At 41.5% G+C, this 264,809-nt stretch overlaps 4 protein-coding genes and 7 long non-coding RNA genes across 14 annotated transcripts; 6 read left to right on the plus strand and 5 right to left on the minus strand.

Moving 5' to 3' along the window:
• Positions 1-45,986: 45,986 nt before the first annotated feature.
• On the plus strand, positions 45,987-48,014 carry LOC6048435. The gene is made up of 4 exons (XR_005277418.1): positions 45,987-46,331; positions 46,556-46,788; positions 46,838-47,021; positions 47,075-48,014. It is a non-coding gene; the product is annotated as an uncharacterized LOC6048435 (long non-coding RNA).
• A 4,002-nt stretch (positions 48,015-52,016) lies between these two features.
• Positions 52,017-52,782, minus strand: LOC6052659 (zinc finger protein 449). Its single transcript, XM_038250685.1, has 3 exons — positions 52,633-52,782; positions 52,351-52,591; positions 52,017-52,204 (listed from the first exon to the last, which is right to left on the minus strand). Exons 1-3 carry the CDS (start codon positions 52,780-52,782, stop codon positions 52,017-52,019), a joined length of 579 nt encoding a protein of 192 aa, XP_038106613.1.
• Positions 52,783-59,771: 6,989 nt separating this feature from the next.
• On the plus strand, positions 59,772-60,745 carry LOC119767416. 2 transcript variants are annotated; one of them, XR_005277502.1, is made up of 3 exons: positions 59,772-60,012; positions 60,231-60,517; positions 60,578-60,745. It is a non-coding gene; the product is annotated as an uncharacterized LOC119767416 (long non-coding RNA). The 2 variants fall into 2 exon arrangements; XR_005277503.1 differs by having other exon boundaries at positions 59,773-60,012; positions 60,238-60,517.
• Positions 60,746-73,282: 12,537 nt separating this feature from the next.
• LOC119766248 lies at positions 73,283-78,501 on the plus strand. Its single transcript, XM_038250687.1, has 2 exons — positions 73,283-73,408; positions 73,474-78,501. The coding sequence occupies exons 1-2, from the start codon at positions 73,283-73,285 to the stop codon at positions 78,499-78,501; spliced, it is 5,154 nt and encodes a 1,717-aa protein (XP_038106615.1).
• A 44,590-nt stretch (positions 78,502-123,091) lies between these two features.
• On the plus strand, positions 123,092-123,971 carry LOC119767405. Its single transcript, XR_005277498.1, has 3 exons — positions 123,092-123,298; positions 123,359-123,790; positions 123,853-123,971. It is a non-coding gene; the product is annotated as an uncharacterized LOC119767405 (long non-coding RNA).
• A 3,173-nt stretch (positions 123,972-127,144) lies between these two features.
• Positions 127,145-139,025, minus strand: LOC119767789. Its single transcript, XR_005277706.1, has 3 exons — positions 138,907-139,025; positions 127,226-127,322; positions 127,145-127,156 (listed from the first exon to the last, which is right to left on the minus strand). It is a non-coding gene; the product is annotated as an uncharacterized LOC119767789 (long non-coding RNA).
• Positions 129,334-137,222, plus strand: LOC119767788. Its single transcript, XR_005277705.1, has 4 exons — positions 129,334-129,507; positions 129,881-130,063; positions 130,143-130,344; positions 137,002-137,222. It is a non-coding gene; the product is annotated as an uncharacterized LOC119767788 (long non-coding RNA).
• A 121-nt stretch (positions 139,026-139,146) lies between the features above and the next one.
• Positions 139,147-144,026, minus strand: LOC119766249. The gene is made up of 5 exons (XM_038250688.1): positions 143,898-144,026; positions 142,506-143,834; positions 140,604-142,438; positions 139,286-140,556; positions 139,147-139,214 (listed from the first exon to the last, which is right to left on the minus strand). The coding sequence occupies exons 1-5, from the start codon at positions 144,024-144,026 to the stop codon at positions 139,147-139,149; spliced, it is 4,632 nt and encodes a 1,543-aa protein (XP_038106616.1).
• A 2,681-nt stretch (positions 144,027-146,707) lies between these two features.
• LOC6048445 (protein RCC2 homolog) lies at positions 146,708-235,931 on the minus strand. Of its 3 annotated transcripts, none has more exons than XM_038257405.1 (7): positions 235,777-235,931; positions 229,812-230,138; positions 229,466-229,541; positions 228,890-229,392; positions 228,733-228,827; positions 185,762-186,026; positions 146,708-147,029 (listed from the first exon to the last, which is right to left on the minus strand). In XM_038257405.1, exons 2-7 carry the CDS (start codon positions 230,124-230,126, stop codon positions 146,856-146,858), a joined length of 1,428 nt encoding a protein of 475 aa, XP_038113333.1. In that variant the 5' UTR covers positions 230,127-230,138; positions 235,777-235,931; the 3' UTR covers positions 146,708-146,855. The 3 variants fall into 3 exon arrangements, with proteins under 3 accessions (XP_038113333.1, XP_038113334.1, XP_038113332.1); XM_038257406.1 differs by lacking the exon at positions 235,777-235,931 and adding an exon at positions 235,619-235,751; XM_038257404.1 differs by lacking the exon at positions 235,777-235,931 and adding an exon at positions 235,697-235,744.
• On the minus strand, positions 182,100-183,129 carry LOC119767825. Its single transcript, XR_005277732.1, has 3 exons — positions 182,883-183,129; positions 182,417-182,830; positions 182,100-182,356 (listed from the first exon to the last, which is right to left on the minus strand). It is a non-coding gene; the product is annotated as an uncharacterized LOC119767825 (long non-coding RNA).
• Positions 235,932-249,464: 13,533 nt separating the features above from the next.
• LOC119767826 lies at positions 249,465-252,357 on the plus strand. The gene is made up of 3 exons (XR_005277733.1): positions 249,465-249,632; positions 249,718-250,133; positions 251,400-252,357. It is a non-coding gene; the product is annotated as an uncharacterized LOC119767826 (long non-coding RNA).
• Positions 252,358-264,809: the final 12,452 nt, after the last annotated feature.

A 264,809-nucleotide genomic window follows, 5' to 3' on the forward strand; every position in this document is an offset into this window, starting at 1 on the left:
ATTGTTAGAAGATTTAGTTTTAATATGTTTAACTTGCGTATTTGAAATTGTTTTTTTATCTTAATTTTCTGTACGAAACTTGTAATTTTGTTAAACATTTGTTTTGTCAAAACAAACATGAAAATAGCTGTAAAATAATTGTATTGTTTCTAATCATAATTACTTACCAGTACAATAAAAAGAATATCATTTTATAAATTTGTATAATTTTATCTGAAACAAGCCTTACCCGACAGACTTCGTTCTGCCTTTTTTCGTTTGTTGACGTTTTTAGCTTTTTTGCTTCTTCAGCCTCCTTTGATCAAAATTTGTTTTAACGTAACTTTTTCCATACAATTTGCCGATACTCCGGAATCGGTTCCAGAGTGGCCAAAGTGTCAACTTATTAACGTAAAAACCTTCCCTGGGCTTATACGAACCCAACGCAGCAAAGAGCGCCCCGATCCGACCTTTCGTGTTCAACTGATACGCGTTCGAACAAAACCATCGAATTTTTTTATATAGATTTCTTTCAACCATCCAGACGAGAGCATTTAACATAAAAACTCTCTATGAACACTCTGCTATACTAGTTTTCTCTTCAGACGATTTCTACCAAACATGCCTCATATTACCTGTGCCTACGACGCGGTCGCTTTGTGTCTGTCGCAAGCAGTATTTATTATAAAAATAGTTTTTATTTTTTATTTCGGTATCTATTGAAGATAGAGCTTTGGTGTCTTCGAGAGTTGTTCATTTTTGGTAGCTGAGCAACTTTGTCGAAAACAAAAATATTCTATACCTTGTATCTTAGAAAATAAATAGTTTTTTTCTTGTTTTGCTTAACTAAAATCAATCAAATTGTAATGACGTCTGAGACAATAATATAGAACCTTTTGGTACCAGCAACTTTCTAGAACATGTCAATTTTCTAAAACTTATCGTTTTTGAGATATATGCAAATCAATATTATTTTTCCACATCCACTCTGTTCGCTGCATACAGAGCTTAGCTCTGTTCAACCATACAGAGCAGGTAAGGAGTTTTTATTGAGCCTGTAGAGCTCGATGCGTCTCTGGTTCTTTCCTAAGCGCTCAACAGCAACCTTTGCTTCACCGAATCGATCATCAACAGCTTCTATGTATTTTCTCAAACCGATGCCATCTACACTAGGGTGGCTCGACATGATCGATTTTACAGAACAGGCATTTTCCGGTCCCATTTTGGCCCCCAAACAACCCCCCAAAGTTTGGAAGCGATTGGATTTGACCCGGCTTTCCGCAAAGCGATTCAAATTTGTATGGAAAACCCCTTTTTTACATTTTGATTTTTATAATTTTCATTATTCACTCAATTTAATAACTAACACCGTGAAAGTATAGTCCTCAATGTCCTCTAAAACTTTCCCGAAGAAAGTATGGTCCTAACTTGCTTCAGAGTTTCTAAAAGAGGCATTTCAAAAAAAGTGCTGAAAATTATATTTCTTGCCAACACTTTTTTTGACCCTAATTTTTTATGTTAAATTAAATTTGCAAGATCGGAAACTGTTTTTAATCATGCGCAATCGATTCCCCTGGAAATTTTATGTGCAAAACTGACTTTTTACGAATTTTTGTTCAACCTCTTTTTGCGTTACAAGCCTTCTTTGCGATTTGTACCCTTTTTTGCCCATTTTACAGTGATCAAAAAGGTCTTAAATAGAAGCAAGAAATGGGTTGACACCCTGTACATGTGCCACCCTGTATTCCAACCATGTCAAAATTTCTTGGAATAAGTAGCTTAACAACTTTTCCTAAGACACCAGCGCTTTAAAAGGTCTCCTGTGGAAGTTAGGGCTTGGTTGACACCCTGTAGGTGTGTCACCCTGCATGTCAATAATTTTAAATACACTCAACCCCCGCTGGTTGGTCACTTTTTCGTTTGACACTTTTTTAGTTTGTACCCCGTTGGTTGGTCAAAGTCAAACTAAAAAGTGACGAACTGTTACTTTTTACACCGCGCTTACGCACACTACCAAAACAAACGTTTGATAGTGTGTGTGAACTCCGTTTTAAAGGGGTGTCAAACTAAAACGTGACCCCGTTCGTTTGACAACAGTTGGTGTCAAACCATCGGGGTTTGAGTGTAAAAGCCACATGTATATACAACAACTTTTCCTAAGACACCATTTTGCTAGGTTGCTTCCTTAGACTGGTTGCAACGCGGCTCTACTTTGTTCTAGCTGTTTCATTTTTCAAATAGAACTGAAACAGACCACCCGCAACGCGGAGTTGCAGTTTTATTTTTCGAGCAGTATTTTGAAACCGGAATAAAACTGCTCGACGAGTTTGTTTCAAACGTGAGACGATTTGGAACTGGAATAGAACTCAGTTTCAAAAAAAATCAGATATATAGAGATATCCACGTATTCTTACACACACACTATGATGCTGTGTTGATAATCATACGCACACAATTAAAAGCATTTTTTTTTGAAACAACATTTAGATCAGCGCGTTGCGAGCACCGTGTTATAGTTTCATTTCCGCCAGTTCTAAAAATTTAAAACAGCTCGCAATTTGAAACAATTATAAAACTTCGCGTTGCAACCAGTCTTATTACGTTAAAAAATAAGATTTCGAAATATCTACCGAAGCACTGGCAGTGTTGGCAAGAAATATAATTTTCAACACTTATTTTGAAATGCCTCTTTTAAAAACTCTGTATCTTTTTCCAGAAGCAAGATAGGACCATATTTTCTTCTGGAAAGTTTTAGAGGACATTGAGGACTATACTTTCACGGTGTTAGTTTTTAAATTGAGTGAAAAATGAAAATTATAAAAATCAAAATACCGGGACCGTGGTGTAGGGGTAAGCGAGGTTGCATCTCATCCAGTCGGCCTGGGTTCGATCCCAGACGGTCCCGGTGGCATTTTTCGAGACGAGATTTGTCTGATCACGCCTTCCGTCGGACGGGAAGTAAATGTTGGCCCCGGACTAACCTAAAAAGGTTAGGTCGTTAGCTCAGTCCAGGTGTGGGAGTCGTCTCCCTGGGTCCTGTCTCGGTGGAGTCGCTGGTAGGCAGTTGGACTAATAATCCAAAGGTCATCAGTTCGAATCCCGGGGTGGATGGAAGCTAAGAGCATGAGCATGAGCATGAGAGACCACCCATGGTTGTCCTTCTCCGTTGCTGAACAGGACCATAATATTCTATCAGCACAACCGGTCATACGCTTCAACGATGATGACATTTCCCTTATCAACAGCATGCATGAATGCGCTGAAAAGATAAAACATCACGAGCATCAAAACTAGAGCCGTTGTCAATAGAAAACAGTCGTTGGCCACCAACGGCGCCCGCCATGTCAGTTTGTAGATCTCGAGGGGATGGGACAGGAATGTTAGTTAGCACAGGCTGCTTCCAAGGGTGGGTTCTATACGATATCCACACCCCCGCGTGTGCCGGAAAACTACTTCTACTTGGGATTTTGTTAGTGGGAAAGGGTAATGGCCAGGATTCATCATAGAGGATGATGATGTGGCCCAATAATCAATGAATTTCGTTTAATAGGGTGATGTATTATGTATTCTCAAGGCAAACAATCGGATAGACTATTCCCGGTTATTTGGTGTTGAGTTTAGCATAAATGATTCAATCTTAGACAGCCGGCTGCGGAAAGATAGAATCTAGTAGCTAAGTTATATTCATGCCTTTTAATGTCAATTTCCCTCCTGTACCAGCTGTATCTAAACATCTCTCTTTTGCTTTCCTACAGTCTACTTTTGCTTTGTTTAATTTGTCTAAGGCTCTTTTCCTATTTGGAGTCAGCATCCCAAGTAACCACAAGCACTAAATCAAAACTCTATATTCACCCTAACTTAGCATTTCCAATGCTGTGTCACTTTATATAATCTTTGTAAATGTTTCGAAACATTATTGTGATGAAACATTATAGCTTACTGTATATTAACATATAGAACATCTATTTAGAGCTTCATAAAAATGACACAAAAGTGTTCCAATACTTTAATAGTAAGCTTTTAATGTTACTATAGAGTTCTCTTTTAATGTATCATAACATTAAATCAACTTCTGAAATGCTTCGAAACTTTGACATTTCTTTAAATGTTTCAAACCACTATATCAACTTTAATGGCAGCAATAAGTGTCGTAAAGCATTCCAGCGTAAACATTGAGGAAAATTATGAAGAGCTACTTTTTGGCGCTTTTTGGTATGTAAATTTTGATTTATTAGCATGATTTTTTAAGTAATCATTGAAAAACATCCTTCTGCAGGGTCTGAGTGTTAATTTCAAGGGAAATTGTGGAGATTGGAGTCTTGGCCAGCAGAAATTGAAACACTCCAAAGGACGTCAACGGAAGCAGCACCACGGAATATGTGAGAGTGTTCGAAAGTGTTTTATTTCTAGTGGTTGAATTATGATTAAGGAATAACAATCCTTCTATAGTGAATAATTTGGTGTTTTGTATATTCGAAAAATAAAAAAGGTGCTCAGAAAACTCATGATGTGTTTAACTGTATTTGAATATCCAAGCGGCATCACGCAAAAATATAAAAAAAAAACAGAGTTGCTTATTTGGTGCATGGGAAACACTTCGATTTTAATCTCCCCCCAAACATGTGTTTCGACAGGGGAGATGGTAGACGCCGAACAACATCTTGGATTATTCATAAACAACCATAGTTCAAATCTTCTAAGTGGAGCATTGCAGCAAAAAATATCAACACGAGAGAGAGAGATAGAAAAAAGAGGAAGGAGTGTGAAGTCGAAATGTATATTTTTATCTTCACGCCAAAAACGTCGGTAAAGTAGTATTTTGTTGTTGTTTTAGAGCATAACTCTATATCAACATTTTTCAAAGTTACTGTATATCAACTGTTAACGTCGCCACTTTTGGCTTTAAGCTCACTTTACAAGAAGATATAGAGTTATGTGACTCTAATTAGCTTATTCGTTTTCGTTTTCGTTTTCGTTTTACGGAGCAAGGTGGGGGACGCGGCCTCAAGTCAATCCAAGTCCGGTTTCTTGTGGAAAAAAGGGTAGTGGCCGAACTAGTATTGCATACAAAATGAACACCACCGGAAGATATAGTGGGTCGGGAGGGGGAAGGTGAAAGAAAATTAGTGTAGGTGTGAGTAGTAAGAACTTGGATTGATTGATCGGTTACGTTTATCTATATTTAAAACCTAATAAAGGAACTTTAAAGTAGTTATTCAAACAAAGAACAAAATAAAAAAGGCCTGGAAGAAAATGCAAAGAAACCCTATTATTCATTCCGACTTTAAATGGAATCAAAAAAACGCACTGGAAAACGAAAGATGAAATAGGGGAAATATACCCATTTTAAGCCTAATAAGCGGTCGTGTTTGAAAGATGCTGCATAATCTGGAGTGTTCCTTGAAATTTACTGAAACCAAGTACACCAACCAGAAAAGCAACTTTTTGTAAACATTTCAGTTTAATTTGATCTTTATCAAAAGTTATTCTATTCCTTTTACAAGCATTTAAAAAATAATAATTCCCAGGGGTATTTTAATCACACGAGAATGCACTTGGCCACGCCCACCTTTCTAATATCGGCTTAGCTCATTTTTCTTCCAGCACTTTTTTGTGTCTGCCTATTGTTGCCATTTGTGACGAAATTTTAAGCGAACGCTCACGAAAAGTGGTATTTATAGGGAAAGTTTCCTGGCATCGCTGGCTGGTGGTGTTGGTGGCCATCCTTTGTTCTTTATTTGCCTTCGCTTTCTCGCTCGGTTTTCTTCAGCCTTCGTTTAGAATAGGCTTAACGTCAAGTGACTCAGTGCGTTTGTTTTTATTTATGGCGCTTGCTAATTAATTACATGTTTCGGGACTTATTAACAAGTGAGTGACTAAAATATGGCCAAAAGAACATGTTCCCGGTAGTTGGAAGCAGTTTTATCCCGAAATAGCTGTGTAAACTTGAGCGATAGTGAAAAGATGATTTTGCGATATTCATTAAGCGGTTGATAGCTGCTCGCGCGTGTGTCAGTGTGTGCACGCAACGTGATGAGAAATGGTTTTGCAAAATATTAATTTTGATCAAAAGTGCATTAAATAAGATATTTTTGGCCAGTAAATGACATAAATTTGTGTGCTTACTCGAGGCGGTGCTGTTGCTGGTAAAGTTATGGCCGAAATAGTATTTTTGAAGCTTTAATCGAGCAACAAACTCTCCATATGACGAAGATAGGTGTTTGATTAAAAAAGGCATAATTGCCCTAACTTGTTCATGGAATACAAATCTTGATGTTGAAACCTCTAAACGGGGTCCCCGTCCTGTCACGTCCGTCAGTAGTATTGTCGTACATTACACCTAGAAGCATTTCTGCCAAAACCTTAGCTAAACTATCTGAAATAACATTAATCTTAAATCCCCATAATTTTTACTAACAAAGCTAAAAATTCCTTTATCTTGCCTTTAAACCTGTCTTGCCGCTTCCAAAACCAATAAACATAAATGAACAGTTCATATTTTATAAGTTAAACAGGCGTCGTGAATGAGAAAATAGACAACCATTTCGTGCCTTCCATTTCATTAGGGCACACAAATCATGTAAACAAGAGTGTAACTCTCTCACACCTTATGAAAACTATCATTTAAGTGAAAGGGACACACTCCTGCTCACAAGACCCATGCGCCCTTTTGAAATGTTAGGCTCCATTTGATCGTCAAAACTCCAGTAGATCCTCGATTCGCAACAATGGTCGATACAACCCTAATCCGAGAACCGTTAGTTCAACAGATTAACGAATTTGGTCCGATATCATTTCATTATTGATTGATCGAGATGCTATGGCAATTTTGACAAATCAGAACAGTACTCAACATGAATGAAAATTAACGATTCTGGCTGTATTACTTGCCCCGCTAACTGACTAATGTAATTCTGATTATTGTTATCTATAATCTAATTCCTAAAATTATGAAATGTAAAATCTTCAAAGACCCAATTTTAAATTTAATTTGGAATTCGAATGCAAAACTATTTTTTTGAAAACAAAGTCCTAACCTAACTCCCACATTCGATAGGGGAAAAGTAACATATGTAGCGTTGTTTGTTGTACATTTGTGATATTTCCACTATCGGAGAACCTCTTGGTCTCGACGCCAGCTTAACTCACCAGCAGTCGCGTTAGTATTCATTGTACACACGTTGTAAGGACACTTTAAGAGTGTCCATAATACGCGACTTCCAGGTGGTTAAGCCGTGTTCGAACCGGTTGTTGCGTTTGAAACGGAATTTGTATACGATTCTAATTAGATTCCGTTTCAGAATTCAGATTGAGTTAACTGGGAAAGCTCCTGTCAAAAATTGCGCGCGTATTGTTTGTCATTTGCATCTCAACATCGATGTTTGAAAAATTAAACACAACAAAGAAAGTTCATAAATTGAATGCGTAATGGAGCCAGTTCCAAGTGACAAGATTATGGAAGTGGCCAATGTAGCTGTGTAGGGAGGGAGAGTAAAAGTCGTGGATGTTCCAGGTGATGGAAATTGTTTTTTCTACGCCGTTCTGCAGCAGATCACTGGTCAGTGGAAATATTTTTAAATTTGAAAAGAAAATCCATAAGGGCAAGAATTTTAAAACAATATTTTGAATTTTAAAACTTAGGAAGACGAATCGTTGATGTGGACTTCCGACAACGTGCCCATAACTTAAGAACTATGGTGGTTCGTTACATCCGGCGGCATGCGGACGAAATGCGTCATATTATTCTGATGGAAATTGCTGCTGGGAGGAGGGATCAAGATGGAAATCCTTTCCTGGGCACAGACGACGAAAAGTTCGAGGGCCTACTGGAGGATCTAGGTGAAGACCACACATGGGCCAGCACGGAATCGATCATGGCCATCCAAGGACTGTATGGAGGGACAGTGAAGGTGCTCAACCCGCACTATGCACCAGTTGTGATCGGAGAGGGGAGCGGACCGGTGATCGAGATCCACTACAATGGGATCAATCATTACAGTAGTGTGTTGAAAGAGGATGAAACATCGACCCGTAAGGATCGACAACAGCTGATACAAGCAAACGTGGAAGGTGGTTCATCAGGTCCTGGTGCAGCTTTGGAACAGAAGTTGCCCCAGCAGGGAAAAGGTTCAAAGCTGTGGGAAGGAGGAGTGGAAAATGAGGAGCGCAGCGAGGTGGTGGTTGCGAATCGGGCAGAAGGGGGAAGTGATCGCAAACAGGGCATCGGTAGGGGTCAGTGGTATCCGGCAGGGGGGGACGAGAAGGGAATGGGGGGAGGGTTAAGTTTGGGTGATGGGTTGCAAAGTGAGGATGATGACGATAGAATGATGCTGGACATGGAGACGTCGAATGGTAATAGAAGCGCTGAGAATAGATCGAAAGTGAATGGATTTAGTTGGAGAACGGTTGCCAATTATAGGATTAAAGTACGTCAAATGGTTAGACATAAATATAGTTACTTATGGGCTATAAGTTATCAAGTTAGTGGTATAAGTCCAGAATCTTGCGCATTTGAAGAATTACTATGGGCTTTGCTTAAAGATATAAAGAAAATATTGCATTATGTAGATGAAGAAGAACTACTTCCTAATGAAAGATTGTGGTCGACATTAGCTAATTTTCTTAATAGAGACATAGTGCTGATAGATGCAGTTAATGGATTCAGTTGCTATAGATCAAATAATGAATTAGAGAAGAATAAGCAGTTGAAATTGTTTACGTTGAAAATAGATCAAATTACTCAGGTAGACAGTATAGAGATAATAATAAAATTGAGACCAAAAGACAAAGAATTGAATGTTGTACAAAATTCCACTCAAATATTAAAAAGCAACGAGTCAAATAAGGTACAAATGAGAGAGGACATTTTAAGGATTGCCTCACTTATTGTAAGAGGTTGTAGTAGGAAAGAGAAAAGGAACGAAATTGATGAGGATCTTACAAATGTAGGTATAAAAGTAGCAGTTTTGCAAGAAATGAATGTTAAAGGCAGTAAAATTGAAACAAAAAATTATGAATGGTTCATAGCACTTAGAAATGACAGTACCGTAATCTGGGGTGAATCGGGACTACAGTCTGAATAGGGACAGCAGTTTTTAGAGCACTTAAAGCTTTTAAATTTGGATATGGATGTATACATTTTGTTGGCCTGAATCTGTTCTAACCGAAACCAACCAGAAAAATCAAAATATTGTGCTCCAACATGGTAAAAACTGCTGTCCCAATTCGCCCCATGTGTCCCGAATGACCCCAGTTTACGGTAATTCAGCAAGGGGTTTAGCAATTTTGAGACAAAAGAATTCAGAAGTGAGAATTAGAGAAATTAGAGATGTAAACAAAAATATTATGTCTGCTATTGTAGAATTAGAAAATAGTGATAAAAGTCTACTGTTGATCAATGTCCATGCTCCGAACGACAACGCGAGTTCCTTTTTTGCAGACTTAGGAAATTATGTAAATGGTAACCCAAAAAAAGAGGAAATGTTAATAATGGGTGATTTCAATTCACAAATAGGGAAAGATGAGTTAGAGGATGAAGAACTAGAACTGTTAGGGAGTTATGTTGGACATGATAAAACAAATGAAAATGGAGAATACATGAAAATGTTTTTAAGAATGCATAAAATGAGGGTTAGATCGATGAACTATGACAAAACGTTGCTAAAAACATGGTCAAATGGAAAGCTAGAGTCTCAAATTGATCATGTTGTAGCAAATTTTAAACATAACTTCAGTATTAAATTTATTAGGGCGAAATGGACAACCATTAGGATGGACCATAAAATGTTGTTGACAGGAATTATTTGGAATAAGATAAAAACAAAAGAACTAAAACAAAAACGAAAACAAGGAATAGCTCCAAATTGCCTTCAATTTGAAAATACTCGGAAAATTTACCATGAAAATTTATTAATGAAAGAAGTAGTTGATGTGGAGAATTGCAATGTTTCAAGGGCTTATGAAAATTTATCACAAAAATTGAATAGTGCAGCAAAAGAAGTCTGTCATAATAAAGCTAATATCCCAAATAACCGCGGGATACTAAAACGAAACATTAATTCAACTCTATATCAAAATATAGAATAAGCTAATTAGAGTCACATAACTCTATATCTTCTTGTACCTTGGGCCTTTCCAGGGGAGTATTATATAAATCGTTATAGTACTCATTTTGTCAAGGGGCATGGATAGATCCGTCATGGTAATGAAATTGAGGGTTTAATTGTATTGTTCCAAATACTGTTAAAACTTCCATTTTATTAACACAATGGATATCGTTCCATGCTGAAGAGAACCCGCTTTGCCGTAGCACCAAGGCTTATCGATGTCTTTTGGCTTAACCACCTGGAAGTCGCGTATTATGGACACTCTTAAAGTGTCCTTACAACGTGTGTACAATGAATACTAACGCGACTGCTGGTGAGTTAAGCTGGCGTCGAGACCAAGAGGTTCTCCGATAGTGGAAATATCACAAATGTACAACAAACAACGCTACATATGTTACTTTTCCCCTATCGAATGTGGGAGTTAGGTTAGGACTTTGTTTTCAAAAAAATAGTTTTGCATTCGAATTCCAAATTAAATTTAAAATTGGGTCTTTGAAGATTTTACATTTCATAATTTTAGGAATTAGATTATAGATAACAATAATCAGAATTACATTAGTCAGTTAGCGGGGCAAGTAATACAGCCAGAATCGTTAATTTTCATTCATGTTGAGTACTGTTCTGATTTGTCAAAATTGCCATAGCATCTCGATCAATCAATAATGAAATGATATCGGACCAAATTCGTTAATCTGTTGAACTAACGGTTCTCGGATTAGGGTTGTATCGACCATTGTTGCGAATCGAGGATCTACTGGAGTTTTGACGATCAAATGGAGCCTAACATTTCAAAAGGGCGCATGGGTTTTGTGAGCAGGAGTGTGTCCCTTTCACTTAAATGATAGTTTTCATAAGGTGTGAGAGAGTTACACTCTTGTTTACATGATTTGTGTGCCCTAATGAAATGGAAGGCACGAAATGGTTGTCTATTTTCTCATTCACGACGCCTGTTTAACTTATAAAATATGAACTGTTCATTTATGTTTATTGGTTTTGGTAGCGGCAAGACAGGTTTAAAGGCAAGATAAAGGAATTTTTAGCTTTGTTAGTAAAAATTATGGGGATTTAAGATTAATGTTATTTCAGATAGTTTAGCTAAGGTTTTGGCAGAAATGCTTCTAGGTGTAATGTACGACAATACTACTGACGGACGTGACAGGACGGGGACCCCGTTTAGAGGTTTCAACATCAAGATTTGTATTCCATGAACAAGTTAGGGCAATTATGCCTTTTTTAATCAAACACCTATCTTCGTCATATGGAGAGTTTGTTGCTCGATTAAAGCTTCAAAATACTATTTCGGCCATACCTTTACCAGCAACAGCACCGCCTCGAGTAAGCACACAAATTTATGTCATTTACTGGCCAAAAATATCTTATTTAATGCACTTTTGATCAAAATTAATATTTTGCAAAACCATTTCTCATCACGTTGCGTGCACACACTGACACACGCGCGAGCAGCTATCAACCGCTTAATGAATATCGCAAAATCATCTTTTCACTATCGCTCAAGTTTACACAGCTATTTCGGGATAAAACTGCTTCCAACTACCGGGAACATGTTCTTTTGGCCATATTTTAGTCACTCACTTGTTAATAAGTCCCGAAACATGTAATTAATTAGCAAGCGCCATAAATAAAAACAAACGCACTGAGTCACTTGACGTTAAGCCTATTCTAAACGAAGGCTGAAGAAAACCGAGCGAGAAAGCGAAGGCAAATAAAGAACAAAGGATGGCCACCAACACCACCAGCCAGCGATGCCAGGAAACTTTCCCTATAAATGCCACTTTTCGTGAGCGTTCGCTTAAAATTTCGTCACAAATGGCAACAATAGGCAGACACAAAAAAGTGCTGGAAGAAAAATGAGCTAAGCCGATATTAGAAAGGTGGGCGTGGCCAAGTGCATTCTCGTGTGATTAAAATACCCCTGGGAATTATTATTTTTTAAATGCTTATAAAAGGAATAGAATAACTTTTGATAAAGATCAAATTAAACTGAAATGTTTACAAAAAGTTGCTTTTCTGGTTGGTGTACTTGGTTTCAGTAAATTTCAAGGAACACTCCAGATTATGCAGCATCTTTCAAACACGACCGCTTATTAGGCTTAAAATGGGTATATTTCCCCTATTTCATCTTTCGTTTTCCAGTGCGTTTTTTTGATTCCATTTAAAGTCGGAATGAATAATAGGGTTTCTTTGTATTTTCTTCCAGGCCTTTTTTATTTTGTTCTTTGTTTGAATAACTACTTTAAAGTTCCTTTATTAGGTTTTAAATATAGATAAACGTAACCGATCAATCAATCCAAGTTCTTACTACTCACACCTACACTAATTTGTTGCGTTTGAAACGGAATTTGTATACGATTCTAATTAGATTCCGTTTCAGAATTCGGGTTGATTTGACTGGGTTCTAGCTACACACACATACACACACATTTAGGTAAGGGTGGGGTATGTGAATAAAAATACCCAAAATCAAACTCGTTGGGAGGTATGGGGAGTGTAGATTTATTTAATTTAATTTTAAAGGCTTAAGCTTAAATGAATGCCAACATTTAAAATTTCTTTTATCCTTATCAACAATTGATTATCAATAAGAGTAACGGTAATCTAATTAGGACAATTTTAGCAAAATATCACAACCAGGCTAATGTGAAACTGTAAGCAAGGAGTGTATCCCGCTCACTCTCAAAGTTAACATCCATTGCCGTGATCAGGACACATACCTAAACCCACTGGCTCCTGTAGAATTTTAAAACAATTTAAACCACTCTTTCCTGTCAGATCAGAATAGATTTATATAAAGACGAGAAGAAAAATCCAATTGGATTTTTCCCTTGAAAAAGCTTTTGGTTTTCCCACTGAAAACCGACAACACCTCGTTTTAATCACTCCAACTCACCACTCTTGTCGGTCCTGTATCATCATCTCTGAGCAATTTCAACAATAATACAACTAACAGACTTACCCTTACTGCAAACTTTCAACCTTACGTGTCCGATTTTCACAACAATCCAATTTGAATTTGGAAATACGACGACCACTTCGTTTCCTTAGATGTGTCAAAACCTACAAAACGTAAACACCCTCCCGGGGTGGATGGAAGCTAAGGTGTAAAAAGAGGTTTGCAATTGCCTCAATAATCAAGCCTTCGGACACTCAGTTTCGAGTAGGAATCTCGCAATCGAGAACGCCAGGGCAATGCTGTAGAGCGAATATTTTGATTTTTTGATTTTTGAAAAATCAAAATGTAAAAAAGAGGGGTTTCCAATACATATTTCCATACAAATTTGAATCGCTTTGCGGAAAGCCGGGTCAAATCCAATCGCTCTCAAATTTTGGGGGGTTATTTGAGGGCCCAAATGGGACCGGAAAAGGCCTGTTCTGATTGAATTAGTCCATTTTGAAATTTTCCCATACAACTTCAAGCTACCCTAATCTACACAGTTCTGTCAGCCGCTATCGACAAAATAAACCATCGCATCGCTGTTGCTACGCTGGAGAGATTTGGTTTCCGAGGAAGCCTCTTGGCCTGGTTCAAGTCTTATCTAACGGGACGTTCGCTGAGGGTGAGAATCGGAGACGCACTTTCCGATAACATCGAAGCCACATCGGGTATCGCGCAAGGAAGCCACCTCGGTCCGGTGGTATTCCTGTTTTACTTTAACGACGTTAACTCGATCGTTAACTACACCGTCACTGGATCTAGCCTCGTTTACTCGGATAACCTCAAGCTTTTTGCTCGAACCGGCTCCGTGGCTTAATGCACAGAAAAAAAAAATCATGGTAATATTACATCTGGGAAGGGGTACATCTTTTATGTCAGAAAAAAGATGTAATTTTACCTCTGGAAATGTGTAATTTAACCACTTTTCTGGTGTAATGACACTTTTTCAGTCTAAATTGAGGTAAAATTACATCATAAAAGAGGTAATATTCAACCTTCCAAAATTACAGCTTCCAAATTTACATTATTTTTTTCTGTGTGGTTGTGGCTTCTGCCTCAAATGCAGAAGGTTCAGGGATCAAATCCCGGTCGGTTTCCTTGAAATTTGAAATCAGGAATTGAACTTTGAATATGAACAAAAAACCTTTAAGAATCAGGTGGGATTCGAACTCACATCCTTCGGATTGATGGTCTGGGACGCTAACCAGTCGGCCATCATGGAGTTAATGCTCTAGAACTGAATTGATCCGTAGTGGCGAAATAATGTCACAAGGTAAAACATATCAAACCATTATATAACTACTAACACCGTCTCAAAACAGCCCAGGGCCATCTCATATACTCTCATATACTCATATACTCATATACTGGCCCGAGTCATCTGCATTACCGATCTATGTTCGTGCAATTTCAGAAGAAATTGTTAGCCAGAGAAAGGTATTCGCTTCAAAGGTTCTTGAGATATATGGTGGTTACTAACCGAACCGTCTCAGTTGAAATATACTGTGGTCATGGCCAAGTCCTGCCAAGACGGGGGTTCAAATACATAAAAAAATAACCTCAAGCTTTTTGCTCGAATTGACAACGAAGCATTGCAGCGCGATCTTGACAGGTTTGCTGGTTGGTGCGGACCTAGCCCGTGCAATGACTTCTGCTGATGTCCTACTCTTCCGGATTGATTGCCCTGACCTGCGTAACCAGATTCAGCTCCGAGTGCCTACCCGTCAATTACGCCACACACCATCTATCGAAGTTCCGTTTCATCGCACCAACTACAGTGCAAATGGTGCCATCAACGGACTGAAGAGAGCGTTTAACAAAGTGTCCAGTGTGTTTAGCTCAAATGTGTCTCGTACTACATTGGGTTTAAAGCTTGTGTGCTTGTTAAGAACATTGTTACATTTGTCATTTAGTTTTAAGTGCATCATTGGGGCAAAAATAAGTGTCTGTTAAGAAGAAATAAATAATCTCACTAAACCCCCTTTCCCCCCACCCTCTCCACCACCCTTAAACCCAATGTCACCCCCACTGACGGTACAAATGAAATCAATTCTCATTTCTTACCCCGTTATACTACTTTTTTTAGCTTCCTGGAGGGATTATTGAGCTTGATGGCCGATTACGCAAAGGGGACATCATTACTCATATAAATTCTGAGAGTGTGTGCAATCTTTCTCATGAAGACTCGTCAATATTATTGAAAACAATACAAGGAAAAGCGACATTTAAGGTTTTACGTCCAATACCAAAAAAACGATAGCTAAAAACAATCATGTACTTCGAATAAAGTCTGCAACTCATAAAATTGTGTTTTGATTAAGATGTGGTGATACACAGACGTTGTTTTATTACAAATTTATGAAAATTATTGTTACGTTCGATTGACGGCCAGTTCCCAAGTGGCAAGTAAAACATCGCTTTTTTGTTGTTGAACAATTGTTGCACATGCATTTTTATACGTTAATTATTGAACATGTGTGCGATAGAATTGATGATTCTGTGTGTGTACGCCGAATCCCAGTTAACTCAATCCGAATTCTGAAACGGAATCTATTTAGAATCGTATACAAATTCCGTTTCAAACGCAACAACCGGTTCCGTGTTCGAACCGGTTGTTGCGTTTAAAACGGAATTTGTGTACGATTCTAATTAGATTCCGTTTCAAAATTCGGATTGATTTGACTGGGCCGTGGTTCCCCGGCAGCCATGCCAAATATACAGAAAAATCTGTATTTTACAGATTTTTCAATCCCAAAAATCACAAAAATCTGTATATACAGATTTTTTTTAAATGGTTATATTTGAAAGTTTCAACAATGTAGTATTTAATTTATGCTTTTTTTCTAAAAACTTTTCTTTATTTAGCAACTGTTTACCATTTCGATTACAATTAAAACAGCAAGCAACTTTTTTGAGGATTTTTAAATTCCCTGATGTACATAGTATCAATTAAGTTTGCCCTACCAAGCCCTACAAGATCCATCTAAATCCATATAACTAACAAATGTTTAAGTTAGTATCAAAATAACGTTTTACAAAGGTCCGCGAGTTCCATCTAAATTCTCTAATACTCTTCTGAAATACAAATAAGCTAAGGCCGGGAAATTTGTCCACGCAAAAGGCGACATAATGTACTACTAACCACATTGCTGCTTTTTGGAGGTGACTATTTTCGTCAATTTGCCAAAACAAAATATCATCAATCTGTCCAAGTTGGATTCCGAATCTTTTTCTTAAAACTTTTATCATCCACTCGCGCAATTCAGAACCTGCTGTACATGTTCGTAACCGATGAGAGTTTGTATCTATTTGTCCACATTCATCACAAATTTCACTATCAATTCTTCCAATGTTGTACTGCTTCAGTTTCCGTTTATTTGGCACTAAATCATTAATTAATAAGTACAAATCAGCTTTATCCTTGGCCAGAATAAAAGTTTGGCCCATGATTTTCCACAAAGCTCACCAGTTGACATGAGAGGAAGCTCAACTTGAACACGTGGTTTAAACAAATATTCATGAATGAAATTCCGATAAATTTGTTTTGCTGTATTTATAGTCGGACTACTACAGTTTAAATCAGCAGCTAACATAATCCACTCCTTCCCATTTCTTGTTAATTTTGATGTAAAATTTAAACCTAATAAATATTTTTCGCTAACATTAGTCGCAGATATATTTTGCTCCTTTAAAATAGAGTCTGCGATCAGCAGAGAAGCGAGTCAGACGTGCGTCCCTCACAAACCAAAAAAGTGCTTAAAAAGTGCAAAAATGCCTCACGGCAAGAAAAAGAGGCGGTCCTCACCAGCAGGATCGGCAGATTTGAAGAAGCTAAAGAATGCCGAAGCGCTACCTGCAAAGCCAGGCAGTTTGAGCAAGGACGCTCAAAATTCGTCTGAAACCAGTTTGCTACCCTCCCTGTGGACGTGAGCGAGAAGGAAGAATTTGAACGACGGGAAAAGTTGCCACCCATTTTTGTGAAAACATCGTCATCGGATTCGGTGCGAAAGTGGCTGACCGGGTTTATCAAATCTGGTGCTTTACGAGCTTCCATCCGCTTGTGTGCTGATGGACTCAAAATTCTGCTACCTACCAGAAAGGATTACAACTACGTTCGGGATTTCCTGAACAACACCAAGATTGAATACTACAGCCATGACGATCCAGGTAAACGCCCCATGAAACAGGTCCTCCGAGGCCTGTACGACATGGATGTGAGTGTGCTGAAAGAAGAGCTCAAAACTCTTAAGTTGAACGTGATCGAAGTCTTCAAGATGACGAGACACAACAAGGACATCAAGTATCGTGATCAACTGTACCTGGTTCATCTCGAGAGAGGATCGACAACGCCGTCTGAGCTGAAAGCAGTTCGGGCAATTTTCAACATCATCGTTACTTGGGAACGTTATCGACCAGTGCACCGTGACGTGACGCAATGTTCGAACTGTTTGCAGTTTGGACATGGTGGAAGGAACTGTTTCATCAAGAGTCGTTGTGCAACCTGCGGAGGTGAGCACAAAACTCAAGCTTGCGAAACAATCAACGAGAACATCGAAGCGAAATGCTTCAATTGCGGCGGCGACCATTCTACCAAGAATCGAAGCTGCCCAAAACGAGCTGAATTTGTAAAAATTCGGCAGCAAGCGACGACGAGGCACCAACCAAATCGTCGCAAAACACCACCAGCTTTCACGGACGTGGATTTTCCTGCTTTGGCGTCACCTGGAGCGGGATCTGTTCGAGTGGTTCCAAATCTGCAGCCATTGCCGTTGAATCAGCGGCAAAAAGTTGCAGAGAATACAACTCCTCCAGGCTTCAGTCAGCAACCGAGGGAAAACCAATCAGCATTAACGGATGAAGGCAGCAGTGACCTGTTTTCACCACAAGAACTTCTGAACATTTTCATCGAGATGACAACAACACTGCGTGGTTGCAAAACTCGTCAGGAACAAGTAAGAACTCTTGGAGCATTCATCTTAAAATACAGTTCGTAGTTTACTCGTTCTAGTGATTTTGAATATTTCAATGAATTTACTTTTTTAGTTTTAAGTTAGGATTAGTTGTTAAAGTGATTTTTTTTTTTTACCCAAATGTATTCGATTCAATGCAACAATGTAAAACAATTTGAAATAAATAAATGAATGTGAACAGTTAATAAGAAAACGAAAAATATAACAAAGATGAAGAGCATGTAGCCATACCACTTAGAATGTAAATGAAATGTAATTATTATAAGAAAGTTCAATAAAGACATAATTAATTTCAAATTTCAAATTTTCCTTTAAAATATTTTTTATAAATATGGCTTTACATTTTGATTCTGGGTCGATTAAACCCAACCCTCCTTGATCCACATCTAGATAAAGTTGTCTTTTATTAACACGAAAAATATTATTTTTCCATAAAAACATTCCAATAATTTTCCTGATCGTAGCAATGTGCTGATTTTTTGGTGGAAAGATTTGTGATAAATACCAGAGCTTTGATAACACAAAAGTGTTAATGAACCAAACTTTTTCTCATAAACTCATCATTCGAAAATTGTTGAGATTAATTCTGTATTTCATGTCACTGATTAATTTAGAATAATTTATATCAACGATATCCTTCCACGTGTTCTTGAAAGTAATACCTAAAAGCTTTAATTGTTCAGTTTCTTGAACTATAAAAGGTCCACCAATGCAACTGTTAATTCTGAGAAAACAAGACTTTTTATAATTAAGTTTAACCTTCGAATATCGGGAGAAGGAGTCAACAATAGAGTTATCTACGTGCGCATGTATTGCGTGTACGTACACGAAAAAAAGTGAGGTTAAATTTTGTACCGTGCAGCAAAACAAATGGCGTGCTAGTGTTCGTGAGAACGGGCTTAGATAACTCTATCGAGAAATTAAAAGTGAGAGTGTGTGCGTGCAACATGGAGTTAAACTTTTCAAAGTGCTATGGTAATCTTCACAGCAACTTCACAGAAAGTTTAACTCCATGTTGCACACACTCTCACTTTTAATTTCTCGATACTCAGGACATTGTCAAACTCTTCTGCGTTTCGAACAAATACATTCAAGTCGTCCGCGAATGCCACAACTCTGAGGAACTTATTGTAAGTAAGAACCCCGAGAATGCATTGATCAATTTTACGAATTAACGATTCAATATACAATACAAATCCTTGTCTGACAGAAGAAAATATTTTAATTTCATTTATAAGAAATCCATTATATAATACTCTTGATGTTGCTTTGGTATAGAGGCACTGTAAAATTTTGATAATTTTTTCTGGAAACCCAAACTTTTCTAGAAATTTCCAAAGAAATTTATGATTGACTTTGTCAAATCTTTTTCCAAATCTATACTTAGTAGCATTCCTTTAAAGGTTTTGCTTTCAACTGATTTCGTGATTAAACGTCTAACATCATTCAAGTTGTCAGTACATGATTGTCCAGCAATGCATGCACTTTGACCTGAACCTAATAAATCCTCCATATATATTTGAATTCTATTTGCGAGAAGCTTAGTAAAAAGTTTGTAGTCTGTATTAAGTAAAGAAATCGGTCTATGGTTTTCCAAAAGTGTTTTATCCCCTTTCTTTGGAACTAAAGTAATTATTCCTTCTGAAAACTCTTTACGAGGTGAACTCTCTCCTCTCAGATAAAGATTAAATAGACGACATAAATCATTTTTGAGAATATCAAAGTGGAATAAATAAAATTCGAAAGTTAATCCATCAGGCCCAGGTGACTTTTTACGATTGCATTTTTTCAAAGTTTCGTAAAGTTCTTCTACTGTAATTGGTTTAACTAAAATAATTTTTTGGTCATTACTTAAATATTATCTTCACTGCTAATATTATCTTCACTTTGTTGAAATTGATTAGAAAAATATTGATGAATAACTGGCCCGAGTTTAGCATTATCGGTTAAAATTTCGTGACTTGGACCGTCTCTCAGTTGTAAGCCAAAAATGTTTCCACGGTGTATCTTATTGGATAATTGATAAATTGTTATTTTCTCTCCTTCTGCTAAAGTACAAGCTGGTAGTTTTTCCCCTAAATTCTTTAAACGATTTTGTTCTAATGACATCAATTTCGATTTAATCACGGACATTTCATCACCCACATTATCACCATTTGCTAATTTGTCAGAAAGCTCATTTAATCTATTTAATAACACAGCCTTACAATTCCTTCTCGATTGATTAAAATGCCAACTTTCGCTTTTGTAGAAGTTTTTTGCCTTCCCTTTGAAATGAAAGAACCACCATTTACTCAAATCACGATTAAAAATATCTCTTTGCTTCAGTTTCAAATATTCTTGTTTAAACTTTTCAGTTACGTCTTCCATCGACAAGAAGGATGGATTTATTTTCCAGTATCCACGTCCTCTTGTGGATAAATTATTATCATCTAATTTAAATTTGATCAAAACAGCATGATGGTCTGAAAACGCGAGTGGAATAGTTGAACAACTTGTAACATTCCCAATGATGCTATCAGATCCGTAAAAACGATCCAACCTGGAAGCAGATTCTCCCCTGTGAAATGTGAATTTGCATTCTTCCCAAGTAACCATCCAGCACTAAGAGAAATCATAAATGTGCTGTTTGTCAGCATTCTACAGCTAATCAGTCATAAGAGGAGCGGTCGTGGCTGAATGGTTACGATGTTCGCTTTATAAGCGAATGGTTCTGGGTTCGATACCCATCTGCTCCCAACGAGAAAGTTCTGGACTCATTGAATTTGGAATTAATGAAAAACTTCAGCTCACGGCGGGGTTCGATCCCCTGTCCTTAGGATTGGCAAGCAAAATGCTTTCCACTTTACCGTGGAGCATTAGTAGCTTTAGTAGGACTTAGACTGACATAGTTGAATCCAAGAAACGGACGAGAATAAAGTTGAATGCAAGTTGAATATAAGAACATACAAGAATGCATTGCATTGCATGCATGCAGGCGCATTTGAAATGAACCTACATTACCTCGCTATAAATAGCCTGAGCGACTGCTAGAATTCATCCAATAAGAGATGAGAAGAATTGAAAGCATTCCCATTAGAAATGAGAACACACGAAGAATTCGAACAACAATGCCAACGGTCGTTACCACTCGCCTAGGGTGGCTCCTCAGACCATTCACCTTCCCAAAAACCGTCCAACTCCAAGCGAAACTTACTTGAGGATACCGTGGAGATTTTCCCTTAATACTCTTAAAAAAGTGGAGCATCAACACTTCCCGTCTTCCAATTCCCTTTCCTTGTCCCTGGTGCGCGGTGGAGATGGGAGCGGCCGGCAATGGACGGCTGCCATGGTGGTGAGAATCTGGTTCAGGTGGAATTGGTTCTATTCCCAATTATCGATTCCTAGGCAACTTGGACTTAGACAATCATCACATCACATGGCGAAAATCCAGTCTGCAATCCGCTAAAATCACCGTCTCCTAGCGAAGCGAAGCGATTCTACAGCTAATCAGTCATAAAACAGCTAAGATGATAACAAATCAGCTCTAAAACAACTGCTGTAGTATTAGCTGATATGCAGCAGTTTTAATGCTGCTCCTAGCAACACTGCTGCATTTTTCCCCATTTTACTAGCAACACTGTTGAGGAGTGAAGGAGAGAGAACGATATAAACGAAAATAAAAATATCTCTTGCTCGCTCATTCCTTCAACCAGTACGACCAAAACAAACCAGCGGAAAAAACGGCTGTCAGTCGATGGCTGAGATTCATCGTAGGTTGTTTATGCTCCTGATGTTTTTATTCTTTGAGAAGAATATTTATGGCTGGTTGAACAACTTCTTCGTTCAAAACCTGTATTTTGTGGGTGTTTGCGAGCACCTTTTCTTTGTGGAAAAAACTAAATGATCTCTTCTAAAGGCTAGATTTTTGCAGTTTGGATTTTCTCGGCCACTATGGTGACAAATGGCTTTGAAGCTAGCTTTGAAGTGTTTTTTTTCTCTTACGATTCCCGGCGGTACTGGAGAAATCTGCCGTCTTCGATGCTCACCTCAGTAAATTCCCAATTTGAGTCCCGCAATCAAGCTCGCAAAGTACTAGCAATTGTAGGTGTCAAACAAGCTATGCTAAACCATCTCCACACTGGCCGTGCGGGATCAGGCTCGAAAACTTCCACTCATCAGCGGCAACATCTCCTGGCATCGAATCTTCGACATCTCAATTTCAAACAAAAAATCGGCTCCTCCCCAGTGGTTCAGCTTCATCGGCAATGCAGTTGCGTACAAAACGAAAATAGATCGGAAGTGGGAGAGATGAAAGAGAGGGAGAGAGCAACATTTTTGCTTCTCCCAATTTGTTGACGTTTTGTGCAGGGTTGGATCAACAACAGTAGAGGCCAGCTGGAAATCAGAAATATAAAGTCCAAAACCGGTTGCATATCAGCTGTAAAAGCGCATTTAGTGCAGATGTCAAAACAACTTAGCTGTAACCCACAGCTGGTAAAGCGCTTGTAGTGCTGCAATCTGACTTGTTTTAGTGCTGATTGGTTACTTGGGTTTCCGTGTTTTCGCTATATCTTTTAATTTAAACAAATCAACTAAATGTTTTAATCCACAAGAAAAGTTTTTTTGTGAACTTCTATTATCTTCTGCATGCAAAATGCAATTAAAGTCACCTCCAATCAGCATCGACTTGGTTCCAGGTTTATTTAAGTGAACTGTCAAAGCCTCGGTGAACAAATTATCCCGCTCTTTCCTTAAATTGTTTCCAGAGTGAGCATAAATATTAATCAAATTTACATCATTTACCCTAACCGAAACAATTCTACCTGATGGATCTAGAATAAAATCAGAATATGAAAAGGATTTCCTAATAAGCACTGCTGTGCCTTTCTTATCAATACTTATATTTACCAATGAATTATGTGAATAAATAAACGAAAAATCTTCAAAACTAACCTCCTGCAAAAAAGCTATATCTACATTGTAATCCATAATAAAATCCTTTAATAAATTTTTATTTACATTTGCGTTGCTGCTGTTTAAGTTTAGTGTTGCTATAGTATATACAAAGTTCATATTTACAGAAGTTGTCTTTTCTTTTGTGTTGGCAAGTAAACTATTGTTAAGGTGTTAGTAAAAGGGTTAGTAATATCGGTTGTGTTAGTAAATGGTTCGCGAATCAAAATCAAGTCCATGTGTGAGTGCAATGGGTCAACGCCGGAAAATTCGGTTCTTTTACTTGCTTCGTTGCAGGTCGCCGCCTGCTGGTTTGGCTGCCGATCGCGATCGCGATCTCGTTCGGTCACCCTGTGCATCGAGCAGATCGTGACCCTGTCCTGGCACGATGAACTTCTTTCGGCCGTTCGTGTCAACTTCGGAAGAGTCCGAACCGAGCCTGCCCTTCGGACGACCACGCTTCCCCTTCCCCTTCCCTCCCTTCCCCTTTTTTTCAATCCACTCACCATCCTTTTCCATCGGTTCGTCGTCGCTCTCCGACTGCTCTCTCTCCCCATCTTCCTCCATTTGCTGATCTTGCTTTTCTTCCACGATGTCCGCTGGCTTCGGTGGCGTCGGTTCTTGCGGTGCGATCGGTACCGGTGGCATCACCGGGTCCGCTGGCATCACCGGGTCTGCTGGCAGCTGCGGTTGATCGGATGGGCCGCTTTCCGGTGGTCCAGATGGCGTCGGTTCCGATGGCTGCACCGACTCTGCCGGAGCTGTTGGCGGCGCCGCACCAATCTTTCCCAGCACAACCATCCCAGCCATGGGTGGTAGCTCTTCTGCCTTTCCGCTTGTTCCATTGGCCACCACGCTGGCAAAGGAACCAGTCCCTGGTTTCTGCGCCGGAGTCAGCCTTTTGTTGATGTCCTTCCGGTTTGGACACGCTGCTTTGAGGTGGTCCAAAGCTCCACATCCGAAGCACTTGTTTTGTAGACCGTCGTAGTAGATTCGCGCCTTGACATGCTGAATTGTCAGCTGCGCTGGAATCTCCGACACGAGCTCCATGTGTATTCCGCGAACTCCATTATGAATTGGGAACCCGGTTTCCACCGGAAAACGCTCCCGAATCATCTGCTGCACCGTTCCGTATTTGGACATTGCCGTAGCAATGAACCGGTCGTCCACCTCCGGAGGCAGTCCGAAAATCCGGACGTACTTGAAGGATCCCGCTGCTGCCGTGACCGGTACCATCATCGAGGTTCCGTCATCGTACTCGAATCTGGTCTGGGGACCGAGCTTCGACAAAGCTTCCCGCATCTGCTGTTCCGTCTTGAACTTCACGAAAATCGAGTAGTCATCTCGATACATCGCACTTAGCTCCTCGTTGGTCCATTCCTGCTTTCCGAAGAACTTGAACACTTCCGCATTGTTCGGTCCCCTGGATCCGGCTCCGAAACGGAGCTTGATCGTACTTTCGCGTTTGGGTTCCATTTTGGTGCTACGCCGAGTGATTTCCAAGGGGACTGGCTGGCAGGGTTGCCACAAATACAGATTTATCTGTATTTTACAGATTTTTGAGGTGATGAGGTCATACAGAATCTGTATATAAAGAAATACAGATTTTAAGAAATACATACAGATATACAGATTTTCCCGATTTTTTATAAAAATTAAATAATTTTAATTCTTTAAATATTTTTTTTCAATTGTTGGATGAGCCCAAACATTAAATTTTAGATTTTATAGCATTTTTATGCATTAAAAAACAATTAAGAAAATTTTGTTTTTTGAAAAATTGTTTAAAAATGTCAATACAGATTCCAAATACAGATTTTCATCCCCCTGATACAGATATACAGATTTTTGACCCTCAAAAATACAGAATCAAATGTGGCAACCCTGCTGGCTGGCACCTCGGCCAGTGAAACAATAGCCGAAAAAAAACTTCACAATCTCAAACAATATGCGCTAGAAACTGTAAGCACGTCTAACTTGCTTGAGTGCTATCTGTGAACTGCTTGATATATGATTAAAAAGCCTCAATCTGTTGTTATAAATTTTAAAATGTCTTCTATGGCTTCGAATTCGACAAAATACAGATAAAATACAGATTTATTTTTAAGAAAATACAGATCTCCCACAAAATAATCTGCAACGTTGTTCCCCGGTGTACTGCGGCCTGAAGTGTTGCGGATCTATCCCGGAACTTGTCGTGAACCGGTTGCCAACGGAGTACGCGCGCGACGACTGCGGAATCGGCTAATTTTTATTAATTTTGTTCGATCACACGGTCTGGATCGGGCCAAACAAAAGAGTAAAAAAAAAGTGCTCCTCGCGTGGCCAGTGCGAGATCATCGTCGTCGTCGTCGTTCTTTGTGTACAATACACGTCGGCCCGTCTCGTCGGTGAAGCTCACGCTAGGGTAGAGGACCCAGTTTTCGCCCTGCTCCAGTTTTCGCCCACCTACTGGATTTAATCTGTTTTAAGCAAACTCATACCGTTGTTTGGTTGAATTTATTATGCAGGTTTACATATTCATTCGTTTCTAGTACTAATTGAAACTTTCCTAATGAATTTCTATTGTTTATTAAGTTTTTATAAGCTTTTTCAAAAAAAGCCTTACTGCAGCCGCCATATTTTTGTCAATTTAGACTACAGCGGGTAATAATGTTAATGAGGGAAAACAACTCATTTTGTCCGAAAATAATGTAAATGAATAATTCATTAGTTCATTGTATGTCTGAATTTCATGAAAATCTAGTGATCTACCTGTTTTAAACGTTTACCAAAGGTTATTTCAGTAAAATAAAGTGGGCGATTTTTGGGGTCATGAAAAAACATGAGATCCAATTTTCGCCCAGGGCGAAATCTAGTATTGTGTTTTCAGATTTTATCTAGAACCAGTTTTCGTTTACCATAAAAACGAATCTAATCGCAGCGAATTGTGCTTGAAAATATATGTGGAACATTCAAGATTATTTTTAAAGTTTAAATAATCATTTTAATTACTTTCATTCATAAGGGGTTTTGGTTCAAATGTTGTAAAAGTTTACTGGTACATAGGAACACAAATTAAGCAGAGGATGGAGAAGTAGTTACACATGTGCTTTAATATTTTTATTAAGAGGTACTCGATGTTTTATGTTGAGTCAATTCGGGAGCAAATGACCCATAGGGTTAAAGCACCCCTAACAAAATCAACAACAACATGGAGCTAATTCCCAGTCAAATCAATCCGAATTGTGAAACGGGATTTGTATACGATTCTAATTAAATTCTGTTTTAGAATTCGGATTGAGTTAACTGGGTTGTAACTGTGTGCCTCTTGGGTGAACAGGGACACATGAGTTCTATCACAAATTTTGATTCAGTCATATTTTTTTAGAGAGAGTGAGAACATGTTTTGGTTTTAGTTATAATAGACAGAGAATCTCAAAATAAGCAGGATATCTGAAAAAAAACTCCTAGGATTTTTTGAACCTCAATTTATAATATGTACGACAAAATATGTGCACATCAATGAAATTTAGCTTCGGGAACATGTTGTGTATCAATAGGAGACCATATTTGCTTAGCTTTGAGTCATAATTTCATTTGATTTCTTGATTTTTGTTGTGGGCGAAAACTGGTTCCAAGGGTGGGCGAAAATTGGATTTAGGGGGGCGAAAATAGGCTCTTCGGAGCACATTATAAAAACGCAAAATTTTATAAAAGATGAGCACGTAAATGATAAAAACCTTGTGGAAACTTGAAATCAAATAGTTTATCAACGTTCTACAACAAATAGAACCAAAAACCATAAATTGTCATCAAATTCTCATCAAATTTCCTAGATTGCCACTATAAAGTGGGCGATTTCTGGGTCCTCTACCCTAGTTAGCATCCAAACCCAGCATCCAAATTTCGAAAACCGCTACCTAGCATCCAAATCCAGCATCCAAATTTTTTTTCCCCCGCTAGCTAGCATCCAGATCCAGAATCCAAGTTCAAAGTACTTAAAAAAGTTGTTTTAAGTTACTATTTAGCTCAGAACAGTCAAAATATTGAATTCTGAGACGAAAACCACATTAATAAATCCTTTCAAATATATTTAAAAAAAACCCGTTCAGTACAATAACCTGGATGCTGGCATGTTTTCTTAACGTAATTCACCAACCAATGTTTCTTAACTCATTTTTGGGGTTCTCTGAACATATTTTAATCAAAGCCAAGTTGGATGCTGGGTTTATCCAATTTTATTGGGACTTGGAATATTTGATATTTGAATTTCTCAATATTTGGCTAATTCAATATTTTAAATCTTGGATGCTGGCATGTTTTCTAAACGTAATTCACCAACCAATGTTTCTTAACTCATTTTTGGGGTTCTCTGAACATATTCGAATCAAAACCAAGTTGGATGCTGGGTTTATCCAATTTTATTGTGACTTGGAATATTTGATATTTGAATTTCTCAATATTTGGTTAATTTAATATTTTAAATCCTGGATGCTGGCATGTTTTCTTAACGTAATTCACCAACCAATGTTTCTAAACTCATTTTTGGGGTTCTCTGAACATATTTGAATCAAACACAAGTTGAATGCTGGGTTTATCCAATTTTATTGGGACTTGGAATATTTGATATTTGAATTTCTCAATATTTGGCTAATTTCATATTTTAAATCCTGGATGCTGGCATGTTTTCTAAACGTAATTCACCACCCAATGTTTCTTAACTCATTTTTGGGGTTCTCTGAACATATTTGAATCAAAACCAACCCAGTTAACTCAATCCGAATTCTGAAACGGAATCTAATTAGAATCGTAAACAAATTCCGTTTCAAACGCAACAACCGGTTCCGTGTTCGAACCGGTTGTTGCGTTTGAAACGGAATTTGTGTACGATTCTAAATAGATTCCGTTTCAGAATTCGGATTGATTTGACTGGGAAGTTGGATGCCGGGTTTATCCATAATGTTATTGGGACTTGGAATATTTGATATTTGAATTTATCAATATTTGGCTAATTTCATATTTTAAATCCTGGATGCTGGCATGCACCCTTACCAAAAATCATGATTTTTTGAGTTCCAAATCCCACTTTTCATACGATTTTTTGAGTTCAGGTACTACAACCATAAAAATGGTTGTATGGGTTGAACTGAAAAATTCGTATGAAAAGTGGGATTTGGAACTCAAAAAATCATGACTTTTGGTAAGGGTGTGTTTTCTAAACGTAATTCACCACCCAATGTTTCTTAACTCATTTTTGGGGTTCTCTGAACATGTTTGAATCAAAACCAAGTTGGATGCTGGGTTTATCCAATTTTATTGGGACTTGGAATATTTGATATTTGAATTTCTCAATATTTGGCTAATTTAATATTTTAAATCTTGGATGCTGGCATGTTTTCTAAACGTAATTCACCAACCAATGTTTCTTAACTCATTTTTGGGGTTCTCTGAACATGTTTGAATCAAAACCAAGTTGGATGCTGGGTTTATCCAATTTTATTAGGACTTGGAATATTTGATATTTGAATTTCTCAATATTTGGCTAATTTAATATTTTAAATCCTGGATGCTGGCATGTTTTCTTAACCCTTACAGTCCGAACGTCTGATGCGAGATACCGAAAAAACCTTAAAAATGCTGTATCTTTGGCCTCTTTTGACCAAATAAGTTCGTTCACCCCTCAAAAGAACCGGACAAATGTCTATTTTCAGAATCTACAAAGAAATCCGGAATTGGACACTTGGCCACGGAGATATTCCGGAACCTAGTGGGGTAGGTTTTTGTCCGGGTATTCAACCCAATCTACAAATCATGATTATTATCATAAATTCTTCAGAAAAACCATCTCAATTTGCTCCAAGACCTGTTCTGGACATATTAGGCATATTCCTTTGATCCCGGACCTACGGATATGAATTGGCCACCCTTCCGGAACCGACTACACAGGAACGGATGTCGAATTCTTCACCAATTCTAATATGGCTTCCGACATGTCAAACGACACTAATTTTGGATCAGGAAATCAAATTTGACATCCTCAGTACGTTCCGGTGCCATTTGGCCACCCTGCCACCAACCCGGAATATCCGTAACATGGTTCCGGTTGCAGCGACCTCAAATTTAAATCATTAAATTTGTCCATTTTTCGATCCTCACCACAGTTCTGACCATGCGCGCTTACGCAAGCATAAATAATTTTACCCGTCGACTCGCGTTGCGCGACAAATAATTAAGCTTATGTACAGGTGTGGATCATGAGTCATCCTCACCTGAAAAGCCCTTTATTAAATTTCGCCAATTGTTAGGCAATCAAAAAAATGGTTAAGCTTTCAATTATGAATGTGCGATGTTATTTCACAGGGGAAATTGAGGGTGTGGCTTAACCAAATTCATTGGCATGTTTGTTCAATGGAGAATTCGACCTTCTCATTATTGACTTACATTTTTGAGAATGTTTTAGGAACATAATTTTGATATTCCAATAACATAATTTAAAGTTTCACGACAATGGTTCGAACCCATGACTTCCGATTTTGAGGTGTACTCACTACACCATACGGAAAGTCATGAAGAATTGCAGAGGTCTGCATAATTTAATTCATGAGGTTCATCGATGCTTCTCATCGAAACGGACCACTTTTAGTAGAACAAAATTTAGTAGAGTTTTTGGGGACTGACTATAAAAACCCCAAAATTCTTGAGGAGGGAAGTTAGTTCCAGTTAGTTCCAGTTCTTGTTCCAGTCCAGTTCCAGTTCCAGAAGACGCCCCAGACCAGCCAGACCCGCCAGCAGCCACCAGTAACAGAGGCCCCAGTCCAGCCGGACTTAGCGGTGGAGGCCGCAGTCCGCCGGGACTTAGCCGCTGTGAAGAGTCCGCCGGGACTTAGCCGCTGTGAAGAGTCCGCCGGGACTTAGCCGCCGTGAAGAGTCCACCCGGGACTTAGGAGTTCGGGGTCTGGCATGGCTCGGCGAAGAGGTCTGGAGGACAAATCTGGCTTCAACGTAGAGAATTGGCTCGACGAAAGTCTTAATGAAATTAGCAAGAAAAAGTTGAGTGATGTGATCGTGCGCGTAAAAGTTGAAAGTGTTACCGCAAAAATGTAATCTTCAAAAAGTGTAATATACAGATAAGTGAAGTTTACTGATCTGTTTTGACTCTACAAGTAAATATCACAAAAATCCTGAAAGCCTAAACCGCTCGGGCCGTTCACGGTGGACCAATTACGGTAATTTCACAAGTACACTTTCCGACATGTCAAACCACACTGATTTTTGCTCATGAACACAAATTTGACATCCTCATTACGAACTGGTGCCATTTGGCCACCCTGCCACCAACCCGGAATATCCGTGACATGGTTCCGATGGACCAAACAAACACTGATTTTTGCTCAGAAACTCAAATTTGACATCTTCATTACGATCTGGTGGCATTTGGCCACCCTGCCACCAACCCGGAATATCCGTAACATGGTTCCGGTGGACCAATTACGGTAATTTCACAAGTACACTTTCCGACATGTCAAACAACACTGATTTTTGCTTAGGAACTCAAATTTGACATCTTTATTACGATTTGGTGCCTATTGGCCACCCTGCCACCAACCCGGAATATCCGTGACATGGTTCCGATGGACCAATTTCGGTAATTTCACAAGTACACCTTCCGACATGTCAAACAACACTGATTTTTGCTTAGGAACTCAAATTTGACGTCTTCATTACGATCTGGTGCCATTTGGCCACCCTGCCACCAACCCGGAATATCCGTGACAAGGTTTCGGAGGACCAATTTCGGTAATTTCACAAGTGTACTTTCCGATACGTCAAACAACACAGATTTTTGCTCAGGAACTCAAATTTGACATCTTCATTACGATCTGGTGCCATTTGGCCACCTTGCCACCAACCCGGAATATCCGTGATATGGTTCCGGTGGACCAACTACGGTAATTTCACAAGTACACTTTCCGACATGTCAAACAACACTGATTTTTGCTCAGAAACTCAAATTTGACATCTTCATTACGATCTGGTGGCATTTGGCCACCCTGCCACCAACCCGGAATATCCGTAACATGGTTCCGGTGGACCAATTACGGTAATTGCACAAGTACACTTTCCGACATGTCAAACAACACTGATTTTTGCTTAGGAACTCAAATTTGACATCTTCATTACGATCTGGTGCCTATTGGCCACCCTGCCACCAACCCGGAATATCCGTGACATGGTTCCGATGGACCAATTTCGGTAATTTCACAAGTACACCTTCCGACATGTCAAACAACACTGATTTTTGCTTAGGAACTCAAATTTGACATCTTCATTACGATCTGGTGGCATTTGGCCACCCTGCCACCAACCCGGAATATCCGTGACAAGGTTTCGGAGGACCAATTTCGGTAATTTCACAAGTGTACTTTCCGATACGTCAAACAACACAGATTTTTGCTCAGGAACACAAATATGACATCTTCATTATGATCTGGTGCCATTTAGCCACCCTGCCATCAACCCGGAATATCCGTGACATGGTTCCGATGGACCAATTTCGGTAATTTCACAAGTACAGTTTCCGACATGTCAAACAACACTGATTTTTGCTCAGAAACTCAAATTTGACATCTTCATTACGATCTGGTGGCATTTGGCCACCCTGCCACCAACCCGGAATATCCGTAACATGGTTCCGATGGACCAATTTCGGTAATTTCACAAGTACACTTTCTGACATGTCAAACAACATTGATTTTTGCTCAGAAACTCAAATTTGACATCTTCATTTTGATCTGGTGGCATTTGGCCACCCTGCCACCAACCCGGAATATCCGTAACATGGTTCCGGTGGACCAATTACGGTAATTTCACAAGTACACTTTCCGACATGTCAAACAACACTGATTTTTGCTCAGAAACTCAAATTTGACATCTTCATTACGATCTGGTGGCATTTGGCCACCCTGCCACCAACCCGGAATATCCGTAACATGGTTCCGGTGGACCAATTACGGTAATTTCACAAGTACACTTTCCGACATGTCAAACAACACTGATTTTTGCTTAGGAACTCAAATTTGACATCTTTATTACGATCTGGTGCCTATTGGCCACCCTGCCACCAACCCGGAATATCCGTGACATGGTTCCGATGGACCAATTTCGGTAATTTCACAAGTACACCTTCCGACATGTCAAACAACACTGATTTTTGCTTAGGAACTCAAATTTGACATCTTCATTACGATCTGGTGGCATTTGGCCACCCTGCCACCAACCCGGAATATCCGTGACAAGGTTTCGGAGGACCAATTTCGGTAATTACACAAGTGTACTTTCCGATACGTCAAACAACACAGATTTTTGCTCAGGAACACAAATATGACATCTTCATTATGATCTGGTGCCATTTAGCCACCCTGCCATCAACCCGGAATATCCGTGACATGGTTCCGATGGACCAATTTCGGTAATTTCACAAGTACAGTTTCCGACATGTCAAACAACACTGATTTTTGCTCAGAAACTCAAATTTGACATCTTCATTACGATCTGGTGGCATTTGGCCACCCTGCCACCAACCCGGAATATCCGTAACATGGTTCCGATGGACCAATTTCGGTAATTTCACAAGTACACTTTCTGACATGTCAAACAACATTGATTTTTGCTCAGAAACTCAAATTTGACATCTTCATTTTGATCTGGTGGCATTTGGCCACCCTGCCACCAACCCGGAATATCCGTAACATGGTTCCGGTGGACCAATTACGGTAATTTCACAAGTACACTTTCCGACATGTCAAACAACACTGATTTTTGCTCAGAAACTCAAATTTGACATCTTCATTACGATCTGGTGGCATTTGGCCACCCTGCCACCAACCCGGAATATCCGTAACATGGTTCCGGCGGACCAATTACGGTAATTTCACAAGTACACTTTCCGACATGTCAAACAACACTGATTTTTGCTTAGGAACTCAAATTTGACATCTTTATTACGATCTGGTGCCTATTGGCCACCCTGCCACCAACCCGGAATATCCGTGACATGGTTCCGATGGACCAATTTCGGTAATTTCACAAGTACACCTTCCGACATGTCAAACAACACTGATTTTTGCTTAGGAACTCAAATTTGACATCTTCATTACGATCTGGTGCCATTTGGCCACCCTGCCACCAACCCGGAATATCCGTGACAAGGTTTCGGAGGACCAATTTCGGTAATTTCACAAGTGTACTTTCCGATACGTCAAACAACACAGATTTTTGCTCAGGAACACAAATATGACATCTTCATTATGATCTGGTGGCATTTAGCCACCCTGCCATCAACCCGGAATATCTGTAACATGGTTCCGATGGACCAATTTCGGTAATTTCACAAGTACACTTTCCGATGTATCGAACAACACTGATTTTGGCCCAGGAACTCAAATTTAACATGTTCAGTACGATCTGGTGCCATAAGGTCACCCTGCCACCAACCCGGATTATCCATAACATGATTCTGATGGACCAATTTTCGGATACTTTCCGATTTGTCAGTTACCGAAATTGGTCCATCGGAACCAATTTTCCGGATATTTCGGGTTGATGGCATTGTTACCAAATAGCACCAGATCTTACTGGGGATACCAAATTTGAATTCCTGAAATAAGTATTGTTTGACATATCGGAAAGTACACTTGTGAAATTACCGCAATTGGTCCATCGGAACCGTGTTACGGATATTCCGGGTTGATGGCAGAGTGGCTAAATGGTACCAAAACGTACTGAGGATGTCAAATTTGAGTTTCTGAGCCAAAATCAGTGTTGTTTGTCATGTCGGAAAGTGTGCTTGTGAAATAACCGAAATTGGTCCATCGGAACCATGTTACGGATATTCCGGGTTAATTGCAGGGTGGCCAAATGGCAGCAGATCGTAATGAGGATGTCATATTTGAGTTCCTGAGCAAAAATCAGAGTTGTTTGACGTATCGGAAAGTACACTTGTGAAATTACCGAAATTGGTCCACCGGAACCATGTTACGGATATTCCGGGTTGATGGCAGGGTGGCCAAATGCCACCAGAACGTACTGAGGATGTCAAATTTGAATTCCTGAGTCAAAATCAATGTTGTTTGACATGTCAGAAAGTGTACATGTGAAATTACCGAAATTGGTCCAGTTCGTAATGAGGATGTCAAATTTCTGTTTCTGAGCAAAAATCAGTGTTGTTTGACGTATCAGAAAGTACACTTGTGAAATTACCGAAATTGGTCCACCGGAACCTTGTTACGGATATTCCGGGTTGTTGGCAGGGTGGCTAAATGGCACCAGGTCGTACTGAGGATGTCAAAATTGAGTTCCTGAGCAAAAATCAGTGTTGTTTGACATGTCGGAAAGTGTACTTGTGAAATTACCGAAATTGGTCCACCGGAACCATGTTACGGATATTCCGGGTTGGTGGCAGGGTGACCTTATGGCATCAGATCGTAATGAAGATGTCAAATTTGAGTTTCTGAGCAAAAATCAGAGTTGTTTGACGTATCGGAAAGTGTACTTGTGCAATTACCGTAATTGGTCCACCGGAACCATGTTACGGATATTTCAGATTGGTGGCAGGGTGGCCAAATGGCACCAGTTCGTAATGAGGATGTCAAATTTGTGTTCCTGAGCAAAAATCAGTGTTGTTTGACATGTCGGAAAGTGTACTTGTGAAATTACCGTAATTGGTCCACCGGAACCATGTTACGGATATTCCGGGTTGGTGGCAGGGTGGCCAAATGGCACTGGAACGTACTGAGGATGTCAAATTTGATTTCCTGATCCAAAATTAGTGTCGTTTGACATGTCGGAAGCCATATTAGAATTGGTGAAGAATTCGACATCCGTTCCTGTGTAGTCGGTTCCGGAAGGGTGGCCAATTCATATCCGTAGGTCCGGGATCAAAGGAATATGCCTAATATGTCCAGAACAGGTCTTAGAGCAAATTGGGATGGTTTTTCTGAAGAACTTATGATAATAATCATGATTTGTAGATTGGGTTGCATACACGGACAAAAACCTACCCCACTAGGTTCCGGAATATCTCCGTGGCCAAGTGTCCGATTCCGGATTTCTTTGTAGATTCTGAAAATTGACATTTGTCCGGTTCTTTTGAGGGGTGAACGAACTTATTTGGTCAAAAGAGGCCAAAGATGCAGCATTTTTAAGGTTTTTTCGGTAATTCGCATCAGACGTTCGGACACACTAAATCAGAAACGCAATACTCGGTAAAAAAATTACCGAAAATGCCCTGTAAAAATCAAATTTTACTGAGCTGTCAGTTGAATTTAGGAAATATACTGAGCTACGGTATAAAAATCGCTGAAAGTATCGTACTTCAGTATTTCATTCACTGAGCTTCTCAGTAAACGCTAGTTTCCGGTAAATTATAGATAATCGGTAATTTAATTACCGAGTACTCAGCTAATATCCTTGTGTTTTACTGAAAGCTCAGTAAAGATTTACCGAGTCTCACAGTTGAAACTTATGTCATTTTGTAGCTGTCACTTTTTGTATTTGCACGCTGTTGTCGGACTGTTTTCTGACTACCATCAGAAAAAGTAACTTAAAGTAGTTTAAAACTTTAAATTGTGACAAAATAACAGGTATGTGTAATTTTATTAAAGAAAATTCAATTATTTACTATTTTGAATTATCATTTTTCTTTCAGCTCACGTCGAAGCTTCATCTCCTGAGCCGTTTATAGAAGAAGCTGGTTTATGTCGTCATTTGCACAAATCAAGGAAAAAATAAGTTGTTATGTTATTGTGAATGTATGTAGATATTATTTGAAAATAAATTTTGTCTTCTTATCGAATAAATAAAAAGCAAATAAATTCAATTCATAAAAAAGCATTACCGTAAGCACAGTAAAAATTCAGCATTTGTACCGAGCAAACGGTAATTTTTTACCGAGGTCTTCTGTAAAAGTTCAAACCAGCTGTCAGATTCGCGTTTACTGAGCTCTCTGTAGTTTAAACTTTTACCGAGCACTCGGCTGTTGAGATTTCGGTAAAAATTTTACCGAGAACGGTAAAAAAATCTTAGTGTGTATGAATCAGGATTTATGTGTGTTGCGTATACTTTGTCACAAAATAATGAATGGTTTTTTAAGACCAGAATGCCACTTGTGCCTTCCGAAACCCTACGAAAATTTTGAGATGGGGTTTAGGGTTGAGTGTTAAAAATGCAGAAAATAATTGTATAGCTTTTCATATGCAACATGATGCGGCTCAGGCCAATTCACTCTGTTCGGCCCGAGCGTCCAGTCCGGAACAAGAAAATGATCAAACTACGACCATAGACTAATAAAAGACTACACAGTAGTGAACCATGACTCAACCTTTTTATGACCCCTCGGCACGGCCGGTTCACTGTCAAAAATGACAGATCAAAAGTCAGGAACTGGCTCCACTGGCGATTTTTGGACGTTTCTTTTTTGTGAACGAAACCCAGTTAACTCAATCCGAATTCTGAAACGGAATCTAATTAGAATCGTATACAAATTCCGTTTCAAACGCAACAACCGGTTCCGTGTTCGAACCGGTTGTTGCGTTTGAAACGGAATTTGTGTAAGATTCTAATTAGATTACGTTTCAGAATTCGGATTGATTTGACTGGGAAGGAATGACCCCGACGATTCTGATCAAGACGCTTGTCGTAGCTACAGTAGCTCACGCTAGTTAGCATCCAAACCCAGCATCCAAATTTCGAAAATCGCTACCTAGCATCCAAATCCAGCATCCAAAATTCGAAAACCGCTAGCTAGCACCCAGATCCAGCATCCAAGTTTAAAGTACTTAAAAAAGTTGTTTTAAGTTACTATTTAGCTCAGAACAGTCAAAATATTGAATTCTGAGACGAAAACCACATTAATAAATCCTTTCAAAAATATAAAAAAAAACCCGGATGCTGGCATGTTTTCTTAACGTAATTCATCAACCAATGTTTATGAACTCATTTTTGGGGTTTTCTGAACATATTTTAATCAAAACCACGTTAGATGATAGGTTTATCCAATTTTATTGGGACTTGGAATATTTGATATTTGAATTTCTCAATATTTGGCTAATTTAATATTTTAAATCCTGGATGCAGGCATGTTTTCTTAACGTAATTCACCAACGAATGTTTCTAAACTCATTTTTGGGGTTCTCTGAACATATTTGAATCAAAACCAAGTTGGATGCTGGGTTTATCCAATTTTATTGGGACTTGGAATATTTGATATTTGAATTTCTCAATATTTGGCTAATTTAAAATTTTCAATCTTGGATGCTGGCATGTTTTCTTAACGTAATTCACCAACTAATGTTTCTAAACTCATTTTTGGGGTTCTCTGAACATATTTCAATCAAAACCACGTTGGATGCTGGGTTTTATAAGGACTTGGAATATTTGACATTTGAATTTCTCAATATTTGGCTAATTTAAAATTTTTAATCTTGGATGCTGGCATGTTTTCTTAACGTAATTCACCAACTAATGTTTCTAAACTCATTTTTGGGGTTCTCTGAACATATTTGAATCAAAACCAAGTTGGATGCTGGGTTTATCCAATTTTATAAGGACTTGGAATATTTGACATTTGAATTTCTCAATATTTGGCTAATTTAAAATTTTAAATCCTGGATGCTGGCATGTTTTCTTAACGTAATTCACCAACTAATGTTTCTAAACTCATTTTTGGGGTTCTCTGAACATATTTGAATCAAAACCAAGTTGGATGCTGGGTTTATCCAATTTTATTGGGACTTGGAATATTTGATATTTGAATTTCTCAATATTTGGCTAATTTAAAATTTTTAATCTTGGATGCTGGCATGTTTTCTTAACGTAATTCACCAACTAATGTTTCTAAACTCATTTTTGGGGTTCTCTGAACATATTTGAATCAAAACCAAGTTGGATGCTGGGTTTATCCAATTTTATTGGGACTTGGAATATTTGATATTTGAATTTCTCAATATTTGGCTAATTTAAAATTTTAAATCCTGGATGCTGGCATGTTTTCTTAACGTAATTCACCAACTAATGTTTCTAAACTCATTTTTGGAGTTCTCTGAACATATTCGAATCAAAACCAAGTTGGATGCTGGGTTTATCCAATTTTATTGGGACTTGGAATATTTGATATTTGAATTTCTCAATATTTGGCTAATTTAAAATTTTAAATCCTGGATGCTGGCATGTTTTCTTAACGTAATTCACCAACTAATGTTTCTAAACTAATTTTTGGGGTTCTCTGAACATATTTCAATCAAAACCACGTTGGATGCTGGGTTTTATAAGGACTTGGAATATTTGACATTTGAATTTCTCAATATTTGGCTAATTTAAAATTTTCAATCTTGGATGCTGGCATGTTTTCTGAACGTAATTCATCAACCAATGTTTCTGAACTCATTTTTGGGGTTCTCTGAACATATTTCAATCAAAACCACGTTGGATGCTGGGTTTTTCCAATTTTATAAGGACTTGGAATATTTGACATTTGAATTTCTCAATATTTGGCTAATTTAAAATTTTCAATCTTGGATGCTGGCATGTTTTCTTAACGTAATTCATCAACCAATGTTTCTGAACTCATTTTTGGGGTTCTCTGAACATATTCCAATCAAAACCACGTTGGATGCTGGGTTTTTCCAATTTTATAAGGACTTGGAATATTTGATATTTGAATTTCTCAATATTTGGCTAATTTAAAATTTTAAATCCTGGATGCTGGCATGTTTTCTTAACGTAATTCACCAACTAATGTTTCTAAACTCATTTTTGGGGTTCTCTGAACATATTTCAATCAAAACCACGTTGGATGCTGGGTTTTTCCAATTTTATAAGGACTTGGAATATTTGACATTTGAATTTCTCAATATTTGGCTAATTTAAAATTTTCAATCTTGGATGCTGGCATGTTTTCTGAACGTAATTCATCAACCAATGTTTCTGAACTCATTTTTGGGGTTCTCTGAACATATTTCAATCAAAACCACGTTGGATGCTGGGTTTTTTCCAATTTTATAAGGACTTGGAATATTTGAAATTTGAATTTCTCAATATTTGGCTAATTTAAAATTTTCAATCTTGGATGCTGGCATGTTTGCTGAACGTAATTCATCCATCAATGTTTCTAAACTCATTTTTGGGGTTCTCTGAACATATTTCAATCAAAACCACGTTGGATGCTGGGTTTTTCCAATTTTATAAGGACTTGGAATATTTGAAATTTGAATTTCTCAATATTTGGCTAATTTAAAATTTTCAATCTTGGATGCTGGCATGTTTGCTGAACGTAATTCATCCATCAATGTTTCTAAACTCATTTTTGGGGTTCTCTGAACATATTTCAATCAAAACCACGTTGGATGCTGGGTTTTTCCAATTTTATAAGGACTTGGAATATTTGAAATTTGAATTTCTCAATATTTGGCTAATTTAAAATTTTCAATCTTGGATGCTGGCATGTTTTCTGAACGTAATTCGTCCACCAATGTTTCTAAAATCATTTTTGGGGTTCTCTGAACATATTTCAATCAAAACCACGTTGGATGCTGGGTTTTTCCAATTTTATAAGGACTTGGAATATTTGAAATTTGAATTTCTCAATATTTGGCTAATTTAAAATTTTCAATCTTGGATGCTGGCATGTTTTCTGAACGTAATTCATCCACCAATGTTTCTAAAATCATTTTTGGGGTTCTCTGAACATATTTCAATCAAAACCACGTTGGATGCTGGGTTTTTTTATAAGGACTTGGAATATTTGAAATTTGAATTTCTCAATATTTGGCTAATTTAAAATTTTCAATCTTGGATGCTGGCATGTTTTCTGAACGTAATTCATCCACCAATGTTTCTTAACTCATTTTTGGGGTTCTCTGAACATATTTCAATCAAAACCACGTTGGATGCTGGGTTTTTCCAATTTTATAAGGACTTGGAATATTTGAAATTTGAATTTCTCAATATTTGGCTAATTTAAAATTTTCAATCTTGGATGCTGGCATGTTTTCTGAACGTAATTCATCCACCAATGTTTCTAAACTCATTTTTGGGGTTCTCTGAACATATTTCAATCAAAACCACGTTGGATGCTGGTTTTTTTGGAAATTCAAATATCAAATATTCCAAGTCCTTATAAAATTGGAAAAACCCAGCATCCAACGTGGTTTTGATTGAAATATGTTCAGAGAACCCCAAAAATTAGTTTAGAAACATTGATGGATGAATTACGTTCAGCAAACATGCCAGCATCCAAGATTGAAAATTTTAAATTAGCCAAATATTGAGAAATTCAAATTTCAAATATTCCAAGTCCTTATAAAATTGGAAAAAACCCAGCATCCAACGTGGTTTTGATTGAAATATGTTCAGAGAACCCCAAAAATGAGTTCAGAAACATTGGTTGATGAATTACGTTCAGAAAACATGCCAGCATCCAGGATTTAAAATATTAAATTAGCCAAATATTGAGAAATTCAAATATCAAATATTCCAAGTCCCAATAAAATTGGATAAACCCAGCATCCAACTTGGTTTTGATTCAAATATGTTCAGAGAACCCTAAAATGAGTTTAGAAACATTAGTTGGTGAATTACGTTAAGAAAACATGCCAGCATCCAGGATTTAAAATTTTAAATTAGCCAAATATTGAGAAATTCAAATTTCAAATATTCCAAGTCCTTATAAAATTGGAAAAACCCAGCATCCAACGTGGTTTTGATTGAAATATGTTCAGAGAACCCCAAAAATGAGTTCAGAAACATTGATGGATGAATTACGTTCAGCAAACATGCCAGCATCCAAGATTGAAAATTTTAAATTAGCCAAATATTGAGAAATTCAAATTTCAAATATTCCAAGTCCTTATAAAATTGGAAAAACCCAGCATCCAACGTGGTTTTGATTGAAATATGTTCAGAGAACCCCAAAAATGAGTTCAGAAACATTGGTTGATGAATTACGTTCAGAAAACATGCCAGCATCCAGGATTTAAAATATTAAATTAGCCAAATATTGAGAAATTCAAATATCAAATATTCCAAGTCCCAATAAAATTGGATAAACCCAGCATCCAACTTGGTTTTGATTCAAATATGTTCAGAGAACCCTAAAAATGAGTTTAGAAACATTAGTTGGTGAATTACGTTAAGAAAACATGCCAGCATCCAGGATTTAAAATTTTAAATTAGCCAAATATTGAGAAATTCAAATTTCAAATATTCCAAGTCCTTATAAAATTGGAAAAACCCAGCATCCAACGTGGTTTTGATTGAAATATGTTCAGAGAACCCCAAAAATGAGTTTAGAAACATTAGTTGGTGAATTACGTTAAGAAAACATGCCAGCATCCAGGATTTAAAATTTTAAATTAGCCAAATATTGAGAAATTCAAATATCAAATATTCCAAGTCTCAATAAAATTGGATAAACCCAGCATCCAACTTGGTTTTGATTCAAATATGTTCAGAGAACCCTAAAAATGAGTTTAGAAACATTAGTTGGTGAATTACGTTAAGAAAACATGCCAGCATCCAGGATTTAAAATTTTAAATTAGCCAAATATTGAGAAATTCAAATATCAAATATTCCAAGTCCCAATAAAATTGGATAAACCCAGCATCCAACTTGGTTTTGATTCAAATATGTTCAGAGAACCCCAAAAATGAGTTTAGAAACATTAGTTTGTGAATTACGTTAAGAAAACATGCCAGCATCCAGGATTTAAAATTTTAAATTAGCCAAATATTGAGAAATTCAAATATCAAATATTCCAAGTCCCAATAAAATTGGATAAACCCAGCATCCAACTTGGTTTTGATTCAAATATGTTCAGAGAACCCTAAAAATGAGTTTAGAAACATTAGTTGGTGAATTACGTTAAGAAAACATGCCAGCATCCAGGATTTAAAATTTTAAATTAGCCAAATATTGAGAAATTCAAATATCAAATATTCCAAGTCCCAATAAAATTGGATAAACCCAGCATCCAACTTGGTTTTGATTCAAATATGTTCAGAGAACCCCAAAAATGAGTTTAGAAACATTAGTTGGTGAATTACGTTAAGAAAACATGCCAGCATCCAGGATTGAAAATTTTAAATTAGCCAAATATTGAGAAATTCAAATATCAAATATTCCAAGTCCCAATAAAATTTGATAAACCCAGCATCCAACTTGGTTTTGATTCAAATATGTTCAGAGAACCCCAAAAATGAGTTTAGAAACATTCGTTGGTGAATTACGTTAAGAAAACATGCCAGCATCCAAGATTGAAAATTTTAAATTAGCCAAATATTGAGAAATTCAAATATCAAATATTCCAAGTCTCAATAAAATTGGATAAACCCAGCATCCAACTTGGTTTTGATTCAAATATGTTCAGAGAACCCCAAAAATGAGTTTAGAAACATTAGTTGGTGAATTACGTTAAGAAAACATGCCAGCATCCAGGATTTAAAATTTAAAATTAGCCAAATATTGAGAAATTCAAATATCAAATATTCCAAGTCCCAATAAAATTGGATAAACCCAGCATCCAACTTGGTTTTGATTCAAATATGTTCAGAGAACCCCAAAAATGAGTTTAGAAACATTCGTTGGTGAATTACGTTAAGAAAACATGCCAGCATCCAGGATTTAAAATATTAAATTAGCCAAATATTGAGAAATTCAAATATCAAATATTCCAAGTCCCAATAAAATTGGATAAACCCATCATCCAACGTGGTTTTGATTAAAATATGTTCAGAAAACCCCAAAAATGAGTTCATAAACATTGGTTGATGAATTACGTTAAGAAAACATGCCAGCATCCGGGTTTTTTTTTATATTTTTGAAAGGATTTATTAATGTTATTCGTCTCAGAATTCAATATTTTGACTGTTCTGAGCTAAATAGTAACTTAAAACAACTTTTTTAAGTACTTTAAACTTGGATGCTGGATCTGGATGCTAGCTAGCGGTTTTCGAAATTTGGATGCTGGATTTGGATGCTAGGTAGCGATTTTCGAAATTTGGATGCTGGGTTTGGATGCTAACTAGCGTGAGCTAGCTATAGTTCCAAATTGTCTCCAAAGCCACCAACATCTCGAAGAGCGAGTTGGACTTCGACAAGTCGCGACTAAATATTACCGGTAGTGGCCAACTCGAACCGCGTACGACCGGCATCGGATAACTTAGCTTGCTTTGAGGAGTAGGACTGCCGCAGCCGAAGCAGATCATCAATAAAAATTTGCTAATTGTTAAATAACTTTAAGTCATAAATCTGGAGTTTGAGAAAAAAAGTTCCAATGAACAAAAAATTATTTTTTTGCTTTTTGGGTGTATACCCCCTCCCCTGACTCAAGACGGTTTAAAAACACCCACAAAGCAAAAAAAAAAAGTTTAAGCGGCTTTAAAAAAAACTCTAGATTTGATCTTCAAGTTGGAACAACATTAGATTTAATGTTTTCATTTTTGTAATGAAATAACTATGGTTTATTTTCAAATTTTATTTCGGGGTTGGTTCGTTTAGTGAGCGGATTGTAGTGATCGGAGGTCCCGAACCTGCTCGTCGTGTACACCGGCAAGATGTCCTCCTTCCGCTACTCTTCGCTGATCCACGCCCGCGTCAACCAGAACCGACGGTCCCGATGATGTCATGCGTGGTAATCAACCAGCACTTCTCGTTCTGCTGGAACGACCTGCGCTACGTCAGGTGGTCCAGCTGCAGCCTTCTCGCCAGACCAAGGCGAACCAGACTCAACCAAGTTTGGCGATGACTAGAACTGTGTTGGATTCGCCACGCTCGGAATCCTCACTGAGCTGTTCCTGGTGTTAATCTTTATCTAACTGGCGCGTACGGCATCTGCACATGTTCGACGATCCGAAAGACAATACCATAACGAAGTGCAGGACCATCGGCACGACCACTCTGTCCAGGTCGGTGCAATGACGGGCACCAGACGTCTAGCTTTGAACTGCTCAGGATCAGGCGGAATCGATCTTGTCAGTCTTCTGACGCTTGGAGTACTTCTTGAGCAGATGCTTTTTGACCAACACATCAAGGAAGCAAGGAACGGCAAAAACAAAAACACGGCGACTTTCTTGGTCCCGATGCGACGACCAGTTTCAACGGGTGTCAAAACGCAACAGAACTTTATTCACAATAGGGGAAATATACCCTTTCTAATCAAACACCTATCTTCGTCATATGGAGAGTTTGATACTCGATTAAAGCTCCAAAAATACTATTTAGGCCAGGGGTGCTCAAAGTTTTTGGAGGCCGGGCCAAATTTGAAGCTCAAATGAGCTTGCGGGCCAAATTTTCAAAAAAGGTTTTAAAAAAATAAATTGCGCTATTTTAATTCAAAAGATTTAATTTCTGTTTTTTTAAAAAAAGTCAATTCAAAATAATAGAAACCACAAAATAACGGTTTTCTATCGGTATTGTTTATTTTATTGTTTGAGGTATTTGAAAAAAAAAGTTTTTAGCCGAAATTTAAAAAAAGTTTTCTTTTATGTAACGAAAATGGTTACATTACATGTTGAACAATTCTTCTAACGGCGTAATTATATCTATAAGTAAAGTGTGGCTAATGAAAAATCTTTGAGAGACAGAATTTCAACATTTCAATGAAAAAAATTGTAAGAAAATGATTTTAGCTTCCGTATAGTTAAACTGCAATCATTTAAAAAAAAAAATGAGATTCGACAAAATAAACCAATCTAGCGAAAAAACATTTATTTATTTTATCGAAAATTCACTAAAATTCAAATTATTTTTAGTAAACCCCAACATGCTCGAATGCAAAGGAATGCATATTTAATAAATTTCAGCTGATTGCATTTAAGTTTAATTTTTTAAAGTTTTTTGAAAATATTTTTTTGCTCCGAAAGCTTTGTAAAATATTTGCAACAAACTTGATCATCCGTTTGTCTGCCTGAATCAGTGGGTAGTGAATCAGATTCGTTATCTACGTTCGAATCCTGAAGTGCAATGTAAATTTGAGGGTCAGTTCATAAAAGGGTCATTATGGCTTGCAAATTAATAAAGAAAACTTATATTTTTGCAACCATTACAGAATTCTAAGTCAAACTTGAACTTTTTTTTTTTAATATTTCCAAAAATGTTTGATGAACATTTTGACGATATTTACTAGTTCCACTTACATTGAAACGTGTGAAATTGTTTTAATTATAAAATTTTTTGAACAAATTATTTGTATCCTAAAGTGGGGATCACAATATAAATAATAGGTTTTTTTAATTAACAAAAAATAAAAAAAGCATATAAAAGTTTAAAATAAACCTTATTTTTGAAAAAGTATAAAATCACTTTACAAGTGAACTACGGGCCATTTTAAATGATCATTCAAAATGGGTCCGCGGGCCACAAAATATCACCTCGCGGGCCACGTTTGGCCCGCGGGCCATACTTTGGTCACCCCTGATTTAGGCTATAAACTTACCAGAAACAGCACCGCCTCGAGTAAGCACGCAAATTTATGCCATTTACTGGCCAAAAAGATAAAATTTCATGCACTTTTAGTCATTTTTATTTTGCGAGACCATTTCTCATCATTTTGGTGGCATACACATCCACACGCAAGATCAGAGGTTAACTTCTTAACGAAAGTCGCCATCAATATCTTTTCACTTGCGCTAACGATTTCAAAGCGCTTAAGATATAAAATTGCTTCCAACTACACAGAAAAAATATGTAAATCTACACGCTATGTAAACCTTGTTTCAAATGTAAAACTGCTCTATGTAAAAATTAGATCCAATGTAAAGGGATAAATTTAATGTAAATGATGATCATGTAAATTCTAATTCGATGTATTTCATAAATGTCATGTAAATGCGACCAGCCTAACACATTTCAGGCCACGAAAAGTATGTAAATACAATATCAATGTAAACATCATTTCATGTAAATTACAAAGTCATGTAAAATTTTATTTCAGTTTGAGATTGAAATGACAGATACCAAAACAAAACTTTCCGAGAGCGGTCAGAGTGGTGTGCAGAAGTGTGCAGCTAGCGTTCTGTTAAATCTTTCAAAACAATGCAATTGGGCCAATGTCAAAGTGTAAACAGAGCCTGTCCTGCTCGTTCTTAATGTAAACATCAGCTTATGCGAGCAAGATAGACTCCTTGTTTACACTTCATCATCAGTCTATTTACATTGTTTTGCTTGAAATTATTTTGGGTAATCGCCTTTGATTAGACAATGTTGTGCAAGGCTGCAAATCAGGGCAACCTGGCAAACCGTGCGCAACCTTTATCTTGACGAATGAGAAACGTCAAAACAAATAAAAACCAAAACAAAGTGAGCCGTTGCCGTCTGCAGTTCGGGAATCTGGTTTTTCAGTTGTGGCAGAATTGGTAAGTTTTTATCACATTCTATTCAAAGAATTTATTATTCCATTTACCCAAACCATAGAACCGAAAAATCTGGTCCAGTGAATGAACTTTTAAACTGGCAGGACTTTTGTGAGTGTGATTGCCCTGATAAAAAGTCTGACTAACAGGATATCGTTGCCAAATAAAATTACAATTACAATTCAATTAAATAATTAATCTCAAACTACCTATCTCCTTCTTTTTAGGGGTTCACTAAAATGGCAACGAGTTCAAACCGGAAAGCTCGCTCCAAGCTGGCAGTCAGCGGCTGTGTTAACTCTGGAGAATTTGGAAGCTGCTCAGTGAAGCCGATAAATTCTCCAAGTCCCGAATTCTGAATGGCATCAGAGTCGCGGGTCGAAATGAGCAGTTTGTTGCTGGCCGGTTACTCCACGGCAATCGTTTCCACTTTCATGTTGGTGCTGGAGGAGTTCACTTGGTAAGTGAACCGCAAGAAGGAGGATGTCTTTTAATTAGTTCATTTTTAGTTACAGATGGGCCACAGAGTGTAGAACCATTGCTAGCTCACGATGTGGCCAATTTGTTCTTGGTTTGAAACACAAAACTTAGTTCCTGTTGAACAAGGATCAGATCAAAATGACGATTTTGGATAATTTTCGAATGTTTTCGAGCACAGTTTGCAGAAGGTGCTGCACGCGTCAGCGATTAAAGGTAAAACGGATCGCTATTGATGTGGGCTCATTAAAAGCGTTAATTTATTTTAGGCTTGGAACCACTTGAATCATACTTCGCCGAGTTGACGCGTCTCTGTAGCCGGGATAGATGTAGAAAACGAGTTTAGTTCATGACCGGCGCATCGTACTATTGCTCGACACCCCGACGAAGATTATTAAGTACTCGTCGAGCATAGTATAAAAACTCCAACTGCTCACCTGCTGCTGAACATCCTCACGGACAAGCCGGCCAGCGAAGTGCACGTTCTCGGGCTGGTACTGATGCTGCTGTCATTCTGCATCGAGCATCTCACCTACCACATCAAGAATTGCATCATCAACCAGAACCTGCTGTGGCGGATACTAGTCCTGATAAAAAGCACCCTCATGTTCCTGGATCACCGTACTCAAGGACGACTTTTACGTAAGGCAAATCGTCAAATCGCTGTACTCGTACTTTGACGAGAGCTTTGGCAAGTAGTTCGACGACGTCCAGTACGTGCAGATGTTCAAGACACTTAAGAACTAGTACGTCCAGCAGGACGACCGGCTCGAGAAGACGGAAAAGGGCGGCGTTTCCCTGGAGAGCAGTCCTATTTTGTGGAACAGTAGCCGGTACCGGCACGACCGGCGACAACTCGACGAGGAGGAAAACTTTGCCAACTTTAACTGCAACAGATTTTGATCTTGCATGCAGTGGTTGCAGTGGTTTTCATTAAAATGTTTTTCTATTCCAGGCCAACTTTTTGCGACATGCTACGCAAAATTGCTAAATCCACAATCACGGTGGCCTCTACCGGTGAGAGCAACGACACCTCGATCTTAATTAAAATCAGTATCAATCTCGGTGCAAAAAGAGTGAGAGTAAAATTTAATTAGAATACATTTTCTAGTGTTAACATCACCAAGAAGATTCTGAAAGCATCGTCTGAAGAAAATATCAAATAATTGATAAAAATAAAATAACCTTTAACACCAATTACCAAATGCTCCGCTGAATATAGAATCCAATGTAAATATCGGATTCTAGATTCAGCGGAGCAAAATTTTTTTTTGCTTTTGGAAATTTACATTAGATTCATTGGAAATTTACACGATTTCAAAAGATTTTCAAATTGAACAATTACAATGAAAGTCATGTAAATTTCCAATGAATCTAATGTAAATATACATCACTTATCATGATACCTTTTGGTACATGATAAATAATGTAAATTTACAGGAATATTTTTTTCTGTGCACAGAAAAAAATATGTAAATTTCCACGTCATGTAAACTATGTTTTAAATGTAAACTTGGTACATGTAAAAATAAAATCATATGTAAAATGTTAAATCAGATGTAAAAGGCGATCATGTAAAAATATATCGCATGTAATCTATGAATCAAATGTAAATGGAACAGTTTTTGCCATTTATTTACAAATCTGAAACATGTAAATCTTGAAAGAATGTAAATAACAATCAATGTAAATTTGAAATAAATGTAAATTTTCATTGCGACTGCCAAGTGACAGCTAATCAAAATAAAACAGTTCAAGTGTGTTGTTGTTAGGAAGCGGTCGTTCAAAAACATCCATAGATTGATTCGATTTTAAAATTAGAATATTTCGTGTCAAATTTAGTCGTGTTTGTAACGATAAGCGAATTGGAAGCGGTGTCCAGGTGTAACATCAGGTAAGAGAAAGTCAGACGTGAAAATAAGTTCACCGGTGGATAGATTGTTGCTTTTAGAATTTTCAAACAGTTTTGACTGTTATTTGCCTAATCTTGATCCTAAAAGTTTCCAACCTTTTTAGCGCATCCACTCCAACGCGGAACCACTCATTTTCTGCAAACTTATTCCCATCAGCTGGACTCTTCCGAAGCGGCCGTAATCTTCAGTATCAGCATCTGAGTTCCACCGGTCAGCCAACCAACGCAGCGTACGCAATTGGCCATACCAACCTCGGGCATCCGGAAGTCGACATCGCAGAATACGCTCGGAAGCATCAAACTACTTTTTTCTCCAACCCGTTGTGCGCGTGCAATTCGAACTTCGAGGTGATTCTTCCGGGGCAAATGGGGACAGTTTGAGGTTGTGCTAATTTTCGCTCTACATTCTTCCTCGAGTGCACAAAGCTAAAGATGTCCGCAATGTAAAAAATCCAGCCGAATCGATTTCATTAATCTGGAACATTCCGCAACTCCAATGCCTTCTGGGCTCTCCAAAAACACCGGCTGATCGGAGCAGGGATGCTTGTCGTTGGGCCGCTTAATTTCTGATCACAATTTCAAACTACTTTTGATGTTTTTTAATATTTTTTGAAGAAATCTACACAGCAAAAAATTGTGTAAAAATGGAAGCTTTAAAATGGAATGTTGAAAAAAGGAATGTGTAATTTTACATCTGTTTTAGACGAATTGCTGCTGAAAATTGAGCCTAACACATTTTACTCTTAAAATGTTTATTATTTCGACGGAAGGTGCAATTTTTAGTCGTTTATGATGCAATATTGCACACAATAGTTTTCGCACCTCAACTTCGGAAGACAGCAAATTTTACAACTGTCAAAAGTTGTTGTTGTGAATGTTGCAGGAAGTTGCTGGTCTTCGCGTCCGGGTGTTTTTGCTGCTCCGGCGTGGCAGATTCCGTCGCCGTCGTCTGCTTTTGAAGTGTGCGTGTGTGTCCGTGTCCGCTTCTTCTGGACCACTTGGAAAAAGTTGCCGGTGCGGTCCGAGAGTTTGTGCAGTTCGGGAATCGTGGCAAATTCCGTGGCCATCGTCTTGAGCGTGTGTGTTTGTTTTTGTGCAGCAGCTGGTTTAGTTGGAGGAAGTTGCCGGTCGTCGCGTCCGGGAGTTTAGGACGCTCGGGATCCGTGAGACAGATTCCGTCGTGTGCGTGTGTGCGAATGTTGGTGCTTCTTCTTGTCCAGTGGGAGGAAGTTGACGGTCGCTGCGTCCGGAAGTTTGTTTCGCGATTCCGTCGTAAGCGTGTGTGAATGTTGGTGCTTCTTCTGGACCACTTGGAGGAAGTTGCCGTCCGGGAGTTCGTGCCGCTCTGGATTCGTGACAGATTACGTCGTGTGCGAGTGTGCAAATGTTGGTGCTTCTTCTAGTCAAGTTGGAGGAAGTTGCCGGTCGTCGCGTCCGGGAGTTTGGGACGCTCGAGCAAACAATAATCGTGGCAGATTCCGCGGCCGTCGTCGTGTGCGTGTTTATTCGTGTGTTTTGGTGCTTCTTCTGATCCAGTTGGAGGAAGTTGCCGATCGCCGCGCCCTGGAGTTCGAACCGTCCGGGAGTTAAGGACGCTCCGGCGTTCAACATTCGTGGCAGATTTCGTCGCCGTCGTTTGCGTTAGAAGTGGGTACGTGTGTGTGCGTGTTTTGGTGCTTCTCAGGACCACTTGGAGGAAGTTGCCAGTCGTCGCGTCCGGGAGTTTGGGACGCTTGGGCGTTCAACATTCGTGGCAGATTCCGTCGATTGGCATCACAACCGGTGACAACTCGACGATCATTCTGTCCACCAAAAATCGAGGACAACGAGGACTTAGATAAGTTTTTTTTCTTTCGAACATGACACTTTGTTAAAAAATTTGTAATTTTTCAGGTGAATATACCAAGTGTGATGATATCTCATGGAACTTGACTGCTGCTTGCATCATTTTGTTTTGGTAAGTAATTTTCACTATTTAGTTTTTGTTTTTTCTTCTTTTTAGTTACTTAACTGTTATCTGGGTAAATCGGGACCAAACAATTCAAACAAATAATTCTCGCTTGCTTTCACGAATTTTAGAATTTTAGAATTTTAAAATTTTAGAATTTTAGAATTTTAGAATTTTAGAATTTTAGAATTTTAGAATTTTAGAATTTTAGAATTTTAGAATTTTAGAATTTTAGAATTTTAGAATTTTAGAATTTTAGAATTTTAGAATTTTAGAATTTTAGAATTTTAGAATTTTAGAATTTTAGAATTTTAGAATTTTAGAACTTTAGAATTTTAGAATTTTAGAATTTTAGAATTTTAGAATTTTAGAATTTTAAATTTTAGCGTGCAATTCGAACTTCGAGGTGATTCTTCCGGGGCAAATGGGGACAGTTTGAGGTTGTGCTAATTTTCGCTCTACATTCTTCCTCGAGTGCACAAAGCTAAAGATGTCCGCAATGTAAAAAATCCAGCCGAATCGATTTCATTAATCTGGAACATTCCGCAACTCCAATGCCTTCTGGGCTCTCCAAAAACACCGGCTGATCGGAGCAGGGATGCTTGTCGTTGGGCCGCTTAATTTCTGATCACAATTTCAAACTACTTTTGATGTTTTTTAATATTTTTTGAAGAAATCTCACAGCAAAAAATTGTGTAAAAATGGAAGCTTTAAAATGGAATGTTGAAAAAAGGAATGTGTAATTTTACATCTGTTTTAGACGAATTGCTGCTGAAAATTGAGCCTAACACATTTTACTCTTAAAATGTTTATTATTTCGACGGAACCCACTCAGCGCGTTCCGTTTGAATTCCGTTTAGAATTCCACTTGAGCGAAAAAAGTTCGATTCGAATTCTAAACAGTGTTCGTTTTAGATTCTAAACCGCATTCCGTTTCAAACGCAACAACCGGTTCCGTTTGAGTTTTCGCCGCAAATCGGTTCAAACGGAATTTAAACGGAATCGAAACGGAATGGGCGGGTAAGTTTTGACAGCAGCTTCTTCTTCTTATTTTTTCTTGGTGGTTTTCTTTTTTTGTTTTGGTTGAATCCAAATTAAATTGGAATTCAACCAGAAAGGATTATTCATCTTAATTTAAAAGTTTTAAAACTAGTTTTATTCATTTTATGTTGTATAAATCATTGAATTAAACGCGTCCCAGCCCCGAATCCCTTTTTTTAATTATTATTATTTTAGGTTAACAGAAAACATATCGAAGGACGTGTTATATTCCTCGGGTTGATCTACAACATCAGTCTTGGCCGCACCCGTCGACACTTCGGGTTCCTTGCCATCGCCATACCGTGCAGCTTCAGGCCTTCATCCAAACCGTGAACATTCCGATTAGACGCCGTGCAGCTGGTACACTGGTGCTGGTTGACAACCTCCGGTCCGTGCCCGCCGGAAATTTGTCCAGATTCAGGTCGTTGTAGGTAAGCTTGGCGTTGTGTTCACAGCTTTTGCAGTGTTCCTCCGTCGGCGAATTCCTTCCAGCAGAATCTACAAGAAGCAAGGAAAGAGTTAGAATCGTGTTGATAACCCACCGATGAAACCGTAGTACAAACCTGCATCCCTAAGGTCGCCCACCGGAGTGAATTTTCAGAATTATCTGCTGCGACGAGTGTGAGCCAAACGTTTTGCCGCACTCGTGAACTGGCGCGATTTGGTGTGCGATCGGTTGTTCATGAGACTGCAACCGTAGGGAAACTCCTCTGAGCAGATCTCGCATCGTACGGTTTTGTTCCGGTGTGAAACCATGTGCCGCTTGAGGCGTGCCTTGTTGAGGAACGATTTGCCACACTTGGGGCAGCCGTGCGTTCCATAGCTGGACCGTTCCCGCGAGTGTTCCCAGGCGTGTTTGAGCAGTGCGTTGTGGTTCTTGCAGAGCTTCCACACACGACGCAAGACGTTTCGGTTAACTGCTGGACGTGCTCCTTGATGGTGGTTTCGTTCAGGAAAGATCGTTTGCACAGGTTGGACTTGTGCGGCTCAAATCGGGCGTGAACTTCCGCGTGCGCAAGCAAATCCAGCGCTTCCGCAAACGTTGGTTTCACTATCGGATTCCTCCGTTTTCTCATATTCCTCGTCCTGCTAGGCAATTCGCTTCTGCTGGTTCAACTGCCGCTGGCGGACAATCTGCCTCGTTGAGCTTCCTGTTGTGATGGAAAATGAGATAAAATTCAGATATTGGTTTTGTTGAGGTTATGTCACCAGAGCACTACCGTCGACAGTACGGAATGATCGGGACCAGCAGCAGACTTTCCGGAGCATGAACCAGGCATGACATGGCCAGGTCAGGCATGCCGTGGCCTAAAACGGTCGCACGAATCCTTTAGTTCCGGAGCAGGTGGAAAAAGGGTAACTCCAAAAACTGATGGCACTTTGCGACTCTCGTGCGTTTGTAGCCCAGCAGCGAGACAGGAAGTCAGCCGGTTCCTCCACCCGAGCACTATGATCACAAAAACAACGAAACATCCAAATTAATCTATTATTTGATGCATTCTCGAAAACGCAGCATAAATTTTTACTCACCAATCCCATTCCATTCCAAAAAAGCACACAACAGGACTGAACATGTTTCGGGCTTTTTTTTTCTTAACACTTTGACGTTTGGTTCGCACACTTTTGTCAAAAATCATCAACAAAACCGTTTCGGCGAAACTCGGCGAAATGTCATCGAGGTTCCACCATACACCAGCAGGTGTCGCCCATGTGCAAAAATTGCTCAAACGGAATCGAAGCGGAACCCAATCAGATAATCCGCTTAGAAAATTTCGAAGCAATTTTCGAAGCGGAATTCGAAGCGGAATGAACCCGTCATGCGGAAAACGATTTGATTGGGAAGGTGCAATTTTTAGTCGTTTATGATGCAATATTGCACACAATAGTTTTCGCACCTCAACTTCGGAAGACAGCAAATTTTACAACTGTCAAAAGTTGTTGTTGTGAATGTTGCAGGAAGTTGCTGGTCTTCGCGTCCGGGTGTTTTTGCTGCTCCGGCGTGGCAGATTCCGTCGCCGTCGTCTGCTTTTGAAGTGTGCGTGTGTGTCCGTGTCCGCTTCTTCTGGACCACTTGGAAAAAGTTGCCGGTGCGGTCCGAGAGTTTGTGCAGTTCGGGAATCGTGGCAAATTCCGTGGCCATCGTCTTGAGCGTGTGTGTTTGTTTTTGTGCAGCAGCTGGTTTAGTTGGAGGAAGTTGCCGGTCGTCGCGTCCGGGAGTTTAGGACGCTCGGGATCCGTGAGACAGATTCCGTCGTGTGCGTGTGTGCGAATGTTGGTGCTTCTTCTTGTCCAGTGGGAGGAAGTTGACGGTCGCTGCGTCCGGAAGTTTGTTTCGCGATTCCGTCGTAAGCGTGTGTGTGAATGTTGGTGCTTCTTCTGGACCACTTGGAGGAAGTTGCCGTCCGGGAGTTCGTGCCGCTCTGGATTCGTGACAGATTACGTCGTGTGCGAGTGTGCGAATGTTGGTGCTTCTTCTAGTCAAGTTGGAGGAAGTTGCCGGTCGTCGCGTCCGGGAGTTTGGGACGCTCGAGCAAACAATAATCGTGGCAGATTCCGCGGCCGTCGTCGTGTGCGTGTTTATTCGTGTGTTTTGGTGCTTCTTCTGATCCAGTTGGAGGAAGTTGCCGATCGCCGCGCCCTGGAGTTCGAACCGTCCGGGAGTTAAGGACGCTCCGGCGTTCAACATTCGTGGCAGATTTCGTCGCCGTCGTTTGCGTTAGAAGTGGGTACGTGTGTGTGCGTGTTTTGGTGCTTCTCAGGACCACTTGGAGGAAGTTGCCAGTCGTCGCGTCCGGGAGTTTGGGACGCTTGGGCGTTCATCATTCGTGGCAGATTCCGTCGATTGGCATCACAACCGGTGACAACTCGACGATCTTTCTGTCCACCAAAAATCGAGGACAACGAGGACTTAGATAAGTTTTTTTTTCTTTCGAACATGACACTTTGTTAAAAAATTTGTGATTTTTCAGGTGAATATACCAAGTGTGATGATATCTCATGGAACTTGACTGCTGCTTGCATCATTTTGTTTTGGTAAGTAATTTTTCTATTTAGTTTTTGTTTTTTCTTCTTTTTAGTCACTTTACTGTTATCTGGGTAAATCGGGACCAAACAATTCAAACAAATAATTCTCGCTTGCTTTCACGAATTTTAGAATTTTAGAATTTTAGAATTTTAGAATTTTAAAATTTTAGAATTTTAGAATTTTAGAATTTTAGAATTTTAGAATTTTAGAATTTTAGAATTTTAGAATTTTAGAATTTTAGAATTTTAGAATTTTAGAATTTTAGAATTTTAGAATTTTAGAATTTTAGAATTTAGAATTTTAGAATTTTAGAATTTTAGAATTTTAGAATTTTAGAATTTTAGAATTTTAAATTTTAGAATTTTAGAATTTTAGAATTTTAGAATTTTAGAATTTTAGAATTTTAGAATTTTAGAATTTTAGAATTTTAAATTTTAGAATTTTAGAATTTTAAATTTTAAATTTTAGAATTTTAGAATTTTAGAATTTTAGAATTTTAGAATTTTAGAATTTTAAATTTTAGAATTTTAGAATTTTAAATTTTAGAATTTTAAATTTTAGAATTTTAGAATTTTAGAATTTTAAATTTTAGAATTTTAAATTTTAAATTTTAGAATTTTAGAATTTTAGAATTTTAGAATTTTAGAATTTTAGAATTTTAAATTTTAGAATTTTAGAATTTTAGAATTTTAGAATTTTAGAATTTTAGAATTTTAAATTTTAGAATTTTAGAATTTTAAATTTTAGAATTTTAGAATTTTAGAATTTTAAATTTTAGAATTTTAGAATTTTAAATTTTAGAATTTTAGAATTTTAAATTTTAAATTTTAAATTTTAGAATTTTAGAATTTTAAATTTTAGAATTTTAGAATTTTAAATTTTAGAATTTTAGAATTTTAGAATTTTAGAATTTTAGAATTTTAGAATTTTAGAATTTTAGAATTTTAAATTTTAGAATTTTAGAATTTTAGAATTTTAGAATTTTAGAATTTTAAATTTTAGAATTTTAAATTTTAAATTTTAGAATTTTAGAATTTTAGAATTTTAGAATTTTAAATTTTAGAATTTTAGAATTTTAAATTTTAGAATTTTAGAATTTTAGAATTTTAGAATTTTAGAATTTTAGAATTTTAGAATTTTAGAATTTTAAATTTTAGAATTTTAGAATTTTAGAATTTTAAATTTTAGAATTTTAAATTTTAAATTTTAGAATTTTAGAATTTTAAATTTTAGAATTTTAGAATTTTAAATTTTAGAATTTTAAATTTTAGAATTTTAGAATTTTAGAATTTTAGAATTTTAAATTTTAGAATTTTAGAATTTTAGAATTTTAGAATTTTAGAATTTTAGAATTTTAAATTTTAGAATTTTAAATTTTAGAATTTTAGAATTTTAAATTTTAGAATTTTAGAATTTTAGAATTTTAGAATTTTAGAATTTTAGAATTTTAGAATTTTAAATTTTAGAATTTTAGAATTTTAAATTTAGAATTTTAGAATTTTAGAATTTTAGAATTTTAGAATTTTAAATTTTAGAATTTGAATTTTAATTTTAGAATTTTGAATTTTGAATTTTGAATTTTGAATTTTAGAATTTTAAATTTTGAATTTTGAATTTTAGAATTTTAGAATTTTAGAATTTTAGAATTTTAGAATTTTAGAATTTTAGAATTTTAGAATTTTAGAATTTTAGAATTTTAAATTTTAGAATTTTTTAGAATTTTAGAATTTTAAATTTTAAATTTTAGAATTTTAGAATTTTAGAATTTTAGAATTTTAAATTTTAGAATTTTAAATTTTAAATTTTAAATTTTAGAATTTTAGAATTTTAAATTTTAGAATTTTAGAATTTTAAATTTTAGAATTTTAGAATTTTAAATTTTAAATTTTAGAATTTTAGAATTTTAGAATTTTAGAATTTTAAATTTTAGAATTTTAGAATTTTAAATTTTAGAATTTTAGAATTTTAGAATTTTAAATTTTAGAATTTTAGAATTTTAAATTTTAGAATTTTAGAATTTTAGAATTTTAGAATTTTAAATTTTAAATTTTAGAATTTTAAATTTTAGAATTTTAAATTTTAGAATTTTAAATTTTAGAATTTTAGAATTTTAGAATTTTAGAATTTTAAATTTTAAATTTTAGAATTTTAAATTTTAGAATTTTAGAATTTTAAATTTTAGAATTTTAGAATTTTAGAATTTTAGAATTTTAGAATTTTAGAATTTTAGAATTTTAGAATTTTAGAATTTTAGAATTTTAGAATTTTAGAATTTTAGAATTTTAGAATTTTAAATTTTAAATTTTAAATTTTAAATTTTAGAATTTTAAATTTTAGAATTTTAGAATTTTAGAATTTTAGAATTTTAGAATTTTAAATTTTAAATTTTAAATTTTAAATTTTAGAATTTTAGAATTTTAGAATTTTAGAATTTTAGAATTTTAGAATTTTAGAATTTTAGAATTTTAGAATTTTAGAATTTTAAATTTTAGAATTTTAGAATTTTAAATTTTAGAATTTTAGAATTTTAGAATTTTAGAATTTTAGAATTTTAGAATTTTAAATTTTAGAATTTTAAATTTTAGAATTTTAGAATTTTAAATTTTAGAATTTTAGAATTTTAGAATTTTAGAATTTTAGAATTTTAGAATTTTAGAATTTTAAATTTTAGAATTTTAGAATTTTAAATTTTAAATTTTAGAATTTTAGAATTTTAGAATTTTAGAATTTTAGAATTTTAGAATTTTAAATTTTAGAATTTTAGAATTTTAGAATTTTAGAATTTTAGAATTTTAGAATTTTAGAATTTTAGAATTTTAGAATTTTAGAATTTTAGAATTTTAGAATTTTAGAATTTTAGAATTTTAGAATTTTAGAATTTTAGAATTTTAGAATTTTAGAATTTAAGACACAGCTTTTCTTGCCTGAGTTCTCCCCACCCGACCTTCCTTTATGAAAGACAAAAACATAAAAAATGGAAATAAGAATAGATTTTAGTAAAATTGTAAAAACTGAAATTACCAATGGGATCGGTCTATGAATTATGTTTTGGCCTAATTTGATTTCCAGCTGAATTATATTTTTTCAAAACATTTATTTGTAATAAATGGCCATTTAAAAAAACGGAGTTTGGAGGCATGTACTGAGCTTCAAATTACTAAAAATATAATTTTGATGCTGCAAAAAAAATATTATTGGCCGAAGTGCCTCAAAAATCTATAAAAAATAAATTCAAACATTTCGGAAGAAAATTAATATTTTTTTACTTTAACAATTTCTAAAAAAATTATTATTTTGCACCCAAAGCAAAAAATATATATATTTTAGTTCCTAATAATATTTTCTCGGCTCGGCGTCACCCATCTTGTACCACGTCACCGGCCTCCTCCATACAAAAGTGGTTCCCGGATGTCCGATGATAAATTGGGTCAGCTAGGTCAACAAGCTGATTTCGTTGCATTCACCCGCTCATTTCGTTGAGCACTCCGATGACCACCGGTGCGGTCCCGGATCACAACTGTGTCGTCGTTTGCCCCACTGCAAAGGAGAAAAACAAGAATCGTCCCAGCTGCAGCCATGGTGGCCAATGGAACCTGTCCGAACGGAACCTAAATCTTCCGCCACCGCCGCTCCTGGACCAGATACGCAAGTCCTTGCTGAAAAAACAACAGGACGGCGTTGATGAGGGCAAAAATCAAAATAAAAGATTGTTTGAAAAATGGCTTGTTTATGTTTTCCACAGGCAATGACAGTTCGATATCTATCCTTCCAACTCAGCAGAAAATGACTAAAATTACACATTTTTAGATACAATTTTCCACATTCATAGGTAATTTTCGTCATTTTCTGGGGTAAATTTTCACCTTATATGTGGTAAATTTTCATCATATATGAGGTAATTTTACACATTTTTAGAGGTAAAATTAAACCTTTTTTCTGACATAAAAGATGTACCCCTTCCCAGATGTAATATTACCACGTTTTTTTTTCTGTGTATAGAAACACATGCATTTTTGTGATTTTTCTCCTTGGGACCATCCACAAACCACGTGGACACTTTTTTTTTGGAAATCTCAACCCCCCCCCCCCCCTCGTGGACAATTGTCCATACAAAACAAATTTTTTTGTATGGATCGTGGACAATCGCCATACCCCCCCCCCCCTACAGTGTCCACGTGGTTTATGGATGGTCCCCTTAGATGCTTTGTTTTTGTCAGCGCTTTCTTTTCGCTTCGTTTCTTTTCGTCAACAGTGCCGCGGCAGTGACAGTATTATCGACGAACAAGTTTTGCTGCATGGGCAAAAAGCCAGCTCCCAGTCAACTCAATCGGATTCTTAAACGGAATACGTTAACGATTCGAAATGAATTCCGTTTCAGAATTCCGATTGAGTTAACTGGGCTGCTCCTGATCAAGGTATACGAATTAAAGGCTGGAAATCGGCCCTTTTTTTATTTAAAATTTAAAATTTTGTTTAAAAAAATATAGAAATTTTAAGTTTAATAAACCCTGGTTCTTTTCTCAAAATTTGAGAAAAATAGTTTACTCACTGAGCTGTTTTTTATCTAAAATTTTGTGAAAAGCACCTAGTTTTTTTAACTTAAATTTCTAGAGATTTTTTAACAAGGTTCTGAAACAATTTTTATTCAATTTTAGCTTTTTAGTGTGTTTAGCGCCTTGAGCAGGGGTATTTTGAAAGACTCAAAAAGCAAGATATGGAAATTCTAGATTTGTCGAACTTACAGATACAAAGTCAAGCAAAATAATGTAAAAGGTCCGAAGCCGAAGTGTAAACAAAGAGTATATCTTGCTCATGTCTGTTGATGTTTACATTAGCAACGAGTTTACACTTCGGCTTCGGCCGAACTTGACTTGACAAAAAATAAAATATATATCAATATAACTAAATTTAAAGCATTTGGCGCATTTGGGCACTAATAAGAAGTAAAGCTTCAACTTTTGAATATTTTTTTAAAATTCTTTTCAACTAAAAACCTGGCCACGTACAAATCTGTGCATCTGACATCCCTAGTTTGGTTAACAGCGCAAGCCCTAGCAGAAAAAGTTTTGAAACACAATTTTGACTACGCCCATGTGTTTCAACCAACAGAACAGAAATGCAAAACAGAATGTCAAAAAAAAACATAAAAGCCAGATGAAACGTCATTCAGTCAGCAAAAACATTTTTTTACAAACAGATTAGTGTCTCTGTTTTTGAAACGTTCCGGTTAAATCACGACTGCGATGGCATCGTGTGCGGTTCTCAAGATCGGCTGCAACAGGTGAGCGTGTAGTAGAAATTCATCTCGATCGGCCATCTGAGCATTTCGATCGCCAGAACCACGTCAGATGCTTGGATTTTGAGCCGGTAGGAGTGTCTCAACTACAAGCACACCCGTAATCGTCCGCAGTTTGGGACTGCTGGTACCGGTTACGACAGTCAAGTCAAACGCTAACCTTTTCGACTGCAAGGCGATTTCCATCATAACCTACATTTAAGTTCCCAGGTGGCGCCAATGGTGACAAACCCAGCTCAACGAGGTCGAGGTTGGATAGTTCCAAATTGCGCGAGAAAAAAAAACAAAATACCCAATCTGACGATCGTCGTTCGCCACGGAAGGTGAGGATGTGGCGTTTGTGCGGTCCAGACCGGAACTAGCGGTGCAAAATCGCTAGCTGATAATGCCCAGCTGCAGCCCCCAAACGACCCGGCGTGTTCGAGTAGCCCGTATGACCGCGTACATGACGTGGTTTAACGAAGCCTCGCCAATCCATCCAGTTTGAAGGGTGAGTAGAGCGTAGATTTCAACTTATTCGATTTCAACCTCTAATCTTCTTCTTCTTCAGGTTATCACGATCTGTACACGTGCACGTAGCTGTGCCGCTGGTCCCGGAGGTTGCCGATTATCTTGCCTTGCAATACTGTCATCACACCGCAGCACAGCCGAGGTCGTTTGCCTTAACACAAATCTATTTGCAAAAATCCTAACTTGATTTTCCCGCCTTGGAACGCATTTGCCCTCGCCCCTGGTGTGAACCTACAAGAACGGTGGCCACAATTTGACAACGATCTAGCGTGTGTGAATCATCCTGAGTTCAGCGTTGCGCATTGTGAGTTTTACAACTAATGAATGTTCAGCTCCAATCCGGGCAGCATCCGCCATCTACATTCCGATCCTCGTCGCGATCCTGATCGCGTGACCTTTCTTGCGATAACTTTTCATCAAGAAAAGGTTATTCTGCGTGGTGCCTCAAAATATCTTCAAAACCATAACCAGGTGGGTTACTTTAGAGATTTCTTTTTTGCAAGCTTTGATTACACACAATTTCTTTGTCGTAGAATTACATCGGAGAGTTAGAGAGCCGCAGACGATCATGGATATTTGTAAGATTAGGCTCCCTACGGTCATCAATACGATGGTGAATAAATGCACAACGCCGCAGACCTCAATTCGTAGGTAAATATGTTCTTTAGTGTTAAACTCACAAAATAATGTTCGATATCATCAACTAAAACAAAGCTCCGTTGTGTCTGGAATCTGGAAACGGTTACAGATTCCAGATTCAGCGGAGCAAAAAAATTTTTGCTTTGGAAAGTTTACATTATTTTCATTGGAAATTAGCATTACATTTAGTGGAAATTTACACGTTTCTTGAATTGTTTTGCTTTAAGCATTTCCAATGAAAAGCATGTAAATTTCCGATGTAAGTAATGTAAATATACATCATTTATCATGATACCTTTTGGTACATGATAAATAATGTAAATTTACAGGAATATTTTTTTCTGTGTAATGCTCTTCATCTTTGTGGAATTTTTCGTTTCATTATTAACTGATCAAATTTATTTTATTTGCTTCAAATTGTTTTACATTATTGCATTGAATTGAATACATTTGGGTAAAAAGAAAAAAAAATCACTTTAATGGACTAATCCTAACTTAAAACTAAAAAAAATAAATTCATTGAAATATTCAAAATCACTAGAACGAGTAAACTACGAACTGTATTTTAAGATGAATGCTCCAAGAGTTCTTACTTGTTCTTGGCGAGTTTTGCAACCACGCAGTGTTGTTGTCATCTCGATGAAAATGTTCAAAAGTTCTTGTGGTGAAAACAGGTCACTACTGCCTTCACCCGTTGATGTTGGTTGGTTTTCCCTCGGTTGCTGACTGAAGCCTGGAGGAGGTGTTGTATTCTCTGCAACTCTTTGTCGCTGATTCAACGGCAATGGCTGCAGATTTGGAACCACTTGAACAGATCCCGCTCCTGGCGACGCCAAAGCAGGAAAATCCACGTCCGTGTATGCTGGTGGTGTTTTGCGACGATTTGGTTGGTGCCTCGTCGTCGCTTGCTGCCGAATTTTTACAAACTCAGCTCGTTTTGGGCAGCTTCGATTCTTGGTCGAATGGTCGCCGCCGCAATTGAAGCATTTCGCTTCGATGTTCTCGTTGATTGTTTCGCAAGCTTGAGTTTTGTGCTCACCTCCGCAGGTTGCACAACGACTCTTGATGAAACAGTTCCTTCCACCATGTCCAAACTGCAAGCAGTTCGAACATTGCGTTACGTTACGATGCACTGGACGATAACGTACCCAAGTCACGATGACGTTGAAAATTGCCCGGACTGCGTTCAGCTCAGACGGCGTTGTCGATCCTTTCTCGAGATGAACCAGATACAGTTGATCACGATACTTGATGTCCTTGTTGTGTCTCGTCATCTTGAAGACTTCGATCACGTTCAACTTAAGAGTTTTGAGCTCTTCTTTCAGCACACTCACATCCATGTCGTACAGGCCTCGGAGAACCTGTTTCATGGGGCGTTTACCTGGATCGTCATGGCTGTAGTGTTCAATCTTGGTATTGTTCAGGAAATCCCGAACGTAGTTGTAATCCTTTCTGGTAGGTAGCAGAATTTTGAGTCCATCAGCACACAAGCGAATGGAAGCTCGTTAAGCACCAGATTTGATAAACCCGGTCAGCCACTTTCGCACCGAATCCGATGACGATGTTTTCACAAAAATGGGTGGCAACTTTTCCCGTCGTTCAATTTCTTCCCTCTCGCTCACGTCCACAGGGAGGGTAGCGAACTGGTTTCCAGACGAATTTTGAGCGTCCTTGCTCAAACTGCCTGGCTTTGCAGGTAGCGCTTCGGCATTCTTTAGCTTCTTCAAATCTGCCGATCCTGCTGGTGAGGACCGCCTCTTTTTCTTGCCGTGAGGCATTTTTTGCACTTTTCAGGAGCTAATATCCAGGAGTACCTCACTGATCGGTGGTCCACAATGGAATGATTTATTGCTATTTCATTAGTTAAAAGTAGTACTTTTTGAACAAAAAACTTTACTTCAAGACTATTTTATCCAGAGCAGCAAAACACTGCCTCCAAATTGCCTGTTCCATGATTGTGGGATGTTATTGTGCCTCCCACAATTGTGGAACACCTGAATTTAACTGATATTTTCACAAAAAAAGTTATCAGACCATGGATAAAACATCACTAAGCTTGAGTTTCACTGGTTGCAGTGTGTGTAGTCATTATTTTGTTACAAATATGTACTCCTGGAGAGATCCAAAGTTTGTTTACATCCGTAAGAAAAAAGTGTTCCGAATTTGTGGATTTAAAGGGTCAAAGTTTTTCTTCAAAAACTTGATATAAAAGTAAAAATATGCAGTTATTCGATACAGCATTCGAAAGATCGCATGAAAAGCTTTCAAATGAAGGTAAAAGCGAATCATTAAGTTCAATTATCGATTTGATATGATTTTTTGAACATTGGCCGATCTGTAAACTGTTCCGAATATGAGGGATGACTGTAAGCTGAAAATAGAAAAATGGGCGTTGCCCAATGCACTCGACTGATTAGAATGCATTTTTGAAATATTTTTTTAAATGCTTATAAAAGGAATAGCACAACTTTTAATAAAAGTGAAAATAAACAGAAATGTTCACAAAAAGTTGCTCTACTCGTTGGTGTACTTGGTTTTGGTGAATTTCAAGGAGCAATCCAGATTATCCAACATCATTCAAACACGACTGCTTATTAGGCTTAAAATGGGCATATTTCCCCTAATTACAATCAAAACATAAAAAATCCACAAGACGCCACTTGCCAATATAAAAACACGGCGACTTTTTTTTTTTTTTTTTTGTAATTTGTTGATTTATTGGGTACGATAACTTGTTAGTTAACACTTTTGATCAGGTCAAGGAAGACACTTTAGGAAATAGGAAAATTACAAAGGATCCAAAATAAACTTGACAAAGTACTCTAACTCTAAGGCGACTTTCTTGGTCCCGATGAGACGACCAGTTTCATGGGTGTCAAAACGCAACAGAACTTTTGTTGGATTTGTGGGACCTCTCGACAGAAACGCACGATTTCGTATTGCGCTTACGCTCTTCAAGCTGTTTATTGTTCGATTAGTGATTAGTTCAATATAGTTCAACAACTCCACTTACAATTGGTCTCCCCTGGTCACAAATGTAATCCAACTAACTAATTATTTCTTCGTCGATCAACCTTTGTGGGCCTGTCTGCGGCAGGGATTAGTGCATGTGCTGATAGAAAATAAGTATTTAATTACTGCTTATTCGCGTGGAAAAAATAAACTTACGATGGGATAGAATTTAGTTCAAGACTTGTGCCGCTTGCCCAGCACTCCACCGAGTAATGCCTGATCTAACCTAGATATAAGTGATCGATTATTTTTATCAGTAACTTAGGGAAATTGTGCGCTTCAAATTCAGACTTACAATCGTATAATCGAGCTCGCGCTTTAAGCGTACAGGTGCCCGATATAATTTAGATAAATTCGGCTACAACTAAATAATCTACTACTTTTCGTACTACCTGTAACTTACGGGGTTGTCCGACTACTGAGCGTCACAGAGACTCCCAGAGTTCAAGGCCCTCAGGGTCGGCACGCCTTTAGTCAAGTCGCGCAGCTGGGGAATGCTTGTGATGTCCAATGTAAAACTCCAGGTGTGCGGTCCAAAACTCTACACACTTTATTCTCTCTCTCTACACTTCTCTTTATTCCTCCCACTTTCTTACAGACTAATCTGACCTTTTTCTTCACTTCTTCTTCGGGGCCCCGTCGTCGATCGCAGCTCGCCGGCGATGTCCACCTTCCTGTTTCTGCTACACACTTCCGCTCCCTCCTTCTTCTCCTTCTTCACTTCCGCTTCTTCAGACTGGCGCACGCGTGCACGACCGCTTGCCGTCCAAGGTGGCTCTCCTACGGCGCGTCGTCGATGGACCCGTTCGCTGCTCGTCCTGGCCTCACCACAGATGGTTACGGCTGTGGCCTTCGGTACACCGTCGAGGGTGCCCGGAATCCCCGGATAGGCACAGGTCGAGCAGGTTATCCCGGTAACGGTTGCGTTCGAGGAGACTCGAGGTGGTTTGAGTCCCCGGTAGGTGTCAGCGACACGGGTGAGCCGTCGTTGGTACTGAGACGGTTATCACCAAACACAAGGGGTCCTGGTAGTAGATGGTTTGAGGTTAGGGTCGTGACGGTTGGGTTTTGGGGTGGGTAGGGATCTTTGGGATCTACTGGCGTACCTGGTGTCCTCCAAATCAACTCCTGCACTCTAGCAACTCGGCGTTGCTCTCCTACTGGTCCAGCTGGTGATGCTGGGCACTTCTGGGCACTGATGGGCACTACTGGGCACTATTAAAAGTAACTTGGCGGAACAGATGGTAGTCGACAGATCTGTTCGCTTTGGCGTCGTCCGGGGAATAGAACGATTCCGCGGACTCCCAGAATAATGGCGGTCCTAGTTCTTCCCCTTGCCTCCCCATCTTCATCCGAGCCACAGAGTTTGGAGGCATGTACTGAGCTTCAAATTACTAAAAATATAATTTTGATGCTGCAAAAAAAATATTATTGGCCGAAGTGCCTCAAAAATCTATAAAAAATAAATTCAAACATTTCGGAAGAAAATTAATATTTTTTTACTTTAACAATTTCTAAAAAAATTATTATTTTGCACCCAAAGCAAAAAATATATATATTTTAGTTCCTAATAATATTTTCTCGGCTCGGCGTCACCCATCTTGTACCACGTCACCGGCCTCCTCCATACAAAAGTGGTTCCCGGATGTCCGATGATAAATTGGGTCAGCTAGGTCAACAAGCTGATTTCGTTGCATTCACCCGCTCATTTCGTTGAGCACTCCGATGACCACCGGTGCGGTCCCGGATCACAACTGTGTCGTCGTTTGCCCCACTGCAAAGGAGAAAACAAGAATCGTCCCAGCTGCAGCCATGGTGGCCAATGGAACCTGTCCGAACGGAACCTAAATCTTCCGCCACCGCCGCTCCTGGACCAGATACGCAAGTCCTTGCTGAAAAACAACAGGACGGCGTTGATGAGGGCAAAAATCAAAATAAAAGATTGTTTGAAAAATGGCTTGTTTATGTTTTCCACAGGCAATGACAGTTCGATATCTATCCTTCCAACTCAGCAGAAAATGACTAAAATTACACATTTTTAGATACAATTTTCCACATTCATAGGTAATTTTCGTCATTTTCTGGGGTAAATTTTCACCTTATATGTGGTAAATTTTCATCATATATGAGGTAATTTTACACATTTTTAGAGGTAAAATTAAACCTTTTTTCTGACATAAAAGATGTACCCCTTCCCAGATGTAATATTACCACGTTTTTTTTTCTGTGTATAGAAACACATGCATTTTTGTGATTTTTCTCCTTGGGACCATCCACAAACCACGTGGACACTTTTTGGAAATCTCAACCCCCTCGTGGACAATTGTCCATACAAAACAAATTTTTGTATGGATCGTGGACAATCGCCATACCCCCTACAGTGTCCACGTGGTTTATGGATGGTCCCCTTAGATGCTTTGTTTTTGTCAGCGCTTTCTTTTCGCTTCGTTTCTTTTCGTCAACAGTGCCGCGGCAGTGACAGTATTATCGACGAACAAGTTTTGCTGCATGGGCAAAAAGCCAGCTCCCACCCAGTAAGAAATACGGGGCCGATCGGGTCTGATCGTCAGAGCGACGATCAGACCTACCGGGGCCGATGCGGGTCTGATTTTGAGACACGCATCAGACCCGAATCAAGGTATTTTGCACCCGAAACGTCAACCTGTCAAGGTTGTTCGAACATCGCAAGAGGCCTACGTGCGGGGGCGATGTAAGGGCGACGTAAAGGTGAAAAATCGGACGCGCATCAAGCTCTTTTTTATGGTTCTTCTTCTTCTTTTCCGTCATCTGTCATCAGGGGTTTGTTTTGATTGAAAGAATTTCTATTTTTTGATCCGATTATTTTGCGTGTTTGCACTTTATTAATCAAATTATTTATATCGTTTATATTAAATTCTGCATACAATCAATCTTTTTTCACTTGTTTTGCTGCTTTTGATAGTCCGGAGCAAGGAAGAGCGGGAGCTGGTCCAGTTTGGTAGAGCTTTTCCGTTCACTTTCAATCTTCCGGCGACTTATTGACCGGGTTCGTTTTCACCGGTCACATCCAGTACGGTAGACTGCAGCGGTTCCACCTAGTTCCCCACAGGACGGCGACCGTCGCCGAGCCTGATCCATCCAGCGACGTTCCGAGGAACTTGCAGTTGGTGATTGTCCGACGAATCTATTCTTGAGCCATAGCCGTCCCTGGTCCCTGGCAGTTCCGGATTGTATGACCCTATTTAATGAGGAAAAATAAACAATTAGTGATCCGAAGGAAGCAAATATTACAAATAAATCACCCTATTTTGAACGAGAAAAGGCCAGGATCGTGGACCGGATTCGCTTGAACTTGACCTGGCGTATTTGTGCAGGTTCGTTCCAGGTCACTTGCAAGGCGGTGACCGTCTACCGAGCCTGATCCACGCATCGACGTTTAAGGGAACATGCAGGGCCATAAAGGTCGAGCCTATTTCGTCCAGCATCGTTCCGAGGGCACGTGCAGGTTGGTGACCGCCCGGCAAGTCTGTTAATTTACTTGGGGGCATCGAGGTCCATTTCCGTTCCGCACCGCGTGCCATTCCGGATTGCATGAACCTATTTAGAAAAGAAAAAAAAACAATTAGTGAACCAAATCATGCAAATGTTCCAAATAAATTTCCGAAATTTGAGAACCAACAGGCCACCCGCCGTTTCGAGGACAGCGTTGTTCCGAAGACACTTTCAGGGCCATGACCGAGCTAATTCCGTGCAGCGTTGCTCTCGTCGTCGGCATGGCCGTTCGAGTGGCATTTCCGGATAGCTTCCGGAGCAGCTGGAGCAATGTTCCAGGAACGTCTTGGGGGAATCTTGAGGAAAAAAAACTTCTAGGAACACGGTTCCGGAGATTTTTCGTTAACCTTGAGGCTGGATGTCGGACTTTTTGGTATGCTACGGTACATAAACTGTTGGGGTCGTTGAAAACACGACCTATTCAAACGGCAGCTTTCGGTACTAGTACTGTACTGGGAAACCTCCGGGAGCTCGGAGGTGATTGTAGGTCTTGCGCTTCTAAAACCGAACCGCCAGTTGGATTCGTTGTTCGTTAGCTCAATAGACTGCACCTGAACGGTCCGCAGACACACTACCGCTGTCGTTCTTGCCAGCATCCGATCCGGAAGTGTACTTTTTTTCGTCATCTCGTCCAACGGGATTGCGTGACTAGCTCGCTTCCTCCGCAGCTACTACCAAATCTTCCCAAGGCCTTGCCGGAGTTTCCTTGATCCTCTCTAGGATCTGACGATTCCAAAATTCAACGCGAATCTGGGTGCTGCTGGAACTGCTGCATGTGGTTTGCCTCGGTCAACGGAGCGGCTGCCTTTGACAGTCGACGATCCTCCCTTTCCGCATCACTAATCAAAGATCCGATGATAATCTGCTTCGATTGGACTGCGGCGCTGTACGGCCACCGTTGCCGATTATCTTGCAGGATGACTCCGGGCACCGCTGCTGAAGCGATCGTCCTCCTTGGAGACAATGCGACGCTGTGGGACCTTGTACCGCGGTCACGATCGCCACGATCGATTCCCAGGCACTGTTGCTGCGCAGGTGGGCCATGGTGTGCTATTAGTTTGATCCCAGCGCACTTGCAGGGTCATTAACGTCAATCCAGGCTGTTCCGCCCAGCATCGTTTCGAGATAACTTACAAGCTTCCGGCGACTTATTGCTTCACCGACCCGACGGGTACCTTTTCAACCTTGTTTTCAACAGTCACATCCAGTACGATCTGTTGCAGAGGTTCCATCTGTTGCCCAACGGAAGGCCAGTGTCTGACCAGCGAATGCCTTCAGTAGAAAGGCATGCTCGGGGCGTGCTTGCCGAAGAATGCGACAAGCTCGTTGCGCAATTTGCCAATTGCGGCGCTATGTAAATTAATTACATTTGTTAATGTTTTTATTTACCAAGTGTTGACTCACCACTGTAGACTGGTTCCTACGCTTCGCCGGGACGAGACGGAACGCGAGTTGCGTTTCGGGGGTTGTCCTGCTGGCTCGTATTGGGCGCTGCCTCCCGCTCATGCGCCGGTTCACGGCCTGCGTATCCGGCAAGCCAAGAGGCCGCGGCTTTCGGCAATTTCACCGGAACCACTCAATGTTAATTCTCTTCGTCGTCATCATCCGACCGATTTCCCCGCGGATCAGACCAGCCAGTACCTAGTTGGAAGCAGAATATTGAAAAGGACTGGAGTCAATGCGACCATGTCACTGGGTGTAGATGAACCGCGGATCGTACCGCTCTTGCCGTCACCCTGCTGCTGCTGGTCCGGTGCACGCTAGCCTACGCTTCTGGAAGCTCGGCGGTAGATTAGTTTAGAAGTTCTTAGACAACGGCGGATTGTCCCAGGCGCCGTCACGATCACCACCGTACCGATCGAGACTTCCGTATTCATACCGTTGATATCTAAAGTCTCTCAGATCGCCACCCCGATCGCATTGCTCGAATCGCTGCGGTTCTTTCCCTCGCTCGATTCGCTGTAAGTTGCAGCCGATGGCTGCTGATCCAGAAATTCGTCATTGACCGGTGAAGACCCTGATTTCTTCCTTCTTACTTTTCAGCTCTTGCTACAGCTCCTGAAGCTTCCTGGTCACGTTCCCTCTCCCTTCGCTGGCCCTCTTCACGACGCAACTTAGCCTCGGCGTCCAGTCCTCCAAAGCCGACATTGCCATGTTATTGCGAGGGCGGCGGCGGTTGACGGACAGGCGATTCACGCGCTTGGCGTTCGCGTTGCAGCTGCTGCTTGCTATCCTGCTTCACCGGCACCTCCTTCGGCGGGTTCGGTTCCGACTCCTTGTCCGAAAACTGTAGCGTCTGGTTGTAATCGAACTCGTTGTCCATTGGCAATCACCTCGGTGTGCTGCAGCTTCTCGTCGGTCCTCGTAACCTGATTAGCTACAACGGAACATATTGCCTGTTGCGAATTCACAACCGACTACCTGGAAGAGGGGAAATTATTAAATGTTAGAAGAATAAAATAATGATTGATTTACCTTCAGCACTGATTCCGCTGCTAATTGGCCACCTATCAGGTGATTCAGCTACGAGGCAAACAGTAGCCGAAGTTTGTGTCTTGGAAAGCAAAGGTATTATGCTAAGGTGGTAGCCTTGTAGCGTACAACACCCGGCCACTGCGTACAATCGTCGGACTCGGAACCACCCAGCTGGGATGCTTTGGGGGACCCTGCCCCGCGTTGTCGGTTCAGTAGAAGTGCCTTTTGTCTCTAGAATCGGGTAAAGCGCTCTTCAACAACGGAAGTTTCAGATTTTTTTCCTCTAATCGAGCCAGTCGTCGTCGGCGAACTTCTCGTAACCGGCGTGTTCGTTATGGAACGATTGCGCGTTTCCCATTCGGACAGATCGGCTTCCGGCACGCCTGCGGTCGATGCATATGAATGTTGTATTCGTCATGTCCGGCTACCCACACTCATGTTAAGCCGGGATTTAGTCTTCGTGCTGACCGCAGCCACGGAACCTTCATCGGTTACGGCGGTTCATGTGCCGGGTGGCGGCTGAAATCATCTGAGCGCAACTTCGCCGTAACCGACCAGCAGGTCAGCTTCCATTTTGTCCTCGGTTAACGTTACGACTCTGCTCCGTGCAGCGGTGGATCAAGGACATTTGCAGGGCCATGGCAGTCGTGGGTGTCAATTCCGGATAGAGGCCGGGGAAAAAGTTCTAAGAACGTGGGCCGGTTCCGATTTGCCAATTAGGCGTGTTACTGCGGAACCTCAAGCGAGTAACGTCATTCCTAGAGCACTGGCAGTAACGTGGCCATCCCGTGTGACAGTTCCATCACCCTATTTGATAAGAAAAAAAACAATTTTACACTAAAACTAGCAAATCTCACAAGTAACTTACTAACATCTTTCGTTTTGAACGAGAAATTGCCGCCCTTTGGGGCAAGATTTTTTTTTGCAGTGTGGACCATTTGCGGAGATTTGACGAGCTCCGTTAATCTCGTGGCTGAAAACACGCGCTGGTCAAACTGCAGCTTCAGGAGTTTTCCGGAAGGTAACACATCGTGGGGGATTTCGGATCCTGCTATTGCCCGGGGAAACGGCTGGTTCTGTCTGGGCGGTTCGCGGAATCGCCGTTGATCGAGAATCGCTCCAGCTCAAGTCATTGTTCGACCAAATCCGTCATGCAACACCGACGCCACGCCACTCCGATTGTGTCCGGAAATTGATCACCATCATCCCTGCTGGCCACTCCGGCATCGGGGAAATCCCGGCTGGTGCCAATGCTGCCGATGTTGTACCAGATCCTACCGGCCACCTTCTTAGAAACCACCACCGGCGTCTTAAGCTTCCTAACAACTTGTATCGTGTTCCGTAACTGTTGCCGACACTGTAGAGCTGTGCCAAACAAACAGACAGATCGGCGGCGATGGACGACCCACGACTTGTCAACGAGGAGCGAGACGTCAAACGCCGGAAGTAAAGGGGAGAAAAAAAAAAAGCTTGATCGATTGGAAAAAGACGTGGTTCACCTGCGGGGAACTAGATTTACTTTTTGCGAGTTTATTTTTTATTAGTTAACGTTGAATTTCTTTTCGTTTGCTGCTGTTAAGTGAGTAGGTTAATTGAAGAAACAATTTGTTTTCGTTTATTTCATTTTTTCTTAATTTTGCTTAGGAAAAGCAGGCACACGAGGTGCGATCAATTACAGATTGATTGTTGCGATCGTCAATAATCAGAAGGCCGAAGGCCGGGTTATTGTAAGTTAGTTAAATGTTACTCCTAAATCATTACTAATCGCATCTAATCTCTAAGGTACGTCGATTACAAGAAAAGGTTAGAGGAGTTTGCGCGTTCGGACTTCTCCGAGGAGAGAAACCATAATGTAAGGTTAGGTTTGAAACACACGTACACATTTGACTTAAACGGATTCTCAATTGCAGTTTGAGCTGAATAAAATTTCACGCTACAAGAACGGCCTTTCTCACCGGGTTCCGAAACGAATCGCGCCACCCTAACATTCTCAAAATTATGGCTACCGTCCGGCCAGATGAGAACTGCCCGTATTGCGGGCTTCCAGACGAAGCCGATCGGGAAATGGTCCAATGCGACCAATGCGACGTCTGGTACCACTTCCGGTGTGCCGGAGTAACGCGGGCAGTCAAACACCAGCCATGGTTCTGCGGGCCGTGCCAGTCCGGTCGAAATCGACATAACGGCCCGAATCCCGAAGACGATCCTGCCGCCATCGAGGAGGACAACTACTCGGTCCCTCCGTCTGAACTTTCGTCGCTCCGATCCCACACCAGTTCGTCCATTCGGCAAGGACTGCAGCTGTTGGATGAGCAGTTTCAAGTTCGACAGAAGAGGCTGGCCGAGGAGAAGGCCCTGCAGGAACGAAGATTGGCGCTCGAAGAAGAATACGCCAAGCAACAAAACGATCTACGTGAAGAGCACCTCAAGGTTCGCCAAGAGCTGCTCTCATCTCTGCGAGACATGAGCGTTGGTGGAAGTCGGGGCAGTGCGCACAGTCAAGCCAGCGCTGTGCGAAGTGAAAGGGTTCGGCAATGGATGGACAAACAGCAAAATCCAGTGGAAAATCCACGAAAAGTGGATCCGCGCGGAGCTTTTCCAAACAACAAGTCAGCAAAAGATGTGTCTCCTCTTCGAAATCCCAACCTACCACAACATTTGGAGCGGGCAAATAAATCCAACGACAGTGTCCGTGCGGGAAGACCGCACGAGTTTCCGTCCGATGAACCAAGAGGCGATGCTGGATATGAAGGAGTTCCGGACGGGCTGGGGCGCCGCAATGTCCACGCAAATCGAGAACAAAATGCCTTGCGTCCATGTCCCGCTCCGCGACAACACATGCCATCAACTATCGCCCAAGAGACGCGACGTCCGTGTCCGGCACCAAGAAACGTCGTCGACGGGCTGGGGCAGCGAAAAATGCCATCGACCTCAGCACGAGACGCGCCACAACCACATCTCTTCTCAAGTTTCTTCGCCGAGCATCGAGTTCCAGGAACCGGACGAATTGAGGATGTTGTGTCCTTCAGAGGACAGCCAGGAGAAGGAGAAGCTGGACAACATCGGCCGCTAATCTCGCGTGGAAACGATGGTCGAGCTGCTCGGAACAGCTTCGAGGATCCACCGGCGTCTCACGCTGACGGTGATCTTGCGTTGTTTACAGGTGCTCCTTACCAACAACTGCAACCACAACCGCCGCCACCTGTCGACGCAGGTGATGGACGCTCCCATTTCAAGACACCACAAGCCTTGCCACAAGCACATCTACGGTACAACCAGAGTGGGCAGCGCGAAGGAAACGATCATGGGCTCCAGGACCGAGGTCAGTTTGGTGGAATAACGCCAGAACAGCTTGCCTCGCGACAAGTTCTGCCCCGAAAGCTGCCAATCTTCTCTGGGAGCTACGAAGAGTGGCCGCTGTTTATCAGCTGCTACAATACAACCACCGAAGCGTGCGGCTATACGAACAATGAGAACCTCGTTCGGCTCTTGGACTGTTTGAGAGATCCTGCTCTTGGACATGTACGCGGCCAGTTGTTGCTCCCACAGTCGGTTCCCAGAGTGATTGAAACGTTGCGGAGAATCTACGGACGTCCTGAACAACTGTTGCAGTCTCTGTTGATGAAAGCACGACGTTGCGACCCCCCCAAATCTGATCGACTGGAAACGTTCATCACCTTCAGCCTGGTTATTGAACAGCTGTGCGACCACTTGGAGGCAACGAACCTTCAAGATCATCTGGTAAACCCCATGCTACTCCAGGAACTTGTGGACAAAACCCCGGCTGGCACGAAGTTGGAGTGGGTCCGATTCAAACGCCGTCACGGTCAAGTCACTCTGAGAACGTTCGCGGATTTCATGGCCGGCATAGCAGAAGACGCGTGCGAAGTGGCGCCCATGGTAGACAACAAGCAGCTTGCGGGTGACAAACGAGTGGAAAAGCGGACCAAGGAAAGGGGGTTCGTTCACGCCCATGATGCGACTACCGTACCAGGGCAGATCACTAAAGAACGAGTTGATATCAAGCCCTGTCGAGTATGCCAGAGCACCGAGCACAAGATCCGGAACTGCGATGAGTTCAAGAACCTAACGCAAGCAGACAAGACGGCGCTAGTTGTCAAGTGGAAGATCTGTCGCATCTGCCTCAACGAACACGGGGATTCGCGATGCCGGTTTAAGATCCAGTGCAATGTCGAACAATGCCGAGAGCGTCACCATCCGTTGATGCACGGCGAAGCCGCAACAACCCATGCTGCGGAAGCAACGGAAGTGACACACAATGCCCATCGAGTTGATATCGGGCAAATGCAGTTTCGCCTCGTCGCGGTCACGCTGCACCACGGAACGCGTTCTGTGAGAACGACCGCATTCTTGGATGAGGGCTCATCGATGAGTTTAGTGGAGCGCTCACTGGTTGATGTTCTCGGTGTCAAAGGAGGAGAACTTGAACCGTTGCGCTTGATTTGGACGGCGGATATCAGTCGAACTGAGAAAAACTCCAAGAAAATCAGCGTCCAGATATCAACGGCCGGGTGTGACCAAAAACATCAGCTGGCGTTGCGCACCGTTACCGAGCTGAAACTACCAACACCGTCGTTTAAAATCTCCAGCCTGACGAAGCAGTTCAAGCACCTGGGAGACTTCGAAGTCGACGACAACCTAGGCAAGCCGAGGTTACTTTTGGGATTAGATAACCTGCACTTGTTCGCTCCCCAAGAATCCCGCATTGGCCAGCCCAACGAACCCATAGCCGTCAAGTCAAAGCTGGGTTGGAGCGTGTACGGCCCTAGCAGTGACAACAAGTGCGGCGGAGGTGTCGTCGGTACACACTTCACGGAAAACATCTCGAACCAAGAGCTGCACGACCTAATCAAGGAGTACTTCGCCGTGGAGGAAGCTGGCGTAACCGCTGGAGTTCTAGAATCCGACGACGATCGCCGAGCAAGAGTTATTTTGGAGAACACCACAGTGAAAGTCGGCGGCCGATACGAAACGGGACTCTTGTGGCGCTCGGATGATTACGATTTTCCGAACAGCTATCCCATGGCAGTGCGACGTCTAGAGCAGTTGGAGAAGAAGCTCTCCAAGAACCCAGAACTGGCTGAGAATGTGCGGCGACAGATTACGGAGTACCAGTTGAAGGAATACGCGCACAAGGCTACGCCGAAGGAATTGTCCGACTCGGATCCTCGCAAAGTGTGGTACATACCACTCAGCGTGGTTGTAAACCCCAGGAAGTCAAAAGTGCGGCTGGTGTGGGACGCGGCTGCTTCCGTCAACGGAGTATCGCTGAACAGTCAACTCCTCAAAGGTCCTGACCTTCTAGTGAGCTTGATCGAAGTTCTCTGTCGCTTTCGTGAGCGACCAGTGGCTTTCGGAGGTGATCTGCAAGAGATGTACCACCAGGTCCGCATCCGGTCAGAAGACAAGCAGGCACAACGATTCCTCTTTAGAGACAACCCGACTCTAAAGCCCGACGTGTACGTTATGGACGTGGCTACATTTGGGGCCACTAGTTCTCCTGCATCCGCACAGTTCGTCAAGAACAAGAACGCAGCGGAATTTGCCCACGTCCACCCGGAAGCAGCAGCGGCGATAATCCAGCGGCACTATGTTGATGATTATTTTGACAGTGCGGATACGGAAGAAGAGGCGATAGAACGAGCTCAAGCAGTGAAGCATATCCACGCGCAAGGAGGGTTCCACATACGTAACTGGGTGTCCAACTCGTCGCGCTTCCTTGAAGCACTAGGAGAACCAAACCAGAAACAGAACGTCCAGTTCACCAGCGACAAGCACACCAACACCGAGCGTATTCTTGGAATCACCTGGAACCCCGTGCTGGACGTCTTTGTGTTCTCCATCCCGACAAACGAAGCACTGCAGCCCTTCATGACCGGAAAAGCCCGGCCGACCAAAAGCATCGTGCTGAAGTTCCTCATGTCGTTCTTTGACCCGCTAGGCCTGATCGCTCACTACTTGGTACACGGAAAAATCCTCATGCAGGACATCTGGCGTTCCGGTTGTGACTGGAAGGCGACGATAAACGACGACTGTTACGCTGGATGTACACAGTGGATTAAGTGGCTGCCCCTCCTGGAACAACTTCAAATCCCTCGCAGCTACTTTGGCGACATTCGCAGCTCCAAAATCGAATCCGTTGAGCTTCATGTGTTCAGTGACGCCAGCGAAAAGGCCTACGGAAGTGGGGCCTATCTGCGCATTGTTTGCGACGGAGCCATCCGCTGTACGCTTGCCCTAGCGAAGACCAAGGTTGCGCCACTCAAGCTGCTGTCGATTCCCCGCCTGGAAGTTTCCGGAGCAGTCCTGGGAGCCAGACTAGCCAACACAGCAGAAACTTGTCATTCGTTGCCAATTTCTCGTCGAGTGTTCTGGATGGACTCGGCTACTGTGATTGCCTGGATTCACTCTGATCATCGAAAGTACAAACCGTTCGTCGCACACCGAATAAGCGAAATTCTCTCACTCACGAGTGTTGACGAGTGGCACTTTGTTTCTACTAAATCCAACGTGGCGGACGACCTGACAAAGTGGAGGAAACGGTTCACGATGAGCTGCGAAGACCGTTCAATCCGAGGACCAGACTTCATCTACACGGACTCTAAGAGCTGGTCGGTGCCTGCAACGCCGATCGAAAGTGTGGAAGAAGAACTGAGAGCAGCTTTCCTGTTCCATGAAATTCACCTGCCGGAGCCCGTCATTGATGCAGAGCGCTTTTCATCCTGGAAAACGCTGGTCAGATCGCTGGCCGTCATCTTCCGCTTCCGGTCTAACTGCCAGCGCAAGGCGCGTGGGTTGCCGATTGAAGCTGTTCCCGCAACACCTGCAGTAACCGGACACGTGAAGGGAGCAGTTTCATCCACAGAAGTTCCGTTGCGCCAAGAAGAATATGTCCAGGCTGAAAATTGTTTCTGGAGGTTGGTGCAGGCGGATATGTTTCCGGATGAAGTGAAGGTGCTGTTGAAGAATCGGGAGCTGCCTCGAGAGGAGTGGCACCAGGTGGAAAAAACGAGTGTCATCTACCAATTGTCGCCTTTTCTCGACCACGCTGGGGTGCTTCGAATGGAAGGTCGAACCGAAGCTGCCGAAGAGTTGCCGTTTGACCTGCGTTTTCCCGTGATCCTGCCGAAGAAACATCCGATTACCATCAAGCTAGTAGAACATTATCATCGCAAGCTCCGGCACGGCAACAACGAAACGGTCGTCAACGAAATGCGTCAACGGTTCTTCATCGGGAATCTACGAGCCGTCGTACGGATGGTCGCGAACGACTGCCAGCTGTGCAAAATTCGCCAGAGTCGACCTGCTGTACCCCGTATGGCGCCGCTGCCGGTTCAGCGTTTGCAGCCGTACCTGCGGCCGTTCAGTTTCGTCGGCGTGGATTACTGTGGCCCATTCACGGTTACTGTTGGGAGACGCAGCGAGAAGCGGTGGATTGCCGTGTTTACCTGTTTCAACACCAGGGCGGTTCACCTAGAAGTGGCCCACAGTCTCAACAAGCAGTCCTGTCTCATGGCACTTAGGAGGTTCATGTGCAGGTACGGCGTCCCAAGGGAGATATTTTCCGACAACGGAACAAATTTCCACGGCGCAAACAATGAGGGAGTCCTGATCCGTGCCATCAACAACAACTGTGCGGACGTGGTGACTGACGCTCGACTCAAGTGGAATTTCAACCCTCCATCCGCCCCACACATGGGGGGAGTTTGGGAACGCATGGTCCGGTCTGTTAAAGAGTGTCTGAAGGTACTGGATGATGGCAGAAAATTGACGGACGAAGTTCTGCTGACGGTGTTGGCAGAAGCTGCAGAAATCATCAACTCGAGACCTTTAACGTATCAGCCGCAAGATGCTTCGTCTCCGGAGGCACTCACGCCGAATCACTTTTTGCGCGTGGGCCCTGCAAATGAAGAATTGGTTCTTGGAGCGGCGAACGAAGGTCAAGCACTGACGGACAGTTACCAACGGTCCCAGATGTTGGCCCAACAGATGTGGAAGCGCTGGATATCCGAGTACGTGCCTTCGCTCAACCGCCGGTCTAAGTGGCACGAGGAACGGGAACCGGTGAAGGCAGGTGACTTGGTGTTCATCGCGGACGAAGAGCAGCGGAAGACGTGGATCCGCGGGATCGTGGATGAGGTGATTAAGGCGAAGGATGGACGAGTTCGACAAGCTGTTGTTCGTGCTCAAGGAAAGTTGTACAAGCGGCCGGTGGCGAAACTGGCGGTGATCGAGGTTGGAGCTAATGGACGGAGTGAACCTCATTCCGAAAAACCTCGGGACTAAGGTCCACGGGCTGGGGAACTGTTGCCGACACTGTAGAGCTGTGCCAAACAAACAGACAGATCGGCGGCGATGGACGACCCACGACTTGTCAACGAGGAGCGAGACGTCAAACGCCGGAAGTAAAGGGGAGAAAAAAAGGTGCAGGTGGTTATGTTCTACATGACCAATATGACAAAGAACTTTGTACAAAACTCTAAAAATCATGCTATTTTTATTTATATTTTTTATTTCTTTGCCTATTTATTTAATCCTGAATAATTAATTCGAATTAAATTTATTCAATCAATGGCACCGGTAGAACCATTTTCATCACCAGTATCAAAAACCATGAATTTTGATACCCATATTGCCCCAAGTCGTATGGTTCAATAAATGTCCCCCGGTAAAACCTTACCTCAGGGCCATGGCCACTCCAGGTGTGGCAAATCCTGTCAAAATGGCCATTTTCATCACCAGTATCAAAAACCATGAATTTTGATACCCATATTGCCCAAAGTCGTATGGTTCGATAAATGTCCCCCGGTAGAACCTTCCCTCAGGGCCATGGCCACTCCGGGTGTGGCTAATCCTGTAAAAATGTCCATTTTCATCACCAGTATCAAAAACCATGAATTTTGATACCCATATTGCCCCAAGTCGTATGGTTCGATAAATGTCCCCTGGTAGAACCTTCCCTCAGGGCCATGGCCACTCCGGGTGTGGCCAATCCTGTCAAAATGGCCATTTTCATTACCAGTATCAAAAACCAGGAATTTTGATACCCATATTGCCCCAAGTCGTATGGTTCGATAAATGTCCCCTGGTAGAACCTTCCCTCAGGGCCATGTCAAAATGGCCATTTTCATTACCAGTATCAAAAACCAGGAATTTTGATACCCATATTGCCCAAAGTCGTATGGTTCGATAAATGTCCCCCCGGTAGAACCTTTTCCAAGGCACTGGCCACTCCGGGTGTGGCCAATCCTGTCAAAATGGCCATTTTCATCACCAGTATCAAAAACCATGAATTTTGATACCCATATTGCCCCAAGTCGTATGGTTCGATAAATGTCCCCTGGTAGAACCTTCCCTCAGGGCCATGGCCACTCCGGGTGTGGCCAATCCTGTCAAAATGGCCATTTTCATTACCAGTATCAAAAACCAGGAATTTTGATACCCATATTGCCCAAAGTCGTATGGTTCGATAAATGTCCCCCCGGTAGAACCTTCCCCAAGGCACTGGCCACTCCGGGTGTGGCCAATCCTGTCAAAATGGCCATTTTCATCACCAGTATCAAAAACCATGAATTTTGATACCCATATTGCCCCAAGTCGTATGGTTCGATAAATGTCCCCCGGTAGAACCTTCCCTCAGGGCCATGGCCACTCCGGGTGTGGCCAATCCTGTCAAAATGGCCATTTTCATCACCAGTATCAAAAACCATGAATTTTGATACCCATATTGACTTAAGTCGTATGGTTCGATAAATGTCCCCGGTAGAACCTTCCTCAGGGCCATGGCCACTCCGGGTGTGGCCAATCCTGTCAAAATGGCTATTTTCATCACCAGTATCAAAAACCATGAATTTTGATACCCATATTGCCCCAAGTCGTATGGTTCGATAAATGTCCCCTGGTAGAACCTTCCCTCAGGGCCATGGCCACTCCGGGTGTGGCCAATCCTGTCAAAATGGCCATTTTCATTACCAGTATCAAAAACCAGGAATTTTGATACCCATATTGCCCAAAGTCGTATGGTTCGATAAATGTCCCCCCGGTAGAACCTTCCCCAAGGCACTGGCCACTCCGGGTGTGGCCAATCCTGTCAAAATGGCCATTTTCATCACCAGTATCAAAAACCATGAATTTTGATACCCATATTGCCCCAAGTCGTATGGTTCGATAAATGTCCTCCCGGTAAAACCTTCCCTCAGGGCCATGGCCACTCCGGGTGTGGCCAATCCTATCAAAATGGCCATTTTCATCACCAGTATCAAAAACCATGAATTTTGATACCCATATTGCCCCAAGTCGTATGGTTCGATAAATGTCCCCCCGGTAAAACCTTCCCTCAGGGCCATGGCCACTCCGGGTGTGGCCAATCCTGTCAAAATGGCCATTTTCATCACCAGTATCAAAAACCATGAATTTTGATACCCATATTGCCCCAAGTCGTATGGTTCGATAAATGTCCCCTGGTAGAACCTTCCCTCAGGGGCATGGCCACTCCGGGTGTGGCCAATCCTGTCAAAAATGCCATTTTCATCACCAGTATCAAAAACCATGAATTTTGATACCCATATTGCCCCAAGCCGTATGATTCGATAAATGTCCCCCCGGTAAAACCTTCCCTCAGGGCCATGGCCACTCCGGGTGTGGCCAATCCTGTCAAAATGGCCATTTTCATCACCAGTATCAAAAACCATGAATTTTGATACCCATATTGCCCAAAGTCGTATGGTTCGATAAATGTCCCCTGGTAGAACCTTCCCTCAGGGCCATGGCCACTCCGGGTGTGGCCAATCCTGTCAAAATGGCCATTTTCATCACCAGTATCAAAAACCATGAATTTTGATACCCATATTGCCCCAAGTCGTATGGTTCGATAAATGTCCCTGGTAGAACCTTCCCTCAGGGCCATGGCCACTCCGGGTGTGGCCAATCCTGTCAAAATGGCCATTTTCATCACCAGTATCAAAAACCATGAATTTTGATACCCATATTGCCCCAAGTCGTATGGTTCGATAAATGTCCCCTGGTAGAACCTTCCCTCAGGGCCATGGCCACTCCGGGTGTGGCCAATCCTGTCAAAATGGCCATTTTCATCACCAGTATCAAAAACCATGAATTTTGATACCCATATTGCCCAAGTCGTATGGTTCGATAAATGTCCCCCCGGTAGAACCTTCCCTCAGGGCCATGGCCACTCCGGGTGTGGCCAATCCTGTCAAAATGGCCATTTTCATCACCAGTATCAAAAACCATGAATTTTGATACCCATATTGCCCCAAGTCGTATGGTTCGATAAATGTCCCCCCGGTAAAACCTTCCCTCAGGGCCATGGCCACTCCGGGTGTGGCCAATCCTGTTAAAATGGCCATTTTCATCACCAGTATCAAAAACCATGAATTTTGATACCCATATTGCCCCAAGTCGTATGGTTCGATAAATGTCCCCTGGTAGAACCTTCCCTCAGGGCCATGGCCACTCCGGGTGTGGCCAATCCTGTCAAAATGGCCATTTTCATCACCAGTATCAAAAACCATGAATTTTGATACCCATATTGCCCCAAGTCGTATGGTTCGATAAATGTCCCCCCGGTAAAAGCTTCCCTCAGGGCCATGGCCACTCCGGGTGTGGCCAATCCTGTCAAAATGGCCATTTTCATCACCAGTATCAAAAACCATGAATTTTGATACCCATATTGCCCAAAGTCGTATGGTTCGATAAATGTCCCCTGGTAGAACCTTCCCTCAGGGCCATGGCCACTCCGGGTGTGGCCAATCCTGTCAAAATGGCCATTTTCATCACCAGTATCAAAAACCATGAATTTTGATACCCATATTGCCCAAAGTCGTATGGTTCGATAAATGTCCCCTGGTAGAACCTTCCCTCAGGGCCATGGCCACTCCGGGTGTGGCCAATCCTGTCAAAATGGCCATTTTCATCACCAGTATCAAAAACCATGAATTTTGATACCCATATTGCCCCAAGTCGTATGGTTCGATAAATGTCCCCCGGTAGAACCTTCCCTCAGGGCCATGGCCACTCCGGGTGTGGCCAATCCTGTCAAAATGGCCATTTTCATCACCAGTATCAAAAACCATGAATTTTGATACCCATATTGCCCCAAGTCGTATGGTTCGATAAATGTCCCCCCGGTAAAACCTTCCCTCAGGCCTATGGCCACTCCGGGTGTGGCCAATATCCTACCAGTTTGGTCCCAACCCCATTGCCTTGAATCATTCTGGTTTCCGAGTGACCGTTCTTACAATGTTCTTTAGAACAGAATTCCTCCCAAGGTGGTGCACAACCTGTGTCTTTCAATGTATGTGTGTATGAGCAATAAAATTACCACCGTCGATCCGTCTCTGACGGATTTTCGGTCAAAACTAACTGTTCAGCAGGTGGTTATGTTCTACATGACCAATATGACAAAGAACTTTGTACAAAACTCTAAAAATCATGCTATTTTTATTTATATTTTTTATTTCTTTGCCTATTTATTTAATCCTGAATAATTAATTCGAATTAAATTTATTCAATCAATGGCACCGGTAGAACCATTTTCATCACCAGTATCAAAACCATGAATTTTGATACCCATATTGCCCCAAGTCGTATGGTTCAATAAATGTCCCCCGGTAAAACCTTCCCTCAGGGCCATGGCCACTCCAGGTGTGGCAAATCCTGTCAAAATGGCCATTTTCATCACCAGTATCAAAAACCATGAATTTTGATACCCATATTGCCCAAAGTCGTATGGTTCGATAAATGTCCCCCGGTAGAACCTTCCCTCAGGGCCATGGCCACTCCGGGTGTGGCTAATCCTGTAAAAATGTCCATTTTCATCACCAGTATCAAAAACCATGAATTTTGATACCCATATTGCCCCAAGTCGTATGGTTCGATAAATGTCCCCTGGTAGAACCTTCCCTCAGGGGCATAGCCACTCCGGGTGTGGCCAATCCTGTCAAAATGGCCATTTTCATTACCAGTATCAAAAACCAGGAATTTTGATACCCATATTGCCCCAAGTCGTATGGTTCGATAAATGTCCCCTGGTAGAACCTTCCCTCAGGGCCATGTCAAAATGGCCATTTTCATTACCAGTATCAAAAACCAGGAATTTTGATACCCATAATGCCCAAAGTCGTATGGTTCGATAAATGTCCCCCCGGTAGAACCTTTTCCAAGGCACTGGCCACTCCGGGTGTGGCCAATCCTGTCAAAATGGCCATTTTCATCACCAGTATCAAAAACCATGAATTTTGATACCCATATTGCCCCAAGTCGTATGGTTCGATAAATGTCCCCTGGTAGAACCTTCCCTCAGGGCCATGGCCACTCCGGGTGTGGCCAATCCTGTCAAAATGGCCATTTTCATTACCAGTATCAAAAACCAGGAATTTTGATACCCATATTGCCCAAAGTCGTATGGTTCGATAAATGTCCCCCCGGTAGAACCTTCCCCAAGGCACTGGCCACTCCGGGTGTGGCCAATCCTGTCAAAATGGCCATTTTCATCACCAGTATCAAAAACCATGAATTTTGATACCCATATTGCCCCAAGTCGTATGGTTCGATAAATGTCCCCCGGTAGAACCTTCCCTCAGGGCCATGGCCACTCCGGGTGTGGCCAATCCTGTCAAAATGGCCATTTTCATCACCAGTATCAAAAACCATGAATTTTGATACCCATATTGACTTAAGTCGTATGGTTCGATAAATGTCCCCCGGTAGAACCTTCCCTCAGGGCCATGGCCACTCCGGGTGTGGCCAATCCTGTCAAAATGGCTATTTTCATCACCAGTATCAAAAACCATGAATTTTGATACCCATATTGCCCCAAGTCGTATGGTTCGATAAATGTCCCCTGGTAGAACCTTCCCTCAGGGCCATGGCCACTCCGGGTGTGGCCAATCCTGTCAAAATGGCCATTTTCATTACCAGTATCAAAAACCAGGAATTTTGATACCCATATTGCCCAAAGTCGTATGGTTCGATAAATGTCCCCCCGGTAGAACCTTCCCCAAGGCACTGGCCACTCCGGGTGTGGCCAATCCTGTCAAAATGGCCATTTTCATCACCAGTATCAAAAACCATGAATTTTGATACCCATATTGCCCCAAGTCGTATGGTTCGATAAATGTCCTCCCGGTAAAACCTTCCCTCAGGGCCATGGCCACTCCGGGTGTGGCCAATCCTATCAAAATGGCCATTTTCATCACCAGTATCAAAAACCATGAATTTTGATACCCATATTGCCCCAAGTCGTATGGTTCGATAAATGTCCCCCCGGTAAAACCTTCCCTCAGGGCCATGGCCACTCCGGGTGTGGCCAATCCTGTCAAAATGGCCATTTTCATCACCAGTATCAAAAACCATGAATTTTGATACCCATATTGCCCCAAGTCGTATGGTTCGATAAATGTCCCCTGGTAAAACCTTCCCTCAGGGCCATGGCCACTCCGGGTGTGGCCAATCCTGTCAAAAATGCCATTTTCATCACCAGTATCAAAAACCATGAATTTTGATACCCATATTGCCCAAGTCGTATGGTTCGATAAATGTCCCCCCGGTAAAACCTTCCCTCAGGGCCATGGCCACTCCGGGTGTGGCCAATCCTGTCAAAATGGCCATTTTCATCACCAGTATCAAAAACCATGAATTTTGATACCCATATTGCCCCAAGTCGTATGGTTCGATAAATGTCCCCTGGTAGAACCTTCCCTCAGGGCCATGGCCACTCCGGGTGTGGCCAATCCTGTCAAAATGGCCATTTTCATCACCAGTATCAAAAACCATGAATTTTGATACCCATATTGCCCCAAGTCGTATGGTTCGATAAATGTCCCCTGGTAGAACCTTCCCTCAGGGCCATGGCCACTCCGGGTGTGGCCAATCCTGTCAAAATGGCCATTTTCATCACCAGTATCAAAAACCATGAATTTTGATACCCATATTGCCCCAAGTCGTATGGTTCGATAAATGTCCCCTGGTAGAACCTTCCCTCAGGGCCATGGCCACTCCGGGTGTGGCCAATCCTGTCAAAATGGCCATTTTCATCACCAGTATCAAAAACCATGAATTTTGATACCCATATTGCCCAAGTCGTATGGTTCGATAAATGTCCCCGGTAGAACCTTCCCTCAGGGCCATGGCCACTCCGGGTGTGGCCAATCCTGTCAAAATGGCCATTTTCATCACCAGTATCAAAAACCATGAATTTTGATACCCATATTGCCCCAAGTCGTATGGTTCGATAAATGTCCCCCCGGTAAAACCTTCCCTCAGGGCCATGGCCACTCCGGGTGTGGCCAATCCTGTCAAAATGGCCATTTTCATCACCAGTATCAAAAACCATGAATTTTGATACCCATATTGCCCCAAGTCGTATGGTTCGATAAATGTCCCCTGGTAGAACCTTCCCTCAGGGCCATGGCCACTCCGGGTGTGGCCAATCCTGTCAAAATGGCCATTTTCATCACCAGTATCAAAAACCATGAATTTTGATACCCATATTGCCCCAAGTCGTATGGTTCGATAAATGTCCCCCCGGTAAAACCTTCCCTCAGGGCCATGGCCACTCCGGGTGTGGCCAATCCTGTCAAAATGGCCATTTTCATCACCAGTATCAAAAACCATGAATTTTGATACCCATATTGCCCAAAGTCGTATGGTTCGATAAATGTCCCCTGGTAGAACCTTCCCTCAGGGCCATGGCCACTCCGGGTGTGGCCAATCCTGTCAAAATGGCCATTTTCATCACCAGTATCAAAAACCATGAATTTTGATACCCATATTGCCCAAAGTCGTATGGTTCGATAAATGTCCCCTGGTAGAACCTTCCCTCAGGGCCATGGCCACTCCGGGTGTGGCCAATCCTGTCAAAATGGCCATTTTCATCACCAGTATCAAAAACCATGAATTTTGATACCCATATTGCCCCAAGTCGTATGGTTCGATAAATGTCCCCCGGTAGAACCTTCCCTCAGGGCCATGGCCACTCCGGGTGTGGCCAATCCTGTCAAAATGGCCATTTTCATCACCAGTATCAAAAACCATGAATTTTGATACCCATATTGCCCAAGTCGTATGGTTCGATAAATGTCCCCCGGTAGAACCTTCCCTCAGGGCCATGGCCACTCCGGGTGTGGCCAATCCTGTCAAAATGGCCATTTTCATCACCAGTATCAAAAACCATGAATTTTGATACCCATATTGCCCCAAGTCGTATGGTTCGATAAATGTCCCCCCGGTAAAACCTTCCCTCAGGGCCATGGCCACTCCGGGTGTGGCCAATCCTGTCAAAATGGCCATTTTCATCACCAGTATCAAAAACCATGAATTTTGATACCCATATTGCCCAAGTCGTATGGTTCGATAAATGTCCCCTGGTAGAACCTTCCCTCAGGGCCATGGCCACTCCGGGTGTGGCCAATCCTGTCAAAATGGCCATTTTCATCACCAGTATCAAAAACCATGAATTTTGATACCCATATTGCCCCAAGTCGTATGGTTCGATAAATGTCCCCCCGGTAAAAGCTTCCCTCAGGGCCATGGCCACTCCGGGTGTGGCCAATCCTGTCAAAATGGCCATTTTCATCACCAGTATCAAAAACCATGAATTTTGATACCCATATTGCCCAAAGTCGTATGGTTCGATAAATGTCCCCTGGTAGAACCTTCCCTCAGGGCCATGGCCACTCCGGGTGTGGCCAATCCTGTCAAAATGGCCATTTTCATCACCAGTATCAAAAACCATGAATTTTGATACCCATATTGCCCAAAGTCGTATGGTTCGATAAATGTCCCCTGGTAGAACCTTCCCTCAGGGCCATGGCCACTCCGGGTGTGGCCAATCCTGTCAAAATGGCCATTTTCATCACCAGTATCAAAAACCATGAATTTTGATACCCATATTGCCCCAAGTCGTATGGTTCGATAAATGTCCCCCCGGTAAAACCTTCCCTCAGGCCTATGGCCACTCCGGGTGTGGCCAATATCCTACCAGTTTGGTCCCAACCCCATTGCCTTGAATCATTCTGGTTTCCGAGTGACCGTTCTTACAATGTTCTTTAGAATGGCTCCCCTCCCACTAACATTTACACACAAGATCCTCTGTAATTATTAAGTCAAATGTAATTACAAAAGCCGACTCGGTCCTAACCAGGTCCCAGTACCGAAAAGGACCTAATAAAAATAATTTTATGAAAAAAAAAAAAAAAAATGTTCTTTAGAACAGAATTCCTCCCAAGGTGGTGCACAACCTGTGTCTTTCAATGTATGTGTGTATGAGCAATAAAATTACCACCGTCGATCCGTCTCTGACGGATTTTCGGTCAAAACTAACTGTTCAGGTTCAGAGGCTATCTGTTAGCTTATATAGTCCGCATGAAATGTGGCAACATGGTGCAATTTTTGCCTCGTCTCCTGCTTGCTTGGAACTGTCACGCGAGAATGTTGCACCATTGTTACCACATTTCATGCGGACTATATAAGCTAACAGATAGCCTCTGAACAGTTAGTTTTGACCGAAAATCCGTCAGAGACGGATCGACGGTGGTAATTTTATTGCTCACACACACATACACACATTGAAAGACACAGGTTGTGCACCACCTTGGGAGGAATTCTGTTCTAAAGAACATTGTAAGAACGGTCACTCGGAAACCAGAATGATTCAAGGCAATGGGGTTGGGACCAAACTGGTAGGTTATTGGCCACACCCGGAGTGGCCATGGCCCTAAGGGAAGGTTCTACCGGGGGGGCATTTATCGAACCATACGACTTGGGGCAATATGGGTATCAAAATTCATGGTTTTTGATACTGGTAATGAAAATGGCCATTTTGACAGGATTGGCCACACCCGGAGTGGCCATTGCACAGTGTTCGGAATGGCAAAATTAAGAGGAATAAATTGATAACTCTTTTATTTGAAGTCCTAGCCAAATGGTGTCTTCGGAAGAGTTGTTGTACTTGATAAGGGCTATCTTTTGAAGTTATTGACATACAGGGTGACGACCTTCCAGGGTGTCTACCATAATTAACTTTGTTGGATGACGTTGTAGGGCAAAGTTGTAGAGGAGAAAATTCATGAAGGTTGGTCGAAGGCGCCAAATTTGTAGCTCTTAATCTACTCGAGATATACGCCAGTTTTGCAAAAATGGTCCAAAAAGCACTTTTTTGTGATAACTTAAAATGTTAGCGTTTTAGCGGCCTACTATGTTTTGAAGAGTTGTTTATGACATAAAATTACATATCTTTGCCGAAAACAGCAAAATGTTTTGAGCCTTTATTGAGGAGTTATAACCATTTTTAAGTGATTTTGAGCCTATTTTCAAGTTGCAATGTTTTCAAAATGGCGCATTTTAGCGCAAAACAGAACAATGCACCTGAAAGTACACACTTTCAACTACATTTCCTGAAAATATCTCCGTGTATCTATTTTTAGATATCTCATTTTGAATTTGCCGATTTTTAATCAATTTATTTATAAATGTTATTCGAAATCATAATGAATACATGGTGAAAATCGTTAAATTGAAGGGTAAATTGATCGATTTTTATGGAAATTACATTGTCTATGAAAAAATACGACAACCTTTCCAGAGTGACCACATATAAAAGGAAATACTTAATTTTAAATACGAACAATTATTTAAAATTTTCACTTACATTATTTTTGGGAAAAACATGTATTTATTCATAATTTTAAAATGTGTATCATAATTTTAAGCATGAACAATGTTTTACTGCGGGCGTCAATAATTAGAGTTCACGTGCGGTGATACGACCGTAAGATAATGGTCGCATGACAGCCGCAAGACAACCGCAGAACAAATTTTTGGCTGTTGTCAAAGGTTGCCTGGAGTTTTGAGCTGACTTTTGGAAAATATTGAAAACAAACCAAGTTGACAGCCAAATCAACCAGAATTTCAGTTCAACTTGCTGATTTTTACACTGCGGTAATAAGGCGGCAATAATCTCCTGTCACTCACAGCGAAGGAGAAACGTGATTTTATCTCGTAATAAGCAATATTAAAATCGATCAATTTACCCTTTCAATTTACCGATTATTACCACGTTTAAATAAGATTCCGCTTAAAAATTATAAACAAATTGATTAAAAACCGTCAAATTCAAATTTAGATACAGTGAACTCTCTCGCTGTCGATATTGAAGGGACCGTCGAGAGCAGGAGTTATGAAATTATAGAACAAAAAATCAAAGCAATCTATTTGAAGGGACTGAAAAATTTATTGACAGCTGGAGTAATATTGATATCGAGAAGATCGACAACGAGAGAGTCCACTGTATCTCTAAATCGACACCGATCGACACGGAGATATTTTCAGAAAATGTAGTTGAAAGTGTGTACTTTCATGTGCATTGTTCGGTTTTGCGCCAAAATTCGCCATTTCGAAAACATTGCAACTTAAAAATATGCTCAAAATCACTTACAAATGGTTATAACTCCTCAATAAAGGCTCACAACATTTTGCTGTCTTGGGCAAAGATGTGTAATTTTATGTCATAAACAACTCTTCAGAACATAGTAGGCCGCTAAAATGCTAACATTTTATGTTATCACAAAAAAGTGCTTTTTACCATTTTTGCAAAAATGACGTAGTAGATTAAGAGCTACAAATTTGGCGCCTTTGACAAACTTTCATGAAATTTTCTCCTCTACAACTTTGCGCAATACACCAAAGCCCTACAACGTCATCCAACAGAGTTAGTTTTTGGTTGACACCCTGGAAGGTCGTCACCCTGCATGTCAATAACTTTAAAAGATAGCCCTTATCAAGTTCAACAACTCTTCCGAAGACACCATTTGGCTAGGAGGTCAAATAAAGGAGTAATCAATTTATTCAAATGCCCTGAGGAAGGTTTTACCGGGGATATTTATCGAACCATATAAATTGGGGCAATATGGGTATCAAAATTCATGGTTTTGATACTGGTAATGAAAATAGTCATTTTGGCAGGGTTGGCCTCAACCGAAGTGGCCATGGCCCTGGGGAAGGTTCTACCGGGGACATTTATCGAACCATACGACTTGGGACGGTACCAAAAACCATGAATTTTGATACCCATATTGTCCCAAGTCGTATAGTTCGATAAATGTCCCCCCCGGTAGAACCTTCCCTCAGGGCCATGGCCATTCCGAGTGTGGCCAATCCTGTCAAAATGGCCATTTTCATCACCAGTATCAAAAACCATGAATTTTGGTACCCATATTGCCCCAAGTCGTATGGTTCGATAAATGTCTCCCCGGTAGAACCTTCCCTCAGGGCCATGGCCACTCCGGGTGTGGCAAATCCTGTCAAAATGGCCATTTTCATTACCAGTATCAAAAACCATGAATTTTGATACCCATATTGTCCCAAGTCGTATGGTTCGATAAATGTCCCCCCGGTAGAACCTTCCCTCAGGGCCATGGCCACTCCGAGTGTGGCCAATCCTGTCAAAATGGCCATTTTCATCACCAGTATCAAAAACCATGAATTTTGATACCCATATTGCCCCAAGTCGTATGATTCGATAAATGTCCCCCCGGTAGAACCTTCCCTCAGGGCCATGGCCACTCCGGGTGTGGCCAATCCTGTCAAAATAACCATTTTCATTACCAGTATCAAAAACCATGAATTTTGATACCCATATTGCCCCAAGTCGTATGGTTCGATAAATGTCCCCCCGGTAGAACCTTCCCTCAGGGCCATGGCCACTCCGGGTGTGGCCAATCCTGTCAAAATGGCCATTTTCATCACCAGTATCAAAAACCATGAATTTTGATACCCATATTGCCCAAAGTCGTATGGTTCGATAAATGTCCCCTGGTAGAACCTTCCCTCAGGGCCATGGCCACTCCGGGTGTGGCCAATCCTGTCAAAATGGCCATTTTCATCACCAGTATCAAAAACCATGAATTTTGATACCCATATTGCCCCAAGTCGTATGGTTCGATAAATGTCCCCCCGGTAAAACCTTCCCTCAGGCCTATGGCCACTCCGGGTGTGGCCAATATCCTACCAGTTTGGTCCCAACCCCATTGCCTTGAATCATTCTGGTTTCCGAGTGACCGTTCTTACAATGTTCTTTAGAACAGAATTCCTCCCAAGGTGGTGCACAACCTGTGTCTTTCAATGTATGTGTGTATGAGCAATAAAATTACCACCGTCGATCCGTCTCTGACGGATTTTCGGTCAAAACTAACTGTTCAGAGGCTATCTGTTAGCTTATATAGTCCGCATGAAATGTGGCAACATGGTGCAATTTTTGCCTCGTCTCCTGCTTGCTTGGAACTGTCACGCGAGAATGTTGCACCATTGTTACCACATTTCATGCGGACTATATAAGCTAACAGATAGCCTCTGAACAGTTAGTTTTGACCGAAAATCCGTCAGAGACGGATCGACGGTGGTAATTTTATTGCTCACACACACACACATTGAAAGACACAGGTTGTGCACCTTGGGAGGAATTCTGTTCTAAAGAACATTGTAACGGTCACTCAGAAACCAGAATGATTCAAGGCAATGGGACAAACTGGTAGGTTATTGGCCACACCCAGATAAGGAAGGTTCTACCGGGGGCATTTATCGAACCATACGACTTGGGCAATATGGGTATCAAAATTCATGGTTTGATACTGGTAATGAAAATGGCCATTTTTACAGGATTGGCCACACCCGGAGTGGCCATTGCACAGTGTTCGGAATGGCAAAATTAAGAGGAATAAATTGATAACTCTTTTATTTGAAGTCCTAGCCAAATGGTGTCTTCGGAAGAGTTGTTGTACTTGATAAGGGCTATCTTTTGAAGTTATTGACATACAGGGTGACGACCTTCCAGGGTGTCTACCATAATTAACTTTGTTGGATGACGTTGTAGGGCAAAGTTGTAGAGGAGAAAAATTCATGAAGGTTGGTCGAAGGCGCCAAATTTGTAGCTCTTAATCTACTCGAGATATACGCCAGTTTTGCAAAAATGGTCCAAAAAGCACTTTTTTGTGATAACTTAAAATGTTAGCGTTTTAGCGGCCTACTATGTTTTGAAGAGTTGTTTATGACATAAAATTACATATCTTTGCTGAAAACAGCAAAATGTTTTGAGCCTTTATTGAGGAGTTATAACCATTTTTAAGTGATTTTGTGCCTATTTTCAAGTTGCAATGTTTTCAAAATGGCGCATTTTAGCGCAAAACAGAACAATGCACCTGAAAGTACACACTTTCAACTACATTTCCTGAAAATATCTCCGTGTATATATTTTTAGATATCTCAATTTGAATTTGCCGATTTTTAATCAATTTATTTATAAATGTTATTCGAAATCATAATGAATACATGGTGAAAATCGTTAAATTGAAGGGTAAATTGATCGATTTTATGGAAATTACATTGTCTATGAAAAATACGACAACCTTTCCAGAGTGACCACATATAAAAGGAAATACTTAATTTTAAATACGAACAATTATTTAAAATTTTCACTTACATTATTTTGGGAAAAACATGTATTTATTCATAATTTTAAAATGTGTATCATAATTTTAAGCATGAACAATGTTTTACTGCGGGCGTCAATAATTAGAGTTCACGTGCGGTGATACGACCGTAAGATAATGGTCGCATGACAGCCGCAAGACAACCGCAGAACAAATTTTTGGCTGTTGTCAAAGGTTGCCTGGAGTTTTGAGCTGACTTTTTGGAAAATATTGAAAACAAACCAAGTTGACAGCCAAATCAACCAGAATTTCAGTTCAACTTGCTGATTTTTACACTGCGGTAATAAGGCGGCAATAATCTCCTGTCACTCACAGCGAAGGAGAAACGTGATTTTATCTCGTAATAAGCAATATTAAAATCGATCAATTTACCCTTTCAATTTACCGATTATTACCACGTTTAAATAAGATTCCGCTTAAAAATTATAAACAAATTGATTAAAAACCGTCAAATTCAAATTTAGATACAGTGAACTCTCTCGCTGTCGATATTGAAGGGACCGTCGAGAGCAGGAGTTATGAAATTATAGAACAAAAAATCAAAGCAATCTATTTGAAGGGACTGAAAAATTTATTGACAGCTGGAGTAATATTGATATCGAGAAGATCGACAACGAGAGAGTCCACTGTATCTCTAAATCGACACCGATCGACACGGAGATATTTTCAGAAAATGTAGTTGAAAGTGTGTACTTTCATGTGCATTGTTCGGTTTTGCGCCAAAATTCGCCATTTCGAAAACATTGCAACTTAAAAATATGCTCAAAATCACTTACAAATGGTTATAACTCCTCAATAAAGGCTCACAACATTTTGCTGTCTTGGGCAAAGATGTGTAATTTTATGTCATAAACAACTCTTCAGAACATAGTAGGCCGCTAAAATGCTAACATTTTATGTTATCACAAAAAAAGTGCTTTTTTACCATTTTGCAAAAATGACGTAGTAGATTAAGAGCTACAAATTTGGCGCCTTTGACAAACTTTCATGAAATTTTCTCCTCTACAACTTTGCGCAATACACCAAAGCCCTACAACGTCATCCAACAGAGTTAGTTTTTGGTTGACACCCTGGAAGGTCGTCACCCTGCATGTCAATAACTTTAAAAGATAGCCCTGATCAAGTTCAACAACTCTTCCGAAGACACCATTTGGCTAGGAGGTCAAATAAAGGAGTAATCAATTTATTCAAATGCCCTGAGGGAAGGTTTTACCGGGGGGATATTTATCGAACCATATAAATTGGGGCAATATGGGTATCAAAATTCATGGTTTTTGATACTGGTAATGAAAATAGTCATTTTGGCAGGGTTGGCCTCAACCGAAGTGGCCATGGCCCTGGGGAAGGTTCTACCGGGGACATTTATCGAACCATACGACTTGGGACAATATGGGTATCAAAATTCATGGTTTTTGATACTGGTAATGAAAATGGCCATTTTGACAGGATTTGCCACACCCGGAGTGGCCATGGCCCTGAGGGAAGCTGGAGTAATATTGATATCGAGAAGATCGACAACGAGAGAGTCCACTGTATCTCTAAATCGACACCGATCGACACGGAGATATTTTCAGAAAATGTAGTTGAAAGTGTGTACTTTCATGTGCATTGTTCGGTTTTGCGCCAAAATTCGCCATTTCGAAAACATTGCAACTTAAAAATATGCTCAAAATCACTTACAAATGGTCATAACTCCTCAATAAAGGCTCACAACATTTTGCTGTCTTGGGCAAAGATGTGTAATTTTATGTCATAAACAACTCTTCAGAACATAGTAGGCCGCTAAAATGCTAACATTTTATGTTATCACAAAAAAAGTGCTTTTTTTACCATTTTTGCAAAAATGACGTAGTAGATTAAGAGCTACAAATTTGGCGCCTTTGACAAACTTTCATGAAATTTTCTCCTCTACAACTTTGCGCAATACACCAAAGCCCTACAACGTCATCCAACAGAGTTAGTTTTTGGTTGACACCCTGGAAGGTCGTCACCCTGCATGTCAATAACTTTAAAAGATAGCCCTGATCAAGTTCAACAACTCTTCCGAAGACACCATTTGGCTAGGAGGTCAAATAAAGGAGTAATCAATTTATTCAAATGCCCTGAGGGAAGGTTTTACCGGGGGGATATTTATCGAACCATATAAATTGGGGCAATATGGGTATCAAAATTCATGGTTTTTGATACTGGTAATGAAAATAGTCATTTTGGCAGGGTTGGCCTCAACCGAAGTGGCCATGGCCCTGGGGAAGGTTCTACCGGGGACATTTATCGAACCATACGACTTGGGACGGTACCAAAAACCATGAATTTTGATACCCATATTGTCCCAAGTCGTATAGTTCGATAAATGTCCCCCCCGGTAGAACCTTCCCTCAGGGCCATGGCCATTCCGGGTGTGGCCAATCCTGTCAAAATGGCCATTTTCATCACCAGTATCAAAAACCATGAATTTTGATACCCATATTGCCCCAAGTCGTATGATTCGATAAATGTCCCCCCGGTAGAACCTTCCCTCAGGGCCATGGCCACTCCGGGTGTGGCCAATCCTGTCAAAATAACCATTTTCATTACCAGTATCAAAAACCATGAATTTTGATACCCATATTGCCCCAAGTCGTATGGTTCGATAAATGTCCCCCCGGTAGAACCTTCCCTCAGGGCCATGGCCACTCCGGGTGTGGTCAATCCTGTCAAAATGGCCATTTTCATCACCAGTATCAAAAACCATGAATTTTGATACCCATATTGCCCCAAGTCGTATGGTTCGATAAATGTCCCCCCGGTAGAACCTTCCCTCAGGGCCATGGCCACTCCGGGTGTGGCCAATCCTGTCAAAATGGCCATTTTCATCACCAGTATCAAAAACCATGAATTTTGATACCCATATTGCCCCAAGTCGTATGGTTCGATAAACGTTCCCCCGGTAGAACCTTCCCTCAGGGCTATGGCCACTCCGGGTGTGGCCAATCCTGTCAAAATGGCCATTTTCATCACCAGTATCAAAAACCATGAATTTTAACACCCATATTGCCCCAAAACGTATGGTTCGATAAATGTCCCCCCGGTAAACCTCCCCTCAGGGCCATGGCCACTCCGGGTGTGGCCAATATCCTACCAGTTTGGTCCCAACCCCATTGCCTTGAATCATTCTGGTTTCCGAGTGACCGTTCTTACAATGTTCTTTAGAACAGAATTCCTCCCAAGGTGGTGCACAACCTGTGTCTTTCAATGTATGTGTGTGTGAGCAATAAAATTACCACCGTCGATCCGTCTCTGACGGATTTTCGGTCAAAACTAACTGTTCAGAGGCTATCTGTTAGCTTATATAGTCCGCATGAAATGTGGCAACATGGTGCAATTTTGCCTCGTCTCCTGCTTGCTTGGAACTGTCACGCGAGAATGTTGCACCATTGTTGCCACACTTCATTCGTTGCTGACCCCTTCCGCAGTACCAAGCATTCAACATTTTCGTAACGCGCGACATTTTTCGTTTTTCTGGATTGACACCTCACCAGAATAGAGCCCTTAGGACAAAGTTCTTTGTCAAAAAAAGCTTGATCGATTGGAAAAAGACGTGGTTCACCTGCGGGGAACTAGATTTACTTTTTGCGAGTTTATTTTTTATTAGTTAACGTTGAATTTCTTTTCGTTTGCTGCTGTTAAGTGAGTAGGTTAATTGAAGAAACAATTTGTTTTCGTTTATTTCATTTTTTCTTAATTTTGCTTAGGAAAAGCAGGCACACGAGGTGCGATCAATTACAGATTGATTGTTGCGATCGTCAATAATCAGAAGGCCGAAGGCCGGGTTATTGTAAGTTAGTTAAATGTTACTCCTAAATCATTACTAATCGCATCTAATCTCTCTAAGGTACGTCGATTACAAGAAAAGGTTAGAGGAGTTTGCGCGTTCGGACTTCTCCGAGGAGAGAAACCATAATGTAAGGTTAGGTTTGAAACACACGTACACATTTGACTTAAACGGATTCTCAATTGCAGTTTGAGCTGAATAAAATTTCACGCTACAAGAACGGCCTTTCTCACCGGGTTCCGAAACGAATCGCGCCACCCTAACAGTAACAAAACCAAAACGCCTGCATGGCCTCCGAACCTCACTCTCGTCTCGATTCAGCCGGCTCTTGTCACCGACCCCGGCCTTGGCCATTTTTACGCGCACGTCCTGCAGATTGTTGACCAGCAAACTTCTCCGCGCTCTTGATCGTTGTCAGTTTGTCGATGGGTAACGCTTTTCTGCAACTTTTGCGCGCTTCCGGACACCGACTTGCGTGTTGGCCTAGCCGTAGTGCTTATCGCGGCCCGGAACTATCACCCGAAGATACGGTAGGTTTTGCGCCTGTTGGAGGGCGGTGTCTTATTTGGCGTTTCGGAAGAATACTTCGAAGTATGACGCCGCGGAGTTCAGGGAGCCTCGCCGGAAGCACTCATGTGGGCAGATTCCACGTTCCCCTTCTGTTGAACTGACCGCCCCAAGGAACACGTCGCCCTACTTTGGAACCGACTGCCGTTTTTATTGTTTCTGGAGTCGACTACCGAATGTTTTTGCCTAAAAGAAAGGAAGGTTAGTCGGGTTTGGAGATCCCAAGAATAATTGTTGTACCTACGCTTCTTCAGCACCGGTTCCGCTACCACCGAATGCCAGATTGGTCGTTTTCGTCCCCAGCACAACATACCACTTGGTCACCGTTGGCAACTTGGCACAGCTGCTGTTTGTTGAATGGTTCTGGTTCTGAAAGGGGACGTTACGTTGCTCAAGTCGGCGTCCTCTACGTCAGAATCGGTGTCCAGCTTGGAGAGGAAAAAGGTATGTAAACAACTTTGCCGGAATTCATGTTTACGACCGCATCCGTAATTTACTTACCCATTAGCACAAGCCGCTGCCGTTGCACTGCACCAGGAACCGGAAACCCCGGACGGAACTGCATCGGAAAAATGTCGTGGCCTAACTTTTTTTCCACAGCCAAACACGCAAATGACGTGAGAAGTTTTGCGTTTGACAGAAGTACCGAAAAATTCGCAGACATGAAAGAACGAGATAGCATACTTAGCGAAACTTCGATGAAAATACAAAGCATACTTTTTCTTTCGCTCTAACGCGTAGCATACAGTTCATCGAAATTTTCGAAAAACATCGTTGCCTTACAAAACATCGTGGGTCTACGGACTTTCGATCTGGGCAGTCAACTCAATCGGAATTCTTAAACGGAATACGTTAACGATTCGAAATGAATTCCGTTTCAGAATTCCGATTGAGTTAACTGGGCTGCTCCTGATCAAGGTATACGAATTAAAGGCTGAAATCGGCCCTTTTTTATTTAAAATTTAAAATTTTGTTTAAAAAAAGGTGCAGGTGGTTATGTTCTACATGACCAATATGACAAAGAACTTTGTACAAAACTCTAAAAATCATGCTATTTTTATTTATATTTTTTATTTCTTTGCCTATTTATTTAATCCTGAATAATTAATTCGAATTAAATTTATTCAATCAATGGCACCGGTAGAACCATTTTCATCACCAGTATCAAAAACCATGAATTTTGATACCCATATTGCCCAAGTCGTATGGTTCAATAAATGTCCCCGGTAAAACCTTCCCTCAGGGCCATGGCCACTCCAGGTGTGGCAAATCCTGTCAAAATGGCCATTTTCATCACCAGTATCAAAAACCATGAATTTTGATACCCATATTGCCCAAAGTCGTATGGTTCGATAAATGTCCCCCGGTAGAACCTTCCCTCAGGGCCATGGCCACTCCGGGTGTGGCTAATCCTGTAAAATGTCCATTTTCATCACCAGTATCAAAAACCATGAATTTTGATACCCATATTGCCCCAAGTCGTATGGTTCGATAAATGTCCCCTGGTAGAACCTTCCCTCAGGGCCATGGCCACTCCGGGTGTGGCCAATCCTGTCAAAATGGCCATTTTCATTACCAGTATCAAAAACCAGGAATTTTGATACCCATATTGCCCCAAGTCGTATGGTTCGATAAATGTCCCCTGGTAGAACCTTCCCTCAGGGCCATGTCAAAATGGCCATTTTCATTACCAGTATCAAAAACCAGGAATTTTGATACCCATATTGCCCAAAGTCGTATGGTTCGATAAATGTCCCCCGGTAGAACCTTTTCAAGGCACTGGCCACTCCGGGTGTGGCCAATCCTGTCAAAATGGCCATTTTCATCACCAGTATCAAAAACCATGAATTTTGATACCCATATTGCCCAAGTCGTATGGTTCGATAAATGTCCCCTGGTAGAACCTTCCCTCAGGGCCATGGCCACTCCGGGTGTGGCCAATCCTGTCAAAATGGCCATTTTCATTACCAGTATCAAAAACCAGGAATTTTGATACCCATATTGCCCAAAGTCGTATGGTTCGATAAATGTCCCCCCGGTAGAACCTTCCCCAAGGCACTGGCCACTCCGGGTGTGGCCAATCCTGTCAAAATGGCCATTTTCATCACCAGTATCAAAAACCATGAATTTTGATACCCATATTGCCCCAAGTCGTATGGTTCGATAAATGTCCCCCGGTAGAACCTTCCCTCAGGGCCATGGCCACTCCGGGTGTGGCCAATCCTGTCAAAATGGCCATTTTCATCACCAGTATCAAAAACCATGAATTTTGATACCCATATTGCCCCAAGTCGTATGGTTCGATAAATGTCCCCCGGTAGAACCTTCCCTCAGGGCCATGGCCACTCCGGGTGTGGCCAATCCTGTCAAAATGGCCATTTTCATCACCAGTATCAAAAACCATGAATTTTGATACCCATATTGCCCAAGTCGTATGGTTCGATAAATGTCCCCTGGTAGAACCTTCCCTCAGGGCCATGGCCACTCCGGGTGTGGCCAATCCTGTCAAAATGGCCATTTTCATTACCAGTATCAAAAACCATGAATTTTGATACCCATATTGCCAAAGTCGTATGGTTCGATAAATGTCCCCGGTAGAACCTTCCCCAAGGCACTGGCCACTCCGGGTGTGGCCAATCCTGTCAAAATGGCCATTTTCATCACCAGTATCAAAAACCATGAATTTTGATACCCATATTGCCCAAGTCGTATGGTTCGATAAATGTCCTCCCGGTAAAACCTTCCCTCAGGGCCATGGCCACTCCGGGTGTGGCCAATCCTATCAAAATGGCCATTTTCATCACCAGTATCAAAAACCATGAATTTTGATACCCATATTGCCCCAAGTCGTATGGTTCGATAAATGTCCCCCCGGTAAAACCTTCCCTCAGGGCCATGGCCACTCCGGGTGTGGCCAATCCTGTCAAAATGGCCATTTTCATCACCAGTATCAAAAACCATGAATTTTGATACCCATATTGCCCCAAGTCGTATGGTTCGATAAATGTCCCCTGGTAGAACCTTCCCTCAGGGCCATGGCCACTCCGGGTGTGGCCAATCCTGTCAAAAATGCCATTTTCATCACCAGTATCAAAAACCATGAATTTTGATACCCATATTGCCCCAAGCCGTATGATTCGATAAATGTCCCCCCGGTAAAACCTTCCCTCAGGGCCATGGCCACTCCGGGTGTGGCCAATCCTGTCAAAATGGCCATTTTCATCACCAGTATCAAAAACCATGAATTTTGATACCCATATTGCCCCAAGTCGTATGGTTCGATAAATGTCCCTGGTAGAACCTTCCCTCAGGGCCATGGCCACTCCGGGTGTGGCCAATCCTGTCAAAATGGCCATTTTCATCACCAGTATCAAAAACCATGAATTTTGATACCCATATTGCCCAAGTCGTATGGTTCGATAAATGTCCCCTGGTAGAACCTTCCCTCAGGGCCATGGCCACTCCGGGTGTGGCCAATCCTGTCAAAATGGCCATTTTCATCACCAGTATCAAAAACCATGAATTTTGATACCCATATTGCCCAAGTCGTATGGTTCGATAAATGTCCCTGGTAGAACCTTCCCTCAGGGCCATGGCCACTCGGGTGTGGCCAATCCTGTCAAAATGGCCATTTTCATCACCAGTATCAAAAACCATGAATTTTGATACCCATATTGCCCCAAGTCGTATGGTTCGATAAATGTCCCCCCGGTAGAACCTTCCCTCAGGGCCATGGCCACTCCGGGTGTGGCCAATCCTGTCAAAATGGCCATTTTCATCACCAGTATCAAAAACCATGAATTTTGATACCCATATTGCCCAAGTCGTATGGTTCGATAAATGTCCCCCGGTAAAACCTTCCCTCAGGGCCATGGCCACTCCGGGTGTGGCCAATCCTGTCAAAATGGCCATTTTCATCACCAGTATCAAAAACCATGAATTTTGATACCCATATTGCCCCAAGTCGTATGGTTCGATAAATGTCCCCCTGGTAGAACCTTCCCTCAGGGCCATGGCCACTCCGGGTGTGGCCAATCCTGTCAAAATGGCCATTTTCATCACCAGTATCAAAAACCATGAATTTTGATACCCATATTGCCCCAAGTCGTATGGTTCGATAAATGTCCCCCCGGTAGAACCTTCCCTCAGGGCCATGGCCACTCCGGGTGTGGCCAATCCTGTCAAAATGGCCATTTTCATCACCAGTATCAAAAACCATGAATTTTGATACCCATATTGCCCAAAGTCGTATGGTTCGATAAATGTCCCCTGGTAGAACCTTCCCTCAGGGCCATGGCCACTCCGGGTGTGGCCAATCCTGTCAAAATGGCCATTTTCATCACCAGTATCAAAAACCATGAATTTTGATACCCATATTGCCCAAAGTCGTATGGTTCGATAAATGTCCCCTGGTAGAACCTTCCCTCAGGGCCATGGCCACTCCGGGTGTGGCCAATCCTGTCAAAATGGCCATTTTCATCACCAGTATCAAAAACCATGAATTTTGATACCCATATTGCCCCAAGTCGTATGGTTCGATAAATGTCCCCCCGGTAGAACCTTCCCTCAGGGCCATGGCCACTCCGGGTGTGGCCAATCCTGTCAAAATGGCCATTTTCATCACCAGTATCAAAAACCATGAATTTTGATACCCATATTGCCCCAAGTCGTATGGTTCGATAAATGTCCCCCCGGTAAAACCTTCCCTCAGGCCTATGGCCACTCCGGGTGTGGCCAATATCCTACCAGTTTGGTCCCAACCCCATTGCCTTGAATCATTCTGGTTTCCGAGTGACCGTTCTTACAATGTTCTTTAGAACAGAATTCCTCCCAAGGTGGTGCACAACCTGTGTCTTTCAATGTATGTGTGTATGAGCAATAAAATTACCACCGTCGATCCGTCTCTGACGGATTTTCGGTCAAAACTAACTGTTCAGGTTCAGAGGCTATCTGTTAGCTTATATAGTCCGCATGAAATGTGGCAACATGGTGCAATTTTTGCCTCGTCTCCTGCTTGCTTGGAACTGTCACGCGAGAATGTTGCACCATTGTTACCACATTTCATGCGGACTATATAAGCTAACAGATAGCCTCTGAACAGTTAGTTTTGACCGAAAATCCGTCAGAGACGGATCGACGGTGGTAATTTTATTGCTCACACACACATACACACATTGAAAGACACAGGTTGTGCACCACCTTGGGAGGAATTCTGTTCTAAAGAACATTGTAAGAACGGTCACTCGAAACCAGAATGATTCAAGGCAATGGGGTTGGGACCAAACTGGTAGGTTGGCCACACGGAGTGGCCATGGCTAAGGGAAGGTTCTACCGGGGGCATTTATCGAACCATACGACTTGGGCAATATGGGTATCAAAATTCATGGTTTTGATACTGGTAATGAAAATGGCCATTTTTACAGGATTGGCCACCCGGAGTGGCCATTGCACAGTGTTCGGAATGGCAAAATTAAGAGGAATAAATTGATAACTCTTTTATTTGAAGTCCTAGCCAAATGGTGTCTTCGGAAGAGTTGTTGTACTTGATAAGGGCTATCTTTTGAAGTTATTGACATACAGGGTGACGACCTTCCAGGGTGTCTACCATAATTAACTTTGTTGGATGACGTTGTAGGGCAAAGTTGTAGAGGAGAAAAATTCATGAAGGTTGGTCGAAGGCGCCAAATTTGTAGCTCTTAATCTACTCGAGATATACGCCAGTTTTGCAAAAATGGTCAAAAGCACTTTTTGTGATAACTTAAAATGTTAGCGTTTTAGCGGCCTACTATGTTTTGAAGAGTTGTTTATGACATAAAATTACATATCTTTGCTGAAAACAGCAAAATGTTTTGAGCCTTTATTGAGGAGTTATAACCATTTTTAAGTGATTTTGAGCCTATTTTCAAGTTGCAATGTTTTCAAAATGGCGCATTTTAGCGCAAAACAGAACAATGCACCTGAAAGTACACACTTTCAACTACATTTCCTGAAAATATCTCCGTGTATATATTTTTAGATATCTCAATTTGAATTTGCCGATTTTTAATCAATTTATTTATAAATGTTATTCGAAATCATAATGAATACATGGTGAAAATCGTTAAATTGAAGGGTAAATTGATCGATTTTTATGGAAATTACATTGTCTATGAAAAATACGACAACCTTTCCAGAGTGACCACATATAAAAGGAAATACTTAATTTTAAATACGAACAATTATTTAAAATTTTCACTTACATTATTTTTGGGAAAAACATGTATTTATTCATAATTTTAAAATGTGTATCATAATTTTAAGCATGAACAATGTTTTACTGCGGGCGTCAATAATTAGAGTTCACGTGCGGTGATACGACCGTAAGATAATGGTCGCATGACAGCCGCAAGACAACCGCAGAACAAATTTTTGGCTGTTGTCAAAGGTTGCCTGGAGTTTTGAGCTGACTTTTGGAAAATATTGAAAACAAACCAAGTTGACAGCCAAATCAACCAGAATTTCAGTTCAACTTGCTGATTTTTACACTGCGGTAATAAGGCGGCAATAATCTCCTGTCACTCACAGCGAAGGAGAAACGTGTTTTATCTCGTAATCTAGCAATATAATAAAATCGATCAATATACCCTTTCAATTGCACCGGTTATTACCACGTTTAAATAAAATTCATTTTAAAATTATAAACGAAGATTGATTATGGCGCCGTCAAGGTTCAAATTTAGATACAGTGAACCTCTCGCTGTCGATAATATGGGTATCAAAATTCATGGTTTTGATACTGGTAATGAAAATGGCCAATTTATTTCACACTGAAAGGCCATGGCCCTTATTGAAGCTGGAGTAATATTGATATCGAGAAGATCGACAACGAGAGAGTCCACTGTATCTCTAAATCGACACCGATCGACACGGAGATATTTTCAGAAAATGTAGTTGAAAGTGTGTACTTTCATGTGCATTGTTCGGTTTTGCGCCAAAATTCGCCATTTCGAAAACATTGCAACTTAAAAATATGCTCAAAATCACTTACAAATGGTCATAACTCCTCAATAAAGGCTCACAACATTTTGCTGTCTTGGGCAAAGATGTGTAATTTTATGTCATAAACAACTCTTCAGAACATAGTAGGCCGCTAAAATGCTAACATTTTATGTTATCACAAAAAAAGTGCTTTTTTTACCATTTTTGCAAAAATGACGTAGTAGATTAAGAGCTACAAATTTGGCGCCTTTGACAAACTTTCATGAAATTTTCTCCTCTACAACTTTGCGCAATACACCAAAGCCCTACAACGTCATCCAACAGAGTTAGTTTTTGGTTGACACCCTGGAAGGTCGTCACCCTGCATGTCAATAACTTTAAAAGATAGCCCTGATCAAGTTCAACAACTCTTCCGAAGACACCATTTGGCTAGGAGGTCAAATAAAGGAGTAATCAATTTATTCAAATGCCCTGAGGGAAGGTTTTACGGGGGATATTTATCGAACCATATAAATTGGGGCAATATGGGTATCAAAATTCATGGTTTTGATACTGGTAATGAAAATAGTCATTTTGGCAGGGTTGGCCTCAACCTGGGGAAGGTTCTACCGGGGACATTTATCGAACCATACGACTTGGGACGGTACCAAAACCATGAATTTTGATACCCATATTGTCCCAAGTCGTATAGTTCGATAAATGTCCCCCGGTAGAACCTTCCTCAGGGCCATGGCCATTCCGGGTGTGGCCAATCCTGTCAAAATGGCCATTTTCATCACCAGTATCAAAACCATGAATTTTGTACCCATATTGCCCCAAGTCGTATGGTTCGATAAATGTCTCCCGGTAGAACCTTCCCTCAGGGCCATGGCCACTCCGGGTGTGGCAAATCCTGTCAAAATGGCCATTTTCATTACCAGTATCAAAAACCATGAATTTTGATACCCATATTGTCCCAAGTCGTATGGTTCGATAAATGTCCCCCCGGTAGAACCTTCCCTCAGGGCCATGGCCTCCGAGTGTGGCCAATCCTGTCAAAATGGCCATTTTCATCACCAGTATCAAAAACCATGAATTTTGATACCCATATTGCCCCAAGTCGTATGATTCGATAAATGTCCCCCCGGTAGAACCTTCCCTCAGGGCCATGGCCACTCCGGGTGTGGCCAATCCTGTCAAAATAACCATTTTCATTACCAGTATCAAAAACCATGAATTTTGATACCCATATTGCCCCAAGTCGTATGGTTCGATAAATGTCCCCCCGGTAGAACCTTCCCTCAGGGCCATGGCCACTCCGGGTGTGGTCAATCCTGTCAAAATGGCCATTTTCATCACCAGTATCAAAAACCATGAATTTTGATACCCATATTGCCCAAGTCGTATGGTTCGATAAATGTCCCCCGGTAGAACCTTCCTCAGGGCCATGGCCACTCCGGGTGTGGCCAATCCTGTCAAAATGGCCATTTTCATCACCAGTATCAAAAACCATGAATTTTGATACCCATATTGCCCCAAGTCGTATGGTTCGATAAACGTTCCCCCGGTAGAACCTTCCCTCAGGGCTATGGCCACTCCGGGTGTGGCCAATCCTGTCAAAATGGCCATTTTCATCACCAGTATCAAAAACCATGAATTTTAACACCCATATTGCCCCAAAACGTATGGTTCGATAAATGTCCCCCCGGTAAACCTCCCCTCAGGGCCATGGCCACTCCGGGTGTGGCCAATATCCTACCAGTTTGGTCCCAACCCCATTGCCTTGAATCATTCTGGTTTCCGAGTGACCGTTCTTACAATGTTCTTTAGAACAGAATTCCTCCCAAGGTGGTGCACAACCTGTGTCTTTCAATGTATGTGTGTGAGCAATAAAATTACCACCGTCGATCCGTCTCTGACGGATTTTCGGTCAAAACTAACTGTTCAGAGGCTATCTGTTAGCTTATATAGTCCGCATGAAATGTGGCAACATGGTGCAATTTTTGCCTCGTCTCCTGCTTGCTTGGAACTGTCACGCGAGAATGTTGCACCATTGTTGCCACACTTCATTCGTTGCTGACCCCTTCCGCAGTACCAAGCATTCAACATTTTCGTAACGCGCGACATTTTTCGTTTTTCTGGATTGACACCTCACCAGAATAGAGCCCTTAGGACAAAGTTCTTTGTCAAAAAAGCTTGATCGATTGGAAAGACGTGGTTCACCTGCGGGGAACTAGATTTACTTTTTGCGAGTTTATTTTTTATTAGTTAACGTTGAATTTCTTTTCGTTTGCTGCTGTTAAGTGAGTAGGTTAATTGAAGAAACAATTTGTTTTCGTTTATTTCATTTTTTCTTAATTTTGCTTAGGAAAAGCAGGCACACGAGGTGCGATCAATTACAGATTGATTGTTGCGATCGTCAATAATCAGAAGGCCGAAGGCCGGGTTATTGTAAGTTAGTTAAATGTTACTCCTAAATCATTACTAATCGCATCTAATCTCTAAGGTACGTCGATTACAAGAAAAGGTTAGAGGAGTTTGCGCGTTCGGACTTCTCCGAGGAGAGAAACCATAATGTAAGGTTAGGTTTGAAACACACGTACACATTTGACTTAAACGGATTCTCAATTGCAGTTTGAGCTGAATAAAATTTCACGCTACAAGAACGGCCTTTCTCACCGGGTTCCGAAACGAATCGCGCCACCCTAACAGTAACAAAACCAAAACGCCTGCATGGCCTCCGAACCTCACTCGTCTCGATTCAGCCGGCTCTTGTCACCGACCCCGGCCTTGGCCATTTTTACGCGCACGTCCTGCAGATTGTTGACCAGCAAACTTCTCCGCGCTCTTGATCGTTGTCAGTTTGTCGATGGGTAACGCTTTTCTGCAACTTTTGCGCGCTTCCGGACACCGACTTGCGTGTTGGCCTAGCCGTAGTGCTTATCGCGGCCCGGAACTATCACCCGAAGATACGGTAGGTTTTGCGCCTGTTGGAGGGCGGTGTCTTATTTGGCGTTTCGGAAGAATACTTCGAAGTATGACGCCGCGGAGTTCAGGGAGCCTCGCCGGAAGCACTCATGTGGGCAGATTCCACGTTCCCTTCTGTTGAACTGACCGCCCCAAGGAACACGTCGCCCTACTTTGGAACCGACTGCCGTTTTTATTGTTTCTGGAGTCGACTACCGAATGTTTTTGCCTAAAAGAAAGGAAGGTTAGTCGGGTTTGGAGATCCCAAGAATAATTGTTGTACCTACGCTTCTTCAGCACCGGTTCCGCTACCACCGAATGCCAGATTGGTCGTTTTCGTCCCCAGCACAACATACCACTTGGTCACCGTTGGCCACTTGGCACAGCTGCTGTTTGTTGAATGGTTCTGGTTCTGAAAGGGGACGTTACGTTGCTCAAGTCGGCGTCCTCTACGTCAGAATCGGTGTCCAGCTTGGAGAGGAAAAAGGTATGTAAACAACTTTGCCGGAATTCATGTTTACGACCGCATCCGTAATTTACTTACCCATTAGCACAAGCCGCTGCCGTTGCACTGCACCAGGAACCGGAAACCCCGGACGGAACTGCATCGGAAAAATGTCGTGGCCTAACTTTTTTTCCACAGCCAAACACGCAAATGACGTGAGAAGTTTTGCGTTTGACAGAAGTACCGAAAAATTCGCAGACATGAAAGAACGAGATAGCATACTTAGCGAAACTTCGATGAAAATACAAAGCATACTTTTTCTTTCGCTCTAACGCGTAGCATACAGTTCATCGAAATTTTCGAAAAACATCGTTGCCTTACAAAACATCGTGGGTCTACGGACTTTCGATCTGGGCAGTCAACTCAATCGGAATTCTTAAACGGAATACGTTAACGATTCGAAATGAATTCCGTTTCAGAATTCCGATTGAGTTAACTGGGCTGCTCCTGATCAAGGTATACGAATTAAAGGCTGGAAATCGGCCCTTTTTTTATTTAAAATTTAAAATTTTGTTTAAAAAAAGGTGCAGGTGGTTATGTTCTACATGACCAATATGACAAAGAACTTTGTACAAAACTCTAAAAATCATGCTATTTTTATTTATATTTTTTATTTCTTTGCCTATTTATTTAATCCTGAATAATTAATTCGAATTAAATTTATTCAATCAATGGCACCGGTAGAACCATTTTCATCACCAGTATCAAAACCATGAATTTTGATACCCATATTGCCCCAAGTCGTATGGTTCAATAAATGTCCCCGGTAAAACCTTCCTCAGGGCCATGGCCACTCCAGGTGTGGCAAATCCTGTCAAAATGGCCATTTTCATCACCAGTATCAAAACCATGAATTTTGATACCCATATTGCCCAAAGTCGTATGGTTCGATAAATGTCCCCGGTAGAACCTTCCTCAGGGCCATGGCCACTCCGGGTGTGGCTAATCCTGTAAAATGTCCATTTTCATCACCAGTATCAAAAACCATGAATTTTGATACCCATATTGCCCCAAGTCGTATGGTTCGATAAATGTCCCCTGGTAGAACCTTCCTCAGGGCCATGGCCACTCCGGGTGTGGCCAATCCTGTCAAAATTGCCATTTTCATTACCAGTATCAAAAACCAGGAATTTTGATACCCATATTGCCCCAAGTCGTATGGTTCGATAAATGTCCCCTGGTAGAACCTTCCCTCAGGGCCATGTCAAAATGGCCATTTTCATTACCAGTATCAAAACCAGGAATTTTGATACCCATATTGCCCAAAGTCGTATGGTTCGATAAATGTCCCCCCGGTAGAACCTTTTCCAAGGCACTGGCCACTCCGGGTGTGGCCAATCCTGTCAAAATGGCCATTTTCATCACCAGTATCAAAAACCATGAATTTTGATACCCATATTGCCCCAAGTCGTATGGTTCGATAAATGTCCCCTGGTAGAACCTTCCTCAGGGCCATGGCCACTCCGGGTGTGGCCAATCCTGTCAAAATGGCCATTTTCATTACCAGTATCAAAAACCAGGAATTTTGATACCCATATTGCCCAAAGTCGTATGGTTCGATAAATGTCCCCCGGTAGAACCTTCCCAAGGCACTGGCCACTCCGGGTGTGGCCAATCCTGTCAAAATGGCCATTTTCATCACCAGTATCAAAACCATGAATTTTGATACCCATATTGCCCCAAGTCGTATGGTTCGATAAATGTCCCCCGGTAGAACCTTCCTCAGGGCCATGGCCACTCCGGGTGTGGCCAATCCTGTCAAAATGGCCATTTTCATCACCAGTATCAAAAACCATGAATTTTGATACCCATATTGCCCCAAGTCGTATGGTTCGATAAATGTCCCCTGGTAGAACCTTCCTCAGGGCCATGGCCACTCCGGGTGTGGCCAATCCTGTCAAAATGGCCATTTTCATTACCAGTATCAAAAACCATGAATTTTGATACCCATATTGCCCAAAGTCGTATGGTTCGATAAATGTCCCCCGGTAGAACCTTCCCAAGGCACTGGCCACTCCGGGTGTGGCCAATCCTGTCAAAATGGCCATTTTCATCACCAGTATCAAAAACCATGAATTTTGATACCCATATTGCCCCAAGTCGTATGGTTCGATAAATGTCCTCCCGGTAAAACCTTCCCTCAGGGCCATGGCCACTCCGGGTGTGGCCAATCCTATCAAAATGGCCATTTTCATCACCAGTATCAAAAACCATGAATTTTGATACCCATATTGCCCCAAGTCGTATGGTTCGATAAATGTCCCCCCGGTAAAACCTTCCCTCAGGGCCATGGCCACTCCGGGTGTGGCCAATCCTGTCAAAATGGCCATTTTCATCACCAGTATCAAAAACCATGAATTTTGATACCCATATTGCCCCAAGTCGTATGGTTCGATAAATGTCCCCTGGTAGAACCTTCCATCAGGGCCATGGCCACTCCGGGTGTGGCCAATCCTGTCAAAAATGCCATTTTCATCACCAGTATCAAAAACCATGAATTTTGATACCCATATTGCCCCAAGCCGTATGATTCGATAAATGTCCCCCCGGTAAAACCTTCCCTCAGGGCCATGGCCACTCCGGGTGTGGCCAATCCTGTCAAAATGGCCATTTTCATCACCAGTATCAAAAACCATGAATTTTGATACCCATATTGCCCCAAGTCGTATGGTTCGATAAATGTCCCCTGGTAGAACCTTCCCTCAGGGCCATGGCCACTCCGGGTGTGGCCAATCCTGTCAAAATGGCCATTTTCATCACCAGTATCAAAAACCATGAATTTTGATACCCATATTGCCCCAAGTCGTATGGTTCGATAAATGTCCCCTGGTAGAACCTTCCCTCAGGGCCATGGCCACTCCGGGTGTGGCCAATCCTGTCAAAATGGCCATTTTCATCACCAGTATCAAAAACCATGAATTTTGATACCCATATTGCCCCAAGTCGTATGGTTCGATAAATGTCCCCTGGTAGAACCTTCCCTCAGGGCCATGGCCACTCCGGGTGTGGCCAATCCTGTCAAAATGGCCATTTTCATCACCAGTATCAAAAACCATGAATTTTGATACCCATATTGCCCCAAGTCGTATGGTTCGATAAATGTCCCCCCGGTAGAACCTTCCCTCAGGGCCATGGCCACTCCGGGTGTGGCCAATCCTGTCAAAATGGCCATTTTCATCACCAGTATCAAAAACCATGAATTTTGATACCCATATTGCCCCAAGTCGTATGGTTCGATAAATGTCCCCCCGGTAAAACCTTCCCTCAGGGCCATGGCCACTCCGGGTGTGGCCAATCCTGTTAAAATGGCCATTTTCATCACCAGTATCAAAAACCATGAATTTTGATACCCATATTGCCCCAAGTCGTATGGTTCGATAAATGTCCCCCTGGTAGAACCTTCCCTCAGGGCCATGGCCACTCCGGGTGTGGCCAATCCTGTCAAAATGGCCATTTTCATCACCAGTATCAAAAACCATGAATTTTGATACCCATATTGCCCCAAGTCGTATGGTTCGATAAATGTCCCCCCGGTAAAAGCTTCCCTCAGGGCCATGGCCACTCCGGGTGTGGCCAATCCTGTCAAAATGGCCATTTTCATCACCAGTATCAAAAACCATGAATTTTGATACCCATATTGCCCAAAGTCGTATGGTTCGATAAATGTCCCCTGGTAGAACCTTCCCTCAGGGCCATGGCCACTCCGGGTGTGGCCAATCCTGTCAAAATGGCCATTTTCATCACCAGTATCAAAACCATGAATTTTGATACCCATATTGCCCAAAGTCGTATGGTTCGATAAATGTCCCCTGGTAGAACCTTCCTCAGGGCCATGGCCACTCCGGGTGTGGCCAATCCTGTCAAAATGGCCATTTTCATCACCAGTATCAAAAACCATGAATTTTGATACCCATATTGCCCCAAGTCGTATGGTTCGATAAATGTCCCCCCGGTAGAACCTTCCCTCAGGGCCATGGCCACTCCGGGTGTGGCCAATCCTGTCAAAATGGCCATTTTCATCACCAGTATCAAAAACCATGAATTTTGATACCCATATTGCCCCAAGTCGTATGGTTCGATAAATGTCCCCCCGGTAAAACCTTCCCTCAGGCCTATGGCCACTCCGGGTGTGGCCAATATCCTACCAGTTTGGTCCCAACCCCATTGCCTTGAATCATTCTGGTTTCCGAGTGACCGTTCTTACAATGTTCTTTAGAACAGAATTCCTCCCAAGGTGGTGCACAACCTGTGTCTTTCAATGTATGTGTGTATGAGCAATAAAATTACCACCGTCGATCCGTCTCTGACGGATTTTCGGTCAAAACTAACTGTTCAGAGGCTATCTGTTAGCTTATATAGTCCGCATGAAATGTGGCAACATGGTGCAATTTTTGCCTCGTCTCCTGCTTGCTTGGAACTGTCACGCGAGAATGTTGCACCATTGTTACCACATTTCATGCGGACTATATAAGCTAACAGATAGCCTCTGAACAGTTAGTTTTGACCGAAAATCCGTCAGAGACGGATCGACGGTGGTAATTTTATTGCTCACACACACATACACACATTGAAAGACACAGGTTGTGCACCACCTTGGGAGGAATTCTGTTCTAAAGAACATTGTAAGAACGGTCACTCGGAAACCAGAATGATTCAAGGCAATGGGGTTGGGACCAAACTGGTAGGTTATTGGCCACACCCGGAGTGGCCATGGCCCTAAGGGAAGGTTCTACCGGGGGGGGGCATTTATCGAACCATACGACTTGGGGGCAATATGGGTATCAAAATTCATGGTTTTTGATACTGGTAATGAAAATGGCCATTTTTACAGGATTGGCCACATCCGGAGTGGCCATTGCACAGTGTTCGGAATGGCAAAATTAAGAGGAATAAATTGATAACTCTTTTATTTGAAGTCCTAGCCAAATGGTGTCTTCGGAAGAGTTGTTGTACTTGATAAGGGCTATCTTTTGAAGTTATTGACATACAGGGTGACGACCTTCCAGGGTGTCTACCATAATTAACTTTGTTGGATGACGTTGTAGGGCAAAGTTGTAGAGGAGAAAAATTCATGAAGGTTGGTCGAAGGCGCCAAATTTGTAGCTCTTAATCTACTCGAGATATACGCCAGTTTTGCAAAAATGGTCCAAAAAGCACTTTTTTGTGATAACTTAAAATGTTAGCGTTTTAGCGGCCTACTATGTTTTGAAGAGTTGTTTATGACATAAAATTACATATCTTTGCCGAAAACAGCAAAATGTTTTGAGCCTTTATTGAGGAGTTATAACCATTTTTAAGTGATTTTGAGCCTATTTTCAAGTTGCAATGTTTTCAAAATGGCGCATTTTAGCGCAAAACAGAACAATGCACCTGAAAGTACACACTTTCAACTACATTTCCTGAAAATATCTCCGTGTATATATTTTTAGATATCTCAATTTGAATTTGCCGATTTTTAATCAATTTATTTATAAATGTTATTCGAAATCATAATGAATACATGGTGAAAATCGTTAAATTGAAGGGTAAATTGATCGATTTTTATGGAAATTACATTGTCTATGAAAAATACGACAACCTTTCCAGAATGACCACATATAAAAGGAAATACTTAATTTTAAATACGAACAATTATTTAAAATTTTCACTTACATTATTTTTGGGAAAAACATGTATTTATTCATAATTTTAAAATGTGTATCATAATTTTAAGCATGAACAATGTTTTACTGCGGGCGTCAATAATTAGAGTTCACGTGCGGTGATACGACCGTAAGATAATGGTCGCATGACAGCCGCAAGACAACCGCAGAACAAATTTTTGGCTGTTGTCAAAGGTTGCCTGGAGTTTTGAGCTGACTTTTTGGAAAATATTGAAAACAAACCAAGTTGACAGCCAAATCAACCAGAATTTCAGTTCAACTTGCTGATTTTTACACTGCGGTAATAAGGCGGCAATAATCTCCTGTCACTCACAGCGAAGGAGAAACGTGATTTTATCTCGTAATAAGCAATATTAAAATCGATCAATTTACCCTTTCAATTTACCGATTATTACCACGTTTAAATAAGATTCCACTTAAAAATTATAAACAAATTGATTAAAAACCGTCAAATTCAAATTTAGATACAGTGAACTCTCTCGCTGTCGATATTGAAGGGACCGTCGAGAGCAGGAGTTATGAAATTATAGAACAAAAAATCAAAGCAATCTATTTGAAGGGACTGAAAAATTTATTGACAGCTGGAGTAATATTGATATCGAGAAGATCGACAACGAGAGAGTCCACTGTATCTCTAAATCGACACCGATCGACACGGAGATATTTTCAGAAAATGTAGTTGAAAGTGTGTACTTTCATGTGCATTAGGGTGGTCCAAATCCGGACTTTTTTGGGGCTACCCCCTTAAATCAAAGATTGACCCATCACTAGGCTAAATTCCAAATTTGAGCTCATTCTGACCACGGGAACCCCTCCCTCCAATCGCTTAAAGTTTGTATGGGAAAAATCGTCAAAATGTATGGAGAAAAGCAACTGTTTTACTTTTTACCTGTGGAAGGCGCCAAAGTTATCCGATTCTTACCATTTCTCAAATGTAGAACCTTCATTAAATTTAGAACAACTTTCCCGAAGACACCATATTTTTAGGATTTTTTCCCGCGAAGTTATTAGCGCCCAAAACTGACCCTTTTTGCGCGGCCAGCTGTAAGGGGCTACCTAACAACGATGTTTATTTCCAATTCGTACACGCACGTGCTCTCTCTCAGGTTCAAACTCTCTCACGAGCTCGCCTGCCTGCCTGCCTGCCTGTTTACCAACAAGCGCGCGCTGTTTCTCTGCTTGGACTTTTGTCGTCGTCGTCGTTTTCGTTTGCTATCCGCTGCGCTGCGTTTCTGGCATGTTTATTATGATTTTCAACTAAAATAGCAGGATTGTTTTGAGATATATTTAGCATATAAATTCTTGAATTATGACAAAAATAAAAAAAACTGCGCTGAAAAAATAGTTTAAAGAAAAGACAGCTTAGGCTCGATCAAAAAATTACAGCAAATGTCATGAGAACAGGGTTTGTTTGTTTTTTCAAGCATTACACGCAGTTTTTCGTATATTCTAAAGAAACATGATAATGATTCAATTATTAAAAAAAAAATCAGGTAATATAAATGTTGTTCCTTTAGGTAGTTTGCTTTAACAAAAATATACTTTAGTACAAATCAGAACAAATCAAGGCAATTTTACAATTATTGCTGCAAATTTTCATTCATACTCTCTAAAATTATTTTTTTATTCTTTATGGAAATTTCTTTCTGTGTTCCTAGACCACCTGCAACAAATTTTGCAACTGTTTATCATTTTTTGTCAGTTTACCTGTAAATTTAACGATTCAGAAAACATCTCTTTCTGCACAATCGTAAACTACCTTCAGATCTTGCAGTTGCGGCCTTCCTTTTCTTTCAGTTTAAAAAAAAATCTAAAAAAGATTCCTTCATTTTTTATCTAAAAAAAACTGCATGGTATTTCTTGTAACAAGAGCAGATAAATTAAAATCCAAAACGATGACGATTCATGGATGAACTTGGGATGAACTAATTCATCAAATTTGTATTCTCCCTCACACGCTCTTATAATATGATATCTTTTGTTGATCACATATTACATTAAATTTTATATCTCAAAACAAACCTGGTATTTTAGTTCAACATTATAATAAACATGTCAAGAACGCAGCGCAGCGGATAGCAAACGAAAACGACGACGACGACAAAAGTCCAAGCCGAGAAACAGAGCACGCGCTTGTAGGTAAACAAGCAGGCAGGCAGGCGAGCAAGCTCGTGAGAGAGTTTGAACCTGAGAGAGAGCACGTGCGTGTACGAATTGGAAATAAACATCGTTGTTAGGTAGCCCCTTACAGCTGGCCGCGCAAAAAGGGTCAGTTTTGGGCGCTAATAACTTCGCGAGAAAAAATCCTAAAAATATGGTGTCTTCGGGAAAGTTGTTCTAAATTTAATGAAGGTTCTACATTTGAGAAATGGTAAGAATCGGATAACTTTGGCGCCTTCCACAGGTAAAAAAGTAAAACAGCTGCTTTTCTCCATACATTTTGACGATTTTTCCCATACAAACTTTAAGCGATTGGAGGGAGGGGTTCCCGTGGTCAGAATGAGCTCAAATTTGGAATTTAGCCTAGTGATGGGTCAATCTTTGATTTCAGGGGGTAGCCCCAAAAAAGTCCGGATTTGGACCACCCTAATGTGCATTGTTCGGTTTTGCGCCAAAATTCGCCATTTCGAAAACATTGCAACTTAAAAATATGCTCAAAATCACTTACAAATGGTTATAACTCCTCAATAAAGGCTCACAACATTTTGCTGTCTTGGGCAAAGATGTGTAATTTTATGTCATAAACAACTCTTCAGAACATAGTAGGCCGCTAAAATGCTAACATTTTATGTTATCACAAAAAAAGTGCTTTTTTTACCATTTTTGCAAAAATGACGTAGTAGATTAAGAGCTACAAATTTGGCGCCTTTGACAAACTTTCATGAAATTTTCTCCTCTACAACTTTGCGCAATACACCAAAGCCCTACAACGTCATCCAACAGAGTTAGTTTTTGGTTGACACCCTGGAAGGTCGTCACCCTGCATGTCAATAACTTTAAAAGATAGCCCTTATCAAGTTCAACAACTCTTCCGAAGACACCATTTGGCTAGGAGGTCAAATAAAGGAGTAATCAATTTATTCAAATGCCCTGAGGAAGGTTTTACCGGGGATATTTATCGAACCATATAAATTGGGGCAATATGGGTATCAAAATTCATGGTTTTTGATACTGGTAATGAAAATAGTCATTTTGGCAGGGTTGGCCTCAACCGAAGTGGCCATTGGGGAAGGTTCTACGGGGACATTTATCGAACCATACGACTTGGGACGGTACCAAAACCATGAATTTTGATACCCATATTGTCCCAAGTCGTATAGTTCGATAAATGTCCCCCGGTAGAACCTTCCTCAGGGCCATGGCCATTCCGAGTGTGGCCAATCCTGTCAAAATGGCCATTTTCATCACCAGTATCAAAAACCATGAATTTTGGTACCCATATTGCCCCAAGTCGTATGGTTCGATAAATGTCTCCCCGGTAGAACCTTCCCTCAGGGCCATGGCCACTCCGGGTGTGGCAAATCCTGTCAAAATGGCCATTTTCATTACCAGTATCAAAAACCATGAATTTTGATACCCATATTGTCCCAAGTCGTATGGTTCGATAAATGTCCCCCCGGTAGAACCTTCCCTCAGGGCCATGGCCACTCCGAGTGTGGCCAATCCTGTCAAAATGGCCATTTTCATCACCAGTATCAAAAACCATGAATTTTGATACCCATATTGCCCCAAGTCGTATGATTCGATAAATGTCCCCCCGGTAGAACCTTCCCTCAGGGCCATGGCCACTCCGGGTGTGGCCAATCCTGTCAAAATAACCATTTTCATTACCAGTATCAAAAACCATGAATTTTGATACCCATATTGCCCCAAGTCGTATGGTTCGATAAATGTCCCCCGGTAGAACCTTCCCTCAGGGCCATGGCCACTCCGGGTGTGGCCAATCCTGTCAAAATGGCCATTTTCATCACCAGTATCAAAAACCATGAATTTTGATACCCATATTGCCCAAAGTCGTATGGTTCGATAAATGTCCCCTGGTAGAACCTTCCCTCAGGGCCATGGCCACTCCGGGTGTGGCCAATCCTGTCAAAATGGCCATTTTCATCACCAGTATCAAAAACCATGAATTTTGATACCCATATTGCCCCAAGTCGTATGGTTCGATAAATGTCCCCCCGGTAGAACCTTCCCTCAGGGCCATGGCCACTCCGGGTGTGGCCAATTCTGTCAAAATGGCCATTTTCATCACCAGTATCAAAAACCATGAATTTTGATACCCATATTGCCCCAAGTCGTATGGTTCGATAAATGTCCCCCCGGTAAAACCTTCCCTCAGGCCTATGGCCACTCCGGGTGTGGCCAATATCCTACCAGTTTGGTCCCAACCCCATTGCCTTGAATCATTCTGGTTTCCGAGTGACCGTTCTTACAATGTTCTTTAGAACAGAATTCCTCCCAAGGTGGTGCACAACCTGTGTCTTTCAATGTATGTGTGTATGAGCAATAAAATTACCACCGTCGATCCGTCTCTGACGGATTTTCGGTCAAAACTAACTGTTCAGAGGCTATCTGTTAGCTTATATAGTCCGCATGAAATGTGGCAACATGGTGCAATTTTTGCCTCGTCTCCTGCTTGCTTGGAACTGTCACGCGAGAATGTTGCACCATTGTTACCACATTTCATGCGGACTATATAAGCTAACAGATAGCCTCTGAACAGTTAGTTTTGACTGAAAATCCGTCAGAGACGGATCGACGGTGGTAATTTTATTGCTCACACACATACACACATTGAAAGACACAGGTTGTGCACCACCTTGGGAGGAATTCTGTTCTAAAGAACATTGTAAGAACGGTCACTCGGAAACCAGAATGATTCAAGGCAATGGGGTTGGGACCAAACTGGTAGGTTATTGGCCACACCCGGAGTGGCCATGGCCCTAAGGGAAGGTTCTACCGGGGGGGCATTTATCGAACCATACGACTTGGGGCAATATGGGTATCAAAATTCATGGTTTTTGATACTGGTAATGAAAATGGCCATTTTTACAGGATTGGCCACACCCGGAGTGGCCATTGCACAGTGTTCGGAATGGCAAAATTAAGAGGAATAAATTGATAACTCTTTTATTTGAAGTCCTAGCCAAATGGTGTCTTCGGAAGAGTTGTTGTACTTGATAAGGGCTATCTTTTGAAGTTATTGACATACAGGGTGACGACCTTCCAGGGTGTCTACCATAATTAACTTTGTTGGATGACGTTGTAGGGCAAAGTTGTAGAGGAGAAAATTCATGAAGGTTGGTCGAAGGCGCCAAATTTGTAGCTCTTAATCTACTCGAGATATACGCCAGTTTTGCAAAAATGGTCCAAAAAGCACTTTTTTGTGATAACTTAAAATGTTAGCGTTTTAGCGGCCTACTATGTTTTGAAGAGTTGTTTATGACATAAAATTACATATCTTTGCTGAAAACAGCAAAATGTTTTGAGCCTTTATTGAGGAGTTATAACCATTTTTAAGTGATTTTGTGCCTATTTTCAAGTTGCAATGTTTTCAAAATGGCGCATTTTAGCGCAAAACAGAACAATGCACCTGAAAGTACACACTTTCAACTACATTTCCTGAAAATATCTCCGTGTATATATTTTTAGATATCTCAATTTGAATTTGCCGATTTTTAATCAATTTATTTATAAATGTTATTCGAAATCATAATGAATACATGGTGAAAATCGTTAAATTGAAGGGTAAATTGATCGATTTTTATGGAAATTACATTGTCTATGAAAAATACGACAACCTTTCCAGAGTGACCACATATAAAAGGAAATACTTAATTTTAAATACGAACAATTATTTAAAATTTTCACTTACATTATTTTTGGGAAAAACATGTATTTATTCATAATTTTAAAATGTGTATCATAATTTTAAGCATGAACAATGTTTTACTGCGGGCGTCAATAATTAGAGTTCACGTGCGGTGATACGACCGTAAGATAATGGTCGCATGACAGCCGCAAGACAACCGCAGAACAAATTTTTGGCTGTTGTCAAAGGTTGCCTGGAGTTTTGAGCTGACTTTTGGAAAATATTGAAAACAAACCAAGTTGACAGCCAAATCAACCAGAATTTCAGTTCAACTTGCTGATTTTTACACTGCGGTAATAAGGCGGCAATAATCTCCTGTCACTCACAGCGAAGGAGAAACGTGATTTTATCTCGTAATAAGCAATATTAAAATCGATCAATTTACCCTTTCAATTTACCGATTATTACCACGTTTAAATAAGATTCCGCTTAAAAATTATAAACAAATTGATTAAAAACCGTCAAATTCAAATTTAGATACAGTGAACTCTCTCGCTGTCGATATTGAAGGGACCGTCGAGAGCAGGAGTTATGAAATTATAGAACAAAAAATCAAAGCAATCTATTTGAAGGGACTGAAAAATTTATTGACAGCTGGAGTAATATTGATATCGAGAAGATCGACAACGAGAGAGTCCACTGTATCTCTAAATCGACACCGATCGACACGGAGATATTTTCAGAAAATGTAGTTGAAAGTGTGTACTTTCATGTGCATTGTTCGGTTTTGCGCCAAAATTCGCCATTTCGAAAACATTGCAACTTAAAAATATGCTCAAAATCACTTACAAATGGTTATAACTCCTCAATAAAGGCTCACAACATTTTGCTGTCTTGGGCAAAGATGTGTAATTTTATGTCATAAACAACTCTTCAGAACATAGTAGGCCGCTAAAATGCTAACATTTTATGTTATCACAAAAAGTGCTTTTTTACCATTTTTGCAAAAATGACGTAGTAGATTAAGAGCTACAAATTTGGCGCCTTTGACAAACTTTCATGAAATTTTCTCCTCTACAACTTTGCGCAATACACCAAAGCCCTACAACGTCATCCAACAGAGTTAGTTTTTGGTTGACACCCTGGAAGGTCGTCACCCTGCATGTCAATAACTTTAAAAGATAGCCCTGATCAAGTTCAACAACTCTTCCGAAGACACCATTTGGCTAGGAGGTCAAATAAAGGAGTAATCAATTTATTCAAATGCCCTGAGGAAGGTTTTACCGGGGATATTTATCGAACCATATAAATTGGGGCAATATGGGTATCAAAATTCATGGTTTTTGATACTGGTAATGAAAATAGTCATTTTGGCAGGGTTGGCCTCAACCGAAGTGGCCATGGCCCTGGGGAAGGTTCTACCGGGGACATTTATCGAACCATACGACTTGGGACGGTACCAAAACCATGAATTTTGATACCCATATTGTCCCAAGTCGTATAGTTCGATAAATGTCCCCCCCGGTAGAACCTTCCCTCAGGGCCATGGCCATTCCGGGTGTGGCCAATCCTGTCAAAATGGCCATTTTCATCACCAGTATCAAAAACCATGAATTTTGGTACCCATATTGCCCCAAGTCGTATGGTTCGATAAATGTCTCCCCGGTAGAACCTTCCCTCAGGGCCATGGCCACTCCGGGTGTGGCAAATCCTGTCAAAATGGCCATTTTCATTACCAGTATCAAAAACCATGAATTTTGATACCCATATTGTCCCAAGTCGTATGGTTCGATAAATGTCCCCCCGGTAGAACCTTCCCTCAGGGCCATGGCCACTCCGAGTGTGGCCAATCCTGTCAAAATGGCCATTTTCATCACCAGTATCAAAAACCATGAATTTTGATACCCATATTGCCCCAAGTCGTATGATTCGATAAATGTCCCCCCGGTAGAACCTTCCCTCAGGGCCATGGCCACTCCGGGTGTGGCCAATCCTGTCAAAATAACCATTTTCATTACCAGTATCAAAAACCATGAATTTTGATACCCATATTGCCCCAAGTCGTATGGTTCGATAAATGTCCCCCGGTAGAACCTTCCCTCAGGGCCATGGCCACTCCGGGTGTGGCCAATCCTGTCAAAATGGCCATTTTCATCACCAGTATCAAAAACCATGAATTTTGATACCCATATTGCCCCAAGTCGTATGGTTCGATAAATGTCCCCCGGTAGAACCTTCCCTCAGGGCCATGGCCACTCCGGGTGTGGCCAATCCTGTCAAAATGGCCATTTTCATCACCAGTATCAAAAACCATGAATTTTGATACCCATATTGCCCCAAGTCGTATGGTTCGATAAACGTTCCCCCGGTAGAACCTTCCCTCAGGGCTATGGCCACTCCGGGTGTGGCCAATCCTGTCAAAATGGCCATTTTCATCACCAGTATCAAAAACCATGAATTTTAACACCCATATTGCCCCAAAACGTATGGTTCGATAAATGTCCCCCCGGTAAACCTCCCCTCAGGGCCATGGCCACTCCGGGTGTGGCCAATATCCTACCAGTTTGGTCCCAACCCCATTGCCTTGAATCATTCTGGTTTCCGAGTGACCGTTCTTACAATGTTCTTTAGAACAGAATTCCTCCCAAGGTGGTGCACAACCTGTGTCTTTCAATGTATGTGTGTGTGAGCAATAAAATTACCACCGTCGATCCGTCTCTGACGGATTTTCGGTCAAAACTAACTGTTCAGAGGCTATCTGTTAGCTTATATAGTCCGCATGAAATGTGGCAACATGGTGCAATTTTTGCCTCGTCTCCTGCTTGCTTGGAACTGTCACGCGAGAATGTTGCACCATTGTTGCCACACTTCATTCGTTGCTGACCCCTTCCGCAGTACCAAGCATGCAACATTTTCGTAACGCGCGACATTTTTCGTTTTTCTGGATTGACACCTCACCAGAATAGAGCCCTTAGGACAAAGTTCTTTGTCAAAATATAGAAATTTTAAGTTTAATAAACCCTGGTTCTTTTCTCAAAATTTGAGAAAAATAGTTTACTCACTGAGCTGTTTTTTATCTAAAATTTTGTGAAAAGCACCTAGTTTTTTTAACTTAAATTTCTAGAGATTTTTTAACAAGGTTCTGAAACAATTTTTATTCAATTTTAGCTTTTTAGTGTGTTTAGCGCCTTGAGCAGGGGTATTTTGAAAGACTCAAAAAGCAAGATATGGAAATTCTAGATTTGTCGAACTTACAGATACAAAGTCAAGCAAAATAATGTAAAAGGTCCGAAGCCGAAGTGTAAACAGAGAGTATATCTTGCTCATGTCTGTTGATGTTTACATTAGCAACGAGTTTACACTTCGGCTTCGGCCGAACTTGACTTGACAAAAAATAAAATATATATCAATATAACTAAATTTAAAGCATTTGGCGCATTTGGGCACTAATAAGAAGTAAAGCTTCAACTTTTGAATATTTTTTTAAAATTCTTTTCAACTAAAAAAACCTGGCCACGTACAAATCTGTGCATCTGACATCCCTAGTTTGGTTAACAGCGCAAGCCCTAGCAGAAAAAGTTTTGAAACACAATTTTGACTACGCCCATGTGTTTCAACCAACAGAACAGAAATGCAAAACAGAATGTCAAAAAAAAAACATAAAAGCCAGATGAAACGTCATTCAGTCAGCAAAACATTTTTCTACAAACAGATTAGTGTCTCTGTTTTTGAAACGTTCCGGTTAAATCACGACTGCGATGGCATCGTGTGCGGTTCTCAAGATCGGCTGCAACAGGTGAGCGTGTAGTAGAAATTCATCTCGATCGGCCATCTGAGCATTTCGATCGCCAGAACCACGTCAGATGCTTGGATTTTGAGCCGGTAGGAGTGTCTCAACTACAAGCACACCCGTAATCGTCCGCAGTTTGGGACTGCTGGTACCGGTTACGACAGTCAAGTCAAACGCTAACCTTTTCGACTGCAAGGCGATTTCCATCATAACCTACATTTAAGTTCCCAGGTGGCGCCAATGGTGACAAACCCAGCTCAACGAGGTCGAGGTTGGATAGTTCCAAATTGCGCGAGAAAAAAACAAAATACCCAATCTGACGATCGTCGTTCGCCACGGAAGGTGAGGATGTGGCGTTTGTGCGGTCCAGACCGGAACTAGCGGTGCAAAATCGCTAGCTGATAATGCCCAGCTGCAGCCCCCAAACGACCCGGCGTGTTCGAGTAGCCCGTATGACCGCGTACATGACGTGGTTTAACGAAGCCTCGCCAATCCATCCAGTTTGAAGGGTGAGTAGAGCGTAGATTTCAACTTATTCGATTTCAACCTCTAATCTTCTTCTTCTTCAGGTTATCACGATCTGTACACGTGCACGTAGCTGTGCCGCTGGTCCCGGAGGTTGCCGATTATCTTGCCTTGCAATACTGTCATCACACCGCAGCACAGCCGAGGTCGTTTGCCTTAACACAAATCTATTTGCAAAAATCCTAACTTGATTTTCCCGCCTTGGAACGCATTTGCCCCTCGCCCCTGGTGTGAACCTACAAGAACGGTGGCCACAATTTGACAACGATCTAGCGTGTGTGAATCATCCTGAGTTCAGCGTTGCGCATTGTGAGTTTTACAACTAATGAATGTTCAGCTCCAATCCGGGCAGCATCCGCCATCTACATTCCGATCCTCGTCGCGATCCTGATCGCGTGACCTTTCTTGCGATAACTTTTCATCAAGAAAAGGTTATTCTGCGTGGTGCCTCAAAATATCTTCAAAACCATAACCAGGTGGGTTACTTTAGAGATTTCTTTTTTGCAAGCTTTGATTACACACAATTTCTTTGTCGTAGAATTACATCGGAGAGTTAGAGAGCCGCAGACGATCATGGATATTTGTAAGATTAGGCTCCCTACGGTCATCAATACGATGGTGAATAAATGCACAACGCCGCAGACCTCAATTCGTAGGTAAATATGTTCTTTAGTGTTAAACTCACAAAATAATGTTCGATATCATCAACTAAAACAAAGCTCCGTTGTGTCTGGAATCTGGAAACGGTTACAGATTCCAGATTCAGCGGAGCAAAAAAATTTTTTTTTGCTTTGGAAAGTTTACATTATTTTCATTGGAAATTAGCATTACATTTAGTGGAAATTTACACGTTTCTTGAATTGTTTTGCTTTAAGCATTTCCAATGAAAAGCATGTAAATTTCCGATGTAAGTAATGTAAATATACATCATTTATCATGATACCTTTTGGTACATGATAAATAATGTAAATTTACAGGAATATTTTTTTCTGTGTAATGCTCTTCATCTTTGTTGAATTTTTCGTTTCATTATTAACTGATCAAATTTATTTTATTTGCTTCAAATTGTTTTACATTATTGCATTGAATTGAATACATTTGGGTAAAAAGAAAAAAAATCACTTTAATGGACTAATCCTAACTTAAAACTAAAAAAAAAAATAAATTCATTGAAATATTCAAAATCACTAGAACGAGTAAACTACGAACTGTATTTTAAGATGAATGCTCCAAGAGTTCTTACTTGTTCTTGGCGAGTTTTGCAACCACGCAGTGTTGTTGTCATCTCGATGAAAATGTTCAAAAGTTCTTGTGGTGAAAACAGGTCACTACTGCCTTCACCCGTTGATGTTGGTTGGTTTTCCCTCGGTTGCTGACTGAAGCCTGGAGGGAGGTGTTGTATTCTCTGCAACTCTTTGTCGCTGATTCAACGGCAATGGCTGCAGATTTGGAACCACTTGAACAGATCCCGCTCCTGGCGACGCCAAAGCAGGAAAATCCACGTCCGTGTATGCTGGTGGTGTTTTGCGACGATTTGGTTGGTGCCTCGTCGTCGCTTGCTGCCGAATTTTTCTCAGCTCGTTTTGGGCAGCTTCGATTCTTGGTCGAATGGTCGCCGCCGCAATTGAAGCATTTCGCTTCGATGTTCTCGTTGATTGTTTCGCAAGCTTGAGTTTTGTGCTCACCTCCGCAGGTTGCACAACGACTCTTGATGAAACAGTTCCTTCCACCATGTCCAAACTGCAAGCAGTTCGAACATTGCGTTACGTTACGATGCACTGGACTGGACGGCGTTGTCGATCCTTTCTCGAGATGAACCAGATACAGTTGATCACGATACTTGATGTCCTTGTTGTGTCTCGTCATCTTGAAGACTTCGATCACGTTCAACTTAAGAGTTTTGAGCTCTTCTTTCAGCACACTCACATCCATGTCGTACAGGCCTCGGAGGACCTGTTTCATGGGGCGTTTACCTGGATCGTCATGGCTGTAGTGTTCAATCTTGGTATTGTTCAGGAAATCCCGAACGTAGTTGTAATCCTTTCTGGTAGGTAGCAGAATTTTGAGTCCATCAGCACACAAGCGAATGGAAGCTCGTTAAGCACCAGATTTGATAAACCCGGTCAGCCACTTTCGCACCGAATCCGATGACGATGTTTTCACAAAAATGGGTGGCAACTTTTCCCGTCGTTCAATTTCTTCCCTCTCGCTCACGTCCACAGGGAGGGTAGCGAACTGGTTTCAGACGAATTTTGAGCGTCCTTGCTCAAACTGCCTGGCTTTGCAGGTAGCGCTTCGGCATTCTTTAGCTTCTTCAAATCTGCCGATCCTGCTGGTGAGGACCGCCTCTTTTTCTTGCCGTGAGGCATTTTTTGCACTTTTAAAGCACTTTTCAGGAGCTAATATCCAGGAGTACCTCACTGATCGGTGGTCCACAATGGAATGATTTATTGCTATTTCATTAGTTAAAAGTAGTACTTTTTGAACAAAAAACTTTACTTCAAGACTATTTTATCCAGAGCAGCAAAACACTGCCTCCAAATTGCCTGTTCCATGATACTGGGATGTTATTGTGCCTCCCACAATTGTGGAACACCTGAATTTAACTGATATTTTCACAAAAAAAGTTATCAGACCATGGATAAAACATCACTAAGCTTGAGTTTCACTGGTTGCAGTGTGTGTAGTCATTATTTTGTTACAAATATGTACTCCTGGAGAGATCCAAAGTTTGTTTACATCCGTAAGAAAAAAAGTGTTCCGAATTTGTGGATTTAAAGGGTCAAAGTTTTTCTTCAAAAACTTGATATAAAAGTAAAAATATGCAGTTATTCGATACAGCATTCGAAAGATCGCATGAAAAGCTTTCAAATGAAGGTAAAAGCGAATCATTAAGTTCAATTATCGATTTGATATGATTTTTTGAACATTGGCCGATCTGTAAACTGTTCCGAATATGAGGGATGACTGTAAGCTGAAAATAGAAAAATGGGCGTTGCCCAATGCACTCGACTGATTAGAATGCATTTTTGAAATATTTTTTTAAATGCTTATAAAAGGAATAGCACAACTTTTAATAAAAGTGAAAATAAACAGAAATGTTCACAAAAAGTTGCTCTACTCGTTGGTGTACTTGGTTTTGGTGAATTTCAAGGAGCAATCCAGATTATCCAACATCATTCAAACACGACTGCTTATTAGGCTTAAAATGGGCATATTTCCCCTAATTACAATCAAAACATAAAAAATCCACAAGACGCCACTTGCCAATATAAAAACACGGCGACTTTTTTTTTTTTTTTGTAATTTGTTGATTTATTGGGTACGATAACTTGTTAGTTAACACTTTTGATCAGGTCAAGGAAGACACTTTAGGAAATAGGAAAATTACAAAGGATCCAAAATAAACTTGACAAAGTACTCTAACTCTAAGGCGACTTTCTTGGTCCCGATGAGACGATTAGTTTCATGGGTGTCAAAACGCAACAGAACTTTTGTTGGATTTGTGGGACCTCTCGACAGAAACGCACGATTTCGTATTGCGCTTACGCTCTTCAAGCTGTAAATTTATTGTTCGATTAGTGATTAGTTCAATATAGTTCAACAACTCCACTTACAATTGGTCTCCCCTGGTCACAAATGTAATCCAACTAACTAATTATTTCTTCGTCGATCAACCTTTGTGGGCCTGTCTGCGGCAGGGATTAGTGCATGTGCTGATAGAAAATAAGTATTTAATTACTGCTTATTCGCGTGGAAAAAATAAACTTACGATGGGATAGAATTTAGTTCAAGACTTGTGCCGCTTGCCCAGCACTCCACCGAGTAATGCCTGATCTAACCTAGATATAAGTGATCGATTATTTTTATCAGTAACTTAGGGAAATTGTGCGCTTCAAATTCAGACTTACAATCGTATAATCGAGCTCGCGCTTTAAGCGTACAGGTGCCCGATATAATTTAGATAAATTCGGCTACAACTAAATAATCTACTACTTTTCGTACTACCTGTAACTTACGGGGTTGTCCGACTACTGAGCGTCACAGAGACTCCCAGAGTTCAAGGCCCTCAGGGTCGGCACGCCTTTAGTCAAGTCGCGCAGCTGGGGAATGCTTGTGATGTCCAATGTAAAACTCCAGGTGTGCGGTCCAAAACTCTACACACTTTATTCTCTCTCTCTACACTTCTCTTTATTCCTCCCACTTTCTTACAGACTAATCTGACCTTTTTCTTCACTTCTTCTTCGGGGCCCCGTCGTCGATCGCAGCTCGCCGGCGATGTCCACCTTCCTGTTTCTGCTACACACTTCCGCTCCCTCCTTCTTCTCCTTCTTCACTTCCGCTTCTTCAGACTGGCGCACGCGTGCACGACCGCTTGCCGTCCAAGGTGGCTCTCCTACGGCGCGTCGTCGATGGACCCGTTCGCTGCTCGTCCTGGCCTCACCACAGATGGTTACGGCTGTGGCCTTCGGTACACCGTCGAGGGTGCCCGGAATCCCCGGATAGGCACAGGTCGAGCAGGTTATCCCGGTAACGGTTGCGTTCGGGGAGACTCGAGGTGGTTTGAGTCCCCGGTAGGTGTCAGCGACACGGGTGAGCCGTCGTTGGTACTGAGACGGTTATCACCAAACACAAGGGGTCCTGGTAGTAGATGGTTTGAGGTTAGGGTCGTGACGGTTGGGTTTTGGGGTGGGTAGGGATCTTTGGGCGTGCTGTGAAGACTACTGGCGTACCTGGTGTCCTCCAAATCAACTCCTGCACTCTAGCAACTCGGCGTTGCTCTCCTACTGGTCCAGCTGGTGATGCTGGGCACTTCTGGGCACTGATGGGCACTACTGGGCACTATTAAAAGTAACTTGGCGGAACAGATGGTAGTCGACAGATCTGTTCGCTTTGGCGTCGTCCGGGGAATAGAACGATTCCGCGGACTCCCAGAATAATGGCGGTCCTAGTTCTTCCCCTTGCCTCCCCATCTTCATCCGAGCCTTCACCCCTGATCCCCATCCTTCCTGTCACGTCTCCTTTCGCCTCCCCGCCCACAGCTAACAGCTCCTCTGGTGGCGGGTTATGGAAGTTCGTTGGTAGCGCTGGCTGCACACTGGGATGTTGTTGGTGGACGATGAGCCGGGTCTTCGCTGGGAGAAAACCACCAGACACACAAACACTACCCAAGCATGGTATTTTTACGAATTTACTACGCGATAGCCGCGGAGACCTTCACCAGTGAAGTCCCGACGGTTACACTCTCCCCCAGCTCGGGTAAAAAAAATACTTGAGAGCAAGGATTTTTTTTTGCAACTCAAAAATTCATTTTATTTGTGAATTTTTTGCGAGTCCCCAACCGGTGCGGCCTAGCTGAACCTTCCGAACCAAGCATAACGAACACAGGACCGGAATTCACTACCTTTACGGTAGCTCATGAAACATTTCACCATTCAAATCTGACCTCTAACATCCAAAAATATATAAGAAACATGTGAGATTTGCGAAGTATTGTGATCGGAATTATCGGGGTCATAAGGCTTCAACGAAGGATAAAATCCCTCTCCGCGCTGTTTAGCAGGTCGAACCTGTGTACTGGCCCTCAACGTATATTTCAACTCCGGCCTCCAGCGAATAATCCATCTATATACTTCGTGGTAACTCACCAATTGTTGAAAAGGTAATTAGCAAAAACATTAAAATTAACGAAATCACTACAAGAAAATAAATTAAATAACACATGCACATGAACATTTTAAAATTCAATAAATAGCATGCAAATAAATAAATTTAAAAAAAATAATAAGTTTATGACTGGGGCTCCGGAGCAATTATATACAAAAGTAAAGTCATGTGTGACTGTACATGAAATATTTCAACGTTGTCGGAGTTGCGTTTTAGTACATTATCTCGAGATCTCGTTATCACCGTTGTGTCTGTGTGCATGCGATCTTATCAGGGAACTCACAGAATCTGTCAATCATCTGTCACTAAAATGTGCTTTAAGATGCTGTAAACATGTGAAAAGTGTGTTGAGATTTTAATTGGAAAAGTTTTGGGTGCGCGCGGGGCGAAAATCGGTTTTATCATGTTTATTTTCGTACGAAATTTAATGGCCATGTTGATCTCTGTGGATAACAACGATTTTCGCTTGGTAATCCCTGAAAATTCCCTCTTAAAACTCAACACTAAACTCTATGACTATGAAAACGTAAGTATGGTGAACAGTAGCAATCTATGTTTCCCGATTGTTAATTGACAGGATATTTTATAATTTGAAAATTCTAGTGATCGTGACATAAACAGTGAATAGTTTCCCTAACAAGTCCGCCTCTTCCCTTTAAACACATTCACACACACTGCTGCAGATCAAATTATGTTTACAATCTTGCATGCAAGTTATGTAAACGCGCACAGGATGAAATGCACTTGCACTCTCTCCCTCTCATTCATTCATAGAAAACTTTTACAACTCCTCTCTCCTCTCCGTTCATTCATAAATATTCTTTTGCTGGTACCAGATTTTAAAATCATTCAAAACAAATTAAAACGATAAATTCATTGATTTTTTAATTTTTTTCTAGCTTTTTGGAACGATCCTTGATTTGTCGTACGTAGTGTACCTAATGACACCCACGTACTGGTTCCTAAGCGCGGTGCATCCACTATGCCACCTACTTTTTGGATTTTCCTGACATTTCCCGCCCGAACGCTGCAGACCTTCTTGGAGTTGACAAACTGGAGTAGTCGGTTGGTTTAGGAAAAAGGTTTGATCATAACTCGTACCGTACCTCAATTTCAATCCGCGGTTCAGCTTTCGGTGACTAAATGTAGGTTTTGTTTTAGGTCCTTTACGCCTTGAGATCGGCAGCCGAGAACACGCCGAGGGACTTTCCGTTCAAGTCCGACACCTCGTACGAGCTGGTGCCCTTCTTACGGACGATGATGCACGGTGTGTACTGGGGTCCGAGCTTGGCGTTGTATTGGTCTCCTGCCGACGACTGACGAAAGCTTTTTTTATACACACGCTGACCCACATCGAAACTTGGTGAGTATCGCTGGTGTCTGAGGTCGTACTTCCGTTTCGTCTCCTCGTGAGCTTTTTTCAGCTGCTCTCTCACGAACTCATAAATTCTCTTCGATACTCCGTCGAATTTTTTCATTCTCTCTTCCTCGCTGAGTTCTTGCTCCTTCTCAAGCCTGTGATCCGATCCCTTACTGATGATCTCGTGACCAAAAACGACGCAATGCGGACTAAACTTAGTCGTCGAGTGAATGGTGTTATTAAGCACGAACTCGATTTCCGACAATTTTGTGTCCCAAAGCTTCTGGTCAAGCTTCACGTACGATCGAATCATAGCGTTGATGGTGCGGTTAAGACGTTCCACCGGGTTCGCCTGACTTCGGTGCCGCGCATTAGCCCAGTGCTGAACATCATAACTAAGGCTACCAACTCTTGCTGAGCAAAAATCCGTACACTTTGCCGATATGACACCATGGTATAACAAAAACTGTCAATGAATTATTTATATAAATTAAATTTAATAAATTTGAGAATTAAAAACATAAAACTGTGTCGTTTTTACAGCTAACAAATTTCACACGTTGCACGTTTAAAAGTATTCTTAAAATAAACCGTGATTTGAATCAAATCGTTATGTTCTTCAATGTTTTTTGTTAAACGTTTTAAAGTTTACAAAATGTCAAGTTTGCTTTTACGAATAATACCGTTCTTAGTGTTTTGACGAACACTTTTCCAGAGTTTTTTTTATTGAAAAGGTCCTATAACATGTGAAACACAACAGTTTATAGGACCTTAAAAAAAACTCTAGATTTGTTAATTCACATGTTCAAATGTTTTCACAAGTTTTAGAAAGCCTTTGGAAATGGATAAATATATATAGTAAGGAATTTCTAAAAGAACAATTCTAGAGTTTTTTAAAGGTCCTATCAACATATGAAAGACAATAGTTCAAAACTCTAGAATTATTGATAATCAAGTTTTAATTGAGGAAACCCAGGAAAACTCTCCCTTTTTAAATCAAACTCACAGAAAAATAAAAATTTCTACACACAAAAAAATATTTCCGAATGTTACATCATTTATGATGTAACACTTTTGCACGTCATTAAACATTTAAATTTAAATGCAATTTGATGTAAATTTGTAACAAATTATACGTAAAAACATGATTTTACGTGTGATTCAATAGGGTGTAATATGGTTGTATGGAAAAAAATAAAGTTGTCCAAATTTAGCGAGCACAGCAATTTTTCAGTTCCTTTTGGGGTCCTAAACAACTCCCCAAAGTTTGGAATCGATTGGTTAAGTCCTCACTTTGCGCAAAGCGCTTCAATTCTCCATATAAATTTGTATGGGAAAAAACATTTTTTGGGATTTAAATATTTATAAAATCCACGTTTCACACTGTACTAAAACAAGGTTCATATTCGGATGCTCTGGAAGGTGCTCTACAACTTTCCCGAAGAGAGTATGGTGCTAACTTGCTCCTATAAAAAGATACAGCGTGTTCAAAACTCGTCTAAAACGTGTTTTTTGCTCGAAAATCACGTTTTAGACGAGTTTTGAGGACGCTGTATCTTCTTTCAGGGACAAGCTAGCACCATACTCTCTTCGGGAAAGTTGTAGAGCACCTTCCAGAGCATCCGAATATGAATCCGGTTTTAGTACAGTGTGAAACGTGGATTTTATAAATATCAAAATCCAAAAAAAAATGTTTTTCCCATACAAATTTATATGGAAAATTGAATCGCTTTGCGCAATGTGAGGACTAAACCAATCGTTCCCAAACTTTGGGGAGTTGTTTAGGACCCCAAAAGGAACTGAAAAATTGCTGTGCTGGAAAATCGATTTTGATATTACACCCTAGTGATTCAACCGTTTGCGTCGAATCTTACGTTGACATCAACTGAGTTTACATGTAATTCATTTTTTCCGTGTCAAGTAAATTCACATATTTTTTCTGTGTAGTTAACAAAAGCTTCAACCAAATCAAAAAAGCAATTCAATGATTAAAAAGTTGTTAAAATTCCGTACAAATCCGTATTATGCGTAAAATTCCCTACAAAAATTCCGGCCTGTTAAAAATCCGCGAAGAGGTCCGAAAATCCGTATGGTAAGGAAAAAATCCGTACAGTTGGTAGCCTTAATCATAACGTTCCAGCAAACTCTGGAACTCTTTCGACAAAAACGTCGTCGCGTTGTCACTGATTAGGATTTGGGGAGTGGACAGTCGTCGAAACCACAACTCTTCCAGAATCTTGCAAGCACTAATCGCAGAAATCTTTTTCACGGGAACAAGCAGGCAATATTTAGAAAATAGATCCATGATCACTAATAAATGGGCGTTGCCCTGCTTGCTCCGTGGCAGAGACTGGATATAGTCGATGCATATGATCTGGAAGGGTCGCGTAGCGACACGCTGTTTCCCCATTTCCGGCGCAGTTGACTTCGTAGACGGTTTGTTTACTTTGCACGGCTCGCACTTCGCGATGTACTTCCTAACATCCGATGACAACCGTGGCCAGTAGTACCGTTGTTTGATCTTCTCAACACACTTGTCAAACCCAATGTGGAGATTCTCGTCGTGTTCTTCCTTCAATATCCGGTTTCTCAGCGAGACTGGAATACACTGTTTCCACTCGAAACGATAGTCCATGACGTCAGACTTTGCTGCGACAAACTTGTAGAGCTTGCCGTCCTCGATCCGGAAGTCCGTGTACTTCTCGGGATCGTCCTTGACGGCGGCGAATAGTTTCCGGTACCAACCGTCCTCGGGCTCTTCTTCAAGACTCTCGATGGATCGGGAGAGCGCGTCCGGAACTATGTTGTCCTTGCCTTTGCGATGCTTAATCTCCATGTCGTATTGTTGGAGGAGGATACTCCACCGACTCAACCGAGAAGAAGACCGCCACTTAGATCGCATAATAAAAGTCAGGGCTGAAGAATCGGTCACCAAGTTGAACCTCGTACCTTCAATGTAACACCTGAACTTTTCTATGCTTCGAAGTGCGGCTAAGCCTTCCTTCTCGGCTGCGTGGTAGTGGAGTTCCGCCCCCTTCAATTTCTCAGAAAAGTAAGCAATCACTTTCTCCTCCCCATTATGCACCTGTGTGAGGACGCCAGCGATAGCGTTGTCCGACGCGTCCGTTTGGACGGTGAATGGAAGCGTAAAGTTAGGATTTGCCATCACAGGGGCAGAAATGAGCCGCTCTTTGATGGTCTTAAATGCACAATCAGCTGCCGTGTTCCATACCACCCTCTTTGGCTTATTTTTCAATAAGTCAGTGAGAGGTGATGTAATTTCACTAAAATTTGCGATGAACCGTCGGTAATAATTGGCCATACCGAGGAATCGATGTAATTGTCTTACCGAGTGAGGAACCTGATATCCGATGATCGCTTGGACGCGATCAGGATTAGGTCGTAGCCCATCTTGGGACAGAATGTACCCAAGATACGGTAACTCCTGGCAGCAAAATTTTGATTTTTGAAGATTGATGCATAAGTTGGCTTCCTTCAAGCGTTTCGCTAACTCCCGCAACCTTTGCACATGCTCGTCAAACGTTTGACTCGCAACGACGATATCGTCTAAATAAACGAAAATCGCCGGCTCTAACGCACCATGACCTAGGACTTTGTCCATCAATTTACTAAGCGAGGCGGGACTATTAACCAACCCAAACGGAAGCCGTTTGAATTGGAACAGCCCCATGCCTGGTATCATAAAAGCTGTGTACTTCCTTGACTCCGGATCCAGCGGAACCTGTAAGAAAGCTTGTGACAGGTCAATGGTGGACAGATATTTCACCGGACCGAGATGACTCAAGATCCGGTTCTGGTGCGGTAATGGGTACGCATCCCTTTTTGTTCGCTCATTAAGTTTTCTCGCATCCAAACAAAGTCTAATTTCGTCAGTATCGCGCTTTTAACTGGCACAACCGGAAGTGCCCAGTCGGACTCCGACGGTTCTATAATCCCTTCACGAATCATCTTCTCGACTGCTAGGTGGATCTTCCGGTGGATCTCCGGACTCCACGGATAAGGATTCTGCCTCACCGGATCCGCGTGAACAAATTCTTCTTTCAATTCTATCTTGTGTTCCATCTTGTTGGTCTGGTTCAAGCGACCTGGCTCCGCCACCAGAAACAGTTTTCTAATCTCCTCCAGCTCGCGGTTCTGTTCGTCTGACAACGTTTCCTCGTCGTCCAGACCTTCGTGTGCTCCATCATCCAAAAATTCAATCATCTCGTTCTGTACTGCTGGTCGAATTCCAAATTTCAACCAGAAATCGTAGCCTAAAACACATCTACGGTGCAGTTTTGGGGCGATCAGGACATTCAGCAATTTAGTGCAGCCGTTGAACGTGAATGGAATCTCTACACTCCCAAGGACTTCCAAATCATCTCCCGCGGCTGTTTTCAAGTTGACATCCGAAGGTTCAAGCTTCAGATTCAACGCTTTCATGATCTTCTTCGCACCGACCCCTAAAACTGTCCGTTGTGCTCCGCTGTCCAGAAGCCCAATCACGCCAATTCCCATGAACTCGACTCTCGTGAATGGCCTGGCGTCTCCAATGAGTTTGACGAGCATCGAAGCAATCTCGTCGCTCTCGGTGGCCTGGCCCACCTGCGAGTATCCTAACTCCTGAAGTGTGGCTGACACGTCTTCTTCTTCAGCAAGAGGTCTTTCGGCTTCGTTGATGCGACTGCTCTGCCTCACTGAGCAGTCCGTCGCACGTTTTTTGATTCACAAAAAGGACAATCTTTGGTTGGAAACCCTGGAAAACCACAGTTCTCACAAAAAGTTTTCCTCGTCTCGTCACAGTCCTGGAACCTATGTCCTTCATCGTGGCAGTTGAAACATACACCCTTTTTAATAGGAATGTACGCCTTCAAAATCCTTTGAAGGGGGTCAGTTCCGCTCGGACCTGGTCTTGATTCCTCCGGTTTTCGTTCCGGTCTTGAACCACTCTCCTGCTTAGCTGACGGTCTCGGTTGGAATTGAGGTTTCCCACCTGAAGGAGGAGGTTTTCCACCTTGTTGGGTTGGGAAACTCTGCTTAATCGGTGGTTTGTAGTTTGGGTTGAAGTTTTTTCCTTGGTAACCAGTCTTTTGGCCACCTTGGTTCTCCTGGAAACGGTTCTCCTGAAAACGGTTCTCCTGAAAACGGTTCCCTCCATTTCCGCCTCTCTGGTACGACTGCTGCTGTCCAATTTCCTCGATCTTTGCGTTCCTTCTCGGTGGGTAGTTGTTTTCTTTGGTGTTGTTGTTGTAAATTTGCCAGTTGATCGAATCAAACTGTTTTCCAAATTCTCGCATAGCTGGAATTGTTTTGATGTTGGCGGCAAGCATCGCCGTCTTGCAATCCTCCCTGGTGTTCCTGAACAATAGCTTAAATTTCCGATCCGAATCCCACTGAACCGACATGTTCCGGAAAATTCGCACCATGTCCAGATAATAATCCTGGAATTTCTCCTTCGGACCTTGTTTCCGCATGGTCGCCTGGCGCTCGTACTGGTAGTCAATATCCACTGGCAAGAACTCATTCTTAAGTTCTTCTACCAGATTTTCCACGTCCTCAGCTCGTTGTTACTGTTGACTTCCATGAACCACGCCCTCGCTTTACGCGTAAACAGGTGATGTGCAGACATGAAAAGCTCGTCGTCATCAAACTTCTCCGATCTCGCGTTAAATTCTACCTCCTTAATGAATTCATTCAACCTTCTACCGTTGTCCATCCCGTCGTACGTCACAGACCATTTGTGCACTGGCAACCGCCTATTGTGCGAAACATTGTCCGATCTGCTCCCCGACGCCTGGTTGAACTTCGAATTTTGTTCACTACCCCTGAGACTGTCGAACGACCCGTACTTTTTCTTGATCCATTCACAAAAATCAACTGATTTTTGTGCTTTCCCTTGCTCACTTTGTAGAGAGTCCTCATTCACCTGTGTGCTGTTGGAAGCTTTCTCTCTCAATGCCTTAGTTGCGACAGCGTTGCTCGCTTCTAAAACTGCCATTCGTTCCATTAGCAGAGCCACCGTATTCGTCAACTTCTCATTTTCATTCATAAGTCCTGAGACTATCTCATTCGCAGCTTTATTGGGTTGTTTACTTTCACCAACTACACCAATCTCCGCCAGTTTGTTTTGCTTATCTACGCTCACGCTCTCTCCAAACACTCCAATCTCTCCAATCACTCTATTATCCCCACTCACTCTTTCTCGATTATCCCCACTCACTCTTGACTCTCTCTGAAATTCTTGTTCTCCCTCCACTAGGTCTTCGTTCGACTCGATCTCATCTTGCTCCTCATTCTCTCCAGGTTCTCCATCCTCCCGAAGTTTGCGTAAGCTTTCATTCAAAATCGAAAGTTCAGCACTTCGCACCTCCGGGTGAGGAGAGAACAGAGAGAAATATACTCTCAACATTTTCAAACATTCGCTCGCCATCATACCAATGCTACCCAAATCTGCTTCCTCTTTCGCGTGAGCTTTTGCTCGCTCTAAACGGAACAAGCAGTGGAGTAGCCTAGTCTTCCAATTTTGATCAGGGACCTTTTTTTTCTTTGGACCTTCCAAAGCCAAAATTATTTGTGACACTTTTTCGTCACAACACCGTAATTCAAACAACAACGAACTCCAAGCTGGTTTATAATTATTTTCTCGATTTTCTCTTTCAGTTCTCAACATTCCACGCAACATACGAATGCATTGACTGCGCGACACTCCTGCTGTGTTGACCTCGCGGATGGTTAATTCATGCTCCAACTCATCATCAAGCAAATGATTTGCATCCATCGAGTAGTATTGGGCTCGAAGAGTATCGTGTTCCATTTTGAAAATGCGTAGAAAAATCAACAAATTTAAAATTTAAAAAGAACGATCACTACAAATTCAAACAGTAATAATAAATTAACAAAAATTATATTTGAAATTAGTACGTAAGTTTGTAATGAAGCATTCGTTCAAACGAATTGCTTCAAAAGCTAATAAATAATCACTTTCCTTGTTGTTTTATTTCAACTATCCGAACGATCACCACACACAGACAAAACAATGTGCTCCAAACAATCTCGATTCAATTTAATCTTTAACAACTTCGACCTTCTTTTCAACAATCGCCCTTCTCACACAATTTTGGACATCAGAACCCCTTCAATGAAAAATGGAATGATCAATCGCAGTGTAAAGAGAATGTAATTTGGTCGCACTAGTGCGAACGTTATTCTAGGCTGGCTGGGCGTTTTCCCAGAGACGCCTGCGTTGGTTGGTTCTTCACAAGCAATTCTTCCCAAGCTGGATTACCCTTGAAAACTGACTAAAGGTCAAATTTTTGTTGGGCGCCAAAGTGTAACTTAAGGGGTTGTCCGACTACTGAGCGTCACAGAGACTCCCAGAGTTCAAGGCCCTCAGGGTCGGCACGCCTTTAGTCAAGTCGCGCAGCTGGGGAATGCTTGTGATGTCCAATGTAAAACTCCAGGTGTGCGGTCCAAAACTCTGCACACTTTATTCTCTCTCTCTACACTTCTCTTTATTCCTCCCACTTTCTTACAGACTAATCTGACCTTTTTCTTCACTTCTTCTTCGGGGCCCCGTCGTCGATCGCAGCTCGCCGGCGATGTCCACCTTCCTGTTTCTGCTACACACTTCCGCTCCCTCCTTCTTCTCCTTCTTCACTTCCGCTTCTTCAGACTGGCGCACGCGTGCACGACCGCTTGCCGTCCAAGGTGGCTCTCCTACGGCGCGTCGTCGATGGACCCGTTCGCTGCTCGTCCTGGCCTCACCACAGATGGTTACGGCTGTGGCCTTCGGTACACCGTCGAGGGTGCCCGGAATCCCCGGATAGGCACAGGTCGAGCAGGTTATCCCGGTAACGGTTGCGTTCGGGGAGACTCGAGGTGGTTTGAGTCCCCGGTAGGTGTCAGCGACACGGGTGAGCCGTCGTTGGTACTGAGACGGTTATCACCAAACACAAGGGGTCCTGGTAGTAGATGGTTTGAGGTTAGGGTCGTGACGGTTGGGTTTTGGGGTGGGTAGGGATCTTTGGGCGTGCTGTGAAGACTACTGGCGTACCTGGTGTCCTCCAAATCAACTCCTGCACTCTAGCAACTCGGCGTTGCTCTCCTACTGGTCCAGCTGGTGATGCTGGGCACTTCTGGGCACTGATGGGCACTACTGGGCACTATTAAAAGTAACTTGGCGGAACAGATGGTAGTCGACAGATCTGTTCGCTTTGGCGTCGTCCGGGAATAGAACGATTCCGCGGACTCCCAGAATAATGGCGGTCCTAGTTCTTCCCCTTGCCTCCCCATCTTCATCCGAGCCTTCACCCCTGATCCCCATCCTTCCTGTCACGACTCCTTTCGCCTCCCCGCCCACAGCTAACAGCTCCTCTGGTGGCGGGTTATGGAAGTTCGTTGGTAGCGCTGGCTGCACACTGGGATGTTGTTGGTGGACGATGAGCCGGGTCTTCGCTGGGAGAAAACCACCAGACACACAAACACTACCCAAGCATGGTATTTTTACGAATTTACTACGCGATAGCCGCGGAGACCTTCACCAGTGAAGTCCCGACGGTTACATACCCGACGTCGGCGTGACTTGCTAGCGGGATGACTTTCAAGTTTTTCTAAATTTTCCCCTGCTTTGCCAATCGGCTCGATCGTCGTTGACACTTCTCTTCGGCACTGGTAGGGGTGATGCGACGGTTATCCGACGAGGGGTTTCCGACAACCTCTTCAGTATCAGGGCTGGCAGTTTCGCCAACATCCCCCGACCCGTAGCGCACTTCCGGCGCATTGTGCGGCGTCGCGGTACCATCACCTTTAATGTCCAGCACTGCCAGTTTTGATACAGGTCGCCGTAGTACTCCCGTAGTAGTCTGGACTGTGACCTGGCGTACACGTCCATCTCGCCCGGGAATCACCGACAGAACTCGTCCTCTGGTCCAGCCGTTCCGCTCACCATCGTTGACGACAAGCACTTGATCGTCTACCTTGATTGCTTTTGCTTCGCTGTGCCACTTCGTCCGGTTGGCGATCGTAGGAAGGTACTCGCTGATCCATCGACGCCAGAAGTTGTCCACCAGTTGGCGGGCCAGGTTCCAATTCGAACGCGTTGTCTTCGTTGGCTCCGAGAGTACACGGGGGGGTTGAGCCACTCCACTCGAGCTGAGCAGCAAAAAATGGTTCGGAGTGAGTGCTTCTTCGTCGGCGCTTTCCAGAGGGATAGAAGTTAGAGGTCTAGAGTTAACTATTGATTCTGCTTCAGCCACGACGGTCAGCAGCGTCTCGTCGTTCGGGTTACGGTCGCTACATAAGGAACGAAGCGCGACTTTAACTGATCTCACTAATCGCTCCCACGAGCCACCAAAGTGTGGCGCGGACGGCGGGATGAAAATCCATTTGGTGTTTGAGTTGGTGAAGATTGCCGCTAGTCCCTGGCCGATAGTTGCGATTTCTTCCTTCAGCTCCCTGCTAGCTCCCTGGAAATTTGTCCCGTTGTCCGAATGTATTTCCACCGGTGATCCGCGGCGCCCAACAAATCGTCGCACGGCCATCTTACACGATTCCGTGGAAAGAGAATGTACGACTTCCAGGTGTACTGCTCTCACTGTGAGGCAGGTAAAGAGTGCGACCCACCGTTTGACGCAGCATCTGCCAACCCGGACGGAAATGGGACCGAAATAGTCTAGGCCGACGTACGAGAAAGGGCGCACCATTGCGGCGAGACGTGACTCTGGTAGGGGGGCCATGCGGGGAGTGGCCGGTGTCACCGTGTTGTTCTTACAGGTCTGGCAAGCTTTTGCGACTTGAAGAATCGTGGTGTACAGTTTGGCGATATGAAACCGTTGGCGCACCTCGTTATGTACAGTCTTGTGATTCGCATGTAGGTATCGACGATGGTACCAGTCGATGACCAGCTTGGTGAGGGGGTGGTGTCGCGGTAGAATAATTGGAAATTTGAAGTCGAAGGTGACGAACGGGACTATTCCGATCCGACTGTCAACGCGCATTACATCGTTTTCGTCCAGGAAAGGTGTTAGCTTGTAGACCGGACTAGTTTTCTCGATGGCCTTCTTCGGTCGCGCGTTGCCTTGTTTCAAAATAACTATTTCGTCCGGGTAGGTCGACTCTTGAGCGATGCGCCAGAGACTGTTCTCTGCTTTCTGTAGCTCTTCCTTTTGAGCCATCCCGTCACCAGGCGTTGTTGATGTTTCTTGCGGATGCAGTTCCCTATGAAACGGTGGACGTAAGCGGCAGTCCTTTGCAAGGATTCCCACTGAGAGAAGTTGTTGATCTCGAAGATGTCTTCCGCTTGTTGTTTTTTATGAACCAGACAAGGTCGTAGTTCTTCTTCCGTCTCTAACAGCTGCGATGTTGCCTGCGCCGGCCATTCTGCCTTTGGCAGGTACAGAAAGTCGGGTCCCTGGAACCAGCGAGATTGGACATCGGTGCTAGGTCCTTTTCCCCATTTGGTTGCTTCGTCGGCCGGGTTGTGCAGCGTGGGAACGTACCGCCACTCAATTGAGTCGGTCTTACTCAGTATCTCTCCTACCCTGAAGGCTACGAACTGGCGGTATCGTCGATGGTGGGAATTGATCCAGGCTAGCGTGGTTTTGGAATCGGTCCAGAAGACGCGGCGGCAGATCGGATAGGTGTGGTATTCCATGACTGCCTTGGCCAACCGAGCTCCTAACAGTGCACCCATTAGTTCCAGCCGAGGCACTGACAACGCCTTGAGGGGGGCAACCTTCGCTTTGGCCATAGCCAGTGTAACGTAAACTTTGCCATTGATGACCACCCGGAAGTAGGCCGTACAGGCGTACGCCTCTTCACTCGCGTCTGTGAAGACGTGCAATTCGACTGAGCCGACTTCTGCAGCGGAGAATCCGGGAAAGTATGCACGGTGTAGCTTCATTTCGCCGACCCTTTTAAACAACTTAGTCCATCTAAGCCAGCGTATACGGATGGCTTCGATAACTTCGTCGTCCCACTTCGTTTTGTTGCGCCACGTGTCCTGGATAATCATCCGACCTTGTATGGTGATGTGGGACAATATTCCTTGGGAGTCGAACAGGCTCATGACGCAGCGGAGGATGTTCCGCTTCGTAGGTGGGTTTCCGTCCAGCTGCAACTGCGTAGCGAAGGCGAGGACATCTTCTTCTGGCAGCCACAAGAGTCCCAGAACCCGTTCGGCTTCGCTCTCCGCGTCGATACTGATGACCGTGGATTGTGCCTGCTTCGGCTCCCCGACCCGTTCGAGAAGCGCGTTCGAGTTCGAGTGCCAGTTTCTAATCTCAAACCCGCCCCGAGTATGTACTTCCTTCACCTCCAGTGCTACCTTGATCGCCTCGGCTTCGGAGTCAAAGCTGTCGAGGTAATCGTCCACATAATGCTTGTCCACGATTGCTTTGGCCGCTTCCGGGAACTCCGCGGCGTGCTCCGTAGCATTGAGGTTTTTGATGTACTGAGCTTGGCAGGGAGAGCAGGTGGCCCCGAAGCTGCCCACATCCATTGCGAACGTCTTGACCTCTTCCGAGGGATTATCGCGGTAGAGGAACCGTTGGCTTTGTACATCGTCTTGGCGAATTCTGAACTGATGGAACATTTGTTTAAGGTCGCCGCACACGGCCACCGGACGCTCACGAAAGCCACAAAGCACGGAAGCAAGAGGCTTCAGTTGATCTGGTCCCTTGAGGAGCATTGAGTTAAGCGAAACGTTCCCCACTTTCGCAGCGGCGTCCCACACAAGTCTGATTTTCCCGGGCTTCTTTGGGTTCCGAACGGCACCCAACGGTAAATGCCACACTTTATTGGGGTCGGCTGATTTCATCTCATCCGGCGTCACCTCGTGGATGTACTTGTTGTCCAGGTATTCTCTGATTTGTCGTTCCACGCTTGACTTAAGTTCAGGATCTTTTGCCAACCTCCGTTCAAAGCATTCCAGACGGCGCATTGCCATGGGAAAACTGTTGGGGAACTTGACGTCATCGTGTCGCCACAACAGCCCAGTTTCGAACCTGTTGGATACGCGCTTAGTTGTCGCCTCCAGGATGTTCCGAGCACGCTTGTCTTCCTCTGATTCTGGTCCCTTCTCTGCCGATACGCCGATGCTCTCGATCGCGAAGTGTCGTTTTACAAGTTCGTGTAGGTCTTGGTCTGCTTGGCCATCGCTCTGGCACTTGCAGGACATGCAGAGTGTAGTTCGTCGTCTTTAGTCCGGCGTCACTGCATCCGTATACGGTCCAGCCTAGCCGTGTTTTGCTGGCTAGAGGTTCGCCGAGTTGTCCTTCGCGCAAGCTCAGTGTGGCGATTAGTCCAGCGTTGTTTGAGCCGATCAGGATGCCAGGTGAGGCCGCTTCGTAACTGCTAACCGGGAGACCTCGCAAGTACGGGTACTGCCGCGCCAGATCTGCATACCTCAAAGTCTGTTTCGGCAAGTCCAAACTAGCAACTGTTCTTGTATCGCTCAACGTAAACTGTCCCTTCTTGTCCTTGCCCGATACCTCCAGGCAGATGCGCAGGGACTGTGGTTCCTGCCTCGTCACGTTGCTGGTCCAGGATAAACACAACGGGATCTGCTCACCATCGTCAATACCGAGTTGTTCTGCAATTGAGTGCTCCACCAGCGTCAAATCGGACCCGTCATCTAGAAACGCGAACGTGTCAATCGACTTTCCTTGCCAGGACAGCGTTACCGGAAGGATCCGGAATAGGGTGGACTTCTTGGTTGCATGGTGCGCGCTCAGCCCATCTTCCTGCCGTTCGTTGTCTTGAGGAGGTTTGTGGATTTCCTTCGGTGATGTTTGGTGCTTCGATTGAGCAGCTGTTGGTGTACGTGTATGCAACAGCTGATGGTGACGTTCTTGGCAGCCGTCCACCCCACATCGTGACTGCATCCTGCAAGGGCGGCGACCATGTTTGCCCAGGCATGTCCGGCACAGGTGGTTATCCTTAACCAGTTCCCACCGAGCATTAGAATCCCACTTCTTGAACGAAATGCAGTCTTTCACCTTGTGACAACTTCCATTACAGGCTAAGCAGACTATGTCACGAACCTCGTTCTTTGTCTGCTCTACTTCGAGATTGTCGGTCGCCGTTGCTTGATCGCTAACCGAATGTGCATTGAGGTAGCTCTTATCACTGTTGCGATCTCGACGTTTTGATTCTGAGACGACTGTGACCTCAGATGCCGCTGCTACGAGCACTGACATATAGGCCGCGAAGGCGCGGAGGTCCACTTCCGCAAACTGCTGCTTGAAAAAAGCCCAATTGAGACGTTGTTGTGTAGGGAGTTTCTCGACCAGTTCCCGCAACAGGACGGGGTTGTAAAGATGAGCCAATTGACCAGATGCCTCAATATGATCGCAAAGGTTCTGTACGGCCATACCGAAGTTGATCAGCGTTTCTAATCTGTCTGCCTTTGGGGACGGCGTTTCGCGCAGCTTGTCCAATAGCGTCTGAATTAGAACCTCGGGCCTTCCGTAGAACATGTATAGTGTAGACATCACCTGGGGGACGCAGGCAGGGAAAACCAGGCGGTTTTTCACCCTGTCGAGAGCTTTTCCCTGTACCGCTTTCTGAAGCCGCGCTAGATTTTCCACGTTGGTATACCCGCAAGCGTTAGTGAAGTTATTATACGCCGAGAGAAAGAGTGGCCAGTCGTCCGGATCTCCGCGGAAGATAGGCAGGTCTTTGGGCATCACCTGTCGGGCTAACAATTGTTGTGGCGAAGGTCCTTGTGGCTGTCCTTGGGGCTGTCCTTGAGGCGGCCAACCCTGTGGTTGTCCTTGTGGTGGCCAACCTCGTGGCGGCCACTGTTGTGGTTGATCTCGCTGCGGTTCTCCTAGTGGCGGCCACCCCTGCGGCTGTCCTTGAGGCTGCCAACCTTGTGGTGGTAAACCCTGCCCAAGCGATGGTCCACCCATTGATGATCCTTGTTGTGGCCACTGTTGTGGCTGATCTTGTCTTTGTGGCCCACCCTGTAGTTGTCCTTGAGGCGCACCCTGTGGTAGTGCATCAGGCGGCCTACCTTGCGGTAGTCCTTGCAGCGGTGCACCCTGTGGCAGTATTTGTGGCCACTGTTGAAACTGATCTTGCGGCAAACCCTGTGGATGCCCTTGCGGCAGTCCTTGAGACGGCGCACCCTGTGACTGTGCTTCTAGCGACCAGCCCTGCCACTGTCCTTGAGACGACCCCCTCAGTGACAATCCTTGTTGCAACTGATCTCCCTGCACCTGCAACTGCTCTGCCTGTGGTAGCCAACCCTGTCCTTGTGGCGCACCCTGTGGCAGTGCACCAGGCAGCCAGCCTTGTGGCTGTCCTTGTTGTAGGGCCCCTTGGGGCAGTCCTTGCGTCTGCGTTGAAGCCGGTACGGAGTTGAAGATGTTTGGAGCAAGTGAGGGGTCCAATGCTGGTTGTCCTCCTGCAGAGACGTTACCACCAGTAGGTGCAGCTTGGGATTGTGGTACGCCTATCGATGAAATTGAGGGGCGGTTTAGAACGGAGAATGTACCAACGTTCAGTTGGGAGATATTTGCTGCGGATGTGTATGTTGGTGTAGAGCTGCGGGCGCGATTCAACTCATCCTGCGAGGACGGTCCGGGAGCGCTGATCGAAACATCTCTAAACTCATCTAACATTCTCTGCATCCAATCTACGGCGTTGCTTTCGCCCGAATCCATTTGTTGTAGACTGTTAGTAATCACACCACGAGATGCTTCTCTGCTAACCCTCTCCAGTTTCTCCTTTTTGCGCTCCAACTCCAGCTGTTGTCGTTCAACATCACGTAAGAGTAATTCTCGTTGATTTGCAATCCAGTGAAGATCTGCCTTTGCCTGTTCCGTTAGAATGGAGCCACCTGAGGAAGTAGCGGTGGTTGAAGTCGTTGTCGCGTTTGGAGCGATTGTTGTGGACTCGCTCGCAGGAGGGCCTGCTGCGGCTAAACATGTTAAGCAACGCCACCCTGGTTTGAAGATATTCTCGTGAACCCCAGGCAATGCACGTGGAACCAGCATGAGCAACCCGGACAGTGAGCCATGTTCTGCGGTTCGCTAAACTGGTTGCAGTTGTTGCATGCTCTTCTTATTCTTCCAATTGGAGTGAACATCGTCCTGTGCCACAGAAATGCGGGATCAAACGAAATACGATGGGTCAATTCTTGAAGCTTGTTGGATTTGTGGGACCTCTCGACAGAAACGCAAGCTTTCGTATTGCGCTTACGCTCTTCAAGCTGTAAATTTGTTGTTCGATTAGTGATTAGTTCAATATAGTTCAACAACTCCACTTACAATTGGTCTCCCCTGGTCACAAATGTAATCCAACTAACTAATTATTTCTTCGTCGATCAACCTTTGTGGGCCTGTCTGCGGCAGGGATTAGTGCATGTGCTGATAGAAAATAAGTATTTAATTACTGCTTATTCGCGTGGAAAAAATAAACTTACGATGGGATAGAATTTAGTTCAAGACTTGTGCCGCTTGCCCAGCACTCCACCGAGTAATGCCTGATCTAACCTAGATATAAGTGATCGATTATTTTTATCAGTAACTTAGGGAAATTGTGCGCTTCAAATTCAGACTTACAATCGTATAATCGAGCTCGCGCTTTAAGCGTACAGGTGCCCGATATAATTTAGATAAATTCGGCTACAACTAAATAATCTACTACTTTTCGTACTACCCGACGTCGGCGTGACTTGCTAGCGGGATGACTTTCAAGTTTTTCTAAATTTTCCCCTGCTTTGCCAATCGGCTCGATCGTCGTTGACACTTCTCTTCGGCACTGGTAGGGGTGATGCGACGGTTATCCGACGAGGGGTTTCCGACAACCTCTTCAGTATCAGGGCTGGCAGTTTCGCCAACACTTTATTCATAATAATTACAATTAAAACATAAACAAATCCACAAGAAGCCACGTGTCAAAATAAAAACACGGCGACTTTCTTGATTCCGATGAGACGACCAGACGCCCAATGGGTGTCAAAACGCAACAGAAATCCACACAAAACGGCTTTTGTCACATTTGACGCATCTTTTGTACTCACCCCCCCCCCCCCTTCCTTCCGTGCGACGGGGGTAATAAATAATCGTTGGTAATAGAGCTATCTAAGCCCGATCTCACACACACCAGCACACCATTTGTTTTGCTGGCCGGTACAAAATTTAACCTCACTTTTTTTCGTGTACGTACACGCAATACAAGCGCACGTAGATAACTCTATAGGGCCCGCGACCCAACACACCAAATGACCACACATAGGTTCCACAGAATTCCCCTCAAGTGCTGAACAATGCTTTTTTGAGTGCTGGATGGTTACTTGGGACATTCTCATGATACAGATTGCATAACTTTTTGCAGAAGTGATAAATAAAATTCCAATACATTATTTCAAATTTGAGTTTTATTAGCAGTTCAGTCCACACACAAAATCAGTTCTGATGGTAAAAAAGGTGATACTTTTAGATGTGAGTTGACAGAGAGAGAGAATCATTTACTCTGAAATGAATAGTTGAGAATCGCAAAAACAAAACTTAATCCGTAGTGAATTCTTGGAATGTTTCAATTTTCTGTTTGGTAAATTCATGATCGACGTTAGCTAGCAGTAGGGTGTGCGAATATCCCATAGAAACCTGAGATATTTTCATTCCTTCCATCCTGGAGACTGTTTTCGGCGTAGAAGACGATTTCTGAAGATCTCCAAGACCCTGAAAATAGAAAGCAAATTATTAAATTAATATTCAGTGTTTGACTGAAAAACTTAAGATTATTTGATACAGATACGGTATCGAGAGAAAACCGGAGCAAAGTCTCGGTAGCTCGTAGGCGACCTTGTCGCCCCGAGTCTATGTAATGCGGCTCTAATAAGACTGCCTATCGAAAAAAGTTTTGCGAATGGCAAGAAGATTAAGATTCCGGGACAAACTTCAGAAGCCCATTGAAAAGCATATAACCGATTGGCTACTCGGTTCTAGGAACTGCAGGTCTTTAACGTGTAGCCATAGACTAATAAAAGACTACAAAGTAGTTCCTTGACCGTTTTATGACCTCTATCGTACATGAGACGCGTCCGTCTTAACAGCTATTGTGTTTCATATGTTTTTAGGATCTATTTAAAAAAAACTCTAGAAATGCACTAGGATCAAATCATGCCCCTTGACTTTTTAAGGCCCAAGTCCTCGGATATTTTCTGAAAATCGGTAAGTAAGTGATCACACTGAACAGAAAAGATTTCGACCCCACAGCGCTTGAAGAACTAAGCGTAGCAACTTCAACTTCTACACATACGACCCAGAGAAGCCCCCTGTTAAGGTCGTCTTGCAGGGTTACCAAGACCGTCCGATCGCAGACCTGAAGCGACACCTCTCGAACGCGGGAATAAAGCCACGGGAGATTAAAGTGCTCTCTCGAAAGACAACAGTCACGGGTACGCATACCTTGTACCTGTTGTACTTCGATCGCGGCACCATCAAGATCCAAGACCTGAGGCGGATTAAGACGTTGGACGGTTTTTGGGTAAACTGGCGGTTTTACTCCCAGAACCCGACGGACGTAGCGCAATACCACCGTTGCCAGAAATTCGGCCACGCCTCGCGGAACTGCAACCTCCGGCCCCGCTGTGTGAAGTGCGGTGAGACACATCTCGCGGGGGCGTACGCACTGCCACGAAAGGCGGACTCAGGAGAAAATGCAGAACAAACCAAGCCGCGCGTAAAGTACGCGAACTGTGACGCACTATGGGCCATCTCCATACAAACAGGCGGCCAAATTATTTTTTTGCTTTTTAAATGTTTTTTCATACAAATTTGGGTAATTGTATGGTATTGAAATGATATACGTCGATTTTTATGACTTTTCATGTTTTTCAATAGTTGATTGTTTATAATAAATAGTCTTTTCATACATTTGCATGTGCAACAGAATTGCGTTTATATTGTATTGCAAGTTTATATTATTAAATTATGGATAAGCTAATACATCCCCACTTTAAGAACACAACCCCTCCCTCCTCTTTCTTCCCCCCCCCCCTCTCCTCCTCCCCTCCAACAAAATTTTGTTAAGCGTAATAAATTCATTTTAAGTCAAATATTTATTATTTACTGCTGTCACAAAAAGAAAGTGAGTCCATGCCATATAACTTGAGACCCGGGGTTACGGGCATAAATTGTGAAAATTTTAATTGTTAAATCAAATAACAGAAAAAATAATTTTATTCAAAATATTAATTATGAAGTAAAACGATAAAATACAAACCATATTCTTAAAATTCATTTGATTATAGAGTTTGTGACAGCTTCAGGATATGTTAAAGGTACTTTTTATGATGTTTTGTACTAACCAACATAGAACTTAAATGTGGATCAGTTTCATGGATTGATCGCAGAAATTCATCATGCTAAGTCAACATTTTGCTGAATACTTTTTCCGGTATCAAACTGAGATTCTCCAGTTTCGCTTGAGAAACTTCGGTACGAATACCTTATTTTGACTAAGGTACTCAATTTTAAATGTAGGCAACAGAAAATTCCAATAAAGTCATTTCGAACTTCTTGAAACCAGGTATTGATTTTTGAAGCGACGATGCCCACGAATTAGGTAGCAAAACAAGTGAAAAAAGGGGGCATATGTAGATTGCAGCAAATTTTGATAAAACGTAAATGTTCAAAATGGCATATCTCCGAAAACGCAAAAAATCGCAGGCTGGAAATTTCAGCAGTGTTAGATTATAATCCAATCTTTCAAGTGATCTTAGTTTCATGTTTAGCATCGGTTAGCAAAAAAAAGTACTCGATTAACAAACACAAAAAATATGATTTGTCAAAAAAATGCTCCAGTTATTCGATGAAAACTTCAGTTTTTGGTTTGGAAACAACATTTTATCTATTAATAGTTTCAAAGCTTATCTCATTACCTTTCCAACGATGTATATTTGTCCTAATAAAACATTTAAAATGGCTGAGCTATGTTAAAATTAAACAATCAGCCTTTTTTTTCGAAAAACGCTAGTTTTTTACTCCATTTTTTGACTTTCAGCTTGCGTACCTCCGTAATGAACAAACTTAGAGCTTTGAAAATTTGGATTTTTCTTAGTTAGAATGTTTACTTTCGAGAAAAAAATACCAAAAAATATTTGGAGAAGGTCACTTTTTTGAAACTTGGCCACCCAATGTACCATAGTGTGACGGTAACCATACCGGTAACTACCGCGGATGCGTCGCGCGCAAATCCTACCTCGAGGAGCAGGAAAAGAGGATGAAGAAAGCAGCAGCGTCCCACCCTCCTCAGAGAAGTACGAGCGAATCCGTTCCTGCAGCTGGGCAGCGTACGGTTCCAGCGGACAACCCAGCGTTCCCTCCTGAATGGGGGCGGTCGTTTTCCAGCGTGGTCGCTGCCGGTAGCAGCGATGCGGCCCAGCACGCGGTTTCGAAGCTGCTGTAACAAGGCGGAGCAATTTCTGGCCCTCGGGGAGCTGATGATCAAGCACATCTATAATTGATAATTTTTGTCTGTGATCTAGTTTTAAGCTTTTTCTTTATCTATTTTTTTCCCATTGCACTTTCTGTAAGTTTTGACAAAGAACTTTGTCCTAAGGGCTCTATTCTGGTGAGGTGTCAATCCAGAAAACCGAAAAATGTCGTGCGTTACGAAAATGTTGCATGCTTGGTACTGGGGAAGAGGTCTGCGACGCAATAAGGCACTGTTGCGTGGAATTTTCCACACAGTTGAAACAAAAAGCGAATGATGAGGTTTGGGATAACCGGTGCAAAAAGGCGGGGCATTCGTCACCATTTCGAGCCAATATAAACCCGGCTCGATCAGCCCAAGAAAATCATTCTATCGCTGGACGCCGAGAAGTGAACAACAACCTGGACCTTGAAACTATTTAGGACTTACCCACATTAGTTTTTGCCAACGGTTAGCTAGTCACAGCACAGACTCACGGTAATCGCAGGGTCGGCTGCGCTAGTCACCAACGAGGAGATACGCGAACTTAACTTTGGGAACTTCAATTTTCTTGAGTTACGGGTTGAATGAAAACTCCTCTTTTGGGAGACGGAAGGGGAAATTTATTCAAAGAATTTAAGTCGGTTCAAAAGTGTATATTTGTAAGTGTATGTGTGTGTGGGGGACTCGGTACGTACCGCTGCTTTTCCGCTGACGACGACGACGATCTGCTACTCAGCCAGTCCGCTGGCCGCGAGCGCTAGCGTTCGCTGCTGAAGCACCGGTGCTGGTTCTCGACGTGGTGGGGGTGGATGGTAGGTAGAGCACGGCTTAGGGACCAGGCCTTCCCTCCTTGACTGGATCGGCCGATCGGGGACCTGCCCACGTTGACCAAACCGAGAGGGGGAAATTACGCTCCTTTGGAATGAGAGCCACGAGGGGCCCGAGCGTGCTCCTTGGAAATTATGGTCCACGGACCAGAGCAACTGATGATCTTTGACGATTAGACGCAGTAAGCCGGCTCCTCCGCGCTTACGCAAACTGGGCCGAAGAGCGAGCGATCTGGCGGTCAAGCGGCGTGCTTAACTCGCAAAATGGCGTTTACGCCAAAGGACAAAAGGTCCTGAACGACTGGAGGTGCACTCGCACAAATTTCCACCACTTTCACTTCTAGTCCTTCGCTCTACTTTTCTAACGGTATAGATCGCTCACTTGCCTGGGAGAATGTGACCGTTGGCGGTCTAATTCTCGTCCCTTCAAGCCTTTTGGTCGGTGACACGACATTACGTCACGTGACACCCATCACTTTTGGGCGTTGTCTACCACCCCTTTGCGATGTTTTAAGACGAAGACAATACTGTCGCTGGTTGTTGGTTTGTCCCACAGTTTGTGTGTTGTTATAGTGTGTTAACAAATTGTGTTTTTATTTATTAATTTCCCCTTTTTACTAACCCTACTAACTAAATTACATTTATTTATTTATTCCCTAATTCCCTACTAACCCCATAGCTAAGAATCGTGAACGTTCGCATTTATTTTTGGTTTATTGATGTTGAAGAATGAAGGACTTGTAACGAGTGGTTACACTATCCCCCACCTTAGTTAATAATTGAACTGGTCAGGTTCAATTATGTAAGCCTTTGGAAAAGTATTTGCAAATTGGAAGCTATTTTGTGGTTAAGTAGAACATTTACAAACATGTATACACATAATTCGTCTCGCGCAGCAGTTAAAACAAATTACAACATATAGACATCATAAACACATTAAAATCTGGCAACTAAAAGCGACATTTCTTCACGAAATATGCCATAATTGGCCACGTGTGATTTTTAGCCTGAGTATATGCATGCCGAATTACACCAATGGTGAATTTAAATCTACTACATCAACTTTCGTTAAATCTCATTTCTGGCTTACTCACAGTAAGAGAAAGAGCCAACTTTCAGTCGCTTCTCACACGCGGTCACGAACGGTAATACGTTGCCGATTAATTTACAAAAGTGTAAAAAAAAATAAAAACTGTGAAAATCTCTACAAAACGGATAAAACAGGTGGTCTTTCCCAAGAAGTGTTCAAGATAAGTAGATCATTATGTATCAACTATCGCGTTAAGCTTAGTGAACGGTTTCCTTTTCAGGTTGTCCGACCAGGTGGCCGCCTGGTCTACAAAGGTGTAAGCTACAAGTGAGCTCCTGTTCGCGAAGTAAAGCTTTCGGCGCCTTGAAAGCTGCTTTTTCTTCCATTTACAGCTACGGGACTCTCCTACCAAAGTTACGATCATCAGCTCAACGTGAAAAGAAGAAATTTCAACTGTATGGATGGTAAGTACGACGCGTTCCACGATATTCTACTTCTTCTTTCTAAAAACCTACAATTTATTACTCTAATCTATCACTACTACAAATACTACTCTACAGAGATCTCTATTCTTCATCAGTCCGGACTGTATACATGCGCAATTACATCAATCTTCTCATCTTCCAGATCTCGCGATCACCATCTCACCAGCAAAGGAGGAATCTTCTCACTTCTCGCTGTTATGGCAACATCCGATCATTCTGGCCTTATCACTCTACGCTGAACGCTGAATTCACCACACTGTGGCTCGTGACGAACGATCACTCGATCTCCAGCGTCTCTGCTGTTTTGAGATGACCACTCTTCACCACTAGTGCTGTTTACATGACCGGTTGATTATGATCGTACACCAGCCTGGTCGCTACGCCCATCGCCGCAACGTGATCACCACCTGAGGATCTTAATTCGCTCCATCAAGTGTTCGTTCGGCTTTGTCGCAATGATGACCAACACGCCCACGCATCTGCCATGAACATGTTATAGGGGACACCGATACTCTGGTACCTTGAGTTCGTTGCTGTGTCATTGAGTTAGGTCTTTACACCTTTTCTTTCCTTTTTAGTGAGTTGATTACTGTGAATGGACATCTGTGTCATCGGGACGAAGATCCGCCGCGGAAAACACCCCGATGTTCTTGCCGGTTTCATCAGCCAACTCGTAGGAACTGGTTCCACGCCGTGCGACGACAACACACGGAACGTAGACGGGACCGTACTTCGCGTTATACCGGTCCGCAGCCGAGGACAGCTTGAAATTCCGCTTCAGCACGCGTTGGCCTACACTGTAAGTTGGTGCAAACCGTTTATGCCTGAGATTGTAGTTCTTCACATTCTTCTCGTAGCTCTTCTTTAAATTATCCTCGACGATTTTGAACACCTTCTCGTTCATCCTCTTTCGGCTTTCATCCCGCTCGTCCATAGAAAGTTCCCTTTCGTCCCTTTCTATCCGATGCTGCTCTCCTTGCGTCGCCTTCTCATGGCCGTACAGGATGCGGTAGGGCGTTAAACCGGTGGAGGAATGAATCGTCGTATTCATCATCTCCTCTACCTCTGCTATTCTGCTGTCCCAGACTCGCTGATCTTCTTTCATGAACGTCCTCAAGCACGCGTTGATCGTCCGATTCGCTCGTTCGACCGGGTTGGCCTGGCTATGATGCCTCGCATTTGGCCAGTGCTGAATCCCTCTCCTACGCAACAGTGCTTGGAACTCTTTTCCCAAGAAAGTCGTCGCATTGTCTGAGATGATAATCTCTGGGGTTCCAAACCGTCTCATCCACTGATCCTCCACAATACCGCACACCTCCTTCGCCTCTATCTTCCTCAATGGGACAAGAACGGTCCATTTTGAAAACATGTCCAAAAGGACTAACAAATGGCATTTCCCGTTCTTGCTCCGAGGCAGATTTTGGATAAAATCAAGTGCTAATATCTGGAATGGTTTGTTTGTGAGGCGCTGGTTTCCCATTACCGGTACGGAGCCTACTGTGGACGGTTTACTCTGTTTACAAACCGAACACGCTTTGATGTACTTCTTGCACTGAACCGCCATTCTCGGCCAAAAATATCTCATCTTCAGCCGCTGGATAGTCTTTTCGTAGCCTGGATGCATACTCTCATCGTGTTCCTCTTTGAGAACCGACTTACGCAGTTCGGTGGGCACACACAGTTTCCACTCGAACGTATAATCCATAACGTCTGATGGTGATGAGATAAACCGATACAGCTTCCCGTTCTCGATCTTGTAGTCCACGTGGTCTTCCGGAGATTCCGCCACCTCGCGAAATAAGTCAGCGTACCAATCTTCCCGGCTACCTACGTCAACAGCTTCGACCGACCGCGAAAGGGCGTCCGGAACTATGTTCTCTGAACCTTTGCGGTGACGAACGGTCATTGCGTACTGCTGCAACAGCATACTCCACCTGCTCAACTTCGATGACGATTTCCATTTTGTGTTCATTATGAATGACAACGCCGACGAGTCCGTAATCAGCGTGAACTGCGTTCCCTCGATGTACGGCCGGAACTTCTCAATCGCTTCCAGTGCCGCGAGGCCCTCCTTCTCGGCTGCTTTCCACGACCGTTGCGGAGTGGTCAGCTTCCGGGAGAAATACGCTATCACGTGCTCAACTCCGTCGTGCTCCTGCGTCAATACACCTGCTATCGCGCTGTCACTGGCGTCGGTCTGCACGGTGAAAGGTAGCTCGAAGTTCGGGTTGGCCAAGATCGGCGCAGAGATTAGCCGCTGCTTCAACTCGACGAACGCACCTTCTGCCGCCGCATTCCATTGAACCACCTTTGGTTTCCCTTTAAGCAGATCTGTTAAGGGCGCAGTTACTTCGCTGAACCCTTCTATGAACCGCCGGTAATAATTCACCATGCCTAAAAACCTTCGCAGTGACCGCACAGATGACGGCCGTTCAAAATTTATTATCGCCTCAACTTTGTCGGGATTCGGCCGGACTCCTTCCTTAGATAAAATGAAGCCTAAATAAGGAAGCTCTGGAACGCAAAACTTCGACTTTTCTACGTTTATGGACAGGTTCGCTGTCTTCAGCCGTTTTGCCACTTCTCTGAGGCATCGGAGGTGATCCTCGAACGTGTCGTTTGCTATGACGATATCGTCTAAATAGACGAACACGTTCGGTTCCAGTTCACCGTACCCCAAGACCCTGTCCATAAGCCTGGACAACGTCGCAGGACTATTGACAAGACCAAATGGAAGTCGGGTAAACTGGAACAACCCTCTGCCGAACACCCGGAAAGCTGTATACTTGCGCGACTCCGGGTCTAACGGAACTTGCCAAAATGCCTTTGAAAGGTCGATAGTGGATAAGAACCGTGACTTCCCTAATCGGCCAAGTATGCGATCCTGGTGAGGTAGAGGGTAGGCATCCCTCCGAGTCCTTTCGTTCAGCTTGCGCGCGTCCAGACACATCCTCACTTTCATCTGTGTCTCTCCTGTATCATCCTCACTCTTCTTCACGACCGGCACGATGAGTAGTGCCCAGTCGCTGGTCGATCTCTCCACCACCCCCGCCTCAATCCACTTATCTAGTTCACTGTTAACATGCTTTTGCACTTCCGGTGACCACGGATACGGGTTAAGTCGAACCGGGTCAGCATGCTCGTACTCCTCCAGGAACTCTATCTTGTGGGAAATCAGCGGTGTAGTCTCAAGAGTTTGTCCTTCTTCAAAAGCCTTAAAATCCTTTTTGATTTCTGCCAGTTGGGCCTGCTGTGCGGCCGACAACGGTTCTTCTTCCAGCTGTGCTTCTTCGATCTCTTCCACTTGAGCATCCGCAACTGTTGGTTCTATCCCAAACTGACGCCAGAAATTCATTCCCAAAATCATTTTTCTTTTGAGAGTGGGTGAAATAAGAGTGGTGACTAGCCTCGTCGTGCCGTTGAATGTGATTGGTAGGTGTACATATCCTCGTACTACTAACTCATCGCCGCCTGCAGAGAAAAGCTTCCTCTCGGAACCAAATTCCCGAAGATTCAGCTTCCTCAGCAGGTGGTCTCCTTTCGCTCCAAGTATCGAAACTTGAGCTCCACTATCTAATAGTCCGGTCACCTTCAACCCCATCACATCAACGGTCACAAACGGTCTGTTGTCACCCTCAACCTCTACTATCAATTCTTCTACTTCTGCGTAAGCTGGGATAAAAACTGTCTGAGGTCTTCTGAATCGCACTCGGCGACGACCTCCTACGCCGACTTGCGACCGTTTTTTGCACAAAACGGGCAGTTCTCGTGTGTAAAATCATAAAATCCACACACCGCACAAAACAGTTCCCGCTCCTTCAAGCACGCTTTGAAGTGATGATACTTCCCGCGACAGTTGTAACACACCGTACTGTCCGGTACTCGATGTCGAACCACACGCTCTTCCAGTGTTGCTCTACTATTTCCTGGTTGTTGTTGGGTTTTAGTGGGTCCAGGTTGTGAAGACTTCTCATTCTTGTTCTCTGTCGGTTTCCTCGGTTGGTCTGACTGCTTCCTGTTGTCACTCCAACTTGGTTTGTTTCCGGTACCCTTCGGCTTCCAATCCGGCTTCGGCTGCGGTTTGTCGAACTTCTGTGACGAGCTTTGGTAGACTTCGTTCACCTGTGACGACTTTTGCGCCGATCCCGTCTCCTTACCGCGATACAGGAACCAGTTGGCAGCGTCCAGCTTGCGTCCCTAAACCTTCAACAATCGTAATGTTTTTATTTCTTTCACAAGAAGAGCGCTACGATAATCTGCGCGTAAGTTCCGGTACACGATGTCGAACTTCCGATCTTCTGATGGCTGCCTTGCCATGAAGCTGAAAATCTCTTTCATCGCGTTGTAATACTCCGAAAACTTCTCTGATCTGCGTTGTCTTCTCAATGTGGCTTGCTGTTCGTAATGGTAATCTAGATCTGGAGGTTGAAACTCGACTTTTAGTTCTACCAATAACTCCTTCCAATTCGTGAAATCCCTGTTCTTCTTGCCTTCCATATACCAGGTGCGAACTTCGCCCGAGAACAGGTGAATGGCCTCTTTGAACAACGCTCTCTTGCTTAGGTTTTCCGCTTCTGCCATACCTTCAACCTCAGCAATGAACTTGTTCAAACGTTTCCCATCATCCTTGCCATCGTAGCGAAGATTCCACTCTGATACCGGACGTGGTCTACGCAACTTCCTTTCACGCCTTGGTTCGGGCTCCGAATCATCCGAACTGTCTAGCGAGTCATCTCCTTCACTAGATACCGTCTCCTCAGATTCAGTAGTCGATTGCTGCTTCTTCTTTGATCTCCTTTCACCTTTACGCGGCTTTTCCACCCTTGACTTTCCGTTTGCCTTTTGCTAGGAATTTCCCTTCCTATCCTTTGTTTTCCCAGACTTCTTTCCGCTTACAATGCCCCTCATACAGCGATCATCCAACATCAGATTTCTGAACTGCTCCTGGAAGTGTTTGCTAACCTGGTCCACGACAATTTCCACAATCTTTTGGGTGTCTATTGGACCAGTTTTCTTATTTTTCAAAATCTTCTTCGGTGTACTCGTTTTCTTCTTCTTTGATGGCAAATCATCGTCCTCATTTTCTGACGATTCGCCTTCTGCTGACACTGCCTCTATTTCCTCTCCTGAATCCTCTGTGTCGTCTGACTCCGTAATCAACTCATCTATGGCACCGATCTTACTAATCTCCAACTCCAATCTCCTTGCAGCTTCCCTGGCCTTTTCTGGATTGTTAGACCACACTGTGAAGTACTCGTTGTACAACCTCACGGCGTTTTGATCCAGGCCACACGTATTGAATTTTACTCGTTTTAAGCGTATTAACCGGAAAATCAAATGTACCAGCCTAGTCTTGTATGGTGGAAGATCTTCTTTTTTTACTTTGCCTGATTCCAGTTGTTTTCGAATATTCCCAACCTTCTCTTTGATTTGACAAAATTCGACCTCTAGCATGTTTTCATCTAACAAAATCACTTTAAAACTGTTTGAATCTCTCTGGTTCCTCAAAGTAACGCGTAACAAACGCACCTTGCTTTCTCTCGAATCACCACTTGAGAAATTGACCTGACGAATCATCAATTCATGCTCAACCTCATCATCAAGCAGATGTTTTACGTTCATGGAACGATAAATTAGATCAAGTTCGTGACTCATCTTGATAATTTTAAACAATCACAAAATAAATAATAAAATCAATTAAACTGAATGTAATTCAGTATAAATCAACTAAATTAAAATACAAAATAAGTTCACACTAACAAATACAAAAGAAATAAATTAAATTGAAATTCTGTTGACTTGTAGTTTTATTTTTTAATATCGCTCAGGACCTTTTATTTTAAGTTTATTCGGCTTTATATTCTCAAATTTTAACCAGATGTCTATGATGCTCGTTTAATCCACCTCTAACTGCTAGAAATATTTTTATCGAGTTCAAATACCACCACTAGTAACTTACAAATTCACAATTATTTCTCACTAGGCCCACTAAGGTAAAGTCTAGCAACGGATCCTACCAAAACAAGTCGCAAATTTGTTTGGTATTCTCCTCCCACTCGGGTTGAAAAATTGCCAAAATCTCTAATCGATCCTCGTTGGTTTTTGCGATTTTTGTTTGGGCGCCAATTGAAACTATTTAGGACTTACCCACATTAGTTTTTGCCAACGGTTAGCTAGTCACAGCACAGACTCACGGTAATCGCAGGGTCGGCTGCGCTAGTCACCAACGAGGAGATACGCGAACTTAACTTTGGGAACTTCAATTTTCTTGAGTTACGGGTTGAATGAAAACTCCTCTTTTGGGAGACGGAAGGGGAAATTTATTCAAAGAATTTAAGTCGGTTCAAAAGTGTATATTTGTAAGTGTATGTGTGTGTGGGGGACTCGGTACGTACCGCTGCTTTTCCGCTGACGACGACGACGATCTGCTACTCAGCCAGTCCGCTGGCCGCGAGCGCTAGCGTTCGCTGCTGAAGCACCGGTGCTGGTTCTCGACGTGGTGGGGTGGATGGTAGGTAGAGCACGGCTTAGGGACCAGGCCTTCCTCCTTGACTGGATCGGCCGATCGGGGACCTGCCCACGTTGACCAAACCGAGAGGGGGAAATTACGCTCCTTTGGAATGAGAGCCACGAGGGGCCCGAGCGTGCTCCTTGGAAATTATGGTCCACGGACCAGAGCAACTGATGATCTTTGACGATTAGACGCAGTAAGCCGGCTCCTCCGCGCTTACGCAAACTGGGCCGAAGAGCGAGCGATCTGGCGGTCAAGCGGCGTGCTTAACTCGCAAAATGGCGTTTACGCCAAAGGACAAAAGGTCCTGAACGACTGGAGGTGCACTCGCACAAATTTCCACCACTTTCACTTCTAGTCCTTCGCTCTACTTTTCTAACGGTATAGATCGCTCACTTGCCTGGGAGAATGTGACCGTTGGCGGTCTAATTCTCGTCCCTTCAAGCCTTTTGGTCGGTGACACGACATTACGTCACGTGACACCCATCACTTTTGGGCGTTGTCTACCACCCCCTTTGCGATGTTTTAAGACGAAGACAATACTGTCGCTGGTTGTTGGTTTGTCCCACAGTTTGTGTGTTGTTATAGTGTGTTAACAAATTGTGTTTTTATTTATTAATTTCCCCTTTTTACTAACCCTACTAACTAAATTACATTTATTTATTTATTCCCTAATTCCCTACTAACCCCATAGCTAAGAATCGTGAACGTTCGCATTTATTTTTGGTTTATTGATGTTGAAGAATGAAGGACTTGTAACGAGTGGTTACAACCTGGAAGCAGATGGCCTGGAGGCCCAGAAGCAGTTGGCCGAAAAGCAGCTGGCCTGGAGCAAGGAGCAGCCCAAGTGTATGCAGGCCAGCCGGAATATTCTGGCCACAAGACACGGAGTGGCCAGAACCCTCAGGGGAGTTCCGATGGAAGGCCATACGAGACTGGACAATATGGGTATCAAACTTCTTGGATTTTGATACTCGTAATTAGAATGGCCATTTTGACAGTATTGGCCACAATCTGGAGTGGCAGGTGCCCTCAGGAAGGTTGTTCCGGGGAGACATTTATCAAACCATACGGTTTTGGGCAATATGGGTATCAAACTTTTTGGTTTTTAGTACTCGTAATTAGAATGGCCATTTTGACAGTATTGGCCACAATCTGGAGTGGCCGGTGCCCTCAGGGTGGTTGTCCCGGGAAGACATTTATCAAACCATATGGTTTTGGGCAATATGGGTATCAAACTTCTTGGTTTTCTGGTACTGGTAATTAAAATGGCCATTTTGACAGTATAGGTCACAACTTGGAGTGGCCGGTGCCCTCAGGGAGGTTGTCCCGGGAGAACATTTACCGAACCATACGATTTTGGGCAATATGGGTATCAAAATTCTTGGTTTTCTGGTACTGGTAATAAAAATGGCCATTTTGACAGTATTGGCCACAACCTGGAGTTGCCGGTGCCCTCAGGTAGGTTGTCCCGGGAGAACATTTACCGAACCATACGATTTTGGGCAATATGGGTATCAAAATTCTTGGTTTTCTGGTACTGGTAATAAAAATGGCCATTTTGACAGTATTGGCCACAACCTGGAGTTGCCGGTGCCCTCAGGGAGGTTGTCCCGGGGAGACATTTATCAAACCATACGGTTTTGGGCAATATGGGTATCAAACTTTTTTCTTTTTAGTACTCGTAATTAGAACGGCCATTTCGACAGTATTGGCCACAATCTGGAGTGGCCGGTGCCCTCAGGGTGGTTGTCCCGGGGAGACATTTATCAAACCATATGGTTTTGGGCAATATGGGTATCAAACTTCTTGGTTTTCTGGTACTGGTAATTAAAATGGCCATTTTGATAGTATAGGCCACAACCTGGAGTGGCCGGTGTCCTCAGGGAGGTTGTCCCGGGAGAACATTTACCGAACCATACGATTTTGGGCAATATGGGTATCAAAATTCTTGGTTTTCTGGTACTGGTAATTAAAATGGTAATTTTGACAGTATTGGCCACAACCTGGAGTGGCCGGTGCCCTCAGGGAGGTTGGTCTCGGGAGGACATTTACCGAACCATACGATTTTGGGCAATATGGGTATCAAAATTCTTGGTTTTCTGGTACTGGTAATTAAAATGGTAATTTTGACAGTATTGGCCACAACCTGGAGTGGCCGGTGCCCTCAGGGAGGTTGTCCCGGGAGAACATTTACCGAACCATACGATTTTGGGCAATATGGGTATCAAACTTCTTGGTTTTCTGGTACTGGTAATTAAAATGGCCATTTTAACAGTATTGGCCACAACCTGGAGTGGCTGGTGCCCTAAGGTAGGTACTCCCGAGAAGACATTTACCGAACCGTACGATTTTGGACAATATGGGTATCAAAATTCATGTTTTTCGATACTGGTTATGAAAATAGCCATTTTGACAGTATTGGCCACAACCTCATAAGTTGGCCAACTGCGATCGTTTGACGATTGATTTTTAATATACGTTCTATTTTTTTTTAAATGGAAAATGTTTGGGGGAAAATATTTTAATTAATTTAAACGCCAAGCGTCAAAAGCTTTAAAGTTGGCACCAAAAGCAGGGAATGGAATTTTTCAAGAAATAACTCTTTCGTGAATTCGTGAAAAGCGCCATTTTGTTAATTTGCAGCAGAAGTTGATTCTTGTGGACATCTGCTCGAGCGTCCATCCAAGTAGGCCTTGTTTTCTTCAACGTCATTTTGGCTGCAATTTCACGCACACGCTGGCGTGTTTCTTCTTCTCGGAGCTCGCTCTTGATTTCCTACAGTCGTTGTTTTTTCCGCTGCTGCTGCTGCTGCTACGATGTTGTCGATTCGAACGATGACGATGGAATGAAAATCGTTGGCAAAAATGCTGCCTTCACGACTCCACGGCAAAACAAAACAGCCAATCAGAGAGCGGAAAGATTTTTTGCGTGTGTCAAAGCACGCGCTTGCTTGTTCAAGGCCAACTGCGATCGTTTGACGTTTGACACTTGCAAACGAAAATGTTTAATATTCGTTCTATTTTTTAAAATTAAAATTTTGGGGAAAATATTTGAATTAATTTAAAAGCCAAGCGTCAAAAGCTATAAAAATGCACCAAAAGCAGTGCATGAATCATTTGAAACAATAACTCTTTCGTGAATTTTTCGTTGGCCCTGAAAACCGCCATTTTAATAGACATCACACCGTCTTTTCATACTGAATTTATTAACTAAACGGGACAAACACAGAACACCCAGAGGAGATGGGCGGGAATCGAACCCGGGCCTCTTAGCACACATGATGGACATGCACATTTGTTGCATTGCAGCAGAAGTTGATTCTTGTGGCCATCTGCTCGAGCGTCCATCCAAGTAGGCCTTGTTTTTCTCCTTCGACGTCATTTTGGCAGCAAATTTCACGCACACGCTGGCGTGTTTCTTCTTCTCGGGGCTCGCTCTTGATTTCCTCCAGTCGTTGTTTTTTCCGCTGCTGCTGCTGCTACGATGTTGTCGGTTCGAACGATGACGATGAAATGAAAATCATTGGCAAAAATGCTGCCTTCACGACTCCACGGCAAAACAAAATAGCCAATCAGACAGCGGAAAGATTTTTTGCGTGGGTCAAAGCACGCGCTTTGTTGTTCAAGGCCAACTGCGATCGTTTGACGTTTGACACTTGAGCAGTTCTCTACGAAATCGGTCTTTTTTCTTTAATTTTATTTTTTGTATTTTTTAATCCGGCTGAAACTTTTTTGGTGCCTTCGGTATGCCCAAAGAAGCCATTTTGCATCATTAGTTTGTCCATATAATTTTCCATACAAATTTGGCAGCTGTCCATACAAAAATGATATGTGAAAATTCAAAAATCTGTATCTTTTGAAGGAATTTTTGATCGATTTGGTGTCTTCGGCAAAGTTGTAGGTATGGATATGGACTACACTGAAAAAATGATACACGGTAAAAAAAAATTGGTGATTTTTAATTTCACTTTTTGTCACTAAAACTTGATTTGCAAAAAAAAACACTATTTTTATTTTTTTTTATTTTTTGATATGTTTTAGAGGACATAAAATGCCAACTTTTCAGAAATTTCCAGAATGGGCAAAAAATCTTTGACCGAGTTATGATTTTTTGAATAAATACAGATTTTTTCAAAAAATCGAAATATTTCTCGCAAAAATTTTTCAACTTCATTTTTCGATTTAAAATCGAATTTGCAATCAAAAAGTACTTCAGTGAATTTTTGATAAACTGCACCGTTTTCAAGTTATAACCATTTTTAGGTAACTTTTTTGAAAATAGTCGCAGTTTTTCATATTTTAAAATCAGTGCCCATGTTTGCCCACATTTGAAAAAAATATTTTTGAAAAGCTGAAAATTCTCTATATTTTGCTTTATTGAACTTTGTTGATACGACCCACAGTTGCTGAGATATTGCTATGCAAAGGTTAAAAAACAGGAAAATTGATGTTTTCTAAGTCTCACCCAAACAACCCACCATTTTCTAATGTTGATATCTCAGCAACTAATGGTTCGATTTACAATGTTAAAACATGAAACATACGTGAAATTTATCTTTTAGAAAAAAATATTTTTAAAAATTTAATATCGAGAATAACATTTCAAGTGGGCGTAATATTAAATGTTTGGCCCGTTTGAAATGTTAGTCTTGATTTTAAATTTTTAAAAATATTTTTTTCGAAAAGATCGGAAAATTTCACGAATGTTTCATGTTCTAACATTGTAAATCGGACCTATAGTTGCTGAGATATCGACATTAACAAATGGTGGCATGTTTGGTGAGACTTAGAAAACATCAATTTTCCTGTTTTTTATCCTTTGCATGACAATATCTCAGCAACTATGGGTCGTATTAACAAAGTTCAATAAAGCAAAATATAGAGAATTTTCTCAGCTTTTCAAAAATATTTTTTTCAAAACTGGGCAAACATGGGCACTATTTTTAAAAAATGAAAAACTGCGACTATTTTCAAAAAAGTTACCTAAAAATGGTTATAACTTGAAAACGGTGCAGTTTATCAAAAATTCACTGAAGTACTTTTTGATTGCAAATTCGATTTTAAATCGAAAAATGAAGTTGAAAAATTTTGCGAGAAATATTTCGATTTTTTGAAAAAATCTGTATTGATTCAAAAAATCATAACTCGGTCAAAGATTTTTTGCCCATTCTGGAAATTTCTGAAAAGTTGGCATTTTATGTCCTCTAAACATATCAAAAAATTAAAAAAATTAAAAATAGTGTTTTTTTGCAAATCAAGTTTAAGTGACAAAAAGTGAAATTAAAAATCACCAATTTTTTTTACCGTGTATCATTTTTTTTCAGTGTTGTCCATATCCATACCTACAACTTTGCCGATGACACCAAATCGATAAAAAAATTCCTTCAAAAGATACAGATTTTTGAATTTTCACATATCATTTTTGTATGGACAGCTGCCAAATTTGTATGGAAAATTATATGGACAAACTAATGATGCAAAATGGCTTCTTTGGGCATACCGAAGGCACCAAAAAAGTTTCAGCCGGATTAAAAAATACAAAAAAAAAATCGAATGACCGAAATCTCAGAGAATTGCTCACTTGCAAGCGAAAATGTTTAATATTCGGTCATTTTGTAGCCCCAAACGTACCCACGGTGGCCAAGGTGGTAAGCGGGCACAAAGATGATTAAATTAACAATTAAAAGGACGAGACTTGTCCAAGTAATAAAAACGCGTGTTGTTTGTTCTCTATCTAAAGTGTAATGATTTTATTTCTCTTGGTGACAACTGTACGTCATGCTAAATGCACTGTCACGGCAGTCATGGCTTGACAGACTTGGCTGTCAACCGCGAGTCCAGTGGCGTGTGGAAAAGTAAGACCTGTTTCAATTGGCTCCAACAGCTCAAATTTTTTTAAATGAAAATTTTGGGGGAAATATTTAAATAAATTTAAACGCCAAGCGTCAAAAGCTATAAAAGTGCACCAAAAGCAGTGCATGAATCCTTTGAAACAATAACTCTTTCGTGAATTTTTCGTTGGCCCTGAAAAGCGCCATTTTTTTAAATTGCAGCAGAAGTTGATTCTTGTGGCCATCTTCTCGAGCGTCCATCCAAGTAGGCCTTGTTTTTTTCCTTCGACGTCATTTTGGTAGCAAATTTCACGCACACGCTGGCGTGTTTCTTCTTCTCGGAGCTCGCTCTTGATTTCCTTCAGTATTTGTTTTTTTCCGCTGCTGCTGCTACGATGTTGTCGATTCGAACGATGACGATGGAATGAAAATCGTTGGCAAAAATGCTACCTTTACGACTTCCCATCCCCACCAGCGCATCAAAAAGTGAATGACGTAGGAATGGGGGGCATCCGTCTCCATTCTAAGCCAATATAAGCCCGCTCGGTCAACCCTGGGAAATCAATCTATCGTTGGACGCCGAGGAGTAAACAACAAACTGGACCTGGAAGCAGATGACCTGGAGGCCCAGAAGCAGTTGGCCGAAAAGCAGCTAGCCTGGAGCTAGGAGCAGACCAAGCGGAGGCAGGCCAACCGGAATTATTGAGAGCCACCGGAATATTCTGGCCCCAAGACCCGGAATGGTCAGATCCCTCCGGGTTGTTCCGATGGAAGGCCATACGAAACTGGACAATATGGGTATCAAACTTCTTGGATTTTGATACTGGTGATGAAAATGGCCATTTTGACAGTATTGGCCACAGCCTGGAGTGGCCGGTGCCCTCAGGGAGGTTAACCCAGGTGGACATTTAACGAACTAAACGATTTTGGGCAATATGTGTATCAAAATTCATGATTTTCAATGCTGGTAATGCAAATGGCCATTTTGACAATATTGGCCACAACCTGGAGTGGCCGGTGCCCCCAGGGAGGTTCTCTCAGGAAGACATTTTCCGAACCATACGATTTTGGCCAATATTGGTATCATTATTCATGGTTTTCAATATTGGTAATGAAAATTGCAATTTGGAAAAAAGTTGGCCAAAAGCTGGAGTGGCCGGTGCCCTAAAGGAAAGTTTTCCCGGGGAGACATCTACTGAACCAACGAGTTTTGGCAATATGGGTATCACAAGTCATGATTTTCAATACTGGCCATTTCGAAAAAGGTGGCCACAATCTGGAGAGGCCGCTACCTCACGATTGTTCCGATTGGGGGACAAACATCGAACCATACAGATATCATGGTTTTTTATACAAAGCATAAAGGGAAATTGAGCAAAAATTAAATCCAATGATGCTTTGATTTTATCTGACGCATAATTCAACAAAATGGCTTAGTTTTAAAAGCTTTTCTGCTAAGTTCTTTGTCAATAATAAATCAACATATAAGTAGTGCGTAAGGAAAAAAAGGTGCAGGTGGTTATGTTCTACATGACCAATATGACAAAGAACTTTGTACAAAACTCTAAAAATCATGCTATTTTTATTTATATTTTTAAATTCTTTGCCTATTTATTTAATCCTGAATAATTAATTCTAATTAAATTTATTCAATCAATGGCACCGGTAGAACCTTCCCTCAGGGCCATGGCCACTCCGGGTGTGGCAAATCCTGTCAAAATGGCAATTTTAATCACCAGTATCAAAAACCATGAATTTTGATACCCATATTGCCCCAAGTCGTATGGTTCAATAAATGTCCCCCGGTAGAACCTTTCCTCAGGGCCATAGCCACTCCGGGTGTGGCCAATCCTGTCAAAATGGCCATTTTCATCACCAGTATCAAAAACCATGAATTTTGATACCCATATTGCCCACAGTCGTATGGTTCGATAAATGTATCCCCGGTAGAACCTTCCCTCAGGGCCATGGCCACTCCGGGTGTGGCCTATCCTGTCAAAATGGCCATTTTCATCACCAGTATCAAAAACCATGAATTTTGATACCCATATTGCCCCAAGTCGTATGGTTCGATAAATGTCCCCCGGTAGAACCTTCCCTCAGGGCCATGGCCACTCCGGGTGTGGTCTATCCTGTCAAAATGGCCATTTTCATCACCAGTATCAAAAATCATGAATTTTGATACCCATATTGCCCTAAGTCGTATGGTTCGATAAATGTCCCCCCGGTAGAACCTTCCCTCAGGGCCATGGCCACTCCGGGTGTGGCCAATCCTGTCAAAAGGGCCATTTTCATCACCAGTATCAAAAACCATGAATTTTGATACCCATATTGCCCCAAGTCGTATGGTTCGATAAATGTCCCCCGGTAGAACCTTCCCTCAGGGCCATTGCCACTCCGGGTGTGGCCAATCCTGTTAAAATAACCATTTTCATTACCAGTATCAAAAACCATGAATTTTGATACCCATATTGCCCCAAGTCGTATGGTTCGATAAATGTCCCCCCGTTTAAACCTTCCCTCAGGGCCATTGTCACTCCGGGTGTGGCCTATCCTGTCAAAATGGCCATTTTCATCACCAGTATCAAAAATCATGAATTTTGATACCCATATTGCCCCAAGTCGTATGGTTCGATAAATGTCCCCCCGGTAGAACCTTCCCTCTGGGCCATGGCCACTCCGGGTGTGGCCAATCCTGTCAAAATGGCCATTTTCATCACCAGTATCAAAAACCCGATTTAATCCCACCTGGGGTGAGATAGAGCCTTTCTTACTAAAGAATATAACAATAGTAGAACTTCTTTCAATTCATAACATTGACTTTGTTTAGAAGAAGAAGAAAGTCTTATGATGAAAGCAAAGTATTATAAATGATATAATTTCCAAAAGAAACAAAAAACGCCATTTTCACCAAAAGAATATTTTTAATCGTACATATACTTAATCAAACAAGCGTTAAAGACAAACGCGAGCATAGCAAGCTTCACATGCGCCAGTGATAACGCACACCGCGGTAGGCGCAAAGAAAAACCGAGGTATAAGTGAACCGCGTGTGCCGCACGGTGCTGGGAAGATAGCCATTCAGCTTCTACGAATGTGACAGAGTCAGAGATAGCTATTTTTACAACCGCACCACTACACACTCAATCACGTACCTTAGGTAGAAAGCCCTTGGCGTCGCCAGCATTGAAAACTTTGAAAACGATATAAACGATGAAAAGCATAGAAAGCTCCTATTGGAATCCAATGAACCCTGTTAAATAAACTTAAGAAATCACGAAAAAATTGAGTCTATTTTTAGGCGATTTTCGGAGCCCACGGAAAACAAATAGATTGTAGCCGGATGAATGTCCTTTGTCCCAAAAGTTTTTAAATAAACATTGGACAGTTATGCAAAAACAAACAGGGCAAAAGAAACCAAAAAGCTACGATATCTTACATGTTGTAGGAAACATCGGTAGACAAGCTACTACAAAGGAGTATAAGTCGAGCCAGCAAACATATGCGCCAGCATTCTCGCGCCAGCATTCTCGCGCCAGTATTCGAAGCTCAACTTGACAACTTGTCGACTTGGCGACGAAGCGTCGAAAATCGATGCAGTGTGATTTTTTGACGATTTTTCCGATTAAAATTCATGCTGAATCGACATATTTACGAAGATGGAAATGACGTCCTGGCTTAAAGTAAAACCTATACCTTTCTTTAGTAAGAAAGGCAAAAAGTAAATCGTTCTAAAAATTGATCGGGATTGCCGATCGATGTCGAATTTGTTTCAGATGCTCACTCATGGTCTGTACTATGAATGTAGCAAGAAATTTTGAATAAAATCAGAAATGAAAAATGTTGGCGAAGGTCACCAGGTGGGCTTTTACCTTTTTTCAGGGATTTTTTTTCTTATGGTAGGTCAATCAAACGGCTCTAGCTCCAGAACCATATTATGAATCTGGATGAAAATTTGGGAGGTTGTAGGGCTCGAAAAAGGCAATTTTTGAGATAAATAAAAGATATGAAAATGAAAAAAATTGACCATATTTTCATTTGAAAACTGTGTATTTTGTTGAAAAGTCTGGCCGCATCCGAAAACAGATGGATATTTCGAAATTTTCGCGGCAACTCGCCCAGGTTCAGCACACTAGTTTTCATCTGCATTTAGAAGAATCGAAATCGGATATATGGGACCTGAGAACGGCGCGACACAAAATTTAGCAAAATTTTACCACATACGAACATCACTCGACCTCCACGGAATTTATTTTCTCAAAATTCGAGGGTTGGAGATAGACGAGTTCTGTCAAGGTGAATCGATAGAGCGTCGAAAATCGATGCAGTGTGATTTTTTGACGATTTTTCCGATTAAAATACATGCTGAATCGACATATTTACGAAGATGGAAATGACGTCCTGGCTTAAAGTAAAACCTATACCTTTCTTTAGTAAGAAAGGCAAAACCATGAATTTTGATACCCATATTGCCCAAAGTCGTATGGTTCGATAAATGTCCCCCGGTAGAACCTTCCCTCAGGGCCATGGCCACTCCGGGTGTGGTCAATCCTGTCAAAATAACCATTTTCATCACCAGTATCAAAAACCATGAATTTTGATACCCATATTGCCCCAAGTCGTATGGTTCGATAAATGTCCCCCCGGTAGAACCTTCCCTCAGGGCCATGGCCACTCCGGGTGTGGCCAATCCTGTCAAAATAACCATTTTCATTACCGGTATCAAAAAACCATGAATTTTGATACCCATATTGCCCCAAGTCGTATGGTTCGATAAATGTCCCCCCGGTAGAACCTTCCCTCAGGGCCATGGCCACTCCGGGTGTGGCCAATCCTGTCAAAATAACCATTTTCATTACCAGTATCAAAAACCATGAATTTTGATACCCATATTGCCTCAAGTCGTATGGTTCGATAAATGTCCCCCCGTTAAAACCTTCCCTCAGGGCCATGGCCACTCCGGGTGTGGCCAATCCTGTCAAAATAACCATTTTCATTTCCGGTATCAAAAACCATGAATTTTGATACATATTGCCCAAAGTCGTATGGTTCGATAAATGTATCCCCGGTAGAACCTTCCCCAAGGCACTGGCCACTCCGGGTGTGGCCAATCCTGTCAAAATGGCCATTTTCATCACCAGTATCAAAAACCATGAATTTTGATACCCATATTGCCCCAAGTCGTATGGTTCGATAAATGTCCCTCGGTAGAACCTTCCCTCAGGGTTATGGCCACTCCGGGTGTGGCCAATCCTGTCAAAATGGCAATTTTCATCACCAGTATCAAAAACCATGAATTTTGATACCCATATTGCCCCAAGTCGTATGGTTCGATAAATGTCCCCCGGTAAAACCTTCCCTCAGGGCCATGGCCACTCCGGGTGTGGCCAATCCTGTCAAAATAACCATTTTCATTACCAGTATCAAAAACCATGAATTTTGATACCCATATTGCCCCAAGTCGTATGGTTCGATAAATGTCCCCCCGTTAAAACCTTCCCTCAGGGCCATGGCCACTCCGGGTGTGGCCTATCCTGTCAAAATGGCCATTTTCATCCCCAGTATCAAAAATCATGAATTTTGATACCCATATTGCCCCAAGTCGTATGGTTCGATAAATGTCCCCCCGGTAGAACCTTCCCTCAGGGCCATGGCCACTCCAGGTGTGGCCAATCCTGTCAAAATGGCCATTTTCATCACCAGTATCAAAAACCATGAATTTTGATACCCATATTGCCCAAAGTCGTATGGTTCGAAAATGTCCCCCGGTAGAACCTTCCCTCAGGGCCATGGCCACTCCGGGTGTGGTCAATCCTGTCAAAATAACCATTTTCATCACCAGTATCAAAAACCATGAATTTTGATACCCATATTGCCCCAAGTCGTATGGTTCGATAAATGTCCCCCCGGTAGAACCTTCCCTCAGGGCCATGGCCACTCCGGGTGTGGCCAATCCTGTCAAAATAACCATTTTCATTACCAGTATCAAAAACCATGAATTTTGATACCCATATTGCCCCAAGTCGTATGGTTCGATAAATGTCCCCCCGGTAAAACCTTCCCTCAGGGCCATGGCCACTCCGGGTGTGGCCAATCCTGTCAAAATAACCATTTTCATTACCAGTATCAAAAACCATGAATTTTGATACCCATATTGCCTCAAGTCGTATGGTTCGATAAATGTCCCCCCGTTAAAACCTTCCCTCAGGGCCATGGCCACTCCGGGTGTGGCCTATCCTGTCAAAATGGCCATTTTCATCACCAGTATCAAAAACCATGAATTTTGATACCCATATTGCCCCAAGTCGTATGGTTCGATAAATGTCCCCCGGTAGAACCTTCCCTCAGGGCCATGGCCACTCCGGGTGTGGCCAATATCCTACCAGTTTGGTCCCAACCCCGTTACCTTGAATCATTCTGGTTTCCGAGCGACCGTTCTAACAAAGTTCTTTAGAACAGAATTCCTCCCAAGGTGGTGCACAACCTGTGTATTTCAATGTGTGTATGTGTGTGTGAGCAATAAAATTACCACCGTCAAAACTAACTGTTCAGAGGCTATCTGTTAGCTTATATAGTCCGCATGAAATGTGGCAACAATGGTGAAACATTCTCGCGTGACAGTTCCAAGAAAGCAGGAGACGAGGCAAAATTTGCACCATGTTGCCACATTTCATGCGAGCTATATAAGCTAACAGATAGCCTCTGAACAGTTAGTTTTGACTGAAAATCCGTCAGAGACGGATCGACGGTGGTAATTTTATTGCTCACACATACACACATTGAAATACACAGGTTGTGCACCACCTTGGGAGGAATTCTGTTCTAAAGAACATTGTTAGAACGGTCACTCGGAAACCAGAATGATTCAGGTAACGGGGTTGGGACCAAACTGGTAGGATATTGGCCACACCCGAGTGGCCATGGCCCTGAGGGAAGGGGACATTTATTGAACCATACGACTTGGGGCAATATGGGTATCAAAATTCATGGTTTTTGATACTGGTGATGAAAATGGCCATTTTGACAGGATTGGCCACACCTGGAGTGGCCATGGCCCTGAGGGAAGGTTCTACCGGGGGGACATTTATCGAACCATAAGACTTGGGGCAATATGGGTATCAAAATTAATGGTTTTTGATACTGGTAATGAAAATTGCCATTTTTACAGGATTGGCCACACCCGAAGTGGCCATTGCACAGTGTTCGGAATGGCAAAATTAAGTGGAATAAATTGATAACTCTTTTATTTGACGTCCTAGCCAAATGGTGTCTTCGGAAGAGTTGTTGTACTTGATAAGGGCTATCTTTTGAAGTTATTGACAAACAGGGTGACGACCTTCCAGGTTGTCAACCATAATTAACTTTGATGAATGACGTTGTAGGGCTTTGGTGTCTTGGGCAAAGTTGCAGAGGAGAAAAATTCATGAAGGTTGGTCGAAGGCGCCAAATTTGTAGCTCTTAATCTACTCGAGATATACGCCAGTTTTGCAAAAATGGTCCAAAAAGCACTTTTTTGTGATAACTTAAAATGTTAGCGGCCTACTATGTTCTGAAGAGTTGTTTATGACATAAAATTACATATCTTTGCCCATGACAGCAAAATGTTTTGAGCCTTTATTGAGGAGTTATAACCATTTTTAAGTGATTTTGAGCCTATTTTCAAGTTGCAATGTTTTCAAAATGGCGCATTTTGGCGCAAAACCGAACAATGCACCTGAAAGTACACACTTTCAACTACATTTCCTGAAAATATCTCCGTGTATATATTTTTAGATATCTCAATTTGAATTTGCCGATTTTTAATCAATTTATTTATAAATGTTATTCGAAATCATAATGAATACAAGGTGAAAATCGGTAAATTGATCGATTTTTATGGAAATTACATTGTCTATGAAAATATACGACAACCTTTCCAGAGTGACCACATATAAAAGGAAATACTTAATTTTAAATACGAACAATTATTTAAAATTTTCACTTACATTATTTTTGGGAAAACATGTCTGGAGTTTTTTTTGAAAAGGTCCTATAAACAAAATTTCAATTTTTTTCTTATTGGGTGTTTTTAGAACCGCCTTGAGTCAGGGGTATTCAAAAACACCTAAAAAGCAAAAAATGGAAATTTTGTTTATAGGACCTTTTCAAAAAAAACTCCAGATGTATTTATTCATAATGTTAAAATGTGTATCATAATTTTAAGCATGAACAATGTTTTACTGCGGGCGTCAATAATTAGAGTTCACGTGCGGTGATAGGGCGAGAGGGGGTAATATGCACCCCCGGGGCAAAATGCACCCCCAGCATTTCTCGATATTGGGAAGAATTTTCCGGGGAAAAAATCATAGAAATTGGAAGCTCAACATTGTAAAACTGTGCTGGCAAAGTTTGAGCATGGTAGGATAAAAACAGCCAAAGATATTTGCAAAACATTAAAATGTTGTGTTTTGATCTATTTTTCGTTGAACTTCCAATATGATTTTTGGACAATATAAAAAACATTTATTGATATAGTAAGTGTTTGTTTATATAGCTTTTACCACAATCTTCATTATTCTATAGATAGATGAGTCCAAAAACATTAAAAAATGTATTTTTAATTGAATTTTATGTAATAAGCGTGGTCGGGGCAAAATGCACCGCTGCGACGCTCCTTAGTAAAAACAGCGGTGTCATCTAGTGGTGACTAGTGAAAACTGTTTTTACCCGGTGCATTTTGCCCCATTGTTGTGGTGCATTTTGCCCCGTTGTAGTGCATTTTGCCCCAATGTTGTGATGCATATTGCCCCGCATGATTGTTTGGAATGAATCAAAAATATATTTAGAAATATGCATTTTTAAACAGATTTGAGGGTTTTTCAAAACTTTTTACACACGGGTGACGAAGAATAATAGTTGTTTTAGAACATCTAACAAAATTCTTCCACAGAATTGATGTTATGGTTGAGAAATCACAGTTTTCCCTTAGGGGGTGCATATAACCCCCTCTCCCCCTACGACCGCAAGATAATGGTCGCATGACAGCCGCAAGACAACCGCAGAACAAATTTTTGGCTGTTGTCAAAGGTTGCCTTGAGTTTTGAGCTGACTTTTTGGAAAATATTCAAAACAAACCAAGTTGACAGCCAAATCAACCAGAATTTCAGTTCAACTTGCTGATTTTACACTGCGGTAATAAGGCGGCAATAATCTCCTGTCACTCACAGCGAAGGAGAAACGTGATTTTATCTCGCAATAAGCAATATTAAAATCGATCAATTTACCCTTTCAATTTACCGATTATTACCACGTTTCAATAAGATTCCGCTTAAAAATTATAAATAAATTGATTAAAAACCGTCAAATTCAAATTGAGATACAGTTGACTCTCTCGTTGTCGATATTGAAGGGACCGTCGAGAAATTATAGAACAAAAAATCAAAGCAATCAATTTGAAGGGACTGAAAAATTTATTGACAGCTGGAGTAATATTGATATCGAGAAGATCGACAACGAGAGAGTCCACTGTATCTCTAAATCGACACCGATAGACACGGAGATATTTTCAGAAAATGTAGTTGAAAGTGTGAACTTTCATGTGCATTGTTCGGTTTTGCACCAAAATTCGCCATTTCGAAAACATTTCAACTTAAAAAAATGCTCAAAATCACTTACAAATGGTTATAACTCCTCAATAAAGGCTTACAGCATTTTGCTGTCTTGGGCAAAGATGTGTAATTTTATGTCATAAACAACTCTTCAGAACATAGTAGGCCGCTAAAATGCTAACATTTTAAGTTATCACAAAAAAAGTGCTTTTTTACCATTTTTGCAAAAATGACGTAGTAGATTAAAATCTACAAATTTGGCGCCTTTGACAAACTTTCATGAAATTTTCTCCTCTACAACTTTGCGCAATTCACCAAAGCCCTACAACGTCATCCAACAGAGTTAGTTTTTGGTTGACACCCTGGAAGGTCGTCACCCTGTATGTCAATAACTTTAAAAGATAGCCCTTATCAAGTACAACAACTCTTCCGAAGACACCATTTGGCCAGGAGGTCAAATAAAGGAGTAATCAATTTATTCAATTGCCCTGAGGGAAGGTTTTACCGGGGGGATATTTATCGAACCATATACAATGGGGCAATATGGGTATCAAAATTCATGGTTTTTGATACTGGTAATGCAAATGGACATTTTGGCAGGATTGGCCTCAACCGAAGTGGCCATGGCCCTGGGGAAGGTTCTACCGGGGACATTTATCGAACCATACGACTTGGGACGGTACCAAAAACCATGAATTTTGATACCCATATTGCCCCAAGTCGTATGGTTCGATAAATGCCACTTCGGTAGAACCTTCCCTCAGGGCCATGGCCACTCCGGGTGTGGCAAATCCTGTCAAAATGGCCATTTTCATTACCAGTATCAAAAACCATGAATTTTGATACCCATATTGTCCCAAGTCGTATGGTTCGATAAATGTCCCCCCGGTAGAACCTTCCCTCAGGGCCATGGCCACTCCGAGTGTGGCCAATCCTGTCAAAATGGCCATTTTCATCACCAGTATCAAAAACCATGAATTTTGATACCCATATTGCCCAGATTCGTATGGTTCGATAAATGTCCCATCGGTAGAACCTTCCCTCAGGGCCATGGCCACTCCGGGTGTGGCCAATCCTGTCAAAATGGCCATTTTCATCACCAGTATCAAAAACCATGAATTTTGATACCCATATTGCCCCAAGACCGGGTCCGGTGGTAGCCTCTAAACCCCAGTATGGCCTGGGTTCAATCCCAGACGGACCCGGTGGCATTTTTCGAGACGAGATTTGCCTGACCACGCCTTCTATCGGATGGGGAAGTAAAACGTCGGTCCATTAGCGTAAAAGAGGTTTTGAATGACTCACCACACATAACCTTCGGACGCCTAGAAATGAGCAGAAACTTGCAACAGAGACCACAAAAGACCCGGGGGTCGTTAAAGTGGATTACTTTGCTTTGCTTTGCCCCAAGTCGTATGGTTCGATAAATGTCCCCTCGGTAGAACCTTCCCTCAGGGCCATGGCCACTCCGGGTGTGGCCAATCCTGTCAAAATGGCCATTTTCATCACCAGTATCAAAAATCATGAATTTTGATACCCATATTGTCCCAAGTCGTATGATTCGATAAATGTCCCCCCGGTAGAACCTTCCCTCAGTGCCATGGCCACTCCGAGTGTGGCTAATCCTGTCAAAATTGCCATTTTAATCACCGGTATGAAAAATCATGAATTTTGATACCCATATTGCCCCAAGTCGTATGGTTCGATAAATGTCCCCTCGGTAGAACCTTCCCTCAGGGCCATGGCAACTCCGCGTGTGGCCAATCCTGTCAAAATGGCCATTTTCATCACCAGTATAAAAAACCTTGAATTTTGATACCCATATTGCCCCAAGTCGTATGGTTCGATAAATGTCCCCCCGGTAGAACCTTCCCTCAGGGCCATGGCCACTCTGGGTGTGGCCAATCCTGTCAAAATGGCCATTTTCATCACCAGTATCAAAAACCATGAATTTTGATACCCATATTGCCCCAAAGTCGTATGGTTCGATAAATGTCCCCCCGGTAGAACCTTTCCTCAGGGCCATGGCCACTCCGGGTGTGGCCAATCCTGTCAAAATGGCCATTTTCATCACCAGTATCAAAAACCATGAATTTTGATACCCATATTGCCCAAAGTCGTATGGTTCGATAAAATGTCTCCCGGTAGAACCTTCCCTCAGGGCCATGGCCACTCCGGGTGTGGCCAATATCCTACCAGTTTGGTCCCAACCCCGTTACCTTGAATCATTCTGGTTTCCGAGTGACCGTTCTAACAAAGTTCTTTAGAACAGAATTCCTCCCAAGATGGTGCACAACCTGTGTATTTCAATGTGTGTATGTGTGTGTGAGCAATAAAATTACCACCGTCGATCCGTCTCTGACGGATTTTCGGTCAAAACTAACTGTTCAGAGGCTATCTGTTAGCTTATATAGCTCGCATGAAATGTGGCAACATGGTGCAAATTTTGCCTCGTCTCCTGCTTTCTTGGAACTGTCACGCGAGAATGTTGCACCATTGTTGCCACACTTCATTCGTTGCTGACCCCTTCCGCAGTACCAAGCATGCAACATTTTCGTAACGCGCGACATTTTTCGTTTTTCTGGATTGACACCTCACCAGAATAGAGCCCTCAGTCTGCGATCAGCAGAGAAGCGAGTCAGACGTGCGTCCCTCACAAACCAAAAAAGTGCTAAAAAGTGCAAAAAATGCCTCACGGCAAGAAAAAGAGGCGGTCCTCACCAGCAGGATCGGCAGATTTGAAGAAGCTAAAGAATGCCGAAGCGCTACCTGCAAAGCCAGGCAGTTTGAGCAAGGACGCTCAAAAATTGTCTGGAAATCAGTTCGCTACCCTCCCTGTGGACGTGAGCGAGAAGGAAGAATTTGAACGAAGGGAAAAGTTGCCACCCATTTTTGTGAAAACATCGTCATCGGATTCGGCGCGAAAGTGGCTGACCGGATTTATCAAATCTGGTGCTTTACGAGCTTCCATTCGCTTGTGTGCTGATGGACTCAAAATTCTGCTACCTACCAGAAAGGATTACAACTACGTTCGGGATTTCCTGAACAACACCAAGATTGAATACTACAGCCATGACGATCCAGGTAAACGCCCCATGAAACAGGTCCTCCGAGGCCTGTACGACATGGATGTGAGTGTGCTGAAAGAAGAGCTCAAAACTCTTAAGTTGAACGTGATCGAAGTCTTCAAGATGACGAGACACAACAAGGACATCAAGTATCGTGATCAACTGTACCTGGTTCATCTCGAGAAAGGATCGACAACGCCGTCTGAGCTGAAAGCAATTCGGGCAATTTTCAACATCATCGTGACTTGGGAACGTTATCGTCCAGTGCATCGTGACGTGACGCAATGTTCGAACTGTTTGCGGTTTGGGCATGGTGGAAGGAACTGTTTCATCAAGAGTCGTTGTGCAACCTGTGGAGGTGAGCACAAAACTCAAGCTTGCAACACAATCAACGAGAACATCGAAGCCAAATGCTTCAATTGCGGCGGCGACCATTCGACCAAGAATCGGAGCTGCCCAAAAAGGGCTGAGTTTGTAAAAATTCGGCAGCAAGCGACGACGAGGCACCAACCAAATCATCGCAAAACACCGCCAACTTTCACGGACGTGGATTTTCCTGCTTTGGCGTCACCTGGAGCGGGATCTGTTCGAGTGGTTCCAAATCTGCAGCCATTGCCGTTGAATCAGCGGCAAAAAGTTGCACAGAATACAACACCTCCTGGCTTCAGTCAGCTACCGAGAGAAAACCAACCAGCATCCACGGATGAAGGCAGTAGTGACCTGTTTTCACCACAAGAACTTCTAAACATTTTCATCGAGATGACAACAACACTGCGTGGGTGCAAAACTCGTGCGGAACAAGTAAGAACGCTTGGAGGATTTATCTTAAAATACAGTTCGTAGTTTACTCGTTCTAATGATTTTGAATATTTCAATGAATTTGCTTTTTTAGTTTTAAGTTAGGATTAGTTGTTAAAGTGATTTTTTTTCTTTTTTACCCAAATGTATTCGATTCAATGCAAAAATGTAAAACAATTTGAAGTAAATAAATGAATGTGAACAGTTAATAAGAAAACGAAAAATACAATAAAGATGAAGAGCATGTAGCCATACCACTTAGAATGTAAATGAAATGTTATTATTATAAGAAAGTTCAATAAAGACATATTTAATTTCAAAAAAAGAATAGAGCCCTTAGGACAAAGTTCTTTGTCAAAAATCGTCAAACCACCAAACGAAAACACCAGATGAACACGTCTAAAAAGGGTGGTGTAACGAAGAAATGAGTGGTTTAAAAGCCATTCAAGTGAATCTCCACCATGCTAAAGGAGCATCTGGAATCCTCAGCAGGAGATTCATTAAGGAAAAGATTGACATTGGATTAATTCAAGAGCCATGGTCAAATAATGGAAAGGTATTAGGATGCCCCACCAACTCAGGCAAACTTTTGTACGACAGCAAGCACTGCCACCCAAGGACAGCAATTTTGGAAAGTAAGGATATTAAGTTTGTCCCCATTACTGAATTTATTACAAAAGATTTAGATGCAATCAGAGTAGAAGTTCCAACTATTAATGGCAAAACAGAGGTAATCATTGCTTCAGCGTACTTCCCGGGTGATACAGAGGAAGTACCAACGCCCGAAGTTGCTGCACTTGTCGACTATTGCAAGAAACTTAACAAGCAATTCTTAATCGGGTGCGACGCAAATGCCCATCACACAATTTGGGGTAGCACCATCCGCGCGATCCGCGCCGTCCGTAACAACCCTGCACTTCTCATCATTTTGTTGGCACACACAGTGACACACACGAGAATCCCTCAAACGCTTAATGAATATCGCCAAAATTAACTTTTCACTTTCGCTTACTTTTTCACGGCGCTTAAGATATGAAATTGCTTCCAACTACCGGCAACATGTTCTTTTGATCATTAGTAAGGCACTCACTTGAAGAATAATCCCGAAAAATGTAATAAATTAGCAAGCGCCATCAAAAAAACAAACGCGCCAAGTCGTTTGACGTTTAAATTTTCACTTTGCATTCTAATCGAAGGCTGAAGAAAACCGAGCGAGAGACGAAGGCAAAAAATAACAAAGGCTGGCCGTCAACACCACCAGCAGCACAGCCAGCGATGCCAGGAAACTTTCCCTATAAATGCCACTTTTCGTGAGTGTTCGTTTGAACTGTCAGCGCAAATGGCAACACTCGACAGAGTGTTGGAAGAAAAAGAACTAAGCCGATATTAGAAAAATGGGCGTGGCCCAATGCATTCGCCTCGATTAGAATACCCTTGGGAATTTTTTTTTGTTAAATGCTTGGTAAAGAAATAGAATAACTTTTAGTGAAAGTGAAAATAAACAGAAATGTTCACAAAAACTTGCTCTACTCGTTGGTGTACTTGGTTTTAGTAAAATTCAAGGGAGACTCTAGATTATCCAGCATCATTCAAACACGACCGCTTATTAGGATTAAAATGGGTAGATTTCCCCTATATCATTAATTGGATAGAAGCAATGCTAACGGATCGCGAAATTTCTGCAGACTTTGGAGGAACAAGACGGACTATCAAATCAAAAAAGGGTGCCCTCAGGGGGGAGTGCTATCACCTTTACTATGGTGTCTGATAGTCGATGTACTTCTTCGAAAGCTTGCAGGAATGGGATTCGAAGTCATAGGGTATGCTGATGATGTGTCCATTTTGATACGAGGAAAGTACGAGAGTACTTTAAGTTGTCGAATGCAAACTGCACTGAATTATACACTGCGATGGTGTAAGCAAGAAGGGCTTAATGTAAATCCCTCCAAAACGGTCATCATTCCCTTTACCAAGAAGAGAACAACTACATGGAAAAGCCTGTACTTGAGTGGAGTAAAAATCGACTTCTCATCTGAAGTAAAATACCTAGGTGTTACTTTGGATAAGAAACTCAATTGGAACACACACCTTGAACAGGCAATAAGGAAAGGCACTAATGCCTTATGGACATGTAGTCGTGCCTTCGGGAAGAAATGGGATTTAAACCCTAAAATGATTAAATGGATCTACACGGCTATTGTGAGACCAAGAATTAGCTATGCCTCTTTGATTTGGTGGCCTAAAACAAAGGAACTAACAGCTCAAAAAAGGATAGGTAAACTTCAGAGACTTGCATGTCTAGCAATTACAGGGGCAATGAAGAGCACCTCCTCGGATGCTTTAACCCTTTCGAGCCTGGTGGGTCATATATGACCCAAAAATCAAAATGTTTAAAACTAGCCTATAATTTTTGTATGGTCCTCAACATCATTTTCCCATCATTAGTTAAAAAAATATTTTTTTGAAAATTCAGGCCTGAAAGGGTTAAATGCCCTACTAAACCTGCTACCTTTACATCAGTTTGTTCAACTTCAGGCAGAGCAAAGTGCCTTAAAACTGAATAAGAGTCTGAATGTCCTAGATGGTGAACTAAGACTTCAATTTGGATTTGAAGGAACAAACAATCGAAGACTGGATGCCGATCACAACAAACTTTGACATTCCCTTTAAAGTGGTTAAAACAAGCCGCATAACATGGGAATCTGGTGGTCCTTCCATCCGGTCCGGTTCCATTGTATTTTACACGGACGGCTCAAAAATGGACCAAAACACAGGTGCGGGAGTGGTTGGTCCTGGAACGAGAATTTCAATCCCAATGGGAAAATCGCCAACGGATTTTCAAGCCGAAATCTATGCCATCTTAGAATGTGCAAGAACTTGTCTTAGAAGAGGGTATCGATACTCAAATATCTGCATCTTCTCTGATAGTCAAGCAGCTTTGAATGCATTAAAATCGTTCAACTGCTCTTCCAAGCTAGTCTGGGAATGCATTCTCTCTCTTAGACAGGTAGCCTCAAGGAACGCAGTCAATCTATACTGGGTACCTGGGCATTGTGGGATCGAGGGAAATGAGATTGCTGACAGATTGGCCAGAGCAGGTTCTGAAAATGCCTTTTGTGGTCCAGAACCGTTCTGTGGAGTACCATCAGACTGCGTAATTCAATTAAAAAAAGATGGGAATCTGATATGGTAACTAATAACTGGAATGCCACAATTGATTCCAGACAAGCAAAACGTTTTATTACACCTGATGTAAAGTCCGCGAAGGCGTCATTAAAACTTAGCAAAAAAAACTTAAGGGTATATTCTGGCTTAATGACAGGTCATTGCCCTTGCAGATATTATTTAAAAAAGCTTAAGAAGGTTGAAACTTCTATGTGTCGTTTTTGTCAACATGAAAACGAAACTGCAGAACATATATTATGTGATTGCATAATGCTTGTTAATCATCGACTTTCTGTATTCAATCAAAGGCTGATTAAGCCTACCGACATATGGAAATCTCATCCCAAAATGGTTATATATTTTATTAATCGAGTAGAGCTAACTGGGATAACATGCAAAGGCAGCCACCGCCCCCCACATCTCAATTGTGATGGACGAGCTGTGCTGCAAATAATATACTGGGCCACACCACAATATACCTATAATTTGGTCGCAGTGGTACAAGGCTCTACAAAAAAAAAAGTTCTTTGTCATACTGGTCATGTGTAACATAACCACCTGCACCTTTTTTGAAAACTTTTTCTTACTCTTGTCTATTCCATAATTTTAAGTAATAATGTTTTCGATTGAATTACGATGTAAAACACAGCTGAAAGGAACACCAAAACTCTGTTATGTACCAAAATGAACTCATTGTAACTTGATTATTCACAAATAAAACCAGATTGAATTGAATTGAAACACACAAAGAAAAAATACTCTAAATTTAAAAAGATCGTTCGTTGGATTAAAAGTTCGCGTTGGTGAATATTCGTAGAAAGATCAAACTTTTTAATTTAAAAATTAGAAAGTTTTTGATACTACCAAGCACTTCTGGAACGAAATCGTTGTATCGGTAAAAGTTTTTTACTTTTATTATAAGAAGAAACTTTTTATAGCAACAATAAATAACATTTAACATTACAGTGATGATTTTAAAAAAATGTGATGGATTTTATTTCTATTTTTATTTTAATATTAAAAATGCTGCTTATGCAGCTTAATATCGCGGCCTACATTTTGGAGCGCGACAGCGATGTAGAGAACAGGGTGGTCTCGTTGCCGGCCATCATCAGGACAGGCTTGGAGGAGTTGGCCATTGGGTGTTAATTCGAGAAGGTAAGTCGGGAAGGTAAGTCGACGTTCCCGATCACATCGTCCTCCTTCGAGAATGGCACAGATGTTGCCAGTTCATCCGGCCGAAGCTGCGCCGTCGCGAGTTGAGAGTTTGCGGGCGGGAGTTGCTGAAAGAGTTTGAAAGTAAATTAAATTGGCTAGACACTGAACACGTTCTCAATACTCACCGGTGACTTCTTCGGTATTCCAGGTAGATGTTCTTGATCAGGTTCGTCTGATATCGCTCCAACCTTTGGAAGTAATCCGGTACGACAGCTTCAGGACCTGCGGCTTTCGTACAGATGGTTCTTCCAGAACTGGTGCAAACTGTTCTTCCGGATGTTTATGTAATACTCGTCAAACATGTCCCCCACCGAGAAATGGACTGCGGACCCTCAGGACATCCCACACTGTCCCGTCATCACTTCCGGCACATAATGCTGCTGATAGTCGTAAACCGCCGGCACCGAGTGCAACATCCGCGCTGACCACCTCCGATCGCTTCTCGTCGTTTCCCTCTTCCGTCGGATCCTTCTCCTCACCGTTAAAATTAACTTTATCGAATACAACCGGTGCCAATTCACATCCGCATAAACGGCGTCCTACAAAATCAAACAAAATCAAACACAAACGCCACCCAAGCTTCCTTCTTACCCATTTCGGTCGTGAAACAGCTGCAGATCCGGCAGGAAGCTGGCCTCATCCTTTTGAAAACCAACTTTCCCCTAATCCCCTAACCTTGTTCCGCACCATCCTCCTTCGAAGGTATTCGCGTCCAAGTCCTGGCTGCGGACGCGTTCTGTTTTGATTGACGTCGTGGACCACCACTCACTAACCACCGGAATCACCTAAACGTTTGTTTACATTTTGGACTTAGACGTACACGGTTTCACGAGAACGACAAAATGAACGGATCGGGCTCAAAATTTTTCTGGGGGTTCCCTAGCCGAAATAATTAGACCCGTATTTTTTTGTTTGGCCATTAGGGTGACCTACGCTGTGTTAGGGTGGTCTGAAAAATGGCCATTTTCGTCGATTTTCGCAAAAACCACTTTTTTTGAAAAATCATAACTCCTCGCCATTTTAACCGATTTCAATTGTCTTATACGCAAATGAAAGGCCGCCCCGAGCAGAAGTGCGTGGAAGGTGGTTCCATTGGCCACCCGAGCAGAAAAAGTGCAGTGAAGAAGTGATGGAGTGTCGCGCAGCTCTGTGAGCAGAGTGGTACGCAGAAAAGCCCTGACGGAGATCCCATTGGCCACGTCAGGCAGAAGTTCCGACGGGTGGACCTGATGTCCACGCCGTGAAAAGGTGCTAGAAGAGTGGACCCATTGGCCACACGGTGAAGTGCGTTGCTCTGTGAGCAGAGTGACGTGCGAGAAGCCCCGACGGACTGGTCCTATTGGCCACGTTGGGCAGGTAGTTCCGACGGCTGGATCTGATATCCACGCCGTGAGAAGGAACGAAGAGTGGTCCCATTGGCCACGAAGAAGCCCTGCGTCGGTGTGGTGAGCCAACAGAGCAGCGTGCTGAAGAAACCGGCGGTAGCGGTCCCATCGGCCACGCCGTACCCGAAGAAAAGTGAGCGCGAGGCGTAGAAAACCCGACTAGAAAGTGACAAAGAGTAACCTTCTACAAGAGCAGCGAAAAGTGCAAGCAGTGCTGCGACGCAGACTGCAAAATCCCGAGCAGAAGAGTGCTGGTGAGCCGGCAGCTCGAAGAAGTGATCCAGTGTGCCTAGCTGGAAAGCAGAAGTGCAACAGGACGCTGCCGCTCTCGTGTCGTCCTGAGCGCAGCCACAGCGGAGCAACAGATTCCTGCGCGAATCCAAAACATCAGATCCCGACAAGATGGAGCAGAAGTCGGCGCGTTCCTTGACCATCAAGCGAAACTTCGTCAAGGGTAAGATTTCGCGGGTCGTGGACAGGTTGAATGCGTTCGAGGAGAACCACCAGCTGCCTTCGTTTGCCCAGATCCAAGTCTTCGTGTGGAACGTCGAGAAGTACTACGGCGAGTTCAACAAGGTTTGCGACGAGTTTAAGGTAAGCGACGCTGACGCTGGTGAACGCTTCAACCACGACATCGAGTAGGCTTGAGTGGTGAGTCTGGTTCAGGAGGCTAACCTGCGGATTGTGGCCCTGAACAACGCACTGCTGTCTCAGCCCGTGCATGCCGCTGTTCCTGAGCAACAGCAACAACCGATCTTGAAGGAAGAGGCCATCCGAACTCCGCTTCCCACGACCGAGGTTCGTGGCGAAGGCGATTCTTCCGGAGCCGGCGATGTTCCGGATGCTGCGAACGCCGAGAGATTCCATGCAGATGATCGAGAGCCGGGTGCACTTGACACCAAGGTAGGTGCCCATTTTGAACCCTATTTGAGTCCGCCCATTGTGGACAGCGAGCGTAGCGAGCCGATGTGTAATGATTGCCGCACGGACATCGACTGCTTCCCGGTCCGTGAAGATCCGGTCGAGCAGTGTCAACCCCTCCAAGAATCGAACCCTGACCTGAGCAGCCAGAAGAGGTTGCGAGGAGAGTTTCACGAGCCTGAGACTCAACCCGCAGTACACGCGATACTGCCACCCGAGGAACCTGAAGTGGTTCCACACGAGTCCTCGTCAGATGACCGAGGTAGTGCCGAGACAAAAACCGCGAGCCCGAGAATCGACAAGAAGAGTCGTCCGAGGAACCGGCAGTGGTTCCGCATGAGTACTCGGCAGCAGAACGAAGTAGTGCCTTGTTGGACGACCCAGAAGCTGTCCCCATACCGGAGCCAGCTGAGCACGTCGACGTTGTGCCAGACGTTGACACGTGCCAAGCAGTGCAAGAAGGTGCATTGCTGCCAACCGAGCCTGACGTAGCGGACAACAAGAAAGGTGCACATCTCAGATGCACCTGATGCTCAGATCTGGAAGAGCTGAGGAGAAATTGAGCGATCCTGCAATCTTCTGCAGCACCACGAAGAGACGCAGCGCTTCGCTCCACACAACGATCACCACCATGCCAGCAAGTGCAAAGGAGTTGCTTGCTCGTCTGGTCGCAATGAACCTGGAACCGCCAGCGATCGACGGAGTCTCCCAGAACTAACGACCGACACCGGCCCAGCGTGTCAGCGAACCTGAAGCCGTGACGCCTCAACCCGGGGGGAGAATGTTCGGCACGCCGAATGTTTAACCGGATTTGCGCAACTGCCACCCAGTGTGCGTGAGTCCAGCCCTGCGTCGCTGTCAGCGACGGCGCTGCCAACGTGACAGCGCGAAACGACGCAACGACGAAAACGGCGCGAGTCGAAGCGCGCGCAAACGAACGAGCGGAGAGGGAGAGAGAGCGAAAGTCACTCCGTTTCTAGACGCGAACGAGACACGTCGCACAGTGTAAATAAAAATCAGGAATTTAAGAGTTTTTGTGAAGTAAAGGTGAAAAAAGCAAGCCCCAGTGTTTTTATCACTCCATACCGAAAATACAGTCCACCCGCAGAATCCAGTTGGGGGATTTGGCCCCAACAGCTTATGAACAAGCCCAAGATAACGTACCAATTCTCCATAAGTCGGCGATGCCCCCCATGCAATCAATGAATCATCTGCAGAAATGACAATGGATGTGTTGCTTGTTCCAATGCTGGTAATATTCCAGCCTGCCAGATCCTGAACAGGTTTAGGGTACATGTTGGCTTCACCAGTTTTTTTGTTTTGTCCAAACAAAAAAAGAGTTCCTATATCGGTAGTCGCTAGGCTGTACGAATACCCGCAATAGACACGTAGTACTTTTCGATTCTGGACGTCGAAAAACTTTATCAACCTGGAAGTAAAACACAAAAGTTATTAATTGTTATGTTAGCCAACCTACATAAATAGTATTGCTAAATTTAAGATTTTTAAGTGGTGTTAATCGACGCGAAATTTGTTGGTGCATTTTGATATCCAATCATGATGTTTTGGAATAAATTGAGGATTTTAATTGGTCACTATCTTTTGGGCTCCTACACTGAGCAAAACTCCCACAGCGCATAGAAGTGTCACAGACAACAGACGTTTGGGCTCGATTCTTCCCTTGTGTAAATCATTGCTACAGATTTTTTAGTTGTGGCAATCCGTTTGTGGCGCTGCAGTCGCTTTGCCCTGACACATTGCCCGCTGTCAAAATATCGCTTTCCGCCTACTGTCATTTTTCATTTTGTTGGTTTTCAACGTTTGTAATCGTTTGTTCTGGATGAAAAGTTGATTTCAGCTTAGATTTCAGTAAAATCACTCGCTAGAAATCCGATGGGGGAATCTGACGCGCCGGGGAGAGGCCTTTGGTATGGCGACGAGGGTTCGCTGGAAGTGGCGGCACTTGAAGGTGGGGTGGGTTTCGAGGGCGTTGAAGAGGTTGATGTCTTGGAGGTGAGCGTTGAAATGATCGTGGTAGCTGGTTTGTCGGTTCCAGAGATAATCTTCGGAATGCGGTCGTTTGGGGCCAAAACGTTTACGGGGTTGGTCGTGATAGTAGCTCTTGTTCCGGATTGTTTCGTTTCTGGTTCCGGATCTTTTATCCTCCAAGAAACGCTTGCTCATCCTCCTGATTTCCACCGGGTCTCCTACTCCTTTTCGCTCACCTCTATTGGTCTTGTTTATAAACACAAACAGCAAGAATTTGACAGCCTCAAGCGCGGCCTTGGTTGCTGTGTTTAAAAAAGCATCAGACTATTTTTTTAATATCGATAATTAAATGAAAAAAAAACATCCACGTGCTTGTAAATCGTGTTAATTAATAATTAAAGTAGATTTACTATAGCATTTCAACATAATCTTTAACTCTTTATTTTTTTTTTTCGAAACATTGAAATAATATATTTTTTTATATTTCTGGGTGATGCATTTTCAAACACACCTTCTCAGAAAACCATCATGGCTGCTTTAGAGAGTGGCAATAAGCTAACAGATGGCGCTAGTAGATTAGCAGGATGCGGCAGCCATGTTTTTACACACGATTTTCAAATTATTTTGTTCTAGCCGCTACGTCTGTTGTCTGTGGAAGTGTTTAGCACATGATCTGACCCTGCTATACAGATTACTCAAATATCAATCGCAAAACACTTGAAATTGCGGTGATTGACCATGAAATAATTTCAATACCCAAACACTTGAATTAAAAATGATGTTCAAAAATAAAAGTACGTACAAGCGATGTACAGGTTCTCGCTTGATAGTCTGGCACGCTACCACTGCGCCAGCCAGCCAGATGAAAACGGAAGAGGTTTTTGTGCTACTCGTTCTAGCATCGCTTCTAGCCTTCGATAAAAGTCGCGCTAAAATCAATCAGTGAAACAGATTAAATTCAAGAGGAAAATGACGTTGACTTTGAATAGTACTTGTTTTGTGTAGATCTTAAGATCAATTCCAGGTGTTTTCCTCATCACTTTAAACAGTTTAAGACAGTGGGACAAATTCATGAGCAAAACACTTGAAAAGCTTGAGTCACCCGAGTGAAAATAACGTGTCAAAACATACCAAAAAGTCAATCGCCCAATCAATTGCATTTGATTGTGATTTGGATTGATGTTGATGCGCAAACCAATTAGATCTATGATGTGGCTTTAGAGCAGTTCTCTAGGATTTCGGTCATTCGATTTTTTTTGTATTTTTTAATCCGACTGAAACTTTTTTGGTGCCTTCGGTATGCCCAAAGAAGCCATTTTGCATCATTAGTTTGTCCATATAATTTTCCATACAAATTTGTCAAACATACAATATTACGCCCTTTTAAAATGTTAGTCTTGATTTGAAAATTTTGAAAATATTTTTTTCGAAAAGATCGGAAAATTTAACAAATGTTTCATATTTTAACATTGAAAATCGGACCATTAGTTGCTAAGATATCGACATTGAAAAATGGTGGGCTGTTTGGGTGAGACTTAGAAAACATCAATTTTCCTGTTTTTAAACCTTTGCATTGCAATATCTCAGAAACTAAAGGTCGTATCAACAAAGTCCGAAGAAGCAAAATATAGAGAATTTTCTCAGCTTTTCAAAAATATTTTTTTCAAAGGTGGGCAAACATGTGCACGAATTTAAAAAAATGAAAAACTGCGACTATTTTCAAAAAAGTCACATAAAAATGGCTATAACTTGAAAACGGTGCACTTTATCAAAATTTGACTAAAGTACTTTTTGATTGCAAATTCAATTTTACATCGAAAAATGAAGATGAAAAATTTTTGCGACCAAAATTTCGATTTTTTTAAAAAATCAGTATTGATTACAAAATTCATAACTCGGTCAATGATTTTTTGCACAACCTGGAAATTTCTGAAAAGTTGGCATTTTATGACAGCTGTCAAATTTGTATGGAAAATTATATGGACAAACTAATGATGCAAAATGGCTTCTTTGGGCATACCGAAGGCACCAAAAAAGTTTCAGCCGGATTAAAAAATACAAAAATTAAAATTGACGAAAAAAGACCAATTCCGTAGAGAACGCTCTTTATTCAATCATTCAAGTGTTTGGGCACTTGAATAAAAGGTGTGGCGTATTTTCAGTGTACAATGACATCGTCGAGATTATTTGGCGTTTTCTGAGCTTTGCCGGGACCCGTGGTGTAGGGGTAAGTAAGTCCCCGTCGGACGGGGAAGTAAATGTTGGCCATGGTCTAACCTATAGGTTAGATCGTTAGCTCAGTACAGGTGTAGAATTTGTCTCCCTGGGTCCTTTTTCCTTTTGCATAGGACGTACCCGCCCTAATATCACGGTAAGCCTTCAAGCCTCCCCGGAACTGTCTTTCGATATTACGTCAGGGAGGAGCAGCGGTGTCAGGACCACATCCCAGCAACAAGATCTCCCTGCTACTTTGGAACCGGGGCATTCAAATACCACGTGTTCCACCGTTTCGACGATGCCTGTACAGTTCGGACAATTGGGTGAGATTGCGTGTCCGAATCTATGTAGGTACTGTCTGAAGCACCCATGCCCCGTTAGGACTTGGGTTAGGTAGAAATTTATTTTACCATGCGTCCTGTTTACCCACCTCTCTAGGTTAGGTATCACGCGATGTGTCCATCGCCCTTTGGTCGAGTCATCCCAGCTTCTTTGCCAAACAGCCATGGTAACTATCCTGGCCGAAGCACGATGCCTTCTGACCCCTCTTAGCTCGTGGCATCGCATGTCTTCTTGGACGAGTAGTCCAATTGGGATCATGCTAGCTAAGACGCAGGCCGCCTCTGCTGATGTGGTGCGGTACGCACTACATACCCTAAGACAAATCAGCCTATAGACGCTCGTAGCCTTCTGTAGGTTAGTCTTTACTTCTAAGGCGGCGCCCCATACCGGTGCTCCGTAGCAGAGAACGGAGCCGACCACGGTTGCCAATAGGCGCCTTTTACTACTCTTGACCGCGAAGCTATTCCCCATCATGCGAGATAGGAATGCTATCGCTTTCATAGCTTTCTTACATACCCAGAGTTTTTTTTTTTGAATAGGTCCTATAAACATATGAAACACAACAGTTTATTGTACCTTTTAAAAAAAAACTCTAGATACGTATTCAACATGACTGTTGAAGCTCAGTTTGTCATCTACCCGGATACCCAGATAGAGTAACGACCTCTTGGAGTCGATGTCGATCGAACAGATTCCTGCTCTGACGTTAATGCACTGTGCAGACTTGAAGTTGTTCACGGTTCCATTCTTCGGTTGCTTGTACCTCGACTTGGAGCTGAGTCTCGCCGAGCACCATTAGGACGATGTCGTCGGCGAAGCCAACTATACTAACGCCCGTCGGTAGCTCCAGAGTCAGTATTCTTCGGTTGCTTGTACCTCGACTTAGAGCTGAGTCTCGCCGAGCACCATTAGGAAGATGTCGTCGGCGAAGCCAACTATACTAACGCCCGTCGGTAGCTCCAGAGTCAGTACCCCGTCGTACATACCATTCCAAAACCCAGGACCGATCAAGGAGCCTTGTCGGACCCCCGCCGTGATGATCAGTACGCGAAGACCCTCGTCCGTCTCATAGAGAAGGACTCGGTTAGCTCGGTAGCTTTTGAGCAACTTGCACAGGTAGTTGGGGATGCGAAATCTATGGACGGATCTCGCAATGGCGTCCCAACTGGCGGTATTGAAAGCTTTCTTGACATCTAGAGTGATGACAGCGCTGAAGCGCATCCCTCGACGCTTAGACTCGACTGCGATCTTAGCTTTCTCAAGGACTGCTTTGATCGCGTCGACCGTGGACCTCCCTTTTCTGAAGCCAAATTGACGGTCTGAAAGACCCTCTCTAAATAAATCGTTAATCTGTTAAGAATAACTCTCTCAAGCAATTTGCCAGCGTTGTCTATGAGACAAATGGGTCCATACGCGGATGGGTCGCCGGGTGGCTTCCCCGGTTTTGGCAACAGGACAGCCTTTGTCGCTTCCACCGGTCCAGAAAGACTCTTGTGTCCATGTACTTTTGAAGAGCCGACCTGAACATATCCGGGTTTTCCTCTATCGCCAATTTAAGGAGCTGGTCGGGGTTCCTCATTCGTGATGCGTTGTTCATCCACCGTCAACCCCTTATGGTAATAGGGAGTCGTTGGCCAGGGCTCAACCTCGTGATGAGGGAACAACCCGTCGATGATCCGCGACATCATTTCTGGTGAACGATCAATGGCAACCGCGCCACTCTTCAGCTTAGCCATAACAATCCGATAGGCGTTACCCGATGGTGCATTGTTGGCTTCTTGGCAGAGGTTGCCGAAGCAGTTCCTCTTGCTCTCTTTAATTGCCTTGCTAAGGGTGGCTTTGGCGATTTTGTAGATCACCCGCCTGGCTTCCCTCTGCTCGTCGAAGCGAGCTCGTTTGAGTTTCCTCCGGGCCCTCAGGCTAGCTGCTCGAATGGCCGCTATATCATCGTTCCACCAGTAAACTGGGAGCCGCGCGTTTCTTGGCTTAGATTGCCTCAGCATAGCTGCATCGCTAGTGCCCACCAGAATGGTCATTAGCCCGTCGCAGTCGAGTTCTAGAATGTCCCAAGTGGCACTTTCTCTTCTTAGCGCTTCGACAAAGACTTCCTAGTTCAGGGTCGATGTCTTCCACCGGTACTCTTGTCGGGAAGCCGGTTGTGCAGGTCCGCGGGCCATACGGCAGATCCTAAACGTTACCGCTTGGTGATCGCTGTGAGTGTAGCCCTCGTCCACTTTCCAGTCCATGCTTGCCATAAGGCTGGGACTACAGAAAGTAACGTCAACGATCGACGAGACTCCGTTCCTACGGAAAGTGCTCGTGAATCCCTCGTTGGCTAGATCAACATTTAGCTTGGCAAGTGCCTCAAGTAGGTCCTGGCCTCTACGGTTCGACTCGCGGCTACTCATTGTGTGGACCATGCGTTAAAGTCGCCGGCCACCACTACGAGGGTTTTGCCTGTGAGTGCATCCGTCAGTCTATCCAGCATTCTGTCGAACCTGTCTATAGACAAAGATACCTAATTTAAAAAGATAGACAACTCCCAAAATCTGGGAACAACGCTCAATCATCAAAACCGCAGAGCCATCTGGTGGGCTGACATCTAATTTGTCGAGCTTTTGAATGCCCGTACACGCACACAGTGAAACAAAATATGCGCGCACGCACACAGTCAAACACGGTAGTGATGTTGTTTTTCGTTCATCTCTTTCGCACTGTTTTGACCAAATTTTGACAGAGCGAGGAAAACATTCAGCGAAATGGCGAGCAAGTTTTGGAATTTCATGATTATTAATTAAGTTTAGATAAAATTGAACACCGGGCGGGTTTGGGCACAGTGGAAAAATCAATTCAATCAAAGATACTTAATGCAAAGCAGTTTTCATGGCAAACCAATCCATAACAAACCTGGATCCAGCCAAAGACGAAGGAAAATGCTCTGCTGGTAAATTCTTCCAGATAGAGAACTGTCACAGGCTCCCAGGGACAAAAGCAGCAAACAGTTAGTGCCTTTTTCTGGTCTTCGAAGGAAACGCTACACGAGGACGTGGTAGAGTTAGAGAACAAAGGGGTCCTCAAGACGAGTTAATTGATAGGTTTACAAGCAGAACTATTTTCAGGTGATCCGCTAAGACCGGATTGGCCAACAATCGGACGTAGGTCAGACGGGTGTTACGGCAATATTTGTATTTTTAACGATATTTAAATCAATATTTTGGACTGTCTCAAAGCATCAAAGCAAATATAATCACGAGGGTTTTCTTACAAAATAAGTTATCACTTAAAATTATATTCTCACGTCACAAATTGATTCATTTACTACAGTCAAAACAGTGCAGATCAATACGTAAAAACAACAAAAATGTACGCTAACTGATTGATTTGCTTCAAATAAAAATTCAAAACAAAAAGCGCTACGCACAGCAAAATACATCCATCTCGTGCGGTGGCGCGAAAAGCAGTGACAGTGAGAGCAGCAGCAAGCTTTTTCGTTTCTTGTGTTTCTTCTCTTCGCTGTGCTGAAACTTTATTTTTTTCTCTCGCTCTCCCACCATCGCTTTAAAGCTTATTGTTTGAATATTTTCCCGTTCGCATCGGAGTGGCGCTAGTGTTTTGATGCCTGAAATTTGATGGAGTTGACGGCATGTGCTATAGACCACCTCGGGGGAGCGTAGCACTATGGTACATTGGGTGGCCAAGTTTAAAAAAAGTGACCTTCTCCAAATATTTTTTGGTATTTTTTTCTCGAAAGTAAACATTCTAACTAAGAAAAATCCAAATTTTCAAAGCTCTAAGTTTGTTCATTACGGAGGTACGCAAGCTGAAAGTCAAAAAATGGAGTAAAAAACTAGAGTTTTTCGAAAAAAAGGCTGATTGTTTAATTTTAACATAGCTCAGCCATTTTAAATGTTTTATTAGGACAAATATACATCGTTGAAAAGGTAATGAGATAAGCTTTGAAACTATTAATAGATAAAATGTCGTTTCCAAACCAAAAAACATCGAATAACTGGAGCATTTGTTTGACAAATCATATTTTTTTGTGTTTGTGTTTTTTGAGTACTTTTTTTGCTAACCGATGCTAAACATGAAACTAAGATCATTTGAAAGATTGGATTATAATCTAACACTGCTGAAATTTCCAGCCTGCGATTTTTTGCGTTTTCGGAGATATGCCATTTTGAACATTTACGTTTTATAAAAATTTGCTGCAATCTACATATGCCCCCTTTTTTCACTTGTTTTGCTACCTACTTCGTGGGCATCGTCGCTTCAAAAATCAATACCTGGTTTCAAGAAGTTCGAAATGACTTTATTGGAATTTTCTGTTGCCTACATTTAAAATTGAGTACCTTAGTCAAAATAAGGTATTCGTACCGAAGTTTCTCAAGCGAAACTGGAGAATCTCAGTTTGATACCGGAAAAAGTATTCAGCAAAATGTTGACTTAGCATGATGAATTTCTGCGATCAATCCATGAAACTGATCCACATTTAAGTTCTATGTTGGTTAGTACAAAACATCATAAAAGTACCTTTAACATATCCTGAAGCTGTCACAAACTCTATAATCAAATGAATTTTAAGAATATGGTTTGTATTTTATCGTTTTACTTCATAATTAATATTTTGAATAAAATTATTTTTTCTGTTATTTGATTTAACAATTAAAATTTTCACAATTTATGCCCGTAACCCCGGGTCTCAAGTTATATGGCATGGACTCACAAAAAGAAACACACAGCAGTAAATAATAAATATTTGACTTAAAATGAATTTATTACGCTTAACAAAATTTTGTTGGAGGGGAGGAGGAGAGGGGGGGGGGAAGAAAGAGGAGGGAGGGGTTGTGTTCTTGAAGTGGGGATGTATTAGCTTATCCATAATTTAATAATATAAACTTGCAATACAATATATACGCAATTCTGTTGCACATGCAAATGTATGAAAAGACTATTTATTATAAACAATCAACTATTGAAAAACATGAAAAGTCATAAAAATCGACGTATATCATTTCAATACCATACAATTACCCAAATTTGTATGAAAAAACATTTGAAAAGCAAAAAAATAATTTGGCCGCCTGTTTGTATGGAGATGGCCCATAGTGCGTAGCAGCTGCAGTAGAAGACTCCGTTAACCTTAGCGATCACGAAGCCCTCCTCTGCTGCTACTAGCTCCTGTATTGGGAACTGACCCGTTACCCAGATTGCCGCAGCCTTTGGCGGGTCGCTCAACCAGTTCCTGTTCCCCTCCGGGATTCGATATGGTTCCGAGAGAAGCGCTATGTCACACTTCTTTTTGACCACCGTCTGGAAGAGCAGCTGTTGCGCCCTGTCATAGTGATTGAGGTTCAACTGTATCACTTGCACGTTCGCAGCTTTGCGTTCGCACTTCTGAAGATGGGACAGGTATAGCTTCCCGTAGCATGGTTGCTATCGTCACCAGTACAGATTAGACACTTTGCATTAGCCGTGCAGCCTTTCGACTGACCTTCGGCTCCGCATCGTCTACATAGCTTACTACGGTCGGGTCCCTTGCAGGACCATGACTTATGACCGTACTAAAGACATCTGAAGCAGACGGTTGGCTCGTCGTTATATGAGAAATTTTCAAATTGGTCAAATCAACCCAGAACAAAGTTTTTTCGGTCCCTTTTGGGTCCCTGAACAACCCCCCAAAATTTGGGAGCGATTGGTTCCACACTTTGCTCAAAGCGATTCAATTTTGTATGGGATTTAGTATGGGAAAACTAACTTTTTTGTATTTTGATTTTTATAATTTTCAGGTTTCACTGAATTTAAAAACCAATACCGTAGGAGTGTAGCCCTGATTGTCCTCTAAAACTTTCCCGAAGAAAGTATGGTCCTATCTCTCTTCTGAAAAAAGATATAGCGATTTCAAAAGTTCGATTGGAAAAAAAGTTGAGAAAATTATATTTCCTGACAACACTGGCGGTACATTTACGTAATATGAGTACGACATTTGTTTCTAACTCGTTTCAAGTGCATCCTAGGTAAATGGTGTCTTCTGGAAAGTTGTTGTATATACAAAGGGCTATCTTTTAAAAATATTGACGTGCAGGGTGACACCACTACAGGGTATCAAACCAACCCTAACTTTTTCTGTTGGCCATTTAGAGGATTGGTGTATTCGGCAAAGTTGTTGAGAAAGTTATTTAACGTAACTTTTTATCATTAGGGAAACAGGGTAACACCACTACAGGGTGTCAACTCAATCCTAACTTTTTCTGTTGGCTATTTGGAGCATTGATGTGTTCGGCAAAGTTGTAGAAAAACTTATTTTATGTGTCCTCCAACAATGAGTGACGTGGTGACACCACAAAAGGGGGGAGGGGGAGGTTACTCAACACAACAAATTCTCAAGATGGTCTTTTAAAATATTGATTTTTGCAGCAAAAGTGCATAGAAGCTTATTTCATGACATTCGGTTAAGAGGATTGCACGATAACCGGGTGTAATTTCATAACTAGGTCGAGCTAATGATCTAATCTCCAATGACTTCAGACAGTTTCCAGATATATGTTTTAAAAAGTTAAATTAAAGTATTGGTATCGAACATAAGTTGATCTTGAGTGAAACTTTTGAAAATTGTTTTTTTTTTATAGTTTTATGTATAACGTTGTTTTGCCAGTTAAAAATCCCAGTTCTAAGTATGCTTTTTACTTGGCAAACATTGCTAACCGAGTTTCAATATATTTTTTCTAATGAAATCATTCAAACCTGATCCCTAAAAAGTTTTAATTTGAAAAAGAGTATCTCAACATCCTCTAAAATTTTAATGTGTGAATTTTATGTTAATCAGTTAATTGTGCTCAAAATTACTTAAATTTTGATCGAATGATTGATTGAATATTATTGAAAGGAAAAAAACGCGGATTAAATTAGATCTTTTGATACTCCTTTATGCAAATCGAGGGAACCGCAATTGAAATGATTTTATAAAAAAGATGTTTAATCAATAAAACTGATATTCCTGGCTCAAAGTTGGCAATGATTCTTAAAAGTACAATACAGTCGGGAATAATGTACGCTACAATACTCTTCGATAATAATTTAATAACATAAAAAACAAAGATTTGTTTAAAAAACAGCTCATTCTGCTATCTAAAATTATTTCAAGAAAATCCAATAACAGAGGACAAAAATATTCTCGATAGCTCAACTTGGTATTGGCGAGATAAATTTATTGGCAATGGTAATTAACTGTTATAAAAATTAAAACAATACTTAAAATAGTCCAAATAGTGATCTTAAAAAAAAACTTCAATAACTTTACTTAAGTTTGAAAGTACCCTTAAGTAAAGTTCTATCAATATTAAAAAAGCAATAGCAATAAAATATTTCGCTACACGCAATTAGAAAATTTTCGAACAATTTATTGGTTACCTTGGGCGGGATATCATTAATTTAATAATCCGTTCGCAATTTATTTTATGACTGTCCTTGATAAAATTACTCAAAATTATCCCATAGTTCTAGCCATATTAAGGTGGTAGTTGGTGTCTTTCCCTTTTGGAGCAATGACTGTCAATGATGGTTCTGAATTCAGGGTCCAGAAATAGTAAATTGAAATGAAAAAAAAAAAAAAATCAATTATGTAAAATGCTTCCACAAACAAAACAAACATTCTTAATTAAGATTTGAATGTTTTTCTAAAACAAACATGGCCTCCAAACGGCCGATCGGGAATGATGCCTTTCAAATTGAATTTTTTAAAAGTTTTGCTTGAATTTTTAAATTTGTATTTTATTGATCATTGCCAAGGTAAAACAAACATTAGGGGAATATCTATAAATTTAGTATATCTGGCGGTTTTTTTTTTATATTTACAAACATGCCAAAAATGTTGTTGTAGAAAACAAATTGTTTAGTTTAAAAGTTGTGGGCTGCAAAAAAATCACTATTTCCTTACCTACTTTTACTTTTATTGGCGCTACACCATTAGCTTGGCCTGTTGCACGATTCTCCGCCAACAAGCTATTTCCAAAAGGTTTTAAAATTTGCTCAAATGTGTAATCGAATAAAAAAAGGATTTTGCAGTGTTTAAACTGTTGAAACTTATAATTACATCAAAAATTTGGAATCATTTTGAAAAATTATCAAGCTCCTGATTTTCGAAAGCAATTTTAAAGGGAAGATGAATGAAAAACTTTGATTTTTTTATTTCCAAAAAAAATGTCATAATGTTCTACAAACTTTTAAAGCTAAATTAAAATAAAAATATTCATGAAAAATTTGCTAGAATCCTTCACGAGTTATTAATTGAGTTTGGAACATTTTAATACAACTTGTTTCAAGTGCATTTCAATTCATACATTTTTTTACACAACTCTGCAATAAAAAATAGAATTATAAAATATGTTTGAATTGATTCCACTGACTTATCTCCTTGTTTTGAAAGAGTAATCCGAACATGTTAAAACTACTTGTTTTGATAAAATCAATGTGGGTGACATTGGATCTCTTTCCAAACATCCCAAAAATTCCATTCAGTTTTAAAAGTCCTGTGGGTTCCTCGCAGTTTTGCCCCTAAGCGTATTGCGTATTTCAGCGTATTGGCTGTAGTTGCAAAATAAAAGAAGAAAAAAAGTGGTGTTTTTCAATAATTTGCAGCCTGAAACGGTGATGAGATAGAAATTTGTTGTCAAAGAGACTTTTATGTAAAATTGTACGCCCGATTTGATAGCGTACTCAGAATTCCTAAAAAACGTATTATTCATCGAAAAAAAAAAAACACTAAAAAAGTTTTAAAAACTCTGCCATTTTCCGTAATTCAACTGTATTTTTTTTGGAACATGTCATTTAAAGGGAAATTTAATGTACTTTTCGAAGGGCTATTTTCTATTTAGAACAAAATTTTTTATTTTAAAATTTCGTGTTTTTTTTCTAAATTTTCAGGGTTATTTTTTAGAGTGTAACAATGTTCTACAAAGTTGTAGAGCAGACTATGTTCAAAAATGAAAGGGGTCGTACCGTCCCTCCGCCACGAGATATCAAAAAACGGACCTCGGATTCGTGATCAGGGACAAAAGTTACCCCTAAGGACAAAGTTTCACGCAAATCGAAGAACTGCTGTGTGAGTTGGCGGAGAATTACGCCTGAATGAAAAAAGTAGTGTGACGGGACAACATCGTAAAACTGGAATTTTATAAGGCACTCTAAGATAATCGCCACTGTTTTGCCAGCATATATTATTTTTATTTTGCTCTTCTACACATTATCAAAAATTGAAAAACGAATCTAATGCGCCATGAACTGAACGAATTAGTTGAAATTTGTGTTTTTGCCAGCCATTTCTTTGCGTGACGGGACAACGAAAGGAGGATTTATGAAAAAAAACTCATCTCCCATTCAATGGCTTGCAGTCCTTATTTGATCAATATTTTTGGCGTTTGAGATAAGAAAACGTATTTAAAGAACATAGCAATTTTTAAATCATAATAAAAATTAGATTTTTAATTTAAAAAATCGTATTGAAAATTGAATCAAGTGACTTTTTAGTGTAGCTTCGCTATGAATCGGTCTAATGTTGAATTGACAAATTTATACCTTTCTTTGCATCATTTTTGTTTAATTTGATCTAATTTCATTTTGAGATTAGGCTTACTTTTAAATCAAAGTCATTCAAACAAGTTTCATCAAACTTCACTAAATTTTGGGATAATTATGCTCAATTATCAGATAATTTTCTCCTTAGTAGACTTACTAAATCTATTTAATACCAGTAAACTCTGTTCCTCACTTTGAATTAATCAGCTAGTGCGTCCATCCTGAGATTTCCCGGGACAGAATGACCGGGAAATTAAAAAAAAACTGGGAATTCCCGAATCCCGGGAAATTTTATATTTTGTTCCGGTTTTCCGGAAATTGAAAAAATACATATTTTGGTGAGGAAATTCAGATTTTGTTGTGAAAATAGTGAAACAGTTGAATACTGAGTAATTGATTAGTTTTTTTTATAGCGTTCAAAATGTTATTGAGACAGCGTGAATTTTACTTTTTATGGAAAATTGTAGAAATTTTAGAGTACAAATTTAAAAAATGTTTATTTTTTTATGTAATTTTATGCATTGTGCAAATGTTAGGTTATAATTTAAGATAACTAATGTTATTTAAATTCAAAACAAATTTTCATAGTTTGCAATTTTTTCTTCGGTGCAATCATCTTCTGTAAATTGGGACAAATGTATCGTTTTGGGAAAAATGTTGAATCCACATTTTTGCACAGTGTTTTGATATTTCTGATTGATTTGGTTAAAACTTAACATAACAACAAAACAAAAAAAACTAGTGCACCAAAAAATGCTGTAAAATTTACTATTCCAACTTATATTGAAGTTCTGATTTGCACCAAAAGGCGGACTTAAATGAAGATAACAATAATATTAAAAATATAAGTTTAAAGAAAACCAAAATTCTAAACATATCAAAAATGTAGCAATGACTGGATGTAATTTTCATTGTTTCTATTTTTTCTTTTTCTCATACCTTATAAAATACGTATTTTGTATAAGCTTCTATTTACTTATTTAATCAGAAACAAATTTTATAAAGAATTGCAGTTGATTCAAAATCTCAAGCATAACAAAGTACATTAACAATACCAACTGCTTTCCCCTTTAAGATTGTAGTCTAGACTCTCACCAGTTCATGACAATAAACTTATTTTATGATTTTAAGGTTTTAAAACATATGTACTAAAAAATAGTTTTTGTGGCAATTTAAAAAATAACCTGGAATCCCTGGAATTGCCGGGATTTAAATTTATGTTGCCCGTTTTCCAGGAAATCCTAAACCTGGGAAAATTGTTGATGGAAGGAGGTTCAGCTTGGGCTTATGACGGAACACGAGTTAAGCTAAAACATCGAAATAAATTTATGTAGCTTGGAGAAAATAAAATTAATAGCTATGCACTTTTGCTGCAAAAAATAATATTTTAAAAGACCATCTTGAGAATTTGTTGAGTTGAGTAACCTCCCCCTCCTTCCTGTTGTGGTGTCACCACGTCACTCATTGTTGGAGGACACATAAAATAAGCTTTTCTACAACTTTGCCGAACACATCAATGCTCCAAATAGCCAACAGAAAAAGTTAGGATTGAGTTGACACCCTGTAGTGGTGTCACCCTGTTTCCCTAATGATAAAAAGTTACGTTAAATAACTTTCTCAACAACTTTGCCGAATACACCAATCCTCTAAATGGCCAACAGAAAAAGTTAGAGTTGGTTTGACACCCTGTAGTGGTGTCACCCTGTACGTCAATATTTTTAAAAGATAGCCCTGTGTATATACAACAACTTTCCAGAAGACACCATTTACCTAGGATGCACTTGAAACGAGTTAGAAACAAATGTCGTACTCATATTACGTAAATGTACCGCCAGTGTTGTCAGGAAATATAATTTTCTCAACTTATTTTCCAATCGAACTTTTGAAATCGCTATATCTTTTTTCAGAAGAGAGATAGGACCATACTTTCTTCGGGAAAGTTTCAGTGAAACCTGAAAATTATAAAAATCAAAATACAAAATAGTTAGTTTTCCCATACTAAATCCCATACAAAATTGAATCGCTTTGCGCAAAGTGTGGGCTGAACCAATCGCTCCCAAATTTTGGGAGGTTGTTCAGGGACCCAAAAGGGACCGAAAAAACTTTGTTCTGAAAAATCGATCATGTCGAGCCATCCTACTGGGCATACTGACCAGTTGACTTTGATCTTACCCACCTTAAGCACCATGGCCGCGATTTTCCCTGGCAGCTTGAAGGTGGCCGTCAGCGTGCTTTGATTGTACTTCCTCAGTTGGACGGGTACCGAAAGGGTGCCCGTGAGGCACTGTGTTGTTATGGCGTCAAGAAGGTCTTCTGCCGTCGCCGTTTCATCCAGGTTCTTACACAGGAGAGTGGTTTCTGAACAGAGAGCAATTCTCTGAGATTTCGGTCTTTCGATTTTTTTTGTATTTTTTAATCCGGCTGAAACTTTTTTGGTGCCTTCGGTATGCCCAGAGAAGCCATTTTGCATCATTAGTTTGTCCATATAATTTTCCATACAAATTTGGCAGCTGTCCATACAAAAATGATATGTGAAAATTCAAAAATCTGTATCTTTTGAAGGAATTTTTTGATCGATTTGGTGTCTTTGGCAAAGTTGTAGGTATGCATATGGACTACACTGAAAAAAAAATGATACACGGTAAAAAAAAAATTGGTGATTTTTAATTTAACTTTTTGTCACTAAAACTTGATTTGCAAAAAAACACTATTTTTATTTTTTTTCATTTTTTGATATGTTTTAGAGGACATAAAATGCCAACTTTCCAGGAATTTCCAGAATGGGCAAAAAATCTTTGACCGAGTTATGATTTTTTGAATCAATACAGATTTTTTCAAAAAATCGAAATATTTGTCGCAAAAATTTTTTAACTTCATTTTTCGATGTAAAATCGAATTTGCAATCAAAAAGTACTTCAGTGAATTTTTGAAAAAGTGCACCGTTTTCAAGTTATAACCATTTTTAGGTAACTTTTTTGAAAATAGTCGCAGTTTTTCATTTTTTAAAAATAGTGCCCATGTTTGCCCACTATTGAAAAAAATATTTTTGGAAAGCTGAGAAAATTCTCTATATTTTGCTTCTTCGGACTTTGTTGATACGACCCTTAGTTGCTGAGATATTGTCATGCAAAGGTTAAAAAACATGAAAATTGATGTTTTCTAAGTCTCACCCAAACAACCCACTATTTTCTAATGTCGATATCTCAGCAACTATAGGTCCGATTCACAATGTTAATATATGAAACATTTGTAAAATTTTCCGATCTTTTCGAAAAAAATATTTTCAAAGATTCAAAATCAAGACTAACATTTCAAACGGACCAAACATTCAATATTACGCCCATTTGAAATGTTAGTCTTGATTTAAAATTTTTGAAAGTATTTTTTTCGAAAAGATCGGAAAATTTCACGAATGTTTCATGTTTTAACATTGTAAATCGGACCTATAATTGCTGAGATATCGACATTAGAAAATGGTGGGTTGTTTGGTTGAGACTTAGAAAACATCAATTTTTCTGTTTTTTAACCTTTGCATGGCAATAACTCAGCAACTAAGGGTCGTATCAACAAAGTCCAAAAAAGCAAAATATAGAGAATTTTCTCAGCTTTCCAAAAATATTTTTTCCAAAAGTGGGCAAACATGGGCACTATTTTAAAAAAATGAAAAACTGCGACTATTTTCAAAAAAGTTACCTAAAAATGGTTATAACTTGAAAACGGTGCACTTTTTCAAAAATTCACTAAAGTACTTTTTGATTGCAAATTCGATTTTACATCTAAAAATGAAGTTGAAAAATTTTTGCGACCAATATTTCGATTTTTTGAAAAAAATCTGTATTGATTCAAAAAATCATAACTCGGTCAAAGATTTTTTGCCCATTCTGGAAATTTCTGAAAAGTTGGCATTTTATGTCCTCTAAAACATATCAAAAAACGAAAAAAATTAAAAATAGTGTTTTTTTGCAAATCAAGTTTTAGTGACAAAAAGTTAAATTAAAAATCACAATTTTTTTTTTTACCGTGTATCAATTTTTTTCAGTGTAGTCTATATCCATACCTACAACTTTGCCGAAGACACCAAATCGATCAAAAAATTCCTTCAAAAGATACAGATTTTTGAATTTTCACGTATCATTTTTGTATGGACAGCTGCCAAATTTGTATGGAAAATTATATGGACAAACTAATGATGCAAAATGGCTTCTTTGGGCATACCGAAGGCACCAAAAAAGTTTCAGCCGGATTAAAAAATACAAAAATTAAAATTAAAGAAAAAAGACCGATTCCGTAGAGAACTGCTCAGAGTGAGCGGACCTTGATTTTGTCACTTCCAACGCTCTCAGTGACCAGTCGGGCGTACTCGGAACTGGGCTTCGTACCCCTTTTGAGGATGAGAAGAAGCTCGTTCTGACGAGTTCGCCGCACCGACTTAGTAGCATCACCTAACTCCTTAAATTCCTCATTAGAGCGCAAGTTTCGCAGTAGGGTCGCGTAACTTTTCTCATCGGTCTTTATCTCTATAGCCTCGTTCCTCCTACGGGGCTTGTGCTTAGACCTGGGTTTCCTTCGATTCACCACCTTGAAGTCATCATTAGCATTTCCTTCACCGCTTTCGTCGCCCGGGTTGTCACCTTGAGACTCCCCATCTGGGCTGGTGCCAACCTCCTTGCTACCTGAAGGCGTGATTGGAACTGCAGGTTTGGGATCTGCGTTCTTGACGCCCCCCTTCGCCTGCTTTGGCTTTTGACTTTGTTGGTTCTTACCATTGTTCTTTCCAGTCTTGCCAGACTTTCCAGACTTCGGTTCCGACTCCCACTTGGCCTTTTCCTCTTTAAGGCCCTTCAGTTCTTCACGCAGGATAAGGATTTCCTGCTGTGCCTTCGCAAGCTCTGAAGAAAGAGGCGATTGGGCCCCTGGTTGAGACTCACACGAAGGTAGTGTGACTGTCGTCTCTCTCAGGGCTGCAACCTCGGCGCTGAGCGCCTGGTTCTGCTCGCGAAGTGCGGACACTTCGCTGTCGAACGCAGCTGGGGTGGAGGCCGGCTTAGCAGCTGCAAGCTCCGCAATGGTTTTGGATAGTTCCTCGGCCGTTGCTTGGAGGGCTGCATTCTGCACACTAAATCAGGAACGCAATACTCGGTAAAAAAATTACCGAAATTGCCCTGTAAAAATCAAATTTTACTGAGCTGTCAGTTGAATTTAGGAAATATACTGAGCTACGGTATAAAAATCGCTGAAAGTACCGTACTTCAGTATTTCATTCACTGAGCTTCTCAGTAAACGCTAGTTTCCGGTAAATTATAGGTAATCGGTAATTTAATTACCGAGTACTCAGCTAATACCCTTGTGTTTTACTGAAAGCTCAGTAAAGATTTACCGAGTCTCACGGTTGAAACTTATGTCATTTTGTAGCTGTCACTTTTTGTATTTGCACGCTGTTGTCGGACTGTTTTCTGACTACCATCAGAAAAAGTAACTTTAAGTAGTTTAAAACTTTAAATTGTGACAAAATAACAGGTATGTGTAATTTTATTAAAGAAAATTCAATTATTTACTATTTAGAATTATCATTTTTCTTTCAGCTCACGTCGAAGCTTCATCTCCTGCTGTTGAGATTTCGGTAAAATTTTTACCGAGAACGGTAAAAAAATCTTAGTGTGCAAACAGTGAGTTTTGCAAAAAAGTCATTTTTTCAAACGTAACATCGCCGAGATCAGAAGATCCCAAAGCGTTGCCAGCAGAAACATTTTCAAATGAGATTTGAGGTACCTGTCCAATTTCATGAAGACTGGTAGAGGATTTAAAATTCGTGGACGAACCCGAACCCGAAACGACGTTGGCATAAGAAATACCATTGTTGTTACCTAACTTTTCCACGGTAGGGGTATTTCTAGCATTGTTCGAGTGAGACAGCACGAACGTTTGATTTAAAGATGCAGGTACAACCTGACTTTGAGAAAATTTTGGTTTGGATTTCGGCTGATGCTTAGCACGAGAGTCCAACACATTTTTTCTGATGGGGCAATCCCAGAAATTTTATTTGTGATTTCCACCACAATTTGCACATTTAAATTGAGTGACTTCTTTCACGGGACAATTGGGTACTAAAGTCCTATGTCAATTTTTATGTACAACGGTAAAAAACACGATTAAAAACCATTTCTGATCAATTTTTTTCATTTTAATGCAAATTTTTTTTTTGACAAGACAACATTTTTTCGATGGATCAACTATGGTCCCCTTGGAACGAGCTGTCAAGTAGGAGCTTTTCTGTCAAGAAGGACCGCGAGGTTAATTTTTCAAAATTGATTTAAAAATCCATTTTAAACTCTTTGTGCTCGTACAAAGGGTCATTGTACTCAGAAAAATAAGCTTTATCGCTGTAAACAATAATATCAGCAATCTAAGCTTCATTTTAGGACCCAATTGTCCTTATCCTGAGAAGAATCCCCGCAAACCATGCATTTTGGAACCATGGCACAATGATCAGTACCATTCCAGTTTGACAGCTTGTCCAGAGCAGACGTGTGCTTTGAGCGCGTTTTTGACGGTGTTTTTTTTTAACTTTCGCCGACGGCCATGGCGGCGGCCGCGACGGCGGAGAGTGAGTGGACAGAGCATAGGGCTGAGGATGGAAGGCCGTTCTACTGGAACGCGGCCATGAAGAAAAGTGTGTGGGAGAACCCGGACGGGTTCCTACCCAAAACGCAGGCGGCGACGGGCATGGAGGTGGAAGACTCCGAAGGAGGAGGAGAGGACGGGGCGAATTTTGTCCCGTGGTCAAGGTTCGGCGCAGGGAGGCTAAGGAGGAGATCAACGACGGCAATGGCCAGGAAGTGGAGAAACTGCTCAGCAACAACAAGTTCAGCCCGCTAGCGGAGAAGAGCAACAACAACAACAATGCGAACACAGCAGCAGAAGAAAAAACAACCCCCGTGGTACCAGCACCCGGCAAGTCGGCCGGGGAGAAGAAGCAGCCGCCGCTGGTGGTGAAAGAAACGAGCTTCGCCCACCTTGCGAAGGTGATGTGAACTGATGTCCAGCCGGAACACAAACTGACGCGGTACGGCACCAAAATTACGTGCTTCTCGAGCGACGACTTTGACACGGTGCAAGCCCACCTGAAGAAGAACAAGGTGCAGTTCTACAAGCACGGAAAGCGCAGTGCGAGACCGCACTTGACGGAACAGCAGCTGGACGTCTTGGTAGTACACGCCATCAGGTGGAAGCAGCAGCTTCCCGCCATCGGCCTACCGGAACAAAGAACCGCACGTGACCCAGTGCAAGAACTGCTTGCAGTTCGGTCACGGAACGAGTAACTGCCATCTCAAGCCCAGGTGCAGCAGCTGTGGGGGTGCCCACAGCACGGAAAAGTGCAAAGCAGAAGAAACGGAAGCCAAGAAGTGTGTCAACTGCTCTGATTTACATATATATATATATATACTCTGATCGGGCTCAAAATTTTTCTGGGGGTTCCTTGGCCAAAATAATTAGACCCGTATTTTTTTTTGTTTGGCCATTAGGGTGACCTACATCGTGCTAGGGTGGTTCGAAAAATGGCAATTTTCGTCATTTTTCGCAAAAACCACTTTTTTCGAAAAATCATATCTCCGCGCTATTTCATCCGATTTTAGCTGTCTTAGGGCATCTCCACCGCAGAGATCTAATTGCGTGGCAAACCTATCGGTTGGATCCCCAGTTTTAGCTTTGCTCCGTAGCTAATACATGTTTTCGCACCGCTGGGGGCTAATTTGGCTACCGAATCAAGCCCACCGCGGGGATCTAATTTATTCATTTTCAAATTCTAGCCGTTTTGTTGATCGAAATCAATAAAATTACATTCTAGCATGATAGAACAAGCTTCCAATTGCATTATATGTCCTAATTGTTTGCTAACATCAATAAAATATCATTTTCAAATTTTTAAAAGAGTTCATCCGATTTGTTCCCGACGTGTATGCATTCAAACTTTCGCACCGCGGGTAGCAAAGCTAAAGCTAAATTAGCCTTCGAGTTCATTCAGCGAAGAAAAAGTTCATCGGGGATCCGTCGAGTAGCCAAGATAGGTGCTCGAGAAGTCCCCGAGCTGCCGGTGGCTAATTTTTTCAGCGATTTTTTGAATTATTTGTATTTGTTTTGGTTGAAGATCAAGTTGAAGATGCATTTATTTTGAATATCAAATTTGAATGAATATTAAAGAAATCAGTAATTTAGTTTAAAACGATTTTATTAAATTGAAAAATTGTGGAATTTATATTTTGTTTTGTATTTTTTAAATAAAAAATAATCAACCACATATCGACGCCAACATTTCAAAAAGCATCATGTACAAACTATGCGTTTTGTGAAAAACGCATTTGAATGTTGAGCATCCATTTTCAATTCCCATTTTAATATAAAAGCAAAATAAGATGTTCTAATGATAACAAACGATGAAAAACGTTGCTTTTATTGATACTTGATCATCCAAATTCGATAAAACATCATTTCCGTAATTTTATTTGAGTAAAACAAACATAACTCCTTTTGAAATCACCAACGTCGATATCACCCTGCTGTCATTGAGGGGGGCGCTTTGTTATGATTCGTTTTTCTTCGCCGAATGTACATGGCGCTTTGTTCATGATGCTTTTTTTTCGTCACGAGGTTCATGTAGAATTTTGTTTGACAGGTTGACAGGGCTATATAAACAGGGACTGCGGATGGCAGAGATTGTGTTTATGTTACTTTATTTAAAATCATTATTAAACAGACTTTACTGAAGTAACTATTGCTCATTTTAGGTGGAGAGGTAGCTTATTAGGAGTACTTTCAGAATATGCAATAACCCAGAATGTGTCAAAATGTACATGATGTCTTTTGAAATGTTACCGTCGATATATTAATAAAAGCAAATCATCACCGAAAATTTAAACATTGTTGGCGGCTTGACTGGCTGCGTTAATTTGACAGCCCTGCTCGCCTGCCGCAACCAGCTTGCTGCGATCGAGCGCAACCCTGCGAAACGTTTCTTGCGCGCAACGGCGCGACGTTGCCACGACGCTGAACGAACGACGAGACACGAACGTCGACCGACGACGACGACGAGAGAAAAAACCGCCATTTTGCGGTACCAGTCTTTTTTCACCCTCGGACAAGTGAACACGTAATTTTTAACTTAGTTGTAATAAAGCTAGTTTTGTAGTGTTAAATCCGAGTGCGTTTTCTTCTCTACCACACCCACGGCCAGTTCGAACAATCAAAGTACAGTCCACCCGTGAGTATTCCGCCGTTTTCCGTGGGGCCAACGTGCCGGCCCGAACATTGGTCCAATCGACCCGAATTTGGACATCCGGCGTGGATGTGGTAAAGAAGCCCGGTGAAAAGTGCGAGGCAAACGTGCCTCAGAGAACAAGCGGACAGTTCCCGCGAATAGTCGCTCCGGTGAGAGACACGTAGCCGCGAGTGCAAAAGTGCGATTCCGGAACACTCGTGAACAATCCCGACGGAGGCAAACAGCCCTCATTTCCGTTCGCGAGTGTCCATAAGTACAAGGAAGAAGTGAAGAAACTTAACCTAAAAGTGCTAAAAGTGAGAAGGGTGGAAAATGCCGCCAAAAACCCCACGTACTCCGATGAAGAAGTCGGAGGAAGAAATCCGCCAAGAAGAGTTTGAAGGCCTGGTCCACATCCGGGAACAGAAGGTGGAAAGGATCACTCGGATGAAGGAGGCGATCACCAGTGTGCCCAGAGGTGGGCGCACAGCCGCGACGGTAAGAGGAAACCAGAAGAAGCTGGAGTTGGTGAACAGCGAGTTCGACAGCGTCCATCAGCGGATCATCCTCTTGGCGGATGCAAGCTCTCGAGGTCAGCATGATGCCACGCAGCGGAAGTTCGAAGCCATCTACGATGAGCTCATCATGACCCTTGAGCAGTGGACCGATGACCTCACCCCCGCCGTCGCTGCAGGAACGTCCAACGCCCTCGCGCCAACCGGCGCTCAACCGGTGGTCATCAACCAGCCGTTGCCGAGAATCATCCCTACGTTCGACGGGAAGTTTGAGTCCTGGGACAGGTTCAAGATCATGTTCAAGGACGTGGTCGACCGGTCAAACGAACTTCCCAGGATCAAGCTCTACCACTTGGAGAAGGCCTTGATTGGAAGCGCTCAGGGTGCGATCGACGACAAAACCATCCAGGATGGGAATTACGCGCATGCCTGGGAGATTTTGGAGGAGCAGTACGGGGACAAGCGGCGGATGATCGATCTGCACATCGGTGGCATGCTACGAGTCCAGAAGCTGGTCAAAGAGAGCCATGAGGAGCTGAGGTCACTCGTGCAGAACTTCAACGGCCACGTCGAGAACCTCAAGTTCCTTGGCCAGCAGTTCACCGGTGTGTCGGAACAGATCGCCGTATACCTCCTGGCACATGCCCTGGACGACGCCACGTACAAGCTCTGGGAGGCAACGATCAAGCGAGGAGAACTTCCGAACTACGAGGCGGCCATCCAGTTCTTGAAGGATCGAGTCTCCGTTCTGGAACGGTGGGAGAAAACCAACGAAGCGGCACCGAAGCAGCGACAAGCATCCAAGCCATACTCCAGCAAGCCAACCCAGAAGGCCAACGCGGCTACAACGTCGCAGCCGGTATCCCGGTGCGAGATCTGCGCTGAGCCACACCAAACCTTCAAGTGCGCGACCTTCCTCGGGTACACGGTAGCCCAGCGCAAGGACAAGGCGAGGGAGAAGAACCTGTGCTACAACTGCCTGCGGCCAGGACACTCGACGAAAAGGTGCTCGTCGAAGTACACCTGCGGAAAGTGTCAACGGCGGCACCACACCACGCTGCACGAACCACGAGAGCAGCAAGAATCTACGACGAAGCCGGCCACTCCCCAGAGTGTGGCCACACCAGTGAATCAGCCACCAGTGAACCAACCCGCTGGTCCGGCTCACCCGACATCCAGCCAAGCAACCTGTAACCACTCCCAGGCGGTCAAGACAGTAATGCTACTGACCGCGGTCGTCAATCTGCTCGACGACCAGAGCCAGCCTGTGCCTTGCCGCGTCCTACTCGACAATGGATCACAGGTGAATTTTATTACGCAATCGATGGCAAACCGCTTAAAACTAGAACGAGTGGCCGCAAACGTCCCCATCTGCGGCATCGGAGCTGTCAAGACGTACGCCAAGGAGTCGATCACGGTCGAGCTCCGCTCTCGGATCAGCAGCTTCTCCGTCGACGTCGATTGCCTCATCGTACCAAAGGTGACCGGAATGGTGCCAGCTGTACCGGTCGACATCAACGAGTGGCCGATTCCCGACGGCATCCAGCTGGCCGACCCAGAATTCAACAAGCCGGACCGCATCGACATGCTTCTGGGAGTGACTATGTTTTTCCGGTTGCTAAAAACGGGACAGATGGAGTTGGCTGGAAATCTACCGGAACTGCGCGAGACTCACCTCGGTTGGGTCATCGCCGGAGATGTTGGAGACACAGCACCAAGCCCGCAGTACACACACACTGCCACACTCGACGACATCAACGAAGCGATCCAGAGATTCTGGCAGGTCGAGGACATCGAAAGTGTCACACAAGTTTCCACCGAGCAAGAGGAATACGAGGCGTTCTTCGCGTCCACCCACAAGCGGGATACAACCGGCAGGTACGAGGTACGCTTGCCATTTCGTCCGGTCAACCGCAGCCTCGCTCTTCGGCGCTTCCTGTCGCTGGAGCGGCGACTCGCCCGGGACCCTGACTTGAAGCTGCAATACGGTGAGTTCATTAGGGAATATGAGGAACTGGGGCACTGCAAGTCGGTTGACGAGGCCGACGACTTACCAAACACGAGCCGCTACTACATGCCCCATCACGCGATCCTACGCCCCTCGATCTCTACGACCAAGTTGCGGGTCGTATTTGACGCATCTGCAAAGATGTCTCCCACGAGCGTGTCCCTGAACGAAGCCCTTCAGGTCGGAGGCACTGTCCAGAGCGATCTGTTCTCCATCCTCCTTGCCTTCCGGAAGCACCCCGTCGCCTTCACTGCAGACCTCTCGAAAATGTACCGCCAGATTCGAGTGGCCCCGTCTGACACCCGCTTCCAGCGAATCTTCTGGCGGGCCGATCCATCTGAGTTCATCCGGGTCCTGGAACTCACCACGGTGACTTACGGTACGGCGTCCGCTCCCTTTCTTGCCACGCGATGTCTGGTCCAGCTCTGCGACGATGAAGGTGAACATTTTCCGCTAGCTGCCAAAGTTGTGCGCGAGGCCTGCTACGTCGATGACATCCTCTCTGGTGCGAGCTCTCCCGAAGAAGCAATCAATTGTCTGACGCAACTGCAAGGCCTGCTCGGTCGCGGTGGATTTCCCATCCACAAGTGGACATCCAATGAGCCGGTGGTGATGGAACGCATCCCTGCGTGTGATCGCGAGAAGCTGATCGACCTGGACGGATTGGTCGGCGGTGTGGTCAAGGCCCTGGGGCTCTACTGGAGTCCAGGAGACGACGAGTTCCGTTTCACTGTTACGCAAGCCGAAGCTGATGCCACCAAGCGCCGTGTTCTCTCGGAGATCGGCAAATTCTACGACATACTGGGACTCCTGTCGCCAGTAATCATCAAGGCCAAGATCCTGATGCAGCGAGTCTGGCTTGCTGGTCTTTCTTGGGACGTTCTGTTGGAAGGCGGGATGATGGACACGTGGCACCAATTCCAGTGTGCACTTCCCGACGTGCGCGACATCCGTATCCCTCGGTACGTGATCGGGCCTGGCAACCCGGGCCTTGAACTTCACGGATTCAGCGACGCCTCCAAGGTCGCCTATGGTGCGGTGACCTACGTTCGCAGTCTGCTCCCGAACGGCAAGTGCAAGATGAGGCTGCTCTGCAGCAAATCGAAGGTGGCGCCAACCAAGCCACTGGATATCCACCGACTGGAACTGCTTGCCCTCCGACTGCTCTCGAAACTGGTGGTGAAGGTCATCGCTGCGCTGAACCTACCCTTCCGACACGTGGTGCTGTGGTGCGACAGCCAAGTTGTGCTTGCGTGGCTCAAGAAACCGCTGGACCTACTTCAAACGTTCGTGCGCAACCGCGTCGCGGAGATCCGGAGAGAGACCGGCGGCTTCATCTTCAAGTACATTCGTTCCAAGGACAACCCGGCCGATCTGATCTCGCGCGGCATGTTTCCTGCCGCCCTGAAGAAATGCAGTAAGTGGTGGGAAGGTCCACAGTTTTTGGAGTCCGTCGAGTACGAGGAAGAGCCTGAAATCGAGATACCGGACAGTGAGTTGCCTGAGATGCGTAAGGTGAAGTTGGTTACCCTGCTGGCCTGCAACACGACCGAGTTCCCGATCTTCGAGAACTGCAGCTCATTCCGGAAGCTGCAACGGATAATGTCGTACGTGCTGCGTTTCGTAACCTACTGCAGGCTCAAGAACTCCACGGAACGAACCCGTCTACGCCATCTAACCATCCCTGAACTGCGGTCGTCCCTGAAGCTGATCGTGAGGGTTGTGCAGCACGACGTGCTGTCTCAAGAAATCCAACACGTGGCCGAGAACGACACGGCCGGGCGTCTCCAAGGGTTGACGCCTTTCTTACACGAAGGCCTCCTGCGAGTGGGAGGAAGACTGCAGCACTCCGAGCTGCCGTTCGCAGCCAAGCACCAGCTGATCCTGCCCAAGCACCGAGTTACCAACCTGATTGTCAAGGCCTTCCACGAAGAGCACCTGCATGCGGGGCCGTCGTCCCTGCTCGCGATCCTGCGCAGACAGTTCTGGCTGCTCGACGGACGGTCGACAGTTCGGAGCGAGACGAGAAGCTGCGTGACGTGCTTCCGCGCGAAGCCACGCAGTACGAGCCAGCTGATGGGAAGACTGCCGTCCTGCCGAGTGACGGAGAACCTTCCGTTCGACGAGGTCGGCGTGGACTACGCCGGTCCAATTCTTGTGAAGGTAGGAATCCGGAAGCCGCAGATCGTCAAGGCATACTTTGCCGTCTTCGTGTGCATGGCAACCAAGGCAATCCACCTCGAGCTGGTCTCGGACCTCACGACCGAAGCATTCCTGGCCGCCCTCCAGCGCTTCGTCAGCAGACGCGGCGTGCCGCGTCGGATCCATTCCGATAACGGCACAAACTTCAAGGGGGCCAAGACTGAACTGCACGAGCTGTACGTTCTTTTCAACGAGCGCGAATTCAACAACCGGGTCCAGACGTACTGCCAGCCCAAGGAGATCACCTGGTCGTTCATCCCACCCGGCGCGCCGAACTTCGGTGGCCTTTGGGAGGCCGCTGTGAAGAGCACGAAGTATCACCTGAAGCGGATCCTCAAACACGCCAGGCTTACCTTCGAGGAGTACGCCACCGTGCTCGCGGAGGTCGAGGCCGTGCTCAACTCCAGACCGCTCTTCGCTACATCCACCGACCCAGCAGATCCAGAAGTCCTGACGCTGGGACACTTCTTGATTGGCCGCCCTCTCACGGCCATTCCGGAACCGGCGTACGAGGGAATACCGACGAACCGGCTGTCCAAGTGGCAGCACCTGCAGCTCTTGCGCGAACACTTTTGGAGAGCCTGGAGACGGGACTACTTGACAACCCTCCAGCCAAGAGGAAAGAACCGGAAGGAGAAGCCAAACGTCCGTCCGGGAATGGTGATCCTGCTGGAGGAGAAAGACGCGCCACCGTTGGATTGGAAGATGGGAATCGTGACGCAGACCTACCCTGGACCGGACGGTTTCGTGCGAACTGCGGACGTGAAGGTCGGTGGAACCGTCATCCGGCGACCGATCTCAAAGCTATCCGTATTACCAATCCTGGACAACGAGCCGGAAAAATCTGCTGAGTCTTCATCCCAGCCCGGGGGGAGGATGTTGGCGGCTTGACTGGCTGCGTTAATTTGACAGCCCTGCTCGCCTGCCGCAACCAGCTTGCTGCGATCGAGCGCAACCCTGCGAAACGTTTCTTGCGCGCAACGGCGCGACGTTGCCACGACGCTGAACGAACGACGAGACACGAATGTCGACCGACGACGACGACGAGAGAAAAAACCGCCATTTTGCGGTACCAGTCTTTTTTCACCCTCGGACAAGTGAACACGTAATTTTTAACTTAGTTGTAATAAAGCTAGTTTTGTAGTGTTAAATCCGAGTGCGTTTTCTTCTCTACCACACCCACGGCCAGTTCGAACAATCAAAGTACAGTCCACCCGTGAGTATTCCGCCGTTTTCCGTGGGGCCAACGTGCCGGCCCGAACAAACATGAATGCTCAAAATTTAAAAATAACTAAACTGATTTGAATATTTTTTTTTAAATTCAAATATATATCAAGCGAAACAATGTAATTGGGCCAATGTGAGTTTGTAAACAAAGGGTGTATTTTGCTCACGGCAGTGAGGAGTAAGAAAAAATTACGAATACGATTATTTTTATTATTTATTTTTTTCATTTCATTTAAAAATATTTTTCTTAAGCGGAAAAAAAGAGAAAAGGGAAAAGGAACGCAGCATAAACGAAAAGTGGCGTTTGACGTTTCTTCGCGCGGTGCTTGTTTGTACATCAAAAATGGAACCGGAAGTAAAACTTCACATTTATGGCGACTTTAATCAAAGCAAAGTCGAATTTATATCTGACCAAGAAAATGAAGCAATTCTTCTCCCAGTCATTGGGGAAAATGAAACTTTGCATTTTCTCTTTGACAATATTGCAAATTATGGACTTTTCCAAATCAATCATGTAAAAACCAAAGAAATTCATTTTTAGACCTTTTATTCACTAACTGTATTGAAGACTTTCATGTACAAGAATCTGTAACCCCCCTTTGGAAGAATGAAGTCTTCCATACAGCAATTGAATATTCTATTTATGTCCATAAAAACACTTTGCCCATTGACTGGGAATATGAAGAAGTCCTGGAATACAATAAAACAAACTTTGTAGAAGCCAAACGTAAACTACTTGCAATTGACTGGCAAAATTTATTTAATAATGAAGGAAATGTCGACGAATTAGTAGGAAAATTCTATACGGAAATTAACACTATAACATCTGAAACCGTACCTACTAGAAGACGACGACGTAATAACACAGGCAATAAATACCCAGTGTGGTTCACTCCACAACTAAGAAATTTAAAAATAGAAAACAAAAAGCCTACAAACTATACAGAAACAATACAAATGACACAAATCTTCTGAATTATCTGAATATTTCCGACCATTTTTTCGGCACTCAATTCTGCCAACGAAGAATATAATAGTAAAGTCGAATCTGAAGTCAAATCATGCCCGAAAAATTTCTTTAATTACGTAAAATCCAAATCCAAAAGTAGTAACTTCCCATCGCAAATGCAACTGGACGAAAATGTAGGCAGTAACTCAAAAGAAATTTGCAATCTTTTTTCAAAATTTTTCAAAGAAGTATACACCTCATTTTCCGAAGAAGACCGCGACCGCGACTATTTTTCATATATACCAGAATTTCCAAATGACGTCTCAGTCAATTCTTTGTCAGAAACTGAAGTACGCCAGGCATTGAAGGACTTAGACTCATCAAAAGGACCAGGACCCGACGGAATAGCACCTGCATTCCTAAAGAACCTTGCAGAAGAATTGACATTTCCACTGCATTATCTCTTCAACATGTCAATAAATACTGGAAAATTCCCACAAACATGGAAAAAGTCTTTTTTGGTGCCTATTTTCAAATCAGGCCCAAAATCAGACATACGTAATTATCGCGGAATTGCCCTTTTGTCTTGCATTCCAAAACTTTTCGAATCTATTATAAATGAAAAAATCTTTCAGCAAGTAAAAACCGCATCACATGTAAACAGAACGGCTTTTTAAAGGCCGCTCTACTAGCACCAACCTTTTAGAATTTGTAAATTTTACACTGAATGCAATGCATAATCGCAATTTCGTAGAAGCAATTTACACAGACTTTAGTAAGGCATTTGACAGAATCGACATACCATTATTAATCTTCAAACTGCAGAAAATTGGAATTCAACCGAATCTTTTGGAATGGCTTAAGTCATATTTGACTAAGCGCGAACAAATTGTTCGCTTCCAAAATGTACTATCGGAATCAATTCACGTCACCTCTGGGGTTCCGCAAGGATCCCATCTAGGACCTCTTCTTTTCATCTTGTATGTAAACGACATTTCCTTCATTCTTAAAAAAATTAACGTACTAGTATATGCAGACGACATGAAATTGTATATGGAAATAGGAAATGCCAATGACAGTCATGTATTCCAAAACGAAATTAATCTTTTCTACACATGGTGTAGTAAAAGCCTACTCCAATTGAATGTAAAGAAATGTAATTCCATTGCCTTCAGCAGAAAACATGAAACACCAAACATAACAGTATTATTAGGAAACCAACCAGTAGAAAAATGCAAAGTAGTACGTGATCTAGGTGTCATCCTAGACTCACAACTAACTTTGTAGAACACTATAACACAATAATAAACAAGGCAAAAGTACATTAGGCTTTATAAAGCGCTTTGCATTCAACTTCCAGGACCCGTATACTATTAAATTACTCTATATAACGTATGTCAGGCCACTCTTGGAATACTGTAGTATCGTCTGGAATCCATACTATGCCGTACACCAAGCACGTATTGAATCTGTCCAAAAACAATTCTTACTGTACGCACTACGTAAACTTAACTGGACTGCATTTCCTCTCCCATCGTATGAAGCACGCTGCATGCTCATAAACATACAATCATTACAAGAACGTCGTAAATTTGCCATGCTTTCTTTCATCAACGACATTATTTCTCAACGCATACAGTCAGCAGCATTATTTTCAGTAATACTCAATAGTATTCATGAACCAAGCCGTACTCTTAGAAATTCACCACTTTTTAGAATAACTGCATACACGACAAATTATTTAAAAAATTCGCCATTAAACCAAATGATGCGCTTTTATAATGAAAATTCACAGTACATACATTTCGACATGTCTAAACCGGAACTACGAAAAAATCTGTACAATAGAAATAATATCTAGTATGTAAGAAAATTGTAAGTAGTCTACATAAGCTTGACGAATAAAAAAAAAAAAAAGAAAAAAAATATGTTCTGATGAAAAAATCGAAGAATTGGAATTTTCCTTTTAAATAATCTTGTGTTCGATATAATAATATTTAACATCGCCGCCGAATCTCAAAATGCAAAATTTTTAAATTTAAAGGACAGATATAGTTTTTTGGTCGAAATGGAGTAAAAAAAGAAGTTGTCTTTATAGCTGACGGCCACTATTGCTAGTACCAATCAGCAACCTCTGGATTGTGAGTCCAGTGCGCTGTCTAATTGATCCACACGGACGGGATCGAAATTAAGTAAAATTTACAAATTTACGAAAAACCCGAAGTTCTAAAACTCAAAAACACAATTTTTATGAAAAAAAAAAAATAATTCAAAATCAGGAATTTGAAAATTTAAGAAATTGAGAATTAAAGAATTTAAGAATTTAACGGTGCACATCAACCAGAGCTTTTGCACCAAGATTTTTGTAACAGACATTTTAGTATTTTCAAAACTACGGGTACTATCGAAATATTTTTTTATTCATCCCCTAAAGTACGGTCCACAAAGTAATTTACAACAAAGTTTGATTAATTTTACATTCCCAATATTGCAGGATTGGGTCCGTAAGTTTGACTATTTTGGTATAAGAAGACAACAACTTCCTTCGTTGCTGTGCACCCTTAAGAATTTAAGAATTTAAGAATTTAAGAATTTATGAATTTAAGAATTTATGAATTTAAGAATTTAAGAATTTAAGAATTTAAGAATTTAAGAATTTAGGAATTTAAGATCAGAATTGGGTACTAAAGCCCTATGTAAATTTTTAGTACAACGGCAAAAAACACGATTAAAAACCATTTCTGATCACTTTTTTTCATTTTAATGCATTTTTTTTTTTGACAAGACAACATTTTTTCGATGGATCAATTATGGTCCCATTGGAACGAGCTGTCAAGTAGGAGCTTTTCTGTAGAGAAGGACCACGAGGTTAATTTTTCAAAATTGATTTAAAAATCCATTTTAAATTCTTTGTGGTCGTACTCAGAAAAATAAGCTTTATCGCTGTAAACAATAATATCAGCAATCTAAGCTTCATTTTAGGACCCAATTGTGCTCGGATTGCTTGTTTTCAAATCCGTATTGGCTTATTTCTAATGTTTTGCTTGACTTTTGGCCTTTACTCAATACAAATGACTTGTTTCTTGCATGTCCGGCAGTCGATCGACAATGCGATGACCAAAATTAATCAAACACAGCCCCAATCTAACCTAAAAAACAAAACTGCATCACCCCAGATTACCAAAAGTCATTTTTCATGCGTAAACTTGCAGCACGGGAGGGAAAATATCTCCAAACTCGAAGAATTGAAATCAAAAAATCAATCATAACTCCTTATGTAAACATTTACTGACGTGAACAGGATAAACTCTTTGTTTACAAACTCACATTGGCCCAATTACATTGTTTTGCTTGAAAAAACCATCCGTCAGACGATTTGCTCCCGGTAGATCCCGGAGCTAACCTGAGTTTTGTTTAGATTCGGATGAACACGGATGAACTCGAACCTAAATTAGCTCTCGCACAAGTACCGCGGTGGGCTTGACGCGGGTGCCAAATTAAAACAATGTAATTGGGTCAATGTCAGTTTGTAAACGTGTTAACATAAGGAAGGATGCTTGATTTTTCGATTCGAGTTTGGAGTTATTTTCCCTCCTGTGCTGCAAGTTTTCGCATGACAAAATTCTTTTGGCAATCTGGGGTGTTAGTTAGTTTGTTTATGTGCGTTGGGGCAGTGTTTGATTGATTCTAGATAACTTTTTCAAAACAACCAATGCCCCATGGGTTTCCTATGTACACAGGACCTTTTGAAAATGTAAGCGAGAATTCGTCGCATTGTCGATCTTCTGCCGGACAATTGAAAAAATCTTTTGTATTGGGTAAAAAGCAACATTCAAGCAAAACCTTTTGAATGAACCAATGTGGATTTGAAAACAATCAAGCTATCCTACTCATTTTAAATGTAAACCTTCGCTGACGTGAGCAGGATCGACTGTGTGTTTGCAAATCCAAATTTACCCAATGACATTGTTTTGCTTAAATTATAATTAAAAATGGGATTCAATACAGAACACAGAGTTAAAAACGTTGCATTTTTTTCTGACAAAACAGAATGTTGATAAACTATTGCCAAAACCAAAACCAAACCACATTCTTAAGTGCGTTTTTGTCAACTATACCAACAACAATGTTTATCTCCCTTTACGGCCAGCTATTGTTTTATCGTTTGAGTTTTATTAGAAAGTTACCTGTTGTCTCTGAATTTGCAAAACAGTTCCAACTGTCAAAGTCAAAGTGAAATAAATAGCATTTTCCCGAGATTACAAATGTTGCATGAGAATATTGGAACGTTTTCATAAAAAAAGAATTTCATAGAGCGTTTTGATAAATTGTTATTTGAAAAACCGGGATGATTTTGATAGTGATTACGTCAAATTCACTTTTGGTATGGTTACTTCGAATATTTAATTTGAGGAATTCGTAATATAGAGAAGAATAAATAAAAATACAAATTTACTATAAAACTTGTGGTACTGAAAATGGAATAATTTTGAAGATATTTTTGAATTCTGTTTCAATATCAATTTGAACTATTTTAAGAGTAAAATTGTTCAAAAAATCTGATAATACAGTCTGTTTTCCTATTCGAACTCATTTTTATTGAGAAAAACATGACATTTTCAAAGTAATAAAATAATGCTATTTATCTAATTATAGTTTACTAATGTCGTATCTGGTGCGCGGGACGTGATGTCGCGTGGGAACCTACGGCAGGGCCACGGAATCAGCGCACGATACGCAAATAAAACACGGTAATTTATAACAAAATGTAAAAACGCGTGTATTCTTGTTAAGATCCGGAAATAGAGTGACGATGGCACAACAATCATTTTGACAGCAAACATAAAAACATCGACGCGTTGTTCTGCGTCACAAAGTGGCAGACTGGCAGCCACTTGTGAGCCAGCGACGTGCGGAAAGTGGGGGCACTCCGCGCACTGGTTCTGTCCACAACATCTCCCCTCTTAAAACAGCTGGTCGGCTCTTGCAAGCGCTGTCGGTGCACCGGAGAAGAGTTCCAGCTGCGACGAACTCGTTGAAGACGACGACGCAGGGATTAGAGATGGTGTTGCACCGGGTTCTTGTAGAAGCAGCGATCCAGATCGGGTTCAGGTTGCGCGCGTGTTTGGTTCAGCTGGAATCGCAGGTAGAGAAGAGGGCGGTCGTGGCGTCAACTGCATCAGGCCCAATGGTGGCAGCTCGGGAAACGACGCAAGCTTCCACTCACCGAGCAGGACATCCAACGGGAGCGCTTTCGGTTTGGTCGATGGCGAAGCAGCAGGTCCGGCCTTGAAGCAACTTCGCAGTTGGTTGATGTGCGAGCGTGTGTCGCGTTCGTTGCCATCTCGCACGGCGATGCTTTGACGATGGTATTCCTTCTGGCGCAGTTCGGGGCCAAGCACTGCAGGTGCGCAGCGGTATGCCGACAGAAAAATGTTCAAAGTTCCTGCAATAGTGCCTCTCCCCTCCGAAATTTTCTTGACGGCACGCTCGAGAATGTCCACGACTCGTTTTGCTCGTCCGTGCGGCTGGTACGGGGCAGTCGCGGTGTGGTAAACACCGTTTGAAGAAAATTTGACACTCGTGAACTGCGTTCGGTTGTCGTTCACGATTAGGTTAGGCTTACCGAGTTGAGGAAACATCTGGCGAAGGATGGCGATGGTTGCGAGGGCAGAGATGCGACGCGTACGGACTACGTAGTCGTCGTTGAGTGGTTCCGCAAAATCCATGCAGCTGCGCTGCCACGGGCCAGCAGGTTTCGGCCATGGCACAGGAAGTGAGTGCGGTGGGGACCGTGCTACGGAGGCGCACAGCTGGCATGCTTCCCCGTCGTCGAAGTCGGCACGGGTCTGGTAACGCTGGATCTTCGGATCAGCGGCTTTCGTTGGCCAACCCTCGAATACGTACCGGAAAATCTTGCGGAGTAGTAGATCGGGCTGGGTGCTGATGTCCTCTTGGCGAATTCTGGCGATAACGAAGTCCTCTTCTGGTCGTACGTGCTGGTTGATAGGTTGTGGCACGTCAATGTGGCCAAACTTGTCGGTGGAGACGTACTGGGAGGCGAAGTCGTAGAGGAGCAGGTACAATGCGATGCGTTTCCGGTCTGCCTTGAAACCGACGATGTGTAGCAGCGGCGCGTTGTCGGGACGCGTCGTGTGGCCGTAGTCTTGGAAATGCTGCAGAACGGCTTTCAGGTTGCGGTCGTGTTCCTCCTGGGTTGAGCCGCTGATGACGGCGTCTTCGAGATGAGAGGACGCTCCGGGCTGTCGGGCCAACATGGTGGCCATGCTCTGCTGGTATGCACCGGGTACATTTTCGACCAGCAGCGGGTACAGGCGCGGCTGTATAGCAGCGTTGAGGACGGGTTTGGATCCGATGACCTTCCGCACCCCGACGATCGGGGTGGCCGACTTCGAGTTGTCGATCGGAGTGATGATGTTGAACTGCTGTTGCTTGTCCGGATCGCGGTCGACGTTCGCAACCATCGCGTACGCCACCGGACGTTTCGGGCAGACGGTCGGTCGGTGGTTTTCTTTCAGCTCCAAGTTCACCTTTTTGCCGAGTTCCTCGTTGAACACCTTGTGGAGGACTGACTCGAGCACCGGCGACGGGTCGGGGAAGCTGGATACGTGGAGCTCGGTAACGATGGTCGGTTCGTTGCGGGTGCTTCCGGCGATGGAGGTGTCACATCGGAACTCGTCGTCGAGTGACAATTCCGTTCCAGAAGCCGTGTTTACGCGAGCAGAGGGTGATGATAACTTTAGGCCGCCGGATGCGGCGTCTAGTGGAAGTCGGATCGGCGTCCCACCGAAATCGACCGACGCGCATCTCCGCCATTGCTGCACCGAGTGCTCGTTGATCACCACCGCGTGGCTGCGGACCGTGTCCGGCTGGAAAGCCTTCGTGTTCCCGGGGAGCGTGTCGACGTTCTGCGCCGGGTCTGGAGGCGGCTGGGCTGCGTCTGTTGTGAACCGCTCCATGAGATCCTTTTGCTGCTGGACAATCTGCTGCACTGCATTGGCCAGCTGCTCGAACGTCTGCATCATCCGGATCAACTGCTCAGGAGACCGCTGAAGCTGCTGCTGTTGAAGATGTGCAAGGCGGAACGGTTCTTGCTGGAGCTGCTCCCGACGTATTTGAAGCTGCTCCAGATCGGGGAGCTGGGCATGCCAATCGTTCATGCCGCTGGGGCTCCTCCTTCGATTGCACGCGGGTGCCGGATTTGTAGGTTAGGTGGAGCCCACCTTCGTAAAACCGCGGAAAATCCGGCAAATTCGACAGATCTCGTCGCCACTGTCGTATCCGGTGCGCGGGACGTGATGTCGCGTGGGAACCTACGGCAGGGCCACGGAATCAGCGCACGATACGCAAATAAAACACGGTAATTTATAACAAAATGTAAAAACGCGTGTATTCTTGTTAAGATCCGGAAATAGAGTGACGATGGCACAACAATCATTTTGACAGCAAACATAAAAACATCGACGCGTTGTTCTGCGTCACAAAGTGGCAGACTGGCAGCCACTTGTGAGCCAGCGACGTGCGGAAAGTGGGGGCACTCCGCGCACTGGTTCTGTCCACAACAACTAACTTTTAAAACTATTCAAAATTTGTCGAAAACTGCTTCATAAGGTACTTTGAACACTTATCTACCAAGGTCAACATGGTTTCATACCATTCCGTTTGTATTTAATTCGTATTTTTAATTTTACTATAAAATCATATACCTATCATAGTCACCCCGGCTATCAATGTCACCAGTTTTATGATATGTACAACTATTCAAAATATTTTTAAATGAAATGAAAAAAATATATACCGTCAGTAGGGGTGACTATGGGTCAAAAACCGATACACCTCTCGTAATTTCTTAATAACAAAAACAATTAAAATAACACCAAAAATCTTTTATCGTAGAATTGTTCTTAGATAGTTTACTAACATTTTCCCAAAATATGGTGTTATTTGATGGACTCTACCTTAAGGGGTTACATACATGTAAATCGGCAAAAATTTCAGAGGTTGGTTTGAGCACACACTTAAACTTTTTTCAAAATCTGTTTTCAGGGCATTAAAATATTACTTTTCATCTATTAACATGGCAAAACTCTGAGCTTAAATCGTCTCTAACTCAGTTAAATAATGAAATACCTTCATGAAACTTTCAGGAGTGTTTGAAAATCATCTTTTAAATGGATTTAAAAAATGTTCTGTAATATGAAATTTTGTGATTTTCTACATGTATGTAACCCCTTAAATGGCAATCGTTTGAAAATTGGCCCAATCTCACCCCTTATAGGGGGTTACATTGGGTCAAATGAAACTAAAAAGATGCTCAAATACAAAGATATGGTAAAAACAAGTCATCCAACAGTGTTTCTTGTTCGAGGGAATCGTATTGACATGCTAAAATGTTTGAAGTAGAGTTTTTAAAACATTTGGGTACTTTTTGATCAATTCCAACAACATTTTTAAAAAGTTGATTTTTCGAGAGGTCATTTTTGGGCAAAAACGTACTTCAATTTTAGACAGCTGCTAAAATGACAGGATTTGTTCTAGGAACGGGATTTTTTCAGCAAAGTTATCTCAAGATGTCCCTTGCACAATCCTATTAACAGAATTTAGTTTCATTGAGAACCCTGAGAAATGGTAAAATCCGTAAAAAATCACTTTGACCCAATCTCACCCCCCAGACCCAATGTCACCCCCACTGACGGTATATAAAATACGAAAAACGTAGCTATTCGGATTTTTTCCTTACTCCTCCACTGACGTTAGCAAGATACTAGTTTTCTCTTTGTTTACAATTTTACTTTAGCGTAGAATCGTCATCCAACACCTCTCACCAGATGCCGCAAGCGCAAAGCTGCCATCGCAAACTCCTCTCACTCGGCAGCTTACTAATGCAGCCATAACCCCAAACAAATCTCTTCACCTCGATGAGCACATACCTTTTCACTTCTTTTAAATCCCACCCATGCAGCACCACCCACTTGACTTCTTGACGGACCGAAAATAAAACCAAAATAATAACTTCCATGATTTTCGGATGAATTCTGAAAATTCCGCCAACCTCGACACCTGTTCACTCGGGTCACACAAGACTTTCTTCTCCGATTCGCTTTTCTGGTAGCTGACTCTATTCTTCCATTCTGTTTTCCTGCTTTTCTGTGCCCCGGCTCAAAGGCTCGATGTCACTAATACCACCAAACACTACCCCGCTCACTGCTAGCCGGAGGGCGCAGCGAGGGGCCATATTTGCTACGTTCTCATCGTAAACAAAACGAAATCAAACAGCAAAAAAACACTTTCCCTTTAGATTTCTGACGAAAATCCATAGTTTTTCGAAGCATTGCCTATCCACAAATTGCTTCCACAACTAGGTTTCACAAAATAGGCAGATTTTCACACTCGAAATACGCGAATAAAATCGAGTCTAGCGAACGACGAAAAACCGCGTACACTCGCGTTGATGGCCGGGTTGCCAATCTGGAGCGAAAAAAAAAGAATCGCCGTCAGTTGAAAAAGAATCGCGCGATTGAAAAGTTCTTTTTTTGGTTTGCTTTGTTTCGGGCGCGTTTTTGGGGGGAATTGGAACGACTGCGGAAAGAGGAAAAGTTCCGAATGTTCGAGAGGTTTCATCGGTGTGTGTGTGCGCCGCAGAGACACACAAAGTAGAGCGAAAAAAGAATCGCCGTCAGTTGAAAAAGAATCACGCGATTGAAAAGTTCTTTTTTTGGTTTGCTTTGTTTCGGGCGCGTTTTTGGGGGAAATTGGAACGACTGCGGAAAGAGGAAGAGTTCCGAATGTTCGAGAGGTTTCATCGGTGTGTGTGTGTGCGCCGCAGAGGCACACAAAGTGGAGCGAAAAAAGAATCGCCGTCAGTTGAAAAAGAATCGCGCGATTGAAAAGTTCTTTTTTTGGTTTGTTTTTTTTTTTTTTTTTTCGCGCTGACATATAGGATAGACCATTAGCGCGTGTTTTTGCATATATATTTTTTTATTCGATTGTGAGTAGCGAGACCTCGCGGTTACTCTGCAACGTGTTTTCCGAGCCTTTCATTTGATATTTTATTTTTCATAAGTCCTTCTTTTATCATCGTTGATTGGAAGGCACGCCGCCGGTTTAGTTCGTTTAAGTTATTGTTTTAATTTCATTAGAATCGGTTACGTAGTGTCCTGTTTTCTTTTTGTTGATAATCGTGGATCGTAATAATTTATTCCAACTGGCAGTTCTAGTATTAACTCATCAAACTATCGATTTTATGAAGAGTAAAGCGTTTTTTATTTATTAATTTTAAAATTTGCACGCGTTATCTTAATTGTACAATTAGTAAATATATACTGATAAGTCCAGCCCATAGCACTACTGCTCGGTTGGCACGCGTTCGATTTAAAAAACTTTCTAACTAATCAATAATTTATCTTTCCGCAGCCGGCTGCCTAAGATTTAAATTTTTCAACCGATAAACAAAATGCTCATGGTCACATCACTGCCACTCGTGAATCCTGACCTCATACCCATCTACTAACCCCCTCAAAACTCATGTGATACTTTGTCGGAGAAGCAGTCGATTGGGCGGTCTCTATCACTCAAGTATCGGACTAACATTCCCATCCACTTCCCCGTGACTCTACCACTGGTCGTGGCCAGCGCCGGTATTGATCAGCATGATAGGGGCCTTTGAGAAGTTGCGAAGCGAGGAAAGATAGCACCCACTCATCTTCCACGGCTCGTGGATGTAACTTCTGGAGGTCCTGTTCAATAACGGAGTAGCAACTGCGGGTGGGCACCTATGTTTATGCTTAATTTTACTTTGTCCCAACAACATTGTTTCGCTTGGTATTTATTTGAATTTTAAAACATAATTTCAAAATTTTAACTTATATTAAATTTAGGTAGTTTAATAGTTTTTATTAAACAAATAATACCAAGAAATATTTTGTCCCACAATTTCTAAATTTAAATTTAAGTCGTTTTGAACCAAACTCCTGATTTCTTTAAAATTCATTCAAATTTCGCAACTCAAAATAAATGCATCTTCACTAGCATCTTCATTTATTTACTTAAACTTAAATTTTATTTCTTTGGGATTTTCAAAGCGCCTTTTTTCAACTATGCAATTTTTAAGACAAAAACAACAACCAAAACAAATACAAACAATTCCAAAAACCGCTGAAAAAATTTACCACCCGCAGCTCGGCGACTTCTCGAGCACCTATCTTGGCTACTCGACGGATCGCCGATGAACTTTTTATTCGCTGAATGAACTCGAATGCTAATTTAGCTTTAGCTTTGCTACCCGCGGTGCGAAAGTTGGGGTGCAAACATGTCGGGAGCAAAACGGATGAACTCTTTTAAAATTTTGGAAATGACATTTTGTTGATATACGCAATCAATTTGGACATATAATGCAATTAGAAGCATGTTCTATCATGCTAGAATATAGTTTCATTGATTTTGATCAACAAAACGGCTAGAATTTGAAAATGAATAAATCAGATCCCCGCGGTGGGCTTGATTCAGTTGCCAAATTAGCAAAGAGCCTATGTCTGGAAATATTTTTATCCGGATTCCACGCGCAAAAACAGGAAAATGACGAAATCGACAAAAAATCAACTTTTTTCACTAAAACTGCGATAACATAAAAATTTAAGCGATGACCTATACATGTCTGGGTACCAAAAGTTGCGTCTTTCAATTACGAAAATTTTGTTACTCAGACATGTATAGGTCATCGCTGACATTTTTAAGTTATCGCAGTTTTAGTGAAAATAGTGGATTTTATGAATTAACATGAATAAAACTCTCGTGAAGCATGATTAAGGAGGAGGATTTCTGGAAAGTATAAAACTGAAAAATGTAAGTAAATCACAATGATTAATCTGATTTATTATCTGATTAAGATCAAATTCAGTTGTGTTGATTTCGACACCGTCCGAACAATAATCTTTTTTTTTTTGTTTGTCAATCATTTAGAAATCTTGAAAGACGATAAAGCTGCTGTCCACATGTAACGGAATTGAAAAAAATCATCAATTATTCAGATGAAACTGGCTCACAATATGAAAATTGGTTTAATATGATCAACCTTTCAAACCGTAAGGCAGATTTTGGAGTTTTTGCTGAATGGCACTATTTCGCTACCGCACATAGCAATAGCTCTAGACCCCATGAGAGTTATTTCATCTATAACAGCCAGCTCCACATTTGTTCTCACTTCAAATAAAAGAAATAATTTGATAAAGTGGGAAGAAATGAGGAATTAGGAAACACTTAAAAATAATAGAAAAATGAAATTTTTTTGAAAATTGAATTGTAAAAACTCTGTAGCATTTGCAAATATATATTAAAAGTTCAATTTTTACTTAATATGGTTTAATGACACTGAGATCATGAAGATCAGTGCATTGAAAATTACCCAATAAATATTCCTTAAACAAAAAAAATATTGTTCAAGGTATTGATTATCTCAAAATCGTATAAAATTATAAAAATAATTCATCAGAGGCGGCGAGTGTAGCCGATTTAGGTAATCTCAAATACTCAAAACTTTAAAATTCGATATCTCTGGAACGAAACAGTCCTTCCTGTCGATAAGTGATTCTTATGTAAAATCGGACGGGGAATACGATGGTGAGGTCAAATTTAAAAAAATAAATAGGGCTGTTTTGAGATACGGCCGTTTAAAGTTTTCAATTGCGCAATACAGGTAGAAAACATATTGTAATCTAAATTTACAATAAAACAGAAATGGGTTCTACGTCCAATTTCCTTCAAAATTGAGTCTAAGACCGACCCTCTAAGATTTGTGGTTCCTGAGTTATCGTCGTTTGAAACCAGAAGGTTTGGTCAAAAATCGCCAAAAAGTCGATTTTTTGGGGAGGTACAAAAATGGAGGGGGTGGTCCGATTTGGATGAAATTCGGGATTTTTGCATGTTTTGATAGTCTCAACAGCTCTGCCAAATTTGAGCAGAATCGGAGATGGTAATTTTCAAATTTGCATTTTTTCTTGCACACTTCAGGTGGAATGACCCATATTACATTTAATTTTATATCTCGAAATAAATATCGAAATATATCTTGAAAATTATAATAAATATGCCAGGAACGCAGCGCAGCGGATAGCAAACGAAAACGACGACGACGACAAAAACTCCAAGCAGAGAAACAGTGCGCGCGCTTGTAGGTAAACAAGCAGGCAGGCGAGCAAGCTCGTGAGAGAGTTTGAACCTGAGAGAGAGCACGTGCGTGTACGAATTGGAATTAAACATCGTTGTTAGGTAGCCCCTTACAGCTAGCCGCGCAAAAATGGTCAGTTTTGGGCGATAATAACTTCGCGAGAAAAAAATCCTAAAAATATGGTGTCTTCGGGAAAGTTGTTCTAAATTTTATGAAGGTTCTACATTTGAGAAATGGTAAGAATAACTATGGCGCCTTCCACAGGTAAAATAGTAAAACAGTTGCTTTTCTCCATACATTTTGACGATTTTTTCCATACAAACTTTAAGCGATTGGTGGGAGGGGTTCCCGTGGTCAGAATGAGCTCAAATTTGGAATTTAGCCTAGTGATGGGTCAATCTTTGATTTCAGGGGGTAGCCCCAAAAAAGTCCGGATTAGGACCACCCTAGTGAAGGTGGGTCTACGAGGTCAAATTAAGTTCATTTTTCGAGTGATTTTATAGCCTTTCCTCAGTAAGGCGAGGAAGGCAAAAATAAAATAAAAATGTTCGGAGTGTTTCATCTTTAATTAGTCTATGGTTTAAAGTTGAAGGTTATTATTGTATTCACATGTTGTTTGAAAATTTCCCTTGATATTTTGTATTTTTGATGCTTATATTTTAGATCATACAACTCACCTTGGGACCATTTCATCCTTTTGTTCGGCATGTCCAAGGCGTCCAATACCACCAAAACCCCAGCTGAAAGCTCGATTTTTAGAATCAATGGCAACCTGCAATCCAAATAAATTATGAAAAAAAAAAAAACAAAAAAAAGAAAGAAAATTAAACTAACCGAGTGGTTATTGCCACATGCAAAGTCTACAATTCTGATATCTTCCATGGGGGTAACATGACCTTCTTTAGTCTTTTCAACGTACAAAACAATTTGTTTTGGTGATGTCTCAAAATGAAACGACATCTTAGTGGATGTCAAGAAATACTTTCCGTCGGTATTATGGCCAAGCTGGCCGTATTCTGGCAATCCGAACGAATACAAGTTACCTTTAATATCCAAAATCATAGAAAAATCTGCTCCGCATCCAACTTTGATGATTGGTGGTCCAGAATAGTTGAGGCGTGTAGCTTTAGAAATAATCGGCTGAGTGTTGCCGACGCCACACTGGCCACTCTTGTTGTCACCACAGGCGTAGACACAGCCAGTATCAGTAAGAAACAATGTGTGGTTTCTACCACAAGCTGCCTGAATAATATTGAACTCCTCAAGACCTGCGACCAAAGTCGGCTTTTCAATTGTTGCTAAATCAGACTGACCAAGTTGCCCATGCTGGTTACGACCTAGAAAATAGTTATTTTAATGGCGCCAATGTTAAAAATTTCAAATAAACTAAATCATTCAAAATATGCTTACCAAAGGCTAGCGCTTTCCGATTCATGTTTATCAAAACGGAATGAGCCGAGCTACATCCGCTTACTGCCGAACGATACTGAAAAATAAAATAGCATTTTATGAGGTAGTAAACAAGTTCAAAGCAAGGCCATTTCTGGATCATCATTTGAAAGTCCGTATAAGCATTTTGACAGATGAAACGTTTTTGCAAATTCTCAGGCTAAGGGTCACTATTTTACATAAACGGAAAAAAGTGATTTACCATTTTACACTCATATTTTGTGAAAAATAAACCATGCCTGAGAATCTTAAAAATAGATGTTTTCACCAAAATGCGTATGCGCCCTTTTGTCGTTTTGGTTTTTACCATATCAGTTGTAAAACGATGGAATGTGTACAAATTAGGACGGATTTTCATGACTCCTTTCGCCGAAGTTTTCCGTCCAGTCATATCCCATGTAACCATTCCAGCAATCAGTAACCTGCCGGGTTCCTTATCAAACGTTTTAAGTAATGGTTCTGGTAACATTTCCATCTCTTCGTGTGGTTGTAGCAGAACCTCTGTTACAATCGCATTGTTTTGGCCGTCATCGCTCAGATCAGATTCGTAATCGTCCTCTACTTTTGATTTATTCCGCTTAACGCTTTTCTTTGTCGGCTCAGATTTGCGTTTAGACGACATAGCTACGATAATCTACAAAAAAAGGATAAATAGACTGTTAAGCCAGTGTTTTTTTAATACAATCTTATTAGTAAGCATCCGTTAGTGTGCGTAAGGGTGTGTTCTCATAACTCCTGAAATTACGTTAATTCGCAAAAGACGTCTTTGATTAACCCTTACATTGGGATTATTGGAATTAATCCTACGCACGAGTGCAAGCTGCAGTCAAGTGCTCCATCGTTTTTCCGAAATTTTTCGCCGTAATTTACCGTGATTAGCCGCGAGTTTGCTCCACCAGCATGCCAAGGGCCGGCAGCGGCAGTTCGAGTGCGGCCTCGAAAAACCCGCGAAGTTCGTCTACCGGTCGTGTGAAAAACGGTAAACAAACCAACGCCACGTCGACCGCCATCGCGCCGGGGAGTGTGTGCGCTAAAGGATTCGACCCGAAGTTATTACACCCTAATTACCGTGCCCAGGGCCGCAGCCCTAAAAGGCTCGGTTCATCTACTTCCGGCAATCTGTCGACCGATGGCGCATCCAATGCTTGAAAAGGGATCTATCACTGAATGCGACTGCTCGATATTCGACTTTCTGTCAGCGATCATTTCCCAAAACGATATTTGATCGCTGACACACAACGCCTATCATGACCGTCGTTGCTTGGCGACGGTCAGTGACCGTAAACACGAAGACGAAACGAAAGAAAAATGCCTCAAGCTCAAGCAGCCGCCCGAACGAGACAACGTGCTCTTTCTCTCGTTTTTGTCTCTCTCTTCCTAATGTATGCCGCGTGGTGACAGGAGTCATATGATTGCTATCATTGGAGAGATGATCGGAATCTCGGTAGAATGTCAAACGAACGCTCTCCAAGTGATTTTTTTCCTGGAGGGAAGTCAAAGATTGTGTGAGTGACTTTGCGTAGCACTCATTCCTTTGTGTGTGAAACGAACGAAAGTAGAATGTAAAAATCAGGTTGTCGTGGTGAAGACGATTGGAGTGTTCTGTCAGCTATCACCAAAAAAGTCGAAATTTCGCAAGCCCTGGGCGCATCAACATCCGCCAACATTCCCACCAGTAACCAGTTCGCGAGACTGAGTGAAGAGGAAAGCAGCTACAACAACACCGACGGTAGCACTACCGACGACGACAACGACGATGAACGTGCACGAAAAAAAGTGATTTCGCCAATAAAAGTAATTACTCCAAAGGAACGACGACCACCACCAATGTTTGTTTGGACACGTTGGCGGACGATGTTAACGAGCAGCTCACGGTGTATTTTTTCGAGACCTCAAAGATAAAAAAAAATCGGTATGTCTGATAAAATCGGTGCATTCATGTTGATATCACTCAAACTTCTTATGAATATGCCTTGGGGACTCTAACCAACTATATTTGACCCATTATTGACCTCCACCAAAAAAAAAAAAATCGAACCAAATTTACCAGATTTCTGGCATTCTTTAAAATTACTCCAAAATCCAAGCTGGAAACCCCGATACGACCGAAAATAAATCTTTTCTTTGTACAATTTGTCATGAAATTACAGCAACACATTGCCCGGATACGAATTTGAGCATTAAACAATGCAAACCATGGATCTTCTTATATTATCTATATATATATATATATATATAAAAAATTTCGACGGATTTGTTCGAAAGCGAATCAGTTCAATACGAAGCGTCGGATTGAGGTGCTGCGTTGGGTTCGTATAAGCCCATGGAAGGTTTATACGCTAACTAATTGACACTTTGGCCACTCTGGAACCAATTCCGGAGCATCGGCAAAATGTATGGAGAAAGTTACGTATCACAGGAGGCTGAATTAGCAAACAAGCAAGAAACCAAAAAAGGGCAGGACGAAGTTTGCCGGGTAAGGCTTGTATTTAATAAATAATCTCACAGCTAAAAAAGTAGTAATCCAGCTGCGTGTAAAAGGCCTGGGTGTAAAATAAATATTGCATTATTTTATGAAATTTTATGTGATTTTACACCCTGAAATATGTAGCCCATCAGTATGGGAAACCTAATAAACCGAAATGTCAAGCTCATATATGCGTTTATCCTTGCAGCATTTCATCGGTCTGATGGCCGAGTGGGCTAAGGCGCCAGTCCTTAATGTTGGTGCTGGGTTTGAATCCCGTCGGTTGCAACTTTTTTTTTTTGTGTTTGCAAAAATTGTACATGCAGTGTGTAATATTAAGTGTTTATTTTGATGAAGGTGATGTGCATGCATTTGCATGCGATTTTACCATCGGATTTTTTGCTGTGTAGAACAACTTTTTTTTTGAGGATTATTTTTCGATTTTATGGAATACAAGCTCTTCCCGGCAAACTTCGTCCTGCCCTTTTTTGGTTTCCTGACGTTTCTTACTTGTTTGCTAATTCAGCCTCCTGTGATCAAAATTTGATTTTACGCATCTTTTCCCATACAATTTGCCGATGTTCCGGAATCAGTCCCAGAGTGGCCAAAGTGTCAATAAGTTAGCGTAAGAACCGAGGTAAGAACCTTCCTTGAACTTATACGAACCCAACGCAACAAAGAGCACCTCGATCCGGTGTTCCGTGTTGAATTGATTCGCGTTCGAACAAAACCGTCGAAATTTTATATATATATATATAATAATAGATTTGCTCAAAAAATCACAGAAAATCGGTGCATATCACTCGAATTTCTTATGAATATGCCTTGAGACTCTAACAAACTATATTTAACCCATATTTGACCTCCAATAAAAAAAATCGAACCAGGTTTACCAGATTTCTAGCATTCTTAGAAATTACCCCAAAATCCAAGCTGGAAACCCCGATACGACCGAAAGTAAATCTTTTCTTTGTACAATTTGTCATGAAATTACAGCAACACATTGCCCGGACACGAATGTGAGCATCAAACAATGCTAAACATGGATTATTTAATAAATAAGCTGTTTATTACCCAATAGGTTCCGAAAATTATGTTTTCAATCCTCTTTTTTTATTGGAGGTCAAATATGGGTCAAATATAGTTGGTTAGAGTCCCCAAGGCATATTCATAAGTGTTGTATTCCACAAATATTGTTTAGCGTGTAGGGACTTTTGCTTCACCTATAAAATACCATCTTGAACAAGGAAATCGATATGTCATTAATAAAGTAGCGAGTGAAGATAAAACACGCGGTTTTCGATACGGGATTTAATTCGTCTTTTATTACACAAAATCCAATCTAACAATAAGAAATTCGAGTGATATAAACATGAATGCACCGATTTTCTGTGATCCCATAAAATCGAAAAATAATCTTCAAACAAAAAAGTTGTTCTAGACCCCCGACGAAATATTTCGCTAGACCCCGCAAAATATCGAGAAAGAGCCCTTCTTTGACGGTGCCAAATATCAGACATACCAAATTTTTTATCATTTGTTTGTTCTAAAAAACACCGTGCCTGGGTCGAAACCTATCGACCTCTTGCTTATTACGGTGGTAGACCCGCAGGAACCAACTTCAGGGAGTTTTAGATGATCTTAGATATCCCAACATATCAACAAAGTACTCTACCATACCCACTGAAGCTATTGGCATATGAGCCGGAGTCGAAATCTATCGACCACTTGCTTGTTACGGTGGTAGACCCGCAGGAATCAATTTCAGGGGGTTCTGGATGATGTTGGATATCCCAACATATCAACAAAGTAGTCTATCATACCCACTGAAGCTATTGGCATATGATCAGGAGTCGAAATCTATCGACCACATGCTTGTTACGGCGGTAGACTCACGGACCTAAACTTCTGGAAGTTATTGATGACCTAGGATATCTGAACAAATCTACAACATCCGGTTCGAACAAGGTTGCTGTATTTGAAAAGGCATTCGTATAAGATTCTAGTTAGATTACGTTTCAGAATTCGAATTGTATTGACTGGTTAGGGACCATCCATAAACCACGTGGACACTTTTTTGGAAATCCCCCCCCCCTTCGTGGACAATTGTCCATACAAAAAAACATCTTTTTGTATGGAGCGTGGACAATCGCCATACCCCCCCCCCCCTCTGAGGTGTCCACGTGGTTTATGGATGGTCCCTTACCTTGCAACATCAGTTTATGTTGCGCTACATTTTTTGGAAGTGTTGGCAAAAAATATGAAAATTGACCAGATTTCGGCTTTAGTGGTACCTTAAATCATATTTTATAACAGGTGCAAGTTATTGGTAGGGACACTACTGATCTAGGAAAAATAGCATTTTGATAAAATGAGCCTTAAAACGAACCCTAAGCGTTATTTTGTACTTTCCAAATATTATAAGGAAACAAAGGTTTAAAAAAAAACTTCATTAAATCTTATGCCCCGTGGCGTTTACGTTGTTTTGGCGGTTATGTGGTAGTAGAATCAGCTAATTGCATTGCTAGCAACAATTCCTCATACTGGAAATAATCAAAATTGTAAAAATTACGGCCTTACTAGCGATTGTTCCTCTTGCCCCACCTCTGAAAAACCCACTACCACAAAATTGAGCACTTTTGTACCACACACGGACGACACGCGTGCTCTACGATAAATTGAGCGCCAAAATTTGGATATTGGAGATAGGCCAACTATGTCATTGTCAAACGATCGGGCGTCAAAAAGCGATCGTCCATGATTTATTGCAGATTTTTCGAATGAATATTTCTCGAGAAATGATTGGAGAACGAAGCTTGATTTAGAGTCGGAGCCAAAAGCAAACCCTATACCTTTCTTAAGTAAGAAGGTGTAATGAACGGGTTCCCTGTCAACTCAATAGGAATTATATTCGAATCGTTTACGTATAGACGTATCCAGTTTGAAATGGCCGCTAGGTGGCCAATGGTGTTAGAAATGACAGCTTCCATGTATTTGAATATGAGAGCTCAGGAAAACTTAATTTTTAAGCAATAAAATGATTATTTATGATAAAAGTATTGATTGATTAGGTGCACAAAATGTGTCTAGAATATTATTAAAATAAAAACTGTTCGAAAAATTTGCAATTGAGATAAGTACACCATTCGATTCAGCAGGAATTTTGGGCACCAAAAATATATAGTTTTCATATGTTAAAGCTATGAACAAGATTGTCCGTTCGACGCATTGGTGAACGCAGAACGCTGTGCCAGTTCGATTTTTCCATCAACTGTCAGTCAAACAATCTACAGGGGTTGCTTTGTTCAATGGTCGATGACTGGCAGGCTATGATGACAGGCGCAAAATTTTGCGTTTGCGTCCAGGCCTGACGGACAATCTTGTTCTTACCTTAAGTGTTTTATTTTAGAAGAAAATTAACAAAAAGTATGAAAATCGAAACATTTAGTATGGGAGCTGTCAAATCTCTCACCATCAAAAAGCAGCGTTGAGCTTTCGCTGGATTTGTCTATTCTGTTTCAAACGCAACAACCGATTCCGTGTACGCACCGGTTGCTGCGTTTGAAACGAAATACATGAACGATACGTATTAAATTTCATTCCAAAATTCCGATTGAGTTGACTCGGTTATATTCATATTCGCTTACGAATAAACAACCGCAAAATTGATAGTCGCACGAACTCTTTAAACTTGAACCCTCTAATTACATTTGATATAAACATACGTTCAAAACTAAGGGTTTATCTTTATCTAACATATTTAAAAAGTTCCGAATGTTAGTCAACGTTTTTAACATAAACTTACCGATTTTTTTGTTGCGAATAGCCTTTGTTGCTCGACTACACGAAAATTCAAGAATAAACAAGCTGTCAGATCCTCTACACGGAGAATCAGCTTTACACTTTTTGCAGTTCGATTTTACAGTACCGACTAGTTTCAACTCTCGAACTAAAAAAAGTGTAAAATACGAACTGCTTTGTGTAAAAGTTACATCTTTACCCAGTCAAATCAATCCGAATTCTGAAACGGAATCTAATTAGAATCGTAAACAAATTCCGTTTCAAACGCAACAACCGGTTCGAACACGGAACCGGTTGTTGCGTTTGAAACGGAATTTGTATGCGATTCTAATTAGATTCCGTTTCAGAATTCGGATTGATTTGACTGGGTAGGTGCCCGAACTGCAAAAAGTGTATACACTGAAGATAAAAGGTGCAGGTGGTTGTGTTCTACATGACCAATATGACAAAGAACTTTGTACCAAACTCTAAAAATCATGCTATTTTTATTTATATTTTTTAATTCTTTGCCAATTTATTTCATCCTGAATAATTATTTCTAATTAAATATTTTCAATCAATGGCACCTCTGTGGATATAAATTGCCCATATTGCCTCAAGTCGAATGGTTCGATAAATGTCCTCCCGGTAGAACCTTCCCTCAGGGCCATGGCCACTCCGGGTGTGGCCAATCCAGTCAAAATGGCGATTTTCACTACCAGTATCAAAAACCATGCATTTTGATACCCATATTGCCCCAAGTCGTATGGTTCGGTTAATGTCCCCCCGGTGGAACCTTCTCCAGGGCACTGGCTACTCCGGGTGTGGCCAATCCTGTCAAAATGGCCATTTTCACTACCAGTATCAAAAACCATGAATTTTGATACCCATATTGCCCCAAGTCGAATGGTTTGATAAATGTCCCCCCGGTAGAACCTTCTCCAGGGCACTGGCCACTCCGGGTGTGGCCAATCCTGTCAAAATGGCCATTTTCACTACCAGTATCAAAAACCATGAATTTTGATACCCATATTGCCCCAAGTCGAATGGATCGATAAATGTCCCCCCGGTAGAACCTTCCCTCAGGGCCATGGCCACCAACTTTCATGAAATTTTCTACTCTACAACTTTGCTTAAGACACCAAAGCCCTACAACGTCAACCAACAGAGTTAGTTTTTGGTTGACACCCTGGAAGATCGTCACCCTATATGTCAATAACTTCACAGACAACAGACGTAGCGGCTAGAACAAAATAATTTGAAAATCGTGTGTAAAAACATGGCTGCCGCATCCTGCTAATCTACTAGCGCCATCTGTTAGCCTATTGCCACTCTCTAAAGCAGCCATGATGGTTTTCTGAGAAGGTGTGTTTGAAAATGCATCACCCAGAAATGTTTTAAAAATATATTATTTCAATTTTTCGAAATAAAAATTAAAAAGGTAAAGATTATGTTTTTATGCTATAGTAAATCTACTTTAATTATTAATTAACACGATTCACGAGCACATGGAAGTTTTTTTTTCATTTAATTATCGATATTAAAAAAATTGTCTAGTCTGATGCTTTTTTAAACACAGCAACCAAGGCCGCGCTTGAGGCTGTCAAATTCTTGCTGGTTGTGTTTATAAACAAAACCAACAGAGGTGAGCGAAAAGGAGGGAAGACCCGGTGGAAATCGGGAGGATGGGCAAGCGTTTCTTGGAGGATAAAAGATCCGTAACCAGAAACGAAACAATCCGGAACTGTCGAAGAAGGAAAAACAGCAAGGTATGACACGGTAAAGTCTGGATGTCATCAGCGCCGTCAGCAAGAGCTATGATCACGGCCAACCCCGTAAACGTTTTGGCCCCAAACGACCGCATTCCGAAGATTATCTCCGGAACCGACAAACCAACTACCACGATCATTTCAACGCTCACCTTCAAGACATCTTCAACGCCCTCGAAACCCACCCCACCTTCAAGTGCAGCCACTTCCGGCAAACCCTCGTCGCCATACCAAAGGCCTGAATCTTGAATGTTCTCCCCGGCATGTCAGATTCCCCCACCGGATTTCTAGTGCAAGCGATCCTCAAACACCAGAACCAGAACAAACGATTACAAACGTTGAAAACCAACAAAATGTAAAATGACAGTAGGCGGAAAGTGATATTTTGACAGCGGGCAATGTGTCAGGGCAAAGCGACTGCAGCGCCACAAACGGATTGCCACAACTAAAAAATCTGTAGCGATGATTTACACAAGGGAAGAATCGAGCCCAAACGTCTGTTGTCTGTGATAACTTTAAAAGATAGTCTTTATCAAGTACAACAACTCTTCCGAAGATACCATTTGGCTAGGACGTCAAATAAAGGAGTAATCAATTTATTCCATTGCCCTGGGGAAGGTTCTACCGGGGACATTTATCGAACCATACGACTTGGGACAGTACCAAAAACCATGAATTTGGATACCCATATCGCCCTCCCGGGAAAACCTTCCCGTAATTTTTACTACCAGTATCGAAAACCATGAATTTTGATACCCATATTGCCCCAAGTCGTATGGTTCGATAAATGTACCACAGAGTAATCCAGAGGGAACACTGCCATTTAATTTATATGGTTGCGTTACGCGGTACATCCCAGTCACGACGTTCTAGCAGGATTCTAGCAGAGTTCTTACAAGGCTGGATATTCTTAGAGCATTCTAGCAGAAATGTTCCATCGTTCTAGCAGGATTCTGACAGAACCAGCTCTGCTAGAATATTTCGTGACTGGGATCATGGTACATCCCCCCTTCAGAAAAACCCTTGCATGAAGTGCAAAATCTCAGCAATCTTACACGGAGAGACCGGCCGGGGCAAATATAAGAAAATCTTGGTTAATTTAACAAAAAGTATGGGTTAATTTTTTACACAGCTTTTTTTCAACAATCGATTGTTGATTTTGTTAACCCGAAATTGCTGACCACCGGTAATTAAAATTAACTAAAAAAAATACTTGGAATTGCCATTTTAGTTGGTTAAATGGCCGAAAAAAATTCTAGCAGTCGACTGCTAGAATATTTTTTTCAGAAAATTAACTAAAAATTTCTTGTTTTCAGCTGAAATATTGTGGAATATTCTGTTAAAAACTGGCTGGTAAATGTTTTTCAACTATTTTTCAACAATTTTTTTCGTTGTATCAACCGAATTTTATTTGCATGCAGCAAGTTATTAGTGTTTTATAACAAAACATTACTTAATTAGACATAATTTATGTAAGTGTTGATATATTATGAATACAAAGAGACGAGTTGTTCCTTTTAATTCCGCTATATATTTTTAATATCTTGACAGATACGTATTTCGTCTACTACTTGCAGACTTCATCAGTGTTCTGACTCGACAGTCGAGAACAGAACACTGATGAAGTCTGCAAGTATACACGGAGAGACCGTGCCCAAAAATTTTAACAATTAAAATTGTTGATTTTACTTTCGTTAATTTTAACAAAAACGTACTTGTTACTGCCAATATTCCGTTAGAATAACTAAAATTTAGTATTAATTTAATAACCTGTTTGTTGAAAATGCTAGAGGCAAAAAGCTAACAGATTTCCCGAACTCGAATGAACGTGCTCGACTGTTAGCTTTGGTTTTAGGAAAATAAAAAAATGTTGATTGAATATAATTTACATTTGGTTGAATTTTTAAAAGATGAACTTGGGTTTGTTTACGTCTGTCATTTGAAGTCAGGATTCGAACGAGAGCGGTCGATTTGTTGAGTTTGTGTTGTTAATTATGAAGTGAGAGGATGTGAAAGGTGAAACTTACACTATTTAGCTAATGTTGAAGTGGCACATCAAAGTGTTGCAACTGGGGAGGTGGAATTGGTGAGTAGGTTTGTTGATGATTTCTTTGCAGGTGATAAACTATGAAGAGCAAGAGGACGATTTGCCATGAGGACCTCCAATGCGAGTGAGTTGAACATGTTAGAAGAATGTTTGATGGAACGAGAGGGCAATAGAAAGGAAATGCGGGCCGACTCTTCACGGATAGAGCAAAAAAAAAGCAAAGTAATCCACTTTAACGACCCCCGGGTCTTTTGTGGTCTCTGTTGCAAGTTTCTGCTCATTTCTAGGCGTCCGAAGGTTATGTGTGGTGAGTCACTCAAAACCTCTTTTACGCAAATGGACCGACGTTTTACTTCCCCATCCGATAGAAGGCGTGGTCAGGCAAATCTCGTCTCGAAAAATGCCACCGGGTCCGTCTGGGATTGAACCCAGGCCATACTGGGATTCAGAGGCTACCACGCTAACCACTAAACCACCGGACCCGGTGGATAGAGCAGCCCGTTATGTTGCTTACACATGGCATTTTTAACAAAATGTTGGATAATCCAAGTAAGTATGGGTTTATTTTTGCACAATAATTTATCTAATGTGATTCTTATTAGAAAACTGAATCATTAAAAAGCTTCGTGCTTACGACGGATAAAATCTTAATGAACCATTTTTTTCCAGAATCATCAATTATAAAAAACATAGAAATGCAATGTGTAAGCAACATAAACAACATAAAAAATAGAGATGAAGTAAAATATAAAAAAAATAAAAATATATAAAATATATAAAAGAAGATAATTATTATCTTGAAAGTTTTGTTGCAATACGACTGCTCAATAAACTGGTAAGTAAAACTCAAAATATTTTTTTCAGGAATCGAAGTACGTTAAATAAATTGAATCAAATGCAATGAAAGTTTGTTGCCAAAAGTAATTGTTAAATTCAGGGCCCCGGCGATGGCCTGAAAAAAGCTACCGAACAACATTGGCAATATGGCGGCGTTTGTTTATAAACATTGCGAAGTGTAAACACGATTTTTTTCTTGATTCAAAAGTAATAATAGTTTTAGTTGCTGCTGCTAAATGTAAAATGCGTTGTATTTATGTGGAATTTTCGCAGAATCACAAGATACTGCCGGTGATTGCGACTGCAGCAAGTCTTCTACTAGCAGGTATGTTCTTTTGGTCGATTGTTGAGTATATTATGAGTACATTGAAAATAAATCTTTGTAGCGCTGGTTTGCAGCAAAAAGTACCTGCTGGACGCGACAGATCTCTGATGCGGGAGCTGGAGAATGTTCCTAAAAGCGAACGAGCCTGTGCAGTGCTGCGTCCACCGGACAAGGAATGGTTTCGCTGGAGGATTTGGAGCACGTTCTGGGCAAGTTGCCGCTGCGGAAGCTGGAGAATGAGACAAACAGTGAACGGGCCGGGTCAAGAACGCCCCTGTTCGGTGCTGCTTCCATCGGCCGAAGCAACGTTCCACTTGAAGAGCAGGAGAATGAGACAAGAACGCCCTTGCACAGAGCTGCGCCCTCCGAACGAGGCAACGTTCCGCTGAAAGAGTTGAATCACGTTCCGGGGATGTTCCGTTGCGGAAGCTGGAGAAGTTGCAACACAAGAATGTACTTATTTCAAGAAAATTAAAACTGTAAAAGATAATAGTTTGTCTACGTTTTTTTTCAAACATTCGCTCCGAATATACGTATTTCGAACAACAAGAAATCATTGCAAAGCTACATAGTTTTGAAGCGAATCCGACTACAACTCCCGCTTCTGGAGATTTACGACTCCAGCACTCCAAAAAGATCCGACTTAGAAACCTACTCTGACTCCAACAACAGCGTCCATACAAAATTGACAAAAAGTAAGCCTACTATGGCTCCGACTGCAGATAATTTAGCGATTTTGACTCCAGCTTCTCAGAATTCATCGATTCCAACTCCAACGCACCAAAAAGACCCGATTCCACCGGTTCCAACCCCTTAGCACTGATATATTTATTTTAGGCAATAAAATACAAAATAAGTTTTCCAAAAAGTGTATTAAATGATGAATGCCTCCCAAATTCAGACAAAACAAAATTTAATTATTGAATTTATACTGGTATAACGCTACCAAACTATAAAAGCAATTTATTATAATGTTAAATTCGAATAAAAACACTTTTTAAAAGTAATTTCCATAAAAAGGCACAAGTTGACAAATTAGCAAATTACCCCGAATCAGTATTTATGATGTGCGATATTAGGGTAATTCATCCGTTCCAGACTGTCAAAATTCCAAAACGTCAACGCGTCCACCGCCATTCTTCGGTACGCAGCTTTTGTTCCTGTATGACGTTTCGAGGCGAGGCCCTGGTTAAATTAATGCGAAAAAATTGCTAGAGACATTCGACTGTGGTGAAATGTTTTTACTGTGGGATTGTGAAATATGACCAGCCAGACTTGCCTCAACTGCATCCAGATTCCATAATTTGGACCAACAGATGCATCAGAGGAGCAGCAGTTGCAGCGGCACCAGACCGCAGCGCCACCGAGGAGCAGGTTGACATCGAAGATACTTGTATATGTGTGGCGTTCGCAGTCGCTCTGCAAGTTCTTGCTTGTGTTGGTGCTGACGTGGAAGAGCTTTATTTCTGGTGAGTACGTTCCAGCTAATGCGCGTGTGTGCGTGTACTGAAATGTGAGTAAATTTCAACTTGTTTTTAACCCTCCAACGCCCATGGTTGCTCTTATTGACCAACATATAACATCTGAATAACTTTGAAATTATTCAACATTACTATTGTTTTTTTGCAAGGGTCCTTAAAGCTCTGGGTTTCCTAATATTTCTGGGGCATTTTCAAATTAATCTCTAGATTATGTTGTTAATTTTATAATAAGTGGCTAACGTTGAAAATCTCGATTATGCTCTGTGTGTTGCATCTCGTAAAATAACATGTGTAATTTTGTTTTGATAAAATCCACTCATATTTTATTTATCCACAGAAAGCGAGTTGTGGCGCTATAACCATGGCAAAAGTGTCCAGGGCATTGTGGAAATACAATGTCCCATCCCCGAGGGTCCCGGAGCACCAAAACTTCTTAGCATGGTGCTCCCAACGATTAATTGCTATAACTAATAGGAACGTGAGCGGGGGATCCCCACGTTTCTTCCTCCCCTGTAGATTCAGAAATGCATTGCTGTTTGAACACTCGTGCTCAAACTCAATCCAATTCAACGAATCATCTTTGCGGTTAACTTTACGCAGTTGGCCTGGCCGCTTCGACGTTTGTGATGTTTCAATGCATGTTAATGCAATGGCGCATTGCAAATGTTGATAATGACAAGAAGATGCTAGGCGTCAATCAACCTAAGGCATTCTCCAGGATGCCCTCGAAAGACTGGCTGCGCTAGGGTTAGATTAGATTAGATTAGATTAAAAGTAATTGTTAAATTAATGCAACTTTGGTAAGTAGCATTATTGATATTTCTTCTTTCCTCAATATAATTTCATTTATTTACGTTCCTTTTTTCAGTTTATAGCCGAAATTAAGAATTTTGTATTACATTACTAATACATTTCACATGTCTATTTGCAGCAAAAGGTTCACTTTAGTGAAAATTCTGTTTCCAACCACAAGAAAAATAACTAAACCTGAGACCATTGTAGATGACTTATCGGATGATTTCACAGTGATGGTAAGTGGATACAACACTTAATTTTATACAACATAATAAAAATATAAGCTTAAAACTTGGTGAAAATTTTGCTCGATTTCTATTTTTCAGGAATTCATGTTAAATTAAACATCATTTTCAAATATGTTTAGAAAAATTTGTAATATGGGTCATTCCATCTCAACTGTGCACGAAAAAGTGCAAATTTGAAAATTACCCTCTCCGATCCTGCTCAAATTTGGCAGAGCTGTTGATACTATCAAAACATGCAAGAATCCCAAATTTCATCCAAATCGGACCACCCCCTCCATTTTTGTACCTCCCCAAAAAATCGACTTTTTGACGATTTTTGACCAAACCTCCTAGTTTCAAACGGCGATAGCTCAGGAACCACACATCTTAGAAGGTCGGTCTTAGACTCAATTTTGAAGGAAATTGGACGTAGAATCCATTTCCGTGATCAAAATGTTGATTAATTTATTTTATCTACCTGTATTGCGCAATTGAAAACTTTAAACGGCCGTATCTCAAAACACCCCAACTTATTTTTTTTATTTGACCTCACCATCGTGTTCCCCGGCCAATTTTACATAAGAATCACTTATCGACAGAAATGAATATGTTTCGTTCCAGAGATATCGAATTTTAAAGTTTTGTGTTTTCGAAATTACCTACATCAGCTTCATTCGCCGCATCTGCTAGAAGCACACAGGCGGGCTGATCAATAACTGCTACCTCCCAGTCAAATCAATCCGAATTTTGAAACGGAATCTAATTAGAATCGTATGCAAATTCCGTTTCAAACGCAACAACCGGTTCCGAGTTCGAACCGGTTGTTGCGTTTGAAACGGAATTTGTATACGATTCTAATTAGATTCCGTTTCAGATTTCGGATTGATTTGACTGGGCTGGTGCTCTGCGAGATGATTAATTTAATTTATATTTTTATAATTTTACGCAAATATTTATTTAAATGGCTAATAGGGGAAATTCTCGTATGTTTGGCAGATTAAGTCCTCGCTTCAAGTTTCGTCCAATTTGCTCATTTTCATTTAAACAACAAATGTCGCAAAACTTTTGATAGAAACTTGCTTGTTCACTTCTTATTGAGCTATGTATCATTCGATTTCAGTTAAAAACGCTTTTAATCATTTGTATTTGAATGCCAAAGCGCTGATATGGCAACATAACAGGAATTCTGGAATTAGATGCTGTTCCCCTACCTTGAACAATTTATTTTTGTGAAAGGAATATTTATTGGGTTATTTTGAATGCACCGTTTTTTAACGTGTTGCTAACCGTTTTAGATTACCTCCGAGGCCATGACTAGGGCCTTTATCATGGGCGGTAGCAAAACAGTGCCATTCAGCAAAACCCCCAAAACCTGCGTTATTATTATTATTATTATTATAGTTTATTATTGTCATTTTACCATAATTTGGAAAATCTGATTTATGGTTTAAAAGATTGATCATATTAAATCAATTTTTATATTGTGAGCCAGCTCCATTTGATTAAAAGATGATTTTGGTCAAGGTACATTTAATTTAACAAATCCTTATAGGGTATTTGTCCCTATTTTGGGCCTACTAAGCAGAGCGCACTTTTAATTTGATGTATTCTCAAAGACTGCTATTGGCAGCCTAGTTTGTTATACATGAATAAGTTGGATTTTTAATGCTTAAGTTCGTACATTATCAACATTTTGATAAAAATACCTTATATCGCTGTAAAAGCACGAAAAACTAAAACACTTTTTGCCCCTATTTTGGGGATATTGCTCCTAGCATACGACCTTCCCCAGTCAAATCAATCCGAATTCTGAAACGGAATCTAATTAGAATCGTATACATATTCCGTTTCAAACGCAACAACCGGTTCGAACACGGAACCGGTTGTTGCGTTTGAAACGGAATTGGTATACGATTCAAATTAGATTCCGTTTCAAAATTCGGATTGAGTTAACTGGGTCTTTGTGCATATTTTCGGCCTACCTTCTGATTGGTTGAAATCTCGAAGCACGTGGCGAACTTTTTAGACGTACGGTTCAGCCCCAGCTCGTACAGTACAGCCGCACAAATTCGGTCGACAAATATGCTAAATCATTGCGATGTTTTAAGCCACAAATAAACATTAGAATGATTGATTTCACTTGCATTACGTGCATAATTAGCTTGGACATGATTTATATCATTCTTTACGAGTTTTAAGCATAATTAAACAATTGTTGCGTAGCCAAACAACGAGCTCGTAATATGTAAGAAAGACTGTAAAATTCGAAAAGCGCACACACACTGGCACAGTTTGTAGAATTGTCAAATGTACCGAAAATATATCCATTTCTCTCCGATATGGACGAAGCAACTTTAATCAGTTATTTTATTGATATGGTGGCAGTTTAGTGATTGTTTTTGCAATGGGATTGTGCAACCCACCAATAAAAACACATTGCCGGTGGTTGGAGATTCGGGGGACGGCTCTCATGCATGTGCTGAGCGATGAAAGCCGTGACGCTGAGTGTCAACAAGCGGTAAGCAAAAGTGGTGAATATTTTGGACCTAATGGGCACCTAGCGATTTGCCAAGAAAAATGTGAAGAGTGATATATTTTTTGCTTTATTTCTAATTTAGGAGGAAAATGTGAATGATCCTTGCCCATCAAAATTAAGATAATAGGTCTATTCCCGTACTGCAGAATTCTGCAATTCTGCACAAAAACGGCAGCAGAGCGTTCCCGTACTTTTCTGCAACAAAAGTAACTTTTCTCTCAGGCAGAACTTCTGCAGTGAGAGAGGTAGAAGTTGCAGCAAAACCGTTCCCGTACTTTTCTGCAAGCTCTCTCTTCTCTTTCTTGTTGAAAAGTTACTGCAATTTGGTGTGGTGGATGTTGACTACACGCTTACATAAAATCTGCAAGTTGGGTGAAATTAAGCATTTTATTATAAGTTGTAATAATAAATGATTTTGGGGTAGTTTTTTTATGTCTGGTTTTATTGAGACGATTTTTTTTATGTTAAAGATTTCAGGCTTAGTTCATTTATGTAAATGATATAGCGATTTTTTTCAGTGTTAATATTTTTAACTTATAAAAAATTGATTGATTGAACTTAAGCCATAGTATTACAGCACGGCTAGTACCCCAACAAAAATTGTACTATAAAAAAATTGTTTTTAAAAACTTTTATAAGACACATTTCTTTTGAGTTTCATAATTTCAAATAGATATTTGTTTAGGAATAATTTTTGATCTTCGATTGTTTTCGAATATATCTCGGAATATACTAAATATGTGTGTTAACCCTTTCGAGCCTGATGGGTCATATATGACCCAAATATCAAAATTTCCAAAACTAGCCTATAATTTTCGTATGGTCATAAGAATCATTTTCCCATCATTGACTAAAAAAATATTTTTTTGAAAATTCAGGCCTGAAAGGGTTAAATAACAGGTAAATTTAATTGGCAAATAATTATTTATACCTTTAACGGTGCTACCAATTTGTAGTCTTATATGAACAAAAAAAAATTTTTTTTGTCAAAATTAAAATCTTAAATTCTTAAATTCTCAAAAAAAAAAAAATCAAACCATCCACATTAACGACCCCCGGGTCTTTTGTGGTCTCTATTGCAAGTTTCTGCTCGAACCAAGGAGTCCGAAGGCTTGAATGGGGAGAGCACACAAACCTCTTTCTACTCCAAGGAACCTTCTACCCCAGTGTTTGAACTGACGACCTTTGGATTGCGAGTCCAACCGCCGCCAGCGATTCCACCGGAGTAGGCTTGGTTTGGTGTGTTGTTTGTACTTATGGCATGGAGAAGACTCCTACACCTTAAATGACTTAACGGCCTAACAACCAAGGCAGGGACCGACATTTTACTTCCTCATCCGATGGAAGGTTGCAGCAGATGGGAATCGAACCCAGAATCATCCACTTACAAAGCGGACAGCGTAACCATTCGGCCACGCACTGCCAAATTCTTAAATTCTTAAATTCTTAAATTTTTAAATTTTTAAATTCTTAAATTCTTAAATTCTTAAATTCTTAAATTCTTAAATTCTTAAATTCCTGTTTTATTTATATTTGAGTTTTAAATTTTTTATTTACAGAATTTTTTAATTTTACTCGTATTTGAAATTATAATTTCTTTAAGTTTCAATCTTATTATTTTAACTGAAGCTTTTGAATTTGTTGTGTTCTGAACTCATAAATTAAAAAAAAAAAACTTTTGTTATTTTATTTCGATTTTTTTAAACCTTTTTTTATTTGATTTTTTTTAATTAAGATTTTTTTGAACTTTATTCATTTTGAAATATTTAGTTTTTAATTATTTAATTTTGTATGCTTTGAATTTGTGATTTATGTTTTTTTTATTTTTCTGATATGATTATTTGCATTTTTGAATTTCTCAAATATCTGTTTTAATTTTTTTTAAGTATCTTGATATGGAAATATTATTTTTTTTTAATATTTTTAATTATGGATTTCTCAATTTCCAAATTGCTTAATTTATGTGTATCAAATTTTTATAGTTTTTGATCATTTTTTATTTGGCAATTTTACTGCGTCACCGTTGTTCTTTCATGTGACATCCAGTCATAATTTATTTATGATATCCTGAATAATCTTTCAAACATTCTTCTATTAAACATGTATTTATGGTCGCTTCTGTATAAAACCTTTGTTTGTCTTTTTTTATCATATTTATTAAACGTACCTACCACTCTCATTTGTAAAACTGTTTACCTAATTTAAATGTTTAAGTTGGTTCTAATATATGATTTCTACCTAGGCATTATTGATTTCTAGTTACTTAATAAATAATACATCCTTGATTTTTTAAATAAAATGTTGTGCTGCATATAACAATAATGTCCCAGTTCTAGAAGTAAACTTCTTTCAATTACTTTTTTTGTAAACCATTTTTTTTTAAATATTTTGAAATAATTAAAAAAATATTACAACGTTTGAGTAAATCCACTCAACTGTATACAATGTTGCAGAAAAAGTACTAGAACGGGCTACCCAGGCAAAATTTTTGCTGCTTCTCTCCTTGCAGAACTTCTGCAAAAGAGAGAGATGAAGAGAGCGAGCGGAGCGAGCTGAAAAGTACGGGAACGTGCTGCAAAAAAGTGACTTATGCTGGCTGCAGAATTCTGCAGAAGCTGCAGAAATTCTGCAATTCTGCAAGTACGGGAATAGACCTAATGACTGCATGTATCATTCTCAAGTGGCAGATCCCTGCCAGATTCAGTGAAATGCTCAATTTCATTGAATTAAGTTTGGTATACCCAAAATACGTACTAGGCCCAAAATAGGGACAAATACCCTACGTGAGGGTCTCTAAGCAGCCGTACTGTGTTCCAAAAATCCAAGAATGATAGAAGAAAAAAAAACACTGCTGCGGACGGTGTCGAAATCATCGCAACCAAATTTGGGGAATTAGCCGCTTTGCAGCAGATCAAACTTTGAGATTTTCTTACATTTTTCAGTTTTATACTTTCCAGAAATCCTTTTCCTACTCCTTGTGATCGTCCTTCACTAGAGTACAACGTATCAACAAATTTTATTCATTTTAATTCATATTTTTTACTCAATAATGTACCGTGCAATTATTGTTCAGTGTCACTAACAAGATTAATTGCATTTTCCTGCTCGCTCCGTCGGAATCCAATTCTGCCCTTTACTGTGTGTCGTTATTGCTCTGTCCTGTGGGTTAGCACAGAAAATCACTTTATTCATATTTTTGAGCAGAACATTCGCGATTAATCTCCAGTTTCCTACAGTTTTATACAGTTAATTTTTGCCCAATTTGATAAAGATTATTTATGAATATGATTAAACATTATTTCAATAAATGACCAGGTAGCAGTTATTGATCAGCCCGCCTGTGTGCTTCTAGCAGATGCGGTGAATGAAGCTGATGTAGGTAATCACGAAAACACAAAACTTTAAAATTCGATATCTCTGGAACGAAACATATTCATTTCTGTCGATAAGTGATTCTTATGTAAAATTGACCGGGGAACACGATGGTGAGGTCAAATAAAAAAAATAAGTTGGGGTCGTGGGGCAAGACACATGCCCTAATCAACTACAATATTCGGCTAATTGATTACAAATTATCAGTTAGTTGATTAGCGTAACACTAATCAACTGGCGCATTCCCACCCTCTCGAATTATCTTGGTAGGATGATAAATCTGTCAAAAATGTCAAAACAACAAACAAACTTTTACTTAACGTGTGTTTGCTGCGGCAAATTTTTTCTTACTGTCCCGGAACGGCCACGAATCTTAATGGCCCACTTTTCCAGGTGGCGGAAGAGGAAACTTGTTTTGTTTCCAACTTCCATCGAAATAGGATGGTCTGTTTTTGTACCTTACGGAAGGAGCGAGAACTGGGTTGAGTGCAGGTAAGTTGAGCGTCTTTATCCTAGACATTTGACGACGGGTTTAAGAATTTGTTTGAACCGCTGTGTACCTGGCCGGTCTTCGCAGAATTACCTCCACGATACACATTGTCTATTTCCATCAAGACTATGACGGTGCTGCGGCTAAACAAACAGACGAACTTCCACGGCCGTCGGAATGCTCGCCCGAAAAACAACGCTCAAGAATAGCGCGTCAACACCGAAGGAACATCCACAACGGCGGGTTGACGATTTTTTTTGACGACGACACTGTGCTGATAGACGAGTGCGAATTCTGCTTGCGGCCATCGAACTCGTGGGGATTCCCCGGTTACCTGTCCTGGCCACGGGCGGGCTCCCGGAAATCAAGGACAAGCTGAGAGTTCCAGCGAATTGCAGGCGAAGAAATTCCAAAATAAGGAACTCGAAATGAAACTAGCAACTTCTTCAAGCTGATGAAGGCCATGGTCATCTCAAAACACTATCAACAAACTTTAATAACAGGTAGGAAATTTGCAGTAACATGTATTATCCAATCCTGGGTGCAGAGTAGTTGTCCGCAAAGCGGCCTCAATTTAGAACTGTCAAAGCGGAACCAATTTACTGTTCGCATAATTATACCAAGAAGTGGCAAGTATTGTGATCGATCTATAATTTATTTAGTCAGGAATAAAAAAAACATCGATGGCTATTGAGGTATTCGAAGTCAAACATCTTAATAAGATTGTTGAAATCGAGATTGGCATAATTCGTCGCTAAAATTTTATAATAGCTATGTCTCACGCAAAACCTATGTTTATGACGCTTTTTTAAATGTTAGCGACGAATTATCAATAACTATGAATAGTACTTTCCAAATAATATTGGATAATCTTACTCCGATATTATCACTACACATCAAAGATACATACCGTAATCTGGGGTCAATCGGGACACATGGGGCGAATTGGGACAGCAGTTTTAACCATGTTGGAGCACAATATTTTGATTTTTCTGGTTGGTTTCGGTTAGAACAGACTCAGACCATCAAAATGTGTACATCCATTTCCAAATTTAAAAGCTTTAAGTGCTCTGAAAAATGTTGTTCCTATTCAGACTGTAGTCCCGATTCGCCCCAGATTACGGTAATCTCGGAACACCCATTCGGTTGCTCTTCTGATTCACGAAATTCCACCCACTTTTGACACAATTTTTCATCACGTGGAAAACAAAAAAAGGCCTCTTTTGACCGCCCATCGTTTAGTCTATGAAGAAAAAAGTGCGAAGCACTTAATTTTTCATCGAAAACATCAACATCAACAGATCCAAAATGTTTCATAATAATTCACTTCAGCAGCAAAAAATATGTCACGCTTGAGCTTGAACATAGCCTTCTACTTTGTTTATGTTTGCAGCTGTAGTGCAGTTGTATTAGTGGGGAGCAGCGGGGAGCTTTCGAAAATCACGTTACGCATTCTGTCTTTTCAGCACCCAGATCCAATCTAACCTCCAGACCAGAATGGTAATTGTGGTTTGGTTGAGCGTTTTAGCAGAATGCATTACTATGAATACAAAGAGACGAGTTGTTCCTTTTAATTCCGCTATATATTTTTAGTCGAGAACAGAACACTGATGAAGTCTGCAAGTAGTAGACGAAATACGTATCTGTCAAGATATTAAAAATATATAGCGGAATTAAAAGGAACAACTCGTCTCTTTGTATTCATACCAGAATGGTAGTTCTTCGATGATCTAATTTTTCCAAACTTTTTCTTGCCCTCTCCCATACAGAACCTGAACCGACATCGGTGGCTTGTAGAACGCCAAAGAGGTGCAGAATCTAGTCGGATGAAAACGCAGGCAGGTTCTTGTGAAATCGTTGGAAAGTCAAGGCAAGAACGGGCATAATGACGAGTTCCTCCTGCGTCCTGCAATCTGAATCAGCTGACACATTTCGGTCAACGAGTTGCTGTGCTGCGACGAAGAATCGTACGGTTCGCTGCGAGTACTTTTACAGTCCTGTCTTCCGGATCCGACCGACTCATGGAACGGATTGTGGTCGTGCTGGAGATATCGAACAGACGCTAGCAGAAGAGGAAGAAAACGGTCACTACTTTCAGCTTAACTTGTTCGTGCATGTAGGTAACTGCGAGCCGAGGCGTCGAATCCTCGATCGACCCGTTAACAATCCCGGTGACAGCGTTACGAAAGCGAACGGTAATTCTGAACAGAAATTCCCCACTTAAGCTGCACGTGCCGAACGGATCTCTCTTGAAGTCTGCTGACTTTGAACGCATCACTCCGGCAGACCCCCAAAAACAGCAGAGCACATCCTAAGGGGAAACCTCAAAAAATTATTGAAATGTAATGATTACGTATGAAATAAACTTTATGTGGGAAGAATGGGTAAGGGGGAGTGGTTTTGGTATTTTTCGAGCGATGTTCATAATTTGGTTATTTGCGCTTCCGGACGCGAATTGGCGATCATATCAACTCCAACGGCAAAAGCGTGCTGCACTATTTCATACTTTATCTAGCTCGTCCAACGTCACGACTTCCAAGAAGGTTCTCCCGGAGGTAGCTCGATTCGAACGGTTGTTGAATCATTTGTGTCATCACGCATTTCATGATAGGGAAGTAAAACGTAGGTTCCGGCCTCAGTCGTTTGATCATTCCCGTTGTATTAGTCTTCTCCAACAAGAAATGCAGTAGCTGGTTTTAAAACCGGTGGAAGGAAAAAAACGCATCAAAAAAATCCAAAGGATAAAAAAGAAGCCCCAAATAAAACAATTTTCCTCACATAAGTTTAATTGTTTGCAGGGCCTTATGCGTGGCCTTATGCCGCTTTCTTTCATTCTTCCGGCCCGGTAACGGTCGTAGCCTCACATGTCCCGGATGCGTTTCTTTAACTGGGCACAGCTTGTGGAAGAGAAACAGGCGGACTTTTGGGCCGGACACCCCGTGGGGGAAGCTGAAGCTTTCGTTGGACATCCGTCGAGGGCAGGCCCGTGATACTGACGTAGCTTGCTGAAGCCGCTACCAAATGTTTGGTGGCGCTGTTTCGGGAATAACATTTCAGAGGGTCACAAATCAAAATATAATAAGTCTTATTTAATTTTTTGGAAAATAATCCTGTAGCTACTCATATTGATTCTTTTCATTAAAATAAACCATAAATGCCGCCACCAACAATATATGTTTAGCATCAGGTCTCAGGCAAATCTTCCCAGCAGGTGTCTTTTTCAAATCCTCTGAAATGTCTTCCGCAAATTCTTATTTGGCCAATGAACTTACAGATCATCATTATGTTAATTTAAATCTGCAATTTGAGGCGGTTGAGCTCAACCATGTTGTTGGGAAACCTTAAGAGCGAGTCCACGAACAGGGCATAGCCTAGGGCATAGCCCATTGTTAGGGACGTTATGGGGCTCACGTTGTGGGGTTTTACGAAAAAGCATGTATTTGAGTCAAACAAACCAACTTCTATGGTACCCCGTGGTTTGAATGTGTTGGTAAATTTTCGACAAGAAAGCCAAAACAGCTGTTTTTAGACATAAAAGTTCAAATTTAGACTAATTTTGTTGTTTTGTGTCTATTCCTACTGAAACAAATTAAAAAATATTCAAATATTGTGCAAAAACATTGCTAAAATCACTTCTCAATTCACCCCATGTGTCTCGATTTGCCCCGGATAATGGTACACATTTAATTTCATTTTAACTAACGAAACAAAAATAAAGAAAAAAAATATTTTCGTCCTTTCGATTTTGCGCCCTTTTCGTCATGTTACTCCCCATAATTTTGACACTAGACACCAAAACTTTGGTACTTTTTAGGCTTCAGTGACATTGTATGCAGATGACAGCCGAAGCATCCCCGTGGTCGAGGGCAGCTTCCATTTGCTTTGGAGGCCGTGTCCCATTCGCCGACAGCTCCTTGTCCTTGGACTCCTTCTTGTGCAGCCAAAATTGACCGGATTATGCAGGCCTCAGCCTTGAGTTTGCTGCTGGTTGTGGCCACGTCGAAATCCATGTTCCGGCAGTAACCGGAACCGGCATATACCGGTTGAAACCTCACAACCAATTACTTAAAGAAACCTTCGGTTCAGACGAAAGTAAAGATTATTTTCAAACTGTCAAAATGACATTTCTCAACGACAAGATTACTTAATGTAAGATGGGAATGGGATATCAAATCAGCGCTAATCAATTAGCTAATTGACTAAAATCATCGCTAATTAATTAGTGTAAAGATAAGCATGAGCATGAGCATGAGCATGAGAGACCACCCATGGTTGTCCTTCTCCGTTGCTGAACAGGACCGTAATCTCCTATCAATACAACTGACCATACGCTTAAACGATCTAATGGTGTTTCCCTTATCAACAGCATGTATGAATGCGTTGAAAAGATAAAACATCAAGATCATTAAAACTAGATCTGAAGCAAATAGGTAACAGTCATTGGCCACCAACGGCGCCCGCCATGTCAGTTTGTAGATCTCGAGGGGATTGGGACGGGAATGTTAGTTAGCACAGGTTGCTACAAAGGGTGGGTTCTAGAGATGGGCTTTTTTGAGCGAACCGTTCTTATGAACCGGCTCAAGCTAAAGAACGAATGAGCGACCGCTCAGAAAAAATGAGCGGCGGTTCATTTTGTGAACCGGTTCTTTTCAAAGAACCGTCAAATCAAAGAGCGAGTCGAAGAACGAACCGAACGAGAGCGAATGAGCGAGAGCGAATGAACGGAAAGAACGAACGGAGCGCTTGATAAGCGTCGCTCGCGCCGTCGTCGACGTCGTCGAACGGCGTCGTTTTCGCTCACTCTTTCGTTATTTCGCTCTCGCTCATTCGCTCTCGTTCGGTTCGTTCTTCCACGCGCTGGTGGTGACGGTGCTGTGGAGAAAAGAGGGGAAACTAGGTTCTCAGCGGTCGCCTCATATTCCAACATTTTGGCGCACTTTATGCTTGTTGCTAGCCTGTGTCGGAGCGCCTGTGATTTTGAATCAGCTGACTGTCGCCAGATGTTGCATGATCTCATTATGAAAATATCGATACATTTCTCAAAAGTTATGTACATGAAGTTGTTACACGCATTCGAACATAGTTCGTATGCTAGTTTGCGGTTTTAATCCATGTATTGGACCGTTTATGATTTAAAATGTAATTTACCACAGCACATCACACAAACTTGGTACTCTTTTGTGGTAATTGTTCAATAGATTTATTAAGGCATTTTTTCAGATCTTCTTTTTTGACGCTTGTTTTGATCATTCATTTGTTGTCATGAATAAAAGTTGTTCTTATTAAACAAAAAACTGTATTTCAAAACTAATTTATTAAGTGCAGCAAAATGCTACCTCAAATATGCATGTTAATGAGCACCAAATTAAATCTTTTGTTTCACAAAATAATGGGAAGATAATTATCAAAACGATAATTCAGCTAACTTTTCATTACTTTTTACTTTTTACAATTGAAAGCAATAATTTGGTTGAAAATATTTACTTCTGAAAAAAAACTCAAGTTTGTTTACCTCTCTATGAAAAAAGTTTTCGATATTTGTGGATTTCAGAGATCAATGTTTTTCTTTTTTTCATATAAAACGTTTATATTTGAAATGCTTTCCAAAAAAGGATAAAGCAAATCGACGGTTTTCTATGTTTTATGGACGATCTCCAATCTGTTCAGAATAAGTGCGATGAAAACATGTATTTTTGAATTATCAATCAACAAAATCATACGAAGTGTGACACTCATGGACACTCCATTGGTCGTTTGAAAAAAAAATCTAAATATCTTGAGCACATGTTTCAGTTCATTCCAGTCTATTTTCTGACTTTGAGCGAAATGAGCGGATGAGCCGTTCAAAAGAGCCGCTCATTTAAATGAGCGAACGAAAATGAGCGGCTCACAGAAATGAGCGGTTTTGCCCACCACTAGTGGGTTCTATACGATATCCACACCCCCACGTGTGCCGGAAAACTACTTCTACTTGGGATTTTGTTAGTGGGTAAGGGTAATGGCCAGGATTCAACATAGAGGATGATGATGCGACCCAATAATCAATAAATTTTGTTTAATGATGTGATGTATTATGCATTCTCAAGGCAAACAGTCGGAGGATGCGGATGAGATTATTCCCGGTTATTTGGTGTTGAGTTTAGCATAAATGATTCAATCTTAGACAGCCGGCTGTGGAATAATAAAACCAACTAAAATGCGAAAACGCGAAATCGCCCGGACCGAAAAACACACACAATTGGGGGGAAAACAAAGACGGAAACGGCAACGAAAATCCGGCGTGTTAACCGCGACCCGCACCGTTCGAATTCTCCAAAGCAACTCATTTTCACATTTTTTATAACTAATTATTGCAAAACAACTGAATTAGTGGAAAATTCATTTTAAAACACTTTTTTAATTTAAACAGGGACAAAAACGCCTACAGGAATAACATTTAACTTCCAGTCCTGTTTAAAATGATTGATTCCATAATATACAATGGATCTTAAGCTCCTGTTTTTTTTTAGTTTTTTGCAAATTTATTGTTTTTTTTTTCCTGAGTTTTTTTTTTTGAATAGGTCCTACTTATACACTTATAAATCACGATAGCTTATAGGACCTTCTAAAAAAAAACTCTAGATTTGTAGATTTTGGAATGCTATGATTCAAGAATTTAATGAATTTATTTTTTATGATTTTAAAGATTAAAACATAGATTAATTATGTAGTCTATGATTGAAACGTTTACAGATTTATAGAATTTCATTTAAAATATTTTGATTTTATATTTTCAAGATTAGTAAAGTTTCTGGATGCTTAGATATTAGAATTACAGCTTTTAAGATTTGTTGATGCATAAAATGGTTTTATTTTTTTGATTAATCAAATTTGGATAGTATTGGATTTAGGATTTTTTAGATTTCTAGATTGTTAGCTATTTCGAGAATATTTAAATTAATTTGAAGCATTTTAGATTTATATTACATTTTAAATTTATTGATCAAGGTTTTTAAGTTTGATGCTACCCTGAGATTTTTTGGTTTTTTTTAAATTTAAAAATTCTTAGATTTTCATATTTTTAGATTTAATTTTGAGTAATTATAATTACGGGTTTTTAGATTAAGGATTTTAAATATAGTTTTGAGTTTTCAAGATGTTCACTACCCCTGTACGCATTAATGTCCCATATGCATTTGCATCACTTTTGAATTAATAATGCAGGTTGCAGTACTCTTAATATAACATTTTACATAGGATTTTTTATATTGTTAAATCTCAGAAAGTTGAATTTTCTTCTCATTTCAAGATTTTAGATTTGAAGATTTTCAATAAAAATATTTTTATAAGATTTTTAAGATTTTTTTTTTATTTCTATAATTTTAAATATTCGGATTTTATATTTTATTGAGATGTTTATATTTTCGGATAGATTTTTAGATTTTCAGATGTTTATTTTGGAAACATTTTACAGTAGTCTAGTAATTTTTTTTTTTCAAAAATAAACATCTGAAAATCTAAAAATCTTTGATTATTTGGAATTACTATTTTTTTTAAATTCGAGTTAATTATTTATTTTTAATTTCAGATTTTCATATTTCAGAAAAAAATAGTTTTGATAGTTTAAGATTTAATAATTTTAAGATTTTGACTATTTTGAATTAGAAGCTTTTTTAATTCAAGAACTTTTTTTTAAATTCTAAAGATGTTCGAACGCTTCCCGACCTTTTTTTTATTAGGTCCTATAAACATATGTAAGACAATAGGTTATAGAACCTTTTCAAAAAAAACTCTGGATTTGAAATTTTCTTTTTTTAGTTTGATAGTTTTCAAATGTTTTGATACATATTCAGGGTTTCAGAATAATTTTTATAATTCTAGATATATTTCTAGATGTTTAGTTTTTTTCTTCAGATTTCTAGATTTAAATTCTATTTATTTTATTTTGTTTTATTAGATTTTTTGTCTTTTGATTTTTATATTTTTGATCTCATCATTTTGTGTTGTCTTCAATGGTTTCTTTTAGATTTTTAGATTCCAACGACTTTTAAATTTTAAATTTCTAAAGTTTTTCGATGCTTATCTAGATTTATGATTTCGTAGTTTTTGTTTAGACATTAAGTTTTAGTGATAGTGGTATTAGATTTTTAGCTATCTTGCTCTTTCGATCTTTTTTCTCATGAGATCATCATGTATGATTTTTAGTTTTTTTTCTAATTTTAAGATTCTTATGACTTTTTTTTTTATTTCTAGATTTTTTATGTATTGTTTTAAGATATATAATTTTGGATTTTTTAAATACATGTTAAGATTTTTTTGTTTTAAGCATTCGAAGTTTTTAGATGTTAAGATATTTTGATTTTCAGATGTCTTAATTACCGCGGTTCAGATGTCTTAATTACCCGCGGTGTAGGGGTAAGCGTGATTGCCTCTCACCCAGTCGGTCTGGGTTCGATTCCAGAAGGTCCCGGTGGCATTTTTCGAGACGAGATTTGTCTGATCACACCTTCCGTCGGACAGGGCAGTAAATGTTGGCCCCGGTCTAACCTAGAGGTTATGTCGTTAGCTCAGTCCAGGTGTAGGAGTCGTCTCTCTGGGTCCTGCCTCGGTGGAGTCGCTGGTAGGCAGTTGGACTAACAATCCAAAGGTCATCAGTTCGAATACCGGGGTGGATGGAAACTAAGGTGTAAAAAGAGGTTTGCAGTTGCCTCAACAATCAAGCCTTCGAACACCTAGTTTCGAGTAGGAATCTCGCAATCGAGAACGCCAAGGCAATGCTGTAGACCGAATAATTTGATTTTTTTGATGTCTTAATTCTTAATTAGTAGATGTTAAGAATAAGATTTTGTATGATTTTTATATTTTTGATTTTCCTAGTTTTTTTAATTGTTAGCTTTATTTTATTGCTTATGTTTTTCAATTTATATTTCACATTCTTTAAGTATGAAAGTAAATGTAAAGATATTCATAGTTGTTTTTACCAACAGGTTTTTAGTTTTTTTTTTATTATTTTAGAATTTATTAGATTTTAATTTTAAGGTTATCTTTTTTTTTTTTTTTGATTTCAGGATTTTGAGATTTAATACTATGATGTTTAGAATTCTATATTTTTGGATTTATTTTCAAATTTTATACATTTTAAATGGCTTTAAAATTTTATATTTTTTAGATGTTAAGATTACTAGATATTTTGATTTTTCGATGTCTAATTTGTAGATGTTCAGTTATATTTTGTTTTGATTATTTGATGTTAGATTTTTAATTTATTTTTTATGATTTTAAAGTTTCTTTTCATTCTAAGATTTTTAAAATTTAATATTCATTTCCGTTTTCGAATTTTTAATGATATAAATACTTCTAAATGTTTATATCATATTATTTTTAGCTTTTTTTTCATAATTTTTAGTTTGACAAGTGTTTTAGTTATTTAGATTTTCAGGAATTGTTTTGTAAATCCCGAGAAAACAGAATACTGTTAACCTGAGGTGTTGAAAGGTAGCTTGGGAGGACAGCTATTGTTTTACAATTCGATTTTGAGAATTATTTACCTAAACCTAAAGAATTACCAAAATAATTTAAAAAAAAAATCATCATTCCGGTACAAGAATCGAACTTACGACCGCTGGATTGGAAACCCAGCACGCCACTAGTCGAAACCCATCCCGTGGTTTATGGATGACCCCGTGTATGGGAAATGGGAAAATTTTGAAAATCCTTGGATACATCCCCTGGTAAAATTAAGTATCTGTGCTAACTTTTACGGTGTTTAACAAATCCACATTATTTTGCTTTAATTAATAATTTATGTAGTTATTTTACATCAATATTTTGCATGAAATAAAAAAATACAATAATATTTACATATTCTATCATTTTAAATAAATTTTACTTTAGGACCTTTTGCTACATATTTTTACAAGATTAACTTTTCCAATATAACATTTTTATCAAATCTGCGCCGAATAAAACTAAAATTTTGTCCTCTCCCCCGCACAATCGTTATCAAAACAACGGCCTTTCTTCGCGGAATCCGACTCATTAGCTAATTGACTAAAATCATCGCTAATTAATTAGTGTAAAGATAATTGATTAACTGTGTCTTGCCCCTCGGTTGGGGTGTTTTGAGATACGGCCGTTTAAAGTTTTCAATTGCGCAATACAGGTAGATAAAATAAATTAATCAACATTTTGATCACGGAAATGGATTCTACGTCCAATTTCCTTCAAAATTGAGTCTAAGACCGACCTTCTAAGATTTGTGGTTCCTGAGCTATCGCGGTTTGAAACTAGGAGGTTTGGTCAAAAATCGCCAAAAGGTCGATTTTTTGGGGGGGTACAAAAATGGAGGGGGTGGTCCGATTTGGATGAAATTCGGGATTCTTGCATGTTTTGATAGTATCAACAACCCTGCCAAATTTGAGCAGGATCGGAGAGGGTAATTTTCAAATGCTGTTCCGCTTCAGATGGAATGACCCATATGCTTTTTCATTATTTTTAGTTTAATGCAACGTAATTTTTTAAAACATTAATCAAACTTTACATGTTTTATAACAACAGTTAAAAAAAAAGTTTTGTTTTGATGCTTTTAACAGTAACTTAACAAGTTCATGCAAAAAAAAAAAAAAACAAATTAGTACAAAACGTTAAATTTTTAGGCAGAATAAATGCGAAAATAAAAACACTCAGCATTAATTTGTGAGGCATTATTACAAAATTTACTGCAAATTCAATAAAAATATCGCTAACAACTGCTAGTTATTGACTACATGTACGAATATTTTTCTGAATTCAAGTAAGACAATAGTTAAAATATAGCTAGAAATTCGGCCCAGCCTATATCGTTAGATAATTAAAGAAAATATATATCAACACTTACATAAATTATGTCTAATTAAGAAATGTTTTGTTATAAAATACTAATAATTTGCTGCATGCAAAAATATTTCGGTTGATACAACGAAAAAAAATTGTTGAAAAAAAGTTGTAAAACATTTCCCAGCCAGTCTTCAACAGAATATTCCACAATGTTTCAGCTGAAAACAAGAAATTTTTTGTTAATTTTCTGAAAAAAATATTCTAGCAGTCGACTGCTAGAATTTTTTTTTCGGCCATTTAACCAACAAAAATGGCAATTCCAAGTATTTTTTAGTTAATTTTAATTATCGGTGGTCAGCAATTTCGGGTTAACAAAATCAACAATCGATTGTTGAAAAAAAGCTGTGTAAACAATTAACCCATACTTTTAGTTAAATTAACCAAGATTTTCTTAGATTTGCCCCGGCCGGTCTCTCCGTGTACCCTCGCAGGGAACCCAAGCTCAAATATTCATCTATTAGGTTCTAACTTCGCAGGGGACTCAAGCTGAAACATTCAATATCCACGCTCTACCCTCACAGGGGACTAAAGCTCAAAACTCCAGCAATCACGCTCTACCCTCTCAGGGGACTCAAGCTCAAAAACTCAAAATATTACGCTCAACCCTCACAGGGGACTCAAGCTCAAAAACTCCAATAATCACGCTCTACCCTCGCAGGGGACTCATGCTCAAAAACTTCAAAAATCACGCTCTACCCTCTCAGGGCACTCAAGCTCACAAACTCAAAATATTACGCTCTACCCTCAAAACTCTCCAACAATTAAATACAACAATTGTCTAAAAATGCTCATGCCCCCTTTTCACATGTTGTTCCAGATATTACGAATCTCCCTTGGTAAGTTTTATACAACATAATAAAAATATAAACTTAAAACTTGGTGAAAATTTTGCTCGATTTCTTTTTTTCAGGAATTCATTTTAAATTAAACATCTTTTTTAAATATGTTTAACAAAATTTGCAATATGCTTTTCAATTATTTTTAGATCAATGCAACGTAATTTTTTAAAACAATTAATCAAACTTTACATGTTTTATAACAACAGTTAAAAAAAGTTTTGTTTTGATGCTTTTTAACAGTAACTTAACAATGCAAAAAAAACAAATTAGTACAAAACGTTAAATTTTTAGGCAGAATAAACGCGAAAATAAAAACACTACATGTCAAGATATTAAAAATATATCCAGAAATTAAAAGTGAGAATGTGTGCGTGCAACATGGAGTTAAACTTTTCGAAGCGCCGTGGTAAACTTCACAGCAACTTCACAAAAAGTTTAACTCCATGTTGCAGATTTGACAGCTCGATAGCGGAATTAAAAGGAACAACTCGTCTCTTTGTATTCATACACTGAAGATCAGAATTACACCAAAAAGCGTTGAATCCAACCATTTTCGCACAAGACCACGCTTGAACCACCGTGCCGTGTAAACAGCCCGGAACACATTGGCTGGATTCTGGGCAGAAACGCATCCAATGTGTAAATTTTGATTCGGCAGAAGCCCCCTGGTGGCAAAAATGGGAAGCTATCGAATAGCGGGAATACTGTGCTGCCATCTGTTAGTGAATAGAAAAAGTTCTTTATTTTTATTGATTACTTTCAAATTAAAAAATACAGATTTTTTTTATTTCACAACATTACGTAATATACAATAAATCTTCTACTGTTCCAACTACACTTAAATTCATAATCGTTGTTAATCTTCAAAAGTAAATGTAGTGGTCCATCAACTGGTCTGTGACTGGTCGCTTGTTGTTTTGTCCCCGATGGCTGCGAGCGTTCCGAGGAACTTGGCCGCATTCAGTTGGATACTGAAAAAAGAGCAGTTTAGAATATTTAAACAAAATTGCATTATGGCTCAGACTTACGCGTCTTTCTTCAGCGGCCTTTTGCAGAATCACTTCTCGATCACGATCTCGCAACCCGTCAGCGTGGTTCGCCAAAAGATGTTCATCTCGCGCTGTTCTGCATCCGTCGTGTCCGCGGGACGTTGCCCAAACAGGGAAACTCGGAAAAGCTTGTCCATGGCCAGCGGATTCTACATTAGATGTGATGTTCTTGAAGGCGCACTGGAGGTTTTGGTGGGCGACAAGTTGACGCGATCCTTGATGTGCAGCCCGCTAATGTCGTCACCCTCTCCGATCGGTCCTTTCGGCGACAAGTTGTGCAATCCTCCGGCCGCTGTACCCCTGGTGCTGGGTTGTTAATACTTGCGGCTTTCGGTTTGAAGCGCCGATTTAGTTGCAGCTACACGACGGAGCTGAGCCGGCACCGTCCTTGTTGTGGGGACCATATCCGGAACGGTCTTTATGAGCTGCGGTTGATTGGTTAACGCCTGATTTGACTCGACGGTCCCGACCGATTTTGGTTCCTGAAAATAGTGGGGGAGAATTAAGTTCAAGTTTGATTAGGGCGTTCAGCGAAACTTTACGCATTGATGTGTTAATGTTGCTGGAGTTGACCGTGTTGTTGGTAGAACTGCTGACCGGCATTTTTTTTGGTGGAATGATCGTTCTGGTCGGGCATCGCTGGAGGACCACCGCCGCGGCTCATGACTGGAGGAATGTTTTACGGCAGATCTGTCGTACTCCGTGCGGCCGACGACAGGGATTGCTCGAACCAACCCAGCATGTCGGAATTATGACCAAACGTTGGCAGTATTGGGTTGATTTCAAGAATCTGCGATCGAAAAAAGAAATAAATCAGTGCCAAACCCAAAACCAATCAACCCAAACCAAACACTCACCTTCTTGTGGATTGCGGATGATGTACAGCTGGTCCTGGTGGTTGGGCGGAGTGTGCCACGTGAGCGGTGACCGCACCATTTACCGCTCGCTCGACTTGTGCGCCAACTGGGGCTGTCGCAGAATTTACGAAGGCACTTGCCGCGGATTCCAGGTCGAGTTCACCTGACCGAGCCCCCCGTGGGGTGGATTGTGGCCAGACATTTTGGCGGAGCTCAAAGCTGGGAGCTTGATTTTTTCAGCTGGTGTCGTGATTTTTTCCTGCTGCTACGATGATGAGAGACAAACGGAAGAGGAGGTTTGCCTCAACTGTTTTTCACGCCCAGTTTGCTCTTTAACAGGACCGGAGAACCTGCGTCTATAGGGGAAGTAGCTGCATTCAAACTGGACACTGGAAAAGTCCACTGTTGGAACAAGGAGTTCCTAACCTAAAAAAAAGAAGCATCGGAATCAAAACAGACCCAGAAATATTGTGATCAAGTAAACCTACATCCTGAAAAAAATGTGGTCTAGTGGCCAAAAAGAAGGAGCACCCGGACATGGTGGGATTGTTTATCCGGATTGCGCTGCTTGTAAGCAGTTTGATTGTTATCAGCAGCGAACAGATTTAGCCCAGCGGCAGATTCTGACCAAGCTGGGATCTTCTTGATATTAAATATCAAATTTTGCTCAGCTGATCGCAAACATCTCTTCAAGCAGTTCCTCCTTCAAAACGCCGGAAGTGAGCGGGTATGGAAACGCAACCCGCAACTGCCGGCCTTACAGATCTGGTTCGTAGCCGTACCGTCCAACATCCAAAGCAGGTCGGCTTCCCGGGTAAGGGCGCTCCTGTTGAACAACCCTAAGCAACGCGGTCCAGATTCCGCGGCGAACGGACTATTCAGTCGAATTCATGTCCGGCTGGTGACGTCGAGCTGGAGGAAAAATGGGCAGGTGATGGGCACCGACTCGGTGGAGGTCACGCTGTCTTGGCCGGAAGAATCATGACGAGGCTGAGGGTAAACAATTGATTAATTTTTCAGCTCAAACAGCCAAAGAAAAGCTTGTAAAATGCAAATAAACTTACCAAAAATGCAAACAGTAAAAACCAACGTGTTTTTTTTCACTCTTCGCTACACGTCAAAGTCCAAGACTTGTGGCGACACCCACCGGCAACTTTGGCGAAGCAGGCGAAAAGGAATTTACACATTGGATGGATTTTCGATCAAAAACCATCGCGATGTGTAAAAGCCACACATCGATTTAAAAACAACCCGGTTTACACATACAGTGTGTCGGATCGACACATTTTGGTCGTAATTTTTATCTTCAGTGTAGTAATGCATTCTGCTAAAACGCTCAACCAAACCACAATGTTGATATATATTTTCTTTAATTATCTAACGATATCCCAGTCACGACGTTCTAGCAGGATTCTAGCAGAATTCTTAGAGAGCTGGATATTCTTAGAGCATTCTAGCAGAAATGTTCGACCGTTCTAGCAGGATTCTGACAGAACCAGCTCTGCTAGAATATTTCGTGACTGGGATAGGCTGGGCCGAATTTCTAGCTATATTTTAACTATTGTCTTACTTGAATTCAG

Source organism: Culex quinquefasciatus, chromosome 2, assembly GCF_015732765.1.
Source record: "Culex quinquefasciatus strain JHB chromosome 2, VPISU_Cqui_1.0_pri_paternal, whole genome shotgun sequence".
NCBI classification, from domain to species: Eukaryota; Metazoa; Arthropoda; class Insecta; order Diptera; family Culicidae; genus Culex; species Culex quinquefasciatus.

Excerpts from the sequence above, each read along its gene's own strand:
- LOC6052659 (XM_038250685.1), bottom strand. The coding sequence starts at position 52,782 with ATGAGAAAACGGAGGAATCCGATAGTGAAACCAACGTTTGCGGAAGCG. Across the intron at positions 52,592-52,632 it reads AAACCACCATCAAGGAGCAC|CTCTGCAAGAACCACAACGC; the intron begins GTCCAGCAGTTA and ends CGTGTGTGGAAG. Across the intron at positions 52,205-52,350 it reads CAAATCGCGCCAGTTCACGA|ATTCTGCTGGAAGGAATTCG; the intron begins GTGCGGCAAAAC and ends TGCTTCTTGTAG.
- LOC119766248 (XM_038250687.1), top strand. The coding sequence starts at position 73,283 with ATGGTCGAGCTGCTCGGAACAGCTTCGAGGATCCACCGGCGTCTCACG. Across the intron at positions 73,409-73,473 it reads GCCGCCACCTGTCGACGCAG|AGTGGGCAGCGCGAAGGAAA; the intron begins GTGATGGACGCT and ends CGGTACAACCAG.
- LOC119766249 (XM_038250688.1), bottom strand. The coding sequence starts at position 144,026 with ATGCCCAAAGACCTGCCTATCTTCCGCGGAGATCCGGACGACTGGCCA. Across the intron at positions 143,835-143,897 it reads TAGCGCGGCTTCAGAAAGCG|GTGATGTCTACACTATACAT; the intron begins GTACAGGGAAAA and ends TGCGTCCCCCAG. Across the intron at positions 142,439-142,505 it reads ACACTCTGCATGTCCTGCAA|AGCATCGGCGTATCGGCAGA; the intron begins GTGCCAGAGCGA and ends TTCGCGATCGAG.
- LOC6048445 (XM_038257404.1), bottom strand. The coding sequence starts at position 235,729 with ATGTTAGATAAAGATAAACCCTTAGTTTTGAAC. Across the intron at positions 229,542-229,811 it reads ATCGTTTTACAACTGATATG|TATCGTTCGGCAGTAAGCGG; the intron begins GTAAAAACCAAA and ends TTTATTTTTCAG. Across the intron at positions 147,030-185,761 it reads CGCCGACTTATGGAGAATTG|GGTCTTGGAGATCTTCAGAA; the intron begins GTACGTTATCTT and ends TTCTATTTTCAG.